We start from the raw sequence: 287,584 nt of genomic DNA on the forward strand, positions 1-287,584 counted from the left end.
GGAGGTAGACTTCACAGATTTTTTTCCACCGCTTCTGTGTTCAGGATTTAATGGGCGGGTCAGAAATGAGGGCTGCGTTACGTAACGCGGCCCTCATTGGCATAAACCCGCCCCCCGGATGCTGAGCGATATAAAAACATTTAGCGCATTAGCATCGGTGGTTTTCCCGCTAGCTTTCGAGTCTCGGATAGCATCTCGTACGACAGTTTGCAGCTAGCTAACCAGTCAACCAGTCAGCTAACCAGGCCTGTCACCTCCACGTCGCTCCTGCATCTTTCCTGGGGCCACAGTGTGCAGGATAACGATGCCGTTGCTCTCGTCCCCGGAGAGGGGGGTCGGCTCACCCCGGGCCCGCCACCGTGCCGCGAGGTGCGGCTGGGTCCGGGAGGCCTTCTACCCGGGGGTCGCTGGTGTTCCTCCGCGGGGCGGTGTCCGACACTGCCGCAGAAGGCGGGTCAGTTTCGGAGGGGGTCGGGTCGGTGGTCGGCGGCGGCGACTCTGGACGCGCGCCGGGCCCTTCCCGTGGATCTCCCCAGCTGCGGACCCGCGGTGGGCGGTGGAGCCGCGGGTCAACTCGGCTGGCGCTTAGCAGCTGGCTTAGAACTGGTGCGGACCGGGGGAATCCCACTGTTTAATTAAAACAAATAAATGACCATTCTGATGGAGACTGTGAGGAACGAGGCTGAGCACTAACAGCATCTGACTCAGAGTCAGTTTCTGGCTCTGATGGCTCACATTGGTATGGCTGGGTCCGTCTGATGAAGCTGTTAGCGCTAGCTTGTTAGCGTTAGCGTCCATGGAAGCTGGCGCTAACAGCCTCATGAGATGGACCCAGCTGGAGGCGGCTCCCCTCCCGCTGTGGGCGTGGCTACAGACTTCCAGCTGACACGCCCCCAGCGTTTCACAGCAGAGAGAAGTGCTTGTTTTTCCATGATTTTGATACCTTATTTTATATACTTAGCAATTTTTTTAATCATTCAAATTTGCCTCAGTGGTTAGTGACACATGTTTATGCAGTGTGACAAACTCATAACACAAATTTATTTCTGCTCAACTCGAACTTTAAAGACTTAAAGGTGCATTAAGGAGTTTGCACATTTTATATGAAACAACGGCCCCTGCAGGCCTTGGGCATAACTGCAGCTTATTGAAACGCTCGTGTCTGTGGCTTGGGTCTCATACGTACACGGAAGAGGGGAACTCCTTCCTTGCTCGTTTAGTAGCGCTCAAGTAAAATTTAAGTGTCTTTTGCCTGGTGGGGTCTGTGCTGGAGTTGTTGCAGCGCTAGAAGCCAGTCTTTTCTTACTTTCTGGAAGATCCATCCTCATACTGCTCACCAAGCATCTGGAGTAATGGCGGACAAAACGAAACTTAAAAGGATATCAGGTCAGTGGGAGCGCACATAATCACAAATTCTCAGCAAAAAAAATGCTGGTGCCGGACCGGCACTGCAACTTTCAAGTGACAATTTAACGCTGTTAGCGGTACTTACAATGAATATATCAAGGCACATTGTACACACCATTGAACATTTGTAACATATTTATGGTGGAAAATAAGTATTTTTAAAGTTGAAAAACTCCTTAATGCACCTTTAAAGAGAGGATCTCAGTACACACGATCAATAAATCATGTTAAACAAGAAGACAGATAAATGCAATAGATAAAAATATTGACAGAATTTATAAGATCTATTTTTTATGTATGTGTCACATTCACAAGTTCATGCCACTTTGTTTACATTGTGCAGGTTATAGGAATTCCTTCACCAAGATTGCGGCCATGTTTATTTGTGTTCTGGTGGGTTTGGCTGATGACAATGTTGCTCTTTTATTTGCAGCTCCATGAGTGGAACAGAGACGCCAACATGCTGGAGCTCAGTGCTGCCCCCTGCTGTTCAGGTGAGTGTCAGACGTGTCCTCAGAAACAGGCTGAGACTTGAGGCTGTTTGACAAAGTGGTGAGAATCGAGTCAGTGATCGTTACTGTGATGGAATTTTTTATTATTCATTACAAAAACATGACTGATGGTGCACTGGACCCACCAAGTGGAAGAGACACACACACACACACACACACACACACACACACACACACACACACACACACACACACACACACACACACACACACACACACACACACACACACACACACACACACACACACACACACACACACACACACACACACACACACACACACACACACACACACACACACACACACACACAAACCAAAACCAAAACAGGGCGTGCAGACGTCTGCATCCATGAACTACAAATAAAACCCATTAGAAAACAACCAAAACTTGCTTTTACTGTCTTACAAAACTAATCAGCCGACATTTTCACAATTAGTTGAAGAGATACGATGAAAAGGAATGATTATATTCTCTTCACGGCGTCGTCGATCTCTGAGATCTGGTCCTTCAGCTGGTTCCACTGTTCAGGATTGAGGGAGATACCTGCAGGAGAACACGAACACACACACACACACACCACACACACACACACACACACACACACACACACACACACACACACACACACACACACACACACACACACACACACACACACACACACACACACACACACACACACACACACACACACACACACACGTAAATGGAGTCTGAACACACTCCAACAGCTTCCTGTTTTTGGCAGCCCGGCTGTGTTCACCTTTCTTGCCCGGCTTCATCTCCCCGTCCTGGTTCATCCAGTACTCTCTGATGTCGATCAGGACTTTACCCTTGAAGTCTCGGACGCTGACGTACCTCATCTTCCCGATCTGAGAGGAGCAAAGTGAGGATGAGCTGCTGCTCTTCACAGCGGGTCACAGAGTCTTTAGAAAGACCAGCTACTGTTTAACACATGCTAGCTCCATCCATGTATCTCACTACACTCAACACGACCGCCCTCTTATGAACCCCTGGTAGAAACCAGCATTTCTCTCATGTATATATTGCATCCTCTGATCCCTCTCTCTCCCCCCTCCCTCTCTGATCCAGCACTGCGGGGGTTAAAGTTGCCGTGGCTCCCACCTGGAACATGTTGTCGTCTCCGTTGCCGCTGCTCTTGGACGACCCTCCCGGCTTGGAGCTCTCTCCGCTCTTTGCTTTCTTGGCTGGTTTCTCCGGTGTGCTCGGCTTCTTTCTCTTCGCCTGCGACACACAGACGTCCCACAGCGTGAACACACACACCCTCGCTCTAACACCATGTGACCTGTACCAGTAACTGATTACTGTAATGGCATGACTGACGGCTCAGTGGGCTTGTTTTTTGTTGCAGAGCTGCTGTCTCTCCGTCCGGCTGGTTGAATCAAATGTTATTTTCATTCTACTAAATTCCTGTTTACTGGAGGAGGAACTACGTTAATCCCAAACTCAAACATGAAATATGATCCTCTGGAAGGAGCATGAGCCTGGATCCTCAGTAGCTGTGATTAGCATTAGCATGCTTAAAGAGCAGTTCGCTCGGTTTTTGAAGGGCTCTCTTCCTGTTGGTATTTCAACATCCAGATTATAGAGCCTCTTCCTCCCACTAACAGATCATCTGAATTTGATGAGTGAACCCATACTTACAGTTCAGCAAATGTTAACACCAAGTAATTATTTTTCATCAAAATATTTTTTTAATAATTACAAACTGCCATCAATTACTTTTTTCTTTAATAATTTCCACAACACTGTCAGACACGTTTAATAACTTTGTATCTAGAGTCACTGGTGAATTATCTTCTATTTTATTGAAGAATTAGGTACCGTAACCGTTAGTAACCGTAACAAGCAGACAAACCTGTCCTGATCATTCAGCTTCCTCTCTGCTCTGAGTCACATTGAGGAAAACCCGACACACCAGGATCACCTGGATAAAGCACTAACCTTTGTCTCCACCTCACTGTCCGAGTCGCTCCCGGATGTGGAGGACAGCACTTCCTTTGATTTGGGCATTCTGTGGGGAGCAGAGGTCAAAGGTCACAGTCAGTGACAAACACTGACCGAACATGTATTATCGGGAGATCAACATGCAATACACACACAACACAAACAATTGAGATGATTCCACAACTGGTGGCCACTGAGCCGTGAACTTTTTTTCAATATTTACTGTTTTTTTTTTATTTTTTTATTTGCAATTCAATCGTTTGGTTAAATATGAATAAATAAATTACAGAGATTGCAAAGAGGTGAGTGTAAAACCTTCATGTCAGAGCTGAGATGATTAAAGCTACATGCTAATTCGAGTTGGGAGCTGGAATAATGCCGTGAACTGTTGGGTGGGTTGAGGATAATCTCAGGATGATTCTAGGAGAATTTCTCAATAACCCGAGGATAACTTGGAGATACTCTCAGGATATTGTCAGAATAGCCTCGGGATAACCAGAGGATAGTTGCAGGTTTACTTGAGGATAACCTCAAGATAACCTGGGAAAAATCTCGGGATAACCTCTGGATAACTTCATGATAATTTGGGAATAATCTCACAACAACCTCAGAATAACTAGAGATAATCTGAAGGTAATCTCAGGATAACTTCAGAATAACTAGCTGATAGCTGGAGGATAATCTCAGACTCCAGATAAACCTTCCTCAGACCTCACATGCTACAATTTCATTTAGCAGACGCTTTTGTCCAAAGCCACGTACAACACGCGCAAGAATTCAGACAGAAAAAAAACCTTTAAGAGCTTCAAGTGCGGTTGGACAATGGAAGCAGCCGTCAGCTGCAACATAAATCGTAAATCGGAGTCATGACGACTCACTGCATGGATATTTTAATATTATTAAAGCCCGTAAAGGGGGGGAAACGCAGAGCTCATGATTAAAAGAAACTATGACAGTCCGAGCTGGAAGCTTCCAGAGGCCGCCTCAATGGGACTGGTTCCACCCGGAACACTCACGGCCCAAGCCCGCTTCGCTCCAGCCGAGGGAGGCGGGGAGGTGAGCCGAGTGCAGGCCGCACAGAGCGCCCCCTCCCCGGGTCCACAGTCAGAGGGAGCACGGAGGTGAGCAGCGGAGCTAACAGCGTTAGCGCTGATGCGTTAGCACATGTCCGCCGCGCGGCTACATGAGGCTAGCTGCGCGAGGCCTCCGCACTGCGCTGAAGGCTGCGGGCTAAACCCGCGCAGCGGCCCCGCACTGACGGCTGCAGCGCTGTAAACACGCGTTTTCACGGTATTTAGTGGATGCGGTGCAAATAGTACGCGGTTTCTTACATGATGCAGGGATGCAAAGCGTCTCTCTTCACAGGAAGCGGAAAGCTGAATCACCTTCCGGGTATCGCGCGAGAGCACGGAGCGAGACTTCAAATAGGTCGCCGGTTCGAGTTCAGCCGTGGACTTTTGTCTTTCTTTCTTTTCTTTTCTTTTTTTTTCTTTTACTGGACAAAATCGTGTTTTTGAAACTATACATAACACAGTACATTTTATGTTATGTAATAGACAAGCGCCATAAGATACAGGAAAAAATATATAGAGCAACAAAAAGGTATAAATGGAAGAAGCTATAATAAACAAATAGATTCAAGATTAAGTGACAAGAGTTTAGGCTTTCTCTATGAGGTTAAATTTCTCTACTACAGAACAAAATGTTATAGATTTTTTTTCATCCATACATTTAAAATAAAATGTATTCAAATTCACCACATCCAGCTATGAAAGTCTACCCAAAAAGCTTTGCTAAATTTACAGTCAATAAATAGATGGTCAGTTGTATTAATTTCTTTGTTACAGAGAGGCCAACTGTTGTAATCAATCAATTTAGCAACACTATATATATTTATATCTATCTACATATATATAAGTGTTTCAAAGTTAACCTAAAAATCAAACTTTTGTTGTCAATTCTGGGGTACATATAAAACAAATGGCATCTTGTTTGTTTTCCTGAGGTGTTGACATATATCACCCAGAATAAAAAAAAAAAAAAAAAAAGAGAGTACAGACTATACATATCACCCAAATAGAATGTAAATATGAAAAAGGGAATATAGGAAAGAACAACGGGGAAACAAGATTTAAATTTGAAGACACTCTGAAAACGTGCTCAATAACTTGCTTCACTTTTGGGACCACAGGAAACTTGAATAACGTGGATAGGTTTTTGGTTTCTTTTTAGTGAAGAATTACAGTTATGTTAGATAAAAATGAAATTAATTCTTTCTTGAAAATTAATCTTATTGTGAAATCTGGGAGCAGAGCAGTGAAATATTGATTAGAACTCTCACCTCACATCAAGATAGTCTGGATTCAAAGAGCAACCTTTGTGGAGTTTAGTGAAGGTACTGCAAGAAATGCAGTACCCTACTGGCAAAACTTGTGCTCAAAATACTGTTAATTTACAGTAAAGGTTTATATTGTACTGTAAATTCAAATACAGTTTCACTGTAAATAGCCCATAGAATAATTTATTGTAAACTGACCATTGTTTTGTTTGGCTGTCAGCGAATTTTCTCTTCCTCAACGAGGAGAAGACAGAGGTCATTGTGTTTGGCAAAAGCCCTTCAGCACTTAACACCAACACCCTGGGTTCTCTCGCCAGTAACTCTAAGTCAGCGGTTAAGAATCTGGGTGTGATCTTAGACAGTTCTTTTAAGTTTTAGCAGCAGATTAGTGCAGTTGTCAAAAGAAGCTTTTTTAACCTGAGGACCCTGGCAAAGATTAAAACGTACCTTCCCCAGGCAGGGTTAGAGCAGGCCCTCCACACCTTTGTCACATCCCACCTGGATTACTGCAATAGTCTATACACCGGCATAGGAAAAGCCCAACTTCACCGCCTGCAGTTAGTCCAGAACTTGGCCGCTCGACTCCTCACCTGCACTAGAAAACACGATCACATTACTCCGGCTCTTGCTTCCCTCGACTGGCTCCCCATCCGCTACCGCATTGATTTTAAAATTCTCTTAACAGTCTTTAAATCTCTGCACCACCTTGCCCCACCGTACCTGGCTGATCTTCTCCTCCCTTTCACCCCGACCAGAGCGTTACGGTCGGCTGACCATCACCTTCTTGTCATCCCCAGGTCGAGGTTGAAAACTAGGGGGGACAGAGCTTTTTCTATACCGGCCCCTTGTCTCTGGAACTCCCTTCCCCCCCACATCCGAGCAGCCAAGTCCGTAGGGATTTTCAAATCTCACCTGAAGACGCACCTCTTTTCGTTGGCCTTCAACTAGGTCTTAGTTTGCTTTTCTGATTCTTTTTATGAATTTTTATGCACTTTTTATGTCTTTTTTTTGCACTATGTGAAGCACTTTGATGCGGCTAAGCCGTTTGTAAATGTGCTCTATAAATAAAGTTGACTTGACTTGACTTGTTGTAAATTTACAGTATAATACTGTATCTCTATTTACAGTAAAATGCTATAATTCAAAAATACAGCAAAGTACTGCAGAAAATACAGTATGTTGCTGGTAAAACTGCTGCCAGTAAAATATTGTAAACTTACACTAAAAATTTTTACAGTGTGCATATTTGCCCTGTGTGTGTTCGTGTGTTGTCTGGTGACCTTTCGATAATGACCTACTCTGGCCCACAATGGCTGTGACTGACTCCAGCGACTCTGAACAGGTTTCTAAGTAGAGCTGATATTGAGACGGTTGATAGAGGGACAAGATGGGTTTACATTATTTTGAAGTACACTCTTAAAAAAACATGAAAAAAAAAACATGAGACTCAGGGATTCCTTTTAAAACATTACTGTATTGCGTTTTGTTATCTATGCTAACATGGCCTGGACTGTGTGTGGAGTTTACATGTTCTTCCTGAGCATGTTTCCTCCAGGCACTCTGGTTTGCTCCCAGTTCAAAAAGAGACATGAGCCTCAGAGGGACAAAAAGGCTTCTTTTCTTCTGGAGATGAGGTGAAATGAAAAGAACAACACCAACAATAAACACATCCTGATCTCACTGGAGAGCTTAAAGCCATACTTCAACATTTTGGCAAATTGGTCCATTTAGCGCAATTCCTTAGTCATTTCGAACAGCATACTTACTTTTTTTGTGAGGACGAGCTGTTATTTATTCAGAGGTGAGTCGGGGAAGGTTTTCGGGACGGACACAATGGAAGTGGCTGGTATTTTTGTTCCCCCTCGTCAAACTCATCAAATACACAATCCAACAACCCCAAAACACTTTGGTGGACATGTTATAATCCGCACATTCACTACACTGTGGAACACCAACAAATAATATTGCAGCGTTACGACACTGAAGCAAATACTGGGAACTACTTTTTCTTTTGAAATCACTACGCCCAGACGCCATGTTTAGTAAGTAGTTCCGTCTTAGCAATCTTCGCATAAACAACTCAATCTCATAATTTTGCATCAATATTTCACAGCGTAGTGAATGTGTGGATTATAACGAGTCCACCAAAGTGTTTTGGGGTTGTTGGATTGTGTATTTGATGAGTTTGATGAGGGGGAACAAAAATACCGTTCACCTCCATTGTGTCCGTCCCGAAAACCTTCCCCGACTCGCCTCTGAATAAACAACAGCTCACTCTCATAAAAGAAGTAAGCATGCTGTTCGAAATGACTAAGGAATTGCGCTAAACGGGCCAATTTGCCAAAATGTTGAAGTATCGCTTTAACTGAATTTATTCAGTGAAGGTAATGGAGACATAGCAGTGAAGCAACAAAATAAGCTCCAGTGTACAGCCAATCACAAAAGATGCAAGTTTTATCAACCGGAAGAGTTCCACCTTTTATTTCCCAAAGATCCCAACAGCAGTTGGCAAAGACAGCTTTCATTGTGAAAAACTTCATGAAGTCCAACATTCAACCAAAATGAGTTTGTGGGCCCAAACAAGGGTCCCTAATAAAGTGGCTTCAGCAGGAGGTGAACTCCACACACACACACACACAAGGTCCGACTACTTGGACCGGGCGATGTTGTCCTTGGTCTCTGCCGCCTCCTTCAGGACCTGCATCAACATGGCATTCCGCTTCCTGGTCTCCTCCATCCTGACTGGGTTCGCTTCCGGAAGGTTCTGACACACACACACACACACACACACACACACACACACACACACACACACACACAGTTAGAAACATTTATTCACACTAAAAAAGACAACAGAACACTTTATCACTGTTGTGTTCCAATTTGACACTAAACATGTTCCAAAGTCAGAAAGACGTCACTTCCACAAAGACAAATCTGTGTCCTGAAGACACCTGGAGCCCTTCGGATGCTCAAGGTGTCAGAACTCTTAATTTTTTGCAGGGAAATGAGTTGCTACATTCTAGTTAAATAATTGGTATTTTAGCATTACATTTGTGAGGCAATTGACATAATTTAATCAACAACAAGACAGACTTTTTTTGTTTGCAGTTTACAACATAATTTGGAATTGGGTTAACCCATCTAATTGTCTATGGAAACAAATGAGCTGCAGCATTCCAGTTTAACACTTAATGTATGAGAAGTCATGTTCGAAAGTGGAATAACATTCCCTCCTCTAAATAAATAAATAAATAAATAAATAAATAAAATAACTGTAAGAGTCCGAGTTCATTCATTTGGTCTTGGGACTCTCACACATTAGAATGTGTGCCAGCTTTACAATCTAATAGTTTTAAAATGTAACAGTTTTAGAATGTTTGACAGTTTTACAAAGTGTAACAGTAAGGCTGCAGCTATTGATAATTTTAGTGATCGAATATTCTATTGATCATTTCGGCGATTAATCAAGTAACATGACAGAAAAATAAGTCCATAACTCAAATACCTCAGGTGACACACACTGAAAAGTTTGACAACATACTGTTTTACACTGTGAAATGTGTTATCGTGATGATTTGTTGCCAAAACAAGCGATTAAGGGAATAACTGGGGTAACAGAGAAGGGGACATGGGGGGAACAGCAGAAGTCACAGAGGAGGTAACCGAGAGGTAACAGGCGGGGCAACAGCTGAGGTAACAGCCGCGGGACCACCGTCCTTTCTCGGTCACCTTGAGCATCTCCTTGCGCCGCTCCTCTCCAGGGGAGATGATGGACCAGGTGCCGTAGCCGACCCCCAGCACGGCCACCATGGCGGTGGAGGTGAGGATGGTCCTCAGGCCGCTCATCCTGGCTGCAGAGGCCGGGGGCCGCTCAGTGTCGGCCGGCTCGGTGAGTGAGAGTCCCCGCTGTGGCTGTCCTGGAGAACCGTCCTCACCCGGCCCGCTAATGAATGTGAGAGTCCCCGCTGCGTCTGGTCCCGGTTTTCCCCGTGGCTCCGTCCACCTCTCGTGTGTTGGTTCGGTAATGTCGGGCACGGCGCAGTGCATTCCTGGGAGAAACTCTTCTTCCCCTTCCTGTCAGGCAGCAATGCTGAGCCGCTCTGCTGCCCCCTGAAGGTTTCTACCAGTACTGCAGGCTCCTGTCCATCCATCTGCAGCAGCAACACACAAGAATAAATAGTATGCAAGGAGATATACAATATTTAATATCAGATACATACTGGGAGAAAAGCATTCGCAGCAAATAGTACAGTGGCATATCCAAATTCTTATCAAGTTCAAATAATTTATTGTTCAGAGGTATGTGCGAGGCACCTCTTGATCACCCCAAGAGACTTAAATTCCCCAACATGGGGAAGGTGTGTTTCTTGTACATACAGTAGAACTGAGCTCACTTTGACTTACGATAGTCTTGTTTGATATGACAATAATCTTGTCAGGTACTATCATAGTCTCATTAGGTGTTATATTTGTCTTGTCAGATTTATATTATAATAGTTTTATTGGATATGATAATAGTCTTGTCAGGAAATGTCTAACTAGTGCTAGACATTATAATGATATTGTTGTTAGGCGTTATAACAGTTTCGTGAGGTATTACATTGTCTTTTGGGCAGAGGCGTCGCTACAGGGTAGGCAACACAGGCATTTGCCTAGGGCCCCGAGCTGAAGGGGGCCCCGAGGGACGGCTGACATCAGTCAATTTCAATGACAAATTAAACTTAAACTTAAACTTATACTTGACATTACAACGACAGCGTGTCGAAAATCCCCCACATGGGGCCCTTTTCCAAGTACTCACCAGTTAGTTGCTGGTAGGGGGCCAGACAGACGGCGGATATCAGCAACACAACTTGAACCGCCCCCCCGCCCCCCCCTTCCCGCATACATTACAATGACACGTAGGGAACCTACCTAATGGGGCCCCAGTACTACCCGGCTTGCATCGGGATACAGTCGGCCCTAACCAGCTCCGCCCCATGCCTCAAGTCTCACACATTGAGCGTGACAGTCACGCATTTCGGTCTTTTGGTGAGTTGTGTTATACATATTACAGTGTCAAAATAGTTTTAAATGAAAGTGCATATTGTGAAATAATGTCAGTATTTACATTAAATACTAAATGATTAAATTAAACATGATGCACTTTTTGTTGTTTTAAAAAAAAACAAAGACCTTTAAAACTGACACATTGTTGCCAACTCCTCACTTAGGAACGTTCTAAATGTCATCTTCTCATTTGTATAGAGGCTCATTTGCATATCTAGGTGAACTGAGATGATGACGTCATAAAGTGATACATTGTTGCAAACTCAGTCAGGACAGTTCTAAATGACATCTTCATGCCAACTTTAATTGAATAATAGATGTAAGCTCACCGACATAATTAAACATAATTTAAATATACATTTAATAAAGTGTGTATATAATCATTCACATTATTTGACAGCGTTGTTAACAACACACTTCTGTGGTATGACAAACTTAGAGCACATATTTAGCTCTGCCAGCGGAGGTAATGTAATCGCCATGGTCTGTTTGTCAGTCAGTCAGTCTGTCTGTCAGTCAGACAGTCTGTCTGTTAACAACATAACTTCCAAACTATGGCACGAATTATGACCAAATTTTCACCGTTATTAGTTAAAGTTTTTCTTTGCCGATCCTTCGTCCTGGACTTCATCCATCAAAATTCTGGGCCTGAGAGGCCCCACAGTCCCTCTTGCCCAGGGGCCCCAGGGGGTCTAGAAACACAACCCTGCTTTTGGGATATTTTCCAAGACAATATTCAGCGCTCTTCTCTGCGCATGCGCGCGCACGGACGGCATTTCCGGGTACGACATGTAATATATATAGGCTGCTGTCGAGCTCGGGGTCGCTAAAACCGAAGAAACCAATGATTCCTATCTGTCCTGTGGTCTCCTTCACCTATGGTGAGTGTGCGGGGCGCCGCGGGGGGACTTGCGGCCTCCTGCGGGGCCTGGAGCCGCCTTGTGCGGAGACAGATCCGCGATGTGCGGCTGGAGCTAGTCCTTGGAGCTGGATGCTAACTGTTAGCCCATCCTGTGTGTGTGTGTGTGTGTGTGTGTGTGTGTGTGTGTGTGTGTGTGTGTGTGTGTGTGTGTGTGTGTGTGTGTGTGTGTGTGTGTGTGTGTGTGTGTGTGTCCTCTGCAGTGCCCAGCCGGCTCGGTGAAGATGCCAAAATGGCTACCGGCAATTACTTTGGATTCACCCACGGCGCTGCCGCCCAGTACAGGTGAGGGATGCGGGGCTCCGGGCGGTGCGGGGCGGCTCGGTGCTGCGGGGCTCGGTGGTGCCATTGTCGTGGCTGGGGGAGGGGGAGTGGGCGGGGGGAGGCGCTGATCCCTCCGCCGCTGCTGCTGCAGTTGGACGTCAGCCGGAGTCCGGGCTGCAGAGCTCTGCGTAAATTAACGTCAGCGGCCGCTGGAGCGCTGCAGAGCTGCTCAGCCTCATCCAGGAGAGGCTGATCCATGAGATACTGCTCCAGCAGGGGTTGATCTGGTGGTCCGGCAATGGGCTTATCCAGGCACTCACACCCTCTCTGGTTCACACATGCACATGGGAAAGAAAAATGTATATGTGTGAGAGAGAGAGAGAGAAAAAAAACAGTAATTCCACATGAGCAACCAGAGGAGAGGATGGAAAGGAAAACCTTCATATCCAGACTCGGAGATGGAGACTTTCTGCAGAACCAGACTTCAGCCTTTTGTGGCTGAAGTCTGTTTTTTTTTCGTTCTGCTCTGATGTGATACACATCGACTCTGCTTTTGGGCCATGTAAGCAGGATGAAGAGGCATGCGTTCAGATGTTTTGTGATCAGATATAGGCCTCATTCATTTGTAGAAATTAGTCAGATTTGAATGGGATATGTGCCAATGGGATCAGAGTGTAATCGGGCTGATCGGATTTTCTCAACATTGCATCTCTGTCTTGCAAATCTGCGACCATCTCGCTTATTTTGTTGCATAAATAGTGAACATGCAGTAAATGAATGAGAGGCATGGAGGCTATTCAACAGGACCAAAAGCCAGCATTGCGGTCAGTTGAAGAGGTCACATGCCCTCTCAGTCTTAGAAAGAAGAAGAAATAGTCTCAAACTGTACATTCAATGCAGCTCTTGTCCTTTTCCTCCTTCTCTGCTTAATAATACTGTCAATGTTTGGTGAATTTCGCCTGCAATGTAACATTTATGCCAACGTCTGTTATCATGCATTTTCAATGCAAGGTCTTTGCAGCTCGTGCAAGGTTCAGGAGAGGCCTGAAGTTTGTGAACCCTACAAGTATGCATGAGCAATGTTTCCCATGTTGTAGTCAAGGGTAATGGCGAGAGTCAGATATGGGTCACTTGATAAAATTCATGTAACTAACCAGTTACAAACTAATTGGATTCAGGCAACAAATCTGATCTGGACATCTGGACTCGCAGTGAGGTGGAGACTTTCAGCTGCCGTGATTTGATGTTTCAGGATAAGAGAGAAAGGACAATGAGGAGAGAGTGTTAGTGACATGTAATGGTGAAAAACTTTACTTGAATATACAATGACGATATGTCTGTCTGCAAACCCTTGGTGATGTGCATGACCCAGTGTAATGTGCAATGAAAAGTGCAAATTTCACTGCACTATATACTGTTGATCGCATTCACACACACACACACACACACAAACACACACACACACACACACACACACACACACACACACACACACTGGAATTATTCCATTCAGCCCAGGTGAAATAGGCAGTAGTCATGAGAATAGCACCTGTTGTGTCTCAGATGAGAGTTCATGACTCCTCTCAGCTCAAGTCAAAGCAGTGTGACCTTCACACAGTGTCTCAGGGAACTCGAAGTCAAAATATTCCCTATCAGCTGTAACTGAACAATTAACTCGTTTAAACCAGGTCCAAGAAGAGAGAGAGCACAAAACACCGCCGCCATATAGTGAAATCTTTATTATAACACTCTGGTCGCAACACATCATTACAACATTATCATTACAATTTTAATTGATTATATCACTTTTTTACACTCCCCTCCTTTAAATGAATACATATAGTAAATAGAAGTAAGATGTGAAAATAAAACATCATAATCTACAAGTATGAGATTTTGACTCCAATTAATGCATGGAACAGGAAACAAATGTTAAAAACCATCAATGTCCTTTATACTATATACAGTGTCATAGTGAAAATGGACTAAAGTGATACCAAATGTCCCTGCATCGACACAAAATGAATCTTTTACAACATGCAGAATGAACCCATGTGAGACACAATACAACCAAAATGATACAAAATGTGGCATATAACATCCCAACGTGACATCAGAGCTTTAAAAACAACAAACATGATTCATGTTCCCTCCTTTTTTGACTAAAAATGATCAAAATTCAGAGAAACAATGCAACAAAGCTGCTCAACATTAGTGAAAATGGTAAAAAACATGTCCCAAATAAACGATAAAGAGATAAATAGATTACCTCCACAGCTCAAAAAAATCCAAACTGGCATCACAAGGTAGAATTAAACCCTAAATAGCACATTACGACTAACAGAATTCAAACCAGGTCTCGGTAAAATGGCACAGAAAAGTAAAGCTGTAAGTCTGACCGCCGCTTCTCTTTGTTTGAACCCCCAGCCAGCAGCCAGCTGCCGGGGTAGCGTACACACATCCCACCACAGTGGCCAGTTACACAGTCCACCAGGCGCCCGTGGCGGCGCACACGGTGGCGGCCGCCTACGCCCCCACTGCGGCCACCGTGGCCGTGGCCAGGCCGGCGCCCGTCGCCGTGGCGGCCGCCACCGCCGCCGCTTATGGAGGGTACCAGCCGACCCACACCGCCGCCGACTACGGATACCCTCAGCGCCAACCTGAGGTCCCTCCGCCTCCACCGCCGGTCACCTCGCAGACCTACCAGGTACCGCAGAGCAAAACCTTTACAGCATTTTGGGAGTTACGGAAGATTTTTGCAGGTGGAGCTTTTCGAAAACGCTCCTGCTCCATGTTCATGGAGATGAGGGAAAACGCATCTTTTCTCAAACACGAGCACAGAGCTGTACGACGCTTGTGAGAGTAGATGGACAGTATCAGTGTTGCAGTCCAGAGTGGCATGGCTCTCAGTCCAGAGTCTAATGGGACAAACAGCCAATAGCACCCACCAGTGGCCAAACATGGAAATTACAGCTTTTTCAGAATGTCGTTTTCGACATTGTTTTCAAAACGTTACTGTGTAATCGAAAAAAAAACTCAAAATGATGCATTTTCATTTGGAACATCGTGTAAACAAGGTGTGCTTTTTTTCATTGGGTCGGGAATTTTACCCGTTTTAGCGGTTTTGAATCTTGTTTGATTTCAGACTGCGTTTTATAGGTTCTTTTTCCAGCTCTTTCAGTTATGTTAAGTGGTGTGTTTTTGTTGTTTTAGTAACTGACTCTGACAGGTCTGGACTGATGGTGGACTGATTTCAGACTTTGTTTTTGCATTTGATCATATTTCTTGTAAGTTGGTCCAGTTTACCTGATGTTTTCTCCAGAAGATCTTATATAAATACATAAAAGTAAAATGTGTAAATCAAATCAGTCTTTTCCTACATATTTTCTACTCATTGTTACCGAGGGGCTGAAGAGCCTTGTGTGGTTCTCGAGACTCGGCTCCTGTGTTCTATGCCTGACGTTTGATTCCTTGCGTTGCAGGATTCGTACTCGTACGTGCGTTCCACCGCCACAGCTGTAGCTTATGACAGTAAGCAGTACTACCAGCAGCCCACCGCCACGGCGGCCGTGGCGGCGGCTGCTCAGCCGCAGCCCAGCGTGGCCGACTCCTACTACCAGACAGGTACGTGTGCGGAAGGAAACCACATGGTGACCAGAGAGGTCGAAATTGTCCTTCTTCCTGTTGTTCTAGTGTAATCTGATTACATTTCCATCCCTTTGTCTGATGACAATTAGACCTTGTTATAATCTGATTGCATTCACGCTCTGCTTTATCCCGATTACATTCAGACCTCCCCAGTGTGATTGCAGTTATACTGAAGTGTAATGTGACTACATTGACAATGATTGAAGAGCCGCAGAGCTGCTGTCTCCGTTCTGAGTCCACTAGCATTATCCAAAGTTTACTGGAAAAGGAATCTAATACAGATGAGAGCATCTTCCTCCCACGAGCATCCAGACGACAGAGCCTCTTCCTTTAAAGCTCGTGTCCGGAGTTTCCGTTCGTTTCCAATGTATGTTCCAATGTGAGCTTAAATGTGTCAGTCTGGTTCGATACTACAATATAATATTAGCATAAAGCAATATAAAAATTTATTTATGAGCCCCGCCTTCGTCTCATAGACCCCCATGTTATCCGAAAAAGCGCCGGTCAGCGTCAGCCAATAGAGTTCGAGCTTCCGCATTCTCGTGTTGTCAATCAAAGTGTGGAGCAGCCAGAGAGCACGGCCGCTCGCCCAGCAGAGGAGAGCTAGCTCCACAGAAGCCGCCGCGCTTACCTCGGATATATCCACTGTCTGCTGAACATCCACCGTAAACAGCTCAACATGGAGGATGCTGTAGGACTCGGAGGCTCTCATTTTCACCCGACAGATAATAGCATGCACAATTACAGGGGCGTGGCTTGGTCGCTCATGAAAGCAGAGGGAGGGCGGAACCTCGAGACATTGGATTAAAAAAAAAACCTCTCTCTTTCAAAACTCCGGACACGAGCTTTAACTGAAGTAAATTCAGCTGAACTTGATTAGTTTTAAAATAATTGTAGCATTATAATAATGTTGTTTATAACGACAACAACTAAATAATCATTAACAGAAAATGCATACAGTAACTGGTTACTTTCCATCATCAGTAACTAATGAAGTAACTGGCTTTTTCAATTTTTAAAGAACTAATTTGCTCATGAAATATTGTTTCTAAAATAGAACTATTGTGCATTTTTACAAGGACGGGAAAGTAGTCAAGTAACTAGTTACTTTTTATTTACAGTAACTCCAGATGAACCTCTGCTGCTTTTTAAAGATTGAGCGTCATGAATTAACAGTACTTTGATAAACAAGTTAGATCAGTGGATTTCTCTCATGAGACTCGACTGAACAACTGAACATGAGTGTTTTTCTTCCGGGTTGATGGAGAGCCTACAGTGTTCCACTGAGCTGTTAAAATGTGTTCTACAGACAGCAGGAGAACAGTAGGGTTCACAGATGCATCATGGGAGTTAATGCTTTGTCTCCAGCTCCCAAACCGGGGTACAGCCAGGGCGTTACGTCGTACACTCAGACCCAGCAGACCCGGCAGGTGACGGTGATCAAACCCACGGCTCCCAGCCCCGCCTCCTCCACCTTCTCCATCTACCCGGTGACCTCCAGCGTGCAGCCGGTGGCCGCCGCCGCCTCCGTGGTGCCCTCGTACTCCCAGAGCCCCACGTACAGCACCAACGCCGTCACGTACTCCGGTAGGACTCGTTTCACCCACACAGGAGGTCACATGACACACCGTGACCCTGTGGAGGGCTGGTTCAGCCCCTCTGCTGCTCCAGCTCAACAGTGAATATCAAAATACAGTCAGCGAAGTACGGCACTTTTTACATGACTATGTGGAAATTGGGCTGGACTCAAATGTATACATTGTTTGCATGCCAGGCCACTAGTAGGCGCTGTTTGTTTTTGCAGCAAAACCACACAGGTGTGCACAGAGAACAGTACATTATAATCATTAATTAACAATGAGCAGACATTCATATGGACAGAACACCGACATGTGTAAATGAGGCCTGGACCTCCAGAATGAGATGGAATAACTGGAACGTCTCTGCAGCTCGGCAGGCTTCTGAAAAGCTCAGTGGTGTGGCATGTTCTGGTGTGTTCTCCGTCCAGGAACCTCGTACTCGGGCTACGAGGCAGCCGTGTACTCCGCAGCCTCCAACTACTACCAGCAGCAGCAGCAGCAGAAGCAGGCGGTGGCGGCCGTGGCGGCCACGGCGGCCTGGACCGGGAACACCTTCACCAAGAAGCCGCCCTTCCAGAGCAAGCAGCTGCGGCCCAAACAGCCCCCCAAACCCCCCCAGATCCACTACTGTGACGTCTGCAAGATCAGCTGTGCAGGACCGCAGGTCTGTTCCCGGCTCTGTCGTCTGTGACGGACTCTTTGAACGTTCCATTTCACTGGAACCCCAGAGACAGAAGAAACTGTTGAACTTTGTTCCTACAGTCTGAGTAAAATATGACTAAAGTATTTGAAAAAGTCTACAGGACTTCTAACGGGCGATACTGTGTGTGTCTGCCTCTCTCTGTAGACCTATAAGGAGCACCTGGAGGGTCAGAAGCATAAGAAGAAGGAGGCGGCCCTGAAGGTGTCTCAGAGCAGCAGCAGCAGTTCTGGCGGAGGCTCGCTGGCTCGCAGCGCTCAGAACCAGCTGCGCTGTGAGCTGTGCGACGTCTCGTGCACCGGCGCCGACGCGTACGCCGCGCACATCCGAGGAGCCAAACACCAGAAGGTGAGCGACCCGGAGTGGAGGGAGATCCCGAGAGCTGCAGACACGGGAAGCGATCGGAGAAATGAGTCAAGTTTTTCAGCCCGAGTCGAAGGACTGGCGTTCTCGCTGAGCCTGACGCTCTCCGCCGTGTGCAGTAAAGCCCTCTGACCTGTGCGCCGCGCTGCCCCCTGCAGGTCGTGAAGCTCCACACCAAACTCGGAAAGCCCATTCCCTCCACCGAGCCCAGCATGGTGACTCAGACGTCGTCCACCAGCACGACGGCCCCCACAAAGACCACCACGGCGTCCCTGAGCGGCTCCAGCAGCAGCTCGCTGTGCGTGACCTCCTCCTCTTCCTCCTCCTCCAACTCCGCCCCTCCCTACCTGAAGCCCGTCACCATGGTCAGCGGCGGCGTGGCGGGTGTGAAGAACACACTGACCGGCAGCCTGGCTGCTGCGGCCGCCGCCACCTCCACCGCCGCCGCCGGGAAGAAAGTCAACGCCCCCAAGATTAACTTCATTGGTCAGTGAGCTGGAGTTCCCGCCTCCATTCATTCTCCCGTGTGTCCTCAGATTCTGACCTGCGACCTCTGTTGCCTGCAGGTGGAAATAAACTCCAGACCACAGCTAAGCTTGAAGAAACCAGAGCGGAGGTCAAGGCCGACGCCTCCAAGCCTGCGGCCCCATCGCCGGGCTCTCAGGACGCCAAAGCCGAAGACTCTCTGTCCACGTCGGCGCTGGCGGCGCTGCAGAGCGACGTCCAGCCCGTCGGTCACGACTACGTCGAAGAAGTACGTGGAGACGGACGGCGGGAGGCGGGGAGGCTCGGGAAGCCGGAGCGTAACGTGTTGCTGTCTCCTCCGCAGGTCCGGAACGATGAAGGTAAAGTCATCCGCTTCCACTGCAAGCTGTGTGAATGTAGCTTCAACGACCCCAACGCCAAGGAGATGCACCTCAAAGGTCGCAGGCATCGCCTGCAGTACAAGGTGAGAGGCTCCTGATTTAACTCTCTCTCTCCGAATATGGGGGATGTTTTAGATTTCATTTTTGATGATGGGTGATGATTTTTAACTCCAGATGATGGTGTAGCAGAAACTGCCTTTACTTTTTGGTAAAAAGTACAGAAAATATCAAGAATTTGAATGTTGGTGGTTTTAGCTGAGGTTTAATGGTTTTCCAGAGGTAGAAAGAGGAGAAAAGAGTTGTTCTTATTTCAGTTGGTTCTGATCTAAACTGCCCACTTTAATCTTCCAAAACTCAATAAGTACCACAATCATCACACAGGAAACGGGCTTTTGTGCTTCATTCTAATACTTTTTGACCATCGTATGACTAAAAAACTCAAAACATATCGTCTAAATAAACCAAAGAAAACTTAAAATGTTGCTTCTGAAGTACTAAAACTGTTAACTACCTGCATGTCAAGTTTTATGATCAACCTGGTCCAGATCAGTTTAATATCAGAGCATATACAGTTTGAAATCATAAAGTTAGGGGTGTGGTGTGTTTTTTTTGCGTGTGTGTGTGTATATTTATATCAGGATGATACAATTAATTTTTTGGTGCATTTATTGCTGTTCTGAGTCTAATATGTTCACTTTTTGAAGGAGTAATATTTACTTTCTTTGAGTTTATTAAGAGTGAAAGCTCACTTCACCTCTTCCACATGTAGGACTTGAAAGCAGATTAAATTATCTCGGGGTGTTTCTCCGTGTGTGTGCTCTGTAGAAAAAGGTGAACCCGGACCTGCAGGTGGAGGTGAAGCCCAGCATCCGGGCCCGAAAGATCCAGGAGGAGAAGATGAGGAAGCAGATGCAGAAAGAGGAGTACTGGAGGAGGAGGGAGGAGGAGGAGCGCTGGAGGATGGAGATGAGGCGCTACGAAGAAGACATGTACTGGAGACGCATGGAGGAGGAGCAGCACCACTGGGACGACCGGCGCCGCATGCCAGACGGGGGCTACCCGCAGGGGCCCCCGGGCCCCCCCGGTCTGCTCGGGGTCCGGCCCGGCATTCCCGGCCTGCAGCCGCAGGGCCCCATGGTACGAATCCATCAGCGGGCTGTTACTGAGGCTCTCAGATAGGCCGAAACCGCTCCTGAGGTTTATAAACAACCCTGACCCAGTCTGAGCTGTTTTCTCGGCGTTTGCAGCCTCCGCGCCGGCCCGACTCCTCGGACGACCGCTACGTCATGACGAAGCACGCCGCCATCTACCCGTCCGAGGACGAGCTGCAGTCCATCCAGAAGATCGTGTCCATCACTGAGCGAGCCCTCAAGCTGGTCTCCGACATCATCACGGACCAGGACAAGACCAAAGAGGAGGACAAGGAGAAGAAGGAGCCGGCGAAGGACAGGTCTCACAGCGCTCTAAACCTATAGCAGCGTCTCCAGGAAATAGACCTGAACCAGTTCTGACTGAAAACGATATGGAGAGAGTTCTGAGATCAGTATCAGCTGGTTTCAGAGATAAATGAATTTGTGTAACAGTGGGAGCTATTGGAATGTCTCACAGTGATATTCTCTACAGGAAGTGTGTATCATATGAAGAGTATCAGTCCTAAGACAGAACCTTGTAGAATTTTTTTGTTTAATTTTAATTTCAGGTGAAGAATTGATTAAAGTGGGATTAAAGCAGATTTACAAATGTGTCCAGTAGAAATATGTTCTGTTTCAGTCATGTGTTTGACTCTGCTCGTCTCTGCGCTCCCTCCTCCCTCCTCCCTCCTCCCTCCTCCTCTCTCTCCTTCCCTCTCAGGGCCCTGAAGGGTGTGATGAGGGTCGGCGTCCTGGCTAAAGGTTTGCTTCTTCGCGGGGATAAAAACGTGAACCTGGTGCTGCTCTGCTCCGAGAAGCCCACCAAGAGCCTCCTGACCTGCATCGTGGAGCACCTCCCCAAACAGCTCACAGTACTGTCCCTTCATCCTTTCATCCTTTCATCCACGCCGCACCGCCATCGCTTCAATACGGCCGAGTTCTCTCCATCAGAGCAAAAACATCTCTGAGATAACAGCATGTACATCGATCCTGTGTTCAGAGGCAGAAACATGTAAAAGCATCCGTTAGAGGAAAGGTTCAGGAGTAGTGTTGAAGCTGTCAGTGGCTTCTCCTCATGCAGGCTGGAGCAGGAAATATCAGCAAGTGGGAATCAAAGAGAAGAAGCTTCAAATTTCATTCATTTCAGACCCATAAACTCTAAAAACATGTGAACCAGTAATTTGATTTTTATTTGCTAAAGGGAGTAGGAGGATGCGTGGCGCCCCCTGGAGGTCACAAATGTGCTAAACACAAAAAAGATTGTATTTTCTGGAGAACAACTTGCGTTTTTTTTGTTACTTATGTGATTTATATGAATAGATTACCTCTACAGAGCATCTAGAAGATATCACAGCACTGTTTACGCATTTTGTGTTGTAGTTTTATGACATGAATGAATTATTTTTTTCTCTAATTCTACATCGAATACTCAAATATGGCAATGTTAAAAAATGTTTTTGGGAAATTAATTAGGAATGCAAAACTATGGAATCACGTGTACAGAAATATTCAGTCTTTCCTGTGAAGCTCAGGAAGAACCTTCCAGAAGGACAGCCATCTTTGAAGCAGTCCGTCAACCAGGTCTGTTTCAGAGAGTGGCCAATCAGGACTCTTAGATAAGGGCAAAGTGGTCCAGAATCCAGATTTGAATCATCTTGGGAGATCTGAACATGTCTGGACTGTGAATCCTTTCTGGATGCCCTGTAGATTAAAATAAAGCAGTACATACCACGAGCGGCCACTAGGTGTCACTGTGTGACAGCAGCGTTCTACTGCAGTGCCACAGGAAACGTCTGCTCCTGCTGCTCCTTTTCAGATGGTGACTCCAGAGAAGTACGAGGTGAAGGGTTCCATCCAGGAGGCGGCCATCATACTGACGTCCTGCGCCGAGCCAAAGATGCAAGTGACAATCACGCTGACTTCCCCCGTCATCCGGGAGGAAAGTGGCCGGGACGGAGGTTGGAAACGCATCAGTCTTTTCTCTCTTTTTTATTTTCTCTCTCTCTCTCCCTTTCTGCCTCTCTCTACCTCAGTCTCTCCACCTCTGTAATGACTCTCAGTATGTGGGTTGACCCTCTGCAGAGCTCCGTCCTGCTGGCACTCCCCACTCGTCGTCCTGTCCGCTCATTCAGAGCTCAGCTGTCAGTGAGACAGACAGAGCGTCCACAGTGTGTTTTGGACCTTGTGGGCTTCCATCATTGTGAAAAGAGACGAGGCGTGTGCCAGCAGTGCCGCTCTGAGGCTTTTCGCTCTGTGACTCTGACTCTCAGATGCTCTTTTACCCTTTAAACAAAGCATGATCAGTGTTTGCATTGTGTTAAAGTCTAGTTCCTCCCAGGTGAGATTCTATTTTGTTTCCTGTGTTTCCAGAACTTTTACCTCCATGTGTCAGTCAGCTGCAATCTTTGGGAGACACTCGCACCACCAGCTGTCTTTCCTTTCCAAATTCTGTACATTAGAGAAGGAGTAAGAATCTCAGAGCAGGAGGCAGCGTCCACTCCTCCAGACTCAATTTGAACCAGAATGGACAAAAACAAACTGAACAGAAAATGTCTGAACTTCTCCCGAAGTGACAATTTGGTCAGAAAGAGAAAGTCGGAGCAAATTGATGTAACTGTCCCACAGGAAACAAATCGTCCTTTCTGTGTACTGGTGAGTGGTTCACCATGCTGAGGTCCCTCTTCTCAAAGCCCACACACCATCACACACACACACACACACCACTCCAAATTGGGCTGAAAACCTCTGAAGTGTTTGTCCTGCAGACTTCCTGAAAGACGAGGACAAATCCTTCCCATCGGACTCATTTGCCTGCGGGTGGTCACGTCGTACATGAGTCTCGGGGGGAGTATGGCTACACGTTCAGGAATCTGTGGTTGCACCTGAGTTCAGCCTCGGGGAGGGGTTTGGGGGGTTTGGGGATCTGATTCCAGCCTCCTGATGTCAGCTGTGCATGCAGTGATCTCCTAACCCCCCCCTCCTCCCTTGGTTTTCTGGTAGCGCTCATGTTTTGTTTTCTCCTCTTCAGCAACCATTGCTTCCTCCTACTTTCTGCAGAGTATCCAAACCACACATCAGTTCAGCCTGTGAAAAAACAAGCATACACACACGCTTCCACTCACACACTCACACACACCCAACGCTCTGTCTCCCATCAGAGGTTTACGTAGGACCCAAGAGCTTCGGAAGGATTTTTGACCAAGGTTTCCTCACATCCCAAAAACTTTGCCACACCTACTACTGCAATGTTACTTTTTTTTTTATCAGGTCTCTCTCTCTCCATCTCTGTCTGTCTTGCTCTCTCTGTGTCTGTCTGTCTCTCTAAATTTCAGTTGTTTTTGTTGAGGTAACGTTGAGCACAGTCTCCTGATGAATGCTGTGACTCTTAGGATCGGGCGATACGTGGAAAAGGGGCGATTCTGCTGGTGTGAAGACAGTGTTAGCTATCTGGCTTCATGTGGAAGAGACCCTGACGGAGTCACGCTCCTGTTTCTTTCATTTCCCGTCATGAGGACAGCAGACTCCCCTGAGTTACTTTACTGCAAGTAAAATGTGACGAGTCACTCAGGAAAGTTCCTGTGTTGATAATGGACACACAGCTATGCTGTAGAGTTAGAATTAGCTGAGCTGTCATCACTGTGTGTGTCTCAGTGTAACGACCGATTCACTCTCTACGTTCAGCTGAGGTCGCATCGGTTAATAAGCGGAAGATCTGCAAGCTGAATGTTGGCTACGGCGGGACGCAGTTCTCGTTTCTGTCAGAATTAACGAGGCTCCACCTACAGTAAAAAAAGAGTTTAGCAAAATAGTTACTGAGCTGCTTTTCTCGAGTCCCAGAATAATCCTAACAGAGAGACAGCGGCTGTGCAGCTCACTGAAACTTTAGAAACTGAATTCATAAAACTCAGTTACAAACCAACAAAATGTAATTATAAACCAAACCTTCAGCTTTCATGATCTGTGTGTTAGCTAATATTAGACTAACAGGTAAAATAATGAGGGTGAAATGCAGACAATTAAAAAAAAAAAGGTAGATTGCGTTATCGCCCGACCCTATGGCTCTTCAAAGCTTCAGTCTGTTTGACCAAATTAATTGAACTTACATACTAGATTGACCAAGCAATCTCCACCCACTCCCTTTTACCCTGTGTCGGTTTGTTTCCTCTTTTTTTTTTCTTTAAATGTCTCTAAAATGTAAAATGAGCAACCGATTGCAGGTTGTGTTGGACAGAAATGTTGGTATGTGTGGCAATGTGTTTGTTCTCTGCCAGCCTCGCTGACCTGGTCAAACACCCGTTCCTCATCACCATGTTGACACTTGAAATCCATTTTTAGATGTAACCTCGGGTATGGTGAAAGACCCAGCGGACGTCTTGGACAGGCAAAAATGCCTTGACGCTCTGGCTGCTCTGCGCCACGCTAAGTGGTTCCAGGTTCGGAACATCATTTTACTTTCTTATTGTAGCCTTATGAGATGCATTATTTATGTTTCTATTCATCTATTTATGTTCCTACACATTTGGTTTTTATTTCATAATGACGAGGAAAACTATTGATATTGAAAGCAAGAAAACAAACCGTATATTCAAGGATGCCGCCTGCCACAAGAAGGATCTGGTTAATGCGTGCACTGATTCTTAATTCTTAACTTTGTCTGAATCTCATGTGAAAACAAACACTAGAACGAACTGGCATCCTTGTATTCTCCATGAAATTTTCCAACTCTTGGAATATAGTTCCACGTGATTCCATAAGGCTGCACAATAACAAGCACAGAGTTGTGCCATCCAGAAGTGCTTCCATGTCTGTATTGTTTTTACTCTACTTTGTAGAATGGGGATTGAGGGAAACGGGAATATCTGAGTGGTTTCCTGTGATTCTGCCTCCCGAGCACAAACACAGGCAAAATAACGCAGATTTCCTCGGCTCTTTCAGTCCCTATGCTCTCCTCTCAGGTGGACTCTTGTACTTTCAAGTCCCCGTTTGTGAGGTACCTGGAGAAATCTGGGATCAGGGTTTAGAAGATGGCAAGAAAGCTCCTCGTTTCTTGCGCATCTTGCAAACTTTGAGCTCCCTTACTAACTGTGAGGTACAAGACTACTGGGAATGGCAGCTGACTGCAAACTGTTATGGCTTAAACACACACGTCAAACCATACTCAAGCTTCCATTATGCACAGTAGTGTTTGGACCTCTGTGACGGCACTGATTCACTTGTTTGGTCCATCTCTTGTCACCCCGGGTCACTCCATAAACCTAACTTTATTGCATCAAAAGGCTAGAGCCAACGGTCTTCAGTCCTGCGTGATCATCATCCGGATCCTGCGAGACCTCTGCCAGCGAGTGCCCACCTGGTCACCGTTCCCTGGATGGGTGAGTCTGGTCTTCAAACCCGCCCGTAACTGGTAACCCTTCAACACATGACCAGGTTCTGGTGAGAACCAGTGAACAATACAACATGTTGGTTTTCTCTGGGTGAGTATTGTGGTTCAGTTGAGTCAGAACACCACAGCCTGCGACCTCCAGAGCGCTACAACCGCCGATATTGAATCGCGTGGGCCACCGTAGTCCGGAAACATGCCTGTGTGCTGGCCCAAAGTCTCTTGGTGTCACAACTTTTCAGATTTCCCTCAGTTTTGGAGTTTTGCTGCCTTTTCAGACCAAAGAACGCTCCAGCTGTGATGTTGATTCCTTCTGTGTTCTCTGCTTCAGGCCATGGAGCTGCTGGTGGAGAAGGCCATCAGCAGCGCCTCGGCCCCGCTCAGCCCCGGCGATGCTCTGAGGCGCGTCTTCGAATGTATCTCCTCTGGGATTCTACTTCCTGGTGAGTTCCGTGTTCAGAGTCCTTTTGAAATGATTGACCGAGCCGATCTTAAAGCGGTCTGTGCTGCAGGAGGGCCTGGACTGGTCGATCCCTGCGAGAAGAAGCCGGTGGACACACTCACTCCGATGGGAGAGCAGCAGAGAGAGGACATCACCTCAAGTGCCCAAGTACGAACTCTCAAGTCACAGCAGGGTTTAAGAGGTTGGACTGGAGATGATCGAGTAGAGGCTGGAGCTGCTGCTGGGAGAACTTTTGATTTGATGGGAAAAAAAACCTTCTATTTTCCCCCTTACAGATCATAAAATAAATGAACGATATGTTTATAGATCAGTCAAAGCCCAACTGCTGCTGTTTATATCAGTGTTTCAGGAAAGCAGTGAGGATCTCAATGCTTTGACCTTTCATCAGCTCTTTTTTTCTGGCAGTTATTTTTAGAAGTCTTTTTAAAGCAGAGCTATGCAAGATTAGCTTTAGCGCTCCCCCTACTGGTCTCCTGTGAAAACTCACTGTCGTAAACGTCCCCCGCTCCCGTTTCCTTTTTTTCCGCTCGTTAGACAAAGTTTTTTTCTGTCTTTTTGGTTCTGCCATCCGTGAGTACCTAAGGGTGGCGTTGCTAACGCTAGCGAGGGTTTCATGTTTGTTTTACGCGCTTTTGTTAAATCTTCTGCAGCAGCAGTTCCTCGCGCTGCCCGGGAACTTCCTCCGGTTGCTCCCTCTGTCGTAGACATGCCTGTCTCGCACACTCACACTTATTGGAAAACAAACACACTCAGACATGCTGCTTTCAGCTCAGTGCAGCGAACTCACTCGCGCTCACTTTAACGAGAGGAGGTGCCACTACTCTTTATTTTTCAGTTACCAAACGGAAATTAGAACCGATCAACACATCATGCAAAGATCGTCTATTGCAACACAACGATAGATATCGCACTCCAACAGCTTTTATACTTGTAATCCCGTATGAGCGCCGTAAAGCAGGTTTGTTCTCGCGAGATGTAGTCGGGTCGCTCCTCTGAAATTGCAAGCGCTGTTTTCAGGACCCAGACCCCGGGGGGAGGGGAGAGACAGGCGAATCACCATGACAAGTCTTTGTTTACCCCCACAGGGATTCTGAAACACATTTATTGAGGTAAAAAAGTTGCATTGTTCTGCTTTAAAGGTGTCATCACAATCTGCAGGCAGCAAAGGTGAGGTTTCTCCTCCAACAGCGGCTCCAGCTTCAAGTAAATGAGAGAAATGAAAGAATGAATGAGATTAAACTTTTGACGTCACATCTGAGGCCCCTGGTGTAAATGATCCAGGGCCAGCCGAACTCGGTGAAGAGGTTTTATTGTTTGTAAAGTTGAAGGGATACTTAAGGCCTCAGTATACTCCCCCGTCGCCGGCACGGCGTTCCTACGACGTCTACGTCGTAGCCCTACGACGGGCTACGCCGGGGCTTGACGTGCGCCTCCCGAAAAAAGTGACTTTGCATCGAGGCGACGTGTGGTGACGTGACCGTCGAGGGCTGTGATTGGTCCGCTTTCACGTTGTTTATAGAATAAAGTAGAACTCACCCGGAATGCTTTTCTGATCTGAACAGTGCTTCAGGAGAAATTTAGATCCAAAATTGAGCGGCACACATCCCTATACTAACCCTAACCTTAGCAGTGTTAGCATTGTTAGCAGATGGGGCTATGTGTATAGCCGCTCCTCAAACAGCTTTAATCGTCCAAAAGCTCATTAGTTTCACCAGTATTTCATCACGGTCCGCTCAGCCTCTCCTCCTCCACAGCCCGGTGTCGCCAGATAGGTCATATATGTTCGGTAAATGCACGCGTGTCTAGATACGTACGTCTAGAAATCTATGTCTATAGATCTATGTCTAGGTAGCCGGAGCTACGGAAGCCGCATTGTTGTTGTGACTGCTAGCGGCTCGGCAGAGGAGGGCGTTCCCTTGACGCAGAAGCAAGATATGCTCAGTAGCGGCGTAGGGTTGCTGTCGTAGGAACGCCGTGGCGGCGACGGGGAGCATACTGAGGCCTTTAGTCACTCATAGCCTGTTCCAACAGAAAGCCTTGATAGCTGTACAGAACCTGCAGCAGCTACATTAAGACAAATGGTTGCTGGTTCAAGTCTGGTGGAGCTTATAGTTTGTATCACATAACTTTCTCTAAAACTCCTCTCACCGTCTGAAACAGCCCTCTTAAATATTCCTCCGTGTCTCCGTACAGTTCGCCCTGAGGCTGCTGGCGTTCCGGCAGATCCACAAAGTTTTGGGCATGGACCCCCTGCCGCAGATCAACCCCCGCTTCAACGTCCGCAACAGCCGCAAGCGTCGCCGCGACAACAGCGACGGGACGGACAGCTTCGAGGGCGAAGGCAAAAAGGACAAGAAGGACTACGACAGCCTCTAAGCTCCGCCCCCTCAGAGCGTGCAGAGACGTTGTAAAGCGTTTGTTTGCCTGTCTCCTGTGTTTTAGTTTCCTTAAGCCGCAGAATCACAGAAAAAGACAAGCTGGTGTTTTAGTTGTAGATTTCCTAAGGCCGGGCTCGGAGCTGTGGGGGTCACCGGTTCGAACCCGGAGCCCGGCTGGTGTTTTTCTTTGTGACTCGGGAGGCGGAGGAAGTTGTTGTGTAGAGCCGTTCCAGAGGTGGAGCCCTTCTGTTCATTCTGGATTCCCTCGCTTGAAGCTCGTGACGTTTGATGCCGTGGTCTTGTTGCGTTTCAGTGCTGAGCTACACCACACCACCCGCGGGGGGCGCCGCGTTCACTCATTCAGAGGAACTCTAACTGTTGGTAGATCTTTGTTAGTCGTGAAGTTGTCGACCCTAAAATGTAGGTTTTTTTGGTCATTTCATTTGCATATATATGGAAGTATTTGTATAATCTATAAATAGATTTTAAAGCTTCGGTTTGTGAGAGAAGTGTTCACGTCGCTCTGTTTTGTTTTTTTAACCTTTATTTTCCTGCTTTACTGAGAAAAAAGAATTTGACTCACTTGAACCCAGTTAGGTGCTGAATGAAGTTGAGTCTGGGGGGTGTTAGTAGGACCCATGCCTGGGGGGTGGGGGGGTGGGGGGGGATGTGACGGCCCTGCAGCGTTAGCTCCTGTCGTGAATGCTTGCTGTGCTCTGCTTCAGTTCCAGTAGCAGAATAAACATTTCCAGATTGAAGAACCTGCGTCTTGTTTTCTTTCAAACTGTAGTCTGCATTGAGTTTTATTTTGAAATCAGTCTTTTGGCAAATGTCATATTTTGGCACAACACCTGCAGAACAAATTGCAGACAACTGAAGATCAAACAATTGAAATGCCAGACCAAAAAGAGGTACGTTGAGGAGCAGATGGTTATTTAAATGAATAATTTCTATTGAGTCAAAATGTAGTGGGGTTGCTGTGAATGCCAATTTTATTTTGTGACAGCTCGCTCGCTGTCGGGGGGGGGGGGGGGGTTCAGCAGCATAGAGACACACACACCTAGTCTGATTTCTCAGTGCTCATGAGAATCTGCTTCCTCCTGGACTGGAGCAGCTCTCTTTAATGGCCTCATTCCACAGCATGCATGTCCTCTGCTCCGGCCCGCCTGTTTTAGTTTCTCCTTTGTTTCAGGTGGGCGGCGCCGGGCTGTGGTTGGAGGGGCTGAGAGCTGTTCCTCTTTGCAGGGACTGGTTTCACCTGCGGTGCCGGGTGAGGATCTTTCTCCTGACTTTTCTCCTGATCTTTCTCCGACTTGGGATCGTCTTCAACAATCACCTCAGTCAGTGTGTGACGGGAGTTTCTCCTGTGCTTGGTTGTTTTGAACCCTTGTTAACTCAGTGTATCTCTGTCTCAGTTTGATGACCTGTGAAACCAACTCACCCCTGCAATCCAGCCAGTGGTGGGCCGTCAGGGCCTGCAAAGCCTTCTCTGCTGGCCTAAAAAGTATCTGAATTACAGACTAATGTAAATTATATTTTGTCCATAAATAATTAATAAATGATTCCAAACTGTATGTTCCGGTTCCTTTCATAGTTTTCCCGTGGTTGCGCTGCTTCCAGACATGTTTTTTTCACATTAAATCATTTAACCAATCAGATTTCAGGCATCATCTGTTGCTAGGGTCAAACAAATCTGCCTGAGGCCTTCACAGTCCGTTCCTGATGGCGCAGTAAAGTAAAGTGAAGCGTCAAACAGACAGTTGCTTCAACCAATCAGACAGTTGCTTCAACCAATCAGATTTCGAGTTGGCGACTCAGCGCCTTCTGGCTTCTAACAACAGCAGATCCAGGCCCTCTGATTTACATTCACCAAGAGATACAGTAGGGGGCGGTATGCACCTAAGTTGTTAGTCGCCTACCTCAATTGTTCCAAAGAAGAAGAAGAAGAAGACCTGAAGAGAAATAAAACTTACGCCAGAAATACCACAGGGCAAGCTGGACTTTCAGCCCTGGCTTTATGGAACTGAAACACACGGATAATCTATATGACAGAACAATTGAACTCTTTTTGAGGAAGGAAAGGAGGATGGATTTTGTTTTCAAATAATCGGGATTTTGGTGAGTAAAATGTTCCTCTTTTCCGAAATAATATTGCTGTTTTATTAAGTTGTTAATGCTTATTGTATGTGCACAGATGTAATAGGAGAATTGTGCACTTCAGCAAAGGCATTTATTCTGGCTGCACAAGTATCTATCTGCTGTGCAACAACTCTTTATGTGCATATCTGCATAAAACGTTTTTTTATAGACATAATTAAGGGGTGGATTGGTTCAGGCGGATCTGTTCTGAAGGCCTTAGTGTGAAATGCATGGTCCGCCCAGCCAATGGAGAAAAGCAAATATTTGCCTTGTTTGACATTATTGGTTGAAGTGTTGAGGAATTGTAGTAACATTTGCATTTCCTAATATCCAATATTTGTCATGAAGATCACCTTTTGATGATCAATCATTAAATGTAAAGAAGTAAAAAGTACTGATAATAGCTGCAAAATGTAATTGAGTAAAAGTATAAAGGTATGGTCTAAATTTTTTTACCAAAGTACAGATTTTAGAAATGTGTCTGTTCCTTTGTATTTGTACACAACATTTCCAAGTCATGACATTAGGAGCACAACACATCCCACATCAATTAAAGCTTGGGTGGGCTCTGCGATGTTGTCCAAAAGCAGTTTTTGTCATACTGAGTGAAATGCTCCTTGCCCCCTGGGAGAAGTCAATACACTATGTGGACGGAAAAAGCTGACAGCTGTAGCGGCCACAGGACAGAACAAAAACTCCGACGCGGACCGCTCTTAAGAAACCAATCAGATGCCGTCCTCCACTGTCTGAACAGCCCTGTCTGCTCCGCTCCGCGTGTGTGTGTGTGTGTGTGTGTGTGTGTGTGTGTGTGTGTGTGTGTGTGTGTGTGTGTGTGTGTGTGTGTGTGTGTGTGAACGCGCGGCGCAGATCGGCTCCTCGAAAGTCGCGCAACTATCATAGTACTGTGTGCATGAAAGCCAAGCAGAAAGCTCCCCCTAGTGTTAGGTTTCATTATTGTTCATAATTAGTGTTTAGTGCATGTGTTTAGTGCATGATAGCAGCATGAGCAGGAGGAGTACATGCTGTTTGCAGACTGAGCGCTCACCTTTCTTTGTGTTCATCGTGCGTCAGTGACTTAAAAGTAAGTTTTATTTCTTTTTCCTTGTATGAATGTCGATTTATGTTGCTTTATGGCTGTTAATCGATGAATGTGTAGAATTACACCACTTTGTTTTCTGTAAACATGTGTAATGTTGATTCTGTAGTGTACATTAGACAATGATTGTATATTTTCTGTTTATTTCTATTTCAGACCACAAATACACACTTACACACTAACGCCTGTCATTCAAACACAAAGAATTGCCATGCTCAATCAAAAAGTCATTAAAGCTCCTTAAAGCTATTCCTCCGGGCTATCATTCATACCGTCCGTGCTCAGCCAGTGCAAACCTCCACAGTGGGCCAGCCTGTGCCTCCACTTCACTGTGTGCAAAACGCTGGTCAATTTACGTTTATGTGCTGAGAAACAGTGAACCCCGGACATTTTCTTGGATTTAAAAAACCCGCCCGGACGCCCGGACAGGACGTAAAAAGAGGACATGACCGGGTAAAAGAGGACGTATGGTCACCCTCGGCTTGGAGCGGGGTCCCATTGAAAACATTAGGTGCGTTCATGATGGCAAAGCCAGAGGTAGACGGAGCTAGACGAAGCAGACGGCGCAGCCGTGGGGCGGAGTTATAAGTCTGCCTCCAACTCGGACAGCCCTATGTTCTCCATGTTAGTGTTTCTCATGAATCCCACAGTGGGGGGTGTTTACAGGCCCGTCGTCAGGGGGTCAATTAGGGGGGCAATGCCCCCCTCCTGTGCCTCCTTGCACCCCCCTGGCTGTCAGAGGGGTAATTTTGTTTTTCTTATTAAAAACAAAAGAATTCATAATTTCTTGTGTGTGTCACATTGTGTTAATTCATATTCAGTTAACTGAAATAAATAAAATTTAAAAACAGAATAATTTTAAGTTACATTTTGGCTTCAGTCATGTGAAGCGTGCCTGCTGCTGCAAGTGCCACCAGACGTCAAGGGGGGCAGACTGCCTCGCCCCCTCAGTCCAAAAAATTAATAAATAAAGTTTTCAGTCTATTTTGTGCTTAAAAACAACAGCAAACTCCACTGGCTTGGTCATATCAATATGAAGTGTTGTGCTATTCAAAATTCCAAAAAAAAAAAAAAAAAAAAGAGGATACTCCAGCTCTGCTAAAGGTGAGGGCTGGTTATTTTATCATTTGTTTTATTACTATTTGTGCTTTTTAGCAATGTGGTTGATGATCATACGTTGTTGGACGTGGTACAACAGGCCTCTGATCTGGGGATTCTGTGTTTGTGTTGCTCCATTACTTTTTCGCCACCTTTGCGCCCCCCCGCCCCCGTTTGTAGCCGCCCCCCCTCCCCCCTCTACACTGGGCTGGAGCCGGGACTGGGTGTTTATTTATGCAAATAAAGCGTGTTGTCATCAAACTGATGACGAGTGGGCTGGGGTCCAATCCCCTGCCTGGATGAAACAGAGAGGTGGGACAGGTAGCCACGGCGAGTTGCTCTCCAGCAGCTCACGCGGCTACCTCTGTGACCGATCTCGTTTGGGTCTCGCGAGTTTTCGATGCCCTACGTAGGTCCTACGTATCAGTGACGCCGGGCCAAATCTGGGCGGGGCGGCTCAAAAGTCTTAAAGGTCTGCCTCTGGCTTTCTCATGTCGAACGCACCTATTAGTTGAGATGCGCGGTCACGTTGGTGGGGGTGTGGCGTTGGGCCAAGCACTGATTGGAGTAGGAGGAGCTTAGGGGGGGTGGGTTGAGGTGTGCGACTTTCAAATCTTGCAGGCTCTTCAACATCGTCTACCCTAGCTTTAACTGTTTTGTTGCTCAAGAAAAGTAAAAGGAACTCATCTTCCACTCCTAAGATGAAGACGATTTCTTTCCAGGCCTTTTTCTTTTTGAGGTTGTCTTTGTAATTGGGATTGGATGTATCATAGATAACACGGTGGTCCTCAACTTCGAGGATTAGCCTCTCGTCATCCATTGTAGCTGAGTGAAGTGAGGCTCTGACGAGCACTTTGTGACCCCTTGTGATCCCGTGTCACTGCAGACATGTCATTACAAGTCCGATTTGGCTTGAACAATAAAATAAAGAAAAACATTTAATTAAAAATTAAAATAAAATGTAACCTGAAACCTGCCACCCCCTGATTATTTATTTATTTATTTTCATATTCCTGGCATTTTCCTCATTGTTGTAAGTTCTGTGTATAATTCTAAAGACGAATAATTATAAAACATAGAATAAATTTTAAAAAAATACTGATCACTTGTGGGGTCCAGACTGAAGCCACAATGCATCCAGTGTGAGGCCGCCAAAGGAGGAGGCAATTAACAGTTATCTGCAGCCAGGTGACTGCAGTCATCTCTCCCTGCATTGCTCTCAACAGCTCACTCCAGCACCCCCAGCCCCCCATTCTTGTTTTTTTTTCCACATCTCTTCCACTGTGATCAGATCATTATAACAGAACGTTTTGAGAATGCTCCTCGGTTTTAATTGAGGATTGTTTAGGGGGGGTGATTTAAAAATGTTGGGGAAAAAAATGATTGAAAAATGATGAACAGACACAACAGAATCCTGTGATCTACTTTAAGAATGGAGTTGATACGTACAGCCAAGACAATACAGAGACAAATGAAGAAATGTTACAATGCCTGTCATTGGCATGGTGCCAGGATTTCTTCTTGGTCAAGCAGATTTGGTCCATTTATGGAAGAAAGAGTCAACAGTGTCAACAGGACCGCTACACGAGATGCGTGTTTCATGCATATACAGTGTTAAATTTACTTTCAAAGGATTGTGATTTATTTTCTTGAGACTTGGTGATGTTTCTCTCACCAAATCTAGCAACCCTGCTGGTGAGTGTGTTTTTTCACTTTCTGCATAAACAGGAAATAACTAAGAGCGTGTTGGAACTCGACTGATATCACACTGCAGGATTTCTTCTTCAATATCGTGTTGTCGGAGGGTTTTGCCCTGGCAGAGAAAGTTGGTGGAGGAAAACAGATTTCACAGGTGGGTTTCAATTAAACTCTTGAAGTTATGAATGAAGTGGAAACGTTTGAGTGGCGCAGCACCCTCGATGTCTGTCTCCACCCATCAAGATGTGGGTGAGGGGCAGGAAATGGGTTCCACTAGAACTGAATTCCACTGTGATTTTATTTCAGATTAAAAAGAGGTCACATGGTTGTTTTATTTCCTCTATAAAGTTATTGCTAAACAGAATTTTTTTTTTTTTTCACAGAAACAGGTTGTGCTGAAGTGCACAGACTTGATGGATTAGAGAGAGAGAGTCATTGATCAGGACAGACAGGAGTTCTGAACATATTCTTCTTTCTTCCTGGTTCATCAGGACAGTTTTACATTGAATGTGTTGAGCAGAGTGCTGCACTGAGAGAAGAAGAGTGAGGAAGGAAATGGTTTCTTCACCTGCAGTGAAATTTGTCTGAATACTGGAAGAAAATCTTGTTTCTCAAATCTTTATAATCATTCTATTCAATTGAATTTTATTTATAACAACCAGACATATGAAGACACTTTTACCGATAAAAACCAACAGTTCCACGCGGGCAAGCACAGGAGAGAGTGGAAAGGAAAAAAAAATCACTTTAAACAGGAAGAAGCCTCCAGAAGCACAAGACTTTCTGCAAAAGCCAATTCAATTCAATATTCAATGAGACCATTTCTCAATCAGAGATTCTACAATTCTACAGTTTCATTTAGCAGACGCTTTTGTCCAAAGCGACGCACAACACAAGCAAGAATATAGACATAAGAAAGAAAGAAACCATTAGTAAATGCTTCAATTGCTTCAAGTGCGATTGGTCAAGGGAGTTGCCATCAAGTTGCAGAAGAGGAGCCACTACCCCCCCCCCCCCCTCCTTTTTTTTTTTTTTTTTTTTTTTTTTTTTTTTTTGTGTGTGTCAACTTAGTCAGTGGTACATAAGTGCTGGGTTTTAGAACACCTGATCTATTCTTCCCCGAACATGGGGTCGGATTAAGACCCTAGGTGTTCTCTGAACAATTGAGTCTTCAATTGTCTCTTGAAAGTAAAAAGAGACTTGGCGGAACGCACCGAGTTAGGTAGTTCGTTCCACCATTTGGGAACAACAGAGGAGAAGATTGATAAGGATCAGTACTGATACCATCATTTTTATGTTTAGTAAAAACAACCTGTTATAGGATGAAGAGCTCTTGTTAGAAGTTTAATGTTGCCTGTTGCTGATTTGAGAACTATTTTGTTTGTTTCTTTAACATTTGGTTAAGCAGTCTGAAGTTTTTTAAGTCATAAACTTCATCACATACATCAAAGCCCGAAATCATTTGTTATTTAAAAATGTGTGTGTGTGTGTGTGTGTGTGTGTGTGTGTGTGTGTGTGTGTGTGTGTGTGTGTGTGTGTGTGTGTGTGTGTGTGTGTGTGTGTGTGTGGGTGTGTGTGTGTGTGTGTGTGGGTGTGTGTGTGTGTGGGTGGGTGTCCTGAGAAGCCGGCGCCGGCCCTGACCCAAGGACCTCGTACAAAGATCAAACCACAGCACCAGTACTATGCTCTGTATTTTTGATGGTTTTCAGTAAATCGCTTTAATGATAAATATATAACAGATCATTTTTATTTTCTACATCTATCTTTTTCTTTTTCTTTTTTATGGGACTGTGTCTTGTTTCCAGAAGCCCCTATGCTTGTTTCTCTCATCAGACCTGGCAACCCTGCTGGTGACTGTCTTTACTTTCACTTTCTGCAGAGAAAAAGAAATCCAGAGCAACTTGAGAAATGTCACAGAGGAGGATGTCCTCTTAAATATCATGTTGTTGGAGAGTTTAAACCCTGACAGAGGCAGTTCGTGGAAGAAAAACACCAGATTTCTCAGGTGAGTTTCAATGAAACTTTAAAAGTTTTGTGTTTAGACAAACTGGAAACTTTTGAGTGGCGTTGCACACTTTATGTCTGTGTGTCTCCACCCTGTCAAGATGGTGGCGGTGAAAAGGAGTGGGAAACACATTCAACCAGTTTACCATTAGAATTTAACTTCAGTGTGTTTTTATTTCAGACTGAAAACGGGTCACGTATTATTTTACTTTAGAAAATGCTCAGGGAACAGATCTTTATGACCTTTGTTTACAGAAACAATTTAAAGCTCAGTACAGCTCAGCTGTACAAGCGCCTGCGCGCCTTGGCGTCCTAACTCGGTGCACGGTGCTTCCACTTCCGCGTGCGGCGCCTCCTGTGTGAACCAGGCGTTATTCTCCTTTAACTCTCGATCTCCATACACCCAACGGCAGATGAGCTTCCTCCACAAATTCATGTGTTGTAAAGACGCTTTGCCATTGGTTGAAGGAGGAGTCAATGCTGCATTTTGAAAAAAATATCTGGGAGGAAAGAAAAGGCATTTGTTTGTGATGCAGAATCGCTGTGTGTATAGTGAGATCACATAATTGTGTGAATCAAGAATGTGATGGCTTATCATGCAGCCCTAGTTGAGATTCACCTCTCATGGCATCAAAAATCATCTGTCCACAAGTAGGCTGTATTGGGACCATAGAAAAAGTGCCTAGAAAGTGAATTTCGCTCCACTACGCTGGATCTACGTGTTCAATGCATTTTTTCAAAGACAATACCCTTCTAGACTCTGGGTTAAAAGTTCTACTCAGAATATTTGTCCAAACTTTGTCACCAGCCAGGAATGTCTTTATAAGAATACCCAAAAAACGAAAATCTGGTGCTGCTGTTTTTGCTTGTTTTAAGTACTGTGTTAATTCTGGCAACATAAAATCTTTGTCAAATGTCATGAACACATCTACAAAACATTTGAAACAAGTATTGGTGCCTTAGTGTACACATAGGTAAATTCAGAGTGGGAAATGTAGCTAATTTCTTGAAGGAAACGCTTCAACTTAAGTGATTTGCACCCAGCAATGAAATATATGGTAAATTTAGCTAAAAGATTATATCATATATTAAAAATATCACAACCTACTGTGTAATGAAAGATATAGAAGAAAAAATGCACACCATGGCCTTGGGCTGCACGATTTTGACAAAAAACCTAATTGCGATTTTTCTGACCAATAATGCGATTGCGATTCGATTTTCACATTTTATTCTTTCAAATGGAGAAAACAGCTAAAATTATGGTCGGAAAAATTCTTGTTACTTTTACATGGTCTTGCTCAAGTTGACACATAAAATAACCTAATGTAAACTAAACTGACAAAGCTTCAGGCAGCCGAGACCATGCGTGTCTGCATCACGTTTGAAAAAAAAAAAGTGCGTTGTTTCAATGAAATAACAATATAATCAAAACCCAATGCTGTCGAAATTGTAATTCAATACTGGTCTTGCTTGCATGGTTCACAGAAAATTACTTACACAACAGTTGTCAACATGAAATAAATGGAAATTAAAAACCAGAACCGCAAATAGGCATCACTGTAAAACAAACTTCAACTAGCAAAAAAAAAAAAAAAAAAGAACTCGCCAGCCTCTACGGATAAAGGGTAAAAAAAAAATTAATCCTTGTTGCTGTAATATTCTTAGATCACACTCAGTTTAGTAATCCTACTCTGGGTCATCTTCCCTCACATTCTTGGGCTGCGCTGCATGTTTTCATGGAGAAAGATGAGAGCATCACATGCTGGATGAAGGCTGAGCTGTCGGGGGATCGGGTGAGAGAGAGAGAATAACCTACGACTTGTCGACGTTTCTGTAATGTGTAGCGGCGAGTCTAGAGGTGTTGGTACAAATTAAATGTGTTTCCTCTGGATCTGGCTGCTGCACGGCAACACAATCCACATCTGGCTCCACGTCGTTTTTTTTTTTTTCAAACCCAAAGTCAGTCCAAACAACTGAACTACGATTCTTGTTTAATACCAGCTGCTCCGCTCCCTTTTCTGTTGTCATCTCAGTCATTTTCACACCATGAACGAGTTGCACTGAACACTTTATGCTCCTCACGACACCGTAGAGCACACACGCAGGGTTTGTTGTTAGCAACCTGATGCTAGTTAGCTGCAGCGGTGCAGTGCATACATACTTGCTTCCTGTTGTCATTTCTGATTGGTCGCTGGCCCGGAATGCGAGACTCGAACGTTTTGATTGGCGGATAGGTCTGTCACTCAAATGCCGCGGAAAAACCGCAGCCCTGTGCGGTTCAGTTACCGCAGGAGCTAAAACCTCAATTTCGATTCGGTGTCGGTTAATCGTGCAGCACTACCATGGCCATAAATGGTAAAAAATCAACCGAATTGCGACCACGCCCTCTTAAATCGGAATAATGGCAAAAATGGAATAAGACAAAAAATATATGCACAAAAGGTCAGAATCATTCACAAGCATGGTATAAAACATTTATTCAAGTACGACAGTGTCTATGAATATTAAAATATATATTAATACACATACAAATATAGGGGAAAAAAAGAAAGAAAAAAGCAAAACTGTACATGGTGACACGTGTGTATATCACTCATCAATATCATTTTCATCAAAGCCATCATGCCACACAGCTCTGTCCTGTTTCTTCTGAAACATTCTCATATGCTTGACACCAGCATAAATCTGTACAAGACAGTCTTGCAGACGTACAAGAACATCTTTCAGTTTCACATTTAGTTGTATTGCAACTACAGTGGAACTACCTGCAAAACACTGTCAGGAGCAGGATTTGTAGTCCTCCATGTCACTGCCAGCTCCCCGTCCTCACTGTGCCACCCACTGCCACATTCTACCAGTCAGACAATGTTTCATAATCGCTGCTTGGTATTTTGCTCTCCTGCAGTGTCGGTTCAGGGTGTCACTTGTTGGGGGAATGGAAAGTTCTGGCTAGGCTGGTGAGGCCATACAGAAAAGATTTGTATCGTGCATCATTTACATTTTTGGCAGATGACTGGCCGTACAGGAGGCACACATATTTATTCAGCGTGTTAAAGGTAGGTTGGTCAAGTTTGAAACTGCTGCCCAGCTTTGCAGACCCAGTCAGGTGTTCTTCTTTTTGACATGCAAAATTTCTGAAAGAACGGGCCGCTCTCAGGATGTCAGTGAATTCCAGCGTGGAACTGTCATAGGACGCCACCCGTCCAACAAATCCAGTGGTGAAATGGCAGGGCAGTGGAAAGTGAGCTTCCTAAAGTCAGCGTCAGCCGCCTCGTCAGTAGATCCTGCCTGAAACAAACAATATGGGGAGAGATGAGTGTGTGTGTGTATGTATGCATGTGTGTTTAGCACATACATGCATAAGCGTACATGCACATCCTTTTTTATGAGAATAAGTCAATAACAATTAATCTTGTAGTATTTACTTTTTTTGTTTACAAGAACCGTGAGAGAGAGACATGATATTTCAGTTACCTGTATTCTGAAGCATCAAGACCCTCTGGATTCTTCACTGTGTCCATCGATGTTGTTCGTATCTTGTCCATTCGCAGCACTTCCTGATCAACTATAATCCCTTGATGGATGAGAGTCTCAGAAGAAATTGTAGCTGTCAGTGAAGGGTGTTTCAGTTCTGAAAAACACACGCACACACAAATCATGTGTAAACGGTTACAGCCATGTCATATTTACATAATCATCCAATCACATAACAGTGACAACAGGTTTGTTTTGCAATTCTGAGCACAAAAGACCTCTCTCTCTTGCACAGCCATTAATCTGGGCTGTGCTGGCAGTAGTGACCTGTTGCTCAAACTATCCCCCCCCCAGTTCTTTAATGGCTATGTTTTTCACGTCTCAAACTAAACTTTTTGCTCAATGTAAAATAATCTTATATCTTATGAAATAATGTTAATTGACTTCACCAAATGACCTCAGACTTGGTCTCTATTTGTACATCTGTCTTAAACAATGAACAATACATCACAGCTGCAGCCCAGAATTCACATTTAGTGTTAACTTCAGCTGTGATCTGACCAGTAGCCCCCCCCCCCCCCCCCCCCCCCCCCCCCGTGTGGCTTACCTGCAGTCAATGTCTTGTGAAAGTCTGTCCCTCTGTCGGCGATGCTGATTGAGAGGCTGATTGATCTGTCAATCAGGTCCTTAGACGCACCGTGCAGAGAAAGGCACTGTCTAACGCAGGTTCTGTAAGTTTCCCGCCGTGTCCGTGTAAAGTCCTGCACGTCTTCGCCCTGGACAGATGCCAGATGCATATCGCATCGCTTCGATACTGTTTAAGTAACTTTTGAAGGCGGTTTCCTTGTCTTTCTTTTCTTTTCATCATCTATCGGTGATAGATACAGTCGACGCCATGTTGTTTGTGATCTGAAACTATGGCAACAGGACTCGGCTCCCATTGGTCCACATGACCAGGAACCACTGCATGCTCGCCTCCTATTGGTCCATGTCACCAACGACCGCTTCACGCACTGCAAATCCTAGTCCGTCCGTGTAAATATCACTACGCCACAGTAAAAAAAAGACCGACACAAAAACGTTAATTATTAAAAAATGACTGGAAAACGTGAGTAGAACTTTTTTTGGGGTATTAATTAGCAATAGATATATCTTATAAAGAAGAGTTCGTGTAGATCCACTTGAGTGGAACGAACCAACACAATATCGCTCAGCCAATACAGCCTAAAGAATGTAATGCACTCTTAATTTTTGTTGTTTGCTTATGCTTTGCTCTGCATGCATGGACATGTTTCATTACTGAACAACCAACACTGCCACCTCGTGACCTGGCATCTTACCAATAATGTCTTCAAAGTTTCTATTGTTTCTGTGTAAATGTGTGCTTACAATGTAAACAGGAAAGGTATGCAAGATTGTGTTTATACATGTGTGTGTGTGTGTGTGCGTGTGTGCGTGTGTGCGTGTGTGCGTGCGTGCGTGCGTGTGTGTGTACTTGTACAGCTATATGTTGTGAGGACCTTTTGTGAGGACATTGGGTTTTTAACCTTACAAGTGAGGACAATTTTTGGAAAGTGAGGACATTTTTGCAGGTCCTCACTATTTGACAGACCTTTTTTGGCCTTTTTGAGGGTTAAAGTTAGGGTAGACGATGTTGTCCAAAAGCATTTTTTGTCATACTGAGTGAAATGCTCCTCGCCCCCTGGGAGAAGTCAATACATTATGTGGACGGAAAAAGGTGCAGAAAAAATCTGACCACTGTAGCGGCCACAGGACAGTAAAAACTTCGACACGGACCGCTCTTAAGAAACCAATCAGATGCCGTCCTCCACTGTCTGAACAGCCCTGTCTGCTCCGCTCCATCTGTGTGTGTGTGTGTGTGTGTGTGTGTGTGTGTGTGTGTGTGTGTGTGTGTGTGTGTGTGTGTGTGTGTGTGTGTGTGAACGCGCGGCGCAGATCGGCTCACAAGGCCAATCACATCCCTTCACCGTTCTACCAGCCCCCTGCGCGTACATTTCAATGGCGTGCACTGGCCCTGGTTCAGAGCGCGTGCGCGTTGCCAAGGCGCTCGCCTTGAAAAATAGAACGAAGCAGAGCGGGCGCGCTGCGCTGCTATGCGCGTTGTGTGCGGCAGTCAGAAAGGTTAATAACATTGGAGGCGATCACAAACTCCCTGCGCGTGGGCGGCACTTCCGCATCCAGTGCATTCGCTCCCAACAGGAGCTCCTCCAATGGGGTGGGAGCTGGGCGGAGCCTTGGGGAGATGCTACATTCGTGCTACATGCTAGTTTTCCAAGATCGTCGACCCTAGCTTTAAGACTTGATTTTTGATTTAGGGTTACAATTGGATTTAGGTTAGGTTTAGGGCATAGGTTAGGGTTAGGCATTAATTTTTGATGGTTAGGGTTAGGGTGAGGGGCTAGGAAATGCATTATGTCAATGAATGTCCTCACAACATATAGCTTTAAAAATGTGTGTGTGTGTGTGTGTGTGTGTGTGTGTGTGTGTGTGTGTGTGTGTGTGTGTGTGTGTGTGCGTGTGTGTGTGTGCGTGCGTGTGTTTGAAAGAGAGAAATAGAATGAAGTGCATGTAATATGATAAAAAAAAAAGTGCTATCAGAGGTTTGTTTGGTACATAATGTACTGTATTTTCTTATTAGAAATGTTATTTGGAGGCACCTGTCTTGGCACCCAAGGACTCCATACAAAGATCAAACCACAGCACCAGTACTATGTTCTATATTTTTGATGGTTTTCAGCAAATCGCTTTCATCATTAATATTATCAGATCACTTTTATTTTCTACATCTATCTTTCTTTCTTTCTTTCTTTTCTTTTTCTTTTTATTCCCATGGGACTGTGCCTTGTTTCCAGAAGCCCCTTTGCTTGTTTCTCTCAGCAGATCTGGCAACCCTGCTGGTAGTCTTTGCTTTCACTTTCTGCAGAGAAAAAGAAATCCAGAGCAACTTGAGAAATGTCACAGAGGAGGATGTCCTCTTAAATATCATGTTGTTGGAGAGTTTAAACCCTGGAAGAGGCAGTTCATGGAAGAAAAACATCAGAATTCACAGGTGAGATTCAATGAAACTTTAAAAGTTTTGTGTTTAGACAAACTGGAATCTTTTGAGTGGTGTTGTGCACTTTATGTCTGTGTGTGTCTCCACCCTGTCAAGATGGTGGCGGTGAAAAGGAGCAGGAAAGGCGTTTACCATTAGAATTTAACTTCAGTGTGTTTTTATTTCAGACTGAAAATGGGTCACGTATTAATTTACTTTAGAAAATGCTCAGGGAATAGACCTTTATAACTTTTGTTCACAGAACCGAGTTTAAGCTCAGTGGAAATTCACAGACTTGATGGATTCTGGAGCCAGTCGTTGATTAGGAACACATCCTCCTTTCTTACTGGTTTAAACAGCTCAATTTTTAAAATTCAGTTCATTCATTCATTTAGTGTATTAAAGCTGGGGTTGGCGATTTGAATGAGATACATTTTTTTAAATACTGGTTAAAATGATCTTTATGACCCGATGGGAAGCAATTCATAGCGTGTTCTTAAAGTAGTTTGGAAAATATCCGCTATCTACAGCAGGAGTAAAACGGGAAAAACAGCAACCAATCGTCTTGACGGGACACCTTTTTTTAAACCAAACAAATCCCTTCGCCGTTCGACCTGCCCCCTGCGCGTACATGTCAATGGCGTGCACTGACCCTGGTTCAGTGCGCGCGTAGAAGGACGGAGCGTTGTTGCAGAATGGCGGCAAAGAATGTTTGGGGCTTTACTTACCGGTGAGTGCGCCATAACTTGGCGTAGTGCAAATAAAGAAAAACAAAGAAACGAAGCGCTGAGGACAGGTTACGCCAGGAACACACTGGACACGGAAGCGCCGCACGCACTGCGCGCGCTGTGAACGTCTCCGCTCTCCGCTCCCAACGGAGCTCCTCCAATGGGGTGGGAGCTGGGCGGAGCCTTGGGGAGATGCTGCATTCGTGCTACATGCTAGTTTTCCAAGATCGCCAACCCTAGCTTTAAGACAGGTCAGAGGTGCATAATGGGAATGACTTCCTGTGACTCTTATGTAGAGAAATATTTACTTTGTGAAAATGCTGGGTACAGGCAGGCCATCTGCAACTTATAACAACAAATAACAAATAACACAAGGATTCCAAAGGTCACTGGTAGGTACAAAGGATTGGAAAGAAAACTAAGAATCTGTAATCTATGTAATGCTATTTCTGTAGGTGACGAACTGCATGTCGGGCTTGAGTGTACGAACAGAGAAATTACTGCTTTAAGAGAAAAATATTTTGTTCCATATTATGGAAAAAAATCTTCCATGTACAAGATGATTTGTTTATTTCAGTCCAAAAACATGAGAACTGTTTGTAAATTGGGTGCCTTTTTGAAAGGGGTTCTTCCTCTTTTTTGTTGAAATGTACCGTATTTTCCGCACTATAAGTTCACCTAAAAGCCTCTAAATTTTCTCAAAACCCAACAGTGCGCCTTATAGTGTGGAAAATATGGTATGTCTTTCTTTTTACTGAAGTGAATGACTTTCTGTTGTCAGTAAGATGTTTGTGCTCCATACCATGGATATGATAAGATAGATAGATAGATAAAAACTTTATTAATCTCCCAGGGGAGAAATTCAGGTGTCCAGCAGCAAACACATAAATCATTCGCACAAAAATAAACAACAGTACAATAAAGTAGTAATAAAGTGCTCATAGTGTTCATAGTGTACTCAGTTTGATATGGTGAAGAGCAAATAAAGAATGAATGAATGAATGAATGAATGAATGAATGAATGAAAAACTTTTGCCCCATACATAGGGCTGGACAAAATTCGATATCAATATATACTGCGGTATATTTTCATTCAATAACGGTGATATGAGTTTTAAACAAATTTTCGATATAGTGCATTACAATATGCGTTTCACAGTTATTAACTGCTGTTCACGGCGCCGCTGATTCATGCCGAACAGAAAGCACCGCGAGAGAGTGATCATGTACTCGGTACACACAGCACAGCTGGCCGTCCTCAGCTCAGGCTACAAGCTAAGCTCCACCGCGGTGAGTTGGAGCTCCAAAATGAGAACTCGTGATATAAACGCCACTGAACAAGCTTCCACAAGCTAATTTGTGGCCATGAAATAATAAATCATGCGCACGAAATTTTAATTCGTGGCCACGAATTAGGAATCTCATTCACTGAACAGTCCAGTAAAGTTAGCAACATGTTGACAGATGCGGACTTTCAGTCTCAATAACTCTTTAAAAAAAAGTCAGTATCATACAAAGGGCGCCTCTATCCCATCGCTGTGAGCTGGACGACATGCTACAAGCTCATTTTTATTAAAAGTATCTGTCTATCAAGCGTCAGAAACAATATTAATTTCTATGAGCAGCCGTAGTGCTGCGGGGTTCAGGGACCGTGTACAATTCACAAGACAAAGACTGATACTACAAAAAAAAAAAAAAAAACAGTGCAGGGATTCGCTGCAGTGTCACTGTAATCACTACAACCTTCAGTAATTCTGTACTTAACCTTAGTAATTCTGAGCACTTTTATTTTTCTTCCTGGTTGAAGCACCTTTCTTTAAAGCAACACTAAGGAACTTTCAGTTTTCGTTGATTTTGGCGGCGCCAGTGGACAAAAGCGGTAGTGTTTTGCCTGACCAAATACTACAGTTCCCATGAGGACTAGCGCGTGGTGTCGTAAATTGCTGCTCCCGGTGGCGTGCCGTCGGACTGAACTCGCCTACATTTGTTTCCAGTGGCTGTGTGAAGGAGGGATAGCGACGAGGTAATGAATCTAAATGAATCTAATGGTGGCTAAACAATGTTATATCGTGATGTGACGCGTGCCGTAAAGCAGTTCGCACATTTGGAGTTTTTAGTGTGCAGGGTTCCTACCACCCTCCTCACTGCTGCTCAGTGCAAGTGAAAGCAATACTGACGCCCTCAGGCCATGACAGAGGGGTCATTCAACTGGTTGTAAGTCGATGTATCATCACAAAAGATATTAAAATGTTTTATGAAGGTTGAAAAGTTCCTTAGTGTAGGTTTAAATCTATGAGAAAAACTGTGTTGTAGTTTAAAGGGGCTGTATCATGCTTTTTTAGCTAGTCCAAACCCTAGAAATGGCATTAACATGGTAATAGTTTATTTTTGGCGCTAATTTAAAGTCATTTTGTGTGAAATAAAAGATTTTCTGGGGCTAATTCTGAAACCCGGAAGAGAAAACGCTCCGTTTCACTGATAATCCCGCCTCTCCCCCTGTGGACTTTGACTGACAGCTACTTCAACCAATCAGCGCTTCAAAACAAATACGCTAGCTAGCTTTACCTCTTCAGCTCTAGCTTCTCTACACGCAAAGACTTCTTTTCCTGTTAGAAACTCACCAAGCGCAGACCCTTCAGACCCTTCAGACCCTTCAGACTCTTGCTCTTGCTTGACTGTTGCTTTCAGACGATGGTTAAAGTTTATCCTCGACATCAGAGTTACAAAAAGCGGCAACACTGATTGCCGAGGGCCTGGGGGAGGGGGCTCAGGGGAGCCATCTTCTCCGTGTGACGTGAAGTGGGAAACAGAGTGTTTTCAGGGGTGCGGGAGGGGCTGCCTCTCTGAGAAGCACAAACACGAGGAAAGCTCAAACACGCAGGCATGAAGGAAAAAAACACTTTGGGGGTGTTTTTGGTGAGTACATAACTATATAACAAGGTTAAAACATACAAAAAGTGAATTTTGCATGATGCAGCCCCTTTAAAAGTTAAAGCTATTAATACTGAAAATGTGAGTGTATGGCAGTTACTTCAATTCCCTGTCCCAGTAATATTTATGTTTGTTGTTGCTCACTCTTCTTTCTGTTTATTGCAGTAATTCTGAGCACTTCTATTTTTCTTCCTGGTTGAAGCACCTCTGTTTGAATCCATAAAAATAACATAACTGTATTTAAAGCTAGGGTTGGCGATTTGAATGAGATACAATTTTTTTAAATACTGGTTAAAATGATCTTTATGACCCGATGGGAAGCAATTCATAGCGTGTTTTTAAAGTAGTTTGGAAAATATCCGCTATCTACAGCAGGAGTAAAACGGGACAAACAGCAACCAATCGTCTTGACGGGACACCTTTTTTTAAACCAATCAAATCCCTTCGCCATTCGACCTGCCCCCTGCGCGTACATGTACGCGTGCACTGACCCTGGTTCAGTGCGCGCGCAGAAGGACGGAGCGTCGTTGCAGAAAGGCGGAGACGAATGTTTGGGGGTTCACTTACCTTTCAGTGCGCCATAACTTGGCGCAGTGCAAATAAAGAAAAACGAAGCGCTGAGGACAGGTTACACCAGGAACGCACTGGACGCGGAAGTGCAGCGAACGTCTCCGCTCCCAACGGGAGCTCCTCCAATGGGGTGGGAGCTGGGCGGAGCTAGCTAGGTGGAGCCTTGGGGAGATGCTACATGCTAACGCTAGTTTTCCAAGATCGCCAACCCCAGCTTTAAGTGTAAAGTTAAAGCTATTTATATTGAAAAAGGTGAAACTTACGTTTGACAGTGATTTCATATTTCTTAAAACGTAAATATTTAATTTATTGTAGTTTTTATTTATAAACTTTTCTATTGGAGGAGCTTCCTGGATAGATAATTTCTAGTTTTACAGGGAGCACATTATGTACATGATTCTTAACAGTTTTTCTGAAGCTTTTGTATTGTTTATATCGATATCAGAATTATATCGTATCGACCGAAATTATGAACTATAGCGTGATAAAATTTTTGGCCAGATCGTCCAGCCCTACCCATACATAAGAAAATGAACTTGTAGGAGGCTGCTCGCCAGAGGAAAAACGGTGCAGGGTCTCCATTTAGCATTCTGTGGTTTGAATGTGCAGTGCTTTGCATCACTGAAAGCAGTGAGCGCACTGTGTTCATAGTAGTGAGCAGGGATGCAACGGTACGCGGCAAAGTATTGAACCGTTCAGTCCGCTCAGCACGGGACAATATGCCCTAATGGACCGCGGTTTTTCGGTTTTATGATTCATTTCACACAGCTGCTTTTCAGCCTGTCGTTTATGTGTATGCGCCTGGACGGACGGATAAAAAAACCCTCTCTCTCCGTGAGCTAATGTCCAACCGCTGCTGTGTTGCTGCTCACGCTGCAGTGCTGCTAAGCGCTGTTGTTGTTGTTCTTCTACTAATTTCCGGCAGACTAGGTGCCTCACGGCACATTGCTGCCTCTTTTGGTGAAGTCCAATATCGCAGCAACAAATACACTGTTGTAACTGTAGCCGGGTCAAAGTGCAGCGATAGTTGCCAGGTCCGCTTATTAACAGTTTTTTATTTTGAAAAGTCGCTTGTCAGTGTTGGCAGTCGTAAGTTGAGGGATTTATTTATTTATTTTTATTTTTATTTTATTTTTTTTGCTTGTTCCAAAGTGTCGTTTTGGGCTTTTCTGCTTCCAAACCCAGCTGACACTTGAAGCATGCCCCTATCATCCCGGTGGCTTCAAACACATCGACTTTATTGCGTATTTTACTGAACAAATGTAGCAACACTGAGTGCGCCTACAGAAGGCATGTCCAGGCAGCACAAGCGGCGGAGTCGAAGAGGTACCAGCTTCATTTAAATCTCCGGTGTGGGTAAACTTTGGTTTATACTGCTGTATAATGTATAAAAGCAGTCAGGCAATAAGAGGCAATTTATCATTTGAAAATACTATGTTCAGTATCTGTTGTCATGAGAGAAGCGCATACAGTACACCAGTGATAATGCTACTTGTTAATGTTTACTGTGAAATGCAGTTTCTGCTGATAAGCAAAATAAAGGGATTTTTTGGAGGGGGGGAAAAAGGTTGTTCTTTATGTACAAAATGTGTACTGTACCGAACCGAATCGAAACCGTGGCGCAAAAACCAAGGTACAGACCCTACTGTGGGGTATCTGTACCGTTGCACCCCTAGTCGTGAGTTTAGTGAAGCATCAAAGCATTTTAGTAATCGGATTACTCAAATTACTTGTGGAATTGTTTCAGCCTTATTCCCCTTGAACTCTCGATCTCCAAACACCCAACAGCAGATGAACCTCCTTCACAAATTCATGTGTTGTAAAGACACTTATCATGCAGCCCTAGTTGAGATTCACCTCTCATGCCATCAAAAATCATCTGTCCATAAGAATTTAATGCACTCTCAATTGTTGTTGAGTAGGGGTGGGACGAGACACAAATTTCACGGGACGAGATGTCTCGCGAGATTGAGTCCACGAGATTGAGACGACACGAGACCGGGGGGGGGGGGGGGGTTGGTGCTAAGGTGTGGGGGGCAGCGCGGTACTCACATGCAGCGTCGGAGCATGGAGTGTTGGGTCGGGACACCCCTTGTACGGCCACGTTGCCCTCCGCTCTACACTGCGCCCGAGGCGGCCGCCTCGTTCCCCTATTCCCATTCAAACCGCGGCGCACAGACGACGCCATGACTGCATTTGCACTTCATGCCACTAGGTGTGCTGTTTGCATGTTCAACCTTATTTTACACAGACACCACAGAGGAAGAAGGGCGCTGCAGCCGCTGCAGGCTCTCTCTGCATGTTGTTAGAAAAAGAGTGTGAGCCTGTAAGACGTCGTAAAATGTTCATTGATGCGATGCACCGTTTTTTCAATAAAATAGAAGAACTGAACGATCGTTTCCGCACATTTTCTTTACGTCGTATCAATTAAACTGTATCACAAGTAGTTTGTGGACTCAAAAGACCAAGATTCCTTGCAGATAGAACATGCGCAGAACAGTATTTCATGTCCTTTTCGACCGGGTTTTTAAATATGAATATGAGCATATTCAGGGGTTTGCACGTGTTTATATGGCTGTGCGCCATGTAATGTATCATTCCGTCAATATTCCAGTTAATAAACAGTTTTTGCCTTGATATAAACGTACTTAATCTCGCGGCATTCGATCTCGCGAGATCTCGCGGCATTGCGATCTCGCGAGATCTCGTGAGACGAGATCTCGTCCCATCCCTATTGTTGAGTATTATTCTTTGCATGCATGTACATGTGGTTTCATTACTGAACATCCAACACTGCCACCTCGTGACTTGGTATCTTACCAACAATGTCTTCAAAGTTTCTTCTGCTTGCGTGGAAACGGACAGCAGATGGGAGGAGTCTGGTGATTAGAGGTGGGAGGAGTCAGGTGGTTTCAGGTGTGGCTAAACTGACTTCCTCCTCAGACTCTTCCATCAGATGGAGATCCAGTAGCCTCTTAGATTTGCTTTTTTGTTCAAACAATAGTCAATGTCAGGAGTTCTGATGTGTTTTTGCTTCTTCTCTGCAGCTCCATCGTCTCAGACATTTTCTGGAGACATTATGGCGAGTGGTGAGTCGTCTTTCTTTCACTACTTGAATTATTTTGGTAAATTTAGTCCTCCTCCACCAACAACACATTACACACGTACTTATCACATATCAGTTTTTGATAGTTTTCAACTTAGTAGTTAGTTTTCAGTCAGAACACCAATACCCTGGACAAAGAGGCTGTCTCTTTGGTGGACTAGAGCCATGATTGAGGGATCGCCAACAGAACATCAATCGCGGCTGATCCATTGATCGAATGAGACACCCTGGACTCAATGGGTGCAATCAATTCTAATTGGGCATCAATCAAAACAGCTGATCCATTGATTAATTGAGGTAACCTGGACCCAGTGGGTGCAAGCATTTACTTAACCCCGGGCTCCTGCCATGTGGAACCAGCTCCCAGTTCTGCTCCTTTCAATGTAATGTCATTGTATTGCTACATGTCACTGATGATTGTTCCTCTTGTGGCTGATGTTTTCTGTTTATATGTATGTAGATACAAGAACCTGTCTGTCCTATCTCTTCTCTTTCTGTCCCCTCACCCCAACCGGAATAGCAGAAAGCCGCCACCTCTGCAAAGGTTTCCTCCTATTTAAAGGGAGCTTTTCCTTTCCACAGTGGCTTATGCTTGCTCATGTGGATCTGTTGGGTTTCTCTGTAAAAGTGTCTAGAAACAACCATGTTGTAATTGGCACTTCATAAATAAAAAAAAAAAAGAAAGAAAAAACAAAACATAAATAAAGGTAAATTAAATTGAACTGATCTTCAGACTGATCCGATCATCTCAGCTAATCTTTTTCCTTCAGCAGCTTTCATACATAGAGCTGTCCTTCAAAAAAAAAATTAGAAGCCAACCATAACTTAGAGATAAGTTAAATTTTTCTTTTCTCTCCCATTTGCTAAAAGGTGATAAAAAAGTAATAATAATAATTAATAATAATAATAATAATAATAATAGAACTAGAACTAGAACTGCCACCTTAACGTGGTGGGGGAGTTTGAGAGCCCGCATGATCCCAGGAGCTATGTTGCCGGGGGGCTTTATGCCCCCTAGTAGGGTCTCCCATGGCAAACAGGTCCTGGGTGACGGGCCAGACTGAGAGCAGTTCAAAACCCCCTATGGGAAGAAAAAGAACAAAGGTCGTTACGTCGCCCGGTATGGCGCAGCCGGGGCCCCACCCTGGAGCCAGGCCTGGGGTTGGGGCTCGTAAGCGAGCGCCTGGTGGCCGGATCTTTGCCCACGGGGCCCGGCCGGGCTCAGCCCGAAGGGACGACGTGGGCCTGACCTCCGGTGGGCTCACCACCCACCGAGGGAACCATAGGGGCCGGGTGCAGTGTGGATTGGGTGGCAGCCGACGGCAGGGTGCCCGGCGACCCGATCCCCGGACACAGAGACTGGCTCTAGGGACATGGAATGTCACCTCGTTGGCGGGGAAGGAGCCCGAGCTTGTGAGGGAGGTTGAGAGGTACCGGCTAGATATAGTCGGGCTCACCTCCACACATAGCCTGGGCTCTGGAACCCAACCTCTCGAGAAGGGCTGGACTCTCCACTTCTCTGGCGTTGCCCGCAGTGAGAGGCGGCGGGCTGGTGTGGGTTTGCTTGTAGCCCCACAGCTCAGCCGCCATGTGTTGGAGTTCACCCCAGTGAACGAGAGGGTTGCATCCCTGCGCCTTCGGGTCGGGGATAGGTGCCTCACTGTTGTCTCGGCTTACGGGCCGAACAGCAGTGCAGAGTACCCGGCCTTCTTGGAGTCCCTGGGAGGGGTGCTGGACAGAGCTCCGACTGGGGACTCCATTGTTCTACTGGGGGACTTCAACGCCCACGTGGGCAGCGACAGTGAGACCTGGAAGGGGGTGATTGGATCGCACGGCCTCCCCGATCTGAACCCGAGTGGTGTTCTGTTATTGGACTTCTGTGCTAGTCACAGTTTGTCCATAACGAACACCATGTTCGAGCACAGGGGTGTCCATAAGTGCACTTGGCACCAGGACACCCTAGGTCGGAGGTCGATGATCGACTTTGTTGTCGTGTCATCTGACCTCCGGCCGCGTGTTTTGGACACTCGGGTGAAGAGAGGGGCAGAGCTGTCGACCGATCACCACCTGGTGGTGAGTTGGATTCGCTGGCGGAGGAGGAAACCGGACAGACTTGGCAGACCCAAACGTGTTGTGAGGGTCTGCTGGGAACGTCTGGCGGAACCCTCTGTCAGCATGGCTTTCAACTCCCACCTCCGGGAGAGCTTCTCTCATGTCCCGAGGGAGGCTGGGGACATTGAGTCCGAGTGGACCATGTTCTCCACCTCCATTGTCGAAGCAGCTGCTCGGAGCTGTGGTCGTAAGGTCTCCGGTGCCTGTCGTGGCGGCAACCCCCGAACCCGGTGGTGGACACCGGAAGTAAGGGCTGCCGTCAAGCTGAAGAAGGAGTCCTATCGAGCCTTGCTGGCTCATGGGACTCCCGAAGCAGCTGACGGGTACCGGCAGGCCAAGCGAACTGCAGCCCGAGCAGTTGTGGAGGCAAAAACTCGGGTCTGGGAGGAGTTTGGGGAGGCCATGGAGGAGGACTATCGGTCGGCCTCGAAGAAATTCTGGCAAACCGTCCGGCGCCTCAGGAGGGGAAAGCAGGTCTCCGCCAACACTGTTTACAGTGGAGGTGGGGAGCTGCTGACCTCAACTGGGGATATTGTTGGACGGTGGAAGGAATACTTCGAGGACCTCCTCAATCCCGTCGCCACGTCTTCCGTGGAGGAAGCAGAGGCTGAGGTCTCAGAGGTGGACTCGTCCATCACCCAAGCTGAAGTCACTGAGGTGGTTGGCAAGCTCCTCGGTGGCAAGGCACCGGGGGTGGACGAGATTCGGCCTGAGTACCTTAAGTCTCTGGATGTGCAGGGACTGTCTTGGTTGACACGTCTCTGCAACATCGCGTGGCTGTCGGGGACGGTGCCTCTGGATTGGCAGACCGGGGTGGTGGTCCCCCTGTTTAAAAAGGGGGACCGGAGGGTGTGCTCCAACTATAGGGGGATTACACTCCTCAGCCTCCCCGGGAAAGTCTATTCCAGGGTACTGGAGAGGAGGATCCGACCGATAGTCGAACCTCGGATCCAGGAGGAACAATGCGGTTTTCGTCCTGGCCGTGGAACAGTGGACCAGCTCTATACCCTCCATAGGGTGCTCGAGGGTTCGTGGGAGTTTGCCCAACCAGTCCACATGTGTTTTGTGGATTTGGAGAAGGCATTCGACTGTGTCCCTCGTGGTGTCTTGTGGGGGGTGCTCCGGGAATACGGAGTCCGGGGCCCCTTGTTAAGGGCCGTCCGGTCTTTGTATGACCGGAGTAGGAGTCTGGTCCGCATTGCCGGCAGTAAGTCGGACCTGTTCCCGGTGCATGTTGGACTCCGGCAGGGCTGCCCTTTGTCACCGGTTCTGTTCATAATCTTCATGGACAGAATTTCTAGGTGCAGCCAGGGGCCGGAGGGGGTCCGGTTCGGGAACCACAGGATTTCATCTCTGCTTTTTGCAGATGATGTTGTCCTGTTGGCTTCATCGAACCCGGACCTACAGCATGCACTGGGGCGGTTCGCAGCCGAGTGTGAAGCGGCAGGGATGAGGATTAGCACCTCCAAATCCGAGGCCATGGTCCTCGACCGGAGGAAGGTGGCTTGCCCCCTCCAGGTTGGTGGAGAGACCCTAGCCCAAGGGGAGAAGTTCAAGTATCTTGGGGTCTTGTTCACGAGTGGGGGACGGATGGAGCGTGAGATTGACAGGCGGATCGGTGCAGCGGCTGCAGTGATGCGGTCGTTGTATCGGTCCGTCGTGGTGAAGAAGGAGCTGAGCCGAAAGGCGAAGCTCTCGATTTACCGGTCAATCTACGTTCCCACCCTCACCTATGGTCATGAGCTTTGGGTCATGACCGAAAGGACAAGATCCCGGATACAAGCGGCCGAAATGAGCTTCCTCCGTAGGGTGGCTGGGCGCTCCCTTAGAGATAGGGTGAGGAGCTCTGTCACCAGGGAGGAGCTCGGAGTAGAGCCGCTACTCCTCCACATCGAGAGGAACCAGCTGAGGTGGCTCGGACATCTGTTTAGGATGCCTCCTGGACGCCTCCCTAGGGAGGTGTTCCGGGCATGTCCCACTGGGAGGAGACCCCGGGGAAGACCCAGGACACGCTGGAGAGACTATGTCTCTCGGCTGGCCTGGGAACGCCTTGGGATCCTCCCAGAGGAGCTGGAGGAAGTGTCTGGGGACAGGGAAGTCTGGGCATCCCTGCTGAGACTGCTGCCCCCGCAACCCGGCCCCGGATAAGCGGTAGAAAATGGATGGATAATAATAATAATAATATTATTATTATTATTATTATTATTATTATTATTATTATTAAAACAATAATAATTGAAGCTACAGGCAGCATTGGTCGGGATCGAGCCGACCCGCCAGCCCGTGACTGAGACCATCCTCGTACCTTGCCAACTGAAGCCCAGGTCACTGGAAGCCTTGGTACTCCCTAAATATCCGTGTTCATAATTTTGACTTGTTTGTGATGGCCAAAGGACTTTAATTTTGACGGAATGTTGGGCTTTTATTTTGGAAAGGTAGTACAGCTGTTATTAACACTGATGAACCTGCAAATTAATCAATCAATCAATCAATCAATTTATTTTTGTATAGCCCAGTATCACAACAACAGTTGCCTCAGAGGGCTTCAAGATGTTACACTGGTCAATAAAAATAAGAACAGCGAATAAGCATAATGTTAATATGTCAATATTCACAGTAACGAGACAAAACATGCAACCACCGCCTTAGACCCTCACATCCAGCAAGAAAAAAACTCCAAAAACCCAGTGGGAAAAGAAGAAATCTTGGGGAGAACCACAGTATGGAGGGATCCCTCTCCCAGGGACGGACAGCTAATTACAAATCACAACTTATCCATTTGTTTTGATTTAAAATTCATTTTTTACAAAAAATTGTGTTTGTCTCGTTCCAGGCTCAGATCCTCCCCGGAAGCGCAGGAGCAGCATTTCATTGATTCCACCCGCCAGTGAGTACAGGCTTCATACCAGCAGGAGGCGCTGCAGCAGAGCTCATTGAAAGTCTGAAATTGTAGAAGCTGATCGGAATTTATTACAGTCACAGAGAAAGGAGTCCTCACTCTGATGTAGATCTCCAACAAAAAAACAAACTGTTATGGCTGCAACAGATAAATACTATAGCTGGGCCGTTAACGGTGATAACGTGCTGCGTTATCGCGAGAGAGAAAAGATGTCGCCGTTAATCTGATCTTTCCTGTGCCCCGAGCCCGAGAGTCACACCGCGCTCCAGCTGACCGTCAAAAAACACACACGCGCTTTTAGCGGTGAAACACGGACCAGTCCTCATTATTTGCCATATTGAACTCGGCCGAATTATCAGAAAAATCACGAGAAAAATGCTGGTATGAGGCACAAACTGAAATAAGGAGCGCAAATATGAAGAAAATGAAAGTGAAACTTAAATCACGTGTCTTGTTGGTGCAGCGTTTCGGCCAGCTGGGCGTTTTTCAGGCGCTGAAAACAGGCAAATCAGGCTTAATAAAGGTAAGTATGAGGCAAAATTCGGCGTGACTGAATTTAGGCTGTCTTGGAGATAGAATGAAGTTTGAGGAAGTGAGCGCTCATAAGAAACTTCTATTTTTCATCTGCTCTGATATTCGTGGTGTGTGTGTGTGTGTGTGTGTGTGTGTGTGTGTGTGTGTTGGGGGCAATCTTGGTAAAGACTTGGTTTTTTTAAGATATTATAAATCATATTTGATTAATTGTAAATTTTTTAAAAAATTTTTTTATAATTTAACCTTTATTTAACCAGGAGAAATCCCGTTGAGATGAAGAACCTCTTTTTCAAGGGAGTCCTGTCCAAGAAGCAGCGAAGTTACATTTACAGAGCCCATTTGAAGTGCTCTCAGTCTGGCTTTAAATTTGTTCAATGAGATGAGCTCAGTTAATCTCCAGTTTTTTTGCAACATATTCCATTTAGTGGGAACAGAGTGGATGAAAGCTCTTTTTTATGTAACACACACATTTTGAATGGAATTGGCAGACTTCAAATGAGCCATTATAATCGCGATTAATCATGATTAACTCCAGGATTGGGGTGCGATTAATCGTGATTAAAAAATTTAATTGTTGCCCAGCTCTAATAAATACACATAGAAATACTGTTTATATCTCAAATTCTGCTGAGGTACTTTTTAGATTGAAAGTCTTTTTTAAAATGATGTCAAAGCAGCAGAAGTCTTCCATAATCCTTGGAGGAGATTGAATATTCCTGTATTTTGCTCTGACTGATGTAATAAACATTGATTCAGGGTCAGAACTGCCTGATTTGATAATAAAGCTCCTGTAAAAGACATTAAACAACTGTAATAACTTTCTTTCCAGTGTCGGAGCTGAGGCTGGTTCTGTTGGGGAACAGCTGGTCTGAGAGGAGCTCAGTGGGAAACTTCATTCTGGGAGTGAACGCATTCAACAAGGAAGAAGAACTGGATCAATGTGTTTGTGTCAGCAGGGAGTTAAAGGACAAAACAATTACTCTGATCAACACCCCAAATCTCTTACAACCAAACATCTCTCTGACTGAACTGACAAAACATGTAGAACATTGTGTGAGTCTCTGTGATCCTGGACCTCATCTGTTCCTGCTGGTTATTCAGCCTGAAGTCTTCACTGAGGAGAACAGTCAGAGGCTTCAGTCCATCCTGGAGAGCTTCAGTGAGCAGCCATGGACTCATTCAGTCTTACTGATATCAGCAGCTGAAGAGGAGACGTTACAACCTCCTGAGGAAACTTTCACTTCATTGAGATATTTGATAAAGGAATGTAGAGTCAAACTGCTCTGGAACAAAAACCTCCAACATCACCTGTTGACATGCATGAGGGACATGTTGAAGGAGAACAACGGAGAGCCTGTGACACCAGATCTTTTCAGAGATGCACATTCAGATTTACCTTCTGGTCCCAAAAGTTGGAAGCAAGAAGAAGTTTCTACCAGCTTCAAACAGGATCCTGTGGAAGGAAACAGTGAGAAAACATTTATTCCGAGTATTGGTATTATTATTATTATTATTGTTGTTGTTGTTATTATTATTATCAAAGGTTGATTTTAACGCAATTGTTGGTTCCTTCAACAAACTGCAGAGAGTTACCATAATCCTTTGCAGACATATTCAGAGCAATGAGAAAGTGCACACATGACACAACGATGTGAAGATTGAACTAGTAGTTAAAGAATTTCAAGTCTGATCTGTGAAATGTACCAAAGCCACTGAGAAGAACTGTAAACTAGTGTTAGGTGTACAGCGGACTGTCAGTTGTTCTGTAGTTAGTTTGGCTTGTTGCCAGAGGAGAAACATCAGTCTGAGGATGGGGGCGCACCGTTACGGCGATTGTTGACTCACTTTAAAAAAAAAAAAAAAAATTCGGTATACTTTATTGTTGTGTAGATAGAAGCTGACTTAATGATAGTGAAAATACAACAGCTGAAAATGAGTTATAGCTGTCAGGTTGTTGTGCAGCATTTATGTTTCTACGTTGTTTGAGAAATCCAGTAACAGGAATGGGTCTTGTTTAATTTAAGTGAAATGAAGCTAAAAACAAGGTTTGATATGTCCAAGGAAAAGATTTAAAACATTTACATTGCAATTTGGCCAATTCCTACTCCAAAATATGATTGTCATTTGTAACATGGTAGCAACATGGTACCATAACGTGATATTGTGGTTATTTTCTAGGTCAGTTTCGTATTTCGTCTCCTCTCTTACCATCATTCTTGCCATTTCTGACAGCAGCTGAGGAGAAGGAGGAATTGCTCCTTTCAAATGACGACAGTGTGAAGCATAAGTTCAGTACTTGATACTGCAAATGACTTGTCCTCTAGTAAATGATTAGAATTTATATGCGCACTTTTTTCTTTTTTCCATTTCATTTCTTTGGATTTTCATCAGACCCGTCGTCGTCCACCTCCAGGGAGACAGGTGTTTTCCCACCTGATGCCTCTGTGAAACAGATTGATTAGTATCATTCACAATGTTTTGAGAGGATTTCTTTGACAAAACATCTTTTTTCTTTTCATTATTTTCTCTTTCATCAGTCCATTCAGCCGTCGCCTCCAGTGGGACCACGTCATCCCCGCCTCCTCCCTCTCATGAACAGGAAACGACAACAACAGAGGCTGAACCGGCACCTCCTCAGAGAGCTGATGCTGATATCAGTAAGTTCCATTTCTTTTCCTTCAGGTGAGAACATCTGCATCTCTCTCCAAAGATTCTTCATGGCAACAATTTGCCTTTTTCTGGTCTTAGCAGTTCCATCACCCTCGCCCTCCAGTCAGAGTAAGAGAACTGATCGTCATGAGGAAGACACACCACCCCTTACCTCAGACAGCAGAATCACAGCCACTGAAACAGGTTTGACCCTTCACCCAATTCTGGCCCAAACTGTAATGGCTCTTCCTTGTGTGAGACTAGGTCCGTATGTAAAACTTTAGTCAAAGGAGTTGGCAACTTTTTCAGTGATTTTGCCAAGAAACAAAGAAATTCTGGTTATGTGTTTTTCAACACTTGTCGGAGGGCTCCTTTGCACATTTTTTGCTTGGGGCTCCAGCAAACCCCAGGGTTGCCACTGTTCTTTCTGCATGATGTAAAATGCAAGTGGATTACTGTCAAATGGTGTGAAGTATTATAGAAAGTACACAGTATTAGCAAGTGCAGTGCCTGTTGTTAGATTACATCCCTGTTCTGTCGACCAAAAGTCTGAAGGATTGAGCACACAGTTGTTCTCCCAGCATTTAGCGAAAGCCTTCTACCAGCCTCGGTCATTGTAAGCCCCTGATTGAGAACATGTTCTCCAAGTGTGGCTCTGATCTCATCAGGAACGTCCATATGTCCTCTGCCTCTTCCTCTGTTTTGCCTCCCAACTCCTCCACCTTGCAGCCTCACTCCTCTTCCTCATGTTCTTCTGTCTGGCTGTTGACCCTGTTTTATTCCTGATCCTTCCATTGTAATGTTGTGTTGTGCTCTGGCTATATATATCAATTTTCTTGCCAGTTGATGTTATATATTGTATATTGTTATACTGGGTTGCTGAGCAGGCAAAATTGACAGTCCGGGTTTTTATTGGTGCGTGCGAGTCCAGGATTGAGCTGAGGCTGTTGTTGTAACGGTCCACAAGATTGCCAACTGTAGGTTCAGAGGGGACGGAAAGAAGTTTGAATGTCCTGTTTAAATGAGGTGGGGTCAATGTTATTAATATTCTGGAAAGTTTTTTGTTGTTTGTGCTTGGTGAAGTGAGAGGAGATGGGAATCTTGATTGTTATTGCCTGATGGTCAGAGATACCAATATCTTAGTTCATGGAATTGACTCAGTGATTACCAACAGTGGTGGGCTCAGCTAACCAAAAAGTTCGCTTTGATAACCGTTCTTCCGCTAAACTATTCTTTCGATAACGCTAAACTGACAAACTGCTAAAAGATTTAGCTGAAGCTAACAATAGCCGCTAACCGCTAACGCCTGGTTCACACAGGACGTGCCGCGCGCAGAAGCGGTAGCACCGCACACCGAGTTTCGGATCGAGCTCCTATCTACGGTTCATAGGCGCGGGGTAGCGCCGCGAGTGGAGCAGCTCGCGCTCTGCAGCGCGCCCGCTCTGCTCCTCTCTATTTTCTCCGCGAGCCCTGAGCGCCGAGAGCGCATAGGGGATTATTTGTTGACGTCGCGCCATGACGCAAGCACGTACGCGAGTCATTCAAATATCTCCGGAATCTTGAGTTCGATCCAGGAACGATGACTGCAGTGGTGCACCGTCCTGTTGCAACCACATTACTTTGCCTTTTCCGCAGAGGAGAGACATCAGCCTGAGGACAGGGGCACACTCACCATTGTGATTGTTGACTCACTTTTTTTAATTTGGTGAAGTGAAATGACTCATTCTTTTGTTAGACCAAGTTCATCTGTAAATCTTCAGCCAATTGAGTTGACACCTAAGATATGAGATATATTTTCAGTGCCTACATTACAATATGTGTATGCACAATAGCATTACCTTTGAAAAAAATCATCACTGTTAATACTTTCCACATCTCACACAACACCACTTGTTCACATCAGTTTAAACATTTGAACTGATTTTAACTCCTGGGGCTTTAGCTTCGTAGACTCCGCCGACTCCGCCCGCTGTCAGCGGAGCGCAAAGTGCGCCGTCGGCAGATAAAGTCAACGGGGCGTGTCCAGAAAATTGTCCTAATTTCGTGAACCAGGCGCAGTCACGCCTCCATCCCGCCCACTGGCGCAGGTGGCAAGAGGGAGGAGAGAAAGTGGGTTTAACCCAGCTGAGAGTAATTTGACCAATCAAATGAACACCTCTCCTTTTTTTCAAATGCACTGCAGCAAAGGAAAATGCTACATTAACATGATGAAATACATTTTATTTCCTAAAAATGGTGGCTGATTTGATTGCCCCAGTCATCTGTCATATTATTAACCAAAGTTTGATAGAAATGTTGTGTCCTCAAGAATGGAAAAAGGCAAAAATAACACCACTGCCAAAGAATGCAAAACAGTCATTTTCTGGACCTAATAGTCGTCCTATAAGTCTACTGCCTGTGTTAAGTAAAATAATGGAGACTGTGGTCTGTGAGCAAATTAGAACTTATTTTTCCTTAAATAATTTAACCACGGATTACCAACATGCATACAGAAAAGGCCACTCCACAGCGACTGCCCTAGCTCAGATGGCAGATGATTGGTTAATGGATATAGAACAAAAGAAATTAGTAGGAGCAGTTATGCTGGACTTTACAGCTGCTTTTGATATTATTGACCGTGAAATATTGATTAAAAAGTTAGAATGTTATGGGTTTTCACAGTCATCAATATTATGGTTGGAAAGTTATTTAACAAATAGAAAACAACAGGTTTTTTTCAATGGCAGTTACTCTGATGAGAGGGAGGTCAGCTGTGGAGTGCATCAAGGGAGCTGTTTGGGGCCGTTATTATATACAATCTATACAAATGATTTACCACTAGTACTAGATAAGGCTACTGTATCAATGTATGCAGATGACTCTACAATTTGGTTGTCGGCACCTAAATGCTCAGAGCTAAATACGTCCCTACAGCAGGAAGTGCAATCTGTGGTGGAATGGATCAGGAAAAATAAGTTGATACTTAATGTATTGAAGACAAACAGTATTATATTTGGTACAACATATACTTTACAAGAACAGCCTGAATTGAATCTTTTTATAAATAATGTGCCTGTAAAACAAGTACAAGAAACAAAATTACTTGGTGTTGTGTGAGATAATAGATTATCATGGACGAGACATATTGATAAGATGGTATCCAGGATGGGAAGTGCTGTTTCTGTTGTGAAAAGGTGTGCAGCTTTCATGTCACTAAGTGTAATTAAACTAATCTTGCAATCTCTAGTATTATCAGTTCTGGACTACTGTCCAGTAATTTGGTTTAGTACGTCACAAGAAAATATAAAAAAGTTGCAAATTGTACAAAATAGAGCAGCAAGAATAGCTTTGCATTGTGGTTACAGAACAAATATCATAGCCATGCACAAGTGTTTGGACTGGTTACTGGTAAAGGAAAGATTATTGTATTCGTTACTGGTTTTCTTTAGAAACATTTTAATCACAAAAAAACCATCAATCTTGTATAAAAATTTATTTTTTAGTTCAGCTAGACATAGCTATGCAACCAGACATGCTACCAGAGGAAATTTTACACTACCTAAATCAAAAACAAATACAGTTAAACGAATGGTTATGTATAGAGAGCTAATCAAGAATGGAATAAACTACCAGAAAATATTGGCCAAGAAAACAGCAAAATAATTTTCAAGAAGTTGGTCAGAAAACATCTGTGTATAATAGAGACTTAATATGGGTCAACTGGAATTACAAATATTACTTAAAATTGCACCTTTGCAACAGAAATGGTTCCTGGCATAAACAGTAAATGAATGGGTGACTGTCAAATCTGATTTGAATTTTAATTGTTACATCAGGGTTTTTGCTTCAAGGGTGTTTAGGTGTAAGATGGAAGGGCAAAAGAGATTTGAGTTTTTGGGTGACCAATGTGCATAATATGTGTGGATCTACATAGATATGATATGTGAATGTTGTGTATCTCTACTGACCTAGGAGCGGTCTTGTATTGTTTGTTTGTTGTTGTGTTATGTATTTGTTTGTGTTTTTGTTTTTGGAATTTGTATATGGATTGTTTTGTAGATAATGTGGCTGCTTTGACACATTGTGAAGATGTTGTATGGACCCCAGGAAGAATAGCTTTGGCATTGCCATGCGAATGGGGATCCAAATAAGTCAAATCAAATCAAATCCTGGCCTCAATACTAAACCATAGTGGAGCAACAATGTATATGAAGGTATTTTAAAATAAATAATCTCTTGAAGAGCTTGGGGAACCAGACAAATGAAATAACAATGCAGACACATTTACCGGCTCATACTTCTTTCAGAGCGCCGATCGGCTCCGCCGAGGTCTTTACATACAGTGCGCGCTTTTACCCACGACACTATTCATTCACAAAGAAATACAAGGCAAACTGACAGGTGCATGGCTGTAGCAAATGCGTCGTGACAAGATGCAAGATCAATAAAACACACTAAGAGCCTGCCCAAGACTGTCTGAACCGTGTTTTGGTCCGATGGTGTGAAATAACTTCTGACATTGTGCGGGTTTCCTCCTCAAAATCACAGGTAGAAATGATGATTCACCTGCTTTTTACGCTGTTCAACGCATGTATATGCAGCCGTGCGGGATCCACATAGTTCTGCACCCGAAATATGTTCATTTTATTTTTTTAATCAGATCAGTCAACTGAATGAAGCCGCTGTCATTGCGTGGAGTGTGTTGGTCAGCTCTAGTGACAAACGGACTGATTCTCCATATGAAGGATTTCTTTTAAGCCGGTTCAAAATGACCTGAGAGATCTTCCGAGCACAAAATAGAGACTGTTCATGCATGAATGAGGAGAGCAAAGCGGAGAGTCCCTCATTTTCGGCTCATTCATGATGACAGATTTGGTGTCACAACTCTGTAGAGACAACATATCCTGCTCTGGGCCCGGCCGAATTGTACATTGACCCACTTGAAACCATTTTCGCGTGTGGTTTGTTTTTCTTTTGTCTTTTCTTTCTTTCTTTCTCTTTTTTTTCTTTGTGTTTTTTTTTTTTTTTTTTTTTTTTTTTTTTTTTTGCTGGTTCTTTGCCTGAGGAAGATCGACAGCGGTCGAAACCTAGCGCGAAAATAAGATAAATAAACAAAATATTAAGTCAAGAGGATCAGCAAACCTTTTAATGCCTCATGTCTGCTTTATCAATGCCTCAAATCAGGTTTCAAAATTTATTTAACTTTTTACAGTGCGCATTTGCGCAGCGTTACCTCTCACTGACACTCTGCGCACTCGTGTCCCTGATAAACACGCACACACACCAACACACATAAAAAAGTTGTATTATTAACCGTCAATAATAATCAAAAGCATTTTAAAATTAGTAAAATAAGTCTCCCCGGCTGCGCACCAGGACGGACACCTTCCCACACCCCTGTCCTCACCCTGCTCAGTTGATTCTGGGACTGCAGGCTCCACAGGACAAAGGTATTTATTCAGAAAAAATGTTCGTTCTAAAATTAATTTTTGGAAACGAAAAATACATGGTTTGCTGCACTTTGATGGAGGATATAATATTTTACCTGAATCTGTAATTGGCACCTCTGGAGTCGCTGGGCCAGTGCTCCTGCTGTCAACTACTGTGTTCACTGTTGTGTTTAATTTTATTACATTAGTTTATTTTTTTTACACCATTTTATGTTATAATTATTTAGTTGTAAACTGACAGTAGCCTACAGTAATTCTCTATACCTGGAGGTGACGCGTGAGCGCTTCATGCACCACTGCAGGTTCTTTGCTGGACTGTACAGCAGCTGGAGGTCGGTTGGGCATTTTTGGGGCAGCAGCATTATATTTGTTTCGCTGTTTGGCCCGTTGCTGTTCTGACTCTGATTCAGAACTTTCCTCCTCTTCACTCCAGTCAAGATCGCTGATGTCCGACACGTCTCCGCCATCCGATTCCCCCTCACTGACCTCCTGTGTCATTGCTAAAGCTTCTTCCACCTTATATCTCTTATTTATGCCTTTTTTTATTGTCTTTCTTTTGGGATTTGGTTGATATTTTTGGCCGTCTGTCTGATTGTTTGCTGTCAGAGCTAGCTCCCTGTTCAGACGCGGCACATGAACCAAAACAAATCAATAGCAGAAAAAAAAAGCCCCGTGAAGTGCGTCTTTTTTTTAATCAGCGGTCTGTGAGACGCTGTTGGCCTTTGGAGGTATAAATGCTTTGTAATATTATGTGTGTCATTGTTAGGACCTTATTTGCTTCAGAAAAAAATACAAGACACATATTTAGGAAAAGTCAAAGAGTTAGAGGACAGGGGAATTATTTTAACAGATTTATTTGAATTCCAAAAACCCAAACGGTCTGTCAGACCATCTTGGCTGTTCTAGAGTTAAAGAAGATAATAAAAACAATTATGTGCTTCATGAGTGATTCTGTGTATCTTTCATGACACTGACAAGCTGTCAGTGTCACACCTTCTGCACAAAACTATCACTGCGCCCAGCTGATTCTGTTGACCCCTCCCCTGGTGCGCCGCCACGCCCATCTTGGCGCAAGTGCAGCGGACCGGTCAGAAACCCTCTTCTGCACCTGTCGAAAATAGGAATGCGCTGCCTCCGCCGCTGATCAACGCCAAGTTGCGCCATCAAATTAGAGCCTCAGATGTTCAACAGATCTTAAAGAGAGCAAACAGCAGAGGTGGGACCAAGTCCTTGTTTTGCAAGTCAAAGTCGAGTCTCAAGTCTTTGCACTCGAGTCCCGAGTCGAGTCCCGAGTCCTGACAGTCAAGTCCCGAGTCGAGTCCCAAGTCAAGACAGTCGAGTCCCGAGTCGAGTCCAAGTCCTAAACTTTTTTCCTCGAGTCCTAAACAAGTCATTAAAAAAAAAACAAAAAAAAAAACTGGGGAGGCACTGTTAAGGAAATTTTTGACTGAGATATCGATACTCTTTTTGAGAAGCGAGCTTGTAGATTGGGTATTTTCACCATATCTGTCAAACACAACATAAAGGTGCTGTGCTCCACCTGCCCCCAATGACCAGTCACCACTGCTTTTGAGAAGTGCTTGAGATGATGACTAGAACTGATTTAACTTTTGGTGTGGCTGCCTTCAGATGCTTAGAATTATTTCACATTGTAGGTGATTGTCATGTTTTTAATAAAATCCTCTGGCCTCAAACTCTTATATGAGTTACAAACCCAACAATGTTGAACTTCATGTTGAAATCAGCTACATGTCAGATACATCAGCTACTTGTCAACAGGATTTACAGCTCAGGGACAGCACAGAAACAAACCACTTAACTCTATTCATCACAAATAGGAATAAGGTCAAAGCATTTCCAGAATAAAAGAATAAACCTCGGGAGGACAGTTGGAGTTACATTAGAACACAGGCTGTTACCAGAACATTATATCTGTGACTGGACCAATCTTGGCTTCAAGCCTAACTATCCCATTTCCACTCAAACCGAACATTTTACACAAAGAAACTCCAGGAGTAAATGGAAAAATTACAAAAACACAGTTCGGCAGCCCACAACAGAAACACCAGTGATCAGTCTGTCTGATGACTCTTTCTCAACTTTGTCACAAAAACCTGGTGAATCAGCAGAGGAAGAACAACATGAAGCCTTATTGTCTTACCTTTGTTGCTGGGAGGCTGGAACCATTTATCATTATTATTATTATTATTATTATTATTATTATTATTATTATTAGCTTTAATTATTGGAGCAAAACTCTGCCATGAGCAGATATTCCAGGTTATGGTATGACCCAGTGGCGGACCGTGCATTTCACATTAAGGCCTTCAGAACAGATCCGCCTGAACCAATCCACCTCTCAATAACTATTTTGTCTACAAAAAAAAATGTTATTATGCAGATATGCATATAAAGAGTTGTTGCACAGCAGATAGATACTTGTGCAGCCAGAATAAATGCCTTTGCTGAAGTGCACAAGTCTCCTACTACATCTGTGCACATACAATGAGCATCAACAACTTAATAAAACAGCAATATAATTTAGGAAAAGAGAAACATTTTACTCACCAAAATCCCAATTATTTGTAAACAAAATCCATCCTCCTTTCCTTCCTCAAAAAGAGTTCAATTGCTCTGTCATATAGATTATCCGTGCGTTTCAGTTCCATAAAGCCAGGGCTGAAAGTCCAGCTGCCCTGTGGTATTTCTGGCGTAAGTTTTATTTCTCTTCTTGTTCTTCTTGTTCTTCTTCTTCTTCTTCTTGTTCTTCTTCTTCTTCTTGTTCTTCTTCTTGTTCTTGTTCTTCTTCTTCTTCTTCTTCTTCTTCTTCTTCTTCTTCTTCTTCTTCTTCTTCTTCTTCTTCTTCTTCTTCTTCTTCTTCTTCTTCTTCTTGGAATAATTGAGGTAGGCGACCAACAACTTAGGTGCATACCGTCCCCTACTGTATCTCTTGGTGAATGTAAATCAGAGGGCCTGGATCTGCTGTTGTCAGAAGCTAGAAGGCGCCGCTGAGTCACCAACTCGAAATCTGATTGGTTGAAGCAACTGTCTGATTGGTTGAAGCAACTGTGTGATTGGTTAAAGCAGCTGTCTGTTTGACGCTTCACTTTACTTCACTGCGCCATCAGGAACGGATAGCGAAGGCCTGGCAGATTTCTTTGACCCTAGCAACAGATGATGCCTGAAATCTGATTGGTTAAATGATTTAATATGAAAAAAACATGTCTGGAAGCAGCGCAACCACGGGAAAACTATGAAAGGAACCAGAACATACTGTTTGGAATCATTTATTAATTATTTATGGACAAAATATAATTTACATCAGTCTGTAATTTTTAGGCCAGCAGAGAAGGCTTTGCAGGCCCTGACGGCCCACCACTGGTATGACCTCTTCCTCTTCTGCTCTCTGGTGTTTCATGGAAGTTTTAATTCTGCTGTGCTGTTTACTGCCTCCTGTACAACCTGCGTACGGCCAGTCATTCTGTTTCCTTCTTTCATTTATAAAATCTGAGGAAAGACCTAATCACAAATCAACATTTCAACATGTCAAATAGAAAAGCAACCGACATCAGAGGAGGCAGTCTGTTAATCCAAAGAATCACCATCAGACGTCCTCAGATAGCTTTAGACTGATCAAGCTAATGAACCAGATCTACACATACTGACATGTCTCTGTCCTGGTAGAGATGCTCTGACACCATTAAAGAAATATATCAAAATACTAACTGTACCATCGACACAAGAACAAACATTACTAAACATCCAAGATGTGTTAGACACAGAGAACCATCAGTCTCAGGAGTGTTTTCCATTATTTGTCCAGAAGCAGAGTTCCACAGAAATAAACAAAGAGCTGCAGAACAGGTGACTGAGAATGAAGAGGTGACGTCTGCACAAAGAAAGAAAGAAAGAAACAATAAAATAATAGTCCGGTTATCTCCCAGGTTACAGATTACTAGTTACAATGGAAGTGCAAAGTGTACTTATTTGATCAGGAGACCCTGGTTCTTGCTGGAGGTCCCAGTGGAGACCCTGGTCCGGCTCCTGCTGGTGGTTCAGTGTTCTCTTGTGAAGCAGAGAGCAGCCTCAGTTCTCTGCAGCGTCTGAAAATGAGGCTCTGCTCCACGAAGTCCCAGGAGAGGCTCAGCAGTGTGACTGTCTGCCATGTCCACAGAGACCAGCTGAGAGGACGGACAAGGAGGACATATGTCATGTCTTCATTGGCACTTCAGAACGGCAGGACAATGGTTTTGGGCATTTTTAAAAATGCAGATGTTACCTTGCAGCCTACATATCTGGACCTGTAGGACTTCCAGTCCTCACAGCTGCAGTTCTGTTGGGGACAAAAGACAGTGTCTGAGTATGTTTAGCTCTGTTTTCTATGTTCAGTGTTAAATGTCCAGAGAGATTTGAACCAAGGGGCAGATTTAAAAAAAAAAAAAAGTCTTCACTAAAGTGTGCACATTTAAACCTATCTTAAAATAAATTGTGTTTCCTTAATGAAATAAAGCATCTTTGATGCATTCTTCTTCATTACAGTTCAAATACAAAAATATGAAATTCATCCCTATTCACATCTTTCAATAAAACTCGCATTTCTTTTTAATCAAAAGCAACAGGTCCCTCGGGGACGAAAAGTATGTTGATGATGAACAGTAGCTGAGACTAGAATGAGGCCAAACAGCCTCAAAATGTTGCTGTTAGCATGTTGACAGTGAAGTTCTTCAGGTCATATCCACATTTCGAAACAGACTACCGCCTTTTGCATAAAGTCTATAACCTGGGATAATCACTGGGTTAAACTAGCAACCAAGTTTTCAAACTCACCACAGGTGCTGCAGAAGAAAGAGCTGCTCTGTGTGGAGCTTCCACTGGAACAGACGCACATTTAGAACAGCCGCACTTTTTTGTTTTGTTTTTTTAATCCTCGTGAACGTCTGTTTGCGTCTCTGATGCTTGCGGACGGTGCGTTCAGGAGCATCGGAATGTTATATACTACTGAAAATAAACGGGGTTAAAATGGCTACACGTGAAGGATTTCTGTGTAGTGGAGAAAAAAACACCCCTGGCAAAAGTCTCCCCCTAAACTGACGCCTATGCGCGCATTCCAGGCGGGCAGTGTTGAAACCAGTTTATTAAAAACAATCGTGGCCGACCTGTTGTGTTGTTTGGAATGCGCCTGGAATGCGCGGGTGTTGAAAACGAGCGCTCCCGTCAATGCGGAAGTGAAGAAACTCCGCCCGTCGCACGGGGTCTCGGTGGTACAAAAAAAGCGCTCCCGCCGCAGGCGCACCTCACCACTGCGATCCAATGAAACAAAGCGATAAAAAATAAAAATGATTCATACATCGCACTTTTAAAATCACTATGATGACTTGACGTGACTCGTCGAGTCAAAGGGTTCAAGTCAAGTCCAAGTCTAGAGTCACTGAGCTTAGAGTCCAAGCAAGTCCAAGTCTTTTTTTGATTTCATCAAGTCGAGTCAAAAAGTCATAAAATCGTGACTCGAGTCCGAGTCTCGAGTCCAAGTCACCCATCTCTGGCAAACAGTCACCTCCAATGAAGCTTGACCTCATGTCAGCTGTGTAAATGTTCTTCATTCTCAATGCTTGATTGTGTTTTGTAATCTAATTTTCAGTCCTATTCATGTTTTTGTTCCAGAACATGGACTCAGGATCGTGTTGTTTGGAAAAAGTGACAATAAGAAAACATCACTGTCAAAATTCATCACTGGGAAGAAATTCACTAATGTGAAAGGAAAACAGTCTGTCTCTGTCAGTGGAGAGTGGAACAGAAAACCTTTGACAGTGGTGAAAACTCCAGACGTCTTTAATCTACCAGTGGAAGCAGTGAGAAAGGAGATGGAGAGGTGTGTGGAGCTCTGTTCTCCAGGACCAAATGTTCTGCTGCTGCTCGTGAAACCCTCTGAATTCACTGAAGAGGACAGAAAAACTCTGATGTTCATCCTGAGTCTGTTTGGTCAGGATGTCTTCAAACACTCCATGGTCGTCCTGACCCATGAAGATGAAGGTCGTCACCGCACAGTAGACAGACTCATCCAGGACTGCCAGCAAAAGGTTCACAGGTTACCTGCTGACTGGAAGGACCCTTCTAAACATGATCTTCAAGAGTTAATGCAGAAAATGGAAACGATAGTGAACACCCTCAGAGGAGAGTTTCTGGTCGTAGATAAAGAAACAGATGTTGGAACAGTAAGAAGAGAAGCCAAACCTCCTGTGAACCTGGTGTTGTTTGGTAGAAGAGGAGCTGGAAAAACGTCAGCAGTCAATGCTATACTGGGACCAGGAAGGTTTGGACCAGCTGCCAACTCCTCAGAGTGTGTCAGAAACCAGGGAGAGGTGTGTGGACGGTGGGTCTCTGTGGTGGAGCTGCCTGCTTTGTGTGGAAGACCTCAGCAGGAGGTGATGGAGGAGGCTCTCAGGTGTGTCTCCCTCTGTGATCCTGAAGGTGTCCACGCCTTCATCCTGGTCCTGCCTGTGGGTCCACTCACTGATGAAGACAAGGGAGAGTTAGAGACCATCCAGAAGACCTTCAGCTCTCGAGTCAATGACTTCACCATGATTCTGTTCACTGTGGGCTCAGATCCTTCAACTCTCAACTTTCCAAAGGGAAACAAGGAGGTAGAAGAGTTGATTCAGAGCTGTAGTGGAGAACATTTTGTTCTCAACATCAATGGAGGACAAGAACTTTCAAGGTTGTTTTATAATGTCGATACAATGAGAAACAGAAATGAGCCACACTCCTACACAATGAAAATGTTCCATCAAGCTCAAATAACAAAGATGATCCAAAAAGAAAAGAACATCAACCTGCTTCAGTCTGAGCTGAGGGATCTGAAAGCAAAGAACACAGACATCTGTAAGTACATCACTGATGATTTCTGTCTTTAACAGGACATCATCTCTCAGCACAACGTTGTTCTTTTATTTTATAGTAATAAATGTTCTTCTTTCACAGGTGATGAGACACAGAACACAGAGTGTCTCCGGATTGTTCTTCTGGGGAAGACCGGCAGTGGAAAGAGCTCCTCAGGAAACACCATCCTGGGAAGAAAGGAGTTTAAGGCTGAACCTGGAGGGAAATCAGTTACCAAACATTGTCAGAAAGCAGTGGGTGAAGTGAGCAATCGTCAGATCATTGTGGTCGATACTCCAGGACTGTTTGACAACAGTTTGTCCAATGAAGACATAAATGAAGAGCTGGTGAAATGTGTGAGTCTTCTGGCTCCAGGACCACACGTCTTCTTGTTGGTGTTAAGAATCAGCAGATTCACAGAAGAAGAAAAAGAAACACTGAATCTAATCAGGAAAGGATTCGGAAAGAATTCTCTGCACTTTGCCTTCATTCTGTTAACAGGAGGAGATGAACTGGATGATGCTTTGCTGTCAGATGAAGAATACATTAGAAATAATTGCGATGATTCATTTAAGAGTTTGATTGCTAACTGTGGAGGAAGATACCATGTGTTCAACAATCGTAAACATGACTCCAGTCAAGTCAGTGAGCTGATAGCAAAGATCGACTCCATGGTGAAGAAAAATGGAGGGGACTGCTTCACCAATGAGATGCTGCAAGAAGCTGAGGCAGCGATACAGAAAGAAATGGAAAAGAAGTTGAAGGAGAAGGAAGAAGAGATGAAGAGAGAGAAGGAGGAACTGGAAAAGAAACATGAGGAAGAAATTCAGAAGATGAAGATGAGAATGGAAAAACAAAGAGCTGAACTGGAAGAGGAGAGAAAACTGACAAAAAAACAACTGAAGGAAAAGGAAGAAAACATCAGAAAGGAGCGAGAGCTGAGAAAGAGAGAACAGGAGGAGAGAGAAGAAGAAGACAGGCTGAAGAAAAGACAGGATGAAGCTAAAAGACGAGAGTGGGAACAAAAGCTTGAAGCTTTGGAGAAAAACATAAAATGTGAATCTGAACAAAAAGAGTTAATTGACAAAAAACTGGTGGAGTCCAGAGAGGAGGTGAGGAAGGAGCGAGAGATCTGGGAAGAGAAAAGAAAAGAGTGGTGGAAGAAAAGAGAGAAAGAAGATGAAGAAATACGACAACAGCAGAAAACAAAACTGTTAAAGCTTCAGGAAGAATTTGAGCAGGAAAGAGAAAAATATGAAAAGAAAAGAAAAGAAGATAAAAAGAAACAGGAGGAAGAGGAGAAGAAGAGACGAGAATTAGAAGAAAACTACAAGAAAGAATTGGAGAATATGAAAAAGAAATATGAAGAGGAGGCCAGAAAACAAGCTGAAGAGTTCAATGAATTCAAGAACAGCAAAGAAATTGAGGTTTTGGATTTAATAGACAAACATGTGCAGGAAGTGTCTGAACTAAAGAACAAGTTTTCAAAAAGTCAACAGGAGCAAAAGAAGGAAAGTGAAGAGAAAGAAGAAACCCTGAAAAACCAAATGGAAGAACTACTGAACAAACACAAACTAGAACTGACTGACGCGAGTCTTGTCATCCTGAAACAGCAACAAGAAAATCAGAAAAATATGAAAAAGCTTAAGACAAAACACAATGATGACATGAATAAACTCTTGTCTGATCTAAATACGGATCTGGATAAAAAGATGAGAGAGGAAATCAATCGCTTGAAGGAAGTTCAACGAAATGAAATGGCTGCTTTAAAGAAGGAACGTCAAGCAGAAAACAAAGAACAGAGAAAGGCTGAAATGGCCACCATGCATGAAGAAGAAATACAAAATCTGAGGACAAAAATAGAGGCTCAACAGAAACAAACCAGGCAGAAAAAAATAGATGAACTACAGAAACAACAAGATAAAGAGATCGATGACTTCAGAAAGGAAGCTTTTGACAAAATAAAAGTAAAACAGGAAAAAGAAACTCAGTTACGGAATCAACAAGATGAAGAGATGGAAAAACTGAACCAGAAAATCAGAGATGGAGATGTTGATGTGAAAGAGTTCAAAAAACTGAGTGAAAAACATGAGAAAGAAATGAAGGAACTGAAGAAGAAACTTTTTCCAGAGAAGTGTCAGATTTCTTGAAGTTCATCAGACAGCAGTGAACATTCATGATTCACAAAATGTACAAAGTCATCTAATTGGATGATGTTCCCATTCATCCATCCAATCAATGTTTGAAGCCTTTAATTTTTATTTGATTCCCTATCTATCTCTCTCAGTGTGTGTGTGTGTGTGTGTGTGTGTGTGTGTGTGTGTGTGTGTGTGTGCGCGCGCGCGCGTGCGTGCATGCGTATGTGTTGATCTTGTGTTTACAGCATGTACTACGTTTGCATGTATGTCTTTAATGCTTATAGGAAGTCTTAAATCTTTATCTTACTAACAGAATTGTTAAAATAAAACATTCCAGCACAGAGATGTAAAGATAAAATGCATTCTTTATGTTAAAAAGTAATTGAATTTATGGGTGTCAAGTGGTATTTTATCTTTGGGCTGTCTCTTTAGGGAAGGGACCCTCATGTCATTTGATCAAATTGTACAAGTCTTCGGAATAGAAAAGAACAACCTTTTTCATTTTTTTCAGATCAGGGATTTTGTTAATAAGGAAACATCTTTGCAAGAGAATACTGAGGTTTCAGACATTGAAATGTTGTTTTTTGGAACTTGAGTGATATCTTTTAATTGTTTTACAAGATACTGAGAGGTCATTGTAAACTGGATCGTCCCTTGCTTGCTCAGACCTGGGGAAGAGAATTGGCTATTGATATTACAGAAGAAACATGGAACAGTATCTGGAAATCTTAGAAAAAAAATAACTATTTGTAATCGCTCATGGGCCTTACAACTTAATTTACTGCACAGAGCACACTTGGCCCCAAACCGTCTATCAAAATTCAAACCAGGTGCTTCGTCACATTGTCCTAAACGCAGAGCTCAGGATGGCAGCCTGACCCATTGTCTTTGGTCACGCCCCAAGATCCAGAGATACTGGGAGTCTGTTCTATCTGAGATCAGAAATATTATTAGAATCAATGTTAGTTTTGATCCAGTAACTTCTCCTCGGTCTACCAAGTAAGCGAATTGGTGACAAATATCAGAGTAAACTATTTAATGTTCTGACATTTTGTGCCAGGAAGAAGATCTTGTTTCAGTGGATTTCTAGTAAGTCATCCACTGTTTCTGGATGGAGAAACCTTATTTTGGAATATATTCCACTGGACTTTCTTACATGTTTGCTTCATTCTAAGACTGATATGTTCAACCACACGTGGAAACCCTTCTTGGACTATACTGATGGACGTGTCCACAATCCTGTCTCGAGCCTTCATCATCTCTTAAGCTGACTGCCGTTTTCGTAGCTGTCCTAATTTTAATATATTTTGAGTAATGCTGATCTGTTGTGTTGTGTTATTGTGTCAATTTTAAGAAAAAATGAATAAACATTATAAAAAAAGAAAAAATAGAATTTACAAAAAAAAAAATGTCATTATAAATAAAATTTCAAAACCTGAAATGTTTTGTTGGAATTTTCTTGCAGCCTTCATTTTATTTTATTTGCTATTTCATTTTGAAAGAAAGTTCTGTTTTCCGAGACTTCTGAAGCGAAAACAGTGCACTTTAATCAGACTTTGGAATTACAACAGGAAACTCCCAGATCTCCCTCTGTTGCTTTGTGTGTTCCTCTCTTTACCTCTGCTGCTCCCTCTCTCTGTGTTGTCAGTCTCTCTCAGTGTGTGTGAGCTCTTGTCTGTGTCTCAGCCTCTTCTGGTCTCCCATCCTTCCAGTGGCCTTGTCTTTCCCTGGCTTCCTCACCTCACTCCTTCAGTCTTTCAATGTCCAATCGTCTTTTGTCTCCCACCCTCTTCCTCATATAAGCTTCCTTTCCCCATGTGCCTGGTGCTTGGTTGTCAGTGTACTTATGTTACTGCTTCCCTGCGTTCTTAAACCTCCTCGTTGCGCTGACCTCTCTGTGTTGTTTGACCCTGTATTTGGATTACCCCTTTGGATGCCTCAGCCTGTGATCCTGCTTCCCTGTCTTGGACCTAAACAAACACTGTAAACCAGATCCTTAGTGTGGAGTCTGCCTTTGGGTTCACCTATATGGTCTTGACAGAAACAAGTGAAATAAAAACAAAACAGGAAAACAAAGATGTTTTTAAGCTGAATTGGACTCAAAACAGAAAATATAAATGTGATTTAAATGTCTGATTCAAATTTTCTTTCATGACACGAAGAGACATTGAGTTATAAATGAAATTGTTCAGTTGGATCCAGGATTACTTTGGAAGCTCCTGAATCATAGGAACACATCAGAAACACTGCACAAAACCAGGATCAGGGATTAAGCCGGCAAACTGTGGTTATCCTGTGGTTATCCTGGATGAAGTTAGTCTCAAGTCGGTTGCACAAAAGCTGGCCAAGTTTATCCCGGACAAGTCGCCATGGAGATTTATTCTCTGCAGCTAACCTGCTCCACACCAGGCTAACTACCAGGATAAGTTTCATCCTGCCCTGCTCTGCTGTCAACAATGTGAGAAATGGGGGTGGTTTACAACATTTCTGTGCTTTTTCTACACATTACATTATTTAATCATCCTGGCACCCAAATCTTACAACTGTCGTCATTGCATTTGCTGGTTGACTGTAATATTATTTATTTTCACAGATTATATGAAGACAAAAATAACTTTTAAGACAGACATTTAAGAATCCTTTCTTTATTAATACAAGTCCGACAGTAAAAGGCTGAAAATTCTGATAAACAAAATAAAAATAACAGACCTCACTGACATTGGCACCAAACCAAATTGTTGTAAAAAATAAAAAACAAAAAACAACAACCCTGAAGCTACACAATGAGAAAGAGGAGAAACAAAGGAAAAATAAATGTATCTCACCACCGAAATGGACTGCAATATAACATCATAACAGCAAATCATTTTGGGTGAATTCCAATTCTCCCCTTAGCCCTATAGCCCTTGGCCCAAACGCTTCGTTTTGTGCGTTCACGTGAAGTAATAGGGGTTCCCCGATTCCACTTCACGTCTCTTCAGACCGAGGGGGAGGGCGAAGTGTGAGGGCTATCTGGCCCTTGAAACGGAGATTTTCCAGGGGCACACTAGAAAACGAGGGCTATGTGAAATTACGCACATTGTGCTGGGAAATGCTGGTAAAATGGAAAACATCAGTGGCAGCCAAGAAATCTACAAATGTGAGTATTTTTTTGTAAAAAAAACAAAAAAACAAACAAAAAAAAACCCCCTATTTTAAGGTTGCTGCAATGTTCCGTGACAGCTCGTTAGCGTTAAGTGCATCTGGTCATGTAACATTAATGATGAACTTATTTTAATTTCTGCACGACCATGACACGTTTTATTGATATTACTGTAGCCTGCGTTTCTGATTTGAGCGCAAAAGACACCCGAAAATCTGCCATTTGTGCTCCTCTAGTAAAGTTAACGAGGGGCTAATTAATTAGTGACGCACACGTCCGAGGCATGCGTGATGAAGCTGTGTATTCCCGGCAAAAGCCGGACGGTTTCTGATGAGGTAAGACGTATGCTGATGCTCTCTTTCCTACACTGTAAAAAAAGAATAACTGAGACAACTTCAAATTTTAAGGCAACCTTTTGCAGTAAAACTTTTGAATTGTGTCAATGATTTGCTATGTCGTTTTCCTAAGCGACATTCCGTTATTGTGCCAATTACATTTACGCTGTTCTGTTAATGGATACGACTTTTAATTCTTCGTTTTGCCAATTACAACATGTTGATTTGTTCAATAACTCATTCAAATAGCCAGCAAAAGCTTATTGACTGCACAGTCATTATTTAATTACCTGCATGTCAATAAACACATAATCTTCAATGGTGGTTCCATAGTTTTATTTTACTTAACTGTGCAATACTGCAACACATTGGTGTTAACACTGTCAAGAATAAAAGGTATCCATGTCTGACAGGTATCCATTACATAAAAACACTTAAAAGAAGAAAGATGTGACGATGTTAACATGCTCATGTAACTAAAACTAACAGTGGAACATTTTAACATTTCTGTCCACAGTAACAGATACAATGAGCAAGTGTTGAAATGCCTCAAAATGATGAATTGTAATTGAAATTTAAGGAACAAATTACAGAAGAAAAAGTAAAGGAATGTCAAATGTTGAATCTTTCTAAAACGCAATCTATTTTTACAAGACAAGAACAGTCAGTAAAATTGAGAAACAACAGTGAAAAATGAATTTTGAACAAATAAAAGATTGCTTTCTGAACATGTTTTATTATTATTATTTTGCCATTAAGTCGCACAGGATCCAAAAGATGCCAAAACTGACCCTTATAATCACAGCATCACATTGAAATAATGCAACTTGAAAACTTTTTGGATTACATAATGCAAAAGCTGGCATCAGTAGAGTTCTTACTTTTGTGTGTTCTTTCATAGAACATTTTAGCTTACTGTGCAATGCTGTCACAACACACTGACAACACTGCCAACAATAACACATCTCCCAAGTGACATACCACATAGGTGTATAGCTGTAATAAAAAATATATATATACAAAAACCAAAAAACACTTAAGAGGAACATGTGCCAATATAAAAACATCCCTAAATGACTTAAATGATCAGTGGAACATTCAAACATTTCTGTTTAAAAAAACAGAAACAAGCTGCCCCAATGAAGTGCAGTGCACTGGTTTCTTCTGCAATGACCGAACACGCTGTGAGCAATGAGAGCCGATTTCCATGAACAGGTGTTGAAATTTCTCAAATGTGTATTTGAGAGCCTTTGGATAAGAAATGTTGAGGGCGTAGAAGAGTCCAAAAAGGTATGTGAGTGCAGTTGGTAGATCTGGCACATCCTGCAGGACAACAGCCTCCTCCAAAATCACAGCAATGTCCTGCACCATTGGTGATGAAGACGGTGCAGCACCATCCTCTAGGACAGGGGTGTCAAACTCATTTTAGCTCAGGGAGTAAAAAACATGGAGTAAAATCTATTCCCAAGCAGGCTGGACCAGCAAAATCATGGAATATAACTTAAAAACAACAACTTCACATTGTTTTCTTTGTTTTAACACTGTCCAAAATAGGACAGATCCAACATTAGTATTAATCATAAAAACTTGAAGTTACTTGAAAATTCTGAGGACAAAGAACACACAAACACACAATGCCTCAGCGATTCACAGAACCACAACAGTTTCACAGACCACAGAACTATATCAGGGTGTTAGTTCTCAGGCAGAAATGTTGATAAAAATGATAAAACTCTGTTGCCCAAACAAGTGCAAGAACCAGTCACAAATCATAAATAGGTTAAATTTACAAAATAATAAAATACAATAAAAACTATTTCACAACATAAAAAGCATGAAGATAAAGCTGGAGCCTGGGGTCAGTGCATCCAAAATAGTGCAAACACAACATCACTATTCAGCATAAATCCCATCGAGTTATTTAAATATTCTGGGGACAAGTAACACACAAACACACAATGCCTCAGTGATTAAAAAAACTGTTTCACAGATCACATAACTATGTAAAGGTGTCTCATGCAGCACTTTAAGTGGGGTTGCATTGTTTATTTGACTCCTGATACCTGGCATCTTTGAGCTTTCACCAGCGCATCAATATCAGGCGTCACATTCTGAGTGACAGCCAGCTTCAGGATGTGATTCAAGAGGCTGTGCGTGAGCCTTGAGCGCAGCTTTGTTTTATTAATGCTTATTACAGAGCAAACCTGCTCACAAAGATATGTGGTTCCAAACATGGACAACAGCTTTGCAGCGAGGGATGTCAAGTTGGGGTAACCTGGCAAGAGGTTCTGATAAAATGTGTCCAAGCTCACAGCGGCAAATTTGCTCTTCAAATCTGAGTCACACTGCAAGTCAATCATTTCAAGTTGGATGTTGACGGGCAGTTCAGAGGGATTCACGGTGAATGACGAGCAAAAAACTTTGAAGTCTTTCTCCAGTTCACCAAAGATCTGAAAATGTTGCTCAAACTCCCGTAACAGTCCCGTTATTTTATCTTTGAACCGCTTCATGTCCGCGACACGTTGGCTCGCGCACACATGTTGCAACGGAGAGTTGAGTCTCCCACAGTGACAGCTTCAACTTAAAAGCACGTATGCTGTCGTAATACTGTGTTACAACTTTGTTGCGCCCTTGCAGCTGTTTGTTCAAGTTATTCAGGTGCTCAGTAACATCCATGTTACGGCCCGGCTCAAGACCGCAACAAAACAAGGAGGGGACAGGACAACGGCGGAAGTTTAAATAGTTTATTTAATCAATAATTTGGTTTCTTCTCTTTAATTAAACAATCTAAAAGCTGCAAATACAAAAGGTATCAGTGTGTCGTCAGTATAGATGAGAGCAAAGCGCAGTCAGCTGTAGTGCATGTTGGTTGCAATCAGTAAATGGAATCACCAGCAGGTGAGTGTGTGAGGTGTTGTAAAGGTGTGGGTGTGCGTGCGGGAGATCAGTGTAAATGTGTGTGTGAGCAAATCAGTCAGTTAACCTGAAAACAGGCGGCGTGGCAGGCAGACTCGGTGCATGGCAGAGTCGGTGGAGGTTGGCAGCCCGGGGAGAGAGCGAGGCAGAGAGCGGCACCAGCGAGCCGCAGCAGGCAGCGAGCCAAGAAGCAAGCCCCAGAAGCGAGCGAGCGAGGAAGGCGGAAGCCCGGCTTTTAACAGGGGCGGCCGGAAGTGGCGCAGCCCCGGGACGCACTCAGCTCCTCCCACTCATGAGCTACCACAGACCACCAGCAGGGGGCTGTCACACCCCCACCCATAAAGAGCAGGGTCCCAACAGGATCCCTGTGAAATCCAACCATGGTCAAAACAAAATACAGAATGCTTAACAGACTATAAAACAAACAAAGTCAAACAAAGAACAAGGCGACAAGAAAAGGTAAGCAAGTTCTGCTGTCCTCCACACTCTCTCCACCCCAACAGGCCCCCCCACCCGGCAACTGGTGCACACAGAAGCAATTTAAGGGAGAAAAGTCTGTGGGAAGAAAAAATAAATAAATGCAAGGTCCTGCATCCATTCTTCAGAATGAAATTCTAACACCAGTTTGCCCTTTTTTTCCATGAACTGTTCAATTTCTTCTCGTAAGTCACAAAAACGCCTCAGCACAGCACCTCAGCTTAACCACCTTACCTCAGTGTGGTATGGCAAGCCATAGATGTGGTCTTTCTCTTTGAGAAGGTTGTCAAACTGACGGTGATTCAGGCTTCTGGATCGGATGAAATTCACCGTTTGGATGACCACCTCCATGACGTGATCCATGTTTAATGACTTGCAACACAAAGCCTCCTGGTGCAAAATACAGTGAAAAGTCCAAAAATCACGTCCTCCATTTGCAGATTGCACTTTCTCTTTGAACTTTGTCACAACACCTGCTTTTCTCCCGACCATTGAGGGCGCACCATCCACAGCCAGGCTGACAGCGCAGGACCAATCCACTCCGATCCTGTCCAGGGCGCCGACTAGTGCGGTAAAAATATCATCGGATGTTGTTGTACCTGACATTGGCACCATCTCCACAAACTCTTCGGTGACGCTCAATGTGTCATCAACTCCTCGGATGAAAATGGCCAGCTGTGCAACATCTGTAATGTCCGTGCTTTCATCAATTGCAACTGAAAAAGCAATAAAGGACTTTACTTTGTTCTTTAACTGGCTGTCCAAATCCACTGGAAGATCAGAAATCCTGTCTGCGATGGTGTTTCTTGTCAGGCTGATATTTGCAAAAGCCTGTCGCTTTTCAGGGCACACGATCTCCGCTGCCTTCATCATGCATGTTTTCATGAATTCGCCATCACTAAATGGTTTTGAAGCCGCCGCGATTTCGTTAGCAATGAGGTAACTAGCTTTGACTGCAGCATCACTGACGTCTCGGCTGTGAGTAAAAACAGACTGCTGTTTCTTCAGACTTGACAACAGTTCATCCACCTTCTCCTTTCGCCGCTGTCCTTGAAAGTGGTCATGTTTGTCGGCATGAAGACTTACATAGTGGCGACGAAGGTTATATTCTTTCAGCACTGCAACATGTTGTGAACACAACAAACACACTGTTTTCCCATTGACTTCTGCGAAAAAATAGGAGGATGACCATTTTTCTTGAAAAACTCTGCATTCGGCGTCCACTTTTCTCTTTTTTGACAGCGACATATTGAGGCAATAAGAGCGAAAAAGTAAAGGTAGAATCGCACAAGCAAAATACAAAGGAGCTCATCTAATTGGCTCTTGCTCGACCTACTTGCTCTGCTCTGGTTTAAGCAGTTTGCTTGCCGAACACAATTGCTATTGCGCCATCCAGTGGACACATTTAGAACAGCAGCTTATTGAAAAATTGCAGCTCATATATACTTGATATAATCATCTCTCGGGCCGGATTAAATTCTTTTGCAGGCCTGATCCGGCCCGCGGGCCGTACGTTTCACACCTCTGATTTAGAAAGAATATATTTATTTTATAATCTTAATGGCACTGACAAGCTGGAAACTTGCCTCTGAGGTTTTCTCAGACAAATTATCATCAGATCCTCCGCTCCGCAGCCTGCTCGCACCTTCTGCACGAAACTATCACTGCGCCCAGCTGATTCTGTCGACACCGCCCCCTGGTGCGTGGCCACGCCCATCTTGGCACAAGTGCAGCGGACTGGTCAGAAACCCTCTTCTGCGCCTGTCGAAAATAGGAATGCGCGTTCTCCGCTGGTGATCAACGGCCAAGTTGTGCCATCAAAGTAGAGCCCTTAGAGTCATTGAAGAACTTACACTGTAATTTTTTGCTAAGGCCCCTTGTCATTTATTGTTGAGTTATGCCCAACTATGTCAAAGACTTCCCTATCTCTCAATGATAAAGAGTCCTTAAAAATAAATCCTGGATCCAGACAGTGATCCGGATCATCACCACAATTTAATGGATTCTAAGTTAGCCCAAGACCCAGCTTTCCACAAAGTTTCATCGCAATCCATCCACAGCTTTTCCGTAATGTTGCTAACAAACCAACCAACCAACAAACCAACTAAGCAGCGATTACATAACCTCCTTGGTGGAGGTAGTAATCACAGCAAAACAGAACAACCAATAAATATAATGAAACAATTATAATTGAATTATATTAATCAAACCAAACAAATTAAAAAAAGTAAATACATAGCTAAACAAGGAAATAATGAAAAGGAAGACAAGCTCTCATTGATTTTTATGTGTTTGTAGTTGTATCTTTTAAATATCATTTCTTTATAGTTTCTTCTAACCTGCTCAGCCTTGAAGAAATTCTGGCAAACCATCTGGCACCTCACGAGAGGAAAGCAGGTCTCCACCAACTCTGTTTATAGTGGAGGCAGGGAGCTGCTGACCTCAACTGGGGATATTATAGGATGGTGGAAGGAATACTTCGAGGACCTCCTCAATCACATCGCCATGTCTTCTGTGGAGGAAGCAGAGGCCGAGGCCTCAGGGGTGGACTCACCCATCACCAGGGGCGGATCTAGGATTCTAGGAGATCAGGGGCTTAGCCCTGAGAGTGCAGATGCCGATTTATTTTTTCCGGCATTTTTTGTGCCACGCATACTAAACTATCTTTATTTTATTTAGTTATTTTTTTTTACATCAACTTACCACCAATTGAAAGCTGAGAAAGGCACAGAGAACACTTCAGACCCTTTAATGATCAAATGTCTTACCACCAGCAGCCTTGAAGTCATTGTTTTATGCCTCATGTCCACTGAAAGAAAAAAAATCTAAAATACAAAAGTTATTCAGACTGATCATAAACTAAAGAAATAAAATACCTTACAGTATTTCCTTACAGCAGGCTACTGTGATCCTGGCTGGCACCTCTGCTGTCCTTTACTGCTCTGTTCTTCAATCCTGTCCTCAAATCCTGTCTTTAGTCCTCCTGTCTCTTCTCTCTTGCTTCTCGCTTGCAAGATCCTGCTCAGTTGTTGCTCACTAAGCATCTGGTGGAGTAATGGCGGACAAAATGAAACCTAACCAGCCGGAGCGCGCATTACGTCATTCCTTTCAAATTCTCCCCAAAAAAATGCTGGAGCCGGACCGGCACTGCAACTTTCAAGTGACATTTTAGCGCTGTTAGAGGTACTTGTAATGAATATGTCAGGACACATTGTACACATCATTAAAAATGTGTAACATATTTATGGTGGAAAATAAGTATTTTTAAAGTTGTAAAACTCCTTAATGCACCTTTAAGTCTCTGGATGCGCAGGGACTGTCTTGGTTGACACGTTCCTGCAACATCGCGTGGCAGTCGGGGACGGTGCCTCTGGATTGGCAGACTGGGTGGTGGTCCCCCTGTTTAAAAAGGGGGACTGGGGGTTGTCCTCCAACTGTAGGGGATCACACTCCTCAGTCTACCTAGGAAAGTCTATTCCAGGGTACTGGAGAGGAGGACTCAACTGATAGTCGAACCTCGTATCCAGGAGGAACAATGCGGTTTTCGTCCTGGTCGTGGAACAGTGGACCAGCTCTAGACCCTCCATAGGGTGCTCGAGGGTTCGTGGGAGTTTGCCCAACCAGTTCACATGTGTTTTGTGGACTTGGGGAAGGCATTTGACTGTGTCCCTTGTGGTATTTTGTGGGGGAGTGCTCCGGGAATACGGAGTCCGGGGCCCCTTGTTAAGGGCCGTCTGGTCTCCGTATGACCGGAGTAGGACCCTAGTCCGCATTGCCAACAGTAAGTCAGACCTGTTCCTGGTGCATGTTGGACTCCGGCAGGGCTGCCCTTTGTCACCGGTTCTGTTTATAATCTTTATGGACAGAATTTCTAGGTGCAGCCAGGGGCCGGAGGGGGTCCGGTTTGGGGACCACAGGATTTCATCTTTGCTTTTTGCAGATGATGTTGTCCTGTTGGCTTCATCCAACCCAGACCTGCAGCATGCAGTGATTCCTCACAGTCCATGCTCCGTCCGTAAAAATCCTGTAGTGTGTGCCAGGCTTCAAGCAGCAGAGTGTGTGGTGTCACGGCTCAGTTCGGAGATTCACAGACTTGAGAGCTCATGGAGAGAAGCCCCAGTGGAGAGAAGTCCCTGTTGGCTGGCGGGCAGTCCTACAAAGTGGTCACGGCTCCAGCCCCCACCGGGGCTTCTCTCGGGCCGGGCGGCTGGCCATCCTGTGCCACCAGTGTGGCTTTTCCCCAGCTGCATAGTCTGGCCAGCAAACACTGCGAGCTCAGCTGCAGTTAGCAGGCGAAGCCCCAAGCCTCCAGACAGAGCCCAGACACTGTGCACTAGTTGCTGTTAGCGCTGACTCCGCCCGCAACCCAGAGGCAAATTGCTAATGAGCTCTGCAGATACAGAGGCCTGACAAATGGCACAGATTTTGTGGTTTTGGCTGATAACTTCATAAAAACAACTTAAACACCCCTGAGCACTTTAAAATAGCTCCAAAAGAGGAACTTTGAGGGATGTTTGTCCTAATGCAAAAAACTCTCTGTGAACAACACAGAGTCGTCTCCTATTGAAATCTATTGGTAATTTTCTCTGGGCCTTAGATTTAAATGTTCATGACACGAATCTCTATCCCTCAATAAGATGTTCAGGGTTCCCGCGGGTCCTTAAAAAGTCTTAAAAAGTCTTAAATTTAAAATCCAGGTATTTAAGGTCTTAAATTGTCTTAAATTTACCGTAAATTTGCTGTCGGTATTAAATTTCCAGACGGTGTGTTTAATGCCTATGGGAAAGCACTGTGATCCGCCGTAAATTTTCTAATAGTTTGTATTTGTATCATTGACTTAGCTTGCCGTAAATAGGAGACGTAGCGTTTATTAGATGTTTTATGGTACGTTCCTAATTGACGTCACGGTCACGTGACCTTCCACAACAATCGCCATGTCGGAGGGCACACACGTCACACAGCGGTTTCAGGCGGACTCAACAGTTTATCCAGCTAGTGATGGGAATTCCGGCTCTTTTTAGGGAACCGGCTCTTTCAGTTCGGCTCACTAAAAGGAGCCGGCTCTTTTGGCTCCCAAACGGCTCTTCAGATTTTTTTTGTTGCTTTAATCAATATATTACCAATAATAATGTAACGTTATGCACAAAATGAATTAATAATTAATAAAAAAAAATGTATTATACTACTATATTATGATAGCCTTTATTTTTTCACTCTGCATTGAACTTTCAACTAATTTAACCTTTTAACTTTTTTATACTAAGCAACTTTAAAGTCAAGCAACACAGAATTCCTGAAAAACACATGACACAACAAAATGTAAATTACAAATATTTACTTTTCAGTGCAACAACAAATAAACTATGAAATACAAGAATAAACTTTTAGCTTTTTTATACTTAACAGATTTGAAGTGAAACACAGGATCCCTGAAAAAAACACGAAATATAAATTTAAATGGTAAATGGTAAGTGGACTACACTTGTACAGCGCTTTTTACCCTGCATGACAGAGCCCAAAGCGCTTCACACTGCAATATCACATTAACCTGTTCACACCATACTCGGTGGTGGTAAGCTACTATTGTAGCCACAACTGCTCTGGGGCAGACTGATTTACAGATCTACAAAAAAATAAATTCTCAAATACAAACAATTTTAGCTTTTTATACACTCAACAAATTTAAAGTCAAACAACAACACAGAATCCCTGAAAAAAAAATTCAAAACAACAAAATAAAAATTACAAATATTAACTCTTCAATGCTATAAATAAGCTATAAAATACAAGAACTTTTATCTATTTACAATTCAACTTTTGACCAATTTAGACTGAAACAACATAGAACCCCTGAAAAACACGCAAAAAAAAAAATTACAATTAAAATGTGTAAAACAAAAAGAAAAAAATCAGCACTCTCTACTGAAGATTGGCATTTAGAAACGCCAAGTGCCTCAGCTTTGAGCGACTGATTCGGCTTCTTCCATCGGTGATTATCTGACCTGTTTAGGGGACTATATATGACTTGGTCTTGCAGACAATGCACTCTGCTTTTGGAGCCATCAATATAATTAAAATGAGTCCAAATTTGGCTCCTTTTCCTGATATGACTAATTTCTTTTTTACTTTCTTTCTTTTTGTCCCCCATATTGCACTCTCTCTCCTCTCTTGACCCGTTCCTGTGCTCACTGTGCTGCTGCTGCTGTGTGTGTGTGTGTTTGTGTGTGTGTGTGTGTGTGTGTGTGTGTGTGTGTGTGTGTGTGTGTGTGTGTGTGTGTGTGCTCGGCTGCAGCCCCTCCCCCCTCTGCTCAGCACACTAAGCAGCGCAGACAGAGAAAAAAAGCGTCTCGAAGGGAGCCGGCTCCTGATTGGTGGGGAGCCGGCTCCCGTCGTTCACTTCAAAGAGCCGGCTCATTGAGCCATTACGTTCGCGAACGACACATCTCTATCCAGCACATCATCGCTTGTGCACGACTTGAATAGTCCAGACTGACAATGGTGAACTTTTGTGCTCTTGTGGGATGCGGGCAGACCGCGATGTGGGTCGTTTTGTTTTTTTTCCGGATACCGCTGTTTTCACGCACCAAGGAGAGCAGACTCGACAAGTCTCACAAAGAAGAGGCGAGCTGGCTAACGAGGATTTCAGGAGCTGACGTGCAGGAATCAAGCATCAAGAACATGAGAGTCTGTGATCTCCACTTTGTGTCCGGTAAGATCAGCGTTATTACGTGATGATTTTATGCAGCATTTGGGGAGAATGACCTTTGTGTGAACCCTGTGCTCTACACTGTGGCGCAACCGAACTTATATTAGACTGTTGTCTTAAATTATAGCATATGTTTGGAGTCAGGATTGACTATTACTTCGGGTTAGTGCTGCTAAAACAATTTTGAATCAGAGCAACTCATACTTGAGAGCAGCCACTCCAGGGGGCCCTCAAGTAAATGTGCCCCAAAATAACAAATCAACTTCCAATGCACCATATTAATTGTTTGGTATTCTCAAGATAGAATTCAGCATTTCTTAGTCTTCGAGGTTTAGAGTAATTCTGTGAGCATGTGTGGATGTGTATGGAATACTATAGCCTTGATTTATCTCACCATGGAGAAATTTACCATTACAGAGGCTCAAAGAACACACAGGGGCAAAACAGTGAGGGAATGTGTGAATAAGAATAAATAATAGTGCATATCTTAATAAGAATATTAATAGGATAATATAGTAATAATATAGATCTAAAAGGAGGAAAGACCTAACTTTCAATAGAACATAAATCTAAAATATAACAGGAGCCATAATATATATACGAATATGTACATTATGTTTTAGTGCAACAGAATGTGTGTATGATGAAGTGACTATGATTTATTATGGGAGTTAAAAGTGATCATGATTGCAAGACAGTATGTCCAGGGTTCTTGCTCATATTCTATATGGTAGAGTCTTTATGTAAATTGTAGTTAATGTAATGATCTGTTTGTGACACAGATTTTTTTTAAAAATGTCTTTTTTTTTTATCTTTCCACTCCAGGACATCCATCAGACCTGTTTCCCCCAGACACAACTGACTGGTTGCCGTTAGTGGATCTGGGCCACAACAAGGTCCCAGCACCCCCTCCAGGAGCCCAGGCCCTTGATGAACATGCTGGAAGCTGCAAAACAAGGAGGAAAGATTCAGAAGCTGCTGAGAGTTTGGTGGCTTTACAGACCATGTCATGAAGTGACTGTGTGACCAGTGGTTGTAAACCAGTGGAGGAGCAGACCGACATGCTGCAGCCAGAAGAGGACACATTTGTGCACCTGTGCTGTGCACTGACAAATATCAGTGACACCGTTGCACCTTTTGACTGAACTGTAAATGTTTCTGTGCAGTATTAAAGAACAGCTGTATTCTTTTTCATGAAAACTTAGGACTCCATGCTACTGCTTTTTACGTTTTGTCATAACATGTTTCACAGAACTTGTATTTGAGCTGCCAAATAAATATTTACCCTTCCTTTGTCGGTTACCAGTTGAATGATACATGCGAAGAAACAATTCCACTCAAACAGCTTTATTTGGTATCAGCATGCCTGCAGATTCACGGATAATTAAGAGGTAAGAACCTATTACATTAGACACATACTGTATATTGTAGGTTCCTGAATAATGAAGCCCAAGCTTGACGCTCCTATCTCCTCCTGAAATCCACACGTGAAATACAAAAAACTCCACAGAATCCTCTCGATTCACTCAAACTGTTTAGTTAAACTTTAAAGTCGTGTGACAAAAACATTACGTCCAGAAAAATAAATGAAATAACAAAGGTAATATCCAGAGATAGAAAGAGGTAAAAAAAATAAATAAATAAAAACTGTGGCTCCACTCCACTCGCCCAATTGTCTGTCTGATGCAGGACAGTCACAAAAACGGAACTTATTTTTTTTTAACAGGCAATTAAATATGCAAACTTCCAGAAAACCTCAGTTTACTCCATGACATCCAACACAACTTATCCATATGGATTTTTAACCTTAACTTATTTATACACATATTTTCAAAAGTAGTTAACCACAACATGAACTGTTAATCATCTGTGAACGTTTTAACCTGTAAATTTTACTGCTTTATTTGAAAGGAACTGCCCTGTTCTGCATCACAATGAGGAGAAAAAAATGCCAAATGTGAGCTTTAGATATGTTTACAATGAAACAAAGAGTATTTTCTACCACAGAAATTATGACATTTTTGGGTTTTAAATTATGTTTTTTGAGGTCTTAAAAAGTCTTAAAAAGCATTAAATTTGACTTTTCAAATGGTGCAAGAGCCCTGATGTTGAGACGTCATTTAAATCTTTGAAACATTGACCCGCCCTGCTCACCTGATATTCCTGCAAAACCAGTCCATGCTTGTCTGATGAAACAAAACCTCAGCTGAAGATGAATGCAGACATAAAAACAATCTGTCAACGCTGTTCAATGTGGTGACAGCTCAACAACTGTCGGGCAATCGGATTTCTTCATGTTGCTGGAGGGTCTTGACCCTGAAAGGAGCAGTTTGTGGAAGAAAACATCACAGTTCAGAGGTGAGTTTCAAGGAAACTCTAAAAGTTTTGTGTTTAAACATTAAACCAGAAACCTGCTGCATGTTTAATGTTTAATGTCTCAGCTAGAAGGCTTCTGTCTTACTGGTCTATCAGGACGGTTTTACACTGAATGTGTTCAGCAGAGTGAGGGATGAAGAGTGATGAAGGGAGGAGTGGGGAAGTCATTGTTTATTTTGCCACAGGGGGACATTTGGGAGGGCACTAGAAGCAAATATTGTTTTCCAAATCTTTATTCATAATTACTGATTTAATCAAGTTTTTGTTCTGTAGATAAGTTTTTTCTTTTTTAATAAATATTCCAACCTACCTTTATCTCTTCACATTGAAGTGAATGGGAAAGCCCTTCAAATTTGAACGAAAACTGCGTCAACATACTTAAGCTACAGACTTCTTTGGTATGAAACAGCTCTTTTTGATTTTCTACCAGTTTGAAACTTTTGGTTTTTAAGTTTTCAAAGATTTTAATTTTGATCTGTTTGCAGTTTATGATGGGTGTGTATTGTGTGGAATGTTGTAGGGGCTAGAGGGAGGGACGGTCACATGCAGTGAAAATGTGTCAACTGAAATTCCAAAACGGAAAACTTTCTTTGCATTTTGGAGTTCATTCTGCACGACAACAGTGCCTGGAGTCACTGAAAAGAGGGATTTTATTGAAAACTGTCTCTGTATGCAACAGAGATGGGATACTTGGACTCGAGACTCGGACTCGACTCGGACTCGAGTCACGATTTTATGACTTTTTGACTCGACTTGATAAAATCAAAAAAAGACCTGGACTTGCTTGGACTCTAAGCTCAGTGACTCTAGACTTTGACTTGACTCGAATCCTTTGACTCGACGAGTCACGTCAAGTCATAATAGTCATTTTAAAAGTGCGATGTATGAATCATTTTTATTTTTTATCGCTTCATTTCATGGGATCGCAGTGGCGAGGTGCGCCCGAGGCGGGAGAGCTTGTTTCGTGCCGCCGAGACCGCGTTTTCAACACCCGCGCATTCCAGGCGCATTCCAAACAACACAACAGGTCGGCCACGATTGTTTTTAATAAACTGGTTTCAACACTGCCCGCCTGGAATGCGCGCATAGGCGTCAGTTTAGGGGGAGACTTTTGCCAGGGGTGTTTTTTCTCCACTACACACAAATCCTTCACGTGTAGCCATTTTAACCCCGGTTATTTTCAGTAGTATGTAACATTCCGATGCTCCTGAACGCACCATCCGCAAGCATCAGAGACGCAAACAGACGTTCAGAGGATTAAAAAAACAAAACAAAAAATTGCGGCTGTTCTAAATGTGCGTCTGTTCCAGTGGAAGCTCCACACAGAGCAGCTCTTTCTTCTGCAGCACCTGTGGTGAGTTTGAAAACTTGGTTGCTCATTTAACCCTGTGATAATCCCAGGTTATAGACTTTATGCAAGAGGCGGTAGTCTGTTTTGAAATGTGGATATGACCTGAAGAACTTCACTGTCAACATGCAAACAGCAACATTTTGAGGCTGTTTGGCCTCATTCTAGTCTCAGCTAATGTTCATCATCAACATACTTTTCGTCCCCGAGGGACCTGTTGCTTTTGATTAAAAAGAAATGCGAGTTTTATTGAAAGATGTGAATAGGGATGAATTTCATATTTTTTATTTTTGAACTGTAATGAAGAAGAATGCATCAAAGATGCTTTATTTCATTAAGGAAACACAATTTATTTTAAGATAGGTTTAAATGTGCACACTTTAGTGAAGACTTTTTTTTTTTAAATCTGCCCCTTGGTTCAAATCTCACTGGACATTTAACACTGAACATAGAAAACAGAGCTAAACATACTCAGACACTGTCTTTTGTCCCCAACAGAACTGCAGCTGTGAGGACTGGAAGTCCTACAGGTCCAGATATGTAGGCTAAAAGGTAACATCATCATTTTTAAAAGTGCCCAAAAACATTGTCCTGCCATTCTGAAGTGCTACTGAAGACATGACATATGTCCTCCTTGTCCGTCCTCTCAGCTTGTCTCTATGGACATGGCAGACAGTCACACTGCTGAGCCTCTCCTGGGACTTCGTGGAGCAGAGCCTCGTTTTCAGACGCTGCAGAGAACTGAGGCTGCTCTCTGCTTCACAAGAGAACACTGGACCACCAGCAGGAGCCGGACCAGGGTCTCCACTGGGACCTCCAGCAAGAACCAGGGTCTCCTGATCAAATAAGTACACTTTGCACTTCCATTGTAACTAGTAATCTGTAACCTGGGAAATAACCGGACTATTATTTTATTGTTTCTTTCTTTCTTTCGTTGTGCAGACGTCACCTCTTCAGTCACCAGTTCTGTCAGCTTTGTTCATTTCTGTTGAACTCTGCTCCTGGACAAATAAAATAATGGAAAACCCTCCTGAGACTGATGGTTCTCTGTGTCTGACACACCTTGGATGTTCAGTAATGTTTGTTGTTGTGTCGATGGTGCAGTTAGTATTTTAATATATTTCTTTAATGGCGCCAGAGCATCTTTACCAGGGCAGAGACATGTCAGTATGTGTAGATCTGGTTCATTAGCTTGATCAGTCTAAAGCTATCTGAGGACGTCTGATGGTGATTCTTTGGATTAACAGACTGTCTCCTCTGATGTCAGTTGCTTTTCTTTTTGAAATGTTGAAATGTTGATTTGTGATTAGGTCTTTCCTCAGATTTTATAAATGAAAGAAGGAAACAGAGTGACTGGCCGTACGCAGGTTGTACAGGAGGCAGTAAACAGCACAGCAGAATTAAAACTTCCATGAAACACCAGAGAGCAGGAGAGGAAGACGTCGTAACATAACCTGGAATATCCACTAATGGCAGAGTTTTGCTCCAATAATTAAAGCTAATAATAATAATAATGATGATAATAAATTTTTCAAGCCTCCCAGCAACAAAGATAAGACAATAAGGCTTCATGTTGTTCTTCTTCTGCTGATTCACCAGGTTTTTGTGACAAAGTTGACAGAGTCATCAGACAGACTGATCATTGGTGTTTCTGTTGTGGGCTGCCTGACTGTGTTTTTGTAATTGTTCCATTTACTCCTGGAGTTGCTTTGTGTAAAATGTTCGATTTGAGTGGAAATGGATAGTTAGGCTTGAAGCCAAGATTGGTCCAGTCACAGATATAATGTTCTGGTAACAGCATGTGTTCTAATGTAACTCCAACTGTCCTCCCGAGGTTTATTCTTTTATTCTGGAAATGCTTTGACCTTATTCCTATTTGTGATGAATAGAGTTAAGTGGTTTGTTTCTGTGCTGTCCTTGAGCTGTAAATCCTGTTGACAAGTAGCTGATGTATCTGACATGGAGCTGATTTCAACATGAAGTTCAGCATTGTTGGGTTTGTAACTCATATAAGAGTTTGAGGCCAGAGGATTTTATTAAAAACATGACAATCACCTACAATGTGAAATAATTCTAAGCATCTGAAGGCAGCCACACCAAAAGTAAAATCAGTTATCGTCATCATCTCAAGCACTTCTCAAAAGCAGTGGTGACTGGTCATTGGGGGCAGGTGGAGAACAGCACCTTTATGTTGTGTTTGACAGATATGGTGAAAATACCCAATCTACAGGCTCGCTTCTCAAAAAGAGTATCGATATCTCAGTCCAAAATTTCCTTAACAGTGCCTCCCCAGTTTTTTTTTTTTTTTTTTTTTTTTTAAATGACCTGTTTAGGACTCGAGGAAAAAAGTTTAGGACTTGGACTCGACTCGGGACTCGACTGTCTTGACTTGGGACTCGACTCAGGACTTGACTGTCAGGACTCGGGAGTCGACTCGGGACTCGAGTGCAAAGACTTGAGACTCGACTTGCAAAAGAAGGACTTGGTCCCACCTCTGGTATGCAGATACTGTACATTTAAAAAAAAAACAATATCAAAGAAAACTTAAATATTTGTTGACTCATTTCAGAATGTGATGCTCAGTTTTATGAGGATTCATTGCATGTACAATGAATATTTAAGCCTTTATTTCTTAGAATTTGGATGATCGTGGCTCACAGATGATGAAAACCCAAAAATCACTGTCTCAGTAAATGTTAATTGGGACAGGCTACTGCCTGTTCGTGGTTTCAGCCACAGGGAGGACGCCAGCCTGGTCAGGGTGTCCATGCCTTTTTATTAACAAAAAAATCCACACTGCCTGGAGAGCTTCCTCGGCCTCCTTTCAGACAGCAACCACAAGTCCGAGCACCCAGCAGCCTGAGGCAGGCCACAGAATGTCCATCTGCTGTGGAGTCCTCGCCGGTGTGACGCTTGTGGGAACCAGGACGTTCTCCGCTGGCTGCCCGGTCTTTTGTGCCTTCCTGCATGAAACCGGGACCGGAGGAATCGTCACCGGGCCGGTGTTTGTAGGAACGGGCCATCGTTTGCCAGCTGCTGCTGCACCCCATTCCCCTCTGTCTGTCCAGTGTGTGGCGGAGAGGGTGGTTGGGTTATCCATGATGGATAACAGTTTGTTCAGTGTCCTCCTCTCCACCACAGCCTCCACAGTGTCCAGTTTGCAGGTAAACCACAGAGCCAGCCTTCCTGATCAGTTTGTTGAGTCTATTGGAGACGCTGGCTCCAAGCTGCTCCCCCAGCAAAGCACAGCAAAGAGTAGTACACTGGCCACCACAGACTGGTAGAACGTCTTCAACATCTTGCTGCACACGTTGAAGGATCTCAGCTAGAGTCTGCTCAGGAGACAATCCAGGAGACAATGGAGGTGTTGACACCCATCACCCGCAGCTTCTCACTCAGCAGCAGTGGCTGGATGGTGTTAAAAGCACTGGCGAAATCAAAGAATGTGATGCTCACAGTTCTGCCACCCCTATCCAGATGCATATAAGCTTGTTGCAGCAGGTAGATGACGGCGTTGTCAACTCCCAAATGAGGCTGGAAAGCAAACCGTTGAGGGTCCAACAGCGCCTTCACCTGCAGCCTCAGGTGGGCCAAGACCAGCCTCTCCAGCACCTTCATCAAATGGGAAGTGAGGGCGACTGGTCGGTAGTCATTGGGGTCCGATGGGATCGACTTCTTTGGGACAGAAAACAGGCAGGGACGTCTTCCAAAGCACTGGAACTCTCTTCTCACTCAGGCTCGGGTTGTAGAGTTGTTGGATGACAGGAGACAGCTGACTGGCACAGGTCCTCAGGATCCTGGGGCTGATACCATCAGGTCCTGCGGCCTTCCTGTGGTGGAGTCTCTCCAGCTGTCTCCTCACCTCTCCCGTAATCACAGTCAAGTAGAGGAGGGTGCTGGTGTCTTCAGTGGAGGAGGAGGAGGAAGAGGGGGAGGAGAGATGTTGCACAGGAGTGGCCACAGGGGTGCGAGGGCCTGGGTGTGTAGCAGAGGTGGGACCAAGTCCTTGTTTTGCAAGTCAAAGTCGAGTCTCAAGTCTTTGCACTCGAGTCCCGAGTCCTGACAGTCAAGTCCTGAGTCGAGTCCAGAGTCCTGACAGTCGAGTCCCGAGTCGAGTCCAAGTCCTAAACTTTTTTCCTCGAGTCCTAAACAAGTCATTAAAAAAAAAAAAAAAAAAAACTGGGGAGGCACTGTTAAGGAAATTTTGGACTGAGATATCGATACTCTTTTTGAGAAGCGAGCTTGTAGATTGGGTATTTTCACCATATCTGTCAAACACAACATAAAGGTGCTGTGCTCCACCTGCCTCCAATGACCAGTCACCACTGCTTTCGAGAAGTGCTTGAGATGATGACTATAACTGATTTTACTTTTGGTGTGGCTGCCTTGAAGCCCTCTGAGGCAACTGTTGTTGTGATACTGGGCTATACAAAAATAAATTGATTGATTGATTGAGATGCTTAGAGAATTATTTCACATTGTAGGTGATTGTCATGTTTTTAATAAAATCCTCTGGCCTCAAACTTTTATATCAGTTACAAACCCAACAATGCTGAACTTCATGTTGAAATCAGCTCCATGTCAGATACATAAGCTACTTGTCAACAGGATTTACAGCTCAGGGACAGCACAGCAACAAACCACTGAACTCTATTCATCACAAATAGGAATAAGGTCAAAGCATTTCCAGAATAAAAGAATAAACCTCAGGAGGACAGTTGGAGTTACATTAGAACACAGGCTGTTACCAGAACATTATATCTGTGACTGGACCAATCTTGGCTTCAAGCCTAACTATCCATTTCCACTCAAATCGAACATTTTACACAAAGCAACTCCAGGAGTAAATGGAAAAATTACAAAAACACAGTCAGGCAGCCCACAACAGAAACACCAATGATCAGTCTGTCTGATGACTCTTTGTCAACTTTGTCACAAAAACCTGATGAATCAGCAGAGGAAGAACATGAAGCCTTATTATCTTACCTTTGTTGCTGGGAGGCTTGAAAAATTTATTATCATCATTATTATTATTATTAGCTTTAATTATTGGAGCAAAACTCTGCCATGAGTGGATATTCCAGGTTATGGTATGACGTCTTCCTCTCCTGCTCTCTGGTGTTTCATGGAAGTTTTAATTCTGCTGTGCTGTTCACTGCCTCCTGTACAACCTGCGTACGGCCAGTCATTCTGTTTCCTTCTTTCATTTATAAAATCTGAGGAAAGACCTAATCACAAATCAACATTTCAACATGTCAAAAAGAAAAGCAACTGACATCAGAGGAGACAGTCTGTTAATCCAAAGAATCACCATCAGATGTCCTCAGATAGCTTTAGACTGATCAAGCTAATGAACCAGATCTACACATACTGACATGTCTCTGCCCTGGTAAAGATGCTCTGGCACCATTAAAGAAATATATTAAAATACTAACTGCACCATCGACACAACAAGAAACATTACTGAACATCCAAGGTGTGTTAGACACAGAGAACCATCAGTCTCAGGAGTGTTTTCCATTATTTTATTTGTCCAGGAGCAGAGTTCAACAGAAATGAACAAAGCTGACAGAACTGGTGACTGAAGAGGAGACGTCTGCACAAAGAAAGAAAGAAAGAAACAATAAAATAATAGTCCGGTTATCTCCCAGGTTACAGATTACTAGTTACAATGGAAGTGCAAAGTGTACTTATCTGATCAGGAGACCCTGGTTCTTGCTGGAGGTCCCAGTGGAGACCCTGGTCCGGCTCCTGCTGGTGGTCCAGTGTTCTCTTGTGAAGCAGAGAGAAGCCTCAGTTCTCTGCAGCGTCTGAAAACGAGGCTCTGCTCCACGAAGTCCCAGGAGAGGCTCAGCAGTGTGACTGTCTTCCATGTCCATAGAGACAAGCTGGAAGGAGGACAAGGAGGACAAATGTCATGTCTTCATTAGCACTTTAGAATGGCAGGACAATGTTTTTGGGCACTTTTAAAAATGATGATGTTACCTTTTAGCCTACAAATATGGACCTGTAGGACTTCCAGTCCTCACAGCTGCAGTTCTGTTGGGGACAAAAGACAGTGTCTTGAGTATGTTTAGCTCTGTTTTCTATGTTCAGTGTTAAATGTCCAGTGAGATTTGAACCAAGGGGCAGATTAAAAAAAAAAAAAGTCTTCACTAAAGTGTGCACATTTAAACCTATCTTAAAATAAATTGTGTTTCCTTAATGAAATAAAGCATCTTTGATGCATTCTTCTTCATTACAGTTCAAAAATAAAAATATGAAATTCATCCCTATTCACATTTTTCAATAAAACTCGCATTTCTTTTTAATCAAAAGCAGCAGGTCCCCCGGGGACGAAAAGTATGTTGATGATGAACATTAGCTGAGACTAGAATGAGGCCAAACAGCCTCAAAATGTTGCTGTTTGCATGTTGACAGTAAAGTTCTTCAGGGCATATCCACATTTCAAAACAGACTGCCGCCTCTTGCATAAAGTCTATAACATGGGATAATCACAGGGTTAAACTAGCAACCAAGTTTTCAAACTCACCACTTTTTTGTTTTGTTTTTTTAATCCTCTGAACGTCTGTTTGCGTCTCTGATGCTTGCGGATGGTGCGTTCAGGAGCATCGGAATGTTATATACTACTGAAAATAACCGGGGTTAAAATGGCTACACGTGAAGGATTTCTGTGTAGTGGAGAAAAAAACACCCCTGGCAAAAGTCTCCCCCTAAACTGACGCCTATGCGCGCATTCCAGGCGGGCAGTGTTGAAACCAGTTTATTAAAAACAATCGTGGCCGACCTGTTGTGTTGTTTGGAATGCGCCTGGAATGCGCGGGTGTTGAAAACGAGCGCTCCCTTCAATGCGGAAGTGAACGAACTCCGCCCGTTGCACGCGGTCTAGGCGGCACGAAACAAGCGCTCCCGCCGCAGGCGCACCTCGCCACTGCGATCCCATGAAATGAAGAGATAAAAAATAAAAATGATTCATACATCGCACTTTTAAAATGACTATTATGATTTGACGTGACTCGTCGAGTCAAAGGATTCGAGTCAAGTCCAAGTCTAGAGTCACTGAGCTTAGAGTCCAAGCAAGTCCAAGTCTTTTTTTGATTTTGTCAAGTCGAGTCAAAAAGTCATTAAATCGTGACTCGAGTCTGAGTCGAGTCCGAGTCTCGAGTCCAAGTATCCCATCTCTGGTGTGTAGTAGAGACAAATTAAACGGTAACACTTTATTTGAAGCCACCCTGTATAACACATTATAAGTACATTTATAAAGCATTATAATACCATTATAACATGTGTAGCTACAGTTATAAACATTCATAGATGATCACAATGCCAGGACCTAACCCCAACCCTCACCCTAATCCTATGCTGTATAGTGCTGTATAGTGTTTCTGTGTTTCTGAACCACTCCTCCTGTCTGAGCCAGCAGCTTCCACATTTACAACCACTGTTACTGTTGACCCATTTAAACCCGTTCAGTCCCGTTCTGAACCGCTCTGACCCATTACGGGTAACAACATGACTTCCAACCATTTCACCCTGGAGGTCCGACTCCAGCTCCTCCGTGTTCCACTTGTTGTTTGTGACTGAGTAGTATTTTTTCTTCCCTCTTTCGTCAGTTGGATGTGAGGAAGGGTGGAAGCATTGTGATCATGTATGAGTGTTTATAACTACTACTACTTTTTTGAATGGCTCTTTGAAAGGAACGGCTCTCGAGAAGCCGGCTCCCGTCAAAGAGCCAGAAACCCCAGCTGCACTGCTTCTCGGTATGCACATGAACGCGTCTGTCCATGCACACTCTCACACACTCATGGTGGGGGCACAGTCAGTTAATCCACTCATTTCAGGATTAGCAGACCCAACTCAAACTCGACCGTTTCAGCAGGCATTTTCTGAAAATGTGGTGTAGCAAGACAAGGAGGAAACAGACAATTTTCAAATTTGAACGTCATAATGAGGCTACAGCAACACATTCTACTATAAGAAACTCTTCACAAAGTGAAAAAAGCATATGTCCCCTTTAAAAAAAAAAAAGGAATAGAGACTAATCAGGCAAATACACAAAAAACAAACAGTGCAGGAGCTTGATCAATTAAAACCAACAGTCAAAATAAACTCAGCCTGGTGAGTTCCACCATCTTCTGCACCTGGACGACGGCCGGTTCCAGCACTACTTCAGGCTGAGTGTTGCTCAGTTTGAAGACCTGTTAGAGCTCTGGGCAAGTAGTCACGGCAACAATAAGCCTCTCCTCCATCTTCAGGCTCTCTCAAAAAGTGTGCCAACAACTGTTTTGCGTGGTCGGAACCCTCCGTGCCCTACATCAGCATGTCCGTGACGACCTCCACGCTGACAGGCTGTCCTGGCGACAGTGAATTTGCCTGAAAAGTTCAATTATTTCAACTCGAGTAGTGCGCGGCAATAGAATTTTTGCTGGAAATGCTCGCCGCTCAAAATTGAGCTACAATTGCGTAATTATTGGCTTTGTACGGAATCTCATTGCGCGAAAAATTCGGGTTGGGTCCAGTGGAAACACACCGCAAGCCTGTAAACACGAATTAAGATCAGTACTTACAGTGCTGAAAATGTTTTGTTTTCATGGCCAAGAAGCCGATACTCATAGGTGAGTGAAGGAGTCGCAGTTGGCTGTACAGCCACATAGAGAGCCTGCAGCTGGGGAGACGACCGCAAAGAGCCAGGTAGCCCCAGTAATGAGCGAGCAGCACAACCCACAGCCAGATAAACATACAACGTGCTGCGGACACTCGACACAAATGATTGCAAAAATGTGCGCAGGTGATCAGCAAAGCAAGGAGGAAATCATGTATACCCTTTATAGCAGTGCAGAGCTCTCAGCACATGCTGAAAATATCCAATACACCCCAAAATACCAATCACACCGTCAGCTGTGTGGTAGAGACAGCAAGGAGTACAGAGCAGAGGTCATCCTGCTACAGTAGCTTTGCTTTTTTTGTTCCAACAGCACTCAAGATTAAGAACTCTGATGTGTTTTTTTGTTCTTCTTCTCTGCAGCTCCATTAGTCTCAGGTGCTTTCTGTAGACATTATGGCGAGTGAAGGACATGGTGAGTCTTGTTGAACTTTGAAGACTTTCAACAATCTGTTGGAGGTGAAGACATCACTCGAAGTGAAAAATGTCTGAGTGTTTGATTTCTGTCTTGTTCCAGTTCCAGATCCACGGCTGAAGCACCACAGCAGCTTTCAGTTTATTCCACCTGACAGTGAGTACAGCCTTTATCCCAGCAGGGGGCGCTGCAGCAGAGGTCAATAATTTAAAGTCTGACATTGTAGAAGCAGACAGGAAAAGAGCTGGGGCCTTAAGGGCTGGCGTTTCCCTCCCTGCTTCAGCACATCTAATTTAATGTTGGTGTCTTCACCAAGCTTGCAAAAAATGCCCAGTAATTAGCCTGTTATTACAGTCACATTTCCTCGAACTGGGGGAGACCTTATACATGCAGGCAGGGGTGAAAGTAAGATAAGATTCTTGCAGGAACTGTGCAACTCAAAAAAATGTTTTAGTTTGTGCGCAAAGCCTGCGAGCATCGTACAAGACAGATATTGATAAATCCTGCTCTTTTTTGACATCCTTGAAAGCATAATGCTTTTTTAATTGTTTGAATGTTGTTTAGAATGTTTAAATATAATACATATTGTTACGGCAGCAGTGAACTCTTCATGATGGAGGCAATTGACAAGGACTGCTGCTCTTTAGCTCATTCACAGCTTTTATTGTTGTAACAACTAATATATACTGGGAACATGTCACTCACACAAAAAAAATGCTGGCACAGAGGCCACATCACTGTCACACCGACCCTTCTCACTGTTGGTCCAACATAAAGTAAATGAAACTTAACAAGAAAAACACCGGAAAAACAGCATCAACACATAGAAAAACAATAACTTAACACACCTACAACAAAACGAAGTACATCTGAACACATTTTAACACAAAATACATCTTGAAACGGCCCGAACAATCCCCTCCCATGATGCCTTGCGGCACCAAACAGTATGGCGGCCCCCAGTGGCGCCTGCCGCCGCAACAATATATATAATATATATACATGTTGTTTTTAGTTAAATGTTTTTTTTTTTAATTTTTCTTTGCATTTTTGACCTGTCCTGGTTGTCTCTTGAGACGGGGACGGGGGAGTGTCCTTACATCACCTAGGCAACCAGCCATCCAATGAAAAGAACGCATTGAGTTTACCTCACTTCCACGTGTGCTTGTTTGCGGAAGGAGTGATGCTGCTCGCATGACAGAGAGACGGAGAATATTGTACGATGCGTGAACCCTCACAATTTATTACTTGTGGATTTATGTTTTGTTTATTTTGCAAAAATGACTACCCTGTTGTCTGCAAAAAACACACAACAGTGGACATTGGATTAACGTTACGCTACAGCGAGAGACTGCCGCTACAAGCTGCAACCTGTCACGGTAAGCCAGTGCTCCAGTGCTCGTCAGGCGCATTAACCTTGTTCAACACGTCACAGAAGATGTAGTCTGGAGATGAGTAAAAATTTCGGTAAAATTTGCTTGAAAAAAGAAAGGGCTCGCTTTATATGCATGAGTGAAAGTTGCTTTTCAGAGACGTTCCGGGGCGTTCCTGTAGAAGAGGCCAGTATATTTCTTACCGGCACGGCGTTCCGGTGCGTTCCGGCTTACTTTCACCTATGGTCACCACACCAGGAGGACTGGCGCTGTAGCACAGACTACAGTCAACATCCTCTTACAAATGAGAAGAGTTAGAGAGGAGCCCCCAGCCGGGGACTGAGAATGCACGCTCTCCCCCGCCGATCAGATCTCTCCCGGCGACACAAGAATCCCCCACCGCCGTGCTTTTAACGGTGAAACACAGCCGGTTCCTCATCTTCTGTTGTAATGAACTCGGCCGAATTATCAGAAAAATAAAAAGGTAAAGGCTGATGTAAGGCACAAAATGACATAAAAAGCACAAATATGATAAAAATGAAAATGAAACCTAAATCGCATGTTTTGTCGGCTCTTAACTTTGATCTGTGTAGGATTTGAACCCATTTAAATTTGATCTATGTGGGATTTTTTATAAAAAACAATTTCTCCAATTTTCCTTTTATTTATTTATTTCAATGCAGTGCCCATGCAAGTGTTGTTGTTAAAATTACCTTGGTAATAACTATATTGCCTACACAGTTAAATGCTGACGTTTTGGCATTCAATAAAATATCCTATTTTCAGTGGTGGAAGGTGACGAAGTACAAGTACTTCGTTACAAGTACTTCGTTACTGTACTTAAGTATTTTTTGTGTATCTGTACTTTACTTGAGTAAAAAAATGAAGGGGTACTTTTACTTTTAATTCACTACATTTTAGAGCAGGTATCTGTACTTTTTATTTCACTACATTTAGATTTATGGCTGCGTTACACGCTGCTTTTCAATTTTCTGTCAATCGATTGTTTTTTTTTTGGCTGTGTGCAGCAAACACCCAAAAATGAAAGTGAAACTACACGCACCACCGTAAACGAGCGGTTGAGGCAGCAAACGAGCATGAGCTTCATTACACAGACAAGAAGGCCTCGACCAAAAAAAAAAAAAAAAACAACTCTGATACTGCGTTCAGCTCCAGTGAAGCAAGTGTAGCCTGCTAGCACAAGAGATTGCTAAATGGGAAATTGTGTGGCACAATGGACGTAATCAGCGTGGAAGGCGAGTGCAGCCCCGGCAGCAACGACAGACACATTGACGAAGAGTTGGTGGACAACGAGGATGTTCTCCTGCGGCCCTGCTTGAAGGAGCTGGTCCCATGTCTGGGGAGGAAAACTGACTCTTGGTGGGTTCAGTGCTGTCTTTGCTTGACTCGACAAACTGAGCTGCTGGCTTTCAAAAACTCACCATCAAATCTGAAAAAGCACGTTCAGGTGAGATTTTCTTTCATGCTTTTTTTACATTATTGTTCTATCCACTCTGAGTTATGGTATTACCCTTAGGTTCAAGATCAGCTGACCTGTGAAAGATCTCCTCTTTATTTGGTTTTGAGTCTTAAGTCCAATAATCTGGATTTGTTTTTAAAACTCTATTTATTGGTCAAAGCAGAGCATAGAAAACAATGATCAGCTAAACTTGTACACTAATGGCCAATCGTTTAGTGTGATAAATCAATGGTCATGACATGAGATAAATAATTCATGATAATAAATAAACAACTGAAATTATTACACTTTGTAAAAATTATTACGCTTTGGAAGGAGCTGAAACATGCCGTCTGGAAAAGGCAACGAGAGCAGTTTGCTCATGAGGAGTGGCCAAAATACCTGCTGAAAGGTGCAGAAGTCTCAATGACAGTTACATGAATCGTAGTGCTGGACAAAATGTCGATAGCAATATATACCGCAGTATTTTTTTATTCAATAATGGTGATATGAGTTTTAAACACATTTTTGATATTTCGATATAGTGCATTACAGTATGCGTTTCACAATCACTGCTGTTCACGGTGCCGCCAATTCAAGCCGAACAGAAAGCGCTGCAAGACATTGGCTACGAAGAGTGATCGCGTACTAAGACCACCACAGCTGGCTGTCCTCAGCTCAGGCTACAAGCTAAGCTGCACCGCGGTAAGTTTGAGCTCCAAAATGAGTACTTGTGATGTAAACACGACTGAACAAGCTTCCACAAGCTAATTTATGGCCACGAAATACTAATTAGTGACCACGAATTAGGTATATCATTCACTGAACAGTCCATTGAAGTTGGCGACATATTGACAGATACGGACTTTCGGTCTCAATAACTCTTTAACAAAACATCAGTAACATACAAAGGGCGCCTCCATCCCATCGTTGTGAGGTGGACGATATGCTACAAGCTCATTTGTATTAAAAGTATCTGTCGATCAAGCAGCAGAAACAATATTGATTTCTATGAGCAGCCGGTAGTGCTGCGAGGTTAAAGCGACACTAGGGAACTTTCAGTTTTTGTTGATTTTGGCGGCGCCAGTGGACAAACGCGGTAGTGTTTTGCCTGAAGGAATAGTACAGTTCCCATGTGGCGTCGTAAAATGCTGCTCCCGGTGGCATGCTGTCGGACTGAACTCGCCTACATTTGTTTCCAGTGGCTGTGTGAAGGATGAATGGCGATGAGGTAATGAATCTAATGGTGGCTAAACAATGTTATATCATGATGCTGAAAATAAACGTTTAACTTTGGTAAATGTAGCTTTGTTTTTGTACCGCTTTTCCCCCCTCGGAGACCATGCCATAAAGCAGTCCGCACATTTGGAGTTTTTTAGTGTGCAGGGTTCCTACCACCCTCCTCACAGCTGCTCAGTCCAAGTGAAAGCAATACGAGGGGGTACCCAAAAAAAAACGGAATTTGGTCAGAAAACAATAATAATAAGGAGTTCCGACTTCTGGCCGTCAGACGTGCTGCAGGTAAGCCTCGTGCACATCTGTGAGAAATTTGAGCTCCCACAGTGACACTGACGCCTGTCAGGCGCTATTTATAGCAACAGAGTGCAGAGGCAGTCTGCGATTTTTTCCAAAATGGCGACATTGACTGGGAAGCCAGAGCAGCGCGTAAACATTAAATTCTGCTTTTTGCTGGGAAAAAACAGCAGCAGAAACACTCAGCTTGTTGCAGCAAGCCTACAAGGATGACGCTCTGGGGAAGACTCAGGTCCATGAGTGGTTCGGCGGTTTGAGAAGGGCCAGATGTCGGCGCGTCAGGTCCGCTCAGCGTGAAAACAATGCTGAGCTGCTTCTTGGCTGTCCAGGGTCTGGTCCACTGCGAGTCTGTCCCTCCAGGTCAGACTGTAAATCAGGACTACTACATGGAAGTCCTCAGACGGCTCCGTGAGGATGTGAGGAGGAAGCGGCCCGCGGAGTGGCGGAGTGGAGCCGGTTGATCCACCACCACAGAGCGCCAGCGGACACGGCGCTGCGCCTCACGCAGTTATAGGGGGGGAAAAAGACATGACTCTCCTCTCCCATCCGCCTTATTCGCCAGATGTAGCCTCGAGTGACTTTTTCTTGTTCCCCAAGTTGAAGAAGGAGCTGAAGGGACAGCGGTTTGCAGATGTGGAGGAAGTGACAGAAAAATCGCAGCCGGCACAAAACGGCACTTTTACGCGCGGGTCTGACGACGCATTCGTGAAGTGGGAGACACGACTGGAGCACTGCATGAATGCGGATGGAGATTATTTTGAAGGCGACGGTGGTGTTTTATTTTGAAATGTCAGAAATAAAAAGTTATAATCAAATTCCGGTTTTTTTTGGGTACACCCTCGTACTGACGCCCTCAGGCCGTGACAGAGGGGTCATTCAACTAGCTGTAAGTCGATGTATCATCACAAAAGATATTAAAATGTTTTATTAAGGTTGAAAAGTTATCAAGTGTCGCTTTAATGGACCGTCTACAATTTACAAGACACTGCAACAGTGAAGACAACTACCAAAAAAAAAAAGAAAAAAAAGAACAAAAAGTACAGGGCTTCTCTGCAGTGTCACCATAATCACTACAACCTTAAGTAATTCTGTACTTAAAGCTCGTGTCTGGAGTTTCCATTTGTTTCCAATGTATGTATCATTTTTTAACAGAGCTTAAATGTGTTAGTCTGGTTGGATACTATAATACAATCTTAGCATAAAGCAATATAAATATTTATTTATGAGCCCTGCCTTCGTCTCGTAGACCCCCATGTTATCCAAAAAGAAATTCCTGGATCCAGACAGTGATCCGGATCATCACCAATATTTAATGTATATACATAATAAATGAAGCTGTGAAATTAGGGTTGAGCCGAATACTCATCTTAAACGAGAACTCGTTACGAATAATGCATTTTTTGCCGAATCCGAGTATAGCCCGAGCATTGTCTGTCATTATTCGTCGTTGTGCTGATGGTAAATCCTCATTGAGCAAGAACTACTGTCTTCACTCTCTCACGCTCTGTTTTCCTCAGAGCGAACGCACGGAAAAACGTCATTCTGCTCCATTCTCTGATGAAAAAGCAGCTTGTCCGTGAAAAGCCAATTTGTGCTGGGAAGCAATTAATCAATCGTATTTTTTCTCAATCTTGCATGCATTAGTGCCTGAGGAAGACCTTCACAGGTCGAAACGTTGCGCGACTGCACGTTTGGGAGGATTTTTTGGGGGTGTTTTATTTTATTTGTTTTACTTTATTTTATTGTTTGTCATACCTGTTTTTGAATGTCCTCCACCAGACGGGTGTGAGAGATGTGGGATGAAGAGGGGGATCGGACTGTAGTCCACGTGGTCGTCGCAGCGCCCATGTGCGTGACCTGGAAGCCCGGCAGGGGCACAAAGAAAACGTCCCGGGGCACGCGGGGATCGCTGGGGCAGGCAGTGGCAACCAAGGAAGGTCCAAGCAGGAAGCAATTATAGAGCATAAACCACGCCCACTTCCTGTTTAGGCCCCGCCCCATCCGAGTACAGATATGGATACAGATGATTTGGATGGGTAAACAGATACAGATACAGTGGTGTATTCACTCATCCCTATGTGAAATAGAGCTGGGCGATATGGCCTCAAATCATTATCTTGATATATTGAGCAGTTCACCTCGATAACGATAAATGGACGATAACTACTGAGGGGCATTTAATCACAACTTTATATTGTACTGAATTAAACTTCTGACAGTTTACTGTGCTCAGGTGGCGCAAATATTATTTTGTTTCTCATTATATTGGGTCAACATTCTTGAAATTTTATTAGATTTATCAACATCAGGGTACAAAACATATCTATGTATCCTAACTTTCACAGCAACAGAGGTCCAAATCCAAAATAACTCTGCTGTTAATGTAAATGTCTTCTCTGTGGGAGATAGGGAAAATCTGCTGAATGGAAGACTATGAGAAATTATTAATGTTGCAGGGTTCCAGATGTTTCCAGTGTGATGTGGTGTTATGAGCAGCTGAGAATGGAACACAATTAGACGTCTACCTGTCCCTGAGCGACAAATGAGCCCAACTTGTTTGTTTACATCTCCTCCTCAGTTTCCTGTCCACACAGCATCGCTTCAGGAAATATCTACATCCACACAAGGATTTGAAACAATGTAGTTCACCTGCCAGGCCTATCGATGGCGCTTTCACTCTGCCACAGAAACTCCAAAATGGAGAAGGAGACACGGAGCACAGACTCGGAGCTGCACATGCAGCGTGGAGTGATGGCAATCTGAAGCTTTCGGTTCGATCCCCGCTCCCGCAGGTGTAAAACTGTCGTTGTATCCTTGGGCAAGACACTTCACCCACCTTGCCTAAGTAGGAAAGTTGTGAGAGTGAATGGTTGGTGGTGGTCGGAGGGGCCGATGGCGCAGATTGGCAGCCTTGCTTCTGTCAGTCTGCCCCAGGGCAGCTGTGGCTACAGGAGTAGCTTACCACCACCCAGTATGGAGTGAATGAATAATGCAATGTAAAGTGTCTTTGAGTGTCCTGAAAACTGCTATATAAAACCAATGTGAGTAATTACATTTTTTAAATTATTGAATGATTTGTCCACATCACTAAAACCTAGTATAGCTAATATTTTGATGTCAGCATTTCTATTGTTCATAGGCCAACTTGAATAAAGATGGGGATGAAAAAGCAGAGTGTTCATATGCATGACTGAATGTGTTTGAAGTGACCAGTTCATTTGCTGTGTCTCACATAACAAGTCAGCAGCAAGCTTACTTATCATTTGAGACACAACAATTATCTAGTTATCATGAGACATAGTGGAAGTGAATTGACGTTGGCAGATGCTGGCCACAAACCAAACACTGGACCTAGAAAAATAAATTACAAATGGGGGATGTTTTTTAAAGAAGGGATTTGGAGTGACCAACCACCCCAAATGTATTTCAAAGTCTAACATTAAGAATGAACAAAATGTAGGCATAACACGTTTGCTCTAATGCCAACCTTGCTGGGTGAAATCAAATCAAAGTGTTCCCAAACTTCAGAACGTCCTCTTTTTGCCACAGGCTCCATGTCAAATCTCTGTTCACTGTCTCTCACTCTCTCTCGACTCACTAACCGCCTCCACAACCCACAAACAGCTGCAGCGCTTTTTAAACCTGTGAAGCAGTAGGTGCGTTCGACATGAGAAAGCCAGAGGCAGACCTTTAAGATTTTTGAGCCGCCCCGCCCAGATTTGGCCCGGAGTCACTGATAGGACCTACGTAGGGCATCGAAAACTCGCGAGACCCAAACGAGATCGGTCACAGAGGTAGCCGCGTGAGCTGCTGGAGAGCAACTCACCGCGGCTACCTGGCCCACCTCTCTGGTTCATACAGGCAGGGGATTGGACCCGAGCCCACTCGTCATCAGTTTGATGACAACACGCTTTATTTGCATAAATAAACACCCAGTCCCGGCTCCAGTCCAGTGTGTGTGTGTGTGTGTGTGTGGGGGGGGGGGGTGGGGGGGGGGGGGGGTGGCGAAAAAGTAACGGAGCAACACAAAAACAGAATCCACAGATCAGAGGCTCTGTTCTACCATGTCCAACAACGTATGATCATTAATCACATTGCTGAAAAGCACAAATAGTAATAAAACAAATGATAAAATAACCAGCTGTCACCTTTAGTAGAGCTGGAGTCTCCACTTTTTTTTTCTTTTTTTTTTGGAATTTTGAATAGCACAACACTTCATATTGATTTGACCAAGCCAGTGGAGTTTGCTGTTGTTTTTTTAAGCATATAATAGACTGAAAACTTTATTTATTAATTTTTTGGACTGAGGGGGCGAGGCAGTCTGCCCCCCTTGACGCCTGGTCCGCAGCAGCAGGCACGCTTCACATAACAGAAGCCAAAACGTAACTTAGAATTATTGTGTTTTTTTTTTTATTTTATTTATTTCAGTTAACTGAATATGAATTAACACAATGTGACACACAAAAGAAATTATGAATTCTTTTGTTTTTAATAAGAAAAACAAAATTACCCCTCTGACAGCCAGGGGGGGCAAGGAAGCACAGGCGGGGGGGCATTGCCACCCCGGACGCCGGGCCTGTAAACACCCCCCGCGGTGGGAGTCATGAGAAACACAAACATGGAGAACATAGCTTTGTCCGAGTTGGAGGCAGACTTATAACTCCGCCCCACGGCTGCGCCGTCTGCTTCGTCTAGCTCCGTCTGCCTCTGGCTTTGCCATCGTGAACGCACCTAGTGGTTGAAGTGTCACGTGGGTGTGCGCGAACAAAGCTTCAGACGTCACGGATCACGTGATTATCAGGAAACGAATCAAGCTCCAATACAAAGCTCCACTGAGAAGAGGTTCATTTTTTCAACACGTTTCAAAGCTTCGGTGTCACTGGTAACATCACTAGCAGCATGCGCGATGTAAACAAACAACACCAGACGATATGGTCTGCAGCAACAATCAGCCAATCAACCTGATGAGGAGTTTTACGGTCGGACCAGAATCAATCTGCAGCCCTGCATGGACCGTTAGCCTGTAGCTGGTCGCGGCCAAATTATAATGTGGCCATGCTATGTGTCCAGTGGTCATGTCTGTGTCGTTCAGATGTTCAGAGGGTCGACACAGCGTCTGTCTGCTCTGCTGACAGCTTCTTCTGCTGGTTACTGTGATTTTAAACAGGAGTTGGTGGATTCACTAGTGCAGCGTCTTAAAGGGACATGAACACAGCCCACCTACACAGCCAAAATGGACTTTCCTTTTTCATTTTTTAAAATACTGAATATACCGACATGGGCAAGATGACGTCGGGTGACGTAGTAAATTTCGTTATCGGTAAATTTTCGATATATCGCCCAGGCCAACTGTGAAAGACTGTCTGATTTCTGTCTCGTTCCAGGTTTAGATCGTCCTCTGAAGCGCAGCAGCAGCTTTCCCTTTATTCCACCCAACAGTGAGTACAGCCTTCATACCAGCAGGAGGCGCTGCAGCAGAGCTTATTGAAAGTCTGAAATTGCAGAAGCTGATCAGAATTTATTATAGTCACAGAGAAAAGAGTCCTCACTCTGATGTAGGTCTTCAACAGAACACAAGTGTTATAGCTGCAACAGACAAATACAAATAGAAATACTGTTTATGTCTCACTCTCTGGTGTGCTACTTTTTAGATTGAAAGTCATTTTTTAAAATGATGTGAAAGCAGCAGAACTCTTCAATAATTTCCTTGAAGAAGAGTCAATATTCCTGTACTTTACTCTGATTGCTGTTCTAAACACTGATTCAGGATCAGAACTGTCTGATTTGATCAGAAAGCTCCTGTAAAGACATTAAACAACTTTAATAACTCTCTTTCCAGTGTCGGAGCTGAGGCTGGTTCTGTTGGGGAACAGCTGGTCTGAGAGGAGCTCAGTGGGAAACTTCATTCTGGGAACGAACGCATTCAACACAGAGGAAGAACTGGATCAGTGTGTTCCTGTCAGCAGGGAGTCTAAGGACAAAAAAATCGTTCTTATCAACACTCCAAACCTTCTGCAACCAAACATCTCTCTGACAGAACTGGCAGAACATGTAGAACGTTGTGTGAGTCTCTCTGATCCTGGACCTCATCTGTTCCTGCTGGTTATTCAGCCTGAAGTCTTCACTGAGCAGAACAGTCAGAGGCTTCAGTCCATCCTGGAGAGCTTCAGTGAGCAGTCATGGACTCATTCAGTCTTACTGATATCAGCAGCTGAAGGGAGGAGGTTGTCACTACTCGAGAAAACCTTCCCCTCATTGAGAGACTTGATAAAGAAATGCAGAGTCAAACTGTTGTGGAACAAAAACCACCAGCAAGATCTGTTGACGCGCATGAGGGACCTGATGAAGGAGAACAACGGAGAGCCTGTGACACAAGATGTTTCCAGAGATGCACGTTCAGATTTATCTTCTGGTCCAGAAGGTTTGAAGAGAGATGGAGTTTCTACCAGCTCCAACCAGGATCCTGTGGAAGGAAACAGTAAGTGGAAGAAAACATTGACACGGAGTGAGTGATGTATTATTATTATAATTCAAGGTTGATATTAAACACATGGTCAGATATTTATGACTGACAGTAACAGGTTGTCTCGGAGAGTTTAAGGTTTTGTCTGCTCTAAATTTTAGGTCAAAGGTCAAATAAAAGCAGAATAATGTATATAATGTAGATCTTGTCTGGGACACTGATAATGTTGAAGGCTCCTGCTGTTTGTTCCTGAAAGTGTTCATTCAGCCTGTGTTTGGGTTTCTGTGCATTTTTGGTGAATTCAGGACTAGAAAGAGGAACATGGAGCCTGTTTTATCTTCAGTGTTTTTTTTACATATTTGTTCCTGTCACAATGTTAAATTATAAGATATGAAATATATTTTCAACACCATCATTAAAATGTGTGTATGCACACAAATGTTTCCTTGGAAAAAAACAACATATTTACTTTCCACATCTCACACAGCACTGATTCTTCACATCAGTTTAAGCATTATAACTGTTTTAAAATCCAGATGTTCAACAGATGTTAAAGACATATTCGAGGATTCTCTGCCTATTTTGTACAACATGGCCGATTTGCCATCTTTGAAGCACTGCACATGCGGGGCTGCCTCCGCATGAGGACTGTGGGAGCGTGCACGTCAGCCGCATGTCAGTTTGTTTACGTCTGTGCGGCTGGAGCATCGTCTTTCCGCACAGGATTAAAACACATTTGTAATCATGTCAGACTCTTCATCAGTAAGTAATAACCCTTTGGGAATTACGTGTGAGCGTAAGAGCGCGCACAGAGGCGGCGACTCGACATGATATGTCATCACACAAACGCGTTCCCAGATTGATTGGCATTATGACTGCCCAATTACAATTCGGAACTATACAACTCTGACTGGTTCTAAGGATCCTCCGGTATGTCTTTAAGGAGAGCAAACAGTCACCTCCAGTAAAGCCTGACATTTCGTTTAGTTTCGTTTATTGAGAGCCCCATTAGCTCCTGACCCAGCTCAGGAGCTATTCTGCCTGGGGCCCCTTTCAAATCATTTACTGCATTACTAAGGTTAAGTACAGAATTACTTAAAGGGACTTAAGGCAACTTTACAAAATTTACCTCAGTGCTGCCGTGATAGGCGCTGCGGGTAACTGCAGCCACCAGCCAAGGCGGCACGGGAGCGCGCACAAACATTTTACAGAATGTCCAGCTTCACAGCGCTGCACCAGGGATGCTACTGCTGTTTACTACGTCGCGGATTACTGCAGGACCACAGTGCATATTATGTGATTTTTGTAAGCATCCGTTTTCACTCCCAAATGCAGCTGAAGTTCCTCCATGAATCAAACACATATCCAATATTTATTCGGGTGCCTGCCCGGCTTCGGTCATATTTTTATTTTATTTGATTTTTTTTTGACTCATGAGATAACGCTGATAATAGGGCTGCGTTAAACGATTATTTTTGTAATCGATTAATCCAGGAAATAGTTCTTCGATGCATCGATTAATCTAACGATTCATTTTTAAATCCGTCGCGGAGCTCCTCTCCGCCTCCGTGTTTATGCGGCGGGTCCCTGCGCACTCCGCGGCCGGCACGGAGCGCGTCTCCGCCCGGGAGCGGAGATCCGCCGCATAACCACGGAGGCGCGTGAAGCAGGCCGCGGCTGCTGGAGCTCTCCCGTCGCCGCTCCGGGCCGTTTACCCAATTGGCCCCAACTCGGCCCCTGGAAGTCAGGCACCCAGGCGCTGTGACAGCCGAGGCTGACTCAAAGTGCTTCTCTGCTAGGGGGGGCGGGGCGGTGGGGGGGAGGAGGAGGGGGGGACTTGTGCTTCGATTCACGGACCGGGAGCAAATATATAATATTACCGGGAGAGTGGACAAATGAAACTACAAATAGAACTACAAATGAACTTTCTTCTGTTGATTCTTGGTTTGTCAGCGAGTGAGCAGCGGTGTATTTGCGCACGCGCGATTCATCTGAAGTGTGGAGGAGTGGTGTGGGTCTCCTCTCTGCTCTGACTGCAGCAGGGGGCGCTGCTGACACTGGCCGCCTGTGAGAGCTTTGGGACGGGGAGGGGCTCACCGAGCACCCGCTGCTTGCTGAGAACAGCAGAGACGTCCTGTCACGCCTCCAGAGCACCAGAAACAGTCGCAAAATTTGTCGGTAGTACACTTTTGACAAAAAAAGTCGAAAAGAGGCTTTGGAAAGTCTCCAGATTTAGCGAGAAAGTCACCAAGTCGGCAACACTGCCCGCCCCTGATCCCAGCAGTGTTTGAGTCCGTGTCCACGGCGGCCATGTTCTTCCTGTTCGGCAACGCGCATACAGCGTCAATTTACGTCACATCCCCATGATTGCGCGGGAAATTCGGACCCCGAACAGCAACAAATTATTTGGCACACAGCCTGTATAAGGCAACAGACAGATACGCGGATTGGCCTGTTATTTTAGGTTTTTAATGCTTCACGACCCATTAAACCTACACTAAGGAACTTTTTAACCTTAATAAAAAATTCTAATATCTTTTGTGATGATACTTCGACTTACAACTAGTTGAATGACCCTTCTGTCACGGGCTGAGGTCGTCAGTACTGCTTTCACTTGGACTAAGCAGCTGTGAGGAGGGTGGGAGGAACCCTGCACACTAAAACACTCCAGATGTGTGGACTGCTTTACGGCATGCGTCACATCATGATATAACATTGTTTAGCCACCATTAGATTCATTACCTCGTCGCTATCCGTCCTTCACACAGCCACTGGAAACAAATGAAGGCGAGTTCATTCCGACAGCACGCCACAGGGAGCAGCATTTTACGACGCCACGTGCTAGTCCTCATGGGAACTGCAGTATTCGGTCAGGCAAAACACTACCGCTTTTGTCCACTGGCGCCGCCAAAATCAACGAAAACGGAAAGTTCCTTAGTGTTGCTTTAACATTGAATAAACTGGAAATGCATGTTTAGTTTTTCACAAATCTTGCCTTAAGTCCCTTTAAGGTTGTAATGATTATGGGGACACTGCAGCGAATCCCTGTACTTTTTTTTTTTTTTTTTTTTTTTTTTTTGGTAATTGTCTTCACTGTTGCAGCGTCTTGTAAATTGTAGACGGTCCCTTAACTCCGCAGCACCACGGCTGCTAATCGAAAACAATATTGCTTCTGATGCTTGATAGACAGCTACTTTTAATGAAAGTGAGCTTGTAGCAAATACAGTAGTCCACCTCACAACGGTGGGATGGAGGGGCCCTTTGTATGTTACTGACGTTTTGTTGAAGAGTTATTGATACTGAAAGTCCGCATCTGTCAATATGCTGCTAACTTTACTGGACTGTTCAGTGAATAATTTGCCTAATTCGTGGCCACGAATTAATATTTTGTGCACACGATTTATTATTTCGCGGCCACAAATTAGCTTGTGGAAGCTTGTTCAGGCGCGTTTACATCACGAGTTCTCATTTTGGAGCTCAAACTTACTGTGGTGGAGCTTAGCTTGTAGCCTGAGCTGAGGACAGCCAGCTGTGGTGTGCTGCAGAGTACCTGATCACTCTCTGGCGGCGCTTTCTGTTCGGCTTGAATCAGCGGCGCCGTGAACAGCAGTTAGTGATTGTGAAACGCATACTGTAATGCACTATATCGAAAACGTGTTTAAAACTCATATCACCGTTATTGAAAGTTATTCGAAATATTCCGCGGTATATATTGATATCGAAATTTTGTCCAGCCCTACATGTACACACATACACACGCACTCATATATACATACATATATATATATATATATATATATATATATATATATATATATATATATATATATATATATATATATATGTATGTATGCTTGTATGTATGTATGTATACACATATACACACAGACACCCATACACACATATATGAAGAGTGTATTTCAGTGTAGTTCATTTGCAGAAACATAAGTACCACCCTGTTTATCGTTTATATATCTATTCTCGTGCTCCTAAAAGGATTATTAGTTAATCTTCTTGAATAAATGAATTCAACTTTGGTCTTACTGCTGTCACGTACAAAACATAACAACAAAATCAAATATACTTTTGAAAAAAAAAATCTAAACAAAAATAACTGCAAATGCACTCCCATATATAAAATAAAATTTATAAATGGAAGCTCAATGTCAACTCATTAAAGAAATAGAGACATGATAACAACAATACTATCTAAATAAAAGGAAAAGACCATGACCATGACAATACATGCATCCCACTATTCTGTTGATTATTTTATTTTGACAGTGATCATTCATAATTGCAATTACCCCCTTATCAATTTTATTTATCTCAAATAAAGACATAGATATAGATCATAAAGATTAGTCTTTGACATAATCCCAAATTCTAGTACTAATCAATTTTTCCCTCTTTAATTTTGATTCATTTTTACATGCATTGCTGGTCAATAATTTAGTTCATTACTGCACAAAGAATCTTACAGTCTTTTTCCGATTTCTTATTAGTTCATTATTGTGTAAACAAAAGGAGTTTTAACTTTTTTTGAAAACGTCTCTTATTGGTCTCTGATAACAAAAATCTAGGTAATAAATTCCATGCAGCCATGGCTCGATAAAGTACAGTTCTCTGCTTTTGATTTGTTCTACATGCAGGTAATACACACCTTGAGTCATTTGCCTGAAGAGTACCATAACCATGATAATCTGAGAAAAATTACACTTATCTGTAAATAATTGCTGGTATTCTTGTTGCAATTCTATTTCTTATAAATGTTAATAAAAAATACAAGGGTCTACATTTAACCCTTAACCAAGCCACGTTTTCATGCATTTCTATTACAATTGTTCCATATGGGCAACCAACACAATTCTTGCTGCCTTGTTTTGTGCAACTTGTAACTAGTGTAAATTATTTTCACTCGTGTTTGACCAAACAACTGATGCATAATCTAAACAGGAAAGCACTAAGGATTGAACAAGTTGCTTGGTCAACCACTGAGGAATATACTTTCTACAGTGTTGAATAGTGCCCATACTTCTCCCCATTTTCTGAAGTACATAATTAACTTGGCTGTTCCATGATAAATTAGAATCAACTATTACCCCTAATTATTTTGCTCCTTCAACCTGTTCGTCATTGTTTAAATCATTTCCACGAATTACAACAAAGGTGTCATTTTTAAACTATGTTTTGAACCAATCACAATACATTTTGTTTTTCAGCATTAATAATTTATTAGCTAATTCTTCATTTAATATATTATTGAGTTTATCTATTGTTTGTGAAGCCGTATATAATGTAGTATCATCTGCATAAATAGCCATGGTTGCTTGTTTTAACACCAGTGGAAAATTATTTGTAAAAATAGAAAACAAAACGGGTCCCAGGTAACTTCCCTGGGGCACTCCACAGTCCATTTGTCCAAGCTCAGAGTAACTACCATTGAAATAAACTTTATATTCTTTATTATCAAGATAACTTTCTATCCACTCTAGTGCTGACAACTCAAATCCATAACAATTTAACTTAGAAGAGAATCAGAGTCAAAATAGCCTTTATTGTGGTATAATGGTCTTAGTTAATAAAATTGTATGATCCAAAACATCAAAAGCTGCACTCAAATTTAAAAATATTGTGCCAACCAACTTTTTATTATCTATTTCCTCTAACCAATGATCGGTAATCTGAGCAAGTGCAGTAGTTGTGGAGTGACCCATTTTATATGCATGTTGATAAATTCAGTCCATTCTCTAAAAAATATTTTTGTATCTGATCATATACGACTTTTTCCATAACTTTACTTAATGCAGGTAACAAACTTATTGGCCTGCTATTTTGCACTGAAAATGGTTCCTTGTTATTCTTAATCAGGGGAATGATTTTTGCTATCTTCCACTCTGATGGAAAAACACCTTCCTTTAAAGGTGCATTAAAGCTCGTGTCCGGAGTTTCCGTTCGTTTCCAATGTATGTATCATTTTTCAACAGAGCTGAAATGTGTCAGTCTGGTTCGATACTACAATATAATATTAGCATAAAGCAAAATAAAATTTTATTTATGAGCCCCGCCTTCGTCTCATAGACCCCCATGTTATCCGAAAAAGCGCCGGTCAGCTTCAGCCAATAGAGTTCGAGCTTCCGCATTCTCGTGTTGTCAATCAAAGTGTGCAGCAGCCAGAGAGCACGGCCGCTCGCCCAGGCAGAGGACAGTTAGCTACGCAGCAGCCGCCGCGCTTACCTCGGATATATCCATGGTCTGCTGAACATCCACCGTAAACAGCTAAGCATGTAGAATGCTGTAGGGCTCGGAAGCTCTGATTTTCACCGACAGATAACTCGCGTGCACAATTAAAGGGGCGTGGCTTGGTCGCTCATGAGAGCAGAGGGAGGGCGGAACCTCCAGACTTTGGATTAAAAAAAAAACCCTTTCACGTTCAAAACTCCGGACACGAGCTTTAAGAAATTTGCACGTTTTATGTGAAACAGCTCCCCCTGCAGGCCTTGGGCGTAATGCAGCTTAGTCAAAAACTCGTCCCTGTAGCTTGCATGCACGGAAGAGGGGAACTCCGTCTTCGCTCGTTTAGTAGCGCTCAAGTAAAATTTAAGTTTCTTTTACCTGGTGGAGTCTGTGTGGAGCTGTGGCAGTGCTAGAGGCCAGTCTGTTCTTACTTTCTGGAAGATCCTGCTCAGTTGTTGCTCTCTAAGCATCTGGCGGAGTAATGGCAGACAAAACGAAACTCAAGGAGCTGAAGCGCGCATTACGTCATTCCTTTCAAATTCTCCCCAAAAAAACTCTGGAGCCGGACCGGCACTGCAACTTTCAAGTGACAATTTAGTGCTGTTAGCGGTACTTGCAATGAATATGTCAGGGCACATTGTACACATCATTAAAAATGTGGAACATATTTATGGTGGAAAATAAGTATTTTTAAGGTTGTAAAACTCCTTAATGCACCTTTAAACTTATTTTGATTATGTAAAAGACAGGCAAAGAAATTAAATCTGAAACCAACTTCAACAATTTAACCTCCACATTGTCTACTCCAGAGGGTTTATCTTTACTTCACTCAAGTATTTTTTTTTAATATGATCTTCTGTTATTTCAACAAATTTAAAGGCACAACTTTTAGTCTGCATGATATAATTTCTTATTAACCTGTACGAAATATTTTCATCCTGTGTGAGCACCATGGCTTTTTGTAATTTCTGAATTTTATTTTTGAAAGACTGTTTCAAATAATTAGCAACTTCCTATGGTTTAGAGAGATAAATTCCATCTTTCTCCAAAAAAGTAGTACTTGACTTTGATTTATTTCCCATAAGTTGATTTAATGTACCCCATAATTTCACACCATCGGATTTAACTTCTTTAATCTTATTATGATAATATATGCGTTTTTTATTTTTATTTAATGTGGGAACAAAATTTCATAATTTTCGATAATTCTTCCACTTGTCCATGTCTTTTGTTTTAGTTGCCTCCATTTTGACTTTATCCCTTTTCTTCATATAATCTTGAAGTTCTTGATCCAGCCATGGAGCTGAGACATTTCTCACAGCCTGTTTCCTCATAGGAGCATGTTTATCCATTACCTGCATTATTAAGTTGTTAAAGCCCATCACGGCTTTACATGGATCCTATTCTTGTGTTACCTCTGACCAATCTATGCTCCTCACAGCTGCTACAAAATTATCTTCATTAAATTTTTTAAAAGTCCTCCTATAAATAAAGTGTTGTCCTAGTTTCGGTACCCTTTTTTTCCTTAAAACTGCAACTAAATTATGGTCACTACAACCTACAGGAATAGAAACCGCCTTAGAGCATAGCTCCTCTACATTAGTAAAAATTAAATCAGTAAGAGTTGACGTCACGTCAGCTCCTTAAATATTCTTTATTCTCAATGTTTGAAGGTGTTTTCTGATCTAATTTTCAACCTTATACATGTTTTCATTCCAGAACATGAAATCAGGATCGTGTTGTTTGGAAAAAGTGATGATAAGAAAACAACACTGAGAAACATCATCACTGGAAAAGAAGAGTTTAAATCGCAACAATTTTCTGATTTCAAAGTCTCATTTCCCCGGCATCATGGAGGAAAACAGTCTGTCTCTGTCAGTGGAGAGTGGAACAGAAAACCTTTGACAGTGGTGAAAACTCCAGACGTCTTTAATCTGTCAGTGGAAGCAGTGAGAAAGGAGATGAAGAGGTGTGTGGAGCTCTGTTCTCCAGGACCAAATGTTCTGCTGCTGCTAGTGAGACCCTCTGAATTCACTGAAGAGGACAGAAAAACTCTGATGTTCATCCTGAGTCTGTTTGGTCAGGATGTCTTCAAACACTCCATGGTCGTCCTGACCCATGAAGATGAAGGTCGTCACCCCACAGTAGACAGACTCATCCAGGACTGCCAGCAAAAGGTTCACAGTTTCACTGCTGACTGGAAGGATCCCTCCAAACGTGGCCTTCAAGAGTTGATGCAGAAAATGGAAACGATAGTGAACACCCTCAGAGGAGAGTTTCTGGTCGTAGATAAAGAAACAGATGTTGGAACAGTGAGAAGAGAAGCCAAACCTCCTGTGAACCTGGTGTTGTTTGGCAGAAGAGGAGCTGGAAAGACGTCAGCAGTCAATGCTATACTGGGACCAGGAAGGTTTAGACCAGCTGCCAACTCCTCAGAGTGTGTCAGAAACCAGGGAGAGGTGTGTGGACGGTGGGTCTCTGTGGTGGAGCTGCCTGATTTGTATGGAAGACCTCCGGAGGAGGTGATGGAGGAGGCTCTCAGCTGTGTCTCCCTCTGTGATCCTGAAGGTGTCCACGCCTTCATCCTGGTCCTGCCTGTGGGTCCACTCACTGATGAAGACAAGGGAGAGTTAGAGACCATCCAGAAGACCTTCAGCTCTCGAGTCAATGACTTCACCATGATTCTGTTCACTGTGGACTCAGATCCTTCAACTCTCAACTTTCCAAAGGGAAACAAGGAGGTAGAAGAGTTGATTCAGAGCTGTAGTGGAGAACATTTTGTTCTCAACATCAGTGGAGGACAAGAACTTTCAAGGTTGTTTTATAATGTCGATACAATGAGAGACAGGAATGAACCACACTCCTACACAATGAAAATGTTCAGTCAAGCTCAAATAACAAAGATGATCCAAAAAGAAAAGAACATCAACCTCCTCCAGTCTGAGCTGAAGGATCTGAAAGCAAAGATCACAGGCATCTGTAAGTACATCACTGATGATTTCTGTCTTTAACAGGACATCATCTCTCAGCACAACATTGTTCTGTGGTTTTCTAACGTATGTTCTTCTTTCACAGGTGATGAGACACAGAACACAGAGTGTCTCCGGATTGTTCTTCTGGGGAAGACCGGCAGTGGAAAGAGCTCCTCAGGGAACACCATCCTGGGAGGAAAGAAGTTTAAAGCTGAACTTCGAACACAATCAGTCACTAAACATTGTCAGAAAGCAGTGGGTGAAGTGAACAATCGTCAGATCGTTGTGGTCGATACTCCAGGACTGTTTGATGACAGTTTGTCCAATGAAGAGATAAATGAAGAGCTGGTGAAATGTGTGAGTCTTGTGGCTCCAGGACCACACGTCTTCTTGTTGGTGGTGAGAATCGGCAGATTCACACCAGAAGAGAAAGAAACACTGAAACTCATCAGGAAAATATTTGGAAAGAATTCTCTGCACTTTGCCTTCATTCTGTTAACAGGAGGAGATCAACTGGAAAAGGCTAATATATCAGATGAAGAATACATTAGATATAGATGTGATGATTCATTTAAGAGTCTGATTGCCGACTGTGGAGGAAGATACCATGTGTTCAACAATGATAAACAAGACTCCAGTCAAGTCAGTGAGCTGATAGCAAAGATCGACTCCATGGTGAAGAGAAACGGAGGGGACCGCTTCACCAATGAGATGCTGCAAGAAGCTGAGGCAGCGATTAAGAAAAAAATGGAAAAGATCCTGAAAGAGAAGGAAGAAGAGATGAAGAGAGAGAGGGAGGAACTGGAAAAGAAACATGAGGAAGAAATGAAGGAACTGAAGAAGAAACTTTTTCCAGAGAAGTGTCAGATTTCTTGAAGTTCATCAGACAGCAGCGAACATTCATAATTCACAAAATGTACAAAGTCATCTAATTGGATGATGTTCCCATTCATCCATCCAATCAATGTTTGAAGCATTTAATTTTTATTTGATTCCCTATCTATCTCTCTCAGTGTGTATGTGTGTGTGCGTGTGTGCGTGTGTGCGTGCGTGCGTGCGTGCGTATGTGTTGATCTTGCGTTTACAGCATGTTCTACGTGTGCATGTATGTGTTTATTGCTTATAGGAAGTCTTAAATCTTTATCTTACTAAAAGAATTGTTAAAATAAAACATTCTAGCACAGAGATGTAAAGACAAAATACATTCTATATGTTACAAAGTAATTGAATTTATGGGTGACAAGTGGTATTTTATCTTTGGGCTGTCTCTTTAGGGAGGGGACCCTCATGTCATTTGATCAAATTGTACAAGTCTTTGGAATAGAAAAGAACAATCTTTTTCAGTTTTTTTTTCAGATCAGGGATTTTGTTAATAAGGAAACATCTTTGCAAGAGAATACTGAGGTTTCAGACATTGAAATGTTGTTTTTTGGAACTTGAGTGATATCATTTAATTGTTTTACAAGATACTGAGAGGTCATTGTAAACTGGATCGTCCCTTGCTTGCTCAGATCTGGGGAAGAGAATTGGCTTTTGATATTACAGAAGAAACATAGAACAGTACCTGGAAAGCTGAACAAAAATAAATAAAAAATTTGTAATCGTTCATGGGCCTTACAACTTAATTCACTGCACAGAGCACACTTGGCCCCAAACCGTCTATCAAAATTCAAACCAGGTGCTTCGTCACATTGTCCTAAACGCAGAGCTCAGGATGGCAGCCTGACCCATTGTCTTTGGTCCTGCCCCAAGATCCAGAGATACTGGGAGTCTGTTCTATCTGAGATCAGAAATATTATTAAAATCAATGTTAGTTTTGATCCAGTAACTTCTCCTCGGTCTACCAAGTAAGCAAATTGGTGACAAATATAAGAGTAAACTATTTAAAGTTCTGACATTTTGTGCCAGGAAGAAGATCTTGTTTCAGTGGATTTCTAGTAAGTCACCCACTGTTTCTGGATGGAGAAACCTTATTTTGGAATATATTCCACTGGACTTTCTTACATGTTTGCTTCATTCTAAGACTGATACATTCAACCACACGTGGAAACCGTTCTTGGACTATACTGATGGACGTGTCCACAATCCTGTCTCAAGCCTTCATCATCTCTTAAGCTGACTGCCATTTTCGAAGCTGTCCTAATTTTAATATATTTTGAGTAATGCTGATCTGTTGTGTTGTGTTATTGTGTCAATTTTAAGAAAAAATGAATAAACATTATATAGAAAAAAAATAATTGAATTTACAAAAAAAAAAATTTCATTATAAATAAAATTTCAAAACCTGAAATGTTTTGTTGGAATTTTCTTGCAGCCTTCATTTTATTTGCTATTTCATTTTGAAAGAAAGTTCTGTTTTCCGAGACTTCTGAAGCGAAAATAGTGCACTTTAATCAGACTTTGGAATTACAACAGGAAACTCCCAGATCTCCCTCTGTTGCTTTGTGTGTTCCTCTCTTTACCTCTGCTGCTCCCTCTCTCTGTGTTGTCAGTCTCTCTGAGTGTGTGTGAGCTCTTGTCTGTGTCTCTGCCTCTTCTGGTCTCCCATCCTTCCAGTGGCCTTGTCTTTCCCTGGCTTCCTCACCTCACTCCTTCAGTCTTTCAATGTCCAATCGTCTTTTGTCTCCCACCCTCTTCCTCATATAAGCTTCCTTTCCCCATGTGCCTGGTGCTTGGTTGTCAGTGTACTTATGTTACTGCTTCCCTGCGTTCTTAAGCCTCCTCGTTGCACTGACCTCTCTGTGTTGTTTGACCCTGTATTTGGATTACCCCTTTGGATGCCTCAGCCTGTGATCCTGCTTCCCTGTCTTGGACCTAAACAAACACTGTAAACCAGATCCTTAGTGTGGAGTCTGCCTTTGGGTTCACCTATATGGTCTTGACAGAAACAAGTGAAATAAAAACAAAACAGGAAAACAAAGATGTTTTTTTTTATGCTGAACTTGACTCAAAACAGAAAATATAAATGTGATTTAAATGTCTGATTCAAATTTTCTTTCATGACATGAAGAGACATTGAGTTATAAATGAAATTGTTCAGTTGGATCCAGGATTACTCTGGAAGCTCCTGAATCATAGGAACACATCAGAAAAAGTGCACAAAACCAGGATCAGGGATTAAGCCGGCAAACTGTGGTTATCCTGTGGTTATCCTGGATGAAGTTAGTCTCAAGTCGGTTGCACAAAAACTGGCCAAGTTTATCCCGGACAAGTCGCCATGGAGATTTATTCTCTGCAGCTAACCTGCTCCACACCAGGCTCACTACCAGGATAAGTTTCATCCTGCCCTGCTCTGCTGTCAACAATGTGAGAAATGGGGGTGGTTTACAGCATTTCTGTGCTTTTTCTACACATTACATTATTTAATCATCCTGGCACCCAAATCTTACAACTGTCGTCATTGCATTTGCTGGTTGAGTGTAATATTATTTATTTTCACAGATTATATGAAGACAAAAATAACTTTTAAGACAGACATTTAAGAATCCTTTCTTTATTAATACAAGTCCGACAGTAAAAGGCTGAAAATTCTGATAAACAAAATAAAAATAACAGACCTCACTGACATTGGCACCAAACCAAACTGTTGTAAAAAATAAAAAACAAAAAACAACAACCCTGAAGCTACACAATGAGAAAGAGGAGAAACAAAGGAAAACTAGAAAAAATTTGCAGTTCCTGAAGAAACTGCAAGTGTGAATGCTGAGCTGAAAATGTTAAACTGTAATGCAGAAAAAGTTCAAGAAGAAAGGTTGAAAAAGTTTTGAAAATAATTGAAAAAGGTTGACAAAGTATGAAAACGCTGCAAAAAGTTGAAAAAGGTTGAAAAAGTTTGAAAACACTGCAAAAAGTTGAAAAGAGTTCAAAAAGGTTGGACAAGTTTGTAAACGCTGCAAAAAGTTGAAAAACTTTGATAAAGGTTGAAAAAAATTGAAAAAACCTGAAAAAAGTTGAGGAAATCTTAAAAAACCTGATAAAGTTAAAAAACCTGAAGGTTGTAAAACTTGCAAAAGGTTGAAAAAGTTGACGAAGTTAGAAAGACCTGAAAAACAGTTTAAAAAAAGTAAAAAAAAAAAAAAAACTTAAAAAGGTTTAGAAATACTTAAGTTGGAAAAGACTAAAAAATCTGAAAAAAAAGCTGAAACAAAGCTGAAGAAATGATAGTTATCAAATTTTGAAAAAGCTGAAAGTTAGAAAGACATGAAAAACGCTGGAAAAGGTTGAAAAATTTTCAAAAAACCTACAAAAGTTTTAAAGTTGAAAAACTGAAAAAGTTTACAAAAGTATAAAAGTTTGACGCTGTAGAGGTTAAAGAAGCATCATAAAGTTATGTCTTAAAAGTTTGAATGTTAAATATTTAATCAAAGTTAAACTGATTTAAAAGTAATTTCTTGTTAAAACAGAGTTAAAGGCTGAATAATTTTGGATACGCCTAAAAAAAGGCAGCAATGTTGAAGTAAAAGACATTTTATTAACTGTTCAACAAGATCAAAACTTAAACATTTACAACAGAAAATATAATATATTTAGTGTTAACCAGCGCTCAGTCTGACATTGCAATGAATAAAAGAACACAATTGTGTCCATTTGTCTTGTTTTAAGAGACAGCAAACAGAACTGAAACCCAACAGATCCACATGAGCAAGCATCAGCGACTGTGGAAAGGAAAAACTCCCTTGAACAGGAAGAAACCTTTGCAGAACCAGGCTCAGAGATGGCGGCTTTCTGCTATTCCGGTTGGGCTTCAGGGACAAAGAAGAACATGCAGTAGAGGCTGGTCGTACCTCCCAGATCAAACAGTCAGGACAGCTTTCCTCTTCTGAGTCCTTCAAGAGTCAGACTTTTTTCACACAATTTTACTGAGCAGACGCTTTTGTCCAAAGCAACGTACAACAGTGGGGGCAATTCAGGGTTCAGTGTCATCCCCAAGGACACTTCGACATGCAGACAGTGGGAGACAGGAATTGAACTCACAACCTCCAGACTGAGTTCTAAATGTCCAGCAGCTCAGACCAGCCGTTTCCTCCAGATGAAGCTTGTTCTGTCCTTGGCTGGACGGCTGCTGCTCTCACAGCTCTTGTCCATGTTGTGGGAGAGGCAGAGAGAACACGAGACCCAGACAGAACCCTGCTGTGTGGTTGAGCTGTTCATGATGGAGGAAACAGGAATCAGTCCTCCTCTTCATCAGCGCTGCAGAGTCCCGTCACTTTGATGAGGAGAGACTTGCAGCAGCAGCAGCTCCACAGTGAGGCCATCAGCATGGAGGCTCCTCTGAGGTGAAGGTGGAGGGCAGAGGGAAACACTCCATCCTGCTGACAGAAGGTGGATGTTAGTGGGAGAACAAGACACATTCAGAGGTTCCAGCTTCAACAAGTCCATGAAATACCTCGAGACGCTGCAGTGCAGGCCCACGTCAGGACTGGAGCTGAAGTTTGTTCCTCTTGGTTCAGTCAGAGTGTCTGCAGACAACAAGGCAGGACGGACAGAGGACAGATGAGTGAGGATTCATGAGACATGTGGGAACAATCTCACTGCATGTTTCAATACTGGTGAAGTACCTGCAGCTCCGCTGAGAGGACACATGGGGACTGACTGGAGGACCTCTGGTCTGGACACGATGCAGCTGAGATGATCCCAGCAGTGTCCTCAGAGCATCAGGACGTCTTCTGCTCTCAATGCAGAATCAGGGCCGGCAGGCGCCGTCCCGTCTCACATGTCTCTCTCATGTCCAGCACTGATGACTGCTTTATGGCTGATGGACATGCTGGGACTAAAGACACTGATGCTCTGCAGGACCTGACAGGTGAATCTGACAGGCACTCTTGGAGATGGCTCAGACAGGTGACTCAGAGGACCCCACAGTGGACAGTCTGGAGGTTGTCCAGCTCCAGTCCTCAAAGGGGACTGAAGAAGGATTCAAACTACTGGGTGGGTGTCAGTTACACCACAGAGCATGTGACTGAATGAAGCTCTGACCCAGAAGAGTGTTGTGGCCTGTGCATTCACCAACCCTGACCCAGACCCACCCAGATGATGAATGCACAGGCCAACAGAGTTTTAGTCATTAAACATCAGATATATCTATAATCAATTAGGAAGGGAGGGATATCAATGCAATAATCACTTTAACATGATTACAGGATTATTTTAGACATTTACAGATTAGTTTTACATGATGTCATTTAGAAAGTGGGGATCTCAATTCATTAATCAATTTTAAAAAAATTATTAAAGAACATTGTTGCCTCAATTATGGATGATCAAACATGACAGTGAAAAATCAGAAATCTGTTATTCACACTGAAGGAATTCAATTCAATGATCACTTTAAGAAGAGCATGATGGCTTTCACATACCTTACCTCATTCATATGCTGTCAAACATGATTGAAACAATAAAAAAGGTTATGCATGATTCAGTTCTGTTAACAAAGGCCTTACCTCATCAGGCACCTACAGTCTGAATGGAAAACAATAAATGATTAGAACACTGATCAGGTTATTGAATGAAATGAAGAAAAAGGACATCCGAAGTCTTTCTCTGCTTCACACGTTGCTGAAAGTCAGGACACAGTAAACAGGATCATGGTAGCTGTGATATGTTCTCAGGACACCAGACTGGACACAGTGGTCGGGCTGTGAAATGAAAATCAGGTCCAGCAGTGTGTTCTTCTCTGTGGTGGAAGCAGTGATGAGTTGAACATAACCTCTGGTCTGAAACAGCTCTAGAATGGGCTTCTTGGCTGTGGATGAAAGGTTTTCATTAAAGTCTCCACAGACAACGATGGGCTGACAGTCGAGAATCTCCAGAGAGTCCAGAAGGCTGCTGAGATTAGCCAGGAAAGAAGTCACGTCATAGTTTGGAGGTCTGTACACTGCTGCGATGATGGCACTCACTGGAGCATCAAGCTTCAAGGCCACAAACTCAAGGTCGGTGACATTCAGCAGATACTGCTTCTCTCGAGCTTGGATGTGGTTTCTCACATAGATGGCTACTCCTCCACCACCTCTGCTGGCAATCTGAGGGAAGTTGCTGTAGGACAGGTGTCTGTTACGTCTGAAGAGGTTGTAGCCTGGTAACTGAAGACTGTCTGCAACAAAGGAGCCCTGCAGATGGGTTTCAGTGAGACACAAGATGTCAGCCAAACACATTTCATGGTGGTTCTTGATGTCATTGACGTGAGCCGGTAATCCCTCAGTGTTATGGTGGATGATGGTCAGGGTATCAGGTCTGCTCAGGGTTTCTCTCATCTGTAGAAGGGGCATCATCTCAGCTGGACTGGCTTGCCTCATGCTCTCCAGTGCTGCAGTGATCTGTTGACTGGCGTAGAACTTACTCTCATCCATGTCTACAATGAAGAGTCCACCGAGGGAAGTGACTCTGCTCACAGCAACATAAGCCATCCCAGGTTCAAAGATGTTCTTCAGTGACACCACAGCAGACTGCATACTCATTCCCTGGACCTTGTGGATGGTACATGCAAAAGCTAGTTTGATGGGGAACTGTCTGCGCACCACACCTTTCTGCTTCAGGTTGTCTTCCTCTCTCTGAATATAAACCACATCATCATTTTGTTCTGAAGACACATGGCTGTCCATTCGGAGACCCAGCTTTGTGACATGATCATTTTCTGAGATGCACCGCACCAGAGTGCCAAAACTTCCATTGACAAGACCACTTTGTACATCAATGTTTCTGGTCAGCATGACTCGAACGCCCTCAGCAACCTGTAGAGAGTCTGGTAGCTCATTTCTGCCTCCTTTCACTGGTGTTTGTTTCCGTGTCATTCTGCCAGTCTGAGGATCTTTCTCGAAGTCATCTGCATCAACTGTGATTATGTTGTCAAACAGTTCAGCCAGCCTTGCAGAGTTGTGTGCATCCACCTGTTTGTTCGTAGCATAGATGTGCAGGACATCAGTTGGACAAAGAGCTGGTTCTGTTACAGTCTGATAAATCAAAGCACGGTCAGCTTCAGACAACTCCGCAGACTTGTCTTTGACTCGGATCCTGTTCAGCATCTCTGCAAAAGCAACATCATCTTTCTGCCGCATGATCTCAGTCAGAGTGATCATCTGGAAGTGCTCGTGCCACAAGTCGATTTCAGAGGGGTCAAACACACACAGAGGAGTGGAATGCCTCACTGGAGGAAGTTGATAAAAATCTCCAACAGCAATGACAGAAACTCCTCCAAAAGGTCTCTGACTGCCTTTGATCTGCTTTAGTCGAGCATCAACGTAGACAAACAACGGCCTGGAAACCATGGACACCTCATCAATGATCAGGATTTCAGCGTTGAGGAGCTCTGCTCTGACTTCATCCAGCTTGTTACCAAGACCTTGGATTGGAGGTTTGAGACTTCTGGGTAGCTTCAGCAGTGAATGGAGAGTTGAACCTGAAATGTTAAACGCTGCTGTTCCAGTGAAAGCCGTCAGCAGGACAGTAGGCTTACTGATGTCAACCTCGTCACAATGTCGTGGAACATTCCTCAGGATCTTCGATGCTTCAGAGTGAATACATTTGATGAGATGGGATTTTCCAGTACCCGCCCCTCCATTTATGTAGTAGAAAAACTGCTCTGGACGAAGGCCACAGACTCTGCGAATGCACCATTCTCTCACAGTGTAAAAGAAACCAGCCTGCTTTAGGTTGAGACTCTGATACATGTGTCTTAACACAGCTGGATCGATCACAGGAGGCTCTCTGGTCACTCTGGCTTCACTGACTGCATCAGCTTGACGGCTGTACTCAGGGACATTTTCCTGCTCAGGATCATCAGGATGTGGTTGTTCTGCATCATCATCGTAGTCCACTCTCACAACTTCAGACTGAGGAGCAAGGTTACACCACTCATCCATCACACCTTGATTCTCTTGAAACTCTTCAACAGCTTTCTCAATCTCTTCACTGTTTTTCTCATATTTTTCTCTGTTCTGTTTGACGATCACTTCCACCGACCGGCCGTGGTTCCAGCCTGGCAGCTGCACCCAGCCGGCTCTGTAAAAGCTCTGGTAGGTTGGAAAGCCTGGTCTCTTTAGATCCTCATCTGATCTGTGTGGAAGGTACAGCTTCAGTAATCTGCCATGGAAGTTCTCAGAATCTCTTTCCTCTGAGCAGCGGTAATATCTGATCACAGCTGGCTTATCGTTCTTTCTCCTCTGTACAAAGCCCATGTCATTCAGCAGTGGAAACACATCAGCTCCTTTGTTCTCACGGACAAACCTGCAGGTGGCAGCAAAATCAGCCATGCACATTTCCTCAAACTCTGGTGTTTCTGGTCTGTTCTTATACTTATCCGCCAAAGATGTCATCCAGATGTTTGTAGATTCATCAGTGGTGTTCTCAAGGAAAGACAGAGGGCGGCTCATTCTCAGAGGGTTCTCATCTGTTGGTATGAAAACTACAGCTCGGGAACACTTCTTCATCTTCAGTCCACATGCTCTGGCAACACACTCTTGTGCACTGATTTCTCGTTTCTTGGAGTAGGCCTGCATGACTGCTTTCATCTCCTCACTGTCGTTCACGTTGCTGGTGTTGGAGTTATTGATCACTGTTTTCAGGTACTCTGACAGTCCAGCTTCCTTCTTGGTGATGTACTTGGTCAGATAATGAATACAGCCATAAGCATTCAGGATGTAGGACACGTCAATGTTAGCATCCCAGGCTGTGAGCAGGTGTGGATTGTAGGCATTGATCCAGCAATCCTTTGGATCTCGCTTCAGCAGGACAGCACTGGATTTGTTCAGTTCATTCAGGTAAAACTCATATTCAGCCACGGTTAAATCACACTGAGCCAGAAGCTGATCTAAACTCATGGAAGCTGCTTCAGGTTCATTCAGGAGTCTGTTCAGAGGTCTCAGCTTAGTCTTTGCAGTTGCAGTATGTTTACCACCATCAGGTCTCGTGATCATTACGTTTCTGCAGGGAGGTTTGGGAAACCCGAAACGGCACCCAGAGCCAACACTTTTGAAACATGTCTTGGTGTGTGTTCGACTGTGTTTCTGGACTTCACTGACTTTCTTGTACAGGTCGGGTTGAGTGTGAGGGTCAGGGAGCTGAGCTGTGATGTATCTGGACACAAAATCACACACAGTCTGATCATCATCCTTTTCAAACACAGGGGCACCTTCAACCCAGAGCAGACAGTGAATGTGAGGACTTCCTCTGTGCTGAAACTCCACTCGATAAAAGAAGTCCACAACTTTACCCAGTGGCTGAGCAGGCGAAAGCAGCAAATCTCTGAATAAGGCCTCCACTCGCTTATCAAACATGCGCATTGCTGTCACAGGATTACTTCTCAGGATGTCACATTTTTCTGACCAGTCAAGCTCTTCAAAATTCACATCCTCACCTTGTTGTCTCTTGATTGCTTCAATCACTTCAGGCCATCTCATCTCAGCAGCTGAAAACGTGCAAAAGAAGGTGGGAGTGCCCAGCTGTCTTATCATGGCAAACAGTTCACTGGTTTTCTGGTGCCAGTAGGCCGGAGTACCACGTAATGCTCTCATGAAGCGAAAAGCCTCGCGGTTTCTCACTAGTTTCTCTACTTCACGTCTGTCTTGCAGCATTCCTGAGGTTATTTTTCGTCCGTCTCTGGTCATGGGTTTGCCTTTTCTCAACTGGATGGTCATGCTGTTGGTAGCCAGGTGAACCTCAATCACAAACTGTGCAAAGAACAAATAATTAGAGTCTTTGGCAAATCTGTCATCAATGGAGAAAAGTCTGGATTTGAAGTAACTGCTGGGTGATAGTTTGACACGTCTGCTCTCATCCAGGGTGTTTTGACCTGTAGGAAACTGTACAGGGAAAGCCATGGCCTCAAGTTTTGGGGTCTTAAAAAAGCCGACTGGACTGTTTCTCTCAGCTGGAGCAACACAGTAGATTCCTTCACTGAAAGACATGATTTCCTCTGCTACATTAGGAGGTTGAAGACAAGATTCCAGAGCAAAGCCACCATTGGGCATGTCACCTTCCTGCTGTTCTTCAGGTCTGTTCTCTGGTTCTTCACCATCACATGACAGAACATCTAAACCATCCTCAGCCTCATTTTCACACAGAGCATCTTTCTCAAACCTGTCAATCTCCATCAAGTCTGCTTCATCAAACTCCTCTTCCATCCCTTCATCATCATCATCATCAGGCAGGGTGGGGTCACACAGCTCAGCTTCATCTCTGATAGTGATTTCAGAATACTGTGGGTGAATCTGTTTGAGTTTATGCAGGGCCTGCATCAGTTTAGACCAGGTGACAGTCTGGAAGAGCTGATGTCCTCGGTAACACAGGCGTCTCTTCAGTTTCACTCTCATGATCTGGGATTCACTTCTCAGTCTGGGCAAAGCTTCAACTGTTTCCTGGATCTCAGATGGGACACACACCACATTTCCACGGATTGCACTCTGTCTGCCTTTAGGAAGAGGAATGATCTTAGCAAAAGGGATGCACTTGCTGATCAGATGTCTCTCTAAAATGTTCAAGTCTGACAGCTCTGATGGGATGTCAACAAGCTCTAAGTTATTGTGTATAGCCAGGGAGGGCATGGCTCCTCGTCTCAGGTGATCATGGCAGGTATGACAGATCCACTCTTTCTTCCTTTCATCAGGAACTTTGCACTGTTCTTCACTTCTGCAGCTCTCATTACAGTGATGAACAAACTTTCCAGTGAGGCAAGCTGCCACCAAGTTAGGATTTTTCAAATACTTTGTTCTGGTACAAACTTTAACTTGATTAGGAAATGAAGCTTTAAGACACACAGTACATACGAATGTTGGTCCAGCCTTGATCTGAGACCTGAAAATGGAGATGGCCTGTCCAACCAAACTGTTGTCTTGTTGCTGTGGTTGTCGGTGAATCTGACGGTATTTACGTCTTATCTTCAAGGCACATCTCATATTATGCATTGTTCTAAATGCCAGATTGTTTCTATGCCTCTCTTGCATTAACTTTCTCATTAGCAGTCTGTTTCCTTCTGAATGTTTGGTCCTGGAAATAACGTCGTGTCATATAAGATTTTCGCTGCTGTCTGAAGATTTCAGAGTTTCTGTATTGTGAGTTGATGTATTGTCTCTGTTTCTGCTGGAATACAGGATCACTTCTGTACTGGTCTCTGATGTATTGTCTCTGTTTCTGCTGGAATACAGGATCACTTCTGTATTGGTCTCTGATGTACTGCCTTTTCTTCTGTCGGATTTCAGCACTGTTTCTGTATAAATTTCTCATCGAATCTCTGTGTTTTTGTCTGACAGCAGGATTGTCTCTGTAGGACTTTTTAACTTGATTTCTCTTTCTCTCTTTCACTGTTTCAGTTGCATAACTTCTTCTGGAATAACACTTTTTACTTTCTCTGTATGTTGGATTTGAAGCATACTTCTCTCTTCGTTTCCTGTTTTGATCTTTTCTGAGGGAATTCTTTCCTGAAGCCAACCTTCTGTGAATCTTTCTTCTTTCATGCTTGTTTCGTTTTGATAGTTTATCAGAGGTTTCTTTCACCACAGCTGGACTTGCAGTTTCTGGTTGAACTGAAGGGACATCAACTTGTTGATTCAGGGACACTGACACTTGGCTTGAGCTGTTTTCCAAACAAACCTCAGTGGTCATTGTGTTCAGATGCGAGTTTGATTCAACAACAGGTGTCTGTACAGAGTGTGAAGCAGCAGGTTGTGGACTTACAGGTCTGATGCTGACAAACGTCACAGGTTTGAACTCATATTGGGTCATGGATGAGGCGCCATGTTCTCTGTAGCAGCGGAGGAGTCGATTCACCATGTCCTGGAGATGTTTGAACGTCACCATCACAGCTGTTCCAGGCTCTTTGTATGAACCATCATCTTTTCTGGAGTGAGGATCAAAGAAGCCATATCTGCCACTGGGAGTCCTGAACACTGCAATACACAAGCTTGACATGATCAACAGAGCATACTGCACATCATCAGTCAAACAGTTCAGTCTGGAAGACAGGGAGAGGTAGTTATCCATACATCCAGCTGGTGGGTTTCCAAGGGTGCCATTGTAAGAAAGTATGGAGAGATCAGCTGTGAGAGTAGAGCTGCGAGAAGGAACGAGGTTCGGGAGTTCATCAGTCGCCAAATATCCAGTACCATCAGTGGGGTGTATCTTAATAGCCTGTTGATATAAAACATTCCCTTTATCCAGAACCAGGTCCAGGTCTGCTTTTGAGATCATCTCGTTCTCATGGAGGAAAGCCAGAAAAGTTAGAGAGTTACATGTACACTGTTTGTTCCCATTGTCACCATACCTGGCAGAGCTCTGGCTGCGGGAAGCACACAGCCGAATCTCAGAGGGCAGTTCTGTTATCATCACATTACCTTCATCACGTCTGCTCATGACAACATCACTGCTGACACCTTTGACTTCATCAGGAACCAGTGAGACAGCTGCCATCTTCTCACAGAGATTAGAAGAACGTTCTGCTGACTCAGGAGTTGGATCGTGGGATTCAGTCTGCTGCTGGAACCGACGTTTCTGAGCTTGAGATCTCTTGTTGGTGCGAGGCATTGTGACAACAAAACTGGAAAATATAAAGAAGGCAGACAAGTGTAGATCAACACAGAATGTATTATGTCAACACAAGTAGTTTGATATGAGTTTTTTTTTTTTTTAGTTTGTTTTTGAAATAGAAGGGTTTTTGTTGGGGGGACACTCAAAATTCGGGTCGAGTCCCAAGTTCAGAAGGGCCCCAATAAATTGAGATGACGGCGGTATGTTTCCCCAATAAATTGAGTTGCCGCCAGCACAGCTTGACAGAAAAAATTAATATGCCAAGACAAAAGTGACAAAAATAAAACAAAAAACCAGGGAGAGTGGGACAGAGGAGAGGGACAGAGGAGATGGACAGCTAGACAGAGGTCCAGACAGAGGGGAAGAATGACAGGACAGATAGAATGGTTCAGACAGAGCAGGAGAATGACAGGAAAGACAGATTCTTTTTTAGACAGAGGGGGACAGAGGAGAGGGACAGAGGAGATGGACAGCAAGACAGAAATGTAGAGGAGAAGAGGTCTTCAGTGAAGATGGGTGGAGGAGTTGATCCGGGTACCTGCAGGACAGAAAGAAGGAAATGAGTGACCGTTTAAGGAAACAGCAGAACCAGCAGACAAAATGATCAAAACAATCTGTCACTGAAGGCAAAACTATGAAAACACCCCAGAATTCATGCTCTCACTGATAATTCTTTGACACGTTCCAAGATTTAAAATGTGATTTTTAGATGCGAGGGATCATTTAACCTTCAGCCGAGGACATGTGCTTTTCAGTAGAGTTATCTCTGGGGATGTTCTCGCGCCGATACTGGCCTATTTTGTAATACTCATTAACTACTGGCTCATGACAGCAGTCCATACCTACAACACGTCAACCAGTGAGTTCTCAGTTCCAGTGAACCAGTTGCCGCTGTACAGCACTTCTATGTGTGGTCAGGAGAGCTGGAGCCAGAGGACGTGGTGTTTTTTCGAAGGATTAAAGGATTCTGGAAGGTTTCCTAAAGCCGGCCACACACTACAGGATTTTTTCAATCTTCCCCGATTCAGACACCACACACTACACGGCAGCAGAGGACAGATCGTACCCGATCTTCCTCTCCTGATCGTCTAGTGTGCGGTGTCACTCCGGAGCAGACCACACACTAGCAGATTCTTCAGCCGAGAATCGGCTCCTCACTCCTCCAAATCTCACGTCGTCCGACGTGACTTTGTGCTGTTTCCTTTCATTGCTGTTTTTACATTCATCTCCACTTTCAATAATAAGTGGAGAACTCATTCGTTCCCTCAGTTCATTCATTCACATTGGTATCGCTCCTTCAGTGCAGACCCCCACCCGCCGTGCGCACGGAGCACGGACTGTCAGCACCTTGTTAGAAAATTTAAATGTTCCAGTACAGAAGAGGGAAACATAGTTTCAGATCATTTTATTTTAATTTACATTTAATAATAATTCAGCTTATTAGCTAATCTGTTTGTGTGTTTTTTTTTGTTTTTTTTTACTTTTGAGTCCCGAGTGCAGCAGTAGAATAAAGTTATTAGCAGACCGTGTCAAATAAAAGCTACTTTTTTAAATCATCAAATATCTTAAATCATTCTTTATGTCCACAGATTGGATAGTTCAAATCAGAGTAAAAATACGTTGAACTTTGATTAGGAAAGTTTCATTATAGTCCGCTCTGTCTCTGAGGGCACGGAATCAGTGGAAAGTTTTTTTTTTTCTTTTATTATTTTTTTTTTCTTCCCCATTCTTCCGTAATGGTTAATAACGGAGATTAATTAAAACATTGGGATTATTGCAGGACTGGCGGAGATGCAGATATTAGATCGGAGTTTGGGTCTGAATGGAGGATCCAGTCCATCCAGGAGCGACAGGATTAACCATCACTTCCTGTACAGCTGAGTTTAGGAGCTCTGGCTCTTCTGTTTCACTGTCATATATAGTGAATATATTTCACAGACATATATTCATCATCCAGCTCTGACAGCTGTGAGTGGATGTTTTTAATCAGCGGCACCTTGGTGAGACGGAGCTGTTCATCCAATCAGAGAGCTTTATTTCGAGGGTGTGGACAGCTCTACTCGAGCTGATCGGCGCCTCTCGGAGCTCCACACACTACAGGATTTGCGATCGGAAATATTGAACATGTTCATTATCTCCGATCTCCCCTTCCGACGCCTCCCGAGAGGCTCCGACCGGAAAAAATCTCTCGGAACACACCGCACACTACACGAAGATCGGACCCGAACTCATTTGCATACTCCCGACAATCGGACCCTGTCGGCCTCGATCGGGAGGAGAGGATCGGGGCAAAATTCGGCCCGATTATCCTGTAGTGTGTGGAGGCCCTAATGCGCCGGTCTGTGCTTGGCCTGCTTGTTTGCCTGCCTGGCTTGCTTGCATGTCGGGGTTTGTTTTGTTTTTTTCCCGTCTACCTGCTGCTTGGCCGGTGTCGTGGCTCTCTGATTATTTTTTAAGCTGTCTTTCAGGCCAGCAGCATGAGAGGAGGACAAAAAGATGATTGGTTTGTTTTGATTAACACACCAACAGTCCTGTCAGTCACACAGACAGTGTGTGTAGGAGGGAGTGTGTTGCATGTGTGTCTGTGTGGAACCTGTGAGAGTGTGTGTGTGTGTGTGTGTGTGTGTGTGTGTGTGTGTACGTTTGTATGCTGTATATATGTATATGTTGTGGGTGGGAGGGATGGATTCATTTTGTAATGTTATTCTTCTCTTGAAATGCTGTTGCTTTTATTATCTGAAAGCTGCTTTATAAGTAAAGAAAGACTGAACATATCTTTCTCATCTCTGTTAGGCTGGGATCTTAAAACAGGGTGAGAAACTTATTTGTTTCACCTAACTGACTTTCACCAAATGTGTTTCAAGATTCAGTAGCAAGACAAGTTGCTTGAAATAAGAATCATACAAAAGGAATTCATTCAAAATACAACTGACTTCTAACATGACCAACAACATAAAAGAGAAACCAGACAACTTTCCATACAATTCATCATATGATCACACATGTTCACTGTTGACAGCAGGATTGAAATATTTAGGAGGTTATGGAATGATTTCATTTTCTATTTCTGATTTTTGGTTTCTGTTTTTCCACACAAAAAGTATATATTTTATTTACAGTGTTATGTCAGAAACGTTCCTGGAGACATTGTAAAAACATTCACACTAATTAAAGGAGCACAGAGTAGCTTCATGAACCAGACATTCATTAAAAAACTTCCTTTACTGTTGGAAGACAAACTTTCCAATGAAGCAAACATCACTAAAACCTTGGAAGAAGCTTCAGTAATATGAAAAATAGAGACATTACTGCTCACAAATATCAAAAGCTTAATTAAAATGAAAAATAGAGATACAGTTTTTGTGTTTTTTATTTTTTAAACTAAATCTAAAAATAAGCTGTATTTGATAAAATGTATTTCAACTCTTTTGGATACTTGTTTGACAAATTCTACATTTGAAAATCTTAATTCAACATTTTGATATTTAATATTTTGATTAGCTTTAAGTAATTGCATTCAAATATTTAGCATTTGTATCTTATATTTGGGCTTAATTTTTTGTTGCAGCACAGAAAGAGGATGAAATGTGCTCAGTGGTTTAATAGAAGACAATTCTTTCTTGATCCCAGAGAGAAACTGTTTGTCTTCCTGGTCCACACCAGTGTTGTCTGGCCCTGTTCCTGCAGAGCCTCTATCCAGCAGGTTCCAGCTCAGTCTCTGCTTCAACACACCTGAGTCTAATGACTGTGTCCTCAGCAGCTCCCAGCAGAGCCACTAACAGCCTGTTACTGCAGCAGGTGTGTTGAAGCAGGCTGGACTCACTGAGCCACACAGAGTAGAGACTGAAAATATGCTTCTATTTCAATAAAAATAACTTAAATACCATGAAACAGTCATGTGTGTGAAGTTTGACACTCACCAAATCCAACAGGAGACCAACACAGTTCTCTGTGTGAAGAGAGACATGAATTAAACCTCTGGTCAGCAGGAAACTGATGAAGAAAACTGCTGAGTCATGCGACACTCTACTTTAAACTTTACTGTTAACAGCAAATACCAACAACAACAGCTGAAGGGGAAAGCTCACAATGAAGCTCAGCTTTACAGACAGCAACAGACAGCAATGGACACTTCAACACACCCGAAACATGAATTAACTCCAACAAACTGGCTTCATGTTAGCCACTTAGCTTCTGCTAGCAGCTAATGCTAGCTAGAGCTTTAGCCGTCATTAACATCATCAAACAAACTTTTAGAGACAACGTAGCTCTTATTCAGTCGACCCAAGAGAGACCCCAGAGACTGGAGAGGCTCTCTGAAGTCAGTGGAGCCGAAACACACGGTGTTTTGTGAAGTTTAAACCGAGTTTTGACAGTTTTTCAGAGGAGCAGCGGACTTACCTCTCAGCTGTAGCAGCGGAGTGACAGATCACGGAGCGCGGTGCGTTCAGGGACGCTCCGGACAACAGAGCGTCAACCGAGAGGTCCAACTTCTGAGCTTTTTTCAACCAAATATGGTCCAATAAAACACCATGAAGATACAGAAGATGGATAAACTTTCTTAAAAATACAAAAAAGAAAACCTTGTTCAGCTTGAATCCATAGATATGAACTTTTTATTGTTGACTCAGAAAATGAATGTATACTGTGCATTACTTTTTCTTTCACACAAAGCAAATGAGGAATGTACACACACACACACACACACACACACACACACACACACACACACACACACACACACACACACACCTCTATACTTCTGTATCTCCATCTCTTATCTATCTATCTATCTATCTATCTATCTATCTATCTGTCTGTCTGTCTGTCTGTCCAACTATCTATCATCTGTCTATAATGCCTCCTACTTTTGGATGCAGTGCTCAAATCATGAAACAGAGGAATTCAGCACCACAGACAACAGGTGTCTGTGTGTGTGTGTGTGTGTGTGTGTGAGCAAAAGAGAGAGAGAGAGAGAGAGAGAGAGAGAGTGTAAGGGATTTGATTTTAAAACACACTTTATTCACATTTCAAATATTCTACAAAACCACTCTCATGTTCACAAGTTGTTAAATCAGTTCACATATCAGACTTGGTCAAAGACTCCCCCCACTGTTGAAAGCCTCCATCAGTCCTTCAGTCTCTTGGATCTCAGCAGCTAGAATCCTACATGAGGCAGTCACAGGAACTCCTTGTATTCTTTTTGTCTTTTCAGCTCTTTTCTCACTTTCTGCTCCAGTTTTTTTTAGTCTGTATTTCTCCTGATCCGTCAGCTCCGTCAACTCCACCCTTCCTTTGTACTTTACGTTGACTTTACCAAAATAAACAAAATCCTCAAGATCTGGAAAGTAGTCCTCCACCTTAACACCTTTTCTATTCTTGGTTCTTTCCAAGAATCTCTTCATTGCTGTTGTCCCATAAGCTTCCTCCTGGACCTCCTCGGCTGAGTCCCAGCTATATTCTCAAGGTTCAAGGTTCAAGGTTTCTTTATTTATACCTCACGGTAAATTTGTTTGCAGGCAGGGACTCGGCAGTTCGAATAAAACCCACATAAAAAAAAAAAAAAAAAAAAAAAAAAAAAAAAACACCCTCCTTCAGAGAGTCTCTGGTCCCTCTTCCACCACTCTGATCAATCTCAGTCTCCTGGGAACTCAACAGCTTCCTTTTATTATTAGACTTGACTCTTTTCTTTAGCTCCGCCCACTTCTTCCTGTTTCCTTTTATCCCGCAGTACCATCCAGCTGTTCTCCTCCTCCATCTCCACATCCACCCCCATTCCTGTCCCAGGTTGCTCCAACTCCTCCTGGCCTCCAGTCAGAACTCCACCTTCCTGAGAGTCCAGACCAGCAGCTCCACCCACAGGATCCTCCTGAGAGAGAGGCTGCTCCACCTCTGCTCCACCTCCAACAGTCTGCTCTCCATCTTCCACTCCTCCACCTCCTTCTTCTTCAGTACTCTCTCCACGCTTTTGTTCCTGTTCACCTCCTCCGCTCCTTTCATCTTCTCCACCTCTTTCCTCTCCGTCACCTCCTCCTTCACTCTTCTCTCCCTCTTCGCCGCCTGCACTCCACTCCTCTCTCCTCCGTCACCTCCTCCAGCAGCCTCCTCCTCACTCCCTTTCTCCTCCATCACCTCCTCCAGCGGGCTCCTCCTCACTCCTCTCTCCTCCATCACCTCCTCCAGCAGCCTCCTCCCCACTCCTCTCTCCTCCGTCACCTCCTCCAGCAGCCTCCTCCTCACTCCTCTCTCCTCCGTCACCTCCTCCAGCAGCCTCCTCCCCACTCCTCTCTTCTTTGTCACCTCCTCCAGCAGCCTCCAGCAACTTCTAAAAATGTGAAAAAAAAGATGAAAATAGATTGAATATGTCAAAAAGTTGAAAAAAGCTGAAAACAGTTGAAGAAAGCTTGAAAAATGTAAAGTTTCAAGAAAAAAAGATGAAAAAGCTTTAAAAAGTTGAAAAAGAAGAATGAAACGCCTTACTTAAATACAAGTGAGGCTAAAAAAGTAACAACAATGTTCGATGAACAGTAAAAAGTGGTACATTAAGTGTCAGAGTAAGAGAGGATCAATTAAGCTCTGGCAGTAACAGAAAAATTAAGACTAATCAAGGAGCAATAAGCACAGCAAAGATGTTGAAAGACAAAACACAGAAAAAAATTAGAAAAAGTTTTCAAATGATTTAAAAAGAGCTAAAAAAATAACACCAGTTGAAGGTTTAAAAAAAATAGCTATAAAAACATAAAAGTTGATAAAAGCAGAAGGCACTTGAATCAAGTTGAAAAAAGATTCCCAATTAGTATTTTTTTTAAAGCTGATGAAAGTGTTTAAAGCTGAAAATGCTGAAGAAGTTGAAGAAAAATTCCAAGAAGTTAAAAAGTTTGAAGAAGTTATTATTTGATCAGGTTGAAAAAACCTTAAAAGTATAAAAAAAAAAAAAAAAAAAAAAAAATTTGAAAAGTATCAAAAAGCTGAAAATAGAAAGATCTGAGAGATGTTCAAAAGAAGCAGAAAAAGTTGGAAAGGTTGAAATACCTGAAAAAAAATCACGAAAAAGTTGAAAAAACTTGAAAAAGTTAAGAAAAAGTAGAAGAAAACTGAAAAAAATTGAAAAAGGCTTAAAAAGTTGAAAAAACTTGAAAAAGTTGAAAAAACTTGAAAAAGGTTGAAAAAGTTTGAAAATGCTGCAAAAAGTTGAGAAGTGTTAAAAAAGATTCAAAACACTGCAAAAAGTTGAAAAAGATTGAAAAAGTTTAAAAACCCTGCAAAAAGTTGAAAAAGATTGAAAAAGTTTAAAAACGCTGCAAAAAGTTGAAAAAGGTTGAAAAAGTTTGAAAACACTGCAAAAAGTTGAAAAAGGTTGACAACGTTTGACGACGCTGCAAAAGTTGCAAAAGGTTGAAAACGCTGCAAAAAGTTGAAAAAGGTTGAAAAAGTTTGAAAAGACTGCAAGAAGTTGAAAAAAGTTAAAAAACAAGTTTGAAAAGACTGCAAAAAGTTGCTAAAGGTTGAAAACAATGCAAAAAGTTGAAAAAGGTTGAAAACACTGCAAAAAGTTGGAAAACGTTGAAAAAGGTTGAAAACACTGTAAAAAGTTGAAATAGGTTGAAAACATTTGAAAACACTGCAAAAAGTTGAAAAAATGTTGAAAAAGGTTGAAAAAGGTTGAAAACACTGTAAAACGTTGAAAAGAGTTGGAAAAGTTTGAAAAATGTTGAAAACGGTTGAAAAAGGTTGAAAATGCTGCAAAAAGTTGAAAAAGGGTGAAAAAGTGTGAAAACACTGCAAAAAGTTGAAAAAGGTTGAAAAAGGTTGAAAAAGGTAGAAGAAGTAGGAGAGTCAGTGTCAGAGTAACAGAGGATCAATAGAGCTCCAGTCTTAATGGAAAAATCCAGACTAATCAAGCAGCAGCAGCACAACAGGTGTGTCTGTTGCAATGGAGACCAGCTGCACAGCAGCCATGACAGTGAATCAGCACTTTTTAATGGAGTGCGCATGGTTGAAAAAATGGCGTTTCTCGGGGACCGAGATGTGAAATTGAAAACGATTTTCACACAGTCAGATTCAGAAGCCTTTCATGAATGTAATGGTGCAGGAATCATGTCTGCAGGATCATCCATTCAGCCACGGCGATTGTGCGAACACGAGTGAAGTTTTGGATTCAGGGGTCTCGAAAAAGCATTGGAGCGGATGGGAGAAAATTCTGCGCTCTCCTCAAATAAATGCCTCTGGAGAGAGAACCGTTTGAGATAGAGACAAAGTGACTCAATTGTACGGGTCACAAGAAAAATTCCTACGTTTTGAGGGGTTATTGTGCAGATTGAGCCAGAAATGTGGCCGTACGGACGAGAAAAGAATTTTTTTTTTGGTTAAAATTCAGAGCTTCCCCCACTCTAAATTCGAATCTCCCACTCTAGCTTTTCCAATACACACCCATTGTAAACTCCAAAAACGGCTGAAATGCTCTCCGTACTTGAAGGCTCACAGTTTAAATTTGGTAGAAGATCTTGAAATGATATTACATACCCGAATAGAGGATAAAAATGCCTACGTTTTAAATGTAAAATGACACGTCAATGTGAAAGTATGACAAAGTTATAATCGTTCAAAGTTGAAGGAGTTCAACTGTCAGTTGAAGGGTTTTCCCATCCACTTCAATGTTAAAAATAATTTCAAAAAGTTGAAATATTTCAAAAAGTTGAAGAAAGTTGAAAAAGTTGAAAAAGGTTGAAGAAAGGGTTTAAAAAGTTGAATATTTTAAAAGTTGAATGGTTAAAATCGGTTAAGATTTGAAGAAGTTATAAGGTTCCAAAGTTTGAAAAATTCTCCATCCGTTAACATGGGGCAAAAAGTTGCACAAAAGTTGAAATATTTCAAAAAGTTGAAAAGATATAAAAAAGTTAGAACATAGCCGGAATGTCCTTAAAAAGCTGCACAATTTGATATATGAATGGTTCAAATCGGACAAAATTTGAAGGAGGAGAAGCGTGCCAAAAAACGGGGGAAGAAGTCAGAATAATAAAAACTAGAAAAATTTGCAGTTCCTGAAGAAACTGCAAGTGTGAATGCTGAGCTGAAAATGCTAAACTGTAATGCAGAAGAAGTTCAAGAAGAAAGGTTGAAAAGGAAGTTGACAAATTTTGACAAAGCTTGAAAACACTGCAAAGAGTTGAAAAAGGTTGATAAAGGTTGAAAACCGTTGAAAACACTGCAAAAAGTTAAAAAAAAACCTTGAAAAAGGTGAAAACGCTGCAAAAAGTTGAAAAAGTTTTAAAAAAGGTTGGAAACACTCTAAAAAGTTGAAAAAGGTTGAAAACACTTCAAAAAGTTGAAAAACACTGTAAAAAGTTGAGAAAGGTTGAAAACGCTGCAAAAAGTTGAAAATCGTTGAAAAAGTTCAAAAACGCTGCAAAAACTTGAAAAAAGTGGAAAAAGTTTGAAAACGCTGCAAAAAGTTGAAAATCGTTGAAAAAGTTGAAAAACGCTGCAAAAACTTGAAAAAAGTTGAAAAAGTTTGAAAACACTGCAAAAAGTTGAAAATCGTTGAAAAAGTTGAAAAACGCTTTAAAAACTTGAAAAAAGTTGAAAAAGTTTGAAAACGCTGCAAAAAGTTGAAAATCGTTGAAAAAGTTGAAAAACGCTGCAAAAACTTGAAAAAAGTTGAAAAAGTTTGAAAACGCTGCAAAAAGTTGAAAATTGTTGAAAAAGTTTGAAAACACTACAAAAAGTTAAATCGTTGAAAAAGTTGAAAAACGCTGCAAAAACTTGTAAAAAGTTGAAAAAGTTTGAAAACACTGCAAAAAGTTGAAAATCGTTGAAAAAGTTGAAAAACGCTTTAAAAACTTGAAAAAAGTTGAAAAAGTTTGAAAACGCTGCAAAAAGTTGAAAATCGTTGAAAAAGTTGAAAAACGCTGCAAAAACTTGAAAAAAGTTGAAAAAGTTTGAAAACGCTGCAAAAAGTTGAAAATTGTTGAAAAAGTTTGAAAACACTACAAAAAGTTAAATCGTTGAAAAAGTTGAAAAACGCTGCAAAAACTTGTAAAAAGTTGAAAAAGTTTGAAAACGCTGCAAAAAGTTGAAAATTGTTGAAAAAGTTTGAAAATGCTGCAAAAACTTGAAAAAAGTTGAAAAAGTTTGAAAACGCTGCAAAAAGTTGAAAATCGTTGAAAAAGTTGAAAAATGCAGCAAAAAGTTGAAAAAGGTTGAAAAAGTTTGAAAACGTTGCAAAAAGTTGGAAAAACTTTAAGAATGTTGAAGAAACAGCAGAGTCAGTGTCAGAGTAACAGAGGATCAACAGAGCTCCAGTCTGAATGGAAAAGTCCAGACTCATCAAGCAGCAGCAGCACAACAGGTGTGTCTGTTGCTGTGGAGACCAGCTGCACAGCAGCCATGACAGTGAACCAGCAGTTCTTATGGAGTGCGCATGGTTGAGAAAATGTCATTCCTCGAGGACCCAGAGGTGACATTGAAAAAGATTTGTTCACAATCAGATTCAGAAGTCTTTCATGAATGTAATGGTGCAGGAATCATGTCTGTAGGATCATCCATTCAGCCACCGCGATGGTACGAACATGAGCGAAGTTTTGGATTTGAGTGAGAAAATCTCTCTCCAAAATGCATTGGAGCGGATGGGAGAAAATCCTGCGCTCTCCTCACAGAAATGCAGCTGGAGAGAGAACCGTTTGAGATAGAGACCAAGTGACTCAATTGTACGGGTCACAAGAAAAGTGGCTACGTTTAGAGAGGTAATTGTGTAGATTGAGCCAGAAATGTGGCCAGGGGGACGAGAAAAGAATTATTTTTTTGGTTTAAATCCAGAGCCTCCCGCACTCTAAATTCCTTTCTCCCACTCTAGCTTTTCCAATACACACCCATTGTAAACTCCAAAAACGGCTGAAATGCTCTCCGTACTTGAAGGCTCACAGTTTGAATTTGGTAAAAGATGTGGACATGATATAACATACCTAAATAGAGGACAAAAATGCCTACATTTTGCAAGTAAAATGAAGTGTCTACGTCAAAGTATGACAAAGTTGTAAGGGGTCAAAGTTGAAGGAGTTCAAAGGTCCGTTGAAGGGTTTTCCCATTGACTTCAATGTTAAAAATAATTTTAAAAAGTTGAAATATTTCAAAAAGTTGAACAAAGTTGAAAAAGTTTAAAAAGGTTGAAGAAAGGGTTTAAAAAGTTGAATATTTTAAAAGTTGAATAGTTAAAATCGGTTAAGATTTGAAGAAGTTATAAGGTTCCAAAGTTTGAAAAAATCTCCATCCGTTAACATGGGGCATAAAGTTGCACAAAAGTTGAAATATTTCAAAAAGTTTAAGAGATATTAAAAAGTTAGAACATTGCCAGAATGTCCTTAAAAAGCTGCACAATTTGATATATGAATGGTTCAAATCGGACAAGATTTGAAGGAGTAGAAGCGTGTCAAAAAACGGCGGAAGAAGTCAGAATAATAATAATAATAATAAAGAAACAGGAAAATAAACGTGTGAATGCCTCAGGCATTCACACAACTAGAAAAATTTGCAGTTCCTGAAGAAACTGCAAGTGTGAATGCTGAGCTGAAAATGCTAAACTGTAATGCAGAAGAAGTTCAAGAAGAAAGGTTGAAAAGGATGTTGACAAATTTTGACAAAGCTTGAAAACACTGCAAAGCGTTGAAAAAGGTTGATAAAGGTTGAAAACCGTTGAAAACACTGCAAAAAGTTAAAAAAAAAAACCTTGAAAAAGGTGAAAACGCTGCAGAAAGTTGAAAAAGGTTGAAAAGACTGCAAAAAGTTGAAAAAGGTTGAAAAAGTTTTAAAATACTGCAAAAAGTTGAAAAAGTTTTAAAAAAGGTTGAAAACACTTCAAAAAGTTGAGAAAGTTTGAAAAAGTTGGAAAACACTGTAAAAAGTTGAGAAAAGTTGAGAAAGGTTGAAAACGCTGCAAAAAGTTGAAAATCGTCGAAAAAGTTCAAAAACGCTGCAAAAAGTTGAAAAAAGTTGAAAAAGTTTGAAAACGCTGCAAAAAGTTGAAAATTGTTGAAAAAGTTTGAAAACACTACAAAAAGTTGAAAATCATTGAAAAAGTTCAAAAACGCTGCAAAAACTTGAAAAAAGTTGAAAAACCTTGAAAACGCTGCAAAAAGTTGAAAATCGTTGAAAAAGTTCAAAAACGCTACAAAAACTTGAAAAAAGTTGAAAAAGTTTGAAAACGCTGCAAAAAGTTGAAAATTGTTGAAAAAGTTTGAAAACACTACAAAAAGTTGAAAATCGTTGAAAAAGTTCAAAAACGCTGCAAAAACTTGAAAAAAGTTGAAAAAGTTTGAAAACGCTGCAAAAAGTTGAAAATCGTTGAAAAAGTTGAAAAACGCTTCAAAAACTTGAAAAAAGTTGAAAAAGTTTGAAAACGCTGCAAAAAGTTGAAAAAAGTTGAAAAAGGTAGAAAAACACTGCAAAAAGTTGAAAAAGTTTGAAAACACTGCAAAAAGTTGAGAAATGTTGCAAAAGGTTGAAAACACTGCAGAAAGTTGAAAAAGTTGGAAAAAGTTGGAAAACACTGTAAAAAGTTGAGAAAGGTTGAAAACGCTGCAAAAAGTTGAAAAACACTGAAAAAGGTGGCAAACACTGCAAAAAGTTGAAAATCGTTGAAAAAGTTGAAAAACGCTGCAAAAAGTTGAAAAAGGTTGAAAACGTTTGAAAACGCTGCAAAAAGTTGAAAATCATTGAAAAAGTTGAAAAACACTGCAAAAAGTTGAAAAGGGTTGAAAAAAGTTGAAAAAGGTTAAAAACGCTGCAAAAAGTTGAAAAAAGTTGAAAAAGGTTGAAAACGCTGCAAAAAGTTGAAAATCGTTGAAAAAGTTGAAAAACGCTGCAAAACCTTGAAAAAAGTTGAAAAAGTTTGAAAACGCTGCAAAAAGTTGAAAAAAGTTGAAAAAGTTTGAAAACGCTGCAGAAAGTTGAAAATCGTTAAAATAGTTGAGAAATGCTGCAAAAAGTTGAAAAAGGTTGAAAAAGTTTGAAAACGTTGTAAAAAGTTGGAAAAACTAAGAAAGTTGAAGAAACAGCAGAGTCAGTGTCAGAGTAACAGAGGATCAATGGAGCTCCAGTCTGAATGGAAAAGTCCAGACTCATCAAGCAGCAGCAGCACAACAGGTGTGTCTGTTGCTATGGAGACCAGCTGCACAGCAGCCATGACAGTGAACCAGCAGTTCTTATGGAGTGCGCATGGTTGAGAAAATGTCATTCCTCGAGGACCCAGAGGTGACATTGAAAAAGATTTGTTCACAATCAGATTCAGAAGTCTTTCATGAATGTAATGGTGCAGGAATAATGTCTGTAGGATCATCCATTCAGCCACCGCGATGGTACGAACATGAGCGAAGTTTTGGATTTGAGTGAGAAAATCTCTCTCCAAAATGCATTGGAGCGGATGGGAGAAAATCCTGCGCTCTCCTCACAGAAATGCAGCTGAAGAGAGAACCGTTTGAGATAGAGACCAAGTGACTCAATTGTACGGGTCACAAGAAAAGTGGCTACGTTTAGAGAGGTAATTGTGTAGATTGAGCTAGAAATGTGGCCAGGGGGACGAGAAAAGAATTATTTTTTTGGTTTAAATCCAGAGCCTCCCGCACTCTAAATTCCTTTCTCCCACTCTAGCTTTTCCAATACACACCCATTGTAAACTCCAAAAACGGCTGAAATGCTCTCCGTACTTGAAGGCTCACAGTTTGAATTTGGTAAAAGATGTGGACATGATATAACATACCTAAATAGAGGACAAAAATGCCTACATTTTGCAAGTAAAATGAAGTGTCTACGTCAAAGTATGACAAAGTTGTAAGGGGTCAAATTTGAAGGAGTTCAAAGGTCCGTTGAAGGGTTTTCCCATTGACTTCAATGTTAAAAATAATTTTAAAAAGTTGAAATATTTCAAAAAGTTGAACAAAGTTGAAAAAGTTTTGAAAGGTTGAAGAAAGAGTTTAAAAAGTTGAATATTTTAAAAGTTGAATAGTTAAAATCGGTTGAGATTTGAAGAAGTTATAAGGTTCCAAAGTTTGAAAAAATCTCCATCCGTTAACATGGGGCAAAAAGTTGCACAAAAGTTGAAATATTTCAAAAAGTTGAAAAGATATTAAAAAGTTAGAACATTGCCAGAATGTCCTTAAAAAGCTGCACAATTTGATATCTGAATGGTTCAAATCGGACAAGATTTGAAGGAGGAGAAGCGTGTCGAAAAACGGCGGAAGAAGTCAGAATAATAATAATAACTAGAAAAATTTGCCGTTCCTGAAGAAACTGCAAGTGTGAATGCTGAGCTGAAAATGCTAAACTGTAATGCAGAAGAAGTTCAAGAAGAAAGGTTGAAAAGGAAGTTGACAAATTTTGACAAAGCTTGAAAACACTGCAAAGAGTTGAAAAAGGTTGATAAAGGTTGAAAACCGTTGAAAACACTGCAAAAAGTTTAAAAAAAAACCTTGAAAAAGGTGAAAACGCTGCAAAAAGTTGAAAAAGGTTGAAAAGACTGCAAAAAGTTGAAAAAGGTTGAAAAAGTTTTAAAATACTGCAAAAAGTTGAAAAAGTTTTAAAAAAGGTTGAAAACACTCTAAAAAGTTGAAAAAGGTTGAAAAAGGTTGAACACACTTCAAAAAGTTGAAAAAGTTTGAAAAAGTTGGAAAACACTGTAAAAAGTTGAGAAAAGTTGAGAAAGGTTGAAAACGCTGCAAAAAGTTGAAAACCGTTGAAAAAGTACAAAAACGCTGCAAAAACTTGAAAAAAGTTGAAAAAGTTTGAAAACGCTGCAAAAAGTTGAAAATCGTTGAAAAAGTTGAAAAACGCTGCAAAACCTTGAAAAAAGTTGAAAAAGTTTGAAAACACTGCAAAAAGTTGAAAAAGGTTGAAAAGACTGCAAAAAGTTGAAAAAGGTTGAAAAAGTTTTAAAATACTGCAAAAAGTTGAAAAAGTTTTAAAAAAGGTTGAAAACACTCTAAAAAGTTGAAAAAGGTTGAAAAAGGTTGAATACACTTCAAAAAGTTGAAAAAGTTGGAAAAAGTTGGAAAACACTGTAAAAAGTTGAGAAAAGTTGAGAAAGGTTGAAAACGCTGCAAAAAGTTGAAAATCGTTGAAAAAGTACAAAAACGCTGCAAAAACTTGAAAAAAGTTGAAAAAGTTTGAAAAACGCTGCAAAACCTTGAAAAAAGTTGAAAAAGTTTGAAAACACTGCAAAAAGTTGAAAAAGGTTGAAAAGACTGCAAAAAGTTGAAAAAGGTTGAAAAAGTTTTAAAATACTGCAAAAAGTTGAAAAAGTTTTAAAAAAGGTTGAAAACACTCTAAAAAGTTGAAAAAGGTTGAATACACTTCAAAAAGTTGAAAAAGTTTGAAAAAGTTGGAAAACACTGTAAAAAGTTGAGAAAAGTTGAGAAAGGTTGAAAACGCTGCAAAAAGTTGAAAATCGTTGAAAAAGTACAAAAACGCTGCAAAAACTTGAAAAAAGTTGAAAAAGTTTGAAAAACGCTGCAAAACCTTGAAAAAAGTTGAAAAAGTTTGAAAACACTGCAAAAAGTTGAAAAAGGTTGAAAAGACTGCAAAAAGTTGAAAAAGGTTGAAAAAGTTTTAAAATACTGCAAAAAGTTGAAAAAGTTTTAAAAAAGGTTGAAAACACTAAAAAGTTTAAAAAGGTTGAAAAAGGTTGAATACACTTCAAAAAGTTGAAAAAGTTGGAAAAAGTTGGAAAACACTGTAAAAAGTTGAGAAAAGTTGAGAAAGGTTGAAAACGCTGCAAAAAGTTGAAAATCGTTGAAAAAGTACAAAAACGCTGCAAAAACTTGAAAAAAGTTGAAAAAGTTTGAAAACGCTGCAAAAAGTTGAAAATCGTTGAAAAAGTTGAAAAACGCTGCAAAACCTTGAAAAAAGTTGAAAAAGTTTGAAAACGCTGCAAAAAGTTGAAAAAAGTTGAAAAAGTTTGAAAACGCTGCAGAAAGTTGAAAATCGTTGAAAAAGTTGAGAAATGCTGCAAAAAGTTGAAAAAGGTTGAAAAAGTTTGAAAACGTTGTAAAAAGTTGGAAAAACTTTAAGAAAGTTGAAGAAACAGCAGAGTCAGTGTCAGAGTAACAGAGGATCAACAGAGCTCCAGTCTGAATGGAAAAGTCCAGACTCATCAAGCAGCAGCAGCACAACAGGTGTGTCTGTTGCAATGGAGACCAGCTGCACAGCAGCCATGACAGTGAACCAGCAGTTCTTATGGAGTGCGCATGGTTGAGAAAATGTCATTCCTCGAGGACCCAGAGGTGACATTGAAAAAGATTTGTTCACAATCAGATTCAGAAGTCTTTCATGAATGTAATGGTGCAGGAATAATGTCTGTAGGATCATCCATTCAGCCACCGCGATGGTACGAACATGAGCGAAGTTTTGGATTTGAGTGAGAAAATCTCTCTCCAAAATGCATTGGAGCGGATGGGAGAAAATCCTGCGCTCTCCTCACAGAAATGCAGCTGAAGAGAGAACGGTTTGAGATAGAGACAAAATGACTCAATTGTACGGGTCACAACAAAAATGGCTACGTTTAGAGAGGTAATTGTGTAGATTGAGCCAGAAATGTGGCCAGGGGGACGAGAAAAGAATTATTTTTTCGGTTTAAATTCAGAGCCTCCCGCACTCTAAATTCCTTTCTCCCACTCTAGCTTTTCCAATACACACCCATTGTAAACTCCAAAAACGGCTGAAATGCTCTCCGTACTTGAAGGCTCACAGTTTGAATTTGGTAAAAGATGTGGACATGATATAACACACCTGAATAGAGGACAAAAATGCCTACATTTTGCAAGTAAAATGACGTGTCTACGTCAAAGTATTACAAAGTTGTAAGGGGTCAAAGTTGAAGGAGTTGAAAGGTCCGTTGCAGGGTTTTCCCATTGACTTCAATGTTAAAAATAATTTTAAAAAGTTGAAATATTTCAAAAAGTTGAACAAAGTTGAAAAAGTTGAAAAAGGTTGAAGAAAGGGTTTAAAAAGTTGAATAGTTGAAAAGTTGAATGGTTAAAATCGGTTAAGATTTGAAGAAGTTATAAGGTTCCAAAGTTTGAAAAAATCTCCATCCGTTAACATGGGGCAGAAATTTGCACAAAAGTTGAAATATTTCAAAAAGTTTAAAAGATATTAAAAAGTTAGAACATTGCCAGAATGTCCTTAAAAAGCTGCACAATTTGATATCTGAATGGTTCAAATCGGACAAGATTTGAAGGAGTAGAAGCGTGTCAAAAAACGGCGGAAGAAGTCAGAATAATAACTAGAAAAATTTGCAGTTCCTGAAGAAACTGCAAGTGTGAATGCTGAGCTGAAAATGCTGAACTGTAATGCAAAAAAACTGAATCAGAAAAGGTGAAAAACCCTGAAATAAAGTAGAAAAAGGTAGAAAAACACTGCACAAAGTTGAAAAAGGTTGAAAACACTGAAAAAAGTTGAAAAGGGTTGAAAAAAGTTGAAAAAGGTTGAAAAAGTTTGAAAACACTGCAAAAAGTTGAAAAAGCTGTAAAAAGGTTGAAAACACTGCAAAAAGTTGAGAAATGTTGACAAAGGTTGAAAACACTGCAGAAAGTTGAAAAAGTTTTAAAACACTGTAAAAAGTTGAAAAAGGTTGAAAAAGTTTTAAAACACTGCAAAAAGTTGAAAAAGTTTTAAAAAAGTTCAAAAACACTGCAAAAAGTTGAAAAAGTTGGAAAAAGTTGGAAAACACTGTAAAAAGTTGAAAAAAGTTGAGAAAGGTTGAAAACGCTGCAACAAGTTGAAAACAGTTGAGAAAGGTTGAAAACACTGCAAAAAGTTGAAAACAGTTGAAAAAGGTTGAAAACGCTGCAAAAAGTTGAAAAACACTGGAAAAGGTTGCAAACACTGCAAAAAGTTGAAAATCGTTGAAAAAGTTGAAAAACGCTGCAAAAAGTTGAAAAAGGTTGAAAACGTTGCAAAAAGTTGAAAATCATTGAAAAAGTTGAAAAACACTGCACAAAGTTGAAAAGGGTTGAAAAAGTTCAAAAACGCAGAAAAAACTTGAAAAAAGTTGAAAAACCTTGAAAACGCTGCAAAAAGTTGAAAATCGTTGAAAAAGTTCAAAAACGCTGCAAAAACTTGAGAAAAGTTGAAAAACCTTGAAAACGCTGCAAAAAGTTGAAAATCGTTGAAAAAGTTGAAAAACGCTGTAAAAACTTGAAAAAAGTTGAAAAAGTTTGAAAACGCTGCAAAAAGTTGAAAATTGTTGAAAAAGTTTGAAAACACTACAAAAAGTTGAAAATCGTTGAAAAAGTTCAAAAACGCTGCAAACACTTGAAAAAAGTTAAAAAAGTTTGAGAACGCTGCAAAAAGTTGAAAATCGTTGAAAAAGTTGAAAAACGCTGCAAAAACTTGAAAAAATTTGAAAAAGTTTGAAAACGCTGCAAAAAGTTGAAAATTGTTGAAAAAGTTTGAAAACACTACAAAAAGTTGAAAACCGTTGAAAAAGTTCAAAAACGCTGCAAAAACTTGAAAAAAGTTGAAAAAGTTTGAGAACGCTGCAAAAAGTTGAAAATCGTTGAAAAAGTTGAAAAACGCTGCAAAAACTTGAAAATCGTTGAAAAAGTTGAAAAATGCTGCAAAAAGTTGAAAAAGTTGAAAAATGCTGCAAAAAGTTGAAAAAGGTTGAAAAAGTTTGAAAACGCTGCAAAAAGTTGGAAAAACTTTAAGAAAGTTGAAGAAACAGCAGAGTCAGTGTCAGAGTAACAGAGGATCAATAGAGCTCCAGTCTGAATGGAAAAGTCCAGACTCATCAAGCAGCTGTCAGCACAACAGGTGTGTCTGTTGCTATGGAGACCAGCTGCACAGCAGCCATGACAGTGAACCAGCAGTTCTTATGGAGTGCGCATGGTTGAGAAAATGTCATTCCTCAAGGACCCAGAGGTGACATTGAAAAAGATTTGTTCACAATCAGATTCAGAAGTCTTTCATGAATTTAATGGTGCAGGAATCATGTCTGTAGGATCATCCATTCAGCCACCGCGATGGTGCGAACATGAGAGAAGTTTTGGATTTGAGTGAGAAAATCTCTTTCCAAAATGCATTGGAGCGGATGGGAGAAAATCCTGCGCTCTCCTCACAGAAATGCAGCTGGAGAGAGAACCGTTTGCGATATAGACCAAGTGACTAAATTGTACGGGTCACAAGAAAAGTGGCTACGTTTAGAGAGGTAATTGTGTAGATTGAGCCAGAAATGTGGCCAGGGGGACGAGAAAAGAATTATTTTTTTGGTTTAAATCCAGACCCTCCCGCACTCTAAATTCCTTTCTCCCACTCTAGCTTTTCCAATACACACCCATTGTAAACTCCAAAAACGGCTGAAATGCTCTCTGTACTTGAAGGCTCACAGTTTGAAATTGGTAAAAGATCTGGACATGATATAACATACCTGAATAGAGGACAAAAATGCCTACATTTTGCAAGTAAAATGACGTGTCTACGTCAAAGTATGACAAAGTTGTAAGGGGTCAAAGTTGAAGGAGTTCAAAGGTCAGTTGAAGGGTTTTCCCATTGACTTCAATGTTAAAAATAATTTTAAGAAGTTGAAATATTTCAAAAAGTTGAAGAAAGTTGAAAAAGTTGAAAAAGGTTGAAGAAAGGGTTTAAAAAGTTGAATATTGTGAAAGTTGAATGGTTAAAATCGGTTAAGATTTGAAGAAGTTATAAGGTTCCAAAGTTTGAAAAAATCTCCATCCATTAACATGGGGCAAAAAGTTGCACAAAAGTTGAAATATTTCAAAAAGTTGAAAAGATATTAAAAAGTTAGAACATTGCCAGGATGTCCTTAAAAAGCTGCACAGTTTGATATATGAATGGTTCAAATCGGACAAGATTTGAAGGAGTAGAAGCGTGTCAAAAAACGGCGGAAGAAGTCAGAATAATAATAATAAAGAAACAGGAAAATAAACGTGTGAATGCCTCAGGCATTCACACAACTAGAAAAATTTGCAGTTCCTGAAGAAACTGCAAGTGTGAATGCTGAGCTGAAAATGCTAAACTGCAATGCAGAAGAAGTTCAAGAAGAAAGGTTGAAAAGGAAGTTGAAAAATTTTGACAAAGCTTGAAAACACTGCAAGGAGTTGAAAAAGGTTGATAAAGGTTGAAAACTGTTGAAAACACTGCAAAAAGTTAAAAAAAAACCTTGAAAAAGGTGAAAACGCTGCAAAAAGTTGAAAAAGGTTGAAAAGATTGCAAAAAGTTGAAAAAGGTTGAAAAAGTTCTAAAATACTGCAAAAAGTTGAAAAAGTTTTAAAAAAGGTTGAAAACACTCTAAAAAGTTGAAAAAGGTTGAAAAAGGTTGAAAAAGTTGGAAAACACTGTAAAAAGTTGAGAAAAGTTGAGAAAGGTTGAAAACGCTGCAAAAAGTTGAAAATCGTTGAAAAAGTTGAAAAACGCTGCAAAAACTTGAAAAAAGTTGAAAAAGTTTGAAAACGCTGCAAAAAGTTGAAAATCGTTGAAAAAGTTGAAAAACGCTGTAAAAACTTGAAAAAAGTTGAAAAAGCTTGAAAACGCTGCAAAAAGTTGAAAAAAGTTGAAAAAATTGGAAAACACTGTAAAAAGTTGAGAAAAGTTGAGAAAGGTTGAAAACGCTGCAAAAACTTGAAAAAAGTTGAAAAAGTTTGAAAACGCTGCAAAAAGTTGAAAATCGTTGAAAAAGTTGAAAAACGCTGCAAAAAGTTGAAAATCGTTGAAAAAGTTGAAAAACGCTGCAAAAACTTGAAAAAAGTTGAAAAAGTTTGAAAACGCTGCAAAAAGTTGAAAATCGTTGAAAAAGTTGAAAAATGCTGCAAAAAGTTGAAAAAGGTTGAAAAAGTTTGAAAACGTTGCAAAAAGTTGGAAAAGGTTGAAAAAGTTTGAAAACACTGCAAAAAGTTGAAAACAGTTGAGAAATGTTGAAAATGTTGAAAACACTGCAAAAAGTTGAAAAAGGTTGAAAAAGGTTGAAAAAGTTTGAAAACGTTGCAAAAAGTTGGAAAAACTTTAAGAAAGTTGAAGAAACAGCAGAGTCAGTGTCAGAGTAACAGAGGATCAACAGAGCTCCAGTCTTAATGGAAACATCCAGACTCATCAAGCAGCAGCAGCACAACAGGTGTGTCTGTTGCTATGGAGACCAGCTGCACAGCAGCCAAGACAGTGAACCAGCAGTTCTTATGGAGTGCGCATGGTTGAGAAAATGTCATTCCTCGAGGACCCAGAGGTGACATTGAAAAAGATTTGTTCACAATCAGATTCAGAAGTCTTTCATGAATTTAATGGTGCAGGAATCATGTCTGTAGGATCATCCATTCAGCCACTGTGATGGTACGAACATGAGCGAAGTTTTGGATTTGAGTGAGTAAATCTCTCTCCAAAATGCATTGGAGCGGATGGGAGAAAATCCTGCGCTCTCCTCACAGAAATGCAGCTGAAGAGAGAACCGTTTGAGATAGAGACCAAGTGACTCAATTGTACGGGTCACAAGAAAAGTGGCTACGTTTAGAGAGGTAATTGTGTAGATTGAGCTAGAAATGTGGCCAGGGGGACGAGAAAAGAATTATTTTTTTGGTTTAAATCCAGAGCCTCCCGCACTCTAAATTCCTTTCTCCCACTCTAGCTTTTCCAATACACACCAATTGTAAACTCCAAAAACGGCTGAAATGCTCTCCGTACTTGAAGGCTCACAGTTTGAATTTGGTAAAAGATGTGGACATGATATAACATACCTAAATAGAGGACAAAAATGCCTACATTTTGCAAGTAAAATGAAGTGTCTACGTCAAAGTATGACAAAGTTGTAAGGGGTCAAATTTGAAGGAGTTCAAAGGTCCGTTGAAGGGTTTTCCCATTGACTTCAATGTTAAAAATAATTTTAAAAAGTTGAAATATTTCAAAAAGTTGAACAAAGTTGAAAAAGTTTTGAAAGGTTGAAGAAAGAGTTTAAAAAGTTGAATATTTTAAAAGTTGAATAGTTAAAATCGGTTGAGATTTGAAGAAGTTATAAGGTTCCAAAGTTTGAAAAAATCTCCATCCGTTAACATGGGGCAAAAAGTTGCACAAAAGTTGAAATATTTCAAAAAGTTGAAAAGATATTAAAAAGTTAGAACATTGCCAGAATGTCCTTAAAAAGCTGCACAATTTGATATCTGAATGGTTCAAATCGGACAAGATTTGAAGGAGGAGAAACGTGTCGAAAAACGGCGGAAGAAGTCAGAATAATAATAATAATAAAGAAACAGGAAAATAAACGTGTGAATGCCTCAGGCATTCACACAATAATAAAAATTTGCAGTTCCTGAAGAAACTGCAAGTGTGAATGCTGAGCTGAAAATGCTAAACTGTAATGCAGAAAAACTGAATAAGAAAAGGTGAAAAACCCTGAAATAAAGTAGAAAAAGGTAGAAAAACACTGCAAAAAGTTGAAAAAGGTTGAAAACACTGCAAAAAGTTGAAAAGGGTTGAAAAAGTTGAAAAAGGTTGAAAAAGTTTGAAAACACTGCAAAAAGTTGAAAAAGTTGTAAAAAGGTTGAAAACACTGCAAAAAGTTGAGAAATGTTGACAAAGGTTGAAAACACTGCAAAAAGTTGAAAAAGTTTGAAAAAGTTGGAAAACACTGTAAAAAGTTGAAAAAAGTTGAGAAAGGTTGAAAACGCTGCAACAAGTTGAAAATCGTTGAAAAAGTTGAAAAACGCTGCAAAAAGTTGAAAAAGGTTGAAAACATTTGAAAACGCTGCAAAAAGTTGAAAATCATTGAAAAAGTTGAAAAACACTGCAAAAAAGTTGAAAAGGGTTGAAAAAGTTGGAAAACACTGTAAAAAGTTGAGAAAGGTTGAAAACGCTGCAAAAAGTTGAAAATCGTTGAAAAAGTTCAAAAACGCTGCAAAAAGTTGAAAAAAGTTGAAAAAGTTTGAAAACGCTGCAAAAACTTGAAAATCGTTGAAAAAGTTTGAAAACGCTGCAAAAAGTTGAAAATCGTTGAAAAAGTTGAAAAACGCTGCAAAAACTTGAAAAAGTTTGAAAACGCTGCAAAAAGTTGAAAATCGTTGAAAAAGTTGAGAAACGCTGCAAAAACTTGAAAAAAGTTGAAAAAGTTTGAAAACGCTGCAAAAAGTTGAAAATCGTTGAAAAAGTTGAAAAATGCTGCAAAAAGTTGAAAAAGGTTGAAAAAGTTTGAAAACATTGCAAAAAGTTGGAAAAACTTTAAGAAAGTTGAAGAAACAGCAGAGTCAGTGTCAGAGTAACAGAGGATCAATAGAGCTCCAGTCTGAATGGAAAAGTCCAGACTCATCAAGCAGCAGCCAGCACAACAGGTGTGTCTGTTGCTATGGAGACCAGCTGCACAGCAGCCATGACAGTGAACCAGCAGTTCTTATGGAGTGCGCATGGTTGAGAAAATGTCATTCCTCGAGGACCCAGAGGTGACATTGAAAAAGATTTGTTCACAATCAGATTCAGAAGTCTTTCATGAATTTAATGGTGCCGGAATCATGTCTGTAGGATCATCCATTCAGCCACCGCGATGTTGCGAACATGAGAGAAGTTTTGGATTTGAGCGAGAAAATCTCTCTCCAAAATGCATTGGAGCGGATGGGAGAAAATCCTGCGCTCTCCTCACAGAAATGCAGCTGGAGAGAGAACCGTTTGAGATAGAGACAAAATGACTCAATTGTACGGGTCACAACAAAAATGGCTACGTTTAGAGAGGTAATTGTGTAGATTGAGCCAGAAATGTGGCCAGGGGGACGAGAAAAGAATTATTTTTTTGGTTTAAATCCAGAGCCTCCCGCACTCTAAATTCCTTTCTCCCACTCTAGCTTTTCCAATACACACCCATTGTAAACTCCAAAAACGGCTGAAATGCTCTCCGTACTTGAAGGCTCACAGTTTGAATTTGGTAAAAGATGTGGACATGATATAACATACCTGAATAGAGGATAAAAATGCCTACATTTTGCAAGTAAAATGACGTGTCTACGTCAAAGTATGACAAAGTTGTAAGGGGTCAAAGTTGAAGGAGTTCAAAGATCCGTTGAAGGGTTTTCCCATTGACTTCAATGTTAAAAATAATTTTAAAAAGTTGAAATATTTCAAAAAGTTGAACAAAGTTGAAAAAGTTTAAAAAGGTTGAAGAAAGGGTTTAAAAAGTTGAATATTTTAAAAGTTGAATGGTTAAAATCGGTTAAGATTTGAAGAAGTTATAAGGTTCCAAAGTTTGAAAAAATCTCCATCCGTTAACATGGGGCATAAAGTTGCACAAAAGTTGAAATATTTCAAAAAGTTGAAAAGATATTAAAAAGTTAGAACATTGCCAGAATGTCCTTAAAAAGCTGCACAATTTGATATATGAATGGTTCAAATCGGACAAGATTTGAAGGAGTAGAAGCGTGTCAAAAAACGGCGGAAGAAGTCAGAATAATAATAATAATAATAATAATAAAGAAACAGGAAAATAAACGTGTGAATGCCTCAGGCATTCACACAACTAGAAAAATTTGCAGTTCCTGAAGAAACTGCAAGTGTGAATGCTGAGCTGAAAATGCTAAACTGTAATGCAGAAGAAGTTCAAGAAGAAAGGTTGAAAACACTGCAAAGAGTTGAAAAAGGTTGAAAACCTTTGAAAACACTGCAAAAAGTTGAAAAAGTTTTAAAAAAGGTTGAAAACACTGGAAAAAGTTGAAAAAAGTTGAGAAAGGTTGAAAACGCTGCAACAAGTTGAAAACAGTTGAGAAAGGTTGAAAAAGTTTTAAAACACTGCAAAAAGTTGAAAAACATTGAAAAAGGTTGAAAACACTGTAAAAATGATGAAAAGTTTGAAAACACTGCAAAAAGTTGAAAACAGTTGAATAAGGTTGAAAATGTTGAAAACGCTGCAAAAAGTTGAAAAAACCTGAAAAAGTTTGAAAACACTGTAAAAATGATGAAAAGTTTGAAAACACTGCAAAAAGTTGAAAACAGTTGAATAAGGTTGAAAATGTTGAAAACGCTGCAAAAAGTTGAAAAAACCTGAAAAAGGTTGAAAAACGCTGCAAAAACTTGAAAAAAGTTGAAAAAGTTTGAAAACGCTGCAAAATGTTGAAAAAGGTTGAAAACACTGCAAATAGTTGAAAAAGGTTGAAAACACTGCAAAAAGTTGAAAACAGTTGAAAAAGGTTGAAAACGCTGCAAAAAGTTGAAAAACATTGAAAAAGAAAGAAAACACTGCAAAAATTTGAAAAAGGTTGAAAAAGGTTGAAAAAGTTTGAAAACACTGTAAAAAGTTGAAAATCATTGAAAAAGTTGAAAAACGCTGCATAAAGTTGAAAAAGTTGAAAAAGGTTGAAAAAGTTTGAAAACACTGCAAAAAGTTGAAAATCGTTGAAAAAGTTCAAAAACGTTGCAAAAAGTTGAAAAAGGTTGAAAATGATTGAAAAAGTTGAAAAACGCTGTATAAAGTTGAAAAAGTTGAAAAAGATTGAAAAAGTTCAAAAACGTTGCAAAAAGTTGAAAAAACTTTAAGAAAGTTGAAGAAGCAGCAGAGTCAGTGTCAGAGTAACAGAGGATCAATAGAGCTCCAGTCTTAATGGGAAAATCCAGACTAATCAAGCAGCAGCAGCACAACAGGTGTGTCTGTTGCTATGGAGACCAGCTGCACAGCAGCCATGACAGTGAACCAGCAGTTCTTATGGAGTGCGCATGGTTGAGAAAATGTCATTCCTCGAGGACCCAGAGGTGACATTGAAAAAGATTTTTTCACAATCAGATTCAGAAGCCTTTCATGAATTTAATGGTGCAGGAATCATGTCTGTAGAATCATCCATTCAGCCACCGTGATGGTGCGAACATGAGAGAAGTTTTGGATTTGAGTGAGAAAATCTCTCTCCAAAATGCATTGGAGCGGATGGGAGAAAATCCTGCGCTCTCCTCACAGAAATGCAGCTGGAGAGAGAACCGTTTGAGATAGAGACCAAGTGACTCAATTGTACGGGTCACAAGAAAAGTGGCTACGTTTAGAGAGGTAATTGTGTAGATTGAGCCAGAAATGTGGCCAGGGGGACGAGAAAAGAATTATTTTTTTGGTTTAAATCCAGACCCTCCCGCACTCTAAATTCCTTTCTCCCACTCTAGCTTTTCCAATACACACCCATTGTAAACTCCAAAAACGGCTGAAATGCTCTCCGTACTTGAAGGCTCACAGTTTGAATTTGGTAAAAGATGTGGACATGATATAACATACCTAAATAGAGGACAAAAATGCCTACATTTTGCAAGTAAAATGAAGTGTCTACGTCAAAGTATGACAAAGTTGTAAGGGGTCAAAGTTGAAGGAGTTCAAAGGTCCGTTGAAGGGTTTTCCCATTGACTTCAATGTTAAAAATAATTTTAAAAAGTTGAAATATTTGAAAAAGTTGAACAAAGTTGAAAAAGTTTAAAAAGGTTGAAGAAAGAGTTTAAAAAGTTGAATATTTTAAAAGTTGAATGGTTAAAATCGGTTAAGATTTGAAGAAGTTATAAGGTTCCAAAGTTTGAAAAAATCTCCATCCGTTAACATGGGGAAAAAAGTTGCACAAAAGTTGAAATATTTCAAAAAGTTTAAGAGATGTTAAAAAGCCAGAACATAGCCAGAATGTCCTTAAAAAGCTGCACATTTTGATATCTGAATGGTTCAAATCGGACAAAATTTGTAGGAGGAGAAGCGTGCCAAAAAACGGCTTAAGAAGTCAGAAGAGGAATGTAATCGTGTGAATGCCTCAGGCATTCACACAATTTGCAGTTCCAGAAGAAACTGCAAGTGTGAATGCTGAGCTGAAAATGTTAAACTGTAATGCAGAAAAACTGAATAAGAAAAGGTGAAAAACCCTGAAATAAAGTTGAAAAAGGTTGAAAAATGTAGAAAAACACTGCAAAAAGTTGAAAAAGGTTGAAAACACTGCAAAAAGTTAAAAAATGTTGAAAAAGGTTCAAAACACTGCAAAAAGTTAAAAAGGGTTGAAAAAAGTTGAAAAAGGTTGAAAAAGTTTGAAAACACTACAAAAAGTTGAAAAAGTTTGAAAAAGGTTGAAAACACTGCAAAAAGTCGAAAAAGGTTGTAAAATGTTGAAAACACTGCAAAAAGTTGAAAAGGGCTGAAAAATTTTGAAAAAGTTGAAAACACTGCAAAAAGTTGAAAAAGTTTAAAAAAGTTGGAAAAGTTTGAAAAAGTTTGAAAACACTGCAAAAAGTTGAAAATCGTTGAAAAAGTTCAAAAACGTTGCAAAAAGTTGAAAAAGGTTGAAAATGATTGAAAAAGTTGAAAAACGCTGTATAAAGTTGAAAAAGTTGAAAAAGATTGAAAAAGTTCAAAAACGTTGCAAAAAGTTGAAAAAACTTTAAGAAAGTTGAAGAAGCAGCAGAGTCAGTGTCAGAGTAACAGAGGATCAATAGAGCTCCAGTCTTAATGGGAAAATCCAGACTAATCAAGCAGCAGCAGCACAACAGGTGTGTCTGTTGCTATGGAGACCAGCTGCACAGCAGCCATGACAGTGAACCAGCAGTTCTTATGGAGTGCGCATGGTTGAGAAAATGTCATTCCTCGAGAACCCAGAGGTGACATTGAAAAAGATTTTTTCACAATCAGATTCAGAAGCCTTTCATGAATTTAATGGTGCAGGAATCATGTCTGTAGAATCATCCATTCAGCCACCGTGATGGTGCGAACATGAGAGAAGTTTTGGATTTGAGTGAGAAAATCTCTCTCCAAAATGCATTGGAGCGGATGGGAGAAAATCCTGCGCTCTCCTCACAGAAATGCAGCTGGAGAGAGAACCGTTTGAGATAGAGACCAAGTGACTCAATTGTACGGGTCACAAGAAAAGTGGCTACGTTTAGAGAGGTAATTGTGTAGATTGAGCCAGAAATGTGGCCAGGGGGATGAGAAAAGAATTATTTTTTTGGTTTAAATCCAGACCCTCCCGCACTCTAAATTCCTTTCTCCCACTCTAGCTTTTCCAATACACACCCATTGTAAACTCCAAAAACGGCTGAAATGCTCTCCGTACTTGAAGGCTCACAGTTTGAATTTGGTAAAAGATGTGGACATGATATAACATACCTAAATAGAGGACAAAAATGCCTACATTTTGCAAGTAAAATGAAGTGTCTACGTCAAAGTATGACAAAGTTGTAAGGGGTCAAAGTTGAAGGAGTTCAAAGGTCCGTTGAAGGGTTTTCCCATTGACTTCAATGTTAAAAATAATTTTAAAAAGTTGAAATATTTGAAAAAGTTGAACAAAGTTGAAAAAGTTTAAAAAGGTTGAAGAAAGAGTTTAAAAAGTTGAATATTTTAAAAGTTGAATGGTTAAAATCGGTTAAGATTTGAAGAAGTTATAAGGTTCCAAAGTTTGAAAAAATCTCCATCCGTTAACATGGGGAAAAAAGTTGCACAAAAGTTGAAATATTTCAAAAAGTTTAAGAGATGTTAAAAAGCCAGAACATAGCCAGAATGTCCTTAAAAAGCTGCACATTTTGATATCTGAATGGTTCAAATCGGACAAAATTTGTAGGAGGAGAAGCGTGCCAAAAAACGGCTTAAGAAGTCAGAAGAGGAATGTAATCGTGTGAATGCCTCAGGCATTCACACAATTTGCAGTTCCTGAAGAAACTGCAAGTGTGAATGCTGAGTTGAAAATGTTAAACTGTAATGCAGAAAAACTGAATAAGAAAAGGTGAAAAACCCTGAAATAAAGTTGAAAAAGGTTGAAAAATGTAGAAAAACACTGCAAAAAGTTGAAAAAGGTTGAAAACACTGCAAAAAGTTAAAAAATGTTGAAAAAGGTTCAAAACACTGCAAAAAGTTAAAAAGGGTTGAAAAAAGTTGAAAAAGGTTGAAAAAGTTTGAAAACACTACAAAAAGTTGAAAAAGTTTGAAAAAGGTTGAAAACACTGCAAAAAGTCGAAAAAGGTTGTAAAATGTTGAAAACACTGCAAAAAGTTGAAAAGGGCTGAAAAATTTTGAAAAAGGTTGAAAACACTGCAAAAAGTTGAAAAAGTTTAAAAAAGTTGGAAAAGTTTGAAAAAGTTTGAAAACACTGCAAAAAGTTGAAAAAGGTTAAAAAAAGTTGAAAAGGTTGAAAAAGGTTGAAAACACTGCAACAAGTTGAAAAAGGTTGAAAACACTGCAAAAAGTTGAAAAAGTTTGAAAAAGTTTGAAAACACTGCAAAAAGTTGAAAAAGTTTGAAAAAGGTTAAAAACACTGCAAAAAGATGAAAAGGGTTAAAACAGTTTGAAAACACTGCAAAAAGTTATGAAGGGTTGAAAAAGGTTGAAAACACTGCAAAAACTTAAAAACGTTGATAGAGGTAGAAGGATCAGTAGAGTCAGTGTCAGAGGAACAGAGGATCAATAGAGCTCCAGTCTTAATGGAAAAATCCAGACTAATCAAGCAGCAGTCAGCACAACAGGTGTGTCTGTTGCTATGGAGACCAGCTGCACAGCAGCCATGACAGTGAATCAGCACTTTTTAATGGAGTGCGCATGGTTGAAGAAATGGCATTTCTCGGGGACCAAGATGTGAAATTGAAAAAGATTTTCACACAGTCAGATTCAGAAGCCTTTCATGAATTTAATGGTGCAGGAATCATGTCTGTAGGATCATCCATTCAGCCATACCAATTGTGCGAACACGAGTGAAGTTTTGGATTCAGGCGTCTCGAAAATGCATTGGAGCGGATGGGAGAAAATTCTGCACTCTCCTCAAACAAATGCGTCTGGAGAGAGAACCGTTTGAGATAGAGACAAAGTGACTCAATTGTACAGGTCACAAGAAAAATTCTTACGTTTTGAGGGGTTATTGTGCAGATTGAGCCAGAAATGTGGCCGTACGGACGAGAAAATAATTTATTTTTTGGTTAAAATTCAGAGCCTCCCGCACTCTAAATTTGATTCTCCCACTCTAGCTTTTCCAATACACACCCATTGTAAACTCCAAAAGCGACTGAAATTCTCTCTGTACTTGAAGGCCCACAGTTTAAATTTGGTAGAAGATCTGGAAATGATGTTACATACGTGAATAGAGGACAAAAATGCCTACGTTTTAAAAGTAAAATGACTTGTCTATGTGAAAGTATGACAAAGTAGTAAGGGTTCAAAGTTGAAGGAGTTGAAAGGTCAGTTGAAGGGTTTTCCCATCCACTTCAATGTTAAAAATAATTTGAAAAAGTTGAAATATTTCAAAAAGTTGAAGAAAGTTGAAAAAGTTTAAAAAGGTTGAAGAAAAGGTTTAAAAAGTTGAATATTTTAAAAGTTGAATGGTTAAAATCGGTTAAGATTTGAAGAAGTTATAAGGTTCCAAAGTTTGAAAAAATCTCCATCCGTTAACATGGGGCAAAAAGTTGCACAAAAGTTGAAATATTTCAAAAAGTTTAAGAGATATTAAAAAGTTAGAACATAGCCGGAATGTCCTTAAAAAGCTGCACAATTTGATATATGAATGGTTCAAATCGGACAAAATTTGAAGGAGGAGAAGCCTGCCAAAAAACGGCGGAAGAAGTCAGAATAAGTAAGAAGAAGCAGAATAATAAAGCTTAGGAATGTAATAGTGTGAATGCCTTCAGCATTCACACAATAATAATAATAATAAAGAAACAGGAAAATAAACGTGTGAATGCCTCAGGCATTCACACAATAAAGAAACAGGAAAATAAACGTGTGAATGCCTCAGGCATTCACACAATAAAGATACGGAATGTAATAGTGTGAATGCCTTCAGCATTCACACAATGAATGCCTTCAGCATTCACACAAATAAATGTATCTCACCACTGAAATGGACTGCAATATAACATCATAACAGCATATCATTTTGGGTGAATTCCAATTCTCCCCTTAGCCCTATAGCCCTTGGCCCAAACGCTTCGTTTTGTGCGTTCACGTGAAGTAATAGGGGTTCCCCGATTCCACTTCACGTCTCTTCAGACCGAGGGGGAGGGCGAAGTGTGAGGGCTATCTGGCCCTTGAAACGGAGATTTTCCAGGGGCACACTAGAAAACGAGGGCTATGTGAAATTACGCACATTGTGCTGGGAAATGCTGGTAAAATGGAAAACATCAGTGGCAGCCAAGAAATCTACAAATGTGAGTATTTTTTTGTAAAAAAAACAAAAAAACAAACAAAAAAAAACCCCTATTTTAAGGTTGCTGCAATGTTCCGTGACAGCTCGTTAGCATTAAGTGCATCTGGTCATGTAACATTAATGATGAACTTATTTTAATTTCTGCACGACCATGACACGTTTTATTGATATTACTGTAGCCTGCGTTTCTGATTTGAGCGCAAAAGACACCCGAAAATCTGCCATTTGTGCTCCGCTAGTAAAGTTAACGAGGGGCTAATTAATTAGTGACGCACACGTCCGAGGCATGCCGGACGAAGCTGTGTATTCCCGGCAAAAGCCGGACGGTTTCTGATGAGGTAAGATGTATGCTGATGCTCTCTTTCCTACACTGTAAAAAAAGAATAACTGAGACAGCTTCAAATTTTAAGGCAACCTTTTGCAGTAAAACTTTTGAATTGTGTCAATGATTTGCTATGTCGTTGTCCTAAGCGACATTCCGTTATTGTGCCAATTACATTTACGCTGTTCTGTTAATGGATACGACTTTTAATTCTTCGTTTTGCCAATTACAACATGTTGATTTGTTCAATAACTCATTCAAATAGCTAGCAAAAGCTTATTGACTGCACAGTCATTATTTAATTACCTGCATGTCAATAAACACATAATCTTCAATGGTGTTTCCATAGTTTTATTTTAATTAACTGTGTAATACTGCAACACAATGGTGTTAACACTGTCAAGAATAAAAGGTATCCATGTCTGACAGGTATCCATTACATAAAAACACTTAAAAGAAGAAAGATGTGACGATGTTAACATGCTCAAGTAACGAAAACCAACAGTGGAACATTTTAACATTTCTGTCCACAGTAACAGATACAATGAGCAAGTGTTGAAATGCCTCAAAATGATGAATTGTAATTGAAATTTAAGGAACAAATTACAGAAGAAAAAGTAAAGGAATGTCAAATGTTGAATCTTTCTAAAACGCAATCTATTTTTACAAGACAAGAACAGTCAGTAAAATTGAGAAACAACAGTGAAAAATGAATTTTGAACAAATAAAAGATTGCTTTCTGAACATGTTTTTTTTATTATTATTATTATTTTGCCATTAAGTTGCACAGGATCCAAAAGATGCCAAAACTGACCCTTATAATCACAGCATCACATTGAAATAATGCAACTTGAAAACTTTTTTGATTACATAATGCAAAATCTGGCATCAGTAGAGTTCTTACTTTTGTGTGTTCTTTCATAGAACATTTTAGCTTACTGTGCAATGCTGTCACAACACACTGATAACACTGCCAACAATAACACATCTCCCAAGTGACATACCACATAGGTGTATAGCTGTAATAAAAAATATATATGTACAAAAACCAAAAAACACTTAAGAGGAACATGTGCCAATATAAAAACATCCCTAAATGACAAAAATGATCAGTGGAACATTCAAACATTTCTGTTTAAAAAAACAGAAACAAGCTGCCCCAATGAAGTGCAGTGCACTGGTTTCTTCTGCAATGACCGAACACGCTGTGAGCAATGAGAGCCGATTTCCATGAACAGGTGTTGAAATTTCTCAAATGTGTATTTGAGAGCCTTTGGATAAGAAATATTGAGGGCGTAGAAGAGTCCAAAAAGGTATGCGAGTGCAGCTGGTAGATCTGGCACATCCTGCAGGACAACAGCCTCCTCCAAAATCACAGCAATGTCCTGCACCATTGGTGATGAAGACGGTGCAGCACCATCCTCTAGGACAGGGGTGTCAAACTCATTTTAGCTCAGGGAGTAAAAAACATGGAGTAAAATCTATTCCCAAGCGGGCTGGACCAGCAAAATCATGGTATATAACTTAAAAACAACAACTTCACATTGTTTTCTTTGTTTTAACACTGTCCAAAATAGGACAGATCCAACATTAGTATTAATCATAAAAACTTGAAGTTACTTGAAAATTCTGAGGACAAAGAACACACAAACACACAATGCCTCAGCGATTCACAGAACCACAACAGTATCACAGACCACAGAACTATATCAGGGTGTTAGTTCTCAGGCAGAAATGTTGATAAAAATGATAAAACTCTCTTGCCCAAACAAGTGCAAGAACCAGTCACAAATCATAAATAGGTTAAATTTACAAAATAATAAAATACAATAAAAACAATTTCACAACATAAAAAACATGAACATAAAGCTGGAGCCTGGGGTCAGTGCATCCAAAATAGTGCAAACACAACATCATTATTCAGCATAAATCCCATCAAGTTATTTAAATATTCTGGGGACAAGTAACACACAAACACACAATGCCTCAGTGATTCACAAAACTGTTTCACAGATCACATAACTATGTAAAGGTGTCTCATGCAGCACTTTAAGTGGGGTTGCATTGTTTATTTGACTCCTGATACCTGGCATCTTTGAGCTTTCACCAGCGCATCAATATCAGGCGTCACATTCTGAGTGGCAGCCAGCTTCAGGATGTGATTCAAGAGGCTGTGCATGAGCCTTGAGCGCAGCTTTGTTTTATTAATGCTCATTACAGAGAAAACCTGCTCACAAAGATATGTGGTTCCAAACATGGACAACAGCTTTGCAGCGAGGGATGTCAAGTTGGGGTAACCTGGCAAGAGGTTCTGATAAAATGTGTCCAAGCTCACAGCGGCAAATTTGCTCTTCAAATCTGAGTCACACTGCAAGTCAATCATTTCAAGTTGGATGTTGACGGGCAGTTCAGAGGGATTCACGGTGAATGATGAGCAAAAAACTTTGAAGTCTTTCTCCAGTTCACCAAAGATCTGAAAATGTTGCTCAAACTCCCGTAACAGTCCCGTTATTTTATCTTTGAACCGCTTCATGTCCGCGACACGTTGGCTCGCGCACACATGTTTCAGACAGGGGAAGTGCGCTGCAACGGCAACGGAGAGTTGCGTCTCCCACAGTGACAGCTTCAACTTAAAAGCGCGTATGCTGTCGTAATACTGTGTGACAACTTTGTTGCGCCCTTGCAGCTGTTTGTTCAAGTTATTCAGGTGCTCAGTAACATCCACCATAAATGCAAGGTCCTGCATCCATTCTTCAGAATGAAATTCTAACACCAGTTTGCCCTTTCTTTCCATGAACTGTTCAATTTCTCCTCGTAAGTCACAAAAACGCCTCAGCACAGCACCTCAGCTTAACCACCTTACCTCAGTGTGGTATGGCAAGCCATAGATGTGGTCTTTCTCTTTGAGAAGGTTGTCAAACTGACGGTGATTCAGGCTTCTGGATCGGATGAAATTTACCGTTTGGATGACCACTTCCATGACGTGATCCATGTTTAATGACTTGCAACACAAAGCCTCCTGGTGCAAAATACAGTGAAAAGTCCAAAAATCACGTCCTCCATTTGCAGATTGCACTTTCTCTTTGAACTTTGTGACAACACCTGCTTTTCTCCCGACCATTGAGGGCGCACCATCCACAGCCAGGCTGACAGCGGGACCAATCCACTCCGATCCTGTCCAGGGCGCCGACTAGTGCGGTGAAAATATCATCGGATGTTGTTGTACCTGACATTGGCACCATCTCCACAAACTGTTCGGTGACGCTCAATGTGTCATCAACTCCTCGGATGAAAATGGCCAGCTGTGCAACATCTGTAATGTCCGTGCTTTCATCAATTGCAACTGAAAAAGCAATAAAGGACTTTACTTTATTCTTTAAAGGGCAACTCCGGTTTTTTGACACCTGGACCTTATTTATAGGTGTGTGCATGCTCATATACTCACTCAAACAAACATCGTGCAGCTCGGAGTCCTTCAGAAGTTATTTAGATCCAAACGATGAAGCCGCACTAGCGGGGGTGCCACAGCAATGGAGCGTTAGCGCGGGACATAATCTCTGCAAAGTCGCTCATTTCGGCTGTATTTCTTCATCCATCGCCAGTGTTATCATAAAGTCAGCTCGTCTACCGTCTTCAGGTGGGTCAGCTGAAGAGCTGACAGTTTTCGCTAACTTAGCCACAATTAGCTCGGATGGGAACGTTGCGGCGCACCTCTCCCCAGCAGAGAGGCACTTTGAGTCGGCCTCGGCTGTCACGGTGCCCCGGCGTCTGACTTCCAGGGGCCGAGTTGGAAAACGGCCCTCAGCTGCTCCACGGAGGCTCCAGACACGGGCGAAGACGCACGGCTCGCGCGCGGCCGCTGGGCTGCTGGATGTCTCTCCTCGCCTGGAGGATCCTTATCTCCGCTCCCCGGCAGATGCGCGCTCCGGGCCGGCCGCGGGACGCGCGAACGCCCGCCGCGCCGCGGCCGGAGCTCTCTCCTCGCCGGGAGGAAGCATATCTCCGCTTCCCGGCGGATGCGCGCTCCACGCCGGCCGCGGGACGCGCGACGGCCGGAGCGCTCTCCTTGTCGGGAGAATCCAGATCTCCGCCGCCCGGCGGATGCGCGCTCCAACCCAGGCCGCGGGACACCGCCGGTGGCCCCCCTTCCGACCGAAAGGCAACCCAGCGCCGATGGAGGAAAAATACAGCCGAAATGAGTGACTTTGCAGAGATTATGTCCCGCGCTAACGCTCCATTGCTGTGGCACCCCCGCTAGTGCGGCTACATCGTTTGGATCTAAATAACTTCTGAAGGACTCCGAGCTGCACGATGTTTGTCTGAGTGAGTATATGAGCATGCACACACCTATAAATAAGGTCCAGGTGTCAAAAAACCGGAGTTGCCCTTTAACTGGCTGTCGAAATCCACTGAAAGATCAGAAATCCTGTCTGCGATGGTGTTTCTTGTCAGGCTGATATTTGCAAAAGCCTGTCTCTTTTCAGGGCACACGATCTCCGCTGCTTTCACCATACATGTTTTTATGAATTCGCCATCACTAAATGGTTTTGAAGCCGCCGCGATTTCGTTAGCAATGAGGTAACTAGCTTTGACTGCAGCATCACTGACGTCTCGGCTGTGAGTAAAAACAGACTGCTGTTTCTTCAGACTTGACAACAGTTCATCCACCTTCTCCTTTCGCCGCTGTCCTTGAAAGTGGTCATATTTGTCGGCATGAAGACTTACATAGTGGCGACGAAGGTTATATTCTTTCAGCACTGCAACATGTTGTGAACACAACAAACACACTGCTTTCCCATTGACTTCTGCGAAAAAATAGGAGGATGACCATTTTTCTTGAAAAACTCTGCATTCGGCGTCCACTTTTCTCTTTTTTGACAGCAACATATTGAGGCAATGAGAGCGAAAAAGTAAAGGTAGAATCGCACAGGCAAAATACAAAGGAGCTCATCTAATTGGCTCTTGCTCGACCTACTTACTCTGCTCTGCTATAAGCAGTTTGCTTGCCGAACACGATTGCTATTGCGCCATCCAGTGGACACATTTAGAACAGCAGTTTATTGAAAAATTGCAGCTCATATATACTTGATATAATCATCTCTCGGGCCGGATTAAATTCTTTTGCGGGCCTGATCCGGCCCGCGGGCCGTACGTTTCACACCTCTGATTTAGAAAGAATATATTTATTTTATAATCTTAATGGCACTGACAAGCTGGAAACTTGCCTCTGAGGTTTTCTCAGACAAATTATCATCAGATCCTCCGCTCCGCAGCCTGCTCACACCTTCTGCACGAAACTATCACTGCGCCCAGCTGATTCTGTCGACACCGCCCCCTGGTGCTAAGGCCCCTTGTCATTTATTGTTGAGTTATGCCCAACTATGTCAAAGACTCCCTATCTCTCAATGATAAAGAGTCCTTAAAAAAAATTATTGGATCCAGGCAGTGATCCGGATCATCAACACAATTTAATGGATTCTAAGTTAGCCCAAGACCCAGCTTTCCACAAAGTTTCATCGCAATCCATCCATAGCTTTTTCCGTAATGTTGCTAACAATCCAACCAACCAACAAACCAACTAACCACAGCGATTACATAACCTCCTTGGTGGAGGAAGTAGTCACAGCAAAACAGAACAACCAATGAATATAATGAACCAATTATAATTGAATAATATTAATCAAACCAAACAAATTAAAAAAAGTAAATACATAGCTAAACAAGGAAATAATGAAAAGGAAGACAAGCTCTCATTGATATTTATGTGTTTGCAGTTGTATCTTTTAAATATCATTTCTTTATAGTTTCTTCTAACCTGCTCAGCCTTGAAGAAATTCTGGCAAACCATCTGGCACCTCACGAGAGGAAAGCAGGTCTCCACCAACTCTGTTTATAGTGGAGGCAGGGAGCTGCTGACCTCAACTGGGGATATTATAGGATGGTGGAAGGAATACTTCGAGGACCTCCTCAATCACATCGCCATGTCTTCTGTGGAGGAAGCAGAGGCCGAGGTCTCAGGGGTGGACTCACCCATCACCAGGGGCGGATCTAGGATTCTAGGAGATCAGGGGCTTAGCCTTGAGAGTGCAGATGCCGATTTATTTTTTCCGGCATTTTTTGTGCCACGCATACTAAACTATCTTTATTTTATTTTATTTTATTTTTTTTACATCAACTTACCACCAATTGAAAGCTGAGAAAGGCACAGAGAACACTTCAGACCCTTTAATGATTCAAATGTCTTACCACCAGCAGCCTTGAAGTCATTATTTTATGCCTCATGTCCACTGAAAGAAAAAAAATCTAAAATACAAAAGTTATTCAGACTGATCATAAACTAAAGAAATAAAATACCTTTCAGTATTTCCTTACAGCAGGCGACTGTGATCCTGGCTGGCACCTCTGCTGTCCTTTACTGCTCTGTTCTTCAATCCTGTCCTCAAATCCTGTCTTCAATCCTCCTGCCTCTTCTCTCTTGCTTTCTCTGCACATTTTTTAGGATTTCCTGTTCATTTCCTCCCTCACTTTCTTTCACTCCTTCCTCTCGTCTGTCTCTGTTACTCTTTAAATACAATATTTCAGAGCTGTTCTCATGACTTGTCATGCCTGTTTTTGAACGTTAAATGTGAGTCATCTCCTGTCTTTTCCTCTTCACTCACTCATGAACTAAAATAAATAAAATATTTAGAAATAAAATCCATGAAACATACTGATATACTGAGTTTAAAGGTGCCTTAAGGAGTTTGCACGTTTTATGCGAAACAGCGCCCCCTGCAGGCCTTGGGCGTAATGCAGCTTAGTGAAAAACTCGTCCCTGTGGCTCACGTGCACGGAAGAGAGGAACTCCTTCCTCGCTCGTTCAGTAGCGCTCCAGTAAAATGTAAGTTTCTTTTACCTGGTGGAGTCTGTGTGGAGCTGTGGCAGTGCTAGAAGCCAGTCTTTTCTTACTTTCTGGAAGATCCTGCTCAGTTGTTGCTCACTGAGCATCTGGCGGAGTAATGGCGGACAAAATGAAACCTAACCAGCCGGAGCGCACATTACGTCATTCCTTTCAAATTCTCCCCAAAAAAATGCTGGAGCCGGACCGGCACTGCAACTTTCAAGTGACATTTTAGCGCTGTTAGAGGTTCTTGTAATGAATATGTCAGGGCACATTGTACACATCATTAAAAATGTGTAACATATTTATGGTGGAAAATAAGTATTTTTAAAGTTGTAAAACTCCTTAATGCACCTTTAAGTCTCTGGATGTGCAGGGACTGTCTTGGTTGACACGTTCCTGCAACATCGCGTGGCGGTCGGGGACGGTGTCTCTGGATTGGCAGACTGGGTGGTGGTCCCCCTGTTTAAAAAGGGGGACCGGGGGTTGTGCTCCAACTGTAGGGGATCACACTCCTCAGTCTACCTGGGAAAGTCTATTCCAGGGTACTGGAGAGGAGGACTCTACTGATAGTCGAACCTCGTATCCAGGAGGAACAATGTGGTTTTCATCCTGGTCGTGGAACAGTGGACCAGCTCTAGACCCTCCATAGGGTGCTCGAGGTGTCGTGGGAGTTTGCCCAACCAGTTCACATGTGTTTTGTGGACTTGGGGAAGGCATTTGACTGCGTCCCTTGTGGTATTTTGTGGGGGAGTGCTCCGGGAATACGGAGTCCGGGGCCCCTTGTTAAGAGCCGTCTGGTCTCCGTATGACCGGAGTAGGAGTCTGGTCCGCATTGCCAACAGTAAGTCAGACCTGTTCCCGGTGCATGTTGGACTCCGGCAGGGCTGCCCTTTGTCACCGGTTCTGTTTCTAATCTTTATGGACAGAATTTCTAGGTGCAGCCAGGGGCTGGAGGGAGTCCGGTTCGGGGACCACAGGATTTCATCTTTGCTTTTTGCAGATGATGTTGTCCTGTTGGCTTCATCCAACCCGGACCTGCAGCATGCAGTGATTCCTCACAGTCCATGCTCCGTCCATAAAAATCCTGTAGTGTGTGCCAGGCTTCAAGCAGCAGAGTGTGTGGTGTCACGGCTCAGTTCGGAGATTCACAGACTTGAGAGCTCATGGAGAGAAGGCCCGGTGGAGAGAAGTCCCTGTTGGCTGGCGGGCAGTCCTACAAAGTGGTCACGGCTCCAGCCCCCACCGGGGCTTCTCTCGGGCCGGGCGGCTGGCCATCCTGTGCCACCAGTGTGGCTTTTCCCCAGCTGCATAGTCTGGCCAGCAAACACTGCGAGCTCAGCTGCAGTTAGCAGGCGAAGCCCCAAGCCTCCAGACAGAGCCCAGACACTGTGCACTAGTTGCTGTTAGCGCTGACTCCGCCCGCAACCCAGAGGCAAATTGCTAATGAGCTCTGCAGATACAGAGGCCTGACAAATGGCACAGATTTTGTGGTTTTGGCTGATAACTTCATAAAAACAACTTAAACACCCCTGAGCACTTTAAAATAGCTACAAAAGAGGAACTTTAAGGGATGTTTGTCCTAATGCAAAAAACTCTCTGTGAACAACACAGAGTCATCTCCTATTGAAATCTATTGGTAATTTTCTCTGGGCCTTAGATTTAAATGTTCATGACACGAATCTCTATCCCTCAATAAGATGTTGAGACGTCATTTAAATCTTTGAAACATTGACCCGCCCTGCTCACCTGATATTCCTGCAAAACCAGTCGATGCTTGTCTGATGAAACAAAACCTCGGTTGAAGATGAATGCAGACATAAAAACAATCTGTCAACGCTGTTAAATGTGGTGACAGCTAAACAACTGTCGGGCAATCGGATTTCTTCATGTTGCTGGAGGGTCTTGACCCTGAAAGGAGCAGTTTGTGGAAGAAAACATCACAGTTCAGAGGTGAGTTTCAAGGAAACTTTAAAAGTTTTGTGTTTAAACATTAAACCAGAAACCTGCTGCATGTTTAATGTTTAATGTCTCAGCTAGAAGGCTTCTGTCTTACTGGTCTATCAGGACGGTTTTACACTGAATGTGTTCAGCAGAGTGAGGGATGAAGAGTGATGAAGGGAGGAGTGGGGAAGTCATTGTTTATTTTGCCACAGGGGGATATTTGGGGGAGCACTAGAAGCAAATATTGTTTTCCAAATCTTTATTCATATTTACTGATTTAATCAAGTTTTTGTTCTGTAGATAAGTTTTTTCTTTTTTAATAAATATTCCAACCTACCTTTATCTCTTCACATTGAAGTGAATGGGAAAGCCCTTCAAATTTGAACGAAAACTGCGTCAACATACTTAAGCTACAGACTTCTTTGGTATGAAACAGCTCTTTTTGATTTTCTACCAGTTTGAAACTTTTGGTTTTTAAGTTTTCAAAGATTTTAATTTTGATCTGTTTGCAGTTTATGATGGGTGTGTATTGTGTGGAATGTTGTAGGGCCAGAGGGAGGGACGGTCACATGCAGTGAAAATGTGTCAACTGAAATTCCAAAACGGAAAACTTTCTTTGCATTTTGGAGTTCATTCTGCACGACAACAGTGCTTGGAGTCACTGAAAAGAGGGATTTTATTGAAAACTGTCTCTGTATGCAGATACTGTACATTTAAAAAAAAACAATATCAAAGAAAACTTAAATATTTGTTGACTCATTTCAGAATGTGATGCTCAGTTTTATGAGGATTCATTGCATGTACACTGAATATTTAAGCCTTTATTTCTTAGAATTTGGATGATCGTGGCTCACAGATGATGAAAACCCAAAAATCACTGTCTCAGTAAATGTTAATTGGGACAGGCTACTGCCTGTTCGTGGTTTCAGCCACAGGGAGGACGCCAGCCTGGTCAGGGTGTCCATGCCTTTTTATTAACAAAAAAATCCACACTGCCTGGAGAGCTTCCTCGGCCTCCTTTCAGACAGCAACCAAAAGTCCGAGCACCCAGCAGCCTGAGGCAGGCCACAGAATGTCCATCTGCTGTCCAGTGCTCCTCGTCTGTCGAGCTCAGCCTGGGCAAAACTCTTCTTTCTCATGGGTTCTTCTGTGGGTCTCTGTAGGTTCTCTTTTTAAGTCCTGGGAGAGGAGAAGGAAGGGACAATGAGCAATCGCCCACAGCTGAACCGAATTATCCCTTCCCACACACCTCTCCATGGGCTGCTCTCAAGCTCAGCCACACCCCGCCACTTCATACCATACCTGGGACTGGCCGCCCAGCGTCCAGCGGAACACCCTCCACCAGCTGCTGCTGCACCTCGGTCTGCTGCCCCCTCCTGCGTGGCACTGGAACCGGTGGAGTCCTCGCCGGTGTGACGCTTGTGGGAACCAGGACGTTCTCCGCTGGCTGCCTGGTCTTTTGTGCCTTCCTGCATGAAACCGGGACCGGAGGAATCGTCACCGGGCCGGTGTTTGTAGGAACGGGCCATCGTTTGCCAGCTGCTGCTGCACCCCATTCCCCTCTGTCTGTCCAGTGTGTGGCGGAGAGGGTGGTTGGGTTATCCATGATGGATAACAGTTTGTTCAGTGTCCTCCTCTCCACCACAGCCTCCACAGTGTCCAGTTTGCAGGTAAACCACAGAGCCAGCCTTCCTGATCAGTTTGTTGAGTCTATTGGAGTCGCTGGCTCCAAGCTGCTCCCCCAGCAAAGCACAGCAAAGAGTAGTACACTGGCCACCAGACTGGTAGAACGTCTTCAACATCTTGCTGCACACGTTGAAGGATCTCAGCTAGAGTCTGCTCATCCCCTTTTTGTACACAGCACTGGTGTTAGATTTCCAGAGGGGGGACAGTAAAGTCCCCTGAGGAGCTCCTGTACCACTGACCACCGTGTCAGACAGAGCACTGCCCAGACGGACATACTGTGGTGTATCTGTCAGGTAGTCAGTAATCCAGGAGACAATGGAGGTGTTGACACCCATCACCCGCAGCTTCTCACTCAGCAGCAGTGGCTGGATGGTGTTAAAAGCACTGGCGAAATCAAAGAATGTGATGCTCACAGTTCTGCCACCCCTATCCAGATGCATATAAGCTTGTTGCAGCAGGTAGATGACGGCGTTGTCAACTCCCAAATGAGGCTGGAAAGAAAACCGTAGAGGGTCCAACAGCGCCTTCACCTGCAGCCTCAGGTGGGCCAAGACCAGCCTCTCCAGCACCTTCATCAAATGGGAAGTGAGGGCGACTGGTCGGTCGTCATTGGGGTCCGATGGGATCGACTTCTTTGGGACAGGAAACAGGCAGGGACGTCTTCCAAAGCACTGGAACTCTCTTCTCACTCAGGCTCAGGTTGTAGAGTTGTTGGATGACAGGAGACAGCTGACTGGCACAGGTCCTCAGGATCCTGGGGCTGATACCATCAGGTCCTGCGGCCTTCCTGTGGTGGAGTCTCTCCAGCTGTCTCCTCACCTCTCCCGTAATCACAGTCAAGTAGAGGAGGGTGCTGGTGTCTTCAGTGGAGGAGGAGGAGGAGGAAGAGGGGGAGGAGAGATGTTGCACAGGAGAGGCCACAGGGGTGCGAGGGCCTGGGTGTGTAGTAGAGACAAATTAAACGGTAACACTTTATTTGAAGCCCCCCTGTATAACACATTATAAGTACATTTATAAAGCATTATAATGCCATTATAACATGTGTAGCTACAGTTATAAACAATCATAGATGATCACAATGCCAGGACCTAACCCCAACCCTCACCCTAATCCTATGCTGTATAGTGCTGTATAGTGTTTCTGTGTTTCTGAACCACTCCTCCTGTCTGAGCCAGCAGCTTCCACATCTACAACCACTGTTACTGTTGACCCATTTAAACCCGCTCAGTCCCGTTCTGAACCGCTCTGACCCATTACGGGTAACAACATGACTCCGAACCATTTCACCCTGGAGGTCCGACTCCAGCTCCTCCGTGTTCCTCTTGCTGTTTGTGACTGAGTAGTATTTTTTCTTCCCTCTTTCATCAGTTGGATGTGAGGAAGGGTGAAAGCATTGTGATCATGTATGAGTGTTTATAACTACTACTACAAACAGTGCAGGAGCTTGATCAATTAAAACCAACAGTCAAAATAAACTCAGCCTGGTGAGTTCCACCATCTTCTGCACCTGGACGACGGCCGGTTCCAGCACTACTTCAGGCTGAGTGTTGCTCAGTTTGAAGACCTGTTAGAGCTCTGGGCAAGTAGTCACGGCAACAATAAGCCTCTCCTCCATCTTCAGGCTCTCTCAAAAAGTGTGCCAACAACTGTTTTGCGTGGTTGGAACCCTCCGTGCCCTACATCAGCATGTCCGTGACGACCTCCACGCTGACAGGCTGTCCTGGCGACAGTGAATTTACCTGAAAAGTTCAATTATTTCAACTCGAGTAGTGCGCGGCAATAGAATTTTTGCTGGAAATGCTCGCCGCTCAAAATTGAGCTACAATTGCGTAATTATTGGCTTTGTACGGAATCTCATTGCGCGAAAAATTCGCGTTGGGTCCGGTGGAAACACACCGCAAGCCTGTAAACACGAATTAAGATCAGTACTTACAGTGCTGAAAATGTTTTGTTTTCATGGCCAAGAAGCCGATACTCACAGGTGAGTGAAGGAGTCGCAGTTGGCTGTACAGCCACATAGAGAGCCTGCAGCTGGGGAGACGACCGCAACGAGCCAGGTAGCCCCAGTAATGAGCGAGCAGCACAACCCACAGCCAGATAAACATACAACGTGCTGCGGACACTCGACACAAATGATTGCAAAAATGTGCGCAGGTGATCAGCAAAGCAAGGAGGAAATCATGTATACCCTTTATAGCAGTGCAGAGCTCTCAGCACATGCTGAAAATATCCAATACACACCAAAATACCAATCACACCGTCAGCTGTGTGTTAGAGACAGCAAGGAGTACAGAGCAGAGGTCATCCTGCTACAGTAGCTTTCCTTTTTTTGTTCCAACAGCACTCAAGATTAAGAACTCTGATGTGTTTTTTTGTTCTTCTTCTCTGCAGCTCCATTAGTCTGAGGTGCTTTCTGTAGACATTATGGCGAGTGAAGGACATGGTGAGTCTTGTTGAACTTTGAAGACTTTCAACAATCTGTTGGAGGTGAAGACATCACTCGAAGTGAAAAATGTCTGAGTGTTTGATTTCTGTCTTGTTCCAGCTCCAGATCCACGGCTGAAGCACCACAGCAGCTTTCAGTTTATTCCACCTGACAGTGAGTACAGCCTTTATCCCAGCAGGGGGCGCTGCAGCAGAGGTCAATAATTTAAAGTCTGACATTGTAGAAGCAGACAGGAAAAGAGCTGGGGCCTTAAGGGCTGGCGTTTCCCTCCCTGCTTCAGCACATCTAATTTAATGTTGGTGTCTTCACCAAGCTTGCAAAAAATGCCCAGTAATTAGCCTGTTATTACAGTCACATTTCCTCGAACTGGGGGAGACCTTATACATGCAGGACACTGGCCCTCAAGGCCCCGAGTTTGAGACTCTTGTTTTAAAGTCACAAAGAAAAGAACACTCACTCTGATGTTGATCGCTGCCACATAGATTTACATATAGAAATACTGTTTGTATCTCAAACTCTGGTGAGGCGCTTTTTAAATTTAAATGATGTGAAAGCACAAAGACTCTTGAGTGATCTCCGAAGGATCAACAAAGGTGGACATCACCTTGTAGGTTTCAAATCTTAAAAGCTACAAAGCTACGCTTTGACAGACTCTCTCTGTTAATTCCACGTCTGCTCAATATCAAAAGAGATCCACTTGACAATCCCATGATATTTGGACTCTAAATACAAAATCCAAAGAAAAGCATTTCTACAGAAAAAATGTCTTGAATAATCATTCAATAATTCAGAAGACAGAGAAAGTTCAAGAAACTGTGGTTCTGCTTTTTACAATTTTCAGTTTCATTTAGCAGACACTTTTGTCCAAAGCAACGTACAACACTACTGTGGGCTTGGCACACCCTGGACAGGTCGACAGTCTGTCACAGCGAACACAGAGGGACATGCAACCATTCACACTCACATTCACACCAATTCACACATCAATTTTAGGGTGAACAATCAACCTGACATGCATGTTTTTGGACTGTGGGAGGAAGCCGGAGTACCCGGAGAGAACCCACGCACACATGGGGAGAAAATGCAAACTCCACACAGAAAGGCCCCGAGCCCTGGCTGGCCGGTACTTAAACCCAGGACATTCTTGCTGTGAGGCAAGAGCGCTAATCACTGTGACTGGCCACTTTTCTTGTCCTGACGCTTTCAATCAATCAAACCAGTGGTCTCTAACCTGGTTCCTAATATATCCACTCCTTCACCCTGGCCTGCTCTGTCCCCCGCACTTTCCCGCTCCTCACCCACCCACCCAGCATGCTCTGCTGCTCCTCCCAACTAGGAGCCTATCAGCTGATGCTAAACAAACACATTTTTTCTCACCCCAGCAATTCAAGTACAAGAAGCCCAATGCAGAAAAAGTTATGATATAAAAAGGCCACTCACATACAGAAACACCACAGTTAGAGATTAAAAACTAGATTAATGTGATTTAAAAATCACTGCAAATTAGCAAGGCAGAACATTATTGCAAAAAGCCATGTGATAGTGGTAAAAAGCATGCCAAAAGTCAGAGTTGTAAAATTGTTGCCTTGGAAAAACTTAATTTAAATCATTTCGCTTCCTTCATGTGTGTTTTAGTACAGTATTGGCACCAGATTATAAGGCACAAAACCAATCAAAGAGTAAATAATGACCCTGTATTCATAGATGAGGTGCACCGGATTATGAGGCACGCTGGACAATGATAATGTGACATCCAGTGGTTTGGTTCAAAGGAAGACGAGTTGGGTGTCATGCTGCTTTATTGAGCTTCAGAACTTACTGTGACTGCAACCACGACAACACTACTGCAAATAAAACAGTGCAACCTGAGGAAAACACAGCAGAGAGGCTGCTCTCTCTCTGCTTCTCTGAGAGGTTAACACACGCTTGTGGTGCGGTGCAGTGCGGTGTGGTGTGGTGTGGTGCAGGGCTCGCGTCACGTCGCTCACTATGTTTGAATGCACGATTCTTGCATGTGCCCACATTCGCACCCCCCAAACACTGAGGTGTAGATTCAGATGGGATTAGCATTACCTTAGGATGTTGGTGTTCAGCGAATTATGGGAGGTACTTGCAGTGGAATTGTTCACTCCACAAATTATAGACATGGTGCATGTGCACAGGACTAAGGTCACACATGTCCTCCATAATGATTACAAATCATCAGAGATCCTGAGGTAATTCTAATCCTGTCTGAATAGGGCTGCAGACGTGGTAATACAGGCCAAACTCATGTGCTTAGCATGAATCCAGAGGAGACAGACAGGTGTAAACAGTCTGCATTGGGATGATCTTATCACCCGAAATGTATGTCAGTGCCAGGTACACCAATGGCTGCTATACCATGACTGCTGTAGTGATCACTGATTCAGGGTCAGAACTGCTTGATTTTGCTCATGTAAAAGACATTCAGCAACTTCATGTTTAATTCCTGTTTAAATAACTCTCTTTCCAGTGTCGGAGCTGAGGCTGGTTCTGTTGGGGAACAGCTGGTCTGAGAGGAGCTCAGTGGGAAACTTCATTCTGGGAATGAACGCATTCAACACAAAGGAAGAACTGGATCAATGTGTTCGTGTCAGCAGGGAGTCTAAGGACAAAACAATTGTTCTTATCAACACTCCAAACCTCCTGCAACTAAATGTCTCACTGACAGAACATTTTGAACTTTGGGCAAGGTTCTCTGATCCTGGACCTCATCTGTTCCTGCTGGTTATTCAGCCTGAAGTCTTCACTGAGGAGAACAGTCAGAGGCTTCAGTCCATCCTGGAGAGCTTCAGTAAGCAGTCCTGGACTCATTCAGTCTTACTGATATCAGCAGCTGAAGGAAAGAGGTCATCATCTCTTCAGGAAACTTTCCCCTCATTGAGAGACTTGATGAAGAAATGCAGAGCCAAGCTGATGTGGAAGACAAATCTCCGACGATACCTGCTGACATGCATGTGGGACATGATGAAGAAGAACAATGGAGAGCATGTGACACGAGATGGTTCAAATTTAAAAATTTCTGGTCCCAAAAGTTTGAAGGAAGATGGAGTTTCTACCAGCTTCCACCAGAATCCTGTGGAAGGAAGCAGTAAGTGGAAGAAGACATTGATATTGAATCTATGATGTATAGTTATTCTAGTTCTAGTTTATTTTTGTACTCTCGAGTAGATGAACACACAATTGACTCTGTAAACGTGCCCCAAAACTCACCAAATTTGTCACAGGCATCATGACCAGAGAATTTTTTTTTGTGTTTTAATTGACAAATTAACCCCATTACTGTCAAAATGTGCTTTCATGCACCACCGAGATACACTAAAATGGCTACCACAGCCCACAGGAATTAAAGAAAGAGATCAAACCAATTCTCACTTGTTCGTCCCATGACGATTTAAAATTCACACATTTAATCTAAGTCAAATCGGAAGTCCAGAATAAGCCTTTAAAAATATTTTTTCCCTCAATTTAACACATGGTGAGATTTAAAATTAGTGTGACTGGTGGTTCCACATCTCACACAAAATTGCTTTCTCTCATCAGTTTAAACAATTAAACTGATTTATACTCATGATTTTCAACAGATCATAATGAGAGCAGCCATTACTTTCAATCAATCCTGACCTCATGTCAGCTGTGTCAGTATTCTTCATTCTAAATGTTTAAAGGAGTTTTGTCATCCAAGTTTCAGTCTAATTCATGGTTGTTGTTTTGTTTTGTTTTTTTTTCTTTTTCAGAACATGGACTCAGGATCGTGTTGTTTGGAAAAAGTGATGACAATAAAACATCACTTGGAAACATCATCACTGGGAAACAAGAGTTTAAACCTTTATTCCAGTTTCATGGAGGAAAACAGTGTGAATCTGTCAGTGGACAGTGGGACAGAAAACCTTTGACTGTGGTGAAAACTCCAGACGTCTTTAATCTGTCAGTGGAAGCAGTGAGAAAGGAGATGGAGAGGTGTGTGGAGCTCTGTTCTCCAGGACCAAATGTTCTGCTGCTGCTAGTGAAACCCTCTGAATTCACTGAAGAGGACAGAAAAACTCTGATGTTCATCCTGAGTCTGTTTGGTCAGGATGTCTTCAAACACTCCATGGTCGTCCTGACCCACGAAGATGAAGGTCGTCACCCCACAGTAGACAGACTCATCCAGGACTGCCAGCAAAAGGTTCACAGCTTCACTGCTGACAGGAAGAATCCTTCCAAACATGATCTTCATGAGTTGATGCAGAAAATGGAAACGATAGTGAACACCCTCAGAGGAGAGTTTCTGGTCGTAGATAAAGAAACAGATGTTGGACCAGTGAGAAGAGAAGCCAAACCTCCTGTGAACCTGGTGTTGTTTGGCAGAAGAGGAGCTGGAAAGACGTCAGCAGTCAATGCTATACTGGGACCAGGAAGGTTTGGACCAGCTGCCAACTCCTCAGAGTGTGTCAGAAACCAGGGAGTGGTGTGTGGACGGTGGGTCTCTGTGGTGGAGCTGCCTGCTTTGTATGGAAGACCTCAGCAGGAGGTGATGGAGGAGGCTCTCAGCTGTGTCTCCCTCTGTGATCCTGAAGGTGTCCACGCCTTCATCCTGGTCCTGCCTGTGGGTCCACTCACTGATGAAGACAAGGGAGAGTTAGAGACCATCCAGAAGACCTTCAGCTCTTCAGTCATTGACTTCACCATGATTCTGTTCACTGTGGACTCAGATCCTTCAACTCTCAACTTTCCAAAGGGAAACAAGGAGGTAGAAGAGTTGATTCAGAGCTGTAGTGGAGAACATTTTGTTCTCAACATCAGTGGAAAACAAGAACTTTCAAGGTTGTTTTATAATGTCGATACAATGAAAGACAGGAATAAACCACGCTCCTACACAATGAAAATATTCAGTCAAGCCCAAATTACAAAGATCAACCTGCTTCAGTCTGAGCTCAACAACCTGAAAGCAAAGAACACAGGCATCTGTAAGTACATCACTGATGATTTCTGTCTTCAACAGGACATCATCTCTCAGTAAAACATCGTTCTGTTGTTTTATAGTAATAAATGTTCTTCTTTCACAGGTGTTGAGGAGATACAGAACACAGAGTGTCTCCGGATTGTTCTTCTGGGGAAGACCGGCAGTGGAAAGAGCTCCTCGGGAAACACCATCCTGGGAAGAAAGGAGTTTAAAGCTGCACCTGGAAACAAATCAGTCACCAAACGCTGTCAGAAAGCAGCGGGTGAAGTGAACAATCGTCAGATCGTTGTGGTCGATACTCCAGGACTGTTTGACAACAGTTTGCCCCATTGCCAGATTCAGGAGGAGCTGTTGAAATGTGTCTGTCTTCTGGCTCCAGGACCACATGTCTTCTTACTGGTGTTACAAATCGGACAGTTGACATTAGAGGAAAAGAAGACCCTGAAACTCATAAAGGATGCATTTGGAGAGAATTCAGAGAAGTTCACCATCATTCTTTTCACCAAAGGAGATTTACTGAAAGATGAAGGAGGGATAATTGAACAGTACATCAACGAAAGTGAAGATTCTTTGAAGAAGCTTGTCTCTGACTGTGGAGGAAGATACCATGTGTTCAACAATGATAAACAAGACTCCAATCAAGTCAGTCAGCTGATAGCAAAGATCGACTCCATGGTGAAGAAAAACGGAGGGGACTGCTTCACCAATGAGATGCTGTAAGAAGCTGAAGCAGCGATACAGAAGGAAATGGAAAAGATGTTGAAGGAGAAGGAAGAAGAGATGAAGAGAGAGAAAGAGGAACTGGAAGAGAACCAAAACAAATGCAGAAGATGGAGATGAGAATGGAGAAACAAAGAGCTGAACTGGAAGAGAAGAGAAAACTGATAAAAGAACAACTGAAGGAAAAGGAAGAAGACATCAGAAAGAAAGAACAGGAGGAGAGAGAAGAAGAAGAAAAGACAGGATGAAACTGAAAGACAAGAGTGGAAAGAAAAGGTTTAAGCTTTGGAGAACAAGATAAAATCTGAATCTCAACAAAAGGAAACAACTGATAAAAAAAACTGGTGGAGTCTAGAGAGTTGATGAGGAAGGAGCGGGAGATCTGGGAAGAGAAAAGAAAAGAGTGGTGGAAGAAAAGACAAAGAAAATAAAGAAATCCGACAAAAAGAGAAAATGAAACTGTTAAAGCTTCAGGAAGAATTTGAGGAGGAAAGAGAAAATATGAAAACAAAGAGTAGAAGATGATAAAATCAAATGAGAGGAAGAAGAGACAAGAAATAGCAATAAACTTGAAGAAAAAAAAGGAAAATATGAAGAAGAAACATGAAGAGGAGGCCAGAAAACAAGCTGAAGAGTTCAATGAATTCAACATTAAGGAAAGGGACTTTGCAGCTTTAATAGACAAACACATGCAGGACGTGATCGAACTAAAGAAAGAGCATTCGAAACAGCAACAGAAGCAAAAGAAGGAAAGTGAAGAGAAAAAAGAAACCCTTAAAAACCAAATGCATGAACTGCTGAACAAACACAAACGAGAACTGGCTGATGTGACTCTTGTCATGCTGAAACAACAAGAAAATCAGAAAAATATGAAAAAGCTTCAAATAAAACACAAAGATGACATGAATAAACTCTTGTCTGATCTGAAGAGAGATTAGGATAAAAAGATGACAGAGGAAATGAATCACTTTAAGGAAGTTCAACAAAATGAAATGACTGCTTTAAAGAGGGAATTTCAAACAGAAAACAAAGAACAGAGAAAGGCTGAAATGGCCAAAAAGCTTGAAGAAGAAATGCAATAGAAATAGGAGAACAAACAACAGAAACAAACCAGGGAAAAAACAAAGAGATGAACTCCAGAGACAAGATAAAGAGATCAATGACTTCAGAAATGAAGCTTTTGATAAGATAAAAGCAAAACAGGAAAAAGAAACTCAGTTACAGAAACAACATGATGAAGAGATGAAAAAACTGAACCGGAAAATCAGAGATGGAGATGTTGATGTGAAAGACTTCAAGAAACTGAGTGAGTGAAAAACATGCGAAAGAAATGAAGGAACTGAAGAAGAAACTTCTTCCAGAGAAGTGTCAGATTTCTTGAAGTTGATCAGACAGTAGGGAAGATTCATGATTCACAAAATGTATGAAGTGTTTTCTCCATTTGTCTTCTACTTTCATATGACCTGGTGCTTGACCATCATGTTCTACTTTTCTACTTTTATTGTGAAATGTTAACCTAGAGATGATCTGGAAAGACACCTGATCCTGAGCTTTACAATCCAAAGAGTCACAGTCAATACTTCGAATTGGATGACGTTCCTATCATCCATCCAATCAATGTTTAAAACTTTCCATTTTTATTTGATTCTCTATCTTGTTGCCATTTATATAAATTTGTATGTGAGTTGATGTTGTGTTTACAGCATGTATTTTCTGTGCATGTATGTATTTATCGCTTATAATAACTCCAAAATCATTATGTTACAAATAGAATTGTTTTAAAATTAAAAGAAAACAAACACAGAGATGTAAAGACAAAAATATGCTAAAAAGTAATTGAATTTACAAAAAAAAAAACAAAACAAAACGAAATATTTCATAATAAATACATTTTCAAAACCAGATATGTTTGGTTGGGATTTTCTTACAGTCTTCATCTTATTTGCTATTTCGTTTTGAAATAAAGTTCTGTTTTCCGAAACAAAAAATGGTGCACTTCAATCAGACTTTGGAATTATAACCGGAAACTCTCAGGTCTCTCTCTGCTGCTTTGTGTGACCCTCTGCTGCTCCCTCTCTCTGTGTTGTGAGTCTCTGAGTGTGTGTGAACTCCTGTCTGTGCCTCTTCTGGTCTCCCATCTTTCCTGTGGCCTTGCCTTTCCCTGGTTCCCTCACCTCCCCTCCTGGACTCACTCCTTCAATCTTTCAGTTCCGCCGTTGTCCAATCCTCTTTCGTCTCTTACCCTCTTCCTCATATAAGCTTCCTTTCCCCGTGTGCCTGGTGCTGGTAGTTAATGTACTTTTGTCTCAGCTTCCTTGTGTTCCTGGACGTCCTCATGGCACTGACCTGTGTTTTTTGACCTGTCTTTGGGTTAACCCTTTAGATGCCTCAGCCCGTGTTCCTGCTTCCCTCTGAACTGGACTCTGCTCTGAACCTGATGTGGTCCCTCGTTTGCTCTGTGTGTTCTGCTTCCTTGGACCTAAATAAAGACTGTAAACCAGTGTGGAGTCTGCTTTTGGGTTCACCTATACGGTCTTGACAGAAACAAGTGAAATAAAAATAAAACAGGGAAACAAAGATATTTTTTAAGCTCAACTGGACTCAAAACAGAAACTATAAATGTGATTTAAATGTCCGATTCAACTTTTTTTTTAATAACGTGAAAAAACATTGAGTTATAAATGAAAATGTTTGGTTAAAATCTGGATCCAGGATTACTCCAGAAGCTCGTGAATCACAGGAACACGTCAGAAACATTCCTGGTGTTCACAGAACTTGTTTTTGAATGTGAATGTTCTCTTTGAGAGCCTCTATTCTGCCATCAAATCCAACTTCTCTCCTCTGGTAATGTTCCAAAGAACGAACTCGGAAGATAGTCCTGTTGCTATTTTGTCAGGAAGTGGTTCAACGAGTTTCAGAGGAGTTAAAACATTTGTATTGATTCATGAGACAAACTCGTATGGAGCAGTTTGTGGCCATCAGGGGGCGCCATCAGAACATCAGAGAGTTTCTTCAGAACATCCCTGCTCTTCATTCTCATCCCATCTCGCGCCACCTTACTCCTCTTCCTCCTTTTGAAAGAGTTTGACTTCTGTGAGTCAGAGGGAGGATGGAGGATGCTCTTTACTTTCACAATCAACTCCTAAAATCAAGAGAATTAGTCATTATTGTGGTGGCGGGGCGTGACATGTTGGGCCCATGTCGGGCACCAGTGTGACAGGCTGCCTGTCTGTGGGTTCGGCCACAGGAAGGACGCCAACCTCGTCACAGTTCCTGTGCTTTCATTTGAAATCAAAAATACAAAACACACTACTTGAGCCTCCAAGGATTTACTCCAGGTAGTACTCGTATCTGCCCGACAGCATGAGCTCCGCAGACCCTCGTCCCTTCAAAGTCTGCTACCCCATTCATGAAACTCTTCTCGTGGGCTCTCTGTGGGTCCTCAACTCCCTTTCTGCAACCTCTCTTTAAAGGAGCACAGCGCAGTTTGCTCGTTTTATGCGAAACACCGCCCCCTGCAGGCCTTAGGTGTAACTGTAGCTTAGTGAAAAGCTCGTGCCTGTGGCTTGTGCCCATGCACGTACACAGAAGAGGGGAACTCCTTCCTTGCTCTTTTAGCAGCGCTCGAGTAAAATGTAAGTTTCTTCTGCCTGGTGGGGTCTGTGCTGGAGCTGTGGCAGTGCTAGAAGCCAGTCTTTTCTTACTTTCTGGAAGCTCCATCCTCAGTACTGCTCAGTTGTTGCTGCTAAGTATCTGGTGGAGTAATGGCGGACAAAACGAAATTTAGGATTACCAGGCCAGCGGAAGCGCGCATTACATCAGGCTCAGAGCGATTCGTACCCGAATCACTCATATTGCTGTGCCTTCAGTGCGCTGCACAGGAAAATAGGAGTGAGTGCGATCTTGCAGAAATAGCTCTTGCTGCCCGTCAGGCAAAGGTGAAAACGTGTGTGGGTGTGAATCATTGATAATTTAATATTTAAAACTGTGCTGTGCCCCTTTAAGCCCTGGGAGAGGAAGAGGGAGCGATAACTAATTATTCACACTTAAAAGCGATATGCGATCTACCAGGAGCAGCGCCCATTGGAAATTTACTATAAAAATAATTTAAAATCATTCCCATGTGTCACCTGTTCATGAAAAAACATTCCCTTTAAACAATCTGTTTTCTCCATCATCATCCTTTTTTTTTCTGTGGAAAATATGGAACCACTTTGTTAGCTGTTTCTGGTTCCAGTGCCTGACATATGCAAGTTGCCAAGGTTGCCAAACAAGCGGCACAGCATTCCATATTTTATGTTGGCGCCCCAGGCTGTGCACGTGAACGCTGTGGGCGTGATGCCCTGAAACACAAATTTACCTAAACTCTCCTTGATTCAGAACATCATTCTGTCTGTCCTCTCGTTTTTTCTCTTTCTGTCCCCTCACCCCAACCGGAAAGAAAGCCACCAGCTCTGAGCCTGGTTCGGGAGGTTTCTTACTTTTAAAAGGGAGTTTGTCTTTTCCACAGTCGCTCATGCTCGCTCATGAGGTTCTGTTGGGTCTGCTCTGTAAAGGTGTCTGGAAATGACTATGTTGTAATCGATGATATATAAATAAAATGGAATTGAATTGAATTAAATTGGCAACCTGCACAATGTGATGGAGTTTTAATTATTGCACCTTTGAAATATTAATAAAGTAGAGTATGAGTGACACAAATGTTTCTTTTCTGTGTTAAATCCCAAACATCTGGCCATCCCTGTCTCTTTTTCAGGAACAGACCACTCCTAAAATCCACAACAATTTTAGTTGAAATGTATTGTGAGATAAGAGATAAGTGCTAATGTCAATTATTTATTTATTTATTTATTTATTTTTACCACTGTTTTCTGCTGCTGGTGAACAAGGTTAGGAAAGAAACATTATTAAAATGGAGGGTGTTAAAAATAACCCAGTTCAGGCAAATATGGTCTGCAGAGCAGACCATTGGAACAGGAAGAAAAGTCCCCAGAATCCTCAGAGTCCACCACCAGGGGGCAGCAACAACACAGAGAGCAACCCAACTGGGAGCAGGTGGTCCTCTGGTGGATCCGAGTCTCTGGCTGTGTTCGAAACCGCATACTGCCTACTACATCCTTCCATACTCATACTATCCATCCTGCATCCTGCTTACTCAGTCCATCAGACAGTATGCAAAGCGTTTACACTACAGCATACTACATAATGCATTGCACTCCTCCCCGAGCCGAAATCTACCTGCTAAAGCTGATTTCACTTAAGCTCTAAACTCTTCAAATGTACAACTTCATCGAGATTTTTTTTTTAAATTAGGCGACAAAGTGGTGGTTTAGAGCCCGAGTGTGTCGTTTATTTGTCCAAATACCAGCTGTTTATGATTTTGTTCGGACGAATTCGGCGATATGTGAGCCAGCCGCAGTGAGTGGCTCCAGCACGGGGGTGTCAGAGAAGCAGAGAAGCAGGAGAGAAGCAGAGCACACAGGAACCCCGGACCCGCCAAGGGGGCCCCCCGCCCGGCACGGCGCTCAGCGCCGTGGCCGTGGCAGTCGGGTCCCCGACCCGGCGGCCCAGCCTCCAGGCCCGGTCGGGCTTTGGCGGCGGGCGACGCGGATCACACCGTCGGCCGCCCCCGCCTCTCCGACCGGCTCCCCGGCAACCCGCAGCAGGACCGAGACGCGCGGTCTCACCCAGCGGTCCTACGGAGCGGGCCCGCCCCGGGCGTCGCACCGAGTCGGTTCCTGAGGTCCGGTGGCGGACCCCCAGGCCCCCCGGTGCGGGGCGGCACCCCAGCGGCGGGCCCGCCGGCGAGCGCAGAGTTTCTCACACCCTCCTGGGCTCGACCCAGATCGCGGGGCCAGGCTCCCCCACACACACACACACACACCCGCTGGCCGCCAGGCGGCACAAGCTCTGTCTGGCGCAACCGCTGTCCGTCGCGTTGCATCTTGGGCAATTTCAGTATGAGTAGTGAACACACACGATCGGCTGTGTTCGAAACCGCATACTTACCTACTACTCATACTAACTTATTGAGTATGCAGTGTGTTTACACTGGCAGTATGCGATTTTCAGTATGCGAGAAGTTCCCGGATGCATACTGCATTCGCCAGAAATGTTGAGTATACATCGTGTGTTCACTACTCATACTGAAATTGCCCAAGATGCAACGCGACGGACATTTGAATAAACTTTATTCAGTTCACAATGACCGTTTCTTCATGATGTACATTTAGCAAGCTGAGTATGGTTCTAGATTTAATCTTCCCTCCATTGTTTGTGCTCGTAGGTATGTTATGTTACGAGATTTCTGATTGGATTGACAATGATTAAAAATAGTAAAAAAAAACAAACAAAAAAAAACCCCTTACATCTGAGAACAAGTCCATGCTGAAAGCGACCATGATGTACCGAAGACGGCGAGCCGATCTTTGTTGAAGAGCCGAAAAAACTCTCCGTCGGTAAAGCATCATAATTGGCATAATAAGTGGTCCGTTAACGGGACACCGGTCCAAACGGCGACGTTAAGCGAGATATATTGCTGAAAGATTGCCTTCTTGTTTTCAAAGTAAAAGCACAGATTTATCACTGAGGTTTTTTTGCATGAGAAAGGGAAAGGGGTGGTTTATTTTGGTGCAAATAACCGGAAGTGCGTTGCTCACTACGGCTGGCTTGAATTTTGCCGAATTCGTCCGAACAAAATCATAAACAGCTGGTATTCAGAAAAATAAACGACACACTCGGGCTCTAAACCACCACTTTGTCGCCTAATTTAAAAAAAAATCTCGAAGTTGTACATTTGACGAGTTTAGAGCTAAAGTGAAATCAGCTTTAGCAGATCGATTTCTGCTCATGGAAGAAGTGCAATGCATTGTGGGTTATTATGTAGTATGCTGTAGTGTAAACGCTTCGCATACTGTTTGATGGACTGAGTAAGCAGGATGCAGGATGGATAGTATGAGTATGTAAGGATGTAGTAGACAGTACGCAGTTTCGAACACAGCCACAGTCACATCACCTGCGTGATCATCTTACCTGAGGAACACCTGAGACAAAGCAGGAGGAAGGACTACTTTCTGCTTCAGGACAGAAACATCATCTGGATGAGTTTTGAAGGTATGTTAGATGTGTATTGCACATAATTTGAGCTAGTTTTTGACATTATTGATCAATATTTGAATAGATTCTAGATATGTTAGTCTAGTTTTGAACATTATGTGGAATCTTTTTTCAAACTCAGTTTTAGGACACATTTAGTTTGAATTAATTTTGAACTTGCACTTGGTTTGGACTGATTATGGACATCTTTCTGACAACTGCATTTTAAACTAGTTTTCATTTAGTTTCAGATGTGTCTTTGACGTATTTTAAACTGGTTTTAGTCTCATTTCAGATGTGTTTTGGACATATTTTATTAATACTAAAATGCATTTTGAAGTAGATTATGACTAGTTATGAGCCTCATTTGATCTAACCAAGACACTTTTTAAAATAGTTTGTGTTTAGTTTTTGGGCGTATTTTAACCAGGTTTGATCGACTTTGGACACTATTCAGACCAGGCTTGAGACTCGCCATGAAGCAAATGGTTTGAGGAACACAACAATCAGTGAACTTCAAAGATTTGCATTGAGAGGAGCATCTGTGGGATGTGCAGGCCAACCCAGTCCGTACATGAAGGCTTCACCTCAAACACCTGGATGGATCTTCTGCTGGGATCAGGAGTTTGATTCTCACAGCGCACCGGTCTGCACTGTGGGTTGGTGAACAAGACCCACGTAGATCTGGATAAAGGAACTCCCCATGGGGATTAATAATGTTTTGATGAGTATAAAGTGGGTGGTCATAATGTTTTGGCTGGTCTGTGTGTCTGCCTGGCCTGAATAACAGAGGCACTGAGAGCGAGCTGCAGCAGCTGACTGGAGGCTGCAGGAGGAGCTGGGAGCGGAGCTCTAAGGACTGCAGAATATCTCCAGGTTGTGCTCACTGCTTCAATTTGATGATAAAGATCTCAGCTTCAGCATCAGACCTCACCTTCTTCATGTAATCATGTAATGGTTTTCAGTGTAAGGAGAGCTTGTGGAAAACATAGACTCTGACGTCAGACGGATTCCAGCAAACAAAATGTGTCCTGAGAGGCTGCTGGGCCCGGTCATTAGTGACACATGTTAATGAGCCAGGGCCGGCGCGAGACCGCTAATGGAGCGGAAGATGTGAGCTGAGCTTTCTGTTATTTTTCTGTCGGAGGCTTCTGGTTGGAAATATCGCAGCATTTTGTGCTCTCAATAAAACATTCGACCCCATAAAGTCTGAAGGAGTTTGTCCAACACATGCAGGGAGACCGGCGCAGGAATGCAGCCGGCATTTTTTTTTCTAAACATCCTTCTGCATTTTTCCCACCTTACATGACGTCTTGTCCTGGTTTCAGACGACTGCAGGACACCACGCAATCTGTTGACCACAGCGGGATTCAAACCGGCAGCCCTGTCGAACCCCGACATGTCAGCTGATTCGACTCAGGATTGTAAAAGTGATTGAGGTTAACCACTATTGCTCAAACGTTTATTAGAAAACACAATAAACTCAGTGATTTAAGGGAATCTCTGGAACAGCCGAGTTCACGTGTTTTGTTCTGTCTAAACTAGGAAAAGATTCACTTTTTAAAGCAGACTTTTTTTTCATTGAGGGTTTACTGGGTCTACTATGGGCATGTGTGTAAAGTTTGGAATAAACTTTGAAATGAAGTTTTGACCCCTCAGAGAGTAGAAACCAGGTTTTACTTTCAGAATGACCTAAAACAAAAACCTGCAGTTTCCTCCCAGAAACACGAGTCTGAGGTTGTTTATTTGATCAATGAGTCAATTGTACAGGTGCACACACCGGTGGTCCTGGATCTGGACCCAGTGGTCTTGGATCTGGATCTCATATACTTCAGTCTGGATCTGGTAGTCCTGGATCTGAAGCCAACAGTCGTGAGCCTGGATCCTGTGGTCCTCTCTGGGTCTGGTGGTCTTTGGTCTGCAGTCGGTGGTCTAGAATAGTACTGGGTCTAGCACTTGAAGTCTTGGATCAAGATACACTGGATACTGGTTCGGATTTGGTGGTCCTGGGTCTGGATCTGATGGTACTGGTGGTAGATTTAGTGGTCCAGGATCTACATCCTGTGGTACTGAGTGTAGATCTGATGGGCCAGAATCTGGATCCAGGAGTACTAGGTCTACTAGGATCTGGTGGTTCTCATGGTGGGTCAGGTGGTCCTCAGTCTGGACCTGGTGGACCTTAGTGTGGTTCCTCTAAACCTGGCTGGGAGGGTATTTGGTCTGGTGGTCCTATATATGGTAATCATGGATCTGAACTCAGTGGTCTTTACGGGGGGGGGGGGGGGGGGGGGGGGGACTCTGATGGTCCAGGTTCTGGATCCTGTGGTATTGGGTCTAGATATGACGGGCCAGATTCTGGATCCATTGAGTCTGGATTCAGCGGACATTATGGAGGATCAACTGGTCCTGTGTCTGGATTTGGTGATACTGGATCAGGATCTGATAGTCCTACGTATGGATACGGAGGTCATGGTCTGGATCTAGTGGTTCTCAGTCTGGATTAATTGGTCCTGGGTCTGGGTCTGATAACCCTGGTTCTTCTGGTCCTGGATTTGGTTGTCCTGGTTCTGTTGGTTCTGGTTGTGGTGGTGGAGGATCCAGTGGTCTTGGTCCTGGTGGTTCTGGTTCTTGTTGTCCTGGATCTGGTCCTGGATCCGGTGGTCCTGGTTCTGGGGATCCTGGTTCCGGTGGTCCAGGATCCAGTGGTACTGGTTCTGGGGATTCTGGTTCTTGGGGTCCTGGATCTGGTCCTGGATCCGGTGGCCCTGGTTGTTGGGGTTCTGTTTCTTTTGATCTTGGATCTGGTGGTCCGGGATCCAGTGGTCCTGATTCCGGTGGTACAGGATCCAGTGGTCCTGGTTCTGGGGGTCCAGGGTCCGGTGGTCCTGGTTCTGGGGGTCCAGGGTCCGGTGGTCCTGATTCCGGTGGTCCAGGATCCAGTGGTCCTGGTTCTGGAGGTCCTGGTTCTGGGGGTCCAGGGTCCGGTGGTCCTGGTTCTGGGGGTCCAGGGTCCGGTGGTCCTGGTTCTGGGGGTCCAGGGTCCGGTGGTCCTGAGCAGAGCCTTTGTTAGCAGATGACGTTTTGACCGTAATAAATGCGCCCCGCGCATAAATGCATCTTTGACCGCGCGCGGGACAGTCGCGCGTCTTGTTGGCTGCTGGGCGCGCACGCGGCCAGGTGAAGTGGCTCATTGTGCGTGCGCGGCCGTGTCGCTTTAAGAAGGAGGTGCGCAGCGCTCCAATGACGCAGGAGCGGCCGTGAAAAGATGCTTGAAAACTCGGGGCCGGAGCCAGCGTGCGCGGCGGCTGCAGACGGAGCGGCAGCGCGGTGCCAGCGGCTCACGGGAGAGGCTGCAGCCAGGTCCGGGACGCCGCGGACACGCTCCAGAGACGCTCTCCATGCGCGCGGACCCGCCGCTGTCACACGCTGACCTCTTGGCCACTGAGCGGCTGTCGGTGCGCGGCGGAGCGGCTCGTGCGCGCGGCTGGCGGAGCGCTGCGTGCGGAGACAAGTTGGAGAAAGAACAGCTCTGAGGGACACCCCCAGCGGGACTTCACCATGCCGGACCTCACGTCGCTGTGCGTCCGCCTCGCGCTGCTCCTGAGCCCGGTGTGGACGCAGCCCATCACGGAGGACATCGACGTGCTCGCGTTCCTGCCTCGGAACAACTCTTTCCTCTTCTCGCACGCCAGAGTCGCGCCGGCGATCCGGTACGCGCAGCGGCGGCTGCAGGCGGCCGGCGGCCGGTTCTCCGGCTTCCACTTCAACCTCCACTTCGAGGACTCGGACTGCGTCAACCACGCGCTCTTCGCCCTGGTGGACAGGTCGTGCGGCCAGAAGCCGGACCTGATCCTGGGTCCGGTGTGCGAGTACGAGGCGGCCGCGGTGGTGCGGCTGGCGTCCCGCTGGAGCATCCCGGTGATCTCGGCAGGTGCTCTGGCCACCGGCTTCAGGGACAAGAGGGGCGAGTACTCGCAGCTGACCCGCATCGCGCCGTCCTACGTGAAGATGGCAGAGACGTTCACCGCGATGTTCGAGCACTTCTCCTGGAGGAGCGCGCTGCTCGTCTTCGAGGACGACAAGCAGGAGCGCAACTGCTACTTCACCCTGGAGGGGGTCTACCACCTGATGACCGACTACCACATCAAAACCTACTCCTTCTCCGAGGACGACCCCCTCGTCATGGACGACATCCTGCAGAGCATCCACGACACTGAAGGTAAAGCAGCTCCCGGCACTCAAACTTCACCCCTCAAACTCTCACGCATGGTCCAGGAAGCGTCTCCATCCTGGAGTATCCAGGTGACTTTGGCATTTTTCACATAACCCTCAAACCTTAATCCTCACACCTTCAGTTATCTGTCGGGTGGATCCGCACCTTCACAAAGAGATCAATCAAAATCATGATTCAAATCACAGAATTATTCCGCACTATGAAGGACTTCCTCACAGTGTGGTGGAAGAAAGAAATGAAGTTTGGATTATCTTATATTTATTAATAAATGAATAATGAAGAGAAGTCCAGAGAGTTCTGGACCAAAGGGTCTATAACCATTTAGACCAAGAGAGCCATTTCCACCAAACCAAGTTCAACTGGAGCCACTAAAACACTTGGACCTTTAAAATGAGGCGTACAGACTCTAAACTGTCATTTTCATACTTGTACAAAAACCTGTATCTAATGTTGCATTAATGAAGTTTCAATGACAATTGATGAGTGATGAGTGAACATTTCATGACATTTCACCCATTTTTGTACCAGATTTTAGTGGTTTAAATCTTCGTTTCAGCTTCTTTTTGTGGACAAGTTTGACAGTGTAGCAATTTGAATCCTTTTTTCTCTCTTTATGGAGTTTTGTGGAGGTTTATCCTTTTTTCTTTTTTTTTTTTGTCTTTTAGAAGTTCTAGTCATTTATTTGTGGTTTTAGCATTTTTTCCCAATTTCCCTTTATCAGGTTTAAAATTCAAGAGTTAAGAGAGCAGTTGAAAATTACTCTGCTGTGTAAATGTGATGATGATAATAATTGAAATGTTTCTTGCATGTATTTTTGTGAAAGTGTGGTGAAGCCACCACAGAGGACCAGATGAGCCATACGTGGCTCCAGACTCACAGGTTTCAGACCCTGGTCTGGACCCCTCCTTTCAGCTTCATGGGGTGTCTGCTATTCACTACTGTCAGTCAAAAACACGCCTGTCGCCATTAAAGCTAAGCCTAAACATGTAGCAGGCTTGTTTGGCCGTCCAGATTACGTCACGTCACACCCCAGAGAAGGCTCTTGTATAAATGTGCATATATTACCTGTGAAGTGCACTGAACAGGAGGGAATTGGTATTCCCAGCATGCTTTGTGCTGCTGTGAGTTTCCAGCCTAGAGTGGAGCGGGTCACCTGGTGGTTCAGGTGTGAGGAGGCGGTCTCAGCGTGTCCCTTTAGTGGCAGACCGGCTCTCTGCAGAGCAGCAGGAGCATCCAGCATGGAAACACAAGAAGATCCAGCTGTAGAACAGGTGACGGTTAATCTCTGTCTGAGGTCGGTCACAAGAAAACACTTCAGGTTTAAAAGCACAAGACTGGAGAGAAACTTTTTTAGGGAGAAGACAGAGACACTGAAGGACACAAAGCAACCACAAAAAGACAAGTGAGACTCACAAAAATCAGCAAAAACTAAATAATGAAGAGAAATCTTCGTCACAGACTAAGAAACAGCCACAAAACAAGCAGTATTACACAAAAATACACAAAGCAACCAAAAGATGACAGACAGACACAAAAACAAAAGTCAAGCACAAAACACAAGAAATCCACAAAATATCAGCTACAAAAGACAAAAAAATTAAACAAAAAAGAAAATAAAAATCACAATCGTATAACAACTACAGTATCATAAAAACCAAACAGAGAAAAGAGACAAAAAGACATAAAACAACTACAGTTAGACACAATATTACACTAAAAGACAGAACAATTGTTGGGGCAGTTGTTTTCTCGAGCTTAGAGAAGTGAGGGTGGTGAGTTTGCATCGTGACCCTGAGTAAGACCCCTGACCCCCAGCAGCTGCCCCGGGGCTGCAGAGAGGGGCAACTGTCTGCAGGACGGCGTGGATTCAGAGAAAGACATTTAATACAGTTTTCCTCTCAAAAAGACACACAGAACAACACAAAGGCAGGGTAAGTGTTTCCATAGCAGCAGTGAGGCTGGAGGACACACACACACACACACACACACACACACACACACACACACACACACACACACACACACACACACACACACACACACACACTTGTTTGGTGTTCATCCTTCATCCCGGACCTGTGTCCTCAGGCTGTTGCTCACCTGCTCTCTCTGACCTTATAAAACTCAGCGGTCGCGCCACGCCTTCTGGATCCAGTCTTGTAGAAGAGTCACGGATTCAATAAGGGAAAGATTTGAAGCAGAGAGTGAGAGGTGTTCAAGGACAGCTCTCAGTGTCGGTGAACTGCACCAATCAGCCCCGTTCTGTTTCCATGTGGGAGTTCAGAGCGAGCAGGTCAGGATGTTCTCCATGACAGAGCGGCTCAAAGCAATTCGTTCGAGTCTCCCAGACAATCTGCCAGAGGTCTGGGAGTTTCAGGACCTCGAGAGGTGTGGGATTTTGAGATCCTGTACTAGAAGTCTGGGAGTTTCATATAAAAAAAAACATCAAAATCAGTCTTTTCATTAATAACCTTGGCAAGGCAGCCAAGAGGGAGAGTAGCACTTTACCAAATGATAAAATATACCAGTAAAATTAAAGGTATAAATGCCATCTGGAGCCACTGGGTGTCTCTGATTCACCACTGAAGGCTGCTACAGTACAGGAAAACCTCCATTACTACTGTATTTGACTGACGGAGCAACAAAAAAGACTCCAGACAATAAAATTGAGACAGGACAATTTACAGAAAAATCATATTAAGGAAGAAACTTTTCAAACATACATTGTTATGTAAGATTTATGCTCGACTGTGCAGTTAGACGTGGACATGGAAAACAGATGTGACTTATAGTCTGGGAAATATGTTGGTTCAGAAAACTTTAAATTAATCTCAATTAATGTTACTTTCCTTGTAGTGTTGGATGAATGACAGAATGATGGAAACATAATGAAACAGTTCACTCAGGTTTCAGATCTCTGTGTTGCTCACATTGACACATTCCTGGTATAATTTATGCACCTCTACTAGGACAGTCACTACCTCACCTGACTCGTCACTTCCTTCTCCAGAGTGTCTAGAAACGGCTTTGACTGGACTTATCAGCAGTACAGAGTTTGTTTTGCGTTTGATCGTGGGTTTTTTTTTTTTTCTCCTGTAGTTTGTGTGTTTGTGTGTGCTTGTGGAGATCGGCCTGCAGGTTCAGGGAACGGTCACATCCTTCCTGCCACATCGCGTCCTCCGTCTGCGTCTCTTCATTCACAAACAGAGCGCAGGACAAAGGTTTCACAGCGCTCTCAGAATAGACCCCAATTTCCTCAAAGGGTCTCAATCGAGGGATGGAGTCCTGGAGGTGGGGTGGGTGGGGGTGTGTGTGTGTGTGGGGGGGGGGGGGGGGGCTGCATGGCGATTGAATTGCAGGTGATTGGGTTTCTGTGGGCAGTTTGATGTTATCAGACCGACAGCAGACGGAAACACAGGCGATGCTGTGTTGAGTCACATCGTCGGAGCGTCAGCGAGGCTTCGTGTTTCTGCTCCGTTTACCACAAAGTTTAAAGAATATCGAGGTTCCCACATCTGTTTACAAACGCGTCATGTCTGCACACGTCACCCTGAACCTTCCTGAGAGCCACAACCGTCACATTTTAAATTCACTCAGGAAGTGTCACGACATAACACATTTTTCACAGGTGGAAACACGTGTTAAAGTATAATCTTCAGCACGGAGCAGCTCTGCTGTCGTTTCACTGAGCAAACTCAGTCCTGACAGCAACATGACAGATTCTCTACGAGATAGTGTGTTGTGGCACACTCGCCCAGAGACTGCGATTCATGGTTTAATTTAAAGGTCATTTATTCTCTTTCAAATACTCTTGTGCTTCTGTAAATTAGGCCTCATGTTAGAAGATTCACTTCTAATTTGAAAGATAATAATATTAATAAAAGAATCAATAATGAAAATCATGTTTTTTTGTATGAGGATCTTGAATAACATTTGAAGGGCTGGAGTCGCATCATGACGTTGTGCCGATATCAGATTTCCTCGTGATCGTGTCATGATGTCGTTCCATCGATGGCTGTGCGTTGTGTTGCAGTGACTGACGTTAGCATGCGACCCAGCCATCTGCAGCCTGTCCACGCTTGTAAATACAGCTTCTAGCTTGCTACAGGTTGAACATGAAACCCATCAGAGCCTGCAAAAAGCTGAAAAATGAGTCGACGTAATGATAAAGAGGCACGCTGAAGACGAAGCGCACTGACCCAGCACTGCCAGCTGATATCAGGGAGCGGCATCGCTCAACGTTGAAGCGAGTTCTCCTCAATCCTGTCAGCTCTGCGTAAATACTTAGAAATCAGTGTGTATGTGTCTGATAAGCACACACGCACACGTCCAGCTTCCTGAGGAAGACCAGCCGACTCCCTGAGTTTCCTCTGAGCCGGATGTTTTCTCTTATGTAATCTCTCACAGGTTATCAGACTCATTTTCTCGTCACGCCGCCTCTTTCTTCGGGGGTCTTTCGAGGCTGCCCTCTGAGCCATATTTAGTGAAGGCTATCTCAGGTCTGGTGCTCAGGCCTTCTGGTTCAGAGGCCCACCGTCTCACGTGGTCTCTGATGTGGTGTTCCTGTGGTGGGGTCCCGCCTCAGGCTGCAGAGGTCTGTGTGATCAGCAGACAGATCCACGTGAGGCTTGACTGAAAGAGTCCAGCAGATCCTCCTCCTGCACCGTAGATCACGTGATCTTACACTAATTTTCAACCGGATCTGTACGTCTGCTCTGTTTTCTGAGACGTTCCTCTGAGATGTTCTTCTGATCTCTTCCTTTTTCATCCTGCTCTCCAGTAACATCTGTATCTCCGTCTCTGCCACCTCCAGCCCAGCCTCCTGTCTCTCACACCGTGTCCCTGTCTCCACACCAAACATCTCAGCAGGTCTCGGCTCTGTCCCATCAACCCTCACTTTCACCCTCACTCCTCTGGTGCTGGCCTCCATCCTGCCTGCTCTTCTCTTCTTCACCTCCTCTGTGCTTTGTGCAGGTACCTCACCTCCTCCACCTCCTCCACCTGCCTCCATCCCATTCACACACATTTCCTGTCTCCTGTCTACTGACCCTCACTTGTCCTCTGCAGCACACCCATTTGTTTATTTGCTTTATTGAAATTCATTTTGTACTTGTGGACTTTACCCTCTCATTCAGGTTGATATTGCTTTGTTGTGTTTGATGGTGTCACATTTTGTTTTGTGCTTATGAAGCTCAGAACTTCATCCGATTACAAGCAAATGAACAGAAATGATGCCGTTTCTATCAGGTCGTTTTCATGTGAACAGGTTCTGAAGGTTTCATCTAGTGGACAGGATTCCACTTCACTCATCCCTGAGTGTTTTATACGCGTGACTCAGACTGGTACCGACGACGCTGACAGCTGGGTAGCAGCTAGATTCTTACTCTAAAGAAATGGATGACTGGGTTTCAGCTCCATGGTCCTGAACCTCACACACTCCTCAGTCTGGGTTCAGTAAATCCAAGTCCTGATCAAGGAAAGAAACTCTATCTCCAAACCCTAAAAAACTTCCTGAGTTTTCACGGTCAGCAGTCCTGAGAGGTCCTCTGCACCCGGTTGTGTTTGGTTTTATCAACCTGAAACAGCGCAGGCTCTCCATGCCGCCTCTGCACCGTCAAGATAAACACACGTTTTACGACAAGAGTCGACAAGGGTGGTTGTAAATTTTACGACCTCAAACTGTCCTGTGTGAGCATCTATCACTTCAGTGTATGAGTGTGTGTGTGTGTGTGTGTGTGTGTGTGTGTGTGTGTGTGTGCGTTTGAATGATTCAGGAGGCTCTGACCTCCAGTTGAAGAGTTTTATATAATCCTGAAAAGGCTTGACTTTTTATTGAGTTCACCTTCAACTCCACAAGGTTGTCACAGTCCAGTGTGAAGTGGACAAACAGGCATCATCATCATCATCATCATCATCATCATCTTCACCATCATCATCCTCCTCGCAGCCTCTGTTCAGCAGGCCTGCAGAAACATCGCCGCAGGCTGTGCATGTATAATCACATCAGGGACAGACATGGTGAAGCAAAGGATCCAGTTTCACTTCAACCCAACACACACACATCAGTTCAGGTTGACGGAGAGCCGTTAGCATTAGCATTAGCCTCTGCAGTGATGGTAGTGTTTCTAACTTTGATTAGAGGACAGAGACTCACAGATGATCGTCTGTTAACGTGAAGTGAAGACTTCAGATGAGACTCTACATCCCACTGACTGCTGCACATGTTGCTGACTGTGAACTTCAGTTCACTTTACTTCCTCTCTGGAAAGAAATGTTTGAACAATGATTGTAGTACTGCCACCATGTGGCCAAAAGTGGAATAGATCTACTTCACTATCCAACAATAGTTGAAGCTTCAGTTTTTACTCTTTATGATGTGACTCATAGTCTTACTGTCCATTAAGAAATAATGTAGTTTTTTTTGTTGCATGCCTGATGAATGAATTTATTATTGTGTTAAATGAGTTGAATTAGTGACCTTTTCTTCCTTCCATCCATCCCTCCATCTTGGTTCCCTCTCTCTCCATATGGGGTCACAGTGGCAGTATAGAGAGCAGAGAAGCCCAGACGTCTCTGTTCTTTCTAACATCCTCCAGCTCTTCTCGGGGACTCCAAGTGTCTTCCAGACCAAACCAGAGATATAATCTCTCCAGAGAGTCCTGGACCGACCTCGGGGCCGGGGTAAACCTCTTCAGGTAGACGACTGGGAGGCTTCCTAATCAGATGAACCACCTCGACTGGCTCCTCTCAGTGGGACTCTCAGTGGCAGGAGGCCTGACATGGTCTAGTGACCTTGTGTTGATTTTCAGAAGGATGTCGTCTGGAGCGTTTGCTCCTGGCAGGGCACAAACTAACACACCCAGATCTCATCCATGAGACGGAGCCCAGAAAGTCGTGCATCCCGCCGGATTCACCAGGACCCACCACTGGAGCGGTCCTCAGGTTGGTGTTCGCCATCGAGCATCTGGTGACCGGGCAGCCCACGTGTCCCAGGAGGGCTCATCGGGCGATCCACCTGTAAAGTCTAACATGAGGCAGCAGTGCGTTTCTCATGCGGTGTGAGCGATCAGGGAGCCACGTGGCCTCATGGAACGCTTCAGCAGAGACACACACTGCATGTTTCATCCTATTCCACAATGAATCAACCCCCTAAATCTTCTGCACATTTTTTAGTCACACTAAGAAATACTGTAACATGTGAGGAGAAGTGAGAGAATCTTCTGTCTGTGATGGGTCCATGTGTTCATCCTGAGTCTGACTGCAGTCCTCCCAGCAAGACAACGCCAGCCTCAGCGGCCGCCTTCATTTGCATGCACTCCTGCTCTCTTTTTTTCATCCTTACAGGCAGCGTGCAGCTCCTGAAGTACACTGCGGGCACTCAGGGAGCGCGCCATGTGCTTTGCCCCATTCCTGAGTTAATTTGTAACCTCGCAGCAAAAAAAAAGGAAAAATCCAGCAGTTTTTTGAAATGCTGCTGGCTGCTCGCGCTCAGCCGGTGGAACGGCCTGCCGGGCACACACAGGGCCGGTAGTGTGTGTGTGTGTGTGTGTGTGTGTGTGTGTGTGTGTGTGTGTGTGTGTGTGTGTGTGTGTGTGTGTGTGTGTGTGTGTGTGCAGTGTGTGTGCAGTAATTAAAGGCTGCCATAGTGCTGCTGGCAGCACTGAGGTGAAGTTTGTCCCGCTGACTCGGGGGGGATTTCAGGAGGTGTGTTGAAGTGACGGAGCTGTGAGGAATGTTCCAGTGAGACTCTGAATTATTAACACAGACGCTTGTTTTGTTGTTTTTTTTTCTTTTTTTTTAAAATTTGTTTGTGAGTTGATTTATTTTTAATCACTGGGACACGGGGAAGGAAAGTTTCTACATGACTGTGAAATCCAGTTTTTACATTTCAGCGGGGAGAGGAGGTGGGGTGGGTAGCGGGGGGGGTTCTCCCTCGGAGGTCCTGACCTGCCTTCACTTTGTGTTTTCATTACATTTCTGCTCTTGTGAAAGCTGCATTCTTGTGCTGCACAAATAAAGGTTCGATATGACTGTTATGATTGGATTTCCATCCCCGCTAACCCAGTTGGCAGCGTCTTTCTGCCCGCCTCATGCTGATTCTCACATTTTTGGAAGCACATAGCTAAATACAGGAGGAATTCCAGCTATGGAGGGTATCTGTGCTCCAGTCGACTGAACGTCAGCATCAGACAATGTTACCTATAAACCAAACTAAGCTAAACTAAACTAATCATACTTTATCAGTCCTCCTGGAGAAATTCCATTTTCCACATTGACGCATCCTGTTTCTAGAATGCAGTGGGCAGCGGCATTAGGGCGCTCCAGAGAGGTGATGGGGTCAAGGGTCTCATCAGGGACCCATACTGGTGACCTGTCAGCTGTGAACTTCTGATCCTTTTAACGAACTCGTCTCTGAGGCTCTGAATGCCAGTCTTAGGTTTGGATGCTTTAGACAAAGATGTCAGGAACTCATTACTGTCATTATTATTACCTCTTCTGATGTGATCGTCATTTGAGGATGTGGAAACTGTCAGTTTAATGAGTCCACCTGCAGGAGAGATGTGGCTCAGTCTCTCTGAACCAGCACAGTTTGAAAGTTGTCAGAAATACAAAACAACGCCAGCGCCTTTGGTGTCGTCTGCTCTCTGCTTCACTTATTGAAGCTTTGAAGGCATCAGGAAGCTACTAGAACAGGTTGACTGTCCTCATTTCTTCATCATAAACTGAGAGAGTGGATTTGAGAAAGGAGCAGCTCTGCAATGTGATCTGTAATCTGTGATGGACTCATGCTGAGTGATCTCCTCCTCCTGCAGTGGTCATCATGTGCATGGCCGCAGATCCGATCCGGGAGCTGATGCTGGCCGCACACCGACGACAGCTGACCGACGGATCCTACATGTTCTTCAACGTGGAGCTCTTCAACGCCTCCACATACGGTGCGTTCAGTCCAGGTCCTTCATCACATGTTCAAACACTCTGAGCATTTATTCAGAGCGGCGGAAGAAGCTCCTCTGGTGGGACTCCATTGTAGGACAAGGAAACCTCATTTATTTAAATCCATTCATTTCAACATGATTGACATTAACAAACATTTTTTCACGTCAACATTGACACAGCTGTGAGACGAAGCATAATGAAAAAGAAATAGTAACGACAAATGGATACAAATATAGAAACAATCTGTAATAAAACCGTTGCAAATTGAATAAATGACTAATTGTTCTATTTAGAATAATAATAATGTTAATATTTCTATTAAACGATGACAATATTTAAAAAAAAGTTCTTATTAAAATCCCCCCAAAACTACATGTAGAAATATAAAGATAAATAAATAGTTATATTGTTAAATAATACTAATTGTATAATATAATAATATTTGTTTTAATAAGTCCTCAAGCTCAAAAAGAAATACAGAAGTGAATTAGTAAATGGATGAATGAAGAATGAATGATCAGCGAGAAGAAAAATTGGATAAAATAGTATGTAGAAAAATATTACATAAAATGATATTACATTTTTCAGAATTTTGATTCAGTGAGCACAGTGCATTAATAAATTACATTTGTGTTAAAGCAAATGAAAAATGAAAAAAAACAGACGAATGATTCAATAAGTCAAGCGGCAAAAAAACTTTTAAACAGTACTACATTAAACCATTGAATAATTGTAATTGCCCTCCAGTCCATAAGTGGACAAATAATAAAAGCACATTAAAAAAATGTGATATTTTTTGTCAGTCAGGAGGTGATTTAAAGAGCGTTGAACACTCCTGCTGGTGGGGTATTTCTCAGTAAAACTGACTGTTTCTGTTGAATTAAATCTCAGGAAACGGCTCGTGGAGGAGAGGAGATAAGTATGACAGCGACGCCCGGCAGGCCTTCGCCTCCCTGAACACCGTCACACTGCTCAAGACGCTCAAACCCGAGTTCGAGAACTTCTCCATTGAAATGTCCAAGTCCTCCGAGCAAAGCGGCGTCCACGACTGCCAAGACTGCGGAAATGTTTGTAAATGTTCCAACACTGCTAAAGAAAAACAAATTCCTGAGACATCTACTGAAAGTACCTCTTTTCCGCTTCCTCTTTCGCTTCAGGTCAACATGTTCATGGAAGGTTTCCATGACGCCATGCTGCTGTACGCCATCGCCCTGCACGAAGCCATGAAGAACGGATACGGCAAGAAGAACGGCACGGAGATCACGTCTCGCATGTGGAACCGGACGTTCGAAGGTGAAACACTGGAAGGAAAAATGTTTTCAACTAGCATTCTTTCTTTTTTTTTTTTCTTTTTTTTTAATTTAACCAGGAAGGTTCAATTGAGATGAAAAACCTCTTTTTCAAAGGAGTCCTGGGGATTACAAAGTTACAATTACAATACACAGTGTTATAAATTACAAGTAAAATTAAGAAAAACAATCCTTTACAATCCAAAACATTTGTTTTTTAAATAACAGCAAGCAGAGCATGACTGAAAAGATTAGCTGAAATACAAGAAATGATCAATCAACCAACCATAGCGTATACAAACCAACCAATCAAGCAACCATGCTTAGCATAAATTAATCAGCAACTAACGAGTGTACACAAACCAACCATCGAACCAAATTGAGTGTAAATTGACGAAGTAACCAACCAAATAAAATTAACTAACCCACAAACCAACTAACTGTAGTGAAAACCAGTCAAACAACTATAGCACTAAACCAACAAACCAACCATCTAATCTTAGCATAAACTAACCAACCAACCATATGAACTAAGCAATGACTGTGTAAATTCTTCTGGAAAAGACAGCAGCTGCACCATCAGCTTCATCTTCAGTTGAACCAGTCAGGATAAAGCATCTGTACCTGTTTGCATGATAAATAAAAATCACTGCAACATTTCTAATGTCAGAAGTGAAAAATCTTCCTGTTCGTAGGAAACAGGTGAAAAAAGCAGGAACCTTCGTGTTTCCAGGCATCTTCAGAGTCCAGCTGATGTTGGAGTTAAGATTTCATATATGACCATAAATTATGATACTGTCAATGACAAGGGTCCATAAATTATACGAGTGCTGTTAAAGTACTCGTACTGTTGAAGTAAAACTCACTTAAAAAAAAAATCTCTGTCTTTTGGATTGTAGCTGAACTGTGTTTTGTTTTTGTTTTTTTATTGATGACCGACAGGAATCGCTGGACAGGTCTCCATGGACGACAACGGGGACAGAAACGGAGACTTCTCACTGATGGCAATGACCGACGTGGAAGCTGGAACCTACGAGGTGAGACGCAGCAAGCAGCCTCATCATACTGCTGGAAGTGCGTCATCCTCATGCTAAAGATACTGGATTATAGTGGTTCCTCAGGACTGGGTTACAAATGTTCGATGATTATATTTAAAGTGCCTGATGATGAATTTAATGTGGCCTCATGATATTGTTAAAGTGTCTGATGACGATGCTAAACCGTTCCTTGCTGTGACTGACAGGTGGTGGCCAACTACTTTGGTGCGAACGGGACTTTTCAGCTGCTGCCGGGATTCAACGTGGATCACTTCACCCTGAGAGGGAGACAGAGACCTCACCCAGAACCAGTGGACAAATCATGTAACTGCATACACGTCAGTTTTTACTATGAATGCTTTTAATGTCTTTTTAACCTGTTATCATTCTTCCCAACAGGTGGACTCGGAGTCTCTGCTTTGACCGGAGTCATAGTCGGCGCTGTGTTAGGAACTGTTATGCTCATAGCCTTCTACTTCTTCAGGTATATAAACGAGTCTTACTGCACTGCAGCGATGCTATGTTGCTGTCTTTTCTGCACTTCAAAACAAGTGAAACTACCCACAACTTTTGTATTTAGTTAAGGCAGTCAATACAGTTTGCAATTCTGATAACCGATGATGAGCATTTGAACGGAGTCTGTCTCTCCGCAGAAAAAACTACCGGATCACCATCGAGCGCCGCTCACACAGCGAGGACTGTGACTCCGGGAAGCACCGCCAGCTGCGGGAGGACTCCATCAGATCCAACTTCTCGGCAGCGTAACCGCCTCTCCTCGGAGAAGCTGGCGTCTGAATGTGACCAAAGACTTTACGGTGGTTGCCGCTGAAGGCGAGATGTTCTGTGTTTGTATGCTTCATTGTTTCGACTTATTATAACTCAGGACCGTTTTACAGTCACAAAGCACCACTCCGCTCAGACTCACAAAAGTAAAGTTTGTACATGGAAAGGTTTGGCTGTCGTGCTCAGCTCGTATGGCGGTTCAACGCCACCGATTGATGTTTGAAGGAACAAAGTAGAGCTGAAGGGATCCAGATCTAAACTCAGCACATAAAGTCAGGAAATGTGTGTTTGGTAGATTATTTTCGAGTTGTTAGGATGTTTCTGGAAAATAGATTTTACACTGTAAGAAAATCTCTTTATTTCCCTTTCAAATGGTGCCAGATTGGTAAGAAACATGCATTTGTGGGATGTAGAGCAGACCTGAGGACTTGGGTTTTGGCTGTGGATCTTCTGGATCAGACAACACAATTCTGCCACAGACTCTTGTTTTATTTTGGCCTCAGGGACCTCCAGGGTCAGCCAGCATGCCTGTTTGACTGAAGGACAACTTCAGGTTGATGCAAGACCTCAGAGGTGGAAAGATTCACCCTCTTATAGCTATTTAAGTGGGCGTGTCGTCCAGAGTTTGTCTTCATCGCAAAGCTTTTTTGAATTTTCTGAGTGTGTCACTGTCTAACGGGGCATTTTTAACAGTACTGCAGTACATTTGTTAGTACTGTACTGTACAGTAGATTATTTATAACAAGACTTCAGTATTTTTGCAAAAACCAGAGTAACTTAGGCATCAACATACTGTTCAGTGTGTACTCTATAGTAATTTCAACAGTATTTTTGGCAGCACAAGAGTATTTTGGAGAATCCCTCTAATAGATACTGCAGTATTTATCATAGTACTCTATTCTTTGAAACAGTATTTTGGTATTTATGACATTTAACAGTCCCGTAATGTTTCTGATGGTATTGTAGTATTGATATCGGTACCTGTGATGGACCAAGTGGTCGCCCTGCCTCGGGATGCGGTCAGCCCGGACTTTGTTGGAAGGTTTGGAAAAGAAACAGGTGGAAGTTTGAAGTTTGTTCAAAAAATGAATACCTTTATTAGGAACCTTTGATTTCCATAGATTCAAAACAAAAGCATTTACTTCCAGCCTCTCTGCAGGCTGGCAGACTCTCTGTCGGTCTCTCCTCTCAGTCTCCCAGGCCGTCCTTACGTAATACCACAGTAACAGTATTTTTTACACATACTGCTTGTTGTTTTACTAATGAGCTTCAGTCATCTAAAACAAGAGTACAAACCTGAATGAACACAGGAGCCCACACCCACAGTGCCGATACTCATCCCGCAAATGCATGAGGCTCCATACCAAGTGGAAATAATCTGATTAATTTCTGAGAATCCAGAAAGACGCAATCAAACACAAAGCTTCTGACTCTCAGTGCTGCGTTTCTGTCTATAAGCTACTGATACTAAGCTACTGATATTTGAAGGTTTTCACTTCCTCATAACCTTGCTGCCGTCCTGCGGCCTCCATACAATCCTTATTTATGAACTCCTAATGGAGCACATTGCTCCGGCATTGGCTCACGTATCATCTCTTGTAATACCTTTAGATGGGCTCATTTATAGTATTTTCTTTTGAATTTTGTAGTGATGGTCAGAGGTGCTGCCTGTCTGCAGAAGAACGATGGTTTGACCTTGTGTTGGAATATTCTGTATTAATGAAAATAAATTATTCTCTAACATTTTGTTAACGATTGATGATGCGGTTGATTTTGTTGTTCATTAATAGAAACATCTGGACATCGTGAGGAGACACAAAGGTGAGAATCCAACAAGAAGAGGAAGAAACAGGAAGACGAAAGAGAGAAAAAGCGAGAGAGCTCTGAGAGAATACTTCTTGTCATGTTGCCATAAATTAATAAAGTGCTGCTCACCCATTGGGGGGATAAAATGTAGTAAACACAGTCATGTTAACCAATGACATCGCTATTAATACGTGAAGGGTTTATCACATATGGCAAATAAAAGCTCCATTTCTGATCAACGGCTAGAAATTGACAGTTTTATAAAGAGAAAACCAAAATAAACCAAATCTACCACCACTTGTCCCACTCCCACCGACAGCAGTACTGGCTTCGGTGGCGCCAACACCACCCACACAGGGACAGCAGCAAGGGTCCGCAGGAAGAAAGTATCAGGCGAGCTGGAAAGCTCAATTCTCACGAATCACGAATCACTTTGATGCAGCAAGAAACAAGGTGATCGGCTGCTGACAAACTGTGGGCCTCACTGTCATTCACACAATGTCGAACAGAAATACTTTATTCATCCCACAGGGAAATTGATGAAGGAGCTGTTGTATCGGCCAGAAATTGAGCCTGGGCATCCCAGGTGGTAGGTGGGAATTCTACCACTGAATCATCCATGCCTACACATGTGACACGGGTTCCTGTAAGGCAGGGCTTGTCCGTCCTGCTCCTCGAGGTCTGGTGTCCAGCACGTTTTAGCTCTCTACCAGTTGCAGCATGTCGGATTGCCATGAGAGTCCCTTACTGGGCTTTTTGACAAGCATGATGACCCAGGACCTTCTCTGTCCCCCTGACCCGGCTGAAATAAGCTAGCACCCTCTTGGTGCCCTGAGTCCATCAAAACAGGCCATAAGAATTATTAGAAAATAAAGGAAAACTTTGTAAAATCAGATGTTCAGAAGCAGTGAGCAATGATGTATCATCAGATTTATGTGATTTGAATATGAAGGTAAGCTATTATTATCTGTGTGCAAAAAATAAATTGATGCCTATATGTGTGCGTGCGCGCACACACACGCACACGGTAGAAACTTCTTACTACTTTGTCATTTTACTTCCTGCTTAGTAATGGAGAACATGTCAAGAACCGACAATGTTCCACTGAGGAGTTCACAGCTATTCTCCAGATAGCAGGAGCAGAACACAGAGTATCAGGGACCAGGGGTCAGTTCAGACTGCAGTGTGTCAGTAGAGGTGGAAAGACTCAGTAAATGTTCCATTAAGAAATCCAACAGAGAGTTTCTGACGTTGATCTGACTTTTATCTCATGATTGAAGAGTTCAAAGCTTTTTTTGACACTTCATTTTTGTCTCACTTTCTGTGATTTATAACACGGTTTGAACTTTGGTTTTAGTGGTTTGAAAAAAGCCTTCATACAGTTGTGCCTTCATGGACGTTATGTTCAATCAGTTTCTTATCAGCTCACTTCTGATCTTCTCATGTTGCCTGGTTGATTCTACCCCGCCTCCTTATTTTATTTGGATGTTATCCTTTTGATTAGAATGTATATTATCCATCACGGACATCTTCTCCATATGATATTAAATCTGAACCGGGTTTTGAGAAGCTGTGGTATGTGTCTGAAAGGTCAACCCGCTGGGGTTCTTTGTGAGACATTCCTCATGCTTGGACAGGATGGATTATTTGGAGTGGGGCTCACGGAGGTGTTTGTTGGTGTACCGCCTGCAGGAGGTCAGCAGATCCTGTTTTAGACCCATAAAATCAGGCCTTCTGATAATAATCAGGCTCAGTTTAAGTGGGGGCTGTTTTTGGATTATTTTGACACCTTCAGTGTGCACGAGGCTGCTTTCTGCAGCAGGAAACTGCCTCGAAAACAATCCTCTCTCCCTGCATGACCACACGCACACCAACACTTCACGGCTTCGGGAGAACTGTCCTTTAAACACTGAAAACATTTAGAAATCTTTCATTCAGGCTGAATTACATCTTTAAATGAAAGTTTGGTTCAAATAAATGAGCTACAGTTTGGCTAACAGGGTTGGGAGGGTTACTTTAAAATTATAATCTGATACAATTAGAAGTTACTTGTCAAAAAATGTAATCAGTAACTCACTCAAATTACTTCAATTAAAATGTAATGTACCTGATTACTTTAGTTACTTTTAGATTACTTCACCAGCAAACACAAAAATAAAGACATAGACAAATATAATGTGTCATCCTCACAGCATATTGATGACTCTACACACAGCAAACGCTAAATGCTCTGAGTGTTGTGAACTCTGCTGAACTCTGTTCAGCCCCAAGTAATACCAACAACATGACCTTTAACCTCTAAACCTACTAAGAATCTGATTTTCTCTCTTTCTGACTCAGGATCAGCTCCATCAGTTCAGCCTGTGTTCCTCTAGTAGCTCTGCAGTCCAGCAGCACCAGGAGCTGCACTGACAGTGTTAACACACATTTATATCATATACTCAGTCTGCTGTGCAGCTGCACTGCTGTAGTGAGGAGCTGTATTTTGTGTTCAGGTAGGCCATGCTCAGTATTTTTTTTTTTCAAAAGTTCAGAGTTCATTTATTCCTCAGTGAAAGGAGGTAACATGCAGTCTCCAATAAATCCTCCATACAGGCTGAAGATATTATTGCCTCCATCAGATTCTTCTGAGTTCAGCCTGGTGAGGATGTGGTTCTCAGCAGCAGGTTACTGACAGGTTAGCAGGCTAATAACACTTTAGCTTCACTGTGAGTTCAGGTGTGTTTCATACCTGTAGATGTGTCTTCAGGTTTGATGATGAGTTCCTGGACGTTGAGACTGTTTTCACAGCTGAGAGGCAGAATTAACACTGTACAGAGAAGTTCTGGGCCTCATCTGACATAAATACACAATGATGTCTGAATTTCCAGCCAGAGAATGAGTTTCTCTCTCTGGAGCAGCCATGACTTCAGCAGCAGGTGATACAATCCATGGAAACGCGGCTTGTTTAATTCGCAGTTAAACATATAATAGTAGAGCGGGAGGCTGCTCCAAGATAGCGGTCGATGCGGCGTCTATCATTTATATATCTACGGCGTCTATTGTTTATAGATCTATTGTGGTGTTGCAGTTTGTGCAATAAAGTGCTGTAAAGTGTCTGTTGTTGCTGGTAAATTCCGTCTGATTTTCAAAAGTAATCCCACGCAGTAATCCGTGTGTTTATCAGATATACCAGTAATGAGATTAGATATTTGTTTATGTACTGCAACGGATTACCATTGCATTTTTCTGTATTGTAATTACAATTTTTTAAATTTTTTTTTGTTTGTTTTTTGCTTAATTCTGGAGGCTAAAGAAGCATTAAACTCCAGGCTGTTGCTCAGCACTGGTTTCACGACTGGAGATGTGCAACATGAAGCTACATTGCCTGCTGTCAGTGTCTTTAATGCATATTAGCAGCAGGTTAGCAACTTAGCTGCCAGAGATATATAGAAATAAAGCATGTATGCAGACAAAATGCTCTAAACAGTGCGCCGTACTGTGTCTGCAATCATAGGAAGAGGTGGTGCAGGCTCAATCCTTCCCCCGGGTCACACATGCCTGCTGCAGAGCAGAGAGGAACAGCAGCGAGGCCTCCATCAGCGTCTGTGCTGACGGACGCTTCCTGAGAACTCTAACAAATCACTCTGTTTGTTTGGACTTGTGAAAGTTTGTGCAAAGCTGAAGCACCTGCAAAGTGGCAACTAGAGTCTCACACTTTGGAAATTTAAAGAATAACGAATTAAAAGGACTTGCCAGTGGAATAAAACCATCAACACTTATTGAAAACTGAAGAGATGACACATGCACATTGAAAGATCAAACTTATACTCTTGTAACAAGTATAGAATAAACTAAGTGTGCTTTGGAAGACTTCTCTTTATGTCTATTTGAAAATATAATCCTGAACCCAAAAAAACACATTTATCGTTGTTCAATTTGCCTATTTTTATTTTCTAGTCGTTCCAAGACTATAGGAAATATAAAACATTTCAAGTGTGTGAAGCAAAGACTGCAGAAGCTTCCAGAAACACTGTTTATCATTTGTTTCAGAGAATTTAAACCTGCTCTGACAAACAAAGGTAGAAAAGGCATGAATGAATTATTATGATGAGAAAAAAATGTCTTTAATGTTGAGTTTCTCCCACTTATTGTCTTTCATTTGAGATTTAAAGCAACACTAAGGAACTTTCAGTTTTTGTTGATTTTGGCGGCGCCAGTGGACAAAAGCGGTAGTGTTCTGCCTGAACGAATACTACAGTTCCCATGAGGACTAGCGCGTGGCGTGGTAAAATGCTGCTCCCGGCGGCGTGCTGTCGGACTGAACTCGCCTTCATTTGTTTCCAGTGGCTGTGTGAAGGATGGATAGCGACGAGGTAATGAATCTAATGGTGGCAAAACAATGTTATATCATGATGTGACGCATGCCGTGAAGCAGTCCGCCCATTTGGAGTTTTTTAGTGTGCAGGGTTCCTACCACCCTCCTCACAGCTGCTCAGTCCAAGTGAAAGCAATACTGACGCCCTCAGCGTGACAGAGGGGTCATTCAATAGTTGTAAGTCGATGTATCATCACAAAAGATATTAAAATGTTTTATTAAGGTTGAAAAGTTCCTTAGTGTCGCTTTAAAAGTGAGGGTGAAAAAAACAAGGAAGTGTAAATATTTCCTTTAACAGGAAGCCAATATCATGACTCGATGAAGCATTTGGTCAGAAAAATTTGAGCTAATAATATATTTATGTGTTCCACCCAGATTGTCTATGTCCACATGTAAACAGAACAGGCTTTTCTTAAACTCTGCACAGTTCTTCTACTCATGTAGAGTTTAACAAAGTTAACATTTCCTACCATTCACTACACCATCATCTGCATAAGTGGAGAACATTTTGACTTTATTCTGCTAGTTTTGAACTTCCTTTTTCCACTTGTATTCACATTTTGGACTTATATAAAACATATTTTAATCTAAGTTTGGACTCTATGATATTTTGGTGGTCGTGATGACCTGGCGCCCTGGGATAGCTGCGATGGCTGATCTGCTGAACTGAAGCAGATGTGTGTGTGGGTTTGTTTGTTTTTTGGCCGCCTTGGCGTCTCTGCACCTGATCAATTTCCTTGCCTATACAGCCCATACAGGTAACTGTACTTGGCCAGTAAAAAATACTCTGATTCTGATTCTGATCTTGGTGGAGCTTGCTGGAAGTTGGTTGTTACACTTCAGTTCATCATCAAAGTTCATCATGCCTTTAGTCAGTTGACATACACACTCATACAACAGCATCAGATGACATTTCTGATGAAGATGGAAACACACCATCGAAACACATTTTCTACTGAATCAGTCTGTTTTCTGGACTGATTTTGAGATAGGGCCTGACTTTATTGAGTTTCAGGCTTACACTGTTTTCAGGCTCGTTTTCTTGTGTGTTTGGGAGTGATTTTAGTTTTAGGTAACCTTCATGCTGTTTTGCAGGCTTGTTCTTGAGTTGGTTTCTACTGGTATCAAGATTTTTCTGGACTTGATTTTCAATTAGTTAGAGGTTATAGTTGGAGTCTTGTAGCTTTAAATTTGTTTGAGAAGCTCATTTTGGAATAGTTTGGCAGTTATTTCACATTGATTACAACCCAATTACTAAATAGCAATACTAATTTTAGACTACATTCAGGCTCAATTTAATTTGTGATGGCAGCAGTCAAACAAAACCCTCTACTGACTGAATTTCAGATATTTTATGACAGTCTGAATGGTTGTAGTGTGCAAGAGCTGCCCCGTGAGTTGAGTCTTTTACACCCTCAGGTTAGCTTGCTCTGCAGGCTGCCTCAGGTATCAGGGACAGACTTAGACTGCTTGGTGGCACTCAGTGTTCAGAGTTTGCAGAAATGGCTTGTTGATGTTGTACAGTTGCATGTGAGGCTGAGACCAGCGGTTTCCAGGCGGGATTGTTTGGAGCGATGACTGACGTTTGATGGCTATCAGTGTCGTAAACATCACAAAAGGAGCCACTCAGCGCATTAGCCTCAACAAAGAAGGTTCATTTAGCTCGTTTCCTTATTACCCCGTCATGATGTGGATTTGGACATTATCCATGTGGCCATCATCTGCTTGGCTGGATGACGTCAAAAAGGCTTTTATCAGATGGATTTCTCACACTCCCACATGTCCGAGTTGACAATTTGCTGAGGAATGTGTTCCCTCTCAGCTTTGGAAGAAATGGCTTCCTTCCTTCTTTACTTTATACTTCCTTTCTCATTAGTCCTGAGCAGGTTGTTTTACTTTGCTCCTGCATACCACTCCGAATCTGAGTACTTCCGAGTTCACCAGAGCAAAATCATGTGTAGTCGGTCAAAATGTTGGGGTTTCTGATCATGAGGTTGAAACCAACCATCTTAAAACCATCTTCCATCTTTCTTGTGAAGACCTTATCATGAAGTTGAAAAACAGTCAGGAACTGATCTAAAACTGATCCGAACACAACCCACACTACAACAGAACTGGTCTAAAATCAAATGCAGAACCATCCTGAAGCAACTCTAACCCTAAATTAGTAAAAGAAAAAAAACAGTCTACAGCTAACATGATCGTCATCGAGAACTAATTCAAAGCAGGGAGTTGTGTGACTCATCGAACAAGACAGTTAAAAGTCAGTATAATAAGATGATTCCATCCACTGACCCGTCTAATAGCAGGGCATTGGAGCTAATCCCAATCCAAATTTACGGTCGAAATTCAATTAAACTCAATTTTAAAGGCATTTTCGAGGATTCTCTGCCGATTTCGTACAACATGGCCGATTTGCCATTTTTGGAGCACTGCCATGCGCGGCTCCCTCCATGAGGACTGTGGGAGCGTGCACGTCAGCCGCATGTCAGTTTGTTTACATCCGCACAGCTGGAGCATCATCTTTCCGCATAGGATTAAAGCACATTTGCAATCATGTCGGACTCTTCTTCCAATCATACATAAGAATACGATCTGTAAAGTCGTGTCTGACGTGTTTATGCAACAGAAACACATTTGAATGGGATAATCAGCAGGTTACCTGTCCAGCAGAAACTTCCCCACGTCGTGATCAGTCCTAAATCCCTTTTGTGCTTTGAATGTCCGCCACCTCGTAAAGGAATCTCCCAGTAAAACACGCATTTTGCCTTTTCTACGGCCTTTCTTCTATCTTCTGCCATCTCAAACAATGTTCTTTTTTTGTGGCTGGCCATCTTCGGAGGTTTTCGCGGGAGGAGCAAGCCGCTTCTGAATGAGGTGCTTTGGTCGCTCCCGCTGCATGTCACTTCCTAAACAAAGCTCTGCGCATGCGCGGCTCGAAACCAGAGCGCCAGAGGCGGCGACTCGACATGATACGTCATCACGCAAATGCGTTCCCACATTGATTGACATTATGACTGCCCAATTAAGATTTGGAACCATACAATTCTGATTGGTTCTAAGGATCCTCCAGTATACCTTTAATTCCGTTTTATTTATATAGCGCCAAATACAACACAGTCATTTCAATGCACTTTTACAGAGAAAAACCAACAATTCCACATTAAAAAGTAATATATTCTAAGGAAAAACTCACTTTTAATTGGAAGAACCCTCCAGAACCAGATTCAGAGGTGGTGATTTTCTGCTTTCTGGTTGCATGATGGACATAATAGGACAGAACAGAGACAGAGAGCAAAAAGCAAACAGAGCTAACCTCCCTCCTCTAGTGGGAGCTACAAGGTATCAGGCAGAAGTTTGAGTGAACTTCCAGCAGTACCCACATAAACAGACGTTTTAAAACGTTTTTTGTTTGAAATGAAGGAATATCATCTCCAAAAGAGCAATGAAGTCAATAATTTGCACACTGACCCGCACAAAATAACTGCTGCTGCTAGCCATGCTAGTAGCCAATTTGGCATTATTTATCCAGAGACATTGGGGTCCAGCATTCTTCGATTATCATCAAAATCATCATGTTGAGAGAGAGAGAGAGAGAGGGAGAGAGCTAAAGACAAAGAGCATGGTCAAAACATGTTTCAAAAATCGATTTGCCTGTCAAGAAAAATTAAAAATGAACACATGAACAAACTAAAAGTGCAAAGAATAGAGCAAATGTTACCATCTTTGTAGCCTTTGTACCCACTGAGAGGTTCTGACCCTGCAGATTCACTGAGCTCTGAGTGTTTGATGGTCTCTGCTCCCACCTGTCTGCATTGGCCTTACACCTGTTCTCCCTGCCAAATCCTCCAGCTCTTAGCCAGACCTACCACTGGGCTCCTGGGCTCCTGCCCCCCCCCCAACCACAGATCCCACAAACACTGATTATCTCTGCTGGAGCATGTTGAATGAACTCCTGCTGTTTTATTGTTGGAGGTTACCTCTGAATTGTCACATTAACCCACTGAGCTTTTTGAGAAAATAACACTGAATATTATGAGCTGAAAGAAGGGGCAGTACGGCAGCCCAATGCTCATATTGATAAGTAGGACTCCTGAGCTGGGGAAAGATTGGAGACTCTGTGGAAGATGGGAGCGAGCGTTTGTTGGAAAGAAACTTTGAGCACCCTTCTGGGTACATCATTTGGTTTGGCAGCGTTCTGAGGGTACATGAGGACACACCTCATGTAACATTCTTCAACAGCAAGTCGGGAGGATGCTGGAGAATGGTGAATCCTGGGCTGGAGCCATTCAAGTATATCTGTAGTGACTCAAAACAAGCAAAGAAGCCATTAAGTTCCTCTGAAAGCAACACAAACGCATCACATTACTGCCGCATTACTGTTTGTGAGATATCCAGTTACCATTTTAAATATGAATTTCATCTCACGTTGTGTAAAATCCCAGCATCAAATAGAGATTTTTCAACAAGGATGAGTCTGTTATAACTGAAATCTGAACAAATCACTGAATGAGAGAATACATGTTCATCAGCAACCAAGTCTACAGTTTCAACAGGTGTCAGGTTACAGGTAGGTACCGTGCTTCTGTAATCGAACAATGAACACAGAGAGAACAGTTCTATGTAAACCTCTCAGCTCTTTCTCACTGTCCCTCTTCATGGTACACATCCTGTCAGTATCTGTGTACATGTATGCAGATTATGCTGCACTAAATGTTAGGAAATGTTTACTTTGTTGGAGAGGAGCTATTAAATTCTAAGAAACGGTCTTACTGTTCATTGTTCATTATCAAATATTACCTAAACTAAAACTATTATGTTTTAAGTTATTTTGATTTGTTTGGTCTCATTTTGTTTACTTTTGTTATTATTATTATTATTATTATTATTATTATTATTGTTAGAAACATTTCATGATAAAAGTGACATGGATTCAGTGTGTCTTTTAATTTTTTTCAGTTTGAAGTTGTTTCATAAAGAAAGCACAAAACCTTTCAAGTTCAAACTACAAACTATAGTCTTTACAAATGAGGATCAGTGTTGAAAAATATAACTCAAACAATGAGTCCAGTTCCTCGACTCAATAAGTTAAATGAAAGGTGTTTGAAGCTGAGCTCTGCAGGACCGAGAGCGGGAGCAGGTGGCAGATTATCCTTGATTCTGCTGTAAAACCCACAGGAACAGATGGTGCTGAGTGTCTCCATCATCTCAGGGCATCTCTCTCTCATTGAAATGTATTAGTTTAAAAAGAATGGCATGTGACACAAAAAAAACTGTGCAAAGCGCTGCTCCTAGACACAATTCAATAGATTAATTTACGTGACCATAGCACGAGCTGAGACTGGGTCGTCTATTCTGTGAGCCTTATAATGCAGTGAGCCCTATATATGAAAAAGTTTTTTAAAAAGCCATAAAAAAGCCATTCATTGACAGTGTGGTTATAAGCCGGTGTGGCTTAGAGTGCAGAAAATACGGTACTCAAAAACTTCAGCTGAAGTCACTTTGTTGTGATGTTTTTATTTCAGAAAGTTTTGGTGGCAATATTTTGACTGATATCCGTTTCCTCAGAATCAGGAGGAATCCTTGAAAACATTGCAGCAAAGCTGTATTTTTGTAATCAAACCACCTCCGTATTCAGGTAGAGAAGAGTACGCTGTAAAACATTGGTGCTTTTTTAAACTATCTTTCTTCATAATTTATTTCCACTCAGTATCTCTATGGAAGAAATAAAAGGTGTCTCCACATGTGGTCCAGATGTTGGTGTAGTACATGTTCTAGAAGACTGTGCAGTAAATGATCTCGATAATGATGTAGTGAATGTTCCAGTTAATGGTGTAGCAAATGTTGTAGATAGTGGTGTGGTAAATGTTTGAAATGATGGTAGTAGATGCTCACTTTGTCAGAGAAGCACCATGAAATTCAAGAATGAAGAGCATGCACGGCATTCATCGTTATGAATGAATCCCTCTCACACATGCACACAATGATTTACTACAGCTGTAGTGCACATACAAAGTATCAGAAACATTATGTCTCCCTTCATTTCCATGGAGACAGTCAGAGCATTCATAATACAAGCTGTTTTTGAAACAATTTCTTTTTTTGTTTTAAATTGTCATGTAAACTGACTCCGAAAAACATGTGTTTGAGGTTAATTGGTGACTTTAAGGGTAATGTAGGTGTGTGTGTGTGTGTGTGTGTGTGTGTGTGTGTGTGTGTGTGTGTGTGTGTGTGTGTGTGTGTGTCTGTGGCACACTTACCTGTCCATCCATCTAGAACCTGTTGGGATTAGATCAGCATCCTGACACTTTGAGCTGGATACATTTCTCTGGAATAATATTTCTTTAATTCGTGGTTCACTACAACATATTGAACATTTATTGGAACTGGGAATCCCATTAATATATAGGTTTGTTCCATTTCTTTCTCTTCGTGGCACCTCTGGTGAAGTCAGGACCGAGGTGTTTGAAGGTCGGTATGATCGGTAACCGCCACTTCACTGTGCAGGCAGCTCTTTATGAAGTCCAGAAAACTGGACACCTCATGAAAACTTGGGAAAAACAGCGACAAAGTCCAAATTTCACACATCAGAAACCAAAATCCAGATGCAAGCAGACCAACACATGGAGGAGAGTGACCAGCATCGACAGAAGAAGTGGGAACAGCTAGCTTCTTCACATGGGGAGAGGTGATCAACCAGGAAGAGCTGAAGTCAAACAGATAATCGGAGTGAGGGAGCAGGAAGGCAGCACAGGTGACTGGAGGGTAAGAAGAATGCCGGTGAAGCCACGGTCTCTGGATCTGACCATTGCAACAGGAAGAACTCCCGTAAGAAAACATGACATCTTCTCTAACCCTAACCCTACCCTAAAACCCGAACCCTGACCCCTGAGTAAAGCACGGATGAAACCGGGTTCACTGCGTTTGACCACCACTGCAGGAGTAACTCCTGCGGTGTGAAGTCAACAGAACATCATCTGCATCCGCAAGCTCTCAAAAATTTGAATTTACAAGCACAGGGTTAGGGTTAGGGTTAGGGTTAGGGTAACCCTAATGCAAACCTTCACTCTAACGCTACCCTAACTCCTGAGGAAAGCACAGGTGAAGCCGGAGACTCTGGGTCAGGCTCTCACTGCAGGAGGAACTCCTTGAAGCTCCAGTGGGTAAAAAAACAGAACATCTTCTGCGTTTGCAAGCGAGTGACAGGCCTGAAAACAGCTCCACAGTCCGTGAGAGGTTAGGTCCTCCGGTCCCAGTAAAGCACCCGCACGGTCACATCCTGGGTATTGTTGTTCTGTTTGTGAGTTAAAAAGCTGAAACAAGTCCTTTGGTTTAACGGTGCTTCGTTCAAGTGCAGCCGGCTGGATAAGATAACATACCACAAATACTTTCCACTGTGTGTCAGGCGTAGAGGATGCAACTTAAATGAAAACACAGCATCTCCACACACACACGCACACACACACACACACACACACACACACACACACACACACACACACACACACACACTGCTGAAGCATTTCAGACATTTATTCTTCCAACAACCGATTCTGCACGCAATCGCACATTGAACACAAACACCACGATAGCAGTGATGAAAAAGACTCGGCTCACAGAGGACAGGTGCTGCATTCCTACATTTCTGTCCATGTCTCACATCTTTCTCAAGATAAAGACTTCAAAATGTAACACAGACCAGCTCCAAATTTCTGCTGTTATCACTGCAAAAACATACAGAACATTCAAGACGCATTCTGACCGAAGCCTGTGTGTCTGTGTGTGAGTGTGTGTGTGTGCGTGTGTGAAATAAAATCCATTTATCAAGTCCAAATGTCATCAGATTGGCAGGAGAGTTCACCGCCTGCCTGATTAACCAACAGAGCTGCAGCCGGTTGTTTTAGCAGTTACATAACAGATTGAAATGTTTGGTTAGAGCATGTGATTTCACTTTAAATTCACCCTCAGAGCTCCTGCGGCGAGTTAACCTTAGAGGGGAAAAAAACAACAAAAAAAACACTGTTTACTCCGATGTGTGTCATCCCGTTAATACATCAAAGTCAGATAAGTGGAAACGCTGGCTGTTGTAATCTGGGAGTGCATCGCGGATAAAACGCTCCCTCGTGTTCTCAAATTTGAGGAGATCAAACGCGACGGCCCCGGCTGCTCATTTCCCCGCACTTAGCATGTCACGGGAGAACCGGGGGGGCCGTGTGTGTGTGTGTGTGTGTGTGTGTGTGTGTGTGTGTGTGTGTGTGTGTGTGTGTGTGTGTGTGTGTGTGTGTGTGAGGGTGGGGGGAGGTGGGGTTAGCCTTATCAGAGCTTTCCCTCCTAAAGCAGGCATCAAATGTGACAGTGAAAACACTCCAGAGGCCTTGGAGCTGGACTCCGTCAGTCAGCACGCTGCTTCTCTCACATCCTCCACTGCTCTCCCTTACCGCCTGCAGATCCAACTCCTGTAGGTCTGATAATTGCAAGGCCGACTCCTACAAGTCATAATTCTGAAGATCCAACTCTAGGTCTGACTCCTTCAGGTCCAACTCCTACAAGTTAATATCCTGCAGATTCAACTCCTGCAGGTCAGAATTCTGCAGATCTGACTCAGGCAGATTCAACTCCAGCTGATCGGATCAGTGCAGATTCCGACTCATGCAAGTCAAACTCCTCCAGGTCAGAATCCTGCAGATCCATCTCCGGCAGGTCTGACTCCGGCAGGTCCAAATCCTGCAAATTTGGTTGTTGCAGATCCGACTTTCAGCGGTCCGACTCATGCAGGTCATCATCTCAATCCAAAGTTTCTCTTTTTCTCTGCTCTTTTTATTCAATGCAGCATTATCTTTGGCATTTCCCGATGCTGGAAACTCTCTCCATCCTACCACAAACATTAACACCTGGTTCCTAAGCAGACTGCCAACGTTAACACTTGCATTTTCTTATGCTACCGTGTCTCTCACTGGGGCTGCTGTGTCGGTATCCTCCTGTGTCTACAGTACATGGGACAGTAGGTCATCTCTGCTCACTTCCTTCACCCTGGAAATTCTGCATCAAGGTTGGATGAGTTGGGAAGTAGTTTGCCAAAATGCAAGTAAATTGGAGGTTGTATTATTGGAGGTGTGCGAAGCATTGCAGACAGCGCAACAACTGGGATTTACTGTGTCCATCTGCTCCTCCTACTCAGTTGACTGTTAGATCTATTGCAGCATAATATTCTGTAGCATTATTCGAAGTTGCCAACCCTCCCTGCCCTGTGTTCTGGACTTATTGTTAGCAAAAACATTATCTGCTTTCTTGTTTACCTCTGATGGTACGGCCACATGAACATGCCTGAACCTTCAAAATGAAAGCAAAGCAGTTGTATTTTCTGCATCATTTGTACTTTTTTTTCCATTTGATCCTTCGAGTATGGCAGACCTCTCGGGGTCGTTTGTGTCCTGCAGCCCGTGCGAAGCCTTTGGTCTGCGTTGTGATGGGGTGGGATTGATCAGTGAGGAGAGCACGTCGGGGCAGATGTGGATGTTTAAGAGCATTTAGTACATCTGGAGCTGACTTCTCTCATTTTTCTTCTCAAAGCACAAAGAATGTGGCGGCATTGTCAGATCCTTTTGAAGATATCTGCACTTCAAACAGTCGTAGCAGGAAGTTTGTCGGTCCTTCTTTTGTGTGAAATAACCTTTACCGCACATTTCAGAATCCTATTAAACCCCAAGAAAGAAGTTTTGGAAACATAGTAATTGATTACAGTTACACATGAAAAAAGCAGTGGAGTTAACTTTGGAGTCACTTCATAACCATTTCATAGATACTGTGTACGGCTGGACAATATGGGAAAAAGTTCTATGAGGATCATTTTTTTCATATCAATTGTTAATGATATATATCATGATATAAAACAAATCACAGTTTTTGTCCATTTTAATTCATCCATGTTTAGTGGGATTTGAAATATCAGAAGGCTCATCTTTATTTGAATGTTTATTTTCTGTCAAAAATCATGTGTCTCCAGCCTCGCGATCTGCTCATTGACTGTTCATATTGTCTGTCAGAACATGAACGGTAAAGATGGCCAATGATATTGATTTGACATTGGTATTTTCTGTCAAAGCATGCACAAACACAATCTTTTTTTTGTTTGTTTCTGAATCATGGGGGCGGCGCCCTGATGATTGGATACTTTCATTTCAGTCGGCAGACCTTCTCATCCCTCCCAACAGAGTCTGCTGCCTCCGTCCACCAGTGTCTCACTCTCCGGGTGTCTTTGTAGACGGAGCTACAGCCTGATGGCTTCACACAGTCACTTTTCAAAGTTAGCATCTGTCATGTTTTGTTTGCTGTGGCGCTCTGCCACATGCGTACGCCGGTGCGACCTGCGCGTACGTGCAACACGTGACTGCGCGCCGACCCTCGCAGGCAGGAATTCATGACGATTTTTACGTCACAGGGACCAATCGCAACGCAGATACACACGGACATGTGAAGCATGGACGAGGCTGCAGTAGCCATCATGCACAGGCTGCAGGTGTAGCTGCACATGTTGGTGGCAGAATGTAAGCATATGCAGCGTCCGGCCTGTGAGCCAAAAAAAAAAAAAATCTTCCGGCCCTTGAACTCACCCATGCACAGCCCTGTACCAAACCGAACGTCATGTACCACAACGGTTCAAAACAAATACATGTATTGTTACACCCCTAATCATTGTACATGTATATATATATATATATGTATATATATATATATATATATATATATATATATATATATATATATATATATATATATATATATATAAAATTATCATTTAAAAGCTCAGCCCTAACACTTTGTAAAGTTCCTGTTTTGATCATGGTCACATGTCTGTATTATTGTCACATTAGCATTGACATTTTTTGAGCTTTCAGCACTGTGAGTCACTTCAGTGTCTCATTCATACATTAAGTTTATCTGAAGTTACGTCAGTCACAGAGAGGAAGGTACTCGACAATCTGATAGCCTGTAGACAATGTTAATGTTGTTTCCAGTGTAATATGTCTTTATGTTGCTGTTAGACGTCTGTTTCTCATGAGATTCCTTGCTGACCATTCAAAGTGTCAGTGTCTGTCTTCTCCCAGGTCTCATGGCTTCCCCTCACCTGGGTCAGAGAGGAAGCCCCGAACCGTTTTCCAGTCCATTCTAAAAGCAAACTCCACCGATCTCTCTCCCAGTTCCAGTTTTAAGACCCTTCTCTCAGTACAACTGAATTAGCTCAGGATTGGCAAGACTGATCTTCAAAAAAACAGGAGTTTATTCAAATAGTAACAGATCTTTTCTCCACTGAACGAACACCTTTCTAGGAGCTCTCATGCTGATGCTAGCAATGAGTCAGAGAGAACGACAGTCAGACATCTTTGAATAACACTAAAGCTAACGGTCGGCTGTTTGAGCTTGACAGAGACAGCAGCTGTGAAGCTTCTGAGACTTGAGTCACTAATTCCAGAAAAGTAATCAATTACTAACAGTCTGAAGTACTGGCCTCTCAGTGGTTTGTGTATGTGGAAAGTTCCACCGGGCTCTGTCAGGTCTGACACCAGCGACTGGCCGAGGGAGCATCAGGGGGGCCACTTACGTCAAAGTTTCACACTCTATGTATACGTCTCAGGTCAAAGTCCCATCAAACTTTATTTAAAAACAGGAGGAAAAACATGACCCAGACATAAATCTGAGTGTGTGTGGTAGCCGACGAGCGGCGCCCTGCGACAGGCCACACAACTCCAGCAGGGAGAATATACAAGTGCAGGCCAGATGCTGCTGCTTCCTTCTGCTCCTCAGCAATAGGAAGGATGTCTGTGGAGGGTTCCCCATCAATTCAAACCCCAAGTGAATCTCATTACTTTGCAGCTTTTCTGAAGCTAAGATAACATTTATGGATGACAGAAGTCACTATCTGGACATCTGCCTGTCTTGTTTGAATGTTTACCAAAAACCTAGATAAGAATTCTTAATTCCTGAGGCCTAAGGACGTTTAAACTTCCAGATGTCTGATAGAGGACCTCAAACTCCCAGACTGCTGGTGGAGGACTTCAAACTTCCAGATCTGTGGAAACAACGCTGAGCTGGAGGATGATACAGCTGCCGTCCTACAAGTGGGAGAGGGTCATTTGAAATTTTGTTTGAAGTATATATTTACCTACTTTCAATAAAAGCTAGGTTGAAATAAGAACCTCTTTTGAATCATGATGATTTTTTTCTTATCACTTTTTTGCACGATGTCCAGAGTTTTGGTCCACACAAACGGAGGTAAAAATAGATGCCATTAGGAGCGTTTGAAGCCTCCACACTGACTGTTGCCACAGTAACAGGGCATCAGGCTCAGCAGCTTCCCTCCACCGGTTTCTCTGACAACAGGAATGTGAGCGAGCGGTTGAGGAAGAGTCAAAGTTTGAGCAGCTTTTGTGCGAGCGTGATGGGAGTGCGGTAAGTGACAGCGGTGAGAGTGTGTGTAAATCCACATGGCTCCTCATTACCAGGCTTCAGACCAGCATTCCTACAGCTTCTGTGTGTCACCTGCTTCCTGCACGGGAGATGCTGTTTAAATTCCTTCCCTGTTTTATGATTGGCTCTGCTAATACTCACTGCCCGTCCTCTGGATCCAAACACAGCTTTTATGGCTCCAATACGCCTGGTCCCCGACAAAAGAGAGGGTGAACACACAAAGGCAGTTGCACAGAAACCACAGTTACAAATTTACATGCACTCAGTCCAGAGTTTTATCAGAAGTCTGGCCTTAAAGCCGGGATGAGGCATGGGGGAGTGGATTTATGAAACCCAGATGAGGGCCCAGCTGTGTCGCAGCATTGTAATCCTGAGATCCTGCAGCCTGTAAAGCAGCGAGGACCTGACGCGCCTCTCTCCTTAATAAGATTACATTCCTTTGTCAAATCGCTTTTCATGGCTTGTCACTCAGAGCCGTTTGAGCCCGCCGGTGGCTCCAGGATGAGTCGCTGCTCAGATGGTCCGCACATTTCAGACTTCAGACAGCTTCCATGTGGACTTCATCACCCTGTGACAGAAACACATCTTTAATTCCCTCTCCAGTACCGTTTACACAACAACGTTTCCAAGTCAAAACGCAAAACTTCAGCAGTGTTTAGGGGCTCTGTTTACTCAACAATGGTGCTTGTTGCCATTGAAAACTTCTGGAAATGCTTCGACTCCATCTAAAAACAGGAACAATGCAACTTTTTGAAAATGCTCCGACTTCATCGCAACAGGGGGAAAAAAAAAAATTCTGAAACACAGATAATGCCAATACATGCTATGGTGAGCGTAAATTGTTCTGTGCATTTGCTGGAAGGTTTCATTCATAACAATAAACGTGTTCTCTGCCACTCTTGAATTGAACTCCTCTAACGAAGGAACATTTAGGTTAAGTATTTACTACATCACAGAACACTGACCCCACAGTCATCTGGATCACATGTGGAGAACACTGAGAATACTGAACCGACCAAATCGATGAAGAAAAACTGTCTAAAGAAGCTTAGACATTTACAGCAGACTGTTATCTGCCTGCCTGCATAGTTGATTCTAGAAGCAACATAAAAACTGCATCCACTGGTGACTCAACGGTAAAACTACATCATTTTCAGTCAATTCAGCCAATTTCTGTGTAAATGGCCATCTTCATCAAAATGTGTATTTCTAGAGGGGATTTTTTTTTCCGAAATGAAAGTGTGTAAAGGATGGGTGTTCACTTGAAACATCATGTATGGTGCTGTTAAAAGCTCTTCCTTTCAGTGGCTTCTTGTCGAGTTCAAGAAAGTTCAGTGGTTCCCCTTCCTCAGTAGTTAGCCATGCAGGTCCTCAGTAGTTCTGTTGTGTAGATTCCTGCGTAATTCCTCAGTACTCAGTCATGTAGTTCCCACTGTTTTTCCCAGTAGTTCCCCCATGTAGTTCCCTCACTACCTAACCCTTGTTGTTGCATCAGTAGTTACTCTGTGTAGTTCTCCTTGTAAATTTGTTCCATGTCGTTCATTCAGTAGTCACCCGGTGCCGTTCCCTCATTAGTTGCCCCATGTAGTTCCCTCAATACTTAACCCTGGTACTTCACTCAGATTTTAGCCAGTGTCGTTCCTCAGTAGTTCCCGCAGTACTTAGGCTGTAGTTTCTTCACTGGTTACCCGGAGTGTCCCCTCAGTAGTTACCCCGTCTCGCTCTCTCAGTAGTTACCCCGTCTCGCTCTCTCAGTAGTTACCCCGTCTCGCTCTCTCAGTAGTTGCCCCGGGGCAGCTCGCGGTGGGAGTGCACAATGTGTTTGCTCTGTGTGATCCACCAGCCTCAGTGATAATTAGCAGCAGAGCCTCAGCTTGTTTTTTCTCTCTGTAAATGTTTGTCTGCTGAGGAAAAACACAATTTACAGTCTCTTGTGTGTTTTGGAAATAAAGCCAACCGGATTTCTGATACGTCCACCGCGATTCCGAGGAAATCCAAACAGCGTGCCCCCCTGGGGGTCCTGCAGAGGAATGTGGAACATGTACTGTATACAGTCCGAGGGGGTAATGAGGGGCCGCACAAGTGAATATTTCACAATGTACACGCTCAAATATACACTTCACATCAGGGATCAGAGCAGCTTCATGACACTGCCTGTAATCCAGGACGGGAGGTAATGCAGAAGGAACGGAGGCAACGACACATTGCTGGACACAAAGTATCAACAACACAAACACACAACATGCTAACACACACTTTCATTAGCAGGCACTCATTACAGTATAAATACTGACGCAGAATATTTCACTGAATATTTCACAGCACACTACACAGCACAGTGCACTGTAGTGTGAGGAAAGGCTCTATAATCCGAATGTTTACTGAAGTTACATCAGTTTGTGGGAGGAAGATGCTCTATAATCTGGATGCTAGCTCTTTTTACAGAAACAGATTTATGAACAAGTGAAAACAAGCACATCAAGTTATTTTCATCATACCTAGTAAGCTTTGTGTTTGAGCATGCGGCGATGATTTGTACATTTATCTGGAAACTGGGTATTGTTGACCTTTTGGTCAGTTTTTGTTGTTTGTTAAGCTTTCCTTCCCATCTTCAAGGACACATGCCAAATATATGTCAAGGCCCGACAATTACTGTTGATTTGGGGTTTTCCACACTCAAGACTTTTGGGACCTTAATATCAGAAGCTACAGATCCATTTAAAAGACAAATATCAACTGGAAATGTTGTCGTTTCAGAAACGTTTCACTGACATTTTGAAACTGATAGCCATACACACGATTTGCAAGAACCATGAAAAGTTAGTTTTTATGTCAAGCCACTGGTTGTTTCTTTAATACAAAATACACACAGTTCTAAGTAAACTTGTTGGATGTTGTTCTCTGTCCTTCCAGAGTCCAGGGTCCACTCGGTATCCGTAAGTAAGAAATCTTCTCCATGTATGCAGATGATGTTGCATTAAATAATAGAAAATGTTCACATAGCATTTTTCCACCACTTGAGCTGCACCCAAAGCACTTTACCCTACAATTCACATCTATCAATGGAGGCTGCCACCATGGAAGACTCTCAATCTATCCATCAGGAGTAGTTTGTGTTTCAGTGTCCTGCTCAAGGACCCATTGATAGGGGGAAATAGGGCATTGAACCTGCAACTTCTTGACTGAGAGATGACCGTGCTACCAACTGAGCCATAGCTGTAGAAGAGCTCAAGCTGGTTATTGATTTCTTTGCACATGTGCAGAACTCAGCGTTCAGAAAAAGCTGTTTTCTCTGTTTCGCTGCCCTGCGTAGTTTCTTCAGTAGTAGTCCTGTCGAGTTCCCAGAGTAATAACCTCAGTAGTTACCTGTGTAGTTCATGCAAACACAGAGACTCTCAAAGTCACGTGAAATAACAAACAAAATACTGTGAATGTTTGCTATCCTCTCTTGAAAAGAGTTGTGTAGACAGGGCCTGCTGTTCCTCACGATGCCCTCTTTAAACAATCTGCCACATTTAAAATTAAAACTGCATATGTACAAGCTAGCTACAAACACGACAGTATTCTCACCTGTTGCAGTTAACGGATGAGCTTGACTTTATACGCATTACTTTACCTTCTATACACATGTCAATGATGACAGGTTAGAACTTTTTAAACATTTTCGTGTGGTATTTCTTCCCAGTTCCCAGCTGCTATTGATCAGTGTCTTCCTCTTGTAGAGGGGATCATCTTTCAACTGTTAAGTTGCAGGTTCAAGTTCATATCTTTCCACATGTCATGTGTCCTCGAACAAGACACTGAACCCCAAATTGCTTCTAATGGATATTGCGAGGGCATCTCCTGAGCACAGCCCTCTTCAGATCACCCACAGATGTCGGATGGGATCGAGGTCTGGACTCTGGCTGGGCCATTCCAAAGCCTTAATCTTATTCCAGTGAAGCCGTTCTTTTGTTGATTTTAATGTGTGCTTTGGGGCATTGTTGTGCTAAAAGATGAAGTACCTCTCATCTTCAGCTTTCTAACAGAAGGCCGAAGGTTTTGTGCCAACACTGACTGGTATTTTGAACTGTTCATAATTCCGTCCACCATGACTGAGGCCCCAGTTCCAGCCCTCAAGCATGATGCTGCCACCACCGTGCTTCGCTGTAGGTATGGTGTTATTTTGGTGATGTGCAGTGTTGTGTCTGCACTAAATGCAACTTTTGGAATTATCTCCAAAAAGTGCAACCTTGGTTTCAATCAGACCATAACACATATTCCCCACATGTGTTTGGGAGATTTCAGATGTCTTCTTGCAGAACGAAGCCGGGCTTGGATGTTTTTCTTTGTAAAATAGGGCTTCTGTTTTGCCACCCGACCCCACAGCCTAGACATGTGAAGAAGACGGGAGATTGTTGTCACATGTATGACACAGCCAGTACTTGCCAGAAATTCCTGCAGCTCCTTCAGTGTTGCTGTTGGCCTCGTGGCAGCCTCCCTGATAAGTTTTCTTCTTGTCTTATCATCAGTTTTGGACGGACGTCCTATTCTTGGTAATGTCATAGTTGTGCCATATTTTCTCCACTTGATGATGCCGGTCTTCTCTGTGTTTCATGGTGTGTTTAATCCCTTGGAAACTCTTTTGTAGCCTTCACCTGACTAATATCTTTGAATAATGAGTCCCTCTGATGCTGTGGAAGCTCTCTGCGGACCATGGCTGGTGCTGGAAGATGTCAGGAAAAGCCTCCTCGAACAGCTGAACTTTATTTGGGGTTGATCAGAGAAACTTTAACTGGTGACAGGTGTGTACTGGCTCCAGTTTACCCTTAGTTTGAATGTAATTGGTTGTTTTTACTTCACCTTCCTGAAAGATTTCTGCTTGTTTTTTTCAATTGAGTTATAAAGGTTAAAGGTCAAAATAAAGGTGGAAAAAGTTGTGAAATTATTTGTCTCGCTGTTATTTTTCTACATCACAAAAACCTCGCATTTCAACAGGGGTGTGTAGACTTTTCATATGACGGGCAGCTGTGGCTCAGTGAGCAGCGTGGTCGTCCCACAGTCGGGCGGTTGTTAGTTTGATTCCTGTCTCCCCCTGTCTGCATGTCGAAGTGTCCTTGGGCAAGACACAGAACCCTGAATTTCCCCCAGTGTTGTACGTCGGTTTGGATAAAACCGTAAATAGAACTGTAGAATATCCACTGTACATAAACTCTCCATGAATTCCATTTTACAGAGGGCGTTCACTGGAAAACTCTGCACAGACAAGACTGTGAGCAGAACAATGACCTTGAGGCACCATAGTCCTCAGAGATCGAACCGTGAACCGTGAACCGTGCGCACAGGCTTGAGTCAACAGCGTGGAGGAGTTCTGTCTGAGGAGATGTTTTGCAGCCCGTCTTTGTTCTGTGTCCCTCCAGCCGGAGACGTATGTCCACACAGCAGCGAGCCCCTGGGAAAAGTCAACAAATACTCCAACACCCCCCAACCCCTCTCAGGTCACCAGTAAACAGTAAATTTTGTTCAAACAGTTCCCATCAGGCTTTTCTTCTCAGCGGGCAGGGTGACGTGAACTTTCCCCGCTGTGGAGTGTTTGTGGCTTTACTGCTGGACGGTCCTGATGAAGAGCTGCAGAGACACCGCCTGTCCTCCAGCTCCTCCATTCAAGCTTCTTTTCTTTTTTCAACTACAAACAGTCCGCGTCTAGCAGTTCATGTCTCCTGTGTTAGTTTTATTGCAGAAATTGATCAAATATTCATTGACAGAGGGGAAAAATAATTTTAGATAACACACTTAAAATAAAATGACTCCATTGTCTACAATGTTAAAATAATGATGCATATCACAGAAACGAAGCTGGAACTTGCTTTCTTTGCTCTTGTTCCCCTTTATATTTGCAGAACAACTGTGAATCAATGGAATTTTCATTCACAAGCTCAGAGGTTTAACCCTTTATTGGTCAAGTGAGCATATAACTTTCCATTTCTTCATGATCTTTTATTGAGTTTGATAAATGCACTGGTGTGAATAAGTGTTATCTGTAGGAATAATACAATTCCTCATGAGCTAATATAAGCAATGGTGCAAAGAAAAACTCCCTTTAAAGGGTTTGAAACCCACAGAACCAGATTGAATGGTGGAGACTTTGTGCAGAATTACTGAGAGAACCCTGAGAACGCTGCAGAATGTGGCTCAGAGCTGCAGAATGCAGACACAATACAGACGTGTGAACATTATCAACAAGGGAAATTCGGCTACTTTTCAGTAAATGCTATAAAGTTTCAATGTATCTTTTCAACACAAGAAGAAGTGAGTCTCCATAGCTGCTATGATTCTGTTGTCGCTGGTCAAATTGGATAAGTACAGAACACATCAATGAAACGTGTGTTATCAGAGAAAGTTACTGTTACAACAGCGAGACAGGACTGGAACGCAACAAGAACGAGACTATCCTGACCCCTGCTGGTCATTTTTAACACACGCGCGCACACACAACAACGATCTCTCAATTATAAAGCAAAGCTGAAGGTTCCGAGCCGTCCCTGAAGGCATCGTGTCTTAGAAACCGCATTTTTTATGTACTTTTTTATATAAAAGGTTAACTGTTGCAACGGGATGAAAAGAGATGCAAACTGACGGACATGGCTCAGAACAGTGAGGCAAACCTGTATCTCACACAGATTAAACATCTGGAAGAAGCTTTAAAGAGGTAAGACGATTTTTTAAAATAAATATATTTGATGTTTTGCAGGTCATTTCACATCAGATTGACAGGTTCACTGTTCTCTTAATGGAACAGAAACAGCATATAGTAACAGATGTCTTTCTTTGTAAACTTGAATAGCTATACTTTCTATGGTTTCACTTGGATTATTAGCCTCTGAGTTCATACAGTCAAACCTTATTGTCAAATATATTGTCTGTCTTCCACTCTGAATGTTATTTCTTTATACGTGGCCATCCTAATCGTCAGTTCTCTCTATTCTTTAAAACAAGGACTATTTAATTTCTAGTCTGTTATGTCTAATCTTATTTTCATTAGCAATCACTTTCTCAGGCAATACGTAATAGTTAAGATCACACACCGAACTACAGATCCCTTCGACTGTAAGCTCAATATCTTATGAAGATTTGCAGTAATGTCTGTCCAGAGCTTCTCTTTTTTTTCCCACAAGGCTAGAATATGTTCACTTCCATCCCACCCCTCCAGCAGGAGGCACTGTTGACTTGGGGCCTGACAGGCATTTATATGTAGTATAATTATTTATATCATTTAAGTCAGAACTGAACTTCACAGCAGCCAGTATTCCTGGCAGAGATCAGCACGTCCCAAATGTCAACAGCAGGATTTTCATGTAGATGTTTTTACCTGCTTAAACTTTTGATGCGGTCCAAGAAGTCAACTCTGCCTGAAGGGAGCAGCTGAAGGCCTCCCTCCCATTATGTTGGAGTTCCCTGGTCTAGACGTTGATGGAGGAGTGAGTCGTATGTTCTCTCGGTCCTGCAGCGCTGAGCTGAGACACGAGGAGCTACAGCAGGAGAACAAAAAGCTTTCCTGTCAGTACAACACGCTGAAAGAGGACAGGCAGGACATCTCGGAGTACCTGCTTCACCGCATCGCTCTCAAACAGAAGGAGGTGCAGGAGCTTCAGGGAGAGCTGGAGCGCCAAAAGCTGGAAAGACACAAAGAGGAGGAGGCTCTGAAGCTGCAGCTGAGCCAGAAGAGGCGGGAGCTTCAGGAGCAGGAGGAGAAGCTCCGGTCAAAAGGTGAGAAACACCAACCGTTTATTATACAGACTCCACAGTTTACAGCCTTTTACAAAGTAGAACAGTCACTTCACCAGATACTGCAGATGAAAAGTAACTAGACACGAGGTAAAGTTCCTCTGAATGCGTCCTGTCTTCAGTCAAATCGGTGTTACAGTAATCTCAACAAACAACAGACACAAACAGACGGAGCGCTGCTTATCAGTCAGTCATCGTCATGGGCCAAGAAATCTTTGGACTCTAAAAATCCTTTAAACCTTTTCCATCCTCAGCCTGCCTGATCTTCAAGCAGTGCCATCACATCCACTGTGCAGCATCACGCTCGAGTGTCACCACGCTGTCTACCAGCAATAAGACTTGTTACACACTTTGCCACAATTAATAATTAATCAGTGCTCCCCAATACTGTATTTCATTTGAAGATGAAAGTGTGACATATGAACACGGTGCTGAAATCCAGTGGTCGGTCTCATGGCTCAGTGGATCTAGAAATCTGATGACATGAAATTTATGAGATGAATCTGACTTCAATTCACCACTTCACCATCTGCACTGCCAGCTTCTCCGAACTCTCCAAAGTGCTTGTGCACAAGGATCAAAGTTGTCATAGGTGGGGGTTTTTACAAAGTTTTATTTCAACAAAATGACTTTTCCACTTGCCTGCTGTTCTTGTGTTTGGCTCTGCACAGTGCTGTCCTGGGCTTTTGGCTTCTCTGAGTCTGACTCAGTTGAACTTGAACTCCATCGCTCTTTGTGTGTCTGTCTCCTCCCACAGAGGACAGGTTGGCACAGCAGAAGGAGCAGATACGACACGTGAAGGAGCAGCAGTCCGCTGTGGAGGAGAAGCTGAAGATTCAGGCAGAAGAACACAAAGCTGCGATGGAGAGCCTCATTTTGAAATCACGCTGCGAGACCGAAAAGTAAACATGGCAGAAAGATGCACCGATGCTCACTCCAGCTCGGTCGATGATTCACTCCCACTGTCCTTCTGACAGGAAGCTTCAGGAAGCTCAGGACCTCACTGACAAGAACATGTTGACCAGAGAGCAGAAGAGGTTTCAGGCCAGCCAGCTGCAGAAGAACATCCAGTCTCTGAGTGAGGAGCTGTCATACCTGACGAAGGAGAGAGACTCACTGACGGACAGACGGGACAAACTCCAGGGCAAGATAGACAAGAAGAGGACGGCTCTGTCTGGATTAACTGGAGATGTGTCCCCACTTAACGAGGTACCAAGACTAAACTCTGTTATCTTTCTCTTCATCCTTCCTTCATGATTCCCTCTCAGTCCACATGGGATCTCAGTGGCAGTACAGAGACTGAAGAAGGCCACACATCCAAGCCTCTTCCAGACCAAATCAGAGTTATATGGGTCCTGAAGCTCCTCTACCTGGGGAAGGTGGCCCCCATCTCTCTATCATCCTGCTGGACTTAAACCTTCTTTAATTGTGGTTCTTGCTTCCATCAGTTTACCCATGTCTGGAGCTGATATCTGAGAGATTTTAAATGTTAAAGTGTAATAAGAAAAGGTCTGTGATCCTTATTTCAGGAGTCGAAGCTGTGGGCAAAGAAGTGTGACAAGCTGGAGGAAAAGCTGAAGAACAACAAGATGCACCTGCAGAAAACACTGGATGTGGAGAAAGCTTTGAGGTAAACCTCGCCTCATCCCGTCATCTTCACATTCACACAGATTACAACTTCGGTGAGACTGAGCAGAAACTAACATGTCTCAGATAATGCGATAGCTTGACATAATGCTAATGCTGAGGCTAACAGTGGGCTCAGAGAGAGAGAGGCAGCAGCAATGCAACTCTTCAACTGGTGAATGACAACTGATGAACCCACTGAGACTTTGGTAACTGAGCTTCTGGTTTCATAATAACAATTAGTCCCGAACTAACCACTGTCTGAAGCAGCAGAGGGAGAGAAATCATTGTGGCTAACGGCGCATCCAACAGCAGCTCCACTGTGTGTGACGCATTTTCAGAGAACAGCAAACCTTGAAGTCCGAGCAGCTTCGTCAGGTAACGTACGAGTCGCAGCAGCTGGATGTGGAGCTGCAAAGAGAGACGGACACGATCGAACAGCTGGAGGCAAGCATGAGGACGGCTGCCGCTGGTCTCCGGCTCGCCGTGAAGGTAAAAACATGCTTCAAGGTTTCTCTGTCATTTATACACAAACTGAAATCTGTGACAAATTCCACCATGAATGCAAGCCTTTCTTTTTAATGTTTAGTACATTAGTAACTCACCTACTTTTGCAGGGGGGGTAACTGTAATCAAAATAAAACTCTCTTGCTGAGCTCTAGAGGACAACACTGCAGCTGCTGAGGCGGTCTGGACTGTCCGCGGTCCCTTACTCAGCTCTGTGTCGTCTGCACGACTCCCAGAAGCAGGATGCCGATACTAAGGGGCGGCTGCAGAGGGTGCTCCAGGTCCTGGAGGGGCCGCATCCCGGTAGACCCGGGACCACACTGGACGACTCTGCAGAGGAGAGCAGCCAAGGACAGAAACCGCAGACCTCCAGCCCTGAAACTGCCAGGTACCAGGAGGAGTTTAAATATCAGAACATATCATGAGTGACTGCCCTAAAGTGTTCTCAACACACTGAATGTATTCAAAAAAAGGTTTCAATTTAGTAATAAGAACTTATTGAATAGTCTATTATTGTGATGAGTTCATATGTTTTTGTCTGAGTCTGAACATCTCCACCTCACTTGGTCTCTCCACAGTGCTGAGAGTCCAGACTTCTCCACAGATCCAGTCTTCCTGATGGCTCGTTACAGAACAGGCGACCTCGGGATCGTACCAAGACCGGCGTGGTCTCCCATCGCACACCGCCGGTCTGACCGCCGTAATGCACGGAGCAAAAAGCCTCAAACTTCAGCAGACTTTGACGTCTGATCGAGTCGCTGAAGATTATTAAAGGCTTCAAATGAATTGAAACATTGAACTATGATTTTTCTCCCTCAAGCCACTGAAAAAGGAAGCTAGCTTTCATTTGTATTTCGATTTATTTCATTCACATTTCCAGACACACAGATAAAGTAAGAAATGAAGCATAAATATTCAAATCTAACTGAAGAAACTTGGTGACAGTTGAAGCTCTGTTAAAATATTTACATAAATGTTTGAAAAAAGATTTATTTTTAAATTTCATAGTAAAAAAAAGGTCAAAGAATAAAACACGTACATGTTAAAACAGAAATAAGATGGAAAAACAATGAAATAAAAAGACATCCATCCTGGCCTCCCAAAGTTCAGGCTTTGAGTGTGTTCCAGGTGCCTGCCTGAACACAGACTGCGGCTCTGCTTTGTTGAACAGTGTGTGCGTTTGTGTGTGTGTGGGTGTGTGTGGGCATGGCAGTTTACAGCTTCAGAGCCCTCAACAGATTCAGAGAGGCTCCTGAAACACCTGAGCTGAAGCTTCTACACCCCTGCAGCAGACTGTTCTGAGAAAAACCGTCGAGGGGAAAATCCAGATCACCGTCGACTGGACTCACACCAACTGGGCAGGTGTGCACGTGCACAGTGGTCGATGAGGTGGCAGCCTTTGTGCACGTGCACTGTGCTGTGGAGGTGACCACAGAAGTACACTTGTGTTGTGGACATGTAGGTTTTTTTCTGGTTAGAGCGGTAAAAGCTGCAGGAGCAGCAGGGAGACGGCGCCGCCTGCTGGTCAGCTGACAAACATCTAACAGGACGGAGGTCTTTGAAGGACTGTGGAGTCTTGTTTCAGTCTCTGACTGGACTCCAGTCTTCAGTGAGGATTTGTTCCTGGGGGGTTTAAAGGATAAGATCACTCTGCTTATGGCGAAATCGACTCTCTGAAGGTGAGGAGGAAGACGATGATGCCCGTCAGCAGCACCATCATCATCACCATGGCGGTCAGCAGGAAGGCGCGGCAGGCCGGCCGGTCCGTCAGCCTGAACAGAGCGCCGCCGACTCCGCCTGGCTCGCCCGGCCGACCCGGCGGGGGGCTGGGAAGGCCCACATCCAGAGAGCGGTTCGTCAGCCTCAGCGGCTGTGCACTGTGACCCCACCGCTGCTGAGCCGCCGCTGACCTGTGACGAGAGGAAAGAGGAGGAGAAGGGTGTGGGTGACACGAAACCTCCACCAGGAAAGTGAATGCAGCTGAAAGAGTCCCCAGTTTGAGGCTTTCGGAACATTGTTCCATTGGTCAGGTTTTATAATTTAGTGAATGCATGTTGATGGAGTGGCGACCTCTCAGCTGTAAATTCATCTCAAGTGGGAGGAAGATGCTCTTTAGTTTTTGGGTAATGCTGAAGCCAACAGAGAAGCTGTTTAACTCCTACTCTGACTTCAGAAACTGGAACTAACAGCTAGTAGTATTCCATTTTCAGCACAGTAACCATCAGAACTACAGCAGGTAACCGACGAAACCTTTGGGGTGAAACCTCTCCAAAGGCGCCACGCAGGTCCAGTTACCCCACAGACGACTCTGACCCGGCCTCACCTTTTCACCTGCAGCTTCCCCTTGTTGCGGACGAAGCGGATGCTGTAGACCCTCTGCATGGCGTCCGGCAGGCAGGACAGCACGGTGGAGTCAGTGGCGAGTTTGGGCAGGCCGAGGGTGGGCAGCGTCGTCAAGCGGCGACACAGCGGGCACTGGATGGCGCTGGGCTCCGAAGACTTCACGTTCATGCGCGCCAGACACTCCAGGCAGAAGGTGTGGTGACACTGCAGCATCTTGGGGCAGCGGAAGACGTTGTTGAACTGGCTGAAGCAGATGGAGCACTCCAGGTCCGGGAGGGTCTCCTCGGGGGACGGCAGTGGGAGGGGGGCCGGCTGGAGGTCCGGGGACGGGATGATGAAGGAGACATGGTAGGAGGGCGGTGTGCCGGGGAGCAGGTGGAGGCTGGACCGGGGTCCAGATGAAGCAGCGGCGCTGGGATCTGAGGACGGGAGCTGCAGAGCAGAGATGGATGAGGGTTCCGGGTTCTGAGCTCGGTCCAGGTCTGAGGAGGCCGGATGGGGGTGGGAGGTGTGGCTGAAGACGGTGACTGAGCTCTGGCTGGTGGACACCACTGGGGGGGACCACAAGCTGGGAAGAGAAGAGTCGGAGCTGGAGCACGGGGGCGGATCGTTTGAGGAGACGAGGGCTCCAAGAACGTCAGAGGGACCCAGGTTCGAGTCTCTGTTCAGATTCATGCTGGGCGGATTCAGATTCAGCAGCCGTGGAGGGCTGGACGATCCTTTATTGAACTCTGTGGAGGTAAAAACAATCAGGTCTCTGCTGAGCCAGACTTTACCAGCACCAGGATGAAACCCTGAGTTCTGGTGCAGAGGATGAGAGCTCTGAAGACCTCAGATAGCAGACAGTAAAACCATGACAGGACCATTTGTAAAGGTTTTAAGCTAAAGAAAAAAAAAGATTTTTCTCTCTGAACAGTGGGTGAAGTGAGCAGGGCAGACAGAAGCTTTTCCACATCTTTCTGTAACTGTGACTACAGCTAACACACTCCGGGGTGAGTGTTAAACTCCAAATAACTGGACCTCTGCTTCAGTCTAACAGCAGCATTTGCATCTGTGTTTAATTCAGCAAAGGCAAAGCACATGCAAACCAGGCGGCACAGCAGCTTCTGTTCCCTCACAGTCTGCGGCTCTGAGTTTCACCAGAGGGCAAAAAATAAGTTCCCCGTTTCAAAACACAGCTGAACTGACAACTTGCATCAGTGAAACAATTTTACAGACAGTTAATCCACACACTTACAATTTAGAATAAACCTGATAGTCATTGTTTTCAGTGCTGTTACAAAAAAGCACTGCACCTTTTTTTTTTTGCTGTTACAATATATAAAGGGTATTATGAATCAAATGTATTGTTATCATTATGGATATTCTTATCTTTGAGTGTTTCTCTCTTAAACACTCTTAAATACGCATTTAAAATGCCAACAAAAAACCTTGTCCCATTTCTTGTTTACTCCTTTCTTTATTTGCACTGAGTTGCTTGCTTGTCTATTTTGGAATCTTTACATATTGATTTGTCCTGTTGAATTCATCCATTCATTTTTTTTGTAAGTATTCTTCAAATGTGCAGAATAGCAGCATTTCATAGTTGATAATTATCACAGATTAGTCCATCAGAGGAGACTCACTCACTGTAACTTCAAATAAGACCATTTTGTTCATATGTATTAATTTTAGTTATATTATTACCAACTGTTCCGATAGATTTTCTTAAAAAAAAAAAAAAAAAAAACTGCCTAAAAACTGAAAGACATCCAATTTGTGTTTCATTAACATGCTTAATCCAGTTATTTCTCCAGCCAGACTGGCCACTCTGCAGCTGTGATAGCAAATGTGATCAAGATGTTGAATATATACAGTTTAAAAATGGACTGTCAGAATAATCAGTTTTACATTAGAAAATGATTCGTAAAAACTGAAGTTTTAAAGTTGCACCAAAGCAATGGCTTATCGTCAGAGAAGAGCCAAATGAGTTCAAACAGTCTCAAGTGCGAGTTTAAATAGATAAATCTAGTAACGCTCAGAAATATAAATGAATAAAAGTGCAAGTTGCACCATGATGCAACAATATTTCAGCATTTTCTTACGCATTTAAAGCCTTTATTTTTGTCACATATTAAAGCAGAAGTTTACCAACAACACTGTAATCTAAGAAACTGCGCTCCTTCTGGTCACATTTCACCACATTTGAAGGGAAAACGTAAAAGTGGTTGTTTTGTGTCTGAGGTTCGGCGCGCGCGCTTCTCACCGCGTGGAGGTGTCCGCTGGATGCGTTGGTCCTCCGATCTGCTCACAATGAAGTGTTTTGGGAACTGAGCTGCATTTGAATAACCGAATAAGGAGGAAACGGGTCAGTCAAATCCGCTGCGGAGCCCCGGGGCCGCTCCACGCTGCGCTTCCACACACCTGAACCAGGTGAGCTGATTACAGTGCGCGAGGAACCAGAAGGTGGGCTCACGTGAAAGAAGAACGACGAGCAGGTCCTTTTCAAGCGACACTGGTCGTTTTTTTCATGCCTCAAATTACCAACTACACTTCATCAGAGTTTTTTTTTTAATGAAAAAGTTGTTCTTACATGCATCAAAGGATTAACCACTATAAAAACTATACAATGTAGCAATCTCTGCATTGTGATTTACACAAAAAATATACACTTTATCTTCATAGTCAGTTTATGTATGGGTCTGTATTTTATTTATTTATTTATTTATTTATTTATTAATGTGCGTCACGTTTTATTCTTTTAAACAAACCAAGTTGTTGCTCTTATATTTGTCCAAAAATGCACTGTGGTTACATATGCTGTACACGGGACACGATACAAAACTCAAACAACAGTAAAACGATACAGTCAAGTCGGCTCAGCCAAGTCGGCCCCATGCAAACTCGCAGGGCTCTCAAAGCACCCATACCACATTGTGTTTGTCACGCTGAAAAAAACACCGGTAAATCTGTGTGGTGCGTCTGGTGTAATTTATTGCTTTCAGCCTGGTTTTTCCTCCGGTGAAGTCCACCTGAGCTGACATGAAGTTTCTGCAGAGAAAGAAGGAACCTTATTGGTGCTGAACTGAAGTGAATGGTGAGTTGTGTTATACATATCAAAGTGTCAAAATGATCTGAATGAAAGTGCATAATGTAAATTAATGTTAATATTTACATTAAATGCTTGATGCTTAAATTAAATATTATGCACTTTGTTGCATTTTTCATTAAAAAAAAGAGCTTTAAAACTGACACATTGTTGCCAACTCCACTTAAACGTTCTAAATGTTATCTTCTAATTTGTATAGCAGCTCATTTGCATATCTAGTTCAACTTGGATGATGACGTCATTTAAAACGATACATTGTTGCAAACTCCTCAGTCAGAAAAGTTCTGAATGACATCAGTGAGTCACGTGAAGTGATAGCGCTACAGCCTTATAGTCCTGTTCATTCAAAGGCAGCTTTTAAATGGAAGTACAGATATATTGTCATATATCTATTGTGTTTCATTATCTTTTGCAAATGTAGAAATGCTATCTACAGTTCCGAATCAAATTCGATTGGTGCCTTGTCTCATGTATCACACAGCAACATTTGAATAATTAATACTTCAGATTGATTTAAACTGATTGAAAGTCCTTTACTTGTCCCACAGGGGGGAAAGGCAGTGTTCCAGCAGCACAGAGAAAAGAAATATAAATGGAATAGAAAATTGAAATGTGAAAATTTACAAAGCCCAACCATACGTAGAAATATTAAATATAATTCAAATATAAATTTAGGATAGATATAATTAAATAACAGATGTAAGCTAACTGACATAATTAAATATAATTTCAATATAAATTTAAGAAAGACATAATTAATTTTCATAGAGCTGAATGGATGATGGATGATTGATTGGGGCCAACTTGGCTAAGGTCCGACTTGGGGCTGACTTGACTGTAAGCCAGTAAAACAAATACTCAAGATATTTTTAAACAAGTAAAAAGAAAACAAAGTCTCAGAGGTCCAACATAAAAAGACAGAGGACTCAATAACCCAAAAACCGCCACATGTGTCTTGTTTATATTAACCTTAAAAGGTTTTTTTTTTTTTTAGAAGGAAGTGTTTGTGTTTTTACCATTGATTGTGTATATAGGGATAGGTGGATGGGTTTCGTTTTACCTATCTGAGCAGCAGGGGGCGATGATGAGTCTGTAGTCCAGTTTACTGACCGCAGTGAAACTCAAAGAATGGGAAGAAGTCACGCTTTGTTGTTTTCCTCCTGGTTTCTCCGTGTTTTTACTCTTCTGTTTTGCTGTTAAACTACACCTTTGACATGGATACGAGCCGGAGTTTTTACTGCACTGTGCTGGATAAACAGAGTAAATTTATCTGTTACACGCGTCTAAAAGACGGAACCTTCAGGATCTGGTGAGAAGCGGCTCTGCCAGAGTCCCTTTAAAATCCGACCTTTTTTTCTTTTGATGCTCATTGTGAATAATTCACAAGTTTTTGAACATGAAGTGATTCACAGGCTGAATTATGAGACACGTGTTAAACTTACGGCTAATTAATTCTCCTTCTGGTAACAGTATAAGGCCCAGAAAGTCAGGTTAATGTCGGACGATGACAGTTTAAATGTCAGAAGTTTGTCCACTTCCGTGTTGGCCCGTGTCCATCAGCGTAAATTAAATGAACGAGTGTAAGATTAATGACAGAGTTTAAGTATTAACCGTGTAAATGTACATGGGAATGTGTTACTTTTCTCAAGAGGGAAAACTTTTATAATCAGCATGTCCAGTGAAGATGCAGTACCTGATGTAACTTCAGCTAATGTAGAGCATCTTCCTCCCACTAACATCCAGATTGTAGAACATTTTTCTCCCACTAACATCCAGATTGTAGAACATTTTTCTCCCACTAACATCCAGATTATAGAGTTAATACACAACAGCATTTGCATGGCACATGTAAATCACCAGCAGAAGCAGTTTCTCCATCTTAATGACCACATGCATTCTTTGATAAAGTGTGTGTGTGTGTGTGTGTGTGTGTGTGTGTGTGTGTGCGTGCGTGTGCGCGCGCTCTCACAGTCTGACAGATGCTGCAGACGTTTGGAGCTCGGACTCCAGTGAAGATTCCCTGCAGCACCTTGTGAGTGTTTCCTCTCTCCATGTTGTGTTCCTCCTGTTGCTGCCTTCCCCTCCTGACTGCTGCTGTCTGTCCAGAGACGGACGTTCTCGCTGAAGTCCACAGAAGAGTCCATCATGAGACTGCGGTGAGGGGACGCGCCTGTGGGATACGGCTCGGATTAAACCACGGTGATGATGGCCCCCCCTCTCCCCTCCGCTCCCTCTGTGTCCTCCACAGGTCGTCCTGCAGCAGCGGGGATGTGTCTGTGCTGGTCCAGGACAGCGGAGCAGAGCTGGTGGTGGGCTCCGACCCCGGGGCTCCCAGAGTGACCCTCAGCAGGCTGGAGGGGCCACGGGCCGCCGAGGAGCTGAAAGAGCTGCTGTTTGAGATGGCTGACAGGCTGACACGAGTCCAAGGTGCTTCACACAGACACACTACTGCAACTATTACTAGTAGTGTTTATAGTATAACTAATACTACTAATGCTACCACGCCTATAACGATTACCACTACTACAACTAATACTCTTATTAGTAGCATAACTATTGCTTCTAGTACAGCTATTACTACTGCAACTACTTCAACAATTGGAAGCAACTAGCGTGCTAGCTATCTGTTCTCGTTGTTCTGACATCTGTATGGATAGATGACCACGCTGGACTGCTGGTGGCTGTCAATTCTAAAACTGCCAAATGCAGGACAACATGGACTCAGAGTCTTGACGCTCTGTACACTGCCATTATTGTTAATACCCATCCACTCGCGTACTTATGTGCAGAAGAACTATTTATTTTGATCATGGTGCACATGCACAATGGCAGTACCTCAAAAAGATGTTTTTTCTCCCCGTTTCCTCTGAGATCGAGTCTTTTTCGAAGAGTTCTGTTTCTCAGTGGCTCTGAGCACCATTGTCGAGTAAATGGATTCCAAAACGCGATGAAAGTTTTCTGTTTTTACTTGACTCATGTCTCCTGCAGATGAAACATCTGCTGCCAGTCCTCCGAAGAACCAACTGAGAAGACCTGCAGGTAAGTTACTCATCACTGTCACGAGTTAGTACTTTTAGAAAGTGTTACTTCACTAGTCCCTTTTTTGATGGACTCGGTATATAATGATGAATTTGTTGTACTTTAAATGAGCATCCTGTGAAGCTGTACTTTATTTGGCGTGTGAGCTGTGAAGCAGTGGGTGTCGAAGCTGAGAGGCGTCTCACTCCTTCCTCAGACTTCAACCCTCGACAGCAGAACGGATCTCCGTCTTCGTCTCTGCCTGTGAAGAGACGACTTCCAGGAGCTTGTCTCATCAACCCCGGAGCCAAAAAGTACAACCTCTTATCATTTTTAGTGAGAGTGAGGGGTGATGGTGAGTGAGTGAGCTGACTGAGTGAGAATGGAGGCAAAACAATTGCCTTTCGTTTTGCACGAGAGTGATGTGTGATAGAAAGGGAGGAGAGAGAGTGAAGAGTCCAAGAGTGATCAGAGAGTTAGAATGTTGTGCACTCATAAGAGTGGTGTGAAATGGTTGTTTAACCTGTGTGCGTGTGTGTGTGTGTGTGCGTGCGTGTGCGTGTGTGTGCGTGTGTGCGCGTGTGTGCGCGTGTGTGCGCGTGTGTGCGCGTGTGTGCGCGTGTGTGTGTGTGCAGGAAGCTGCAGGCGACCGGCGTGGCCTTTGACGATGCAGATGAAGACTGAATCCTCTTTTACAACGCCTTAGTTTTTCTTGTATTTTAACCATGAAATGATGAAGAATGTTGACTTTTATCACGTTTGGATTTAATTTATTGTGGGAAAGAAATAAAATAATCATGTCGTGGATCATCAACTGTACCATGAATCAATATGTCTGATTTTCTGCTTCAGTGAAAGACTCGTTCGCATCTGAAATGTAACTTTTTCTTATTTTCGGATTTTTTTTTTTAAACAATGCTTTTCATTGTGTTGGTCACTGATTAAAACATTTCTACTGCCAGTAATTGCAGAAAATCATGCTATTATTGCTCAAGTTCTGCCTACTATTCCTCCTTGATAGGAAAAAACAAAAAACAAAAACAAATCTAGACTGTTCAAAGATATCAATATTAGACCAGATCAACCTATCTTCAGTAACAGGTTATGTACCACAGGCCTTTAAAGATTGCCGTTATTAAACCTCTCCTTAAAAAGCCCACCTTTCTTCCTGGTGTTTCTACTGACCAATATCTAACCTTCACTTCATTTTTAAAATCCTGGAAAAAAAGCTTGTTGCAAATCACCCGTTGACCATTTATACTCAAACTGCCTGAGTCGTTTCAGTTTTCAGAGCTCATCACAGCACAGAGACCGCTCTGGTGAGAGTTACCAGTGATCTTCTCATGGCCTCAGATGAAGGACTGGTCTGTGTTCTTGTTAGATCTCAGGTTTTAAAACATGCAGTACCGTGTAAAAGTATTGATACACCTGGAACTTTTTGGCCACATTACAACCACATAAATATTTTAGAGAGATTTTATGTGATCGCTCAACAAAACATGAAGTGTAAAGAAAATGATACATGGTTTTCAAATTTTTTAACAAATACAAAGCTGGAAAGTGTGTCGAGCTAAAGTCTTCATCACTGGCTGCGCTCATGAATCCACCGGCAGAACCGGTGGGAGTATTTGTCTGGACTGACGGTGGAGAAGGCCCTGCCCGGGAAGCGGAGGCGCTTCCACAGGTTCTCCAGTCTTTTCTTCCACCCGTACACGGTGAAGATGTCTATGATGCCCACGAAGTAGCGGCGCTCGGGGCCGTCGATCACGTGGATGGCGTTTTTGAAGTTGGGCAGCAGTCGTCGGTGATGCTCGTGGAACTCCTGCAGCTCAGAGTCCGATTGGCTTTGTTTCAGCTCCTGGAGGGCAAACCCCTCAGCCTCTGCCCCTCCGTCTGTGGTATCAGGGTTCTCTGTCAGTAAAGGAACGCTGGAGGGTTCCTCTGTTGGACTATCTTCAAAATCCAAAGACCTAGGGGCAAATACGACGAGAAGTATATGTGCAGGTCCTCCATCAGGCCAGCAGGAGGCGTACCTACTCTATTCTGGAGATCCTTCATGGCCTCAGTGTCTACTGACAGGGCATAATCCACAACATTAATAGTTTCACTCACTTATTTAGCAGTAGCATGTCAATGCTAAATGGCTGAGATAAAGAGAAGTGCAGGGTGGAAATGTGGAAATCGTTCAAAATAATCAGTCACCCCTAAAATGTTAGGCGTAATGGTAAATATGTAAAAACAAGAATATGCCTATTAGCATGCCTAAATAGGCCAATATTACTTAAGACAATCTAAAATGCTCTGTTTATTATGTTCCCTCTGTCAGTCAATCTGCCCTCAGCCAATCCCAAGTAAGCCCCTATATGAAAATGAACCATTGTGGTTTTGATTGTCAATGAGAAGAGGACGGAGCATACATGCTGTAATCAGTAAAAAAGATGATGTCTTCATTCAATACAGCCTCAAGAACACTGACCAGAGTGTCATTAATTCCAGGAAACCATAGAGGTTGCTGCCTATCTGATGTCAACACATACTTTGTGGTGCGAATGACGAGGTTGGCCAAGGAACGTTTTCCCTCCTGCTCATCGCGGTGCAGGGGCTGATGGGCCACCAGGAGGCTGTAGTCCAGAACATTGAGATCTCTCAGGAAGGCGGCATCTGCCTTCACCTGGCTGATGAACCAGGACTTCTGTCGACCTGCAGCACACACAAACAGTGTGTTACCTCCTCAGGAACCAGTAGAGTCCAGTAGAGTGTTAATAGAGTCAAGTCATTTGTCAAAAGAGCCCAGTAGATTCTAAATAAAGAAATGATATAGTCCAATAAGGTCTTGGTAGATATTTCAGACTAACAGAGGGCATTGTGGGTGTGCTGAGGTGAAAACTGACCCAGCACGATGTTCTGCCCTTCAAAGTTGTTGTCCTTCAGCACTTTGATGATCTGCTTCCCGCCCGTGTCGGGGTTGGTCCAGCGGCCCACCTCACATCCTTTGATGTCGTACCTACACGGGAAAAAAACATCCTGTACGTCACGGAACGCCCCCACCAGCAGACGGCAGGAGAGCAGACACACTACCTGATGTTGATGCGCTCGTCAGGGTAAAACACACTCTGCATCACAATGAAATAGGTCTACAGGACAAAGCACACAGAGGAGAGGACAGCGAGCGGTGTGTACAGGGACGACCATCATCTGTGTGTGCAGAGATAATCATCATCTGTGTGTGCTGTGGGCCTCTCACCTTCATCTCATTGGGAATAACGATCCTGTGGACACCTGGACAACCCGAAGAAGACAGACACATTACTCATCACCATGTTTCACAGCTTTTATTACCTGCTAACTTTCCTTTAGGTATGATTAATGAGACTATGGTAGAGCCGCAGAGCTGCTGTCTCTCTTTTTCCTGAGATATTGTCTTAATGGTTTTGGTCACTCAGTTCTGTATCTAAACCGCCATTCAGTGATAACTTCTGAAGTTTCAGAGGGCTGTTTTAGCACGCTGGTGTTTTGGTACATCATCTCACGTGTTATTTTGCTGCTTTTTTCTGGTTATTATTGGTTAATGAATCTGTTTCTTTAAGATGAGATAACATGCAAATTATAGAGCATCTTCCTCCTTCTAATGTACACAAAGTACATCTCAAAAACCTTTTAAGAAGAAAAAAACAGTAATCACGATCAAGCATGTATTTTCTGTATCTTTGAACAAACTTGGTTACAAGTGACATGTTTGAACAGAGGTGGTGTCACAGTAATAGATTACTTCGGGTCTTACCGAGGAACCTGACCATCAGGGAGTGAGGGTACTTGTCCAGGTGCTCCATGTATTTCTGCAGGTTGGACAGGAGGAACCGGATTTCACGTTTACTCTGCGTCTTCAAGAAGAACCTTTTGTCGTTCCTGAAGGACAGACACAGAGTCATTACTGAAGAGACCGGCTGTGTTTGTTCTGTGAACGATACAAATACACAATGTAAAAGAAAAACATTTTAAAAGAAAAATCTCACAGACCTTCAAAAATATACACATTTTTCTCCAATTTTTTGGTCCTATTAAAGCTTACAAACCAGAAACAGAAAATCTAACATTAATATCAAAGCTGATTATGAAACACATGAATTAAATCTCAGTTTGATGGTTTTACCTTTAGTTTTTTTTTCTCATATTTGAATCTATTTGTATTCTTCAGCCAATTTTTTTTTTAATTAATTGATTTTGCTTTCTCAAATTTCTGTATCCACTTGGAGCAAGATGTTTAAGGGTTTTTAAAAAAATGAAGCAGAATTAAATACTTCAAGAGACACACAGAAACGCCTTCAATAAAATTCAGTTGCCTCGTGCAGTTGCATCAGGCTTCCATTCAGAGAGTGTTTTTGACTCGTCTCACACTCACGTGACGAAGAAGTCGGCCCTGCTCTTGGAGTTGCTGACGAACTGGAGGTAGCATCCTCCCGAGCACAGCGAGTTCATGTACTCTTCCTCCGTGATGTCCAGTGAACGCCTCACTTTGGCAAACACTGGAGCTGCGAACGTCTGCATGACGAACCCCTGAAAAGCCCAGAAAATGAGCCACGCAGAAGATTAAAGGGAGATGTTCTCCTCCTTTCCCTCATCAAATGGAACATCTTTGAACAAGAACTACAAAGGATGAATGTTGGCGGCATCGTCGTCACCCTTACAGAACAGCTCCTCTTTAAGTCCAGTCATGTCTCCTTGAATGCTAATTAGAAACCATTAGCGTCTTCGTCTGTGTTATACTGAAGCCACAAAAGCATCCCCATTGCCATGGCAACCACCCTGTCTTTGTGTGGTCTATAGTCAGTTTACTAACGAAAAAAGAAAAACTTTTTCACTGCATTACAGACTCAACACCGATGAGACTTAGCGCCGTGCGGAGTGACAGCTCACAGCTTAACAGTAGTGCTGGAGTCAAGACGGCCTAATCTGAGACCAAGTCAAGACCAAGACCAGAGCATACCAAGACCAAGACTTCCTGGGGCCAAAACCGAGTCAAGCCTAAGACCAGATCATTCCGAGACTGAATGTCAACAGGACTAATTGCAGTTGAGTTTGTGTGTTTTGTGAACGTTGGTAATGGGATGGTGATGCATTGTGCAGACTGTGGCAGAATGACTGAAGAGAAAACAAAACATATTATTTTGTTTTCCTTTTTCCAATGAAGCAGGTTTTTGGCACATACCTTTAACATGTTTTGATAGTGTTCTTCCATCTTCCTGATGTTTCTGACGAGGATGGAAGAACACCATCAAGAATTGCAAAATGTCCGTGCTAAAAACTTACCTGCATTAAAAAGAAGAAAGCAAAACACTTGAACAAACGACATAAATGCAAAATTAACTTAACTGAACCAGTGACTGTGAGTGGAAGTCAAGTCTCACCTCGTGTGTTTGAGTGTCTTCTGCTTTGAAATGCTCAGCCGAGAGTGTGTCCTGCAGACACATCAGGTCTTTATCGGTGACTGTGAGACATTCATGGTTCCAGGCTGGAGCATTGGAGGCGTCCTCACCTGCTGCGGAGCATCCAGCGTCACTTGGATGGACGCCTGCATGCCCTCCTTAATCATCGAGGTGAGGGAGAAGAACTCGTGCTCCTGATCGATCTCAAACACGCCCAACATCCTCCACCTCTGCCTCAGCTGCCACCACCGCCTCCGCCTGGCAGCTCTGGGACCACGGGCGGTCTTCTCTGGAGCCATCTGCAGGAGAAACACAAATGGCCACATCCACATTTCAGTGTCTTATTACTGTCAGTTTATCTTCACACATCGAATCAAAGCCATCTGGTGCTTTGATTGAAAAGTTTGCGTTGCTCTGGAAAGTCGTTTTGCTGGTTTTTGGACCTGAACCTGAACCGGCGTCTTCCTGCTGGGAGGGTACAGTGTTAACCACTCCTCACTGAGCCACTCCAACCAAAATGACTTTAAATGAGTCAAGTCACAAAGGAGCTAACTGCACGAACAAGGTGGTTCTTACCTGGAGTTCCTCACTGCTCGGACGGAACCGTCAAGCTGTGTTCACACAGAGCCTGAAAGCTAAAAACTACTACCGCATACCAGACAGGCTCCTCAGGGTGTGTCCCAGCGTCTGTGTGTGTGTGTGTGTGTGTGTGTTTGTGTGTGTGTGTGTGCGTGCGTGTGTGTGTTAAAGGTGTATCTTTTGTCTGCTACAGACTGAGGTGTGTGAAAGTGTGTGTAGCGCCTGTGACGGTTGTCTGAGCTGTGGAGGAAACACACGGGGAGCCAGGAATGTTCGCTCCAAGGTGTTTTTATTGACAGTGCTCTTCGAGGTTGTGGAAAAATCCAGGTTGTAAAGTTGCAAGGAAAAAATCATAATTGAAAGGGAAATCTAATGAAAACTAAAGGGTTGAATGTATTCCTGACACACAGAACCAAACACACAGCAGACTCACAATATGACACCGGGGACATAATACACGCTTTTTATGAAAATATTCTTTGTTCTTTATTTGTTCACGTGCTGCAGCATCGTCCTTACATGTTACATTAGAGCCGTCCTATCCTCACTGCCTGCTCTCATTTTCACTTCCCGACCCCACCTTCCTCTTTCCCTGCAAACTGATGCCTTCCCACAATCCTTCAGTGTGTACTATAATGCAACCCTAAGTCATTGAAAGCATAAATATGAGCACTTTATTTGGATCTTTTCCAACTCATTTTCAGGATGGTTTCCCTCTCTGAGCTGCTTGACTTTCACATCCCGTTTCTGTGGAAGTCTTCATGGAAACAGGAAATGTACTGGCAGAACAGAAGCTTTTGACAGGAAGATACTTTTCAAAACAAAGAAAAAAGACAGCTAACTTCAAGTAATAACCTGAATTCTCCTGAAACTGTCAGAACAAACAGTGAAAAGAATTCAAAATCATTTTTTGCTCCACAAAATTTTACATTTTTTTTTAAAATTCTTTTTTATTTCAGATAATGAACATGTTTGGAAGCTCCACATTTTCATTTGAGCATCTCATTTGGTCATAAACATTGCAGACCGGTGTTGTAGGCTGGAAGCTGAACTGAACACTGAACCCAGAGCCTGAGAACAGAGAGAGGAGCTTGAGCCTCCTCAGAGGGCGCTGACGACCACCGTGACAGCACTTCCAGCAACAAACTGTGAGGAACGAAGAACTCCTTATCTGCCACAAACAATAAATTCTAAAGTAGGATCTGTACTAGTTACTGCTGGGAAAAAGTCAGTGATTCCTTCATGAAGTTCAGTGTGAAGTCTTCTGTCCGTCTGTGGCCCCCTTTGTATAAAAGTGTCGTTCCTCCTCTGGGTGACTTTGTCTCATGTTGACGTACAGGAAGTGAAGAAAACCTCAGAGAATAAAGTTCAGTCAGGAGGCTTTTATTTGTAAAAAGTTCATATCTACAGAAACAGGGAGGAATGTATAAATTAGTGTTTGGGTCTGTACATGTGAGCTGCAGGACGACTTCACAGGCTGGACGTGGTCTGCACCGTGGCTGGGCTCCCTGTTGGAGTCTGGCTGGACGCTGCAGTGGAGCTGGCAGCTGCTTGCTTCCTGAGGCTGAAGAAACCACAGACAGTCAGTTAGTGATCAAATACAAGCTGCACACAGGAAACAGATCAGCTCCAACCTCTGAAGGTGAACAAGGAGAAAGAACCACTGGGGAATTTATTCCTGACACACAGAACCAAACACACAGCAGACTCACAATATGACACCAGGGACACAATACACACTTTTTATGAAATTATTCTTTTACTTTTACTTATTTGTTTCCATGCTACAGCATCATCTGTACATGTTGTGACATTAGAGCGCTCCTGCTGGTCTCACCTGTCCTGTTTGAGGGCCAACCCTCCCAGACGAGACTTGGGGTCCACACACTTCTTCTTCCCTCCTGCCAAGGTGAGGCTGTCAGAGGAGACAGAGGAGTGTTAGAGAGGACAGAGCACAGGGACAGGTCAGTGAACGCAGCACGGCCTTCTCTCTGACTCACATGATCTCCGTGTTCGGACAGAAGTTAGTTGGATGATGCACATGGAACTGATGTGGTTTCCTCAGCATGGATCGCTCTATCCTGGTAAAACCATTTGAGCACTGACATCGACTGGGCCCAGGAACTGGGAGTCCTGCAGGAAGAACACACCAAAACACACACGTCACACTGCAGCCAAGGATGTATTTACACACATGTCAATATGAAATGAATTATTTATCACAGTATGAAATGACTGCTAATAGCTACAGCACCAAATGATCACTCTCCTGGATATACTTTAATAGTGTTTTGCATAAATATGATTATTAACTGAGGTTTCAGCACTTTGAGGATCAGTTTAAAAACTGATTTACTCTTGAAATTTTTTGTAAAGTACTACCAGTTAGTGGGAGGAAGATGCTCCATAAATGCCTTGTTTACTCTAACTCTCCCAACATGCAGACACCGGATCATGCTAATGATGAAGCTCATAGAGGGCTCAGCGAGTCTGACAGAGAGAGACAGCAGCTCTGCTGCTCTTCAACTCGTGTCTTGTAAAAAAATCAGTATCAAACCCACAGAAACGTCAGGAACTGTAACTGAGTAACTACTTCCATCAAAGTAATCAGTGACTAACTTGTTGCTGCTAAAGTAAAAATTACCTTGAGCACAGAGAACCAGCAGGCAGCTGAGGATGGCGACGGCGGCCATGATGGCGGAGGACTTCATGTTGGTGTGTGCAGGTGGCTGGAAGCTGCTTCTGTCCGTCTGTCTGCTGTCTGCAGTCCTGAGGATGTGAAGCAGCACTCAGCCTCTCTCCTTTTATCCTCACTGCCTGCTTTCACTTTCACTCTCCTCCCTCGTCTTCCCATTTCCCTGTAAACCGACACCTTCCCACAATCCTTCAGTGTGCTGTAGTGCCACAGTGTCATCCTGAGATCCACACTGAGGAACATTTATGACCGTTTGTCAACGTATATAATACAATTAGTGCTGTCCATTTCAATTGCATTCATCACAATTAATTAATGGAGGGCTGTTAATGATATTTATTTAAAAAAACATCGCCACTGATCGCAGAATAAGGTTTAGAAAATGTCACTGATTGACAGCACTACATACAGTGTAACTTCATGTGAGGCATTACTGTGAAGCTGTGAGAGTCGATCAGAAAGTCGTTGGACAGTTTAAAGATGACCAGTTGATTTGGATCTTTTCCAGCTCGTTGTCAGGGTGCTGTCCCTCCTGAGATGATTTTACTTTCACTTCCCGTCTGTCTGGAAGTCTTCATGGAAACAGGAAACATGCACTGACAGCACAGAGGATGTTGATGTGATGACACTCTTCAGAAGAAACAAGTCTGCTGACTTCAAATAAAAACTGGATTTCTCCTGAAGGTCTCAGAGCAAACCGTGGAAGAGCTGCAGAGCTGCTGTCTCTCTCTGGAAGGAGAGGCTGAGGATGCTTCCAGTGGGAAGTTTTACAGTCTTCATGCACAGAGGAAAGAAGAAATAACTGAACTGTGGAGAGATTTCTTTAATGTATGAAGAAACTTGACTTTCAGATCATTAAAATACTTTCAGCAATGATATTGATTCAGATTATTTAAAAAATAGCAAATGTTTATTTTCTAGAACTGATGTTTTTTGTTGTTGTTTTTTTTTATTTATTGCAGTGACTTTCTCTGTCGGTTCTTCCCATTTTGTACCGAGTTTTTCTTCTCATGTTGCTCTTTGAACTTCTCCAGCTTCTTTCCCAGATTTCCTCATCATGTGTGGTTTCAGTGTGAGAGTTCACAGCGATCACTAGCAGAGCTGCTTCCACTTTCACTTCACTTTTCTGTCTGGAAGTCTGCAGAAATCCAAACCTGGAAACACTGAACAGGCCTCGACTTGACAGCAGAGGCTGTTGGATGACGCCACACACTGAAACGTGTGTTCAGCAACAAAACTGTGAGCCAATAAAAACTAGTCATTGTTTACAAATAACAGTTCTTGAAAAAGTACATATGAATACTAGTTACTGCAGGTAAAAAGTAAATAGTTACTCAGTAGAGTTCCTCTAAAAGTCCTCCCTCAGTCTGCAGAGTAGGGGAGACCGGGGACAGTTGTAACACTCTCAGTTTGACCAATCAGGAAGGAGCTGTGGTGCTGTCCTTGTTACAGCCCATGCCAACTTCCAAAGTGAGCTCACAGGTGAAGTTGCATGTCCCTATTGTAAAAGCACTCTGTTTTAGACAAGAAAAACTATTTTTCAGGCAAGAAAGTAAAAATTTTCTCCCTAAATATTTTTTTCATAGTGTCCTTTGTGTTGCAGATACAGTTCTTTCACTGACGTAAGTGGAATCAATGGTTTCTCTAGTTCAATTTGATGTGTTCCAGTAGTGCCAGCTTTGAAGCTAAATGCTAAAACTGGTTAGCTTTTTAATGGCTGCCTGGGTCGGGGATGGTTGTAACAATTTTTAAGAAGAAAATGGCATTATCCTCGTCACATTTCCACCACACTGCAGTCACAAATTGCAACCCCTAGATCGTAGCGTGTATGGACTGTTTAAAAAATGTATCAACACAGCCAGGATGAGGATGAATCCTGCTAGAATCATGAGCATCGACAACATCCTGAATGTGGTTAACACTTGCACTTTGCTGTGAGACCAAACAACATGCAATCTAGATTTTAAAGTACACAAATATGGCCATTTAATCTCAGATGATTGACTCTTCAGATGATAAAAACATCTGCATTGTGTGTTTGGAGCACTTTGGTGATTCATGGCCAAAGGAAGTGTGGATCAGATATCAGCAATGTCGATTTCGGGCCCATGAAGCCTGCACCTCAGGAAAGGACAGGTACATTTGCCACAATTGCCTGTCTGATTAAACAAAATGGCAGTTTACATGGTTAATAGGTTCAGGAGTGGTTTGTTGATTGTTCCATAGATCTATTTTATTTATTTTGTGATTTCTAAATTTATTTATTTTATAATATATGTTTGTATTGTATTTAACTTGCACTTTTTTTTTTGTCATTTTTATCATTATTTTTGTGTTCTTGGATTTATTTTGTTCCTTCCTTAAAATTCATGATAGGTCTTGCATATACATATTAGTGTGGCTCTTTGTTAAGCACAACAATGTCAGTGTTACAACGAACCCCAAGTCGTGTTACAACCTACCCCAGTACCAGGGCAGGTTGTAACAACATACCACTTTGCATTTGACAATAATTTACATAACTTGTCATGGTGTCTTAAAAGAACAACTGAATGTACTTTATAGAAGACAAATATGGGTACTACTTGTCAAAATCTGAGATCTCCAGCACAAACAACAACCGAGTTACACTGCTCAATCAAAAAGTGTTATAATTATCCCCGGTCTCCCCTAAATGAAATAACTTGGCAGGAGGAAGATGCTCTATATGCTCGGTGGGGGGCGATGCTCTATAATTTGGAACAGAACACTAAATGGTGTTTAATCACACTGATGCTAACCATAACTGCTGTGGACACATGTTAATGTTGAAGCGACTGACAGTGGAATACCATAAATGTTTCTGTCAGCAGGACTCAGATGAGGCACGTCTCTGGTAAAGAAGAGCTCAGTGAAATAGTAACAGCTGAGATGTTACACACACACACACACACACACACACACACACACACACACACACACACAGGTTTGTATTTCTATCCTTGTGAGGACACTCCTTGACATAATGCATTTACTAGCGCCTAAACCTGACCCTTATCCGAACCCTAACCCAAACCACAACAATGCCGAACCCTAAAGAAATGTTTTTGCATTTTTACTTTTTTCAGTAACAACGTGGTCAAGAAAACACTGTTTCCCCTCATGAGGACCGGAAAAAGGTCCCACAAGGCACATCATGCCAGGTTTTCCTATACTTGTGGGGACCAAATGTCCCCACAAGTATAGAAAAAGGCGCGCGCACACACACACACACACACTCTCTCTCTCTCTCTCTCTCTCTCTCTCTCTCTTGGTTTCCAGGAATTGCTGCTGTAAAGAGCAAATGAAGTCAATGTTTACATTTTCTGAAGTTCTCTTTAAATCCATCTTGTTATGAAGTAATCCACATGACAAAAAAACCACATTTAGTTTCACATCCGACGACCACATTGAGCCTTAAAGGAGAACTCAAATTATACCAGAAGTCTTGTTTCCCTTTTCTCCTAATTGGGTGGAAAAAGTGAAAAGAGGGACTGAGACTGACCGAGTTATTAGGAGTGTCTGAGCTTGAGAAGAAATCAGGAGTTACTGCATTTGATGATGAATTGAATGTGGAAGAAAAATGTTTGAGTCACTGAGATCAGAGGCTGCAGGTGGTTTGGTACCATGGAGGTGAAATCAGCTGCAGGTGTGTAACCTGACTGATTATTCCTCGTCTCACAGCATCAGATTCTTCTCCTGGAGGTCTTCATGTGTTTCTAGGTGTCAGTGATGTTTTAAATTGGACTTAAGAGATGAGAAGGACACACTCTGCTTTGACTGTCAGACTGACTGAAATCCATTTGTTCCTGAAAGAAAATTCCAGTATTTTTTCATGCTTTGCATTTTGAAGGATGCATCTGATGTCATGTGAGCCAGAGAAGTGGAGCTTTAAAGAGCGCTGGCTTTGTTTGTTTCACATTCATTTAGTGTCTGGAGCAGACTGATCTGCAGCTGGTCGCCTCTCTCCATCTTCCTCTGTAGAACGTGGTGAGGATGACGATGAAGAAATGACATGTCAGTTGGAGTAGGAAGTGCTGTAAGGTGCTGTTGTCCTCTCTTCACTCTGGGTTGTGTGACCAGGTGAGATCTCCTGTGAGCTGCAGAGGAACTGAGAGCTGCTGTCTGTTGGTTAACAAGTATTCATACGTGGTTTTTCAGGAAGTAACTATGATTTACTCTGATTTCTCAATATCAGGAGGACGAGGTGGTGATGGTGCTTTACCAGTGAGCACCTCGACATTATAAGATGGAAACGGACTGTTTGACTGTTTAAGGATTACGATTCTTCATGGGACAGTGGTGCTGTGGTAACTGGACAAACCCTTATCATGAAGTTCTTATTTTGATTTATTGTGTTTCTGTTGCTGTGCCCACTGCTCCTTATTGATAGTTGGAGTGTTTTGTATTAAAAAAATTAAGTCAGACCAAATAAAATTAAAGAAGTAATTATTAATTGTAAATAATGACTTGCTTTTAGTTGCGAAAATTGATGTTGCTGAACACACTTTTCAGTGTATGGCGTCATCAAACAGCTTCTGCTGTCAGGTCCAGGCCTGATCAGGAAACACTGACGACCACCGTGACAGCACTTTCAGCAACAAACTCCTTGTCTGTAAACAATAAATTCTAAAGTCGGATCTATACTAATGACTACTGGGAAAAGTCAGTGATTCCTTCATGAAGTTCAGTGTGAAGTCTTCTGTCCGTCTGTGGCCCCCTTTGTATAAAAGTGTCGTTCCTCCTCTGGGTGACTTTGTCTCATGTTGACGAACAGGAAGTGAAGAAAACCTCAGAGAATAAAGTTCAGTCAGGAGGCTTTTATTTGCATAAAGTTAATATCTACAGAAACAGGGAGGAATGTATAAATTAGTGTTTGGGTCTGTACATGTGAGCTGCAGGACGACTTCACAGGCTGGACGTGGTCTGCACCGTGGCTGGGCTCCCTGTTGGAGTCTGGCTGGACGCTGCAGTGGAGCTGGCAGCTGCTTGCTTCCTGAGGCTGAAGAAACCACAGACAGTCAGTTAGTGATCAAATACAAGCTGCACACAGGAAACAGATCAGCTCCGACCTCTGAAGGTGAACAAGGAGAAAGAACCACTGGGGAATTTATTCCTGACACACAGAACCAAACACACAGCAGACTCACAATATGACACCAGGGACACAATACACACTTTTTATGAAAATATTCTTTTACTTATTTGTTTCCATGCTGCAGCATCATCTGTACATGTTGTGACATTAGAGCGCTCCTGCTGGTCTCACCTGTCCTGTTTGAGGGCCAACCCTCCCAGACGAGACTTGGGGTCCACACACTTCTTCTTCCCTCCTGCCAAGGTGAGGCTGTCAGAGGAGACAGAGGAGTGTTAGAGAGGACAGAGCACAGGGACAGGTCAGTGAACGCAGCACGGCCTCCTCTCTGACTCACATGATCTCCGTGTTCGGACAGAAGTTAGTAGGATGCTGCACATGGAACTGGTGTGGTTTCCTCAGCATGGATCCTTGTATCTTGGTAAAACCATTTGAGCACTGACACCTACTGGACCTGCTGTCGTCTCGCTGTCCTGCAGGAAGAACACACCAAAACACACACGTCACACTGCAGCCAAGGATGTATTTACCCACATTTACATATATTTCACTGTTAAATTAGTTATTTATCACAGTATCAAATGACTGCTAATAGCTACAGCACCAAATGATCACTCTCCTGCATATATTTTTTTTACTGTTTTGCATAAGTATGATTATTACCTGAGTTTTCAGCACTTTTAGGATCAGTTTAAAACTGATTTACTCTTGAAATTCATCTGAATTTCCATCAGTTAGTGGGAGGAAAAAGCTCTGTAGATGCTCTATTTCCTCTAACTCTACCAACATGCAGACACCGGATCATGCTAATGCTGAAGCTCATAGAGGGCTCAGCGAGTCTGACAGAGAGAGACAGCAGCTCTGCTGCTCTTCAACTCGTGTCTTGTAAAAAAATCAGTATCAAACCCACAGAAACGTCAGGAACTGTAACTGAGTAACTACTTCCATCAAAGTAATCAGTGACTAACATATTGCTGCTAAAGTAAAAATTACCTTGAGCACAGAGAACCAGCAGGCAGCTGAGGATGGCGACGGCGGCCATGATGGCGGAGGACTTCATGTTGGTGTGTGCAGGTGGCTGGAAGCTGCTTCTGTCCGTCTGTCTGCTGTCTGCAGTCCTGAGGATGTGAAGCAGCACTCAGCCTCTCTCCTTTTATCCTCACTGCCTGCTTTCACTTTCACTCTCCTCCCTCATCTTCCCATTTCCCTGTAAACCGACGCCTTCCCACAATCCTTCAGTGTGCTGTAGTGCCACAGTGTCACCCTGAGATCCACACTGAGGAACATTTATGACCGTTTGTCAATGTATATAATACAATTAGTGCTGTCCATTTCAATTGCATTCATCACAATTAATTAATGGAGGGCTGTTAATGATATTTATTTAAAAAACATCGCCACTGATCGCAGAATAAGGTTTAGAAAATGTCACTGATTGACAGCACTACATACAGTGTAACTTCATGTGAGGCATTACTGTGAAGCTGTGAGAGTAGATCAGAAAGTCATTGGACAGTTTAAAGATGACCAGTTGATTTGGATCTTTTCCAGCTCGTTGTCAGGGTGCTGTCCCTCCTGAGATGATTTTACTTTCACTTCCCGTCTGTCTGGAAGTCTTCATGGAAACAGGAAACATGCACTGACAGCACAGAGGATGTTGATGTGATGACACTCTTCAGAAGAAACAAGTCTGCTGACTTCAAATAAAAACTGGATTTCTCCTGAAGGTCTCAGAGCAAACCGTGGAAGAGCTGCAGAGCTGCTGTCTCTCTCTGGAAGGAGAGGCTGAGGATGCTTCCAGTGGGAAGTTTTACAGTCTTCATGCACAGAGGAAAGAAGAAATAACTGAACTGTGGAGAGATTTCTTTAATGTGTGAAGAAACTTGACTTTCAGATCATGAAAATACTTTCAACAATGATATTGATTCAGATTATTTAAAAAATAGCAAATGTTTATTTTCTAGAACTGATGTTTTTTTTATTGTTGTTGTTTTTTTTTTTTTATTTATTGCAGTGACTTTCTCTGTTAGTTCTTCCCATTTTGTACCGAGTTTCTCTTCTCATGTTGCTCTTTGAACTTCTCCAGCTTCTTTCCCAGATTTCCTCATCATGTGTGGTTTCAGTGTGAGAGTTCACAGCGATCACTAGCAGAGCTGCTTCCACTTTCACTTCACTTTTCTGTCTGGAAGTCTGCAGAAATCCAAACCTGGAAACACTGAACAGGCCTCGACTTGACAGCAGAGGCTGTTGGATGACGCCACACACTGAAACGTGTGTTCAGCAACAAAACTGTGAGCCAATAAAAACTAGTCATTGTTTACAAATAACAGTTCTTGAAAAAGTACATATGAATACGAGTTACTGCATGTAAAAAGTAAATAGTTACGCAGTAGCGTTCCTGGTAAAGTCCTCCCTCAGTCTGTCTTCAGATTAAATGAAATAACTTGGCAGGAGGAAGATGCTCTATATGCTCGGTGGGGGGGCGATGCTCTATAATTTGGAACAGAACACTAAATGGTGTTTAATCACACTGATGCTAACCATAACTGCTGTGGACACATGTTAATGTTGAAGCGACTGACAGTGGAATACCATAAATGTTTCTGTCAGCAGGACTCAGATGAGGCACATCTCTAATAAAGAAGAGCTCAGTGAAATAGTAACAGCTGTGATGTTACACACACACACACACGCTCAGTCTCGTATTTCTATCCTCGTGGGGACCGACCATTGACTCCCATTCATGTCTAGCCCCTAACCCTGACCCTTACCCTAACCCTAACCCACACCACAATAAAGCCTAACCCTAAAGAAATGTTTTTGCACTTTTACTTTTTTCAGTAACAACATGGTCAAGAAAACACTGTTTCTCCTACTTAGGACCGGAAAAAGGTCCCCACAAGGCACGTCGTTTCACGTTTTGCTATCCTTGTGGGGACATTTGGCCCCAACAAGGATAGAAATACGAGAACGCTCACACACACACACACACACACACACACACACACACACACACACACACACACACACACACACACACACACACACACACACACACTCGTGGTTTCCAGGAATTGCTGCTGCAAAGAGTAAATGAAGTCAATGTTTACATTTTCTGAAGTTCTCTTTAAATCCATCTTGTTATGAAGTAATCCACATGACAAAAAAACCACATTGAGTTTCACATCCGACGACCACATTGAGCCTTGAAGGAGAACTCAAATTACGCTAGAAGTCTTGTTTCCCTTTTCTCTTAATTGGGTGAAGAAAGTGAAAAGAGGGACTGAAACTGACCGAGTTATTAGAAGTGTCTGAGCTTGAGAAGAAATCAGGAGTTACTGCATTTGATGGTGAATTGAATGGGGAAGAAAAATGTTTGAGTCACTGAGATCTGAGGCTGCAGGTGGTTTGGTACCATGGAGGTGAAATCAGCTGCAGGTGTGTAACCTGACTGATTATTCCTCATCTCATAGCATCAGATTCTTCTCCTGGAGGTCTTCATGTGTTTCCAGGTGTCAGTGATGTTTTAAATTGGATTTAAGGGAAGAGAAGGACACACTCTGCTTCGACTGTCAGACTGACTGAAATCCATTTGTTCCTGAAAGAAAATTCCTGTATTTTTTAATGCTTTGCATTTTGAAGGACAGTGGAGGTGGGGATTATAGTGGAGCTGGGGAGGTGCTGACCTCAACTGGGGATATCATAGAACGGTGGAAGGAATACTTCGAGGACCTCCTCAATCCCGTCGCCACATCTTCCATGGAGGAAGCCGAGGCTGAGGTCTCAGAGGTGGACTCGTCCAATCTCCCAAGCCGAAGTCACCGAGGTGGTCGGTAAGCTCCTCGGTGGCAAGGCACCGGGGGTGGATGAGATTCGCCCCAAGTACCTCAAGTCTCTGGATGTGCAGGGACTGTCTTGTAGTTGACATATCTCTGCAACATCGCGTGGCGGTCGGGACGGTGCCTCTGGATTGGCAGACCGGGGTGGTGGTTCCCCTTTTTAAAAAGGGGGACCGGAGGGTGTGCTCCAACTATAGGGGGATCACACTCCTCAGCCTCCCTGGGAAAGTCTATTCCAGGGTACTGGAGAGGAGGATCCGACTGATAGTCAAACCTCGGATCCACGAGGAACAATGCGGTTGTTGTCCGGGTCGCGGAACACTGGACCAGCTCCATACCCTCCATCGGGTGCTCGAGGGTTCGTGGGAGTTCACCCAACCAGTTCACATGTGTTTTGTAGACTTGGAGAAGGCGTTTGACTGCATCCCTCGTGGTGCCTTGTCGGGGAATGCTTCAGGAATATGGAGTCCGGGGCCCCTTGTTAAGGGACGTCTGGTCTCTGTATGACTGCAATAGGAGTCTGATCCACATTGCCGGCAGTAAGTCGGACCTGTTCCCGGTGCATGTTGGCATGGCCGCGGGAACGTATTGCCAACAGGGGGTGCTGCGCCTGAGACGCGTTTTCATCCAACGGGGGGGGACACGAGCGTGGAGCGTGGCACGGGCGCCTTCATCCAACGGGGACACCAGCAGCGCAACAACAGCGCACCAGACAACTTTACCGATATTTTTTTTTTTCATCGTGAGAAATACAATATGTGGCGTGACTGCGTGACAAAAGACCGGGTGCTGCAGCACCGCCCAGCACCCCTACTTCCCACGGTAATGCATGTTGGACTCCGGCAGGGCTGCCCTTTGTCACCGGTTCTGTTTATAATCTTTATGGACAGAATTTCTAGGTGCAGCCAGGGGCCGGAGGGGGTCCGGTTCGGGAACCACAGGATTTCATCTCTGCTTTTTGCAGATGATGTTTTCCTGTTGGCTTCATCGAACCCGGACCTACAGCATGCACTGGGGCGGTTCGCAGCCGAGTGTGAAGCGATAGGGATGAGGATCAGTACCTCCAAATCTGAGGCCATGGTCCTCGACCGGAAGAGGGTGGCCTGTCCCCTCCAGGTCGGTGGAGAGACTCTGGCCCAAGTGGAGGAGTTTAAGTATCTTGGGGTCTTGTTCACGAGTGAGGGACGAATGGAGTGTGAGATTGACAGACGGATTGGTGCAGCGGCTGCAGTGATGCAGTCATTGTATCGGTCCATTGTGGTGAAGAAGGAGCTGAGCCGAAAGACGAAGCTCTCGATTTACTGGTCACTCTACGTTCCCACCCTCACCTGTGGTCATGAGCTTTGGGTCATGACCGAAAGGACAAGATCCCGGATACAAGCGACTGAAATGAGCTTCCTCCGTAGGATGGCTGGGCGCTCCCTTAGAGATAGGGTGAGGAGCTCAGTCACCATGGAGGAGCTCGGAGTAGAGCCGCTTCTCCTCCACATCGAGAGGAACCAACTGAGGAGGCTCAGCACCTCTTTATGATGCCTCCTGGATGCCTCCCGAGGGAGGTGTCCCACCGGGAGGAGACCCCGGGGAAGACCCAGGACACGCTGGAGAGACTGTCTCTCGGCTGGCCTGGGAACTCCTTTGGATCCTCCCAGAGGAGCTGGAGAAAGAGTCTGGGGACAGGGAAGTCTGGGCATCTCTGCTGAGACTGCTGCCCCCGCGACCCGGCCCCAGAGAAGCGGTGGAAAATGGATGGATGGATTTTGAAGGATGCATTTGATGTCATGTGAGCCAGAGATGTGGAGCTTTAAAGAGGGCTGGGTTTTTTTTTTTGTTTCACATTCATTTAGTGTCTGGAACAGACTGATGTGCAGCTGGTCACCTCTCTCTCTCTCTCCATCTTCCTCTGTAGAACATGATGAGGACAATGATGAAGAAATAACATGCCAGCTGGAGTAGGAAGTGCCATAAGGTGCTGTTGTCCTCTCTTCACTCTGGGTTGTGTGACCAGGTGAGATCTCCTGTGAGCTGCAGAGGAACTGAGAGCTGCTGTCTGTTGGTTAACAAGTATTCATACGTGGTTTTTCAAGAAGTAACTATGATTTACTCTGATTTCTCAATATCAGGAGGACGATGTGGTGATGGTGCTTTACCAGTGAGCACCTCGACATTTATAGGTGAAAGCGTACTGTTTGATTGTTTAGGGATTACGATTCTTCATGGGACAGAGATGCTGTGGTAACTGGACAAACCCTTATCATGAAGTTCTTATTTTGATTTATTGTGTTTCTGTTGCTGTGCCCACTGCTCCTTAATGATAGTTGGAGTGTTTTGGATAAAAAAATTAAGTCATACCAAATAAAATTAAAGAAGTAATTATCAATTGTAAATAATAACTTGCTTTTAGTTGCAAAAATATATGTTGCTGAACACACATTTCAGTGTATGGCGTCATCAAACAGCCTCTGCTGTCAGGTCCAGGCCTGATCAGGAAACACTGACGACCACTGTGACAGCACTTTCAGCAACAAACTGTGAGGAACGAAGAACTCCTTATCAGTAAACAATAACTTCAAAAGTCGGATTGATACTAATGACTACTGGGAAAAAGTCAGTGATTCCTTCATGAAGTTCAGTGTGAAGTCTTCTGTCCGTCTGTGGCCCCCTTTGTATAAAAGTGTCTTTCCTCCTCTGGGTGACTTTGTCTCATGTTGACGAACAGGAAGTGAAGAAAACCTCAGAGAATAAAGTTCAGTCAGGAGGCTTTTATTTGCAAAAAGTTCATATCTACAGAAACAGGGAGGAATGTATAAATTAGTGTTTGGGTCTGTACATGGGAGCTGCAGGACGACTTCACAGGCTGGACGTGGTCTGCACCGTGGCTGGGCTCCCTGTTGGAGTCTGGCTGGACGCTGCAGTGGAGCTGGCAGCTGCTTGCTTCTTGAGGCTGAAGAAACCACAGACAGTCAGTTAGTTATCAAATACAAGCTGCACACAGGAAACAGATCAGCTCCGACCTCTGAAGGTGAACAAGGAGAAAGAACCACTGGGGAATTTATTCCTGACACACAGAACCAAACACACAGCAGACTCACAATACGACACCAGGGACACAATACACACTTTTTGAGAAAATATGCTTTTACTTATTTGTTTCCATGCTGCAGCATCATCTGTACATGTTGTGACATAAGAGCGCTCCTGCTGGTCTCACCTGTCCTGTTTGAGGGCCAACCCTCCCAGACGAGACTTGGGGTCCACACACTTCTTCTTCCCTCCTGCCAAGGTGAGGCTGTCAGAGGAGACAGAGGAGTGTTAGAGAGGACAGAGCACAGGGACAGGTCAGTGAACGCAGCACGGCCTCCTCTCTGACTCACATGATCTCCGTGTTCGGACAGAAGTTAGTTGGATGCTGAACATGGAACTGGTGTGGTTTCCTCAGCATGGATCCTTGTATCTTGGTAAAACCATTTGAGCACTGACACCTACTGGACTCAGGAACTGGGCGTCCTGCAGGAAGAACACACCAAAACACACACGTCACACTGCAGCCGAGGATGTATTTACACACATGTCAATATGAAATGAATTATTCATCACAGTATGAAATGACTGCTAATAGCCACAGCACCAAATGATCACTCTCCTGGATATACTTTAATAGTGTTTTGCATAAATATGACTATTAACTGAGGTTTCAGTACTTTGAGGATCAGTTTAAAAACTGATTTACTCTTGAAATTTTTTGTAAAGTACTACCAGTTAGTGGGAGGAAGATGCTCCATAAATGCCTTGTTTACTGTAACTCTCCCAACATGCAGACACCGGATCATGCTAATGCTGAAGCTCATAGAGGGCTCAGCGAGTATGACAGAGAGAGACAGCAGCTCTGCTGCTCTTCAACTCGTGTCTTGTAAAAAAATCAGTATCAAACCCACAGAAACGTCAGGAACTGTAACTGAGTAACTACTTCCATCAAAGTAATCAGTGACTATCATGTTGCTTCTAAAGTAAAAATTACCTTGAGCACAGAGAACCAGCAGGCAGCTGAGGATGGCGACGGCGGCCATGATGGCGGAGGACTTCATGTTGGTGTGTGCAGGTGGCTGGAAGCTGCTTCTGTCCGTCTGTCTGCTGTCTGCAGTCCTGAGGATGTGAAGCAGCACTCAGCCTCTCTCCTTTTATCCTCACTGCCTGCTTTCACTTTCACTCTCCTCCCTCATCTTCCCATTTCCCTTTAAACCGACGCCTTCCCACAATCCTTCAGTGTGCTGTAGTGCCACAGTGTCATCCTGAGATCCACACGGAGGATCATTTATGACCGTTTGTCAACTTATATAATACAATTAGTGTTGTTCATTTCAATTGCATTCATCACAATTGATTAATGGAGGGCTGTTAATGATATTTATTTAAAAAAACATCGCCACTGATCGCAGAATAAGGTTTAGAAAATGTCACTGATTGACAGCACTACATACAGTGTAACTTCATGTGAGGCATTACTGTGAAGCTGTGAGAGTAGATCAGAAAGTCGTTGGACAGTTTAAAGATGACCAGTTGATTTGGATCTTTTCCAGCTCGTTGTCAGGGTGCTGTCCCTCCTGAGATGATTTTACTTTCACTTCCCGTCTGTCTGGAAGTCTTCATGGAAACAGGAAACATGCACTGACAGCACAGAGGATGTTGATGTGATGACACTCTTCAGAAGAAACAAGTCTGCTGACTTCAAATAAAAACTGGATTTCTCCTGAAAGTCTCAGAGCAAACCGTGGAAGAGCTGCAAAGCTGCTGTCTCTCTCTGGAAGGAGAGGCTGAGGATGCTTCCAGTGGGAAGTTTTACAGTCTTCATGCACAGAGGAAAGAAGAAATGACTGAACTGTGGAGAGATTTCTTTAATGTGTGAAGAAACTTGACTTTCAGATCATTAAAATACTTTCAACAATGATATTGATTCAGATTATTTAAAAAATAGCAAATGTTTATTTTCTAGAACTGATGTTTTTTTTATTGTTGTTGGTTTTTTTTTTTATTTATTGCAGTGACTTTCTCTGTCAGTTCTTCCCATTTTGTACCGAGTTTCTCTTCTCATGTTGCTCTTTGAACTTCTCCAGCTTCTTTCCCAGATTTCCTCATCATGTGTGGTTTCAGTGTGAGAGTTCACAGCGATCACTAGCAGAGCTGCTTCCACTTTCACTTCACTTTTCTGTCTGGAAGTCTGCAGAAATCCAAACCTGGAAACACTGAACAGGCCTCGACTTGACAGCAGAGGCTGTTGGATGACGCCACACACTGAAACGTGTGTTCAGCAACAAAACTGTGAGCCAATAAAAACTAGTCATTGTTTACAAATAACAGTTCTTGAAGAAGTACATACGAATACTTGTTACTGCATGTAAAAAGTCAATAGTTACGCAGTAGCGTTCCTGGTAAAGTCCTCCCTCAGTCTGTCTGCAGAGTAAATGAAATAACTTGGCAGGAGGAAGATGCTCTATATGCTCGGTGGGGGGCGATGCTCTATAATTTGGAACAGAACACGAAATGGTGTTTAATCACACTGATGCGAACCATAACTGCTGTGGACACATGTTAATGTTGAAGCGACTGACAGTGGAATACCATAAATGTTTCTGTCAGCAGGACTCAGATGAGGCACGTCTCCAGTAAAGAAGAGCTCAGTGAAATAGTAACAGCTGTGATGTTACACACACACACACACACACACACACACACACACACACACACACACACACAGGTTTGTATTTCTATCCTTGTGAGGACACTCCTTGACATAATGCATTTACTAGCGCCTAAACCTGACCCTTATCCTAACCCTAACCCAAACCACAACAATGCCGAACCCTAAAGAAATGTTTTTGCATTTTTACTTTTTTCAGTAACAACATGGTCAAGAAAACACTGTTTCCCCTCATTAGGACCGGAAAAAGGTCCCACAAGGCACATCATGCCAGGTTTTCCTATACTTGTGGGGACCAAATGTCCCCACAAGTATAGAAAAGGCGTGCGCGCACACACACACACACACACACACACACACACACACACACACACACACACACACACACACACACACACACACACACACTCGTGGTTTCCAGGAATTGCTGCTGTAAAGAGCAAATGAAGTCAATGTTTACATTTTCTGAAGTTCTCTTTAAATCCATCTTGTTATGAAGTAATCCACATGACAAAAAAACCACATTTAGTTTCACATCCGACGACCACATTGAGCCTTGAAGGAGAACTCAAATTACACCAGAAGTCTTGTTTCCCTTTTCTCCTAATTGGGTGGAAAACATTTAAAGAGGGACTGAGACTGACCGAGTTATTAGGAGTGTCTGAGCTTGAGAAGAAATCAGGAGTTACTGCATTTGATGATGAATTGAATGTGGAAGAAAAATGTTTGAGTCACTGAGATCAGAGACTGCAGGTGGTTTGGTACCATGGAGGTGAAATCAGCTGCAGGTGTGTAACCTGACTGATTATTCCTCGTCTCACAGCATCAGATTCTTCTCCTGGAGGTCTTCATGTGTTTCCAGGTGTCAGTGATGTTTTAAATTGGACTTAAGAGATGAGAAGGACACACTCTGCTTTGACTGTCAGACTGACTGAAATCCATTTGTTCCTGAATTGAAATTCCAGTATTTTTTCATGCTTTGCATTTTGAAGGATGCATCTGATGCCATGTGAGCCAGAGAAGTGGAGCTTTAAAGAGCGCTGGCTTTGTTTGTTTCACATTCATTTAGTGTCTGGAGCAGACTGATCTGCAGCTGGTCGCCTCTCTCCATCTTCCTCTGTAGAATGTGGTGAGGATGACGATGAAGAAATGACATGTCAGTTGGAGTAGGAAGTGCTGTAAGGTGCTGTTGTCCTCTCTTCACTCTGGGTTGTGTGACCAGGTGAGATCTCCTGTGAGCTGCAGAGGAACTGAGAGCTGCTGTCTGTTGGTTAACAAGTATTCATACGTGGTTTTTCAGGAAGTAACTATGATTTACTCTGATTTCTCAATATCAGGAGGACGATGTGGTGATGGTGCTTTACCAGTGAGCACCTCAACATTATAAGATGGAAACGGACTGTTTGACTGTTTAAGGATGACGATTCTTCATGAGACAGTGGTGCTGTGGTAACTGGACAAACCCTTATCATGAAGTTCTTATTTTGATTTATTGTGTTTCTGTTGCTGTGCCCACTGCTCCTTATTGATAGTTGGAGTGTTTTGTATTAAAAAAATTAAGTCATACCAAATAAAATTAAAGAAGTAATTATTAATTGTAAATAATGACTTGCTTTTAGTTGCGAAAATTGATGTTGCTGAACACACTTTTCAGTGTATGGCGTCATCTAACAACCTCTGCTGTCAGGTCCAGGCCTGATCAGGAAACACTGACGACCACCGTGACAGCACTTTCAGCAACAAACTGTGAGGAACGAAGAACTCCTTATCTGTAAACAATAAATTCTAAAGTCGGATCTATACTAATGACTACTGGGAAAAGTCAGTGATTCCTTCATGAAGTTCAGTGTGAAGTCTTCTGTCCGTCTGTGGCCCCCTTTGTATAAAAGTGTCGTTCCTCCTCTGGGTGACTTTGTCTCATGTTGACGAACAGGAAGTGAAGAAAACCTCAGAGAATAAAGTTCAGTCAGGAGGCTTTTATTTGCAAAAAGTTCATATCTACAGAAACAGGGAGGAATGTATAAATTAGTGTTTGGGTCTGTACATGTGAGCTGCAGGACGACTTCACAGGCTGGACGTGGTCTGCACCGTGGCTGGGCTCCCTGTTGGAGTCTGGCTGGACGCTGCAGTGGAGCTGGCAGCTACTTGCTTCCTGAGGCTGAAGAAACCACAGACAGTCAGTTAGTGATCAAATACAAGCTGCACACAGGAAACAGATCAGCTCCGACCTCTGAAGGTGAACAAGGAGAAAGAACCACTGGGGAATTTATTCCTGACACACAGAACCAAACACACAGCAGACTCACAATATGACACCAGGGACACAATACACACTTTTTAAGAAATTATTCTTTTACTTATTTGTTTCCGTGCTGCAGCATCATCTGTACACGTTGTGACATTAGAGCGCTCCTGCTGGTCTCACCTGTCCTGTTTGAGGGCCAACCCTCCCAGACGAGACTTGGGGTCCACACACTTCTTCTTCCCTCCTGCCAAGGTGAGGCTGTCAGAGGAGACAGAGGAGTGTTAGAGAGGACAGAGCACAGGGACAGGTCAGTGAACGCAGCACAGCCTCCTCTCTGACTCACATGATCTCCGTGTTCGGACAGAAGTTAGTTGGATGCTGCACATGGAACTGGTGTGGTTTCCTCAGCATGGAACCTTGTATCTTGGTAAAACCATTTGAGCACTGACACCTACTGGGCCTGCTGTCGTCTCGCTGTCCTGCAGGAAGAACACACCAAAACACACACGTCACACTGCAGCCAAGGATGTATTTACCCACATTTACATATATTTCACTGTTAAATTAGTTATTTATCACAGTATCAAATGACTGCTAATAGCTACAGCACCAAATGATCACGCTCCTGCATACATTTTTTTTACTGTTTTGCATAAGTATGATTATTACCTGAGTTTTCAGCACTTTTAGGATCAGTTTAAAACTGATTTACTCTTGAAATTCATCTGAATTTCCATCAGTTAGTGGGAGGAAAAAGCTCTGTAGATGCTCTATTTCCTCTAACTCTTTCAACATGCAGACACCGGATCATGCTAATGCTGAAGCTCATTGAGGACTCAGCGAGTCTGACAGAGAGAGACAGCAGCTCTGCTGCTCTTCAACTCGTGTCTTGTAAAAAAATCAGTATCAAACCCACAGAAACGTCAGGAACTGTAACTGAGTAACTACTTTCTTCAGTGAAATCAGTGACTAACATATTGCTGCTAAAGTAAAAATTACCTTGAGCACAGAGAACCAGCAGGCAGCTGAGGATGGCGACGGCGGCCATGATGGCGGAGGACTTCATGTTGGTGTGTGCAGGTGGCTGGAAGCTGCTTCTGTCCGTCTGTCTGCTGTCTGCAGTCCTGAGGATGTGAAGCAGCACTCAGCCTCTCTCCTTTTATCCTCACTGCCTGCTTTCACTTTCACTCTCCTCCCTCGTCTTCCCATTTCCCTGTAAACCGACGCCTTCCCACAATCCTTCAGTGTGCTGTAGTGCCACAGTGTCACCCTGAGATCCACACTGAGGATCATTTATGACCGTTTGTCAACGTATATAATACAATTAGTGCTGTCCATTTCAATTGCATTCATCACAATTAATTAATGGAGGGCTGTTAATGATATTTATTTAAAAAAACATCACAGTTCATCCCAGAATAAGGTTTAGAAAATGTCACTGATTGACAGCACTACATACAGTGTAACTTCATGTGAGGCATTACTGTGAAGCTGTGAGAGTAGATCAGAAAGTCGTTGGACAGTTTAAAGATGACCAGTTGATTTGGATCTTTTCCAGCTCGTTGTCAGGGTGCTGTCCCTCCTGAGATGATTTTACTTTCACTTCCCGCCTGTCTGGAAGTCTTCATGGAAACAGGAAACATGCACTGACAGCACAGAGGATGTTGATGTGATGACACTCTTCAGAAGAAACAAGTCTGCTGACTTCAAATAAAAACTGGATTTCTCCTGAAGGTCTCAGAGCAAACCGTGGAAGAGCTGCAGAGCTGCTGTCTCTCTCTGGAAGGAGAGGCTGAGGATGCTTCCAGTGGGAAGTTTTAAAGTCTTCATGCACAGAGGAAAGAAGAAATAACTGAACTGTTTTAGAGATTTCTTTAATGTGTGAAGAAACTTGACTTTCAGATCATGAAAATACTTTCAACAATGATATTGATTCAGATTATTTAAAAAATAACAAATGTGTATTTTCTAGAACTGATGTTTTTTGTTGTTGTTGTTGTTTTTTATTTATTGCAGTGACTTTCTCTGTCAGTTCTTCCCATTTTGTACCGAGTTTCTCTTCTCATGTTGCTCTTTGAACTTCTCCAGCTTCTTTCCCAGATTTCCTCATCATGTGTGGTTTCAGTGTGAGAGTTCACAGCGATCACTAGCAGAGCTGCTTCCACTTTCACTTCACTTTTCTGTCTGGAAGTCTGCAGAAATCCAAACCTGGAAACACTGAACAGGCCTCGACTTGACAGCAGAGGATGTTGGATGACGCCACACACTGAAACGTGTGTTCAGCAACAAAACTGTGAGCCAATAAAAACTCGTCATTGTTTACAAATAACAGTTCTTGAAGAAGTACATATGAATACTAGTTACTGCAGGTAAAAAGTAAATAGTTACTCAGTAGAGTTCCTGGTAAAGCGCTCCCTCAGTCTGTCTTCAGAGTAAATGAAATAACTTGGCAGGAGGAAGATGCTCTATATGCTCGGTGGGGGGCGATGCTCTATAATTTGGAACCGAACACTAAATGGTGTTTAATCACACTGATGCTAACCATAACTGCTGTGGACACACGTTAATGTTGAAGCGACTGACAGTGGAATACCATAAATGTTTCTGTCAGCAGGACTCAGATGAGGCACGTCTCTAGTAAAGAAGAGCTCAGTGAAATAGTAACAGCTGTGATGTTACACACACACACACACACACACACACACACACACACACACACACACACACACACACACACACACACTCGTGGTTTCCAGGAATTGCTGCTGTAAAGAGCAAATGAAGTCAATGTTTACATTTTCTGAAGTTCTCTTTAAATCCATCTTGTTATGAAGTAATCCACATGACAAAAAAACCACATTTAGTTTCACATCCGACGACCACATTGAGCCTTAAAGGAGAACTCAAATTACACCAGAAGTCTTGTTTCCCTTTTCTCCTAATTGGGTGAAAAACATTTAAAGAGGGACTGAGACTGACCGAGTTATTAGGAGTGTCTGAGCTTGAGAAGAAATCAGGAGTTACTGCATTTGATGATGAATTGAATGTGGAAGAAAAATGTTTGAGTCACTGAGATCAGAGGCTGCAGGTGGTTTGGTACCATGGAGGTGAAATCAGCTGCAGGTGTGTAACCTGACTGATTATTCCTCGTCTCACAGCATCAGATTCTTCTCCTGGAGGTCTTCATGTGTTTCCAGGTGTCAGTGAGGTTTTAAATTGGACTTAAGAGATGAGAAGGACACACTCTGCTTTGACTGTCAGACTGACTGAAATCCATTTGTTCCTGAATTGAAATTCCAGTATTTTTTCATGCTTTGCATTTTGAAGGATGCATCTGATGTCATGTGAGCCAGAGAAGTGGAGCTTTAAAGAGCGCTGGCTTTGTTTGTTTCACATTCATTTAGTGTCTGGAGCAGACTGATCTGCAGCTGGTCACCTCTCTCCATCTTCCTCTGTAGAACATGGTGAGGACGACGATGAAGAAATGACATGTCAGTTGGAGTAGGAAGTGCTGTAAGGTGCTGTTGTCCTCTCTTCACTCTGGGTTGTGTGACCAGGTGAGATCTCCTGTGAGCTGCAGAGGAACTGAGAGCTGCTGTCTGTTGGTTAACAAGTATTCATACGTGGTTTTTCAAGAAGTAACTATGATTTACTCTGATTTCTCAATATCAGGAGGACGAGGTGGTGATGGTGCTTTACCAGTGAGCACCTCGACATTATAAGATGGAAACGGACTGTTTGACTGTTTAAGGATGACGATTCTTCATGAGACAGTGGTGCTGTGGTAACTGGACAAACCCTTATCATGAAGTTCTGATTTTGATTTATTGTGTTTCTGTTGCTGTGCCCACTGCTCCTTATTGATAGTTGGAGTGTTTTGTATTTAAAAAATTAAGTCATACCAAATAAAATTAATGAAGTAATTATTAATTGTAAATAATGACTTGCTTTTAGTTGCGAAAATTGATGTTGCTGAACACACTTTTCAGTGTATGGCGTCATCTAACAACCTCTGCTGTCAGGTCCAGGCCTGATCAGGAAACACTGACGACCACCGTGACAGCACTTTCAGCAACAAACTGTGAGGAACGAAGAACTCCTTATCTGTAAACAATAAATTCTAAAGTCGGATCTATACTAATGACTACTGGGAAAAGTCAGTGATTCCTTCATGAAGTTCAGTGTGAAGTCTTCTGTCCGTCTGTGGCCCCCTTTGTATAAAAGTGTCGTTCCTCCTCTGGGTGACTTTGTCTCATGTTGACGAACAGGAAGTGAAGAAAACCTCAGAGAATAAAGTTCAGTCAGGAGGCTTTTATTTGCATAAAGTTCATATCTACAGAAACAGGGAGGAATCTATAAATTAGTGTTTGGGTCTGTACATGTGAGCTGCAGGACGACTTCACAGGCTGGACGTGGTCTGCACCGTGGCTGGGCTCCCTGTTGGAGTCTGGCTGGACGCTGCAGTGGAGCTGGCAGCTGCTTGCTTCCTGAGGCTGAAGAAACCACAGACAGTCAGTTAGTGATCAAATACAAGCTGCACACAGGAAACAGATCAGCTCCGACCTCTGAAGGTGAACAAGGAGAAAGAACCACTGGGGAATTTATTCCTGACACACAGAACCAAACACACAGCAGACTCACAATATGACACCAGGGCCATAATACACACTTTTTATGAAATTATTCTTTTACTTATTTGTTTCCATGCTGCAGCATCATCTGTACATGTTGTGACATTAGAGCGCTCCTGCTGGTCTCACCTGTCCTGTTTGAGGGCCAACCCTCCCAGACGAGACTTGGGGTCCACACACTTCTTCTTCCCTCCTGCCAAGGTGAGGCTGTCAGAGGAGACAGAGGAGTGTTAGAGAGGACAGAGCACAGGGACAGGTCAGTGAACGCAGCACGGCCTGCTCTCTGACTCACATGATCTCCGTGTTCGGACAGAAGTTAGTAGGATGATGCACATGGAACTGGTGTGGTTTCCTCAGCATGGATCCTTGTATCTTGGTAAAACCATTTGAGCACTGACATCTACTGGGCCTGCTGTCGTCTCGCTGTCCTGCAGGAAGAACACACCAAAACACACACGTCACACTGCAGCCAAGGATGTATTTACCCACATTTACATATATTTCACTGTTAAATTAGTTATTTATCACAGTATCAAACGACTGCTAATAGCTACAGCACCAAATGATCACGCTCCTGCATACATTTTTTTTTACTGTTTTGCATAAGTATGATTATTAACTGAGTTTTCAGCACTTTTAGGATCAGTTTAAAACTGATTTACTCTTGAAATTCATCTGAAGTTCCATCAGTTAGTGGGAGGAAAAAGCTCTGTAGATGCTCTATTTCCTCTAACTCTCCCAACATGCAGACACCGGATCATGCTAATGCTGAAGCTCATAGAGGGCTCAGCGAGTCTGACAGAGAGAGACAGCAGCTCTGCTGCTCTTCAACTCGTGTCTTGTAAAAAAATCAGTATCAAACCCACAGAAACGTCAGGAACTGTAACTGAGTAACTACTTTCATCAAAGTAATCAGTGACTAACATATTGCTGCTAAAGTAAAAATTACCTTGAGCACAGAGAACCAGCAGGCAGCTGAGGATGGCGACGGCGGCCATGATGGCGGAGGACTTCATGTTGGTGTGTGCAGGTGGCTGGAAGCTGCTTCTGTCCGTCTGTCTGCTGTCTGCAGTCCTGAGGATGTGAAGCAGCACTCAGCCTCTCTCCTTTTATCCTCACTGCCTGCTTTCACTTTCACTCTCCTCCCTCGTCTTCCCATTTCCCTGTAAACCGACGCCCTCCCACAATCCTTCAGTGTGCTGTAGTGCCACAGTGTCACCCTGAGATCCACACTGAGGATTATTTATGACCGTTTATAACTTTGTCACTTTATATTGCACAATTAGTGCTGTCCGCTTGAATAGCATTTATCACAATTAATTAACGAAGGCCTGTTAATAATTTTGATTTAAAAAAACATCGCCACTGATCGCAGAAAGGTTTAGAAATGTCACTGATTGACAGCAACTACATACAGTGTAACTTCATGTGAGGCATTACTGTGAAGCTGTGAGAGTAGATCAGAAAGTCGTTGGACAGTTTAAAGATGACCAGTTGATTTGGATCTTTTCCAGCTCGTTGTCAGGGTGCTTCCCCTCTTGAGATGATTTTACTTTCACTTCCCGTCTGTCTGGAAGTCTTCATGGAAACAGGAAACATGCACTGACAGCACAGAGGATGTTGATGTGATGACACTCTTCAGAAGAAACAAGTCTGCTGACTTCAAATAAAAACTGGATTTCTCCTGAAGGTCTCAGAGCAAACCGTGGAAGAGCTGCAGAGCTGCTGTCTCTCTCTGGAAGGAGAGGCTGAGGATGCTTCCAGTGGGAAGTTTTACAGTCTTCATGCACAGAGGAAAGAAGAAATAACTGAACTGTGGAGAGATTTCTTTAATGTGTGAAGAAACTTGACTTTCAGATCATGAAAATACTTTCAACAATGATATTGATTCAGATTATTTAGAAAATAGCAAATGTTTATTTCTAGAACGGATGTTTTTTCTATGGTTGTTGGTTTTTTTTTTTTATTTATTGCAGTGACTTTCTCTGTCGGTTCTTCCCATTTTGTTCCGAGTTTCTCTTCTCATGTTGCTCTTTGAACTTCTTCAGCTTCTTTCCCAGATTTCCTCATCATGTGTGGTTTCAGTGTGAGAGTTCACAGCGATCACTAGCAGAGCTGCTTCCACTTTCACTTCACTTTTCTGTCTGGAAGTCTGCAGAAATCCAAACCTGGAAACACTGAACAGGCCTCGACTTGACAGCAGAGGCTGTTGGATGACGCCACACACTGAGACGTGTGTTCAGCAACAAAACTGTGAGCCAATAAAAACTAGTCATTGTTTACAAATAACAGTTCTTGAAGAAGTACATATGAATACTAGTTACTGCATGTAAAAAGTAAATAGTTACGCAGTAGCATTCCTGGTAAAGTCCTCCCTCAGTCTGTCTGCAGAGTAAATGAAATAACTTGGCAGGAGGAAGATGCTCTATATGCTCAGTGGGGGGCGATGCTCTATAATTTGGAACAGAACACGAAATGGTGTTTAATCACACTGATGCTAACCATAACTGCTGTGGACACATGTTAATGTTGAAGCGACTGACAGTGGAATACCATAAATGTTTCTGTCAGCAGGACTCAGATGAGGCACGTCTCTAGTAAAGAAGAGCTCAGTGAAATAGTAACAGCTGTGATGTTACACACACACACACACACACACACACACACACACACACACACACACACACACACACACACACACAGGTTTGTATTTCTATCCTTGTGAGGACACTCCTTGACATAATGCATTTACTAGCGCCTAAACTTGACCCTTATCCTAACCCTAACCCAAACCACAACAATGCCGAACCCTAAAGAAATGTTTTTGCATTTTTACTTTTTTCAGTAACAACGTGGTCAAGAAAAACACTGTTTCCCCTCATGAGGACCGGAAAAGGTCCCACAAGGCACATCATGCCAGGTTTTCCTATACTTGTGGGGACCAAATGTCCCCACAAGTATAGAAAAAGGCGTGCGCGCACACACACACACACACACACACACACACACACACACACACACACACACACTCGTGGTTTCCAGGAATTGCTGCTGTAAAGAGCAAATGAAGTCAATGTTTACATTTTCTGAAGTTCTCTTTAAATCCATCTTGTTATGGAGTACTCCACATGACAAAAAAACCACATTTAGTTTCACATCCGACGACCACATTGAGCCTTAAAGGAGAACTCAAATTACACCAGAAGTCTTGTTTCCCTTTTCTCCTAATTGGGTGGAAAAAGTGAAAAGAGGGACTGAGACTGACTGAGTTATTAGGAGTGTCTGAGCTTGAGAAGAAATCAGGAGTTACTGCATTTGATGATGAATTGAATGTGGAAGAAAAATGTTTGAGTCACTGAGATCAGAGGCTGCAGGTGGTTTGGTACCATGGAGGTGAAATCAGCTGCAGGTGTGTAACCTGACTGATTATTCCTCGTCTCACAGCATCAGATTCTTCTCCTGGAGGTCTTCATGTGTTTCCAGGTGTCAGTGATGTTTTAAATTGGACTTAAGAGATGAGAAGGACACACTCTGCTTCGACTGTCAGACTGACTGAAATCCATTTGTTCCTGAAAGAAAATTCCAGTATTTTTTCATGCTTTGCATTTTGAAGGATGCATCTGATGCCATGTGAGCCAGAGAAGTGGAGCTTTAAAGAGCGCTGGCTTTGTTTGTTTCACATTCATTTAGTGTCTGGAGCAGACTGATCTGCAGCTGGTCGCCTCTCTCCATCTTCCTCTGTAGAATGTGGTGAGGATGACGATGAAGAAATGACATGTCAGTTGGAGTAGGAAGTGCTGTAAGGTGCTGTTGTCCTCTCTTCACTCTGGGTTGTGCGACCAGGTGAGATCTCCTGTGAGCTGCAGAGGAACTGAGAGCTGCTGTCTGTTGGTTAACAAGTATTCATACGTGGTTTTTCAGGAAGTAACTATGATTTACTCTGATTTCTCAATATCAGGAGGACGATGTGGTGATGGTGCTTTACCAGTGAGCACCTCGACATTATAAGATGGAAACGGACTGTTTGACTGTTTAAGGATTACGATTCTTCATGGGACAGTGGTGCTGTGGTAACTGGACAAACCCTTATCATGAAGTTCTTATTTTGATTTATTGTGTTTCTGTTGCTGTGCCCACTGCTCCTTATTGATAGTTGAAGTGTTTTGTATTAAAAAAATTAAGTCAGACCAAATAAAATTAAAGAAGTAATTATTAATTGTAAATAATGACTTGCTTTTAGTTGCGAAAATTGATGTTGCTGAACACACTTTTCAGTGTATGGCGTCATCAAACAGCCTCTGCTGTCAGGTCCAGGCCTGATCAGGAAACACTGACGACCACTGTGACAGCACTTTCAGCAACAAACTGTGAGGAACGAAGAACTCCTTATCTGTAAACAATAACTTCTAAAGTCGGATCTATACTAATGACTACTGGGAAAAGTCAGTGATTCCTTCATGAAGTTCAGTGTGAAGTCTTCTGTCCGTCTGTGGCCCCCTTTGTATAAAAGTCTCGTTCCTCCTCTGGGTGACTTTGTCTCATGTTGACGAACAGGAAGTGAAGAAAACCTCAGAGAATAAAGTTCAGTCAGGAGGCTTTTATTTGCATAAAGTTAATATCTACAGAAACAGGGAGGAATGTATAAATTAGTGTTTGAGTCTGTACATGTGAGCTGCAGGACGACTTCACAGGCTGGACGTGGTCTGCACCGTGGCTGGGCTCCCTGTTGGAGTCTGGCTGGACGCTGCAGTGGAGCTGGCAGCTGCTTGCTTCCTGAGGCTGAAGAAACCAGACAGTCAGTTAGTGATCAAATACAAGCTGCACACAGGAAACAGATCAGCTCCGACCTCTGAAGGTGAACAAGGAGAAAGAACCACTGGGGAATTTATTCCTGACACACAGAACCAAACACACAGCAGACTCACAATATGACACCAGGGACACAATACACACTTTTTATGAAATTATGCTTTTACTAATTTGTTTCCGTGCTGCAGCATCATCTGTACATGTTGTGACATTAGAGCGCTCCTGCTGGTCTCACCTGTCCTGTTTGAGGGCCAACCCTCCCAGACGAGACTTGGGGTCCACACACTTCTTCTTCCCTCCTGCCAAGGTGAGGCTGTCAGAGGAGACAGAGGAGTGTTAGAGAGGACAGAGCACAGGGACAGGTCAGTGAACGCAGCACGGCCTCCTCTCTGACTCACATGATCTCCGTGTTCGGACAGAAGTTAGTTGGATGATGCACATGGAACTGGTGTGGTTTCCTCAGCATGGATCCTTGTATCTTGGTAAAACCATTTGAGCACTGACACCTACTGGACCTGCTGTCGTCTCGCTGTCCTGCAGGAAGAACACACCAAAACACACACGTCACACTGCAGCCAAGGATGTATTTACACACATGTCAATATGAAATGAATTATTTATCACAGTCTCAAATGACTGCTAATAGCTACAGCACCAAATGATCACTCTCCTGGATATACTTTAATAGTGTTTTGCATAAATATGATTATTAACTGAGGTTTCAGCACTTTGAGGATCAGTTTAAAAACTGATTTACTCTTGAAATTTTTTGTAAAGTACTACCAGTTAGTGGGAGGAAGATGCTCCATAAATGCCTTGTTTACTCTTACTCTCCCAACATGCAGACACCGGATCATGCTAATGCTGAAGCTCATAGAGGGCTCAGCGAGTCTGACAGAGAGAGACAGCAGCTCTGCTGCTCTTCAACTCGTGTCTTGTAAAAAAATCAGTATCAAACCCACAGAAACGTCAGGAACTGTAACTGAGTAACTACTTCCATCAAAGTAATCAGTGACTAACTTGTTGCTGCTAAAGTAAAAATTACCTTGAGCACAGAGAACCAGCAGGCAGCTGAGGATGGCGACGGCGGCCATGATGGCGGAGGACTTCATGTTGGTGTGTGCAGGTGGCTGGAAGCTGCTTCTGTCCGTCTGTCTGCTGTCTGCAGTCCTGAGGATGTGAAGCAGCACTCAGCCTCTCTCCTTTTATCCTTACTGCCTGCTTTCACTTTCACTCTCCTCCCTCGTCTTCCCATTTCCCTGTAAACCGACGCCTTCCCACAATCCTTCAGTGTGCTGTAGTGCCAAAGTGTCACCCTGAGATCCACACTGAGGATTATTTATGACCGTTTATAACTTTGTCACTTTATATTGCACAATTAGTGCTGTCCGCTTGAATAGCATTTATCACAATTAATTAACGAAGGCCTGTTAATAATTTTGATTTAAAAAAAACATCGCCACTGATCGCAGAAAGGTTTAGAAAATGTCACTGATTGACAGCACTACATACAGTGTAACTTCATGTGAGGCATTACTGTGAAGCTGTGAGAGTAGATCAGAAAGTCGTTGGACAGTTTAAAGATGACCAGTTGATTTGGATCTTTTCCAGCTCGTTGTCAGGTGCTGTCCCTCCTGAGATGATTTTACTTTCACTTCCCGTCTGTCTGGAAGTCTTCATGGAAACAGGAAACATGCACTGACAGCACAGAGGATATTGATGTGATGACACTCTTCAGAAGAAACAAGTCTGCTGACTTCAAATAAAAACTGGATTTCTCCTGAAGGTCTCAGAGCAAACCGTGGAAGAGCTGCAGAGCTGCTGTCTCTCTCTGGAAGGAGAGGCTGAGGATGCTTCCAGTGGGAAGTTTTACAGTCTTCATGCACAGAGGAAAGAAGAAATAACTGAACTGTGGAGAGATTTCTTTAATGTGTGAAGAAACTTGACTTTCAGATCATGAAAATACTTTCAACAATGATATTGATTCAGATTATTTAAAAAATAGCAAATGTTTATTTTCTAGAACTGATGTTTTTTTCTATGGTTGTTGGTTTTTTTTTTTATTTATTGCAGTGACTTTCTCTGTCGGTTCTTCCCATTTTGTTCCGAGTTTCTCTTCTCATGTTGCTCTTTGAACTTCTCCAGCTTCTTTCCCAGATTTCCTCATCATGTGTGGTTTCAGTGTGAGAGTTCACAGCGATCACTAGCAGAGCTGCTTCCACTTTCACTTCACTTTTCTGTCTGGAAGTCTGCAGAAATCCAAACCTGGAAACACTGAACAGGCCTCGACTTGACAGCAGAAGCTGTTGGATGACGCCACACACTGAGACGTGTGTTCAGCAACAAAACTGTGAGCCAATAAAAACTAGTAATTGTTTACAAATAACAGTTCTTGAAGAAGTCCATATGAATACTAGTTACTGCAGGTAAAAAGTCAATAGTTACCCAGTAGAGTTCCTGGTAAAGTCCTCCCTCAGTCTGTCTGCAGAGTAAATGAAATAACTTGGCAGGAGGAAGATGCTCTATATGCTCGGTGGGGGGCGATGCTCTATAATTTGGAACAGAACACGAAATGGTGTTTAATCACACTGATGCTAACCATAACTGCTGTGGACACATGTTAATGTTGAAGCGACTGACAGTGGAATACCATAAATGTTTCTGTCAGCAGGACTCAGATGAGGCACGTCTCGAGTAAAGAAGAGCTCAGTGAAATAGTAACAGCTGTGATGTTACACACACACACACACACACACACACACACACACACACACACACACAGGTTTGTATTTCTATCCTTGTGAGGACACTCCTTGACATAATGCATTTACTCGCGCCTAAACCTGACCCTTATCCTAACCCTAACCCAAACCACAACAATGCCGAACCCTAAAGAAATGTTTTTGCATTTTTACTTTTTTCAGTAACAACATGGTCAAGAAAACACTGTTTCCCCTCATGAGGACCGGAAAAAGGTCCCACAAGGCACATCATGCCAGGTTTTCCTATACTTGTGGGGACCAAATGTCCCCACAAGTATAGAAAAAGGCGCGCGCACACACACACACACACACACACACACACACACACACACACACACACTCTCTCTCTCTCTCTCTCTCTCTCTCTCTCTCTCTCTCTCTCTCTCTCTCTCTCTCTCTCTCTCTCTCTCTCTCTCTCTCTCTCTCTCGTGGTTTCCAGGAATTGCTGCTGTAAAGAGCAAATGAAGTCAATGTTTACATTTTCTGAAGTTCTCTTTAAATCCATCTTGTTATGAAGTAATCCACATGACAAAAAAACCACATTTAGTTTCACATCCGACGACCACATTGAGCCTTAAAGGAGAACTCAAATTACACCAGAAGTCTTGTTTCCCTTTTCTCCTAATTGGGTGGAAAAAGTGAAAAGAGGGACTGAGACTGACTGAGTTATTAGGAGTGTCTGAGCTTGAGAAGAAATCAGGAGTTACTGCATTTGATGATGAATTGAATGTGGAAGAAAAATGTTTGAGTCACTGAGATCAGAGGCTGCAGGTGGTTTGGTACCATGGAGGTGAAATCAGCTGCAGGTGTGTAACCTGACTGATTATTCCTCGTCTCACAGCATCAGATTCTTCTCCTGGAGGTCTTCATGTGTTTCCAGGTGTCAGTGATGTTTTAAATTGGACTTAAGAGATGAGAAGGACACACTCTGCTTCGACTGTCAGACTGACTGAAATCCATTTGTTCCTGAATTGAAATTCCAGTATTTTTTCATGCTTTGCATTTTGAAGGATGCATCTGATGCCATGTGAGCCAGAGAAGTGGAGCTTTAAAGAGCGCTGGCTTTGTTTGTTTCACATTCATTTAGTGTCTGGAGCAGACTGATCTGCAGCTGGTCGCCTCTCTCCATCTTCCTCTGTAGAATGTGGTGAGGATGACGATGAAGAAATGACATGTCAGTTGGAGTAGGAAGTGCCGTAAGGTGCTGTTGTCCTCTCTTCACTCTGGGTTGTGTGACCAGGTGAGATCTCCTGTGAGCTGCAGAGGAACTGAGAGCTGCTGTCTGTTGGTTAACAAGTATTCATACGTGGTTTTTCAGGAAGTAACTATGATTTACTCTGATTTCTCAATATCAGGAGGACGAGGTGGTGATGGTGCTTTACCAGTGAGCACCTCGACATTATAAGATGGAAACGTACTGTTTGACTGTTTAAGGATGACGATTCTTCATGAGACAGTGGTGCTGTGGTAACTGGACAAACCCTTATCATGAAGTTCTTATTTTGATTCATTGTGTTTCTGTTGCTGTGCCCACTGCTCCTTATTGATAGTTGGAGTGTTTTGTATTAAAAAAATTAAGTCATACCAAATAAAATTAAAGAAGTAATTATTAATTGTAAATAATAACTTGCTTTTAGTTGCAAAAATTGATGTTGCTGAACACACTTTTCAGTGTATGGCGTCATCAAACAGCCTCTGCTGTCAGGTCCAGGCCTGATCAGGAAACACTGACGACCACTGTGACAGCACTTTCAGCAACAAACTGTGAGGAACGAAGAACTCCTTATCTGTAAACAATAACTTCTAAAGTCGGATCTATACTAATGACTACTGGGAAAAGTCAGTGATTCCTTCATGAAGTTCAGTGTGAAGTCTTCTGTTCGTCTGTGGCCCCCTTTGTATAAAAGTGTTGTTCCTCCTCTGGGTGACTTTGTCTCATGTTGACGTACAGGAAGTGAAGAAAACCTCAGAGAATAAAGTTCAGTCAGGAGGCTTTTATTTGTATAAAGTTCATATCTACAGAAACAGGGAGGAATGTATAAATTAGTGTTTGGGTCTGTACATGTGAGCTGCAGGACGACTTCACAGGCTGGACGTGGTCTGCACCGTGGCTGGGCTCCCTGTTGGAGTCTGGCTGGACGCTGCAGTGGAGCTGGCAGCTGCTTGCTTCCTGAGGCTGAAGAAACCACAGACAGTCAGTTAGTGATCAAATACAAGCTGCACACAGGAAACAGATCAGCTCCGACCTCTGAAGGTGAACAAGGAGAAAGAACCACTGGGGAATTTATTCCTGACACACAGAACCAAACACACCGCAGACTCACAATATGACACCAGGGCCATAATACACACTTTTTATGAAATTATTCTTTTACTTATTTGTTTCCGTGCTGCAGCATCATCTGTACACGTTGTGACATTAGAGCGCTCCTGCTGGTCTCACCTGTCCTGTTTGAGGGCCAACCCTCCCAGACGAGACTTGGGGTCCACACACTTCTTCTTCCCTCCTGCCAAGGTGAGGCTGTCAGAGGAGACAGAGGAGTGTTAGAGAGGACAGAGCACAGGGACAGGTCAGTGAACGCAGCACGGCCTCCTCTCTGACTCACATGATCTCCGTGTTCGGACAGAAGTTAGTTGGATGCTGCACATGGAACTGGTGTGGTTTGCTCAGCATGGATCCTTGTATCTTGGTAAAACCATTTGAGCACTGACACCTACTGGGCCTGCTGTCGTCTCGCTGTCCTGCAGGAAGAACACACCAAAACACACACGTCACACTGCAGCCAAGGATGTATTTACCCACATTTACATATATTTCACTGTTAAATTAGTTATTTATCACAGTATCAGTGGTGGGGGGCGATGCTCTATAATTTGGAACAGAACACTAAATGGTGTTTAATCACACTGATGCGAACCATAACTGCTGTGGACACATGTTAATGTTGAAGCGACTGACAGTGGAATACCATAAATGTTTCTGTCAGCAGGACTCAGATGAGGCACGTCTCTGGTAAAGAAGAGCTCAGTGAAATAGTAACAGCTGTGATGTTACACACACACACACACACACACACAGACACACACACACACACACACACACACACACACACACACACACACACACACACACACACACACACACACACAGGTTTGTATTTCTATCCTTGTGAGGACACTCCTTGACATAATGCATTTACTAGCGCCTAAACCTGACCCTTATCCTAACCCTAACCCAAACCACAACAATGCCGAACCCTAAAGAAATGTTTTTGCATTTTTACTTTTTTCAGTAACAACATGGTCAAGAAAACACTGTTTCCCCTCATTAGGACCGGAAAAAGGTCCCACAAGGCACATCATGCCAGGTTTTCCTATACTTGTGGGGACCAAATGTCCCCACAAGTATAGAAAAAGGCGTGCGCGCACACACACACACACACACACACACACACACACACACACACACACACCACACACACACACACACACACACACTCGTGGTTTCCAGGAATTGCTGCTGTAAAGAGCAAATGAAGTCAATGTTTACATTTTCTGAAGTTCTCTTTAAATCCATCTTGTTATGAAGTAATCCACATGACAAAAAAAAACACATTTAGTTTCACATCCGACGACCACAGTTGAGCCTTAAAGTAGAACTCAAATTACACCAGAAGTCTTGTTTCCCTTTTCTCCTAATTGGGTGGAAAACATTTAAAGAGGGTCTGAGACTGACCGAGTTATTAGGAGTGTCTGAGCTTGAGAAGAAATCAGGAGTTACTGCATTTGATGATGAATTGAATGTGGAAGAAAAATGTTTGAGTCACTGAGATCAGAGGCTGCAGGTGGTTTGGTACCATGGAGGTGAAATCAGCTGCAGGTGTGTAACCTGACTGATTATTCCTCGTCTCACAGCATCAGATTCTTCTCCTGGAGGTCTTCATGTGTTTCCAGGTGTCAGTGAGGTTTTAAATTGGACTTAAGAGATGAGAAGGACACACTCTGCTTCGACTGTCAGACTGACTGAAATCCATTTGTTCCTGAAAGAAAATTCCAGTATTTTTTCATGCTTTGCATTTTGAAGGATGCATCTGATGCCATGTGAGCCAGAGAAGTGGAGCTTTAAAGACGGCTGGCTTTGTTTGTTTCACATTCATTTAGTGTCTGGAGCAGACTGATCTGCAGCTGGTCGCCTCTCTCCATCTTCCTCTGTAGAACATGATGAGGACGACGATGAAGAAATGACATGTCAGTTGGAGTAGGAAGTGCCGTAAGGTGCTGTTGTCCTCTCTTCACTCTGGGTTGTGTGACCAGGTGAGATCTCCTGTGAGCTGCAGAGGAACTGAGAGCTGCTGTCTGTTGGTTAACAAGTATTCATACGTGGTTTTTCAAGAAGTAACTATGATTTACTCTGATTTCTCAATATCAGGAGGACGATGTGGTGATGGTGCTTTACCAGTGAGCACCTCGACATTATAAGATGGAAACGGACTGTTTGACTGTTTAAGGATGACAATTCTTCATGAGACAGTGGTGCTGTGGTAACTGGACAAACCCTTATCATGAAGTTATTATTTTGATTTATTGTGTTTCTGTTGCTGTGCCCACTGCTCCTTATTGATAGTTGAAGTGTTTTGTATTAAAAAAATTAAGTCATACCAAATAAAATTAAAGAAGTAATTATTAATTGTAAATAATGACTTGCTTTTAGTTGCGAAAATTGATGTTGCTGAACACACTTTTCAGTGTATGGCGTCATCTAACAGCCTCTGCTGTCAGGTCCAGGCCTGATCAGGAAACACTGACGACCACTGTGACAGCACTTTCAGCAACAAACTGTGAGGAACGAAGAACTCCTTATCTGTAAACAATAACTTCTAAAGTCGGATCTATACTAATGACTACTGGGAAAAAGTCAGTGATTCCTTCATGAAGTTCAGTGTGAAGTCTTCTGTCCGTCTGTGGCCCCCTTTGTATAAAAGTGTCGTTCCTCCTCTGGGTGACTTTGTCTCATGTTGACGTACAGGAAGTGAAGAAAACCTCAGAGAATAAAGTTCAGTCAGGAGGCTTTTGTTTGTATAAAGTTCATATCTACAGAAACAGGGAGGAATGTATAAATTAGTGTTTGGGTCTGTACATGTGAGCTGCAGGACGACTTCACAGGCTGGACGTGGTCTGCACCGTGGCTGGGCTCCCTGTTGGAGTCTGGCTGGACGCTGCAGTGGAGCTGGCAGCTGCTTGCTTCCTGAGGCTGAAGAAACCAGACAGTCAGTTAGTGATCAAATACAAGCTGCACACAGGAAACAGATCAGCTCCGACCTCTGAAGGTGAACAAGGAGAAAGAACCACTGGGGAATTTATTCCTGACACACAGAACCAAACACACAGCAGACTCACAATATGACACCAGGGACACAATACACACTTTTTATGAAATTATTCTTTTACTTATTTGTTTCCATGCTGCAGCATCATCTGAACATGTTGTGACATTAGAGCGCTCCTGCTGGTCTCACCTGTCCTGTTTGAGGGCCAACCCTCCCAGACGAGACTTGGGGTCCACACACTTCTTCTTCCCTCCTGCCAAGGTGAGGCTGTCAGAGGAGACAGAGGAGTGTTAGAGAGGACAGAGCACAGGGACAGGTCAGTGAACGCAGCACGGCCTCCTCTCTGACTCACATGATCTCCGTGTTCGGACAGAAGTTAGTAGGATGATGCACATGGAACTGGTGTGGTTTGCTCAGCATGGATCCTTGTATCTTGGTAAAACCATTTGAGCACTGACACCGACTGGGCCTGCTGTCGTCTCGCTGTCCTGCAGGAAGAACACACCAAAACACACAAGTCACACTGCAGCCAAGGATGTATTTACCCACATTTACATATATTTCACTGTTAAATTAGTTATTTATCACAGTATCAAATGACTGCTAATAGCTACAGCACCAAATGATCACT

At 43.0% G+C, this 287,584-nt stretch overlaps 10 protein-coding genes and 1 long non-coding RNA gene across 21 annotated transcripts; 5 read left to right on the forward strand and 6 right to left on the reverse strand.

Annotated features, from left to right (window-relative positions):
- Window positions 1-2,009: 2,009 nt before the first annotated feature.
- On the reverse strand, window positions 2,010-5,300 carry sub1b (SUB1 regulator of transcription b). Its single transcript, XM_030103987.1, has 5 exons — window positions 5,223-5,300; window positions 3,889-3,958; window positions 3,049-3,168; window positions 2,687-2,795; window positions 2,010-2,466 (listed from the first exon to the last, which is right to left on the reverse strand). The coding sequence occupies exons 2-5, from the start codon at window positions 3,955-3,957 to the stop codon at window positions 2,387-2,389; spliced, it is 378 nt and encodes a 125-aa protein (XP_029959847.1). The 5' UTR covers window position 3,958; window positions 5,223-5,300; the 3' UTR covers window positions 2,010-2,386.
- On the reverse strand, window positions 2,597-10,301 carry uqcc3 (ubiquinol-cytochrome c reductase complex assembly factor 3). Of its 2 annotated transcripts, XM_030103986.1 has the most exons (3): window positions 9,962-10,301; window positions 8,852-8,993; window positions 2,597-2,625 (listed from the first exon to the last, which is right to left on the reverse strand). In XM_030103986.1, exons 1-2 carry the CDS (start codon window positions 10,277-10,279, stop codon window positions 8,877-8,879), a joined length of 435 nt encoding a protein of 144 aa, XP_029959846.1. In that variant the 5' UTR covers window positions 10,280-10,301; the 3' UTR covers window positions 2,597-2,625; window positions 8,852-8,876. The 2 variants fall into 2 exon arrangements, with proteins under 2 accessions (XP_029959846.1, XP_029959845.1); XM_030103985.1 differs by lacking the exon at window positions 2,597-2,625 and having other exon boundaries at window positions 8,678-8,993.
- Window positions 10,302-12,031: 1,730 nt separating this feature from the next.
- zfr (zinc finger RNA binding protein) lies at window positions 12,032-29,540 on the forward strand. The gene is made up of 19 exons (XM_030103984.1): window positions 12,032-12,162; window positions 12,404-12,485; window positions 14,892-15,171; window positions 15,947-16,088; window positions 17,481-17,699; window positions 18,121-18,356; window positions 18,540-18,740; window positions 18,914-19,241; window positions 19,322-19,509; window positions 19,585-19,704; window positions 20,447-20,758; window positions 20,869-21,071; window positions 21,473-21,623; window positions 22,568-22,709; window positions 25,087-25,184; window positions 26,028-26,123; window positions 26,463-26,574; window positions 26,644-26,741; window positions 28,788-29,540. Exons 1-19 carry the CDS (start codon window positions 12,126-12,128, stop codon window positions 28,968-28,970), a joined length of 3,228 nt encoding a protein of 1,075 aa, XP_029959844.1. The 5' UTR covers window positions 12,032-12,125; the 3' UTR covers window positions 28,971-29,540.
- A 2,635-nt stretch (window positions 29,541-32,175) lies between these two features.
- Window positions 32,176-184,796, forward strand: LOC115397679 (GTPase IMAP family member 8-like). 10 transcript variants are annotated; one of them, XM_030104119.1, is made up of 11 exons: window positions 32,176-32,192; window positions 35,034-35,157; window positions 36,883-37,008; window positions 50,816-50,857; window positions 55,820-55,873; window positions 57,249-57,887; window positions 58,957-59,076; window positions 59,168-59,272; window positions 70,159-71,300; window positions 119,878-119,932; window positions 120,029-122,120. In XM_030104119.1, the coding sequence occupies exons 4-11, from the start codon at window positions 50,848-50,850 to the stop codon at window positions 120,799-120,801; spliced, it is 2,898 nt and encodes a 965-aa protein (XP_029959979.1). In that variant the 5' UTR covers window positions 32,176-32,192; window positions 35,034-35,157; window positions 36,883-37,008; window positions 50,816-50,847; the 3' UTR covers window positions 120,802-122,120. The 10 variants fall into 10 exon arrangements, 9 of the variants coding, with proteins under 9 accessions (XP_029959979.1, XP_029959973.1, XP_029959974.1 ...); XM_030104113.1 differs by lacking the exons at window positions 32,176-32,192; window positions 119,878-119,932; window positions 120,029-122,120 and adding exons at window positions 43,358-43,554; window positions 71,476-75,983 and having other exon boundaries at window positions 70,159-71,376; XM_030104114.1 differs by lacking the exons at window positions 32,176-32,192; window positions 119,878-119,932; window positions 120,029-122,120 and adding exons at window positions 43,429-43,554; window positions 71,476-75,983 and having other exon boundaries at window positions 70,159-71,376.
- Window positions 124,912-125,881, reverse strand: LOC115397680 (uncharacterized). The gene is made up of 3 exons (XR_003932530.1): window positions 125,484-125,881; window positions 125,312-125,384; window positions 124,912-125,234 (listed from the first exon to the last, which is right to left on the reverse strand). It is a non-coding gene; the product is annotated as an uncharacterized LOC115397680 (long non-coding RNA).
- Window positions 184,797-193,848: 9,052 nt separating the features above from the next.
- On the forward strand, window positions 193,849-208,623 carry npr3 (natriuretic peptide receptor 3). Its single transcript, XM_030105144.1, has 8 exons — window positions 193,849-194,803; window positions 203,632-203,754; window positions 204,647-204,822; window positions 204,913-205,048; window positions 205,987-206,081; window positions 206,288-206,405; window positions 206,481-206,565; window positions 206,735-208,623. The coding sequence occupies exons 1-8, from the start codon at window positions 194,143-194,145 to the stop codon at window positions 206,844-206,846; spliced, it is 1,506 nt and encodes a 501-aa protein (XP_029961004.1). The 5' UTR covers window positions 193,849-194,142; the 3' UTR covers window positions 206,847-208,623.
- A 23,489-nt stretch (window positions 208,624-232,112) lies between these two features.
- On the forward strand, window positions 232,113-236,139 carry LOC115398253 (cilia- and flagella-associated protein 157-like). The gene is made up of 9 exons (XM_030104935.1): window positions 232,113-232,180; window positions 232,979-233,238; window positions 234,014-234,158; window positions 234,234-234,465; window positions 234,525-234,635; window positions 234,786-234,886; window positions 235,224-235,374; window positions 235,545-235,777; window positions 235,968-236,139. Exons 1-9 carry the CDS (start codon window positions 232,113-232,115, stop codon window positions 236,137-236,139), a joined length of 1,473 nt encoding a protein of 490 aa, XP_029960795.1.
- A 275-nt stretch (window positions 236,140-236,414) lies between these two features.
- Window positions 236,415-240,008, reverse strand: LOC115398460 (RING finger protein 223). Its single transcript, XM_030105220.1, has 3 exons — window positions 239,978-240,008; window positions 237,713-238,463; window positions 236,415-237,299 (listed from the first exon to the last, which is right to left on the reverse strand). Exons 2-3 carry the CDS (start codon window positions 238,405-238,407, stop codon window positions 237,044-237,046), a joined length of 951 nt encoding a protein of 316 aa, XP_029961080.1. The 5' UTR covers window positions 238,408-238,463; window positions 239,978-240,008; the 3' UTR covers window positions 236,415-237,043.
- A 1,932-nt stretch (window positions 240,009-241,940) lies between these two features.
- Window positions 241,941-244,648, forward strand: paxx (PAXX non-homologous end joining factor). Its single transcript, XM_030105759.1, has 7 exons — window positions 241,941-242,129; window positions 242,792-242,852; window positions 242,927-242,976; window positions 243,069-243,247; window positions 243,809-243,859; window positions 244,056-244,152; window positions 244,474-244,648. Exons 1-7 carry the CDS (start codon window positions 242,035-242,037, stop codon window positions 244,520-244,522), a joined length of 582 nt encoding a protein of 193 aa, XP_029961619.1. The 5' UTR covers window positions 241,941-242,034; the 3' UTR covers window positions 244,523-244,648.
- Window positions 244,649-244,677: 29 nt separating this feature from the next.
- Window positions 244,678-249,895, reverse strand: LOC115398800 (phosphatidylinositol 4-phosphate 5-kinase-like protein 1). The gene is made up of 10 exons (XM_030105758.1): window positions 249,838-249,895; window positions 249,372-249,560; window positions 249,244-249,294; window positions 248,238-248,392; window positions 247,620-247,744; window positions 247,083-247,117; window positions 246,917-246,972; window positions 246,730-246,842; window positions 246,376-246,538; window positions 244,678-245,808 (listed from the first exon to the last, which is right to left on the reverse strand). Exons 2-10 carry the CDS (start codon window positions 249,558-249,560, stop codon window positions 245,421-245,423), a joined length of 1,275 nt encoding a protein of 424 aa, XP_029961618.1. The 5' UTR covers window positions 249,838-249,895; the 3' UTR covers window positions 244,678-245,420.
- A 14,347-nt stretch (window positions 249,896-264,242) lies between these two features.
- Window positions 264,243-265,622, reverse strand: LOC115398532 (interleukin-8-like). Its single transcript, XM_030105342.1, has 4 exons — window positions 265,503-265,622; window positions 264,859-264,991; window positions 264,696-264,773; window positions 264,243-264,428 (listed from the first exon to the last, which is right to left on the reverse strand). Exons 1-4 carry the CDS (start codon window positions 265,567-265,569, stop codon window positions 264,335-264,337), a joined length of 372 nt encoding a protein of 123 aa, XP_029961202.1. The 5' UTR covers window positions 265,570-265,622; the 3' UTR covers window positions 264,243-264,334.
- Between the last annotated feature and the right edge of the window lie 21,962 nt (window positions 265,623-287,584).

The sequence above is a fragment of the Salarias fasciatus genome, chromosome 12 (assembly GCF_902148845.1).
Source record: "Salarias fasciatus chromosome 12, fSalaFa1.1, whole genome shotgun sequence".
Classification (NCBI taxonomy): Eukaryota; Metazoa; Chordata; class Actinopteri; order Blenniiformes; family Blenniidae; genus Salarias; species Salarias fasciatus.

Coding starts and splice junctions, on each gene's coding strand:
- sub1b (XM_030103987.1), bottom strand. CDS start 3,957: ATGCCCAAATCAAAGGAAGTGCTGTCCTCCACATCCGGGAGCGACTCG. Junction 2,796..3,048: donor GAGACGACAACATGTTCCAG/GTGGGAGCCACG, acceptor TGCTCCTCTCAG/ATCGGGAAGATGAGGTACGT. Junction 2,467..2,686: donor GATGAAGCCGGGCAAGAAAG/GTGAACACAGCC, acceptor GTTCTCCTGCAG/GTATCTCCCTCAATCCTGAA.
- uqcc3 (XM_030103986.1), bottom strand. CDS start 10,279: ATGCACTGCGCCGTGCCCGACATTACCGAACCAACACACGAGAGGTGG. Junction 8,994..9,961: donor GGCGCAAGGAGATGCTCAAG/GTGACCGAGAAA, acceptor TGTGTGTGTCAG/AACCTTCCGGAAGCGAACCC.
- zfr (XM_030103984.1), top strand. CDS start 12,126: ATGATTCCTATCTGTCCTGTGGTCTCCTTCACCTATG. Junction 21,072..21,472: donor AAGGAGCCGGCGAAGGACAG/GTCTCACAGCGC, acceptor CTTCCCTCTCAG/GGCCCTGAAGGGTGTGATGA. Junction 22,710..25,086: donor GGAAAGTGGCCGGGACGGAG/GTTGGAAACGCA, acceptor ATCCATTTTTAG/ATGTAACCTCGGGTATGGTG.
- LOC115397679 (XM_030104113.1), top strand. Junction 55,874..57,248: donor TTCATTGATTCCACCCGCCA/GTGAGTACAGGC, acceptor CTTTCTTTCCAG/TGTCGGAGCTGAGGCTGGTT. Junction 71,377..71,475: donor AGCAAAGAACACAGACATCT/GTAAGTACATCA, acceptor CTTCTTTCACAG/GTGATGAGACACAGAACACA.
- npr3 (XM_030105144.1), top strand. CDS start 194,143: ATGCCGGACCTCACGTCGCTGTGCGTCCGCCTCGCGCTGCTCCTGAGC. Junction 194,804..203,631: donor GAGCATCCACGACACTGAAG/GTAAAGCAGCTC, acceptor CTCCTCCTGCAG/TGGTCATCATGTGCATGGCC. Junction 206,566..206,734: donor ATAGCCTTCTACTTCTTCAG/GTATATAAACGA, acceptor GTCTCTCCGCAG/AAAAAACTACCGGATCACCA.
- LOC115398253 (XM_030104935.1), top strand. CDS start 232,113: ATGGCTCAGAACAGTGAGGCAAACCTGTATCTCACACAGATTAAACAT. Junction 234,466..234,524: donor ATGTGTCCCCACTTAACGAG/GTACCAAGACTA, acceptor ATTCCCTCTCAG/TCCACATGGGATCTCAGTGG. Junction 235,375..235,544: donor GTCTCCGGCTCGCCGTGAAG/GTAAAAACATGC, acceptor GCTGAGCTCTAG/AGGACAACACTGCAGCTGCT.
- LOC115398460 (XM_030105220.1), bottom strand. CDS start 238,407: ATGAATCTGAACAGAGACTCGAACCTGGGTCCCTCTGACGTTCTTGGA. Junction 237,300..237,712: donor GGGAAGCTGCAGGTGAAAAG/GTGAGGCCGGGT, acceptor CTCTCGTCACAG/GTCAGCGGCGGCTCAGCAGC.
- paxx (XM_030105759.1), top strand. CDS start 242,035: ATGGATACGAGCCGGAGTTTTTACTGCACTGTGCTGGATAAACAGAGT. Junction 242,977..243,068: donor GAGTCCATCATGAGACTGCG/GTGAGGGGACGC, acceptor TGTCCTCCACAG/GTCGTCCTGCAGCAGCGGGG. Junction 243,860..244,055: donor CCAACTGAGAAGACCTGCAG/GTAAGTTACTCA, acceptor CTCCTTCCTCAG/ACTTCAACCCTCGACAGCAG.
- LOC115398800 (XM_030105758.1), bottom strand. CDS start 249,560: ATGGCTCCAGAGAAGACCGCCCGTGGTCCCAGAGCTGCCAGGCGGAGG. Junction 248,393..249,243: donor AAGACACTCAAACACACGAG/GTGAGACTTGAC, acceptor TGGGCTTTTCAG/GGGTTCGTCATGCAGACGTT. Junction 247,745..248,237: donor AGGGCCGACTTCTTCGTCAC/GTGAGTGTGAGA, acceptor TCTGTCCTTCAG/GAACGACAAAAGGTTCTTCT.
- LOC115398532 (XM_030105342.1), bottom strand. CDS start 265,569: ATGAAGTCCTCCGCCATCATGGCCGCCGTCGCCATCCTCAGCTGCCTG. Junction 264,992..265,502: donor GCTGGTTCTCTGTGCTCAAG/GTAATTTTTACT, acceptor TTCTTCCTGCAG/GACGCCCAGTTCCTGAGTCC. Junction 264,774..264,858: donor TGTCCGAACACGGAGATCAT/GTGAGTCAGAGA, acceptor CTCCTCTGACAG/CCTCACCTTGGCAGGAGGGA.